Source organism: Lissotriton helveticus, chromosome 4_1, assembly GCF_964261635.1.
Source record: "Lissotriton helveticus chromosome 4_1, aLisHel1.1, whole genome shotgun sequence".
Taxonomy (NCBI): domain Eukaryota; kingdom Metazoa; phylum Chordata; class Amphibia; order Caudata; family Salamandridae; genus Lissotriton; species Lissotriton helveticus.
The window spans coordinates 440,686,063-440,974,420 of record NC_136063.1 but is presented as its reverse complement, the minus strand read 5'-3'; the positions used below and the strand labels follow the sequence as shown (position 1 = coordinate 440,974,420).

At 45.4% G+C, this 288,358-nt stretch overlaps 1 protein-coding gene and 1 non-coding gene across 2 annotated transcripts; both read right to left on the bottom strand.

The window, feature by feature from the left end:
• Window positions 1-59,881: 59,881 nt before the first annotated feature.
• CFAP418 (cilia and flagella associated protein 418) lies at window positions 59,882-264,564 on the bottom strand. The gene is made up of 6 exons (XM_078687004.1): window positions 264,431-264,564; window positions 170,525-170,621; window positions 91,681-91,739; window positions 83,644-83,709; window positions 70,856-70,951; window positions 59,882-61,265 (listed from the first exon to the last, which is right to left on the bottom strand). Exons 1-6 carry the CDS (start codon window positions 264,538-264,540, stop codon window positions 61,106-61,108), a joined length of 588 nt encoding a protein of 195 aa, XP_078543130.1. The 5' UTR covers window positions 264,541-264,564; the 3' UTR covers window positions 59,882-61,105.
• A 577-nt stretch (window positions 264,565-265,141) lies between these two features.
• TRNAS-AGA (transfer RNA serine (anticodon AGA)) lies at window positions 265,142-265,223 on the bottom strand. The gene has a single exon. It is a non-coding gene; the product is annotated as a tRNA-Ser (tRNA).
• Between the last annotated feature and the right edge of the window lie 23,135 nt (window positions 265,224-288,358).

Below are 288,358 nucleotides of genomic sequence, written 5' to 3'. Positions count from 1 at the left end.
GTGATAATAAAATGGCTAGTTCAAAGAATGTGATAGAAAGTATAATTAAATAGTTCAGAAAAGAAACTTTTTTTAATTAACTTATTTTTTTTAATGAAATCGGATGGTAAATTCACCATTTCTTTAACTGAACTAGAAAACCAAATTCTTACTCTTTAATGTATTCCACACCAGTCCATATTCATTGACGAAGACAATACGTATTTGTTGGTAGACTAACAGAGTTAGTCTGCACGTTGAAAAACGACAATAGGTCCTTCTCCAAAACCGCGCCGGAGCTATGGAACGCATTGACTCTGCAGCTCCGTCTTGAAACAAACCATAAGGCATTTCGTAAAGCCTTAAAAACATGGCTTTTCTGAACACTCTGTTTTGACCTGGCTGTCAGCAAGCGCTATGAGACCTACGGGTGAGATAGGCGCTTAATAGAAACCAATACATACATACATTATATTCAGCTTAAAACCAGAAACTTTAGCAAACAAATTGACCTCTTCGAAGAAAGCAGGTAAGGTAGATTCTGGTTTGAAAACAATTTGTAATGTATCATCTGCATAAGCGGAATATTTAATTTACCCAAATAAAATAAACAATAATCAAATCACAGGACATTCCTGCCTAGTTCCTCTTTTGAGTGAAAAATAAGCTTTGTATGCGTCATACAGCCAAAAAATATATATTTCACAAGAAATATTATGTCTCCCTGTGCAAATGAATTGACTTATAGGGCGCATGCCTTTGCATAAATTGTGGCTTATGTAAATGCACCTTTATTGCAAGAAAATCTAACCAACGAAGTAGATGCCTGGGTGATAGTTTGTCAACCAGGGACACCAACTATTTAAACTGTAGTGATTTTGACCCTGAAACATCACCAATCAGAGGCGTATTAGACATAATGAATTACAGAAAGGGAGAGTTACAGAGACGAATGGTGTGGTTAAGACAAACTTAGCTAGGACAGTCTAGGCCTGTACCATGACACATGTGAGGCCATGGTATACCCTGGACCTGGCGAGGTGCACAAAGTGTTCACTCTTTTGTTTGACTGTGGCAGCATATTGTGTTTTGTGAATCAGTAGTTATGATCAGACTGTTTCATCTGTGACACAGAAGTGTATGTCTGTAAAGTTCCGATGCTAAACACTAATCCTAGTCCTAGTTTTAACATCCCAGTGCATGTTTGCATGTATGCTTGTGTGGCCTTTGTGTTGCAGACATAGGGCCCGATTCTGATGTGGTTTGGAAAGCTTCCTGACTGAATGGGTTTGGGAATGGTTTCCATCCATATCGGATAGGGAGAGTACAACCAACCAAGTACGATGCATCCGGATGCTTCCAGATACAATTTGGTTGCACTCCCATTGACTTCAATGGGAGCCTATGTTCCTAACCGCATCGTAATTGGGCCGTAGGTGGGAATGCATTCCTAACTGCATCGTAATCGGGCCCTCGGTTGGAAAGACACGTTCCCCTATCTGATTTGGACAGAGCAAATGCCTTTAGGAGGCCTTCCTAACCACATCAGAATCAGGCCATTAGTGTATATAAGTGAACTAGACTAATGGAGGCCAAGGGGGTTCCATTTTTGAAGCCTCTGGCCTGTTCCTTTACACAATATGGAGGTCAGGTTGTATTCCTAGATCATGAAAGTGTATTGATGACATTCCTGAAGCTGGAGGGAGGGAACTTAGACACTGAACTGGGAAAAAATGACACTGGGCTTGGTTTACAAATTTGATTAGGTGGTTTTGCTGTAAGGAGCTGCTGATCATTCTTCCTACGCACTGCCATTTGGAAGGTGGAGTGGGAGAAGGATTACACTATCCTATTTTCCTGGTCACTGTTCAGAGTGGAAGGGACATCACCTAGAGTTTGATCTGGAAGGAAGTGTTGTCTCTTTGTCCTGAAGTGCCTCGAGGCTGACCTTCCTAAGAAGAAGGAAGCAGTGTGCCAATCTTGGAAGAGGTTCTGACTACAAAGGTGAACAGCAGCAGCTGATGCCAGAGCTCAGAGGTCTTCTGCTCAGAGAGAACTGAGAGAGATCGTCCAATAGGCTCTTGAATCTGAACGTCAAATCTCTTGCTTGGAGTAGCTCCACCATGGCACTGCCAAAATGTGCCCAATCAAACCGCGCTGCTGTAACCCTGAAAGAGACTTGCACCTTGGCACTGTCCTGAAGTGTGCCTTAAGCAGAATATGCCACTGTGACTCTGAAGCTGCTGTACAACTGTGCCCAAGCACACTGCGCGGCTGTAATCGTGCAATTGCGCGTCACATTGAAAGGCATCACCAGGGGAGGCAGACGATTCCCCCCGTGGCTGACGATTTCCCCATGGCTGCATGCAAACTGTTCCTGACCCTCCTAATGAATCATTTGCAGGGCAGGAGTATACCGCTGATCTGTGTTCAGTCTATTCTCAAACTGTACTATGTATGAGACTTTGGGGGTCAACGTGCCTGTGGCTAATCCCTAATGTGCAGAGGCTACATATGGACATGATAATCCCTACTTCTGCCATCTGTGTGCTGCTAACTTACGGGCCCGTATGCCTGTATGCATGCATTTATCTGAACATTGAATTAACACTGCATGTATTAACCTGCGCTTGGTCTTGGACTAACCTGGTTGTCTATCGTTAGACTATCACTGTATTTGAATTAGAACTAGTTTGTGGCAATGCCACTATTTGTTGTATTGCTGGGGAATGGCTTGATTTGTGTGATGGTATTATTGATATTGAAGAATTACTAAAATGTATGTGCACTGCAGGAAGATCTAAAGATAAATACATTCCTGCCAACTGGAAAGCAAGACTGCGTGAACTACTGGAGCTGGCCCACATAATCAGGCAGGATGTTGTATTGTAATGAGATGCAAGAAAGGGTACAAGGCGGCAAATGCTTCCTCACATTCATTGTTGTCTTACCTCTGTTTTGGTGCTGGGTTCACAACATATAGACAGATTAATGGGCAACTGATCCCAACAAACTTTTCTGGCAACAGTTTCCGGTAGGTTCTTTGACCCAGGCTCGATGGTGACTGGGCCCTAAGACTGACTGACATCGGAGTGATTTATTCCGGTTTTATTCTCCACAGGTGAATGCACAGCTTGTCTTTCTTATTTTGTAATTTTATCTTAGTTTATTGTCTGTTCTTGTCCCTCTAGCCAGGGGGCCTCTTGGTCTTCCACTGTCTTCGCTGTACGTCAGTGGTCATCGGCGAGCCGGTGGTCATAGGCATTGTAGGGCCTATACAGCTAATCCCGATAAGGAAAACATGAAGAAGAAAAGAAATTACATCGTTATTATTGACCACATTTTGAGTTAACCAATACCTTTGGGCTTGTCACTCTTCACAAACAAATCTTTTTTAACCTGGTCAATGAGCTGTCTGACTATCAGGTCTAATAGATCTAGAAACCCTAACAATATTGGTATAGACATTTTAAGAAAAACTAAAAAACAAGGTTGCCAGCCACGGAACCTTATTATAAACCATGTTATTATTCCTATGGTCGATGTGTTCCAAATCCTCTGCATGCTTCTTTAAGTTTGTAAGCTCTACTTCTAGCTGGCCTAGAGAAAGAGCTATGGACGTTTGACCTAGGGATTTAGGTTCAAATCATGGTCCATGACCCAATATGGAGTGATTCTGGGCAACCTATTCAATCTAGCTGTGGAACAAAATGTGAAATGCAAGATATGAATTGTCTTTGTGTAATCCCCACTTGATGTACACAATCTGGTAGATTGTCTCCAATCACCCAAGTAATGCAGGGTGCTCCATGGCTAAACTTGCTCTATATAAATGCCAAACACACATTTATAAACTACACCCAAGTATCATTCATTTGTTGTAGTTGTACCTCTGAGACTCATTTGTCCAGCACAGACAATTTATCGTCAATTTGATATTAGTTTCTACCATAAACAGTCTCAGATCTCTTTGATCAAGTAATGCTCCCAATCTAAAACCAGAAAATTGTATCTGTTACTGTGGCTCTTTTTTTAGCTCTTTTATGATTTGTGGAGACAGTTTCTGCAGAATCCTTCCTAGAAATGGAAGAGACCAAAGATTTAGATACTTTTCAAGATAAGCCTCCTGGCTTAGGTTGTACTCAGATGAAGCATCCCTTTTCTTTTGAGGGGTAATACTGTCAATTAAATTTTGTTGGTAATTCATCATAGCTCTTGGTAATTTAAACTTGTTCAAGATGCCCATATGAAACAATCAACAAAATATTATTTATAGCAAACAAATATGTTTTTTTAAATTGCATCTGGGGCTCATATTGCTTAAATAGAAATGCAATAAAAACATGTGGATGGTTTTACTTCAAGCAAAGCAAATTCAGCATTCAGGTTTTGGACTCCAAAGTATGTTAAAGCATGTCCACAGTGATAAGGGATAGTAAGGCCAATTTTTCTGCTTCCCATTAGAGACGTGGGAGAGTAGGGCACTACTCTTCCATACCCATCTGCAGATGCAAGCGAAGAATGACAATGTGGCAGCCACATCAACATAACCTGGCCTCAACATCCAAATGAGAAAACCGGAGTATGGATAATTGAAGGTAAGTAAACAATTTAATAAATAAAACGAACTTCGTAGCGCACCCTGCATCACATTTTGCGATGCAGGGCGCGCTACGAAATTCGTTTTATTAATTAAATTGTTTACTTACCTTCAATTATCCATATTCCGGTTTTTAGCACCCCCACCCTACCCCTCCCCCACACCGCCTCTCGGCCTCTCTGCCCCACTGAAACACCCTCCACGGGCCGCGGCTGGTGTCAATAGAGGTCATCAGGACAGGTATGGGGTTGTTCTTCTGAGATATGTGCATGTCTATGTACTGTTTTCCATGCCACTTGGTCTGTGCTATTCTGCTTTGGGGTTTTGTACCAGCTTAAGGTTCTCCCTTATTAAATATGTTTTGGTCTATGTCAAGGCCGGAAAAAGTTCTGCCAAGGTGGTTTTATCCCTGCCGCTTCTCTCAGTCATAGATATTATCCTTTTATTGTGGTCCATCTGTTGGGCCACATAACGCCAAATGTTTAGGGTATAGTTTTAAATAAAATGGGAGTTGTGGATTGGTATGTAGGTTCAAATCTTACCCCCTACCTTCTTGGTAGTATTTGGGGTTTGGTGATGGGAATTACATCTGTAAAATTCAATGGTGCTTGTGCAGGAGGTGTAGCCTTACTATTAAGCTTAAACCTCCACTTCTGGAGTTGGTGGAGTTGCTTAAATCACCCTTTTTGGATTGATGTTGAAAATGTGCACCTTGCTAGAGACTGGATGTTAACTCCTTTCTTTTCTCCTTCTCAAGTTTGATTCCTCAATGAAGTGGGGATTAGTCTCACTGCCTTACAAGTTAGATGGCTGTGACTCTCAGAAAAAGGGTACACACAGTTCCAGATGGTTATGATTTGGTGCACTTCCACTCCTATAGCAGCCGTTGTGTGATATTGCTGCAGAGCAGAGTAACATTTAAAACAAAAATGGAACTGTGCACCCACAGAAAAAAAGATCAACAAATCTTCAAGTCCATTTTTTAGAAAAGTTATTCCTTTATTTAATTCCACTTTTAAAATATAAAGTCGAGAAACCAAAGCATCCAGCCAACACATCTAGTTCAAAGCCAATTGAACCTCGTCAGGGCATTTTTATCTTGTTCTGCATTCGTTTTCTTACTCCATGAACTAAAGTCAGTAATATCCATGTGTAGTTGGCCATGTATGGCATTCCATCATTTAGTCAATTATAGCATTCAACACCAAACCTGTCAGGCTCTTACAATAAATTCCAATAGAAGAGGGGGCAAAGGTAACCCCCATCCGATACCAGGATCAGTATCGAAATGCACCGTCTGCGTCCAACCATCTAAGAACTTTTCTAAAAAATGGATTTGAAGATTTGCTGATCTTTTTCTTTTTCTGTGGGAGCACCATTCCATTTTTGGCTATGATTCTCCGCATAAACATTCTGGAGCCTATTGTGACTTATGTTTGAGCCTGGGGACCATAATATGTATTTTATATGTATATGTTTTCAAATAAAGAATTTATTAAGTCTTTTTTAATAAATGTTCAGTGGCCTTTTAAAAATAAAAATTAACTTGCTTTACTGGATAGCGTATTATGCAGTGTATCAGACGTTTGAGAGATTAGGTGGCTTTGAGATCCAGTGTTGTTTGTCCATTTGTAGGGGTCTCTTTTCTGTAGGACCACTTTTGCTATAGGAATGTATGCGTGCATGTGGGAGCTTGAGGAAAGCATCTGGCCCTTGATTTAGAGGATGCTATCACAGTATCACCTCCTGGAAGGAAGGAGGACATTTGAGCCAATAAAGTATTGCATTTTTGCATGAAAGGGTGGGAGAGAAGTGCTCTTTTCTGACTGGTTGACTATGTGTGCGTAAAAAATGGAACTTCTTGTAGGTTTTCAGTTTTTAAGTTAGAGTGCTAAGCTAGTCTCTAAAAGGAGCAGAGCAGTGCTTATGGTGCTGCAATATGTGACAGCTCTGAGAGGCCCTCTGTCCTAACAAGCACCACATTGGTGGCCGTGACCCGACATTTTCAAAAGGGAAAATGATCCTGATAGGCCATCATCCCCACCCTGAATTTAAAGAGCCAAAGGCGGAACAACAAAGCACTAGGCATAGTCGAGCTACTTTGGGGGGAGCTTCCCACAGTTCTCAGTAATTGAAACCATTTTTCTATCTGTTTCCAAACTGAATTTAGCACTTATTACATGCAATAGTGTAAACGAGTGATAGCCTATTGGGGAGTCGGTCTTGCCACAGTGAAAAATGATTTTGGAGGTTTTTCCCTCTTAGGACATGTAAAACATTTAAAATACATGTTCTACTTTTTAAATAACATGCACTGTGCCCTTTAAGAGTTTAGGGCCTACCTTAGGGGTAACTTTTAAATATTATAAAGGAAGACTTAAGCCTGGAAAAGTTTTGTTATGCAAGGTCAAAATGGCAGTTTTAAAACTGCATGCACAGGTAGCAATGGCAGGCCTAGAGACATGTTTTACAGGACTACTTTAGTGGATGGCACAATGAGTGCTGCAGCCTAGATGTATGACGGAACGACAACTGCCTTTCCCACTCATGCCTTTACAACACAGTCTTAACGGCGAACCTACTATTACAATACACGTCTTAACCACGACTACCATTACCACGCATTTCCATAGAGGTACTTTATAAGTACCTTAACCCCGCATTTCGTTAACACGCATACCACTACAACTCACATATAGAAATACATGTAAATACTTATTTTTTCACTTAAGAAAAAGATATGAAATGTATTTTATTTACAAAAAACACAGAGAAAAAAACTGAGTAATATAATCACTGAAAACATATTTCACGCATAAACATTAACTGAAAATCAAATGTCAATACAGCTAGTACTTAAATAAAAGTGTTTCCAAGAATCCAATTTTATCAGTAGTCCTTCCTATATTTTAAGCCTCACAGTGTATTTTCTCCCAAAATAAATGGCTGACGTTCTATGTAAGGAATGCAAAATTTGTTTTTTACACCAAACAAAATAAATATACATTCTGTCAGGTTCAAAACCACATTCAAAAATACAGACCAAAACATATTTGTGTTTGAATAAAGGATTAGCACTCAAGAAATGTGTAAATTGAGCTGTCCATCATTTTGTGATCAGTTCTACACTGACTTAGCTCGTGAACACAGGCTTCAGTGAGACTATGAGACCAATGACACTTTTCTATGGAGAGACTGCCACCCATCAGTACAAGTAAGTACAATCTTAACACAAATCCCATAATCATGTATTAGTGTTCTATTTTTCAACAATTCACAGATTTACTCCAGATTATCTCCATAATATTCTCCATATACATTAACTGGACTCCTTTTAATGTAAGTAAGCAGATAAACAATTGTATAGTATTTTAATAAAGATAGTACTTTTTAAAAATATTTAATTTAAATCCTAAAAAAAGAACTATGTCAAACGTTTTTTAACAAATGACTTTTCGCAGGACAGGTGCTGGACAGTGATTAGGTGGAAAAATTTGCATTCTAACTCCGCTGAGGTACTGGACTGTGACTGGGGCAAAAATGACTATTGTAACTTTAGTGGGGGCAAACCCCATGGCAGGTGCTGGACAGTGACTTGAGGGCAGAATTCCTATTCTAACTCTGTTTTGGGCATAGGGCAGGTGCTGGAAAGTGACTGGGGGGTGGGAAAAAGTACTATTCTAACTCCGCTGGGGGCATAACTCAGGGCAGGTGCTGGACACTGACTTGGGGAAGAATTACTATTCTAACGCCGCCTGGGGGTATAACTCACGGCAGAAGCTGGACAGTGACAATGGGGCTAAATTACGATTTTAACTCAGCCGTGGGCATACCTCAAGGCAGGTGATGGACATTGGCTGGGGCAAAGTTACTAATCTAACTTCGTTGGGGGCATAACGCAGGGCGGCAGGTGATGAACAGTGTTTGGAAGGAAAATAAAAACCTACTAAAAAGTGGAGAAAAAAAGAACAATATTTTGTCCTTTTTCAAACAGACACATCTACCATCCAGAAATAGTGAACATTCTTCAAATTACAGCACAAATTGAACACAGAAATCAGTATTTCAGATGTCCGCAATGAAAAAAAAAGAAAACACATTTAATTCATCACAATTCCAAAAATAAAATAAAAAATTTCACAGATTTCAGCTTTCTTTCTCAAAACAGATGACAAAGTTAACAACATTTCCACCATACTCAAAAATCCCCTTGAAAGATCAAAGACCAACTACCAGTTCCTTCTTTCCAAAAACCACAACCGAGTAATCTCCGGGTAAAAAAGACAACACACCATTTATCCAAGCATAACTGTTAGAAATTGGCAGAGGTAGGTACCTTTGTCCAAATAGGGGCCCTTGCTTCCAGTAAGGGTAAGGGGGATACACTCCTAAAATAACCTCTGCTCACCCCCTTGGTAGCTTGGCATGAACAGACAGGCTTATCTCAGAGGCAGTGTGTAAAGCATTTTAGAACACATTCAGTAAAACAGTGAAAACACTACAAATGGACACCACACCTGTTTAGAAAAATAAATAATCTTTATCTAAACCAAAACATGACCAAACAACAAAAATCCACAGTACAGTTATCAAGATATCCTCAAAAATTGGTTATTAACAAAATTAAAATCGTGTAGCAACAAATAACTGCACTTGGAGTTATAACGACGTCGTGAACGGTGGAAATCCCAAAGAACGGCGCCGACCGCGAGGTGTGCGGTGTCGGGCCCACACAGAACACTACCTTGGAACGATGAAAGCAAAGACAGTTCACGGCGTGGGGGAGGTGTGGCTTTGTAGGCGCTGCGCGGCGTCTGCTCCTTACGACCCCACGGGAGGTGCAGCCTTTGTTCCTTATTGCAGTGCAGGGGAGGCAAGACAACGGTTCCTTACTGCATCGGGGATATGATGTCATGATGGCGCCAAAACTACTGTTCCTTACAATGGCGTGATGTTGATAGATTTGGGGATCACCCACGTCGAGTATTGGCTCAGCGATGATGAAGTCAGCTTCGGAGTCGATGCAGCATGGCAGCAGGCATTGGGCCTACGTCACAAGTCGGAGCAGCGCTCACGGCTTCGGTGCAGGTTGCAGCGTCGCTCGCCGTTGTCAGTGTTGTAATTTCCTTCTGTAGCAGCTGAAACAGCAGTTCCAGATGCAGAGAGACACAAGGGGTAAAGTCTTTGTGTTCCTAAGACTTCCGAACAGGGGGCAAGCTCAGTTTCAAGCCCTTGGAGATCTTTTCTTCAAGCAGGTGACAAAGCAAACAGCAAAGTCCTTTTTCTCCTTTCCTTGGCAGCAAGCACCCACTGCAGGCCAACCCCAGACAGCAAACAGCACAGGGGCAGTATTCTTCCTCAGCTTCTCCAGCTCTTCTCCTTGGTAAAGGTTTCCTCTTGATTTCCCAGAAGTGATCTAAAAGTCTGGGGTCTGGGCCCCACTTTTAATACACACAAATCCTTTATTCTCTGAAGGCAAAGGGTGTCTGTACTCAGACACAACCAGTTCTGTCCTCACTGGTGCAGCTTCCTGGCAGGAGGTGGAGACAGCATTCTTGAATGCAGACCAGGCCCAGGCAGGTGAAAGAAAGTCACCTCCCCCACTCTAAATGCAACCCAGGTCCATTCAACCCAGCCCTGACTCATCAGACTTCTGGAGCCACCGCCCTTCTCCAGCCCCTGTCACCCAAAAGCCAGACATGCATTACACAAACCTAGCAGAGACACACTGGATGGTTAGGCAAGAAAATACTTACTTTCTAAAAGTGTTTTTTTCAAACATAGAATGTAAAAATCACCCTCACTAAAAGATGCATTTTAACATTCTGAGTTCAGGCATACTAAACTGTATTTTCCTATCTTGTTCCCAGGGTCAGTTATGTTTATGAGATGTTATAAACAAACTCCCCATTCTGGCCTATGGGAACAGATAGCCTTGCAATAGTGAAAAATTAAATTGGCAGTATTTCACCATCAAGACATGCCATACACATCAGGGTATGTCCCACCTTTCACATACAAGGCACCATGCCCACAGGGGTTCCTTGGTCCTACCTTAGGGGTGACTAACACGCAGAAAAGGGAAGGTTTGGGGACTGGCAAGTGTGTGCACTTGCCAAGTCGACAGGGCAGTCCCAGACTGCAAACATGCTCTGCAATGGCAGGCCTGAGCCACATTTTACAAGCTGCTTCTGTGGGTGCCACAATCAGTGCTGCAACCCCACCAGCAGCATTTGATTTACAGGCCCTGGCACACATGGTGCACTGCACTGGGGTCTGACAAGTAAATCAAACAGCCAATCATTGAATCACTAATCCATAATAACAATTTAAAAAGGGAGCATATGCACTTTGGCACTGAACATCAGTGGCAAACTGCCCAAAGCCACTAGACCAGCAAAAACACAGGAGGCAACAACAAAAAATGGAAGGGAGACCCGCACCAATGGTGCCCGGTCTAACAATAACTAACAACTTTTTAAAAAGGAATACAAGATAACTAAAAAAATATAAAACTTGAAAAATATCACTTAAACAGAGCATCTAATCTTTTCAAATTACTAACAGATTAGCCAAAATACAAAAAATTCTTTTTTTTCTCTTAGTAGGCAGGATAACAAAGAACAAAAAAATCAATACAGGAAACAAACATTGACACATTTTTCTTTTTCTTTTTTACAGAACATGCGTGGAGAACATGCACAGGCTTCCAAGTCCCTCTATGAGTGCTTAACCACGGCACTCAGACCAATCACGACGCTGCTGTAAGGCAGTGTTGTGATTGGTAAGGGGAGTCTGGGAGCCTGGGTGCTTCATGGAGGCAGGATACAGCGGGGCAGATGACAGGCGGCGGCTGGCGGCCCACAGGTAAGTCTTCTTTTGATTTTTTTCTACCCCCCACACCTGCCCATCCCCGCTCCTCCGCCGCTGTTCCCTACCAACCACCACTGGCAAGAGGCTCCAAAAGTATGGTGGCTATCTATATTGCAAGGAGAGGTTAACTGAGCTCAGGAGTTTTTGGAGGTGTGTACAGTATTTTTTGTCCCACTGAACAGGCAGAGCGGTTACTCTGGGTGACACTGTGGTAAGGACCACAGATCATAACCACTCCGCCTCTGCAATGGAGATTGAAGTATCTTAGAACATTTTTTGCATGACTAATCCTTACTTTTTGCCTGATCTGATTTCGAACTGTAAGTGCACTGGGTTCCTGCTAACCAGGTTCCCAGTGCTCAATCTCTTTCCCAAACACTGTCTAATGATTGGTATAACTTCAGTCCCTAGTAAAAGGTACCCTGGGTACCTAGTGCATGTATACTGAAGAGGGCCCTCTGGGTCTGCAGCACTGGTTGTGCCACCCCAGAGACCCTTCTCCAAGGCTATGCACTCTGCCATTGCAGGCTGCGTGTCTTGGTGCAGAGAAATTTGAAGAGTCGACATGGCACACAGCCCTGTGTGCCATGCCACCCTTACACTGTATAAGATTTAGTTAAGTCACTTCTACTGTAAGCCTTAGCCCTAAGACAGGGTAAACGATATCTCATGGGAGGGCATATTAGCATGAGCAGATATGCCCCTACAATGTCCAGTCTATTCTGGGATTTAGTAAAAGAACAGGGAGACCATAAAGTGTACGTCGGCTGGATATTTGTCCACATGAGTTTCCTAGCTCCATGATGTCTTCACTGATTTCTAAGATGTTTGGTAGCAAACATCTTGTCTTAATAAATCCTTACAGATGCCACTGTTGGATTTGTTAATAAATTCACACAGGTGACCCTTTTAGAGGGTCTCCAGAAAACCTACCAAGCACTGGTGTAGTCTTTGACTTGCTTTCACTACTCTGCCACCCCCAGACATGTTTCTGACCTCAAGAGGTGAGAGCCAGCGTTCTCCGAGGACAGAGACAAAGCCTACTCTTGGAGGAGGTGCTTCACTCTTCCCCCAGTACAGGATGGCCTTCCTGGGCAGGAAGCCTCAAAGGCGATGCCACCTTCGAAATCCAACCCAGGAACCTCCAGATAGTGGGGGAAGCAAAGCCCCCTTTTCTGCTCCACTTTTGGTGGGAGGAAAGTCGGGAAAATTAGTTAGATTAGGAGGAGGGTCCCCACTTAGCCTACACCAAGCCTAGGGCATGGCAGGCCTGGTGAACCCCTCTCCTAACATTCCACTATCTTAGGATGGTAGAAAAACAAGCTATCAGGGCTAGGGTAGTAACTCTTCCCACAGGAAGTGACCACTAGAGGGTGTAGACACTCTAAAGGTAAGTAGCCCATTGGCTACTACCTGTAGTCCATTGGCTACTACCAGTCTCCCTTTGTAAAGCTCCTAAATTCAGTATTTCGGTGGAACCCCAAGACCGGAACGCCAGATTCGACAGACAAGAAAATACAATGACAAAGAAGACCCGCTACACGAGAAATGAGGTCCAGCTGCAGAAGAAATCGCTAAGTATGGGTGAATTTTGCGGATCTGTGGTCCTCGAATTCGCACGAAATCGCAAAAAAGTCAGCGAATTCGGGGATTTCCCAGCGAAATCGCGGATTTTTTTGTGATTTCCATCTACTCAACTGGAGTACTTTCTATTGGCTAATCAGTAAATGCTACCTCGTTGGGTAAATGTATAGTGCTTTTCCTACACTGCAGCTGCGTAAAGGGCCAGAAGATTTGTCTCCACTGACCATGTGTGCCTGTAACTTTGCCACCCCAACAAAAGGCGCCGAGGTCCCTTGAGTGAGCTGTCCATCATAGTTGGGAAAGGGCGGGAAGACGTTTGATACCGCTAGTGTGTGGTGCGGGGCTTCTATGCGTGTCAACATGCCTCTTGTGTATAAAGGGTCAGAGAGCGAGCAGGGCAGCAGGTGAGGAGAAAGCAGCCTCCTGGTCACAGGAACTACACGGGGATTGCGCTCGAGAAACTCATGGATTCAAAGGCCTCCTCGAGTATTACAGCTAATTTTCGAAGGCAGATATGGGGTTAAAGCACACTTGCCCAGCCTCGACCATGCTCACTAATGTTTTGGGCTGATTAAAACATTACTGAATTTGAGCTTCAACTCGGGCACCTGCTTTATTTATATCTGTAAGTGCTTCCTGTTGAGGTTTAATTTTTGTGACAGGAGTCTTGTGCCAGAATGAATCCTGCCCTGCATAGTTATCCACGAAGATGCTACCGTTTTGTGCAATACCTCTACTCAACAGGAATACTTTCTACTGGCTAATCAGTAAGTGCTACCTCGTTGGGTAAATGATAGTGCTTTTCCTACACTGCAGCTGCGTAAAGGGCCAGAAGATTTGTCTCCACTGACCATGTGTGCCTGTAACTTGCCACCGCGCCAAAATGCGCCGAGGTCCCTTGAGTGAGCTGTCCATCATAGTTGGGATTGCGAAAGGGCTGGAAGACGTTTGATACCGCTAGTGTGTGGTGCGGGGCTTCTATGCATGTTCACATGCCTCTTGTGTATAAAGGGTCAGAGAGCGAGCAGGGCAGCAGGTGAGGAGAAAGCAGCCTCCTGGTCACAGGAACGGGGATTGCGCTCGAGAAACTCAGGGATGCAAAGACCTCCCTCGGGTATTACAGATCATTTTCGACGGCAGATATGGGATTAAAGCACACTTGCCCAGCCTCGACCGTGCTCACTAATGCTTTTGGGCTGATTAAAACGTTACTGAATTTGAGCTTCAACTCGGGCACCTGCTTTATTTATATCTGTAAGTGCTTCCTGTTGAGGTTTAATTCTTGTGACAGAAGCCTCGTGCCAGAATGAATCCTGCCCTGCATAGTTATCCACGAAGATGCCACCGTTTTGTGCAATACCTATACTCAACTGGAGTACTTTCTACTGGCTAATCCAGTAAGTGCTACCTCGTTGGGTAAATGATAGTGCTTTTCCTACACTGCAGCTGTGTAAAGGGCCAAAAGATTTGTCTCCACTGACCATGTGTGCCTGTAACTTTGCCACAGCGCCAAAAGGCGCCGAGGTCCCTTGAGTGAGCTGTCCATCATAGTTGGGATTGCGAAAGGGCTGGAAGACATTTGATACCGCTGTGTAGGTGGTGCGGGGCTTCTATGCATGTTCACACACCTCTTGTGTATAAAGGGTCAGAGAGCGAGCAGGGCAGCAGGTGAGGAGAAAGCAGCCTCCTGGTCGCAGAAACGGGGATTGCGCTCGAGAAACTCAGGGATGCAAAGACCTCCCTCGAGTATTACAGATAATTTTCGACGGCAGATATGGGGTTAAAGCACACTTGCCCAGCCTCGACCGTGCTTACTAATGTTTTGGGCTGATTAAAACGTTACTGAATTTGAGCTTCAACTCGGGCACCTGCTTTATTTATATCTGTAAGTGCTTCCTGTTGAGGTTTAATTTTTGTGACAGGAGCCTCGAGCCAGAATGAATTCTGCCCTGCATAGTTATCCACGAAGATGCCACAGTTTTGTGCAATACCTCTACTCAACTGGAGTACTTTCTACTGGCTAATCCAGTAAGTGCTACCTCGTTGGGTAAATGATAGTGTTTTTCCTACACTGCAGCTGCATAGGGCCAGAAGATTTGTCTCCACTGACCATGTGTGCCTGTAACTTTGCCACAGCGCCAAAAGGCGCCGAGGTCCCTTGAGTGAGCTGTCCATCATAGTTGGGAAGGGGCGGGAAGACGTTTGATACCGCTAGTGTGTGGTGCGGGGATTCTATGCGTGTCAACATGCCTCATGTATAAAGGGTCAGAGAGCGAGCAGGGCAGCAGGTGAGGACAAAGCAGCCTCCTGGTCACAGGAACGGGGATTGCGCTCGAGAAACTCAGGGATACAAAGACATCCCTCGGGTATTACAGCTAATTTTCGACGGCAGATATGGGTGTAAAGCACACTTGCCCAGCCTCAACCGTGCTCACTAATGTTTTGGGCTGATTAAAACGTTACTGAATTTGAGCTTCAACTCGGGCACCTGCTTTATTTATATCTGTAAGTGCTTCCTGTTAAGGTTTAATTTTTGGCCCACAGGAAGCACTTACAGAGTTAAGGAAGGTGCCCGAGTTGAAGCTAACTTTGTAAACATTTTAGAATGGCGCCAGCAAGCACTCTGGCAGCTTGCCTGCGCCATTCCAAAATGGTTACAAAGTTAGCTTCAACTCGAGCACCTGCCTTAACTGTGCTTCCTGTGGGCAAAAAAAAAATCCGCCCGCTCGCGAATTCACACATTTTTCGGCAATTTCGCGAGATTGGCGGATCGCAAAATTGCCGAAAATTTGCAAATTTCGCGAGCGGAGCAGGTTTTGCGCCCATACTTAGAAATCGCAACAAAGTTCCCTTGGAGTGAAGTTATCACTCCCCTGCACTCTGCAGGCTTCAATCCTGTGAAGTCTGGTTTATCGACTTGCTGCTCCCAGACGACCTCGATGCAGCACCAAAGCAAGAAAAGGTACAACAGCTCCGGAGGGTCATATCTGTTTCCCAACAAGTTCTGAGACTCTAGAACCCACCAGAGCAGCAGCATACCAAAACCCAGGGTACAGGGCCCCCAAAGGCAAACACCAAAAAGAAGAGTCCTCTCCTGACTCCCAAAGTACCAGCAAGCACTCATCGAGTGACGTTGAGACACCTGAGACCCACTCCCTGAGTGGCCCAGCTGTCCCGATATTGTCTCTCGAAGTTGCCTGCTGCTGACCTGAAGGACCTCAAGATGCACAACGCCCAACTAAACTGTTCGCTCTGCACCCGACCCCACCGGCCCAGCACCGTCTAACTAGCTGTGCTCTGATGGTGCCCAAGCCCTTGCGATCTCCTTCCTCAAAGGAGCCCCATCAGACTTACCAGTAAGTCCTCCTGTGCAGTGAAATGTCAAGTGGCCCCCTTTTACTTTGCCCACCTGCTTCCAAGACACTCAACACGATCTGGCATGCTCCCGACTTCTCTTGCTGGAACTTTGGAGCTGGTCCCGACATCCACCTAAAACAAGAAGGTGAACTTCATGGAAGCATGGCCTGATATTCTATGCATTTTTCTGCTTTTTCCTCATTGTTTCCAAAGGTGCGTTGTTGCGCACAAAAGTGATATATTTTCCGAACTTTGCAAAATCGTAACTCCAAAAGTACTTACCAATATTATTTTTATAAATTGGTCTTGAATTTATTCTTGAGTGTGTGTCTCATTTGTTGCCTCTGTGGAGTACATCAAATGCTTAGCACTACCCTCTGAAAAGCATAACTGCTCGCCCACACTATCACGAAAAGAGCATTAGACTGACCTGCTTTTTCCTTTGTGTACCATTTGGGGATTCTCTGGACTTTCTGCACAGTGTACTTCTTTTTAGTACACTATATAGAGAGCCAGCTGCCTACATTTGGTGTTCAGCAGTGGGATAGAAGACTTTGCATTTGCTGGAACCACTTTGTCAATAAGTGACCATATGAGTAAATCCCAAAATTGTCTTTAGTTAGTTAATTTGTCAATTGATAATTTTTTCAAAATTTGTAAAATAACTGCTCTAGCCTTGGTTAAGTCCCTGAAATAATTGATTAGAAATGGAAAAGTCTGTACTTTAGTTAGGATGAAGTATTTAGTGTGTAGTTGTTTTTTTATAACTTCATAAAAAAGTCTGAACTTTTATAAAATAATGCCTGATGCCAATCTCAGGAGCTCGACCTGAGTCCTTACATGGACCTGAGCCATGCTCAATATAGGGCCCTCTGTTAGGGTTATGGTATCAAACCAGGCAAATGTCCCGAGAAGGAATATCTCAGACAATTGATAGCACAGTTTGAAAAAGATCGTCCAGAGCTGGTAGCCCAGTCTGAGGAGGATGATGATACCAATGAATATGATGCTGAGAATGGACATGAGTCAGTCCCCTCAGACAGAGCTGAGACCCCCTCTGATGAGGACCTCAGGCTGGAAAGATTGACCAGGAGATTGAACTTAGAAGCTCGGCTCCTGGAAATGGAAAGGCAAAGAAAAGTAATGGGCCTAGGACCTATCTCTGGTGGCAGCATATAGGGAGAGTGAAAGTTATTATGACTCAAAACTCCCCAAAGGGATTGTTCCTAAATATTAAGAAGGCAGGGACATCTCAAATGGTTCACTGCATTTGAGAGAGCCTGTATAGCAAGTAAAGTAGTTAGAAAAAAATGGGTTTCTCTCTTGTGGGAACTGTTCTCAGGAAAATGCAGGGATAGACTCATGACTTTGCCTGAAAAAGATTCTGAGTCTTATGACTTCATGAAGGGTACCCTGATTCAGGGCTTGTGACTCACCACTGAGGAGTATATAATAAGATACAGGGAGACTCGAAAACCCCAGAGTGCATCCTGGGTGGAATCCGTTGACTTTTCAGTGAAAACACTAGGAGGTTGGTTAACAGGTAACAAAGCGAATGACTATGAAGGGATTTAACATTTAATTATGAAGGAACATCTTTTAAGTAATTGTTACAATGAGAAGTTACATCAGCATCTGGTAGACCTAGGCTCACTTTCACCTCTAGGGTAGGGGGAGAAGGCAGACCACTGGGTTAAAACAATGGTGACCAAAAGAAAGAGGTCAAAAAGACCCTCTCAAGGGAAAGATGCTGGCGAAAAATACAAAAACAAAAGTGAGTGTTCTTCAGGCCCCCAAAAACCTGTTCACAAGGGCGGTCCCAGTAACTCTTCACAGCCCAGGGGTAGGTAGCAGGGTAAGAACTGGGATCCCAAAAAAGCCTGGTGTCAGGAGTGTAAAGCCCTTAGACACCAAACTGGGAACCCTAGCTGTAAATACAAAAAGAATGCCTCCAGTCCACCTGCAGGGAATTCAGTTGTGAGTCTCCAGATAGAATCACAGGTGAGCCCTGACCATGACACGGTGCTCACCGACTAGTCTCAGAGGGATGGGTGGATGTAGCCACCCTGGCTGTCTGGCCCAGTGACCTGGAGAGATACAGACAAGACCCAATTATTAATGAGATTAGGGTGGAAGCCCTGAGGAACATTGGTGCCAGTATCACCATGGTGCCTGAGCTACCGGTGTCCCCAAATCACACCCCAAACAATCTTTATTTCAGCCAAAGGCCATAAAAGAACATGTTTAAAATACATATAATATTACAAAAGGATCTTAGTTAAAAGAATAAAAACTGGCCAAAAATGAATATACATATATAGATAAAACCTTAAAATACATGTATGTAAAAGAACAGATTTCAGGTAAGCATCTTTTTCTGTCTTAACCTCCAAGTGCATATTAAATATCTTCAGACAGCGAAGACAATACACTGTCTAGAATCACTCCTAACTATTCTGAACGCAATCTTGTATTCCCTCACCCCTAGGTTGCAACAAAGTGGAAACCCACTTCCTCCTGTAGTCACAAAATAAAACAAGATGTTCAGCTGTTTCCGTCTCTCCAGGACAAAATAGACAAGTTTTAATAGGAATAGGGTTTCCACTTTTCCATGTGGCAGTAAAAGCATGTATCGATAGCGTCCCTAGGTGTAATTTCATAAACAAAGTCCTAGCCTGGAGTGGCTCAATCTCACCCAAAAATGACTGAAAATGATACACAGCTTTAAACTCTACAAAGTAGCAGTGGCAGCTGCCCTGTTAGGGTGCGGGAGAATTGCCACCTAGGTTCCAGTTATAATAGAAAATGAATCTAAGATTGATTTAGTTTAGGTTGTTTTTTCACTGTCGGGCGCCGGCAACATTTTCATGGGTGGGGCTTTAAAGCAGACTTATTTAAAGTAAAATGTGCACGTTGGATTTCTGCATCCAACCTGACATGCACAATTGAGGCATCTCCTATATGCATCATTGGTGAACTTTGGAGGAGATGGAGGTGGTTGCACTTGCAACCCCTTGATCTCCTGAGGAGCGCTGGCTTTGCCTGCTCCAGCCAATCCTGGTGCTGCTTCCAGGAAGGAAGCAGCATCTGGATTGGCTCACAAGATGCAGGCAAGTGGTGCACGTTGGAGTTTAGCAGCATCCGCAATTTTTATCCAGACTCGGATTCTGAGAGACAAAAGTGGAACCCAAAATAAGCTGTCGCCAGCTGTATCAAAATGGCAAAGAGGAGCCATTATTTAGTTTGAAAAGGGTATGTTTTATAATTAGCACACTGAAAAAATGAATCTGATCTTGTGTAATGTACAGTCACTTTACATTCATTACTATATAATTTGTGAGGCCTGCTGAAGCTCCAATTCGCATAGCCACACGGTGGCAGCGCAGCCATGGAACCTGCTCTTATGGGAGCTATTAATTAAAACTTGTCAGGCAGTCAGTGATATATCCGTAGGTGAAAAGATTTGCAACCATTCTGTGATCTGTCGTTAACTAGCATCTGGGGCTTGATCAGCCTGTGTACCTGTTTTGGTTGCATCTCTAATACACTAGTGCAGACGTCTTCAACCTGTGGGGCGTGGCCCCCAGGGGGGTAATGGAGTCCTGGGAAGGGGATCACAGATTCCCCAGCTTCACTTATCCCTGCAAAAAGACAGCCATCCTGGGACGGCTAATTTAGATCTTTATCAGCTGCTTGCCTGAATGAAAGGCAAATGTGCCTTATCAGTTAATCTGCAAGTATAAAGGATGCTTGGGAGCAGTTCTAGCTCTTTGTGATGACAAAAGATTTGTTTTTGAGTGGAAGTGCAGGAGTTAACAACTGGGCTGGGAAGTTCTTGCTTTTAATTTTAACAGCATTTACGCAGCCCTTAGTACCTCTAAAGAGGTGTTTAAGGGACAGTTATGTAAAACAAAAATGCATTACATACGCTCTGGTATTATTAAAAAATCTACATTTTGGAAGCACCATTTTATTGTAAAACTATTTGCACGTTTTGCAGCATTCTATCTTACCCTGTGTGTAATGCAAGTATAACAAATTGACTTACATATTCCTGGTGCTTTCTGTCACAGGCTGTGACTTCGTAGCACTAAAAATACACAGCACTATTCTCCACTGCACCAATCAAGATTTAATTCTGTGGTTCTCTGGTTACACACAGACCTCTGCAGTGCATTAACTAATAGAAGTTTCAAAATGTACACAGACCTCTACAGTGCATTTCCCACTGAGCAATAACCTTTTTTATTTATTTTTCATTTACGCTGCCCATTATTTTATATGTAGATACCTGATGGTGAAAGACCTAAAAAACGTACTGAATATTTTGGGCTTATTTTTGAGAGGCTTGCTTCGCCAGAGCATCACTTTTGTTGAAGCCCCCGGCGACGCTAGCTTCTCAACCATACCTATGAGGCAGTGCAAAGTCACCCTGCATGGCTTTGCATGGCCTCATAGGTATGGAGTTAGACATAGCAGCACAAGTGACTGCGTTGCCTTACTCTGCGTCAAGGAGGTGTTCCATGGTCCTTGAGTGGGGTTCCCAAGCAAAGCCCATGGATTTTGATGCTGCTCCAAATTTACAAAATCACGTAAACTTGGGGAAGCTCCAAAAACAGACGCCTCCTCAGTGGAGGGGTAACGAGGAGAAATGTTTTCATTTCTTCTCGTTTTTCCCTCTTTCCCAGTGTGCTATACTGCAGCTCACATAGAAATAGGAAAACTCCCCTCAGGATTGTTTTGGTGAAGGAAGGTGCTCCTTCCAGTACAAAAACAATCCTGCCTATGTTGTTGCTAGGCAGCAATTTGTGCGCCAACGCAAAGGAAAGGGACTGGAATGCACCGTATTTCATAACTAGTAAGACAAACATGCCAATTATGGAAACACCAGTCCATAATACAGTTTACAATAGGAGCACTTGGACTTTAACACTGAACAGCAGTGAGAAAGTGCGCAGAGACAATAAACCAGAAAAAAAGAGTCATGACTAGGAGCTCAGAAAGTAAAAAACAAACAGATGCCAGGTCTAACAGGGGCATTTATGGATGTTGATGTTGATGATGAGGAGTAACAGTTGCTAGAAAATCTTGTCAGAAGGGGGTCCTTACGCCTAAAAAGGTTTGACAAGGGGGTCTAGGCATCAGAAAGCTTGAAGACCTCTGCACTAGTGGGTGGCTAGCGTGTGCAGAAAGGGGGGAAACGAATTCAATCTATTTATGTACGCTATCGTGAGGAGCATTCCATTTTCCCGTTATCAAGCCATGAATCCTTAAATAACTGGTGAATTGCCTTCCGGGGACAAATCATGCCTCTGAGTTGGTCGCCCCCGTCCCACCAAAGCCACGTAGGCACTGCAGCTAGCAGGTGTTAGCGCCGCTTCAAAGGCCATGGTTTGGGAGGCAGTCTTGCCTCACTCACACTAGGGAATGAGTGGATGGAAGGCACTGAAGCCCCATCAGAGTTCCTCCTCTGGTTGTTTAATGAGGGCATTTGAAAGTCAATTAACGGGGCAGATTTGGCAGCAACTGGTTTAACAATCAGGCGCCGACTATTCAAAGCGCCTCACCTTCTACCTGGCTTTTTCTATTCCCTCAGCAAAGCCATGATGTCATTGGTATACAAGCAACGGGTGGGGGCTTTATGACTGAGTGCTCATGTTCAGCGCTCCAATACCTTCAGGTGGAGCTCGTGCTATATAAATCTGCAAAATATAAATAAATAAACTGTTGGCGTAACAATTGGGGAAATACAGATTCCTGCCCTGAATTCAAATACTCCAAAAGCTTTGGGCTTCAATGACAGTTGACCTCCAATGCATGTAGCTCCAAAGAAGTTAATACACTCTGCACAAGTTGCAGAGCAACAGGTGGTAGAAAGCCCGTACTGCTAGCTTCCTTTCCGGACTTCAAGCCAGTGCCCCCTGGCATTCTGGGATTAACGCGACCTCTCGGGGCTCTGACTGACAAAATAATCTGTGGACTGGCAACCAGGCCTGGCTATGGATTCCACTGCAACTGGGCAACCCAACACCTCCCAGTCCATTGAACGGCAATAAAATACTCCAGGGACAAAGAAAGACAGTCATGTGACGTTGTCACGCAACTGGAGGAAGTGTGTTCGTAGGCCGTACAGCGTGGATGTTCCTATGCTGGGGTGTTTGAATTGTCAACCAGCCCTGTGGCAAGGGATTCTGAGCCTTTGCATGCTTTTTGTTGCGAGGGTTTTGCCTAGTTTACAGTTGTGTTATTCTTGTTCTCAACATAGCTCATAGATCAACATTTACTGTTCCAAGTCTCTAATTGGACGCCTGTTCTCAAAGTTACACCTTCTCATTTGATTTTGCAAAATGTTGCTGTTTTCATATGGAGGGGGTTTTAGTAGTACCTCTTTAACCAGTGCCCAGATGGTGGAAAGTTATCAACCCTTTCTCCCACCAGTGGTTGAGAAAATAATTTAGGAGTTATTGAAAGGGTCATTTTTCACCCTCGTTTTCTGTTCAGCAAGGACTGGAAAGTTTAGCTTTCCTGTGTCTCAGGGGTTGAAAGGCACCCTTCTTGGTACTTTGTTTGGAATCATTCACCCATGGGGACGATGAAGGATCTAAAGCAAGTCTTGTATGGGTATGGAGTCCGGAAGGAATGGTGCCTGAGGTTTGCGACTATGTAGATTTTTGTATGACTGAATGGCTTGTGTACGGAGATTATGTTTTTGAGTTTATCTTCTTGGTTCTCGTGTACTATCCATCTCTATTTCCTGGCATTCTTTTATTCAAGCATTCATCAGATTGTCTGGCCAATTGGCTCGATGGGTGTTAGGCATTTTTGTTTATTTGTTGATGGTGAAGTGGGTGGGTGTGTGTGTGTGTGTGTTCGGTGCTTTATATGATGTTCATTTGTTTCTATGTACTTAGTAGTAAAACCTTTGATAGTATTTATTTATCAGAGTTCAACTTCTGTGCAGATGTGGGAGCCTCTTTTTTATGGTTCATTTTTCTGGGTCTTCCCCAGAGTGTGCATGTTTATGGTTGTTTCAATGTGAAAGGAGAAGATGTGTGGTGAATTGCAATGCAGGAATCCCAGGATGCCATGAAGCACTGTTGGATGGAGTTTCCAAGCAGCTGTCTCTAGACAGATAGAGTTGGGCTGCAGTTCTGTTAACATCTGCTCCTGATGGGGTCTTTCCTTGTGTATATACTTTTACTTGTAACTCCCAGCATGGAGCTAAATACATCTTCCTGTCAAACGATAAGGTGTTAGCCAACATTCCTGTGTCCACCCACCACCAATCTTTAGGCACCACAGCTCTTTACATCGTATTTGTTATTTGCTTCTGAAAAACTTCAGAGTACCCAATATCACTCAAGTTCATTGTGGAAGCGGTTGTATAGGTGTGGTTTCCGGATTGCTCGAGTGGTGTATGCAGCATGATCAGCGGGTTTGGCAGCCCTGCCGCTCTCCCTTCCATACTAGCCACCCCGTCTGCCCCATCCTGCAAGCTTGCAGTGGGAAACTGGAAGTAGGGGAAGAAGTGGGGGGAGATGTCTGGGGGAAAGGAACCCGCTGCAACGTCAGTGGGACCCGGGCGGGAGAGGCAGCCAAGGCAAGGAGCAATGAACTGTACAGATGCAATAGGGCTGGGACCGGGGACACGGCCGTGTGCAGGCCACTTCCTCTGTAAGCCGTTCTGTCATTAATGTTAGTGATGCACTGAAGCGAGGAGGGTTTGAAGGAGAGCACGTGCCAGCAAGGTAGCCATTTCGCAATTGTGGACTCTGCTAACCAGTCCATACAACCACCCCAGCCCCTACCCTCCCTCAGTTGCCAACATACAGAGGGAGCAACACTAGGAGCTTGGAACTTGGCTTGGGGCACAGGAGCTTAGGCTGACTAGTTGTACCGGCCCCCTAGAAGAACTCGCCTGCAGCCCAAGCACCGAGCATACCATTTATCAATTACCTCCTGAACTGCATAGAAGCTCTTTCCAGATCTTGGATTTCAGAACAACAATGACAACACCTCAATGAGCGAGGCCACGGTGCGGCTTGCGGGCCCCCCAACCAACCCCGCAGACCATGGACCTCAAGAGGCTGTTTAAAAACACTGTAGGCCTGGGGGCCCTCAGACGGAAGCTTCCATATCATCAGATTAAGACAGCTGCTATTTGGGAATGTTTGCTCAGAGGAGAAACGCTTCGACAATCAAATCTAATGCGTGCACAAGGAAAAATGGGAGAAGGAAAAAAGTGGAGATGATGATGATTGGGCAATTAGAGGGAGACAGCGAGGAGGAGCGCGCGCAGCGACAAAAAAGATGGCCGCCTAGCCCCGGAGCTCTGCATTGCTGCAGGAATCACCATGGCTTAATTATCATCTTTCCTTACGTAACGGAGTGTTTCCTACGTCGGAGGTACCCCTGAGCAGTATTCTTCAAGAATTATGGCTTTTATTCAATGTTAAAGGTGAAAACAGGGCAAAAATGCTGCAGCTTTTCTACGGCCAGCATCTTGATTTTATCCAAGGGATTTTCTCTTTACTGCTCCTCAGGTACAATGTTTTCTCCTAACTTTTACCTTTATATTCCACATTGCCCGATACTATATGCTGACCAACCTTTTTCTGGCTTAAATGAAAACTAATTATTTCTGCATAAACAGATTGTGCAGTTAACTTCTGACATTTTTCTCTTCATACGTTGTGGGGTATTTGCTGGTGTTTTTCTCTTACTCCAATGCAATGTCTCTTCCCTGTGCTTTATGGGTAGGAGTAAGAAGCAATTACTTACAAATAAGAGATCCACTGTTCATACTCCTGTGTCTAAACCTGTGCTTCAAGGAAATAGCATTATGGCGCAATCCGGATCTTCAAGGTTGACGGTCTTGCCACCATCCTCAACCAAACCACAGGCTCCAGCTTCTGCTAACAAATCTCTCAAACAGGACCCTCCCTCTCCACCAATGACTGTTTCTCTGGTATCTTTAGACATTGTCTTAGAGGAAATCCGTGCTTTGCGCCCATTTATTGAAGAAACAAACTTCCGTTTGTAAGCTATGGATACCAAATGGTCTTCTATGGAGTCTCGAATTACCATGGTGGAGCAACAACTTGATGACCTACAACATGTATCTACCAAATTGGTTGCCTTAGAGAGGGAAGTCCTTTCATTAAGGAAATCAGCAGAGGACTTTGAAAATTATAACATGCACAATAATCTTCGCTTGTATGGCCTTCCTGAGGGTTTGGAGGGTGATGATCCTGTTCACTTTTCCAACAACTTTCCTACAAAGCTTCTTAACCTCCCTGCATCTACAAATATGAACATCCAACGAGCTCACAGGCTGGGTCCCCCTTGTCTTCGTCATCTGCTCCTTCCAAACTAAGGGGTGTGATTTTTCTATTTTTGAAATTTACAGATTTGCTACTAGTTTTAAACGCAGCTAAACATAAAAAACAACTTGTCTGGTCAGGCTCTAAATTGTTTCTCTCTCAAGATGTTTCTTAATTAGTGGCTAAACGACGGAAAGAATTTCTTGATCTTCGACCAGCTCTGCGAACACTTGGAGCGTGATATCGATTATTTCACCCCTGTTTATTCAAGGTTACTTTCCAGAACAACACCTCTACCTTTGATGATCCAGCAGAACTGAGGCAATGTATCCATTCGCACTCCACGACGTCGATGGAAATCTCTGGTCCTTTTTAGGTCGAGCTGGTAAACTGCATCCGAAGGATGCAGGTGTCCAGCTGGAGACCTAATGTTGTCTGTCACGAGGGAAGGAGGACAAGAGGGTGTTACGAGCTTTTTCCCTGGATTTGTGTGCACGAACGCGCACGTTCCGTCCTGCGCCGCGCCGTGCACTTCCCTCCCATACTCCCAGCAAGTCAGCCTAACGCGCATGCATGCACACAGACACACACGCGCGCACATGCACTTACACAGACACGCAGGCACCCAGACAGGCAAACCCCTCCCCCCCAGTCACACACACACACGCATACACACAGACTCCAAGACACATACACACACGCACGCTCACACACATACACAGCCCGCCGCCGCGCGCGCGCACACACACATGCTCCCCCGCCCTCGCAGGCCAGCAACAAAGCAAAGCCCCACTCACCGGTTTCCTTGGTGCAGCGGCTCTCACCGGCAGCAGGACTCTTCCTCCCTTCTTCGGCACCGGGGCGCAGGGTAGGCTCCTGCCTGCTCCGGTGCTCCAAACAATCGCGGGTCTTCCGTGGGAGGCGGGGTAGGCTCCCGCCCTCCTACTTCCTGTTTCCGGTTGTCCCGCCCGGCCTGCCTGACTTCCTGGTCGCAGGCCGGCGGCGCGAGCTCTGGGCGGACTGCAGCACGCGCTCTCGGAAGATTTCCCTGCCCTCGCAGTTGTAAGGTAAGAGAAAACTGCAACGAATGCTTGATTGCTCCATTGCATGAGGATGTCCACAGAATGTTCCACTGCATGAGAGGGGGAGAGGGATCACCCCTTTCCATTAGATGGGGGCTCTGGATCATTCCATGCCATTGGGGGAGCCACGGATTATTCCAACGAACAAATTGCAAGTCAGACCGAAACTGCACTAAAGAGCAATTGGTTGCACTTCTGCTAGGGGGACAGAGGACAGCTTCAATCTATGAAATTAAAAGATGTGTCATCCACTCGTCTCACAGGTCATTTAAATATGAAGAGGAACTACATAGGCCGTGGAATCGATCGCTTCATTGTACGAAAAAGAATCATAAATCTTTAACTGCATGAAGCTAGAGAAGTTAAACAATGAACTCAACCCCCTGCACAAAAGCGTCGGGTGGTGGAATCCTCCACTGGCGCACGAGGACGGGGGCGATGTCTCGGAATGTGGCACGACGTCGGATCAATGGATCATACCACTCTGTGGGAGGAGGAGGAGGGGGACTGGACAGTCCTCTTCAACTGCCTGTTTCCATATTTGCTTTTACTTTATGATCATCTGGTACAGGTAACATTTGAGGCAATTCAAAATGAATGCCGAATCTTCCTGTGTTGTATTGTGTAGATAGTTTCATACACGTTTTACTAGCAGACGTTTAAAGAATTCACGAGGCACCAGGGGCAACGAATTTGTGACGTACACGGGTCACTATATGACTGGTTCATAAATGCATGTCGATTCAGTGATGGAAGAAAAAAGGAAAATAGAAATGCTCACGGATAGAGAGATAGGTAGATACAGGGAAATAAAAATACTAGTAGAAACAAAACGAAAAAGAGCGTGAGCTTCGATCTTGGGGTCCTAAGAGTGTAAATGTCCTGATCTCCTTTTTGGCAGTGTGTATTCCTGCATGCAGCTGTGGACATAGTAGGAGAGGTAAAGTGTGAATGGGGTTACATCTAGACCTCACATATAGGTATCACATTTGCGAAAGTTATAACTATTGGCATTGTAAATGACAAAGCTATTAATTTAGCTATTTAAAAAAAAAAAACATAAATAAAAACTTTGCCATTTACAATACCAATAGCTCAAACTTTCCTAATGCGAGACCTATTGCATTGCAAATGCTTGTTCTTCTACCTCCTCCATGGATGTATGTCAGTACAACGCGATCTTTTAGATCGCGGTACTTAACGCGGTTATTACAATGCAAGTCGTTACAACGACTTGCGTTGGAGTGGAGGGCGCAGATTGAGGAATATTATAATTTTATATTCCAACACCAGTCCACGTAACAGTAGGGAAGGTGTTGGAATATAAAATTACAATATTCCTTAACAAACAGCACCATCCAGCGCAAGTCGTAGTAACGACTTGCGTTGTAATGGCAGCGTGGTAAAGGTCGTGCGGTGTAAACACCGCGTTGTAAACGACGTTTACCTCCTCCATACCTTGACTTTATTCGTATTTACTACAGCGTTTAGTTTGCTGTGCATTACCTAACACTTTCTTTCTTTACAGGTTATTGTTAACAAGTGATATGTAACATGTCATTCTTATTTCTCATTTTTATCTTCTCTCCCTCTATATCTCTACAGGTACTTATCCTCTTTGATTTGTCTCTTTATCCATTTCCTATTTGTTTCATATGATCCCTGCTGTGATGTTTCCTACCTGGTTGGTTATGCCGTCTTCTACCTAGTGTCACTACTCCTCATATTTTTTCTCTTGTCTTCCCTTACAAGGTACGTATTACAGTTGTCAATCCTTTAATTTCCATATTTACATTCCCATTTGTTAATATTGGATGTCATATACTGTCTTTTTCCTATTGCTCTCCTCCTTTTCCCTTCTTTTTTCTCTCTCATCTCCTTCTCTACAACTTTCTCCTTTTTTCTACTGTTTCATCTACCTATGGTTTTTATGGTTGATTATGTTATCCATTATTATTATCAAGGTAATGTTAGTGGTGGTTCTCATTTAGCTTACTATAATCCTGATTTAGCTTTACTACAGGAAACTCATTTGACAGATGCTGAGGCTCTTAAACTCAAACGCAATTGGGTTGGTTCAGTTCTTGTTTCTCCTACCACTACAAAGAAAAATTGTGTTATTATTTTATGTCATAAAAAATTCAAATGTTCTGTTATACCACAAGAAATTGATGCTGATGGCAGATGGATTTTAGTTTATTTACTTATTCATGATAACAAGTCTTTAACTGTTTTCAATGTCTATGGTCTAACACAACCAGATTATTCCTTTTGGCCTACTATCACAAACAAGTGTTTGCAGCACAAAGATGAATTTTTATCCTAGGGGGCGATTGCAGTCAGATCATGGACCCCTTTATTGACCGTAAATCTCATGTGTGTTTTGTCCCTCACAAAGCCCACAAACAATTTCATAGTACCATTACACAGACACATCTCGTAGATGCTTGGAGATTATCTAAGCCTGACCAACAGAATTCTCTTTTTCTCCCCTCCACATGGTTTCTTAACACGATTAGACTACCTTTTTCTGTCTAAACCTTTAGCTCAAAATCTCATCTCCTCTTCAATTGAACCTATTTGGATTTCTGATCATGCCCCGGCGATTGCTGATTTTGATTTGTTCCCTCCACAATCCAGGTCCTCCAGGTGGAGATTTAAGACCCATTGTTTTCTTCTTCCTTTACCTCTTTTACTGAGGAATTATTTTCTTTCAATGACAGCCCATCTATCTTCTGCCTTGGTGTGGGACGCTTCTAATGCAGCTGCTCGTGGTTTCATTATTGACTTTGTTTCTAAGAAAAAGAAACTTGCCCTCTCTCAACATAAAGTCCTACTTGATAACACTAAACATTTGGAACATCAATTCTACACTTCTCATCAGATTCCACCTTACAGGAGCTTGTTCGCCCAAAGCTGAATTTTAAAAAGATCTCTACCGACAATGCTCCCTCTCGTCTCCTCCATAGTAGTGCCTGATACTGAGGAGGCTGTAATAAGGTGGGTTCTCTTCTAGCTAATTACCTCAAATCTAGAAAAGAAAGAACTCTGATAGATTCTATTCAGTCAGAAGATGGGAAGACTTTTTAAAGACGATGCCATTTTGGATGAATTTGCCTACTTTTATGAAAACGTATACACCCCGTAATCTCCAGCATCGTCCGCTCTGATTGACTCGTATCTTGGCAATGTTTCTCCCTCTTCATCTTCAGATCTTGACTTCGACTCACTGGATTCGGATATATCGATCCAGGAGATTTCGAATTCCTTAGGCTCATTAAAAAAAAGCGAATCCCCTGGCCCAGATGCTTTTTCTGTCAAATTTTATCTCAATTTTTCTAATATCTTACTTCCAAAACTCTTTAATCTTTTTCAGTTCTTTTGCACTACTAGTGCAGCAAGTAGTACTTTCTTGGCGGCTTCTATCTGTCTTATCCATAAAGAGGGTAAAGATCCAAAATTTTGCATGAATTACCATCTTATTTCTTTAATAAATGTAGATTAAAAAATTTTCGTCAAGATATTAGCTTTACACCTTGAATCACTCTTATCTCATCTAATTGGCCCTGAACAGTGTTGTTTTGTCAAAGGCAGATTACCATCTGATAAATCCTGGTTATATTTAATGTTTTAAACAAAGCTTCTACTATTCCTTAGCTGCAATATCTATTGACACGGAGAAGGCTTTTGATAGAGTTGATTGATCTTTTTTATTTAAATCACTCCGTTTATTCCGACAAAACAGAAATTCTTCCTATAACCAAACATTGTTCTAAACATCATTTTGACCTAACAGGATTTCACTGGAACACTTCAAAAATTAAATACCTCAGTTTATGGTTAACTAATTCCATCCCGGATATGGTCACAATCCATTTGAAAGAAATCCGGGATCGGATTTCCAAATTAACTTCCTCCAGGAATCCTCTTTTTCTTTCTTCGTAGGGAGGTCTTGACTCTATTAAGACGATGGTCACCCCTATAATGTTATATGTTCTCTCAATGCTCCCAGTTCACATCCATTCTCTTTATTTCAAAAAGCTGGGCTCTCTTCTTTCTAAATTCCTATGGCATAGTAAAAATCTAGAATCTCATCTTAGGAAGCTGAAATCTACTGGAGGTGTACATTTCCCAAATTTTAGATTATATTATAAGGCCTTTTGTCTTAAACAGGCTTCTTATTGGCTACATGCTGATGTCTCCTCTCTTACTCCTTTATTGGTCATTATTGAATATTGCCTTCTTCCCCTTTCTCTTTTTCAGAGGTCCTCGCTTTTACCACTAAAACTAGCCTCAAATCTCTCTGCTCTTTAAACACACTTGCTTGTTACTAAGACCTCATTTACAACAAAAGTTAATCTCCGGGAATACATTTTTATGTTATCCTCTTTGGCGTAATCACCTTCTTACCATCAATAACGGACCAATATTCTGGAGTACTTGGAGATCTAGGGGTGTCATTTGGATTGAAGATGTCCTTGATGGTATTTCTCCTTGTTCCTTTCTCCAGTTTCAAACTACTTTTCAATGCCCTTGTTCGTTTCAGCACAAATTTCTATTCCTGATGGAAACCCTCTTGGAAATGTTTTATTCTCTCTCCTCTGAAGACTCCTTATCTACGCAGGATCCACTTATAAAAAATGCATTGTTACTTCCCAAGGCATCTCTTGTCTATAAATTCTTCAATTCTGCTGATCCAGACCGAGCTAAAGCTAAGATAGAAGTTTTATGGGAGACGGATCTGGGTTGTGAATTGAGCACTGATTTTTGGAATAAGATCTGGATCAGATCGTAAAACAATTCCAGATCTGCCTCCACCACTCAATCTATGGGGCATATTATCAAGACAGGCGATAAAATTATCGCCGTTTTAGCGGCAGAAAACTGCCTCTAAAATGGCGATAATGGGCTTGATAATATGCTCTATGGAATTCCAATTGAAGCCCATGTTAAATGTGAAGGACATTTAACATGGGCTTCAATTGGAATTCCAGAGAGCATATTATCAAGCCCATTATTGCCGTTTTAGCGGCGGCTTTCTGCCGCTAAAACGGCGATAATTTTATCGCCTGTCTTGATAATATGCCCCTATGTTTTTTATGTATCATAGATTGTTTTTTACTCCTGTCTCCATTGCTATCTTCACACACTCGGATACCAAGACTTGTTGGTCCTGCAATCATCCATTAGCTGATTTATATCATCTCCTTTTTTCTTGTCCTCATGTAGCCTCCTTTTGGTCTCAAATTTGGTCAAAGATCTCTACTATTTTTAATCTCCATACCCCCATATCTAATGCCATTCTCTTCACAGGTAGCCAATCAGAATCAATTGAGTTACTGTCTCATGAGCCGGGACTTTTCAACCTCATGATAGCTTTAGCCTTTCAACAGATTCCGCTTAATTGGGAAAGCTCAAGCAAACTCTCAGTCAAATCCTGGTGGAATAATGTATGCCAATATCATAGGCTGGATACTTCTTTTGCATCCTGGCAAAATCCACAGAGAAATGGAAGCATATTTTGGTTACCACTAACTGTTTATTTAAATAAAATCTCCACTGTTCAGATATCCCGTAATTGTTCTGAAAATTTCCAGCCCCCAAGATTCTCCTGTATATTTCTTTGCCTTTTTTCCCTTTTCTTTTTCTAAATGATTTATTATTGTAATTCTACTGTACATTTCAACCTTCATCCCATTTGTTATAATATGTATCTTTTGTTATTTGACCATTAGTTGTAGAGCATATCTTATTTTCCCCTTTTTTCCCTCCCTTACCCTCTTTTTGTTTACCTCATAGTTCCTAAAAATTGGTAAATGGCTTTCTATTATATTTCATGGCACATTTCATTCTGTATAATTTAATTGTTCTTGAATATTGTTCTGATTTTTTGCCCAATGGTGTATGATGTATTTTATCTTAATAAAGCTTATTAAACGTAACAAAAAAAAAAGGAGACTGCGAAATCTCTGCGGGGGTGGGGGGGAGATGGGTAAGGTTGGCGAGCCTGTCGCTACTAGTTCCAAAGGCAGAAGAACAGGGTAAATTACTACGGTCAGTGAACAACAAACAGGGGAGTAAACAGAGAAGTAAAATCATGACCTAGTATTTCCCCAGAGCAGCCAATGGAAATCAATCCACGGATAACATTGAATTTGCATCAATATCATCCATCATTTCAATAATGGATACACCTAATTTAACCAACGTAATCTACTCTCAAATCAGCTCCCAAACTGAGAATAAGAGAAGGGGAACTCAATTATGTCCAAAGATGGGGGAAGTAATTACAATCACAATAATTGAGCTTTCCTCAACCTCAATGGAGTGTACAGGATATGTAAATCAGCAGAAACAGACCCAAAAAGTGCCCGAGACAGATGAGTTAAAGCACATGGAAGGCCCCCCGTGTTAAAGGAGAGGGTGACAATAGTGCAGCGGCATACAGAGAATATGGAGCAAACACCAATAGAAAAACAATTACTAGAAATACAGCATTGTCAACAAGAAAGATTACTGGGAATCTCATTGCTAAAGAAAGTGGACAGCCACGACAAAGTCCAATCTAAACAAGAATGTGGTTTTCAATTTTTTCCTAAAACAAAGAAAATTAGTTTCTGACTTCAGGGTGATGGGTAGCGCGTTCCAGTATTTGGGGCCTAGATGGGAAAAGGCCCGACCCCCATCCTTGCAAGCTTGAATCTTGGGACAACGAAGTCGCAGTTGGCAGAAGATCTTAAAGTGCGACTAGGCTTGTAGGGTTGGAACAGACTCTGCAATGTGGTCATATCAATGAAAATATAAAATTTGAAAAAAAAATTATTGTCTACAGGTGCTAGTGAAAGACAATTTCTATGGATTGGAATCTAGAGAATGCTAAAGTGATTCAGGTATTTTACTGACCTCTGCTGGTCGTTTTATATCAAGCAAGTTAAATCAAGGCAGTTGCCTGAAAAATTAAAAAAGAAAGTCCCTCAGCAGAAAGCAATTCTGGTATTTAATGACCCCTGCTGGTTGTTTTCTATCAAGACAGTTAAATAGAGGCAGTTGAACAGAAAATAAAAGGATAGATGCGTCTCCCTGCCAGGGAGACGTCCCCTTCGCACACTGCTATAATGTCCCAGAAATAGGACTTATGTAGTTCATAAATGTAACCAATAATATTCAGCAAAATGTTTTCCGTGAAAGAAAATTCAAATTTGCAAGATCATTTTTTTAAGTAAACCACCAACTTAGCCTCCCAGAATGCCTGTGTACATTCTATGCTGTACTTGAATGTTCCACACTTGTCAGTTGATGGTCTGGTAAGATGGCGAGGTGTGTTGCTCTGCTGTATCTTAATAAACCTATCTCGTAACTACTAAGCAGTGTCCTGCTGCTAACATCAACATCTTCAAGTATAGCATAGAATGTACACAGGCATTCTGCGAGGCTTAGTAGGTGGGAACATGGAGGAAGGTGTAATGACAGCAGGTGGCCATGTCGGGATGAGAACAAGTTTACCACACATCCTCCTCCTTTATCTAGAAGGACTAATGACCACAGATGGCCATGTTGGGAGGAGCACATGTTTACTACACATCCTCCTACTTTATCTAGAAATGTATTACACATCCTCCTCCTTTATAATAGAAAGAAAATAAAGATTGAGAAGGCAAACGAGTGTTAAGAGGCAAAGAGTGTTAAGAGTGAAATGTGAGGTGAGACACATAACCCAAACAACTAATAGGTATCACCACACCTATTCCCCTTAGACAGACCAAAACAGGAAAAGCCAGCCCACCCTCTCCTATCTGTCCTTGACCAGCAAAAACATAAAGAGACAGTTCACTATCTTCAACCTGTTTTACGCTCCAACTTGAAGATAAAGGTTCAACTGATGATACAATGCTTCTGCTTAAAAATGTCAGCAAACAAAGATCAGCAATCAATGTTATAGCATATCAAAATTCAAACTAGATGTCCCGGTCTGGTTCTGGATCCCTCTAACTGATTCTTGACATCTTTCTTCGGTATAGGGTATTTTGCTCTGGTTGAGGGCCTCAGATTTAGAATTTGATTTTTGGACTCTCAGTTCAAGATTTTCTTTTTTTTTAGATTTTCTTTCATTTTCTGATACTGGACTCTTTATCTCAGTACTGGGGAAGTGAGACCCCGTTGCAGGAGTTTCTTCTCGGTTCTGAACTCACTGTCCAAACCGTGGGACATGCGTCCCTCCTGGTTCTCAGCCAAGGTTAGGAGCTCCCTGACTAGCTTCTAGATGTGGAACGTTAGACCCTATTCTGGGTCGTCTGACCCGCTTTTGGACCCCATACCAGTCCTGGGCTTTATGCTCTCTTAGACACCCTTTGTCCAGTCCTTGTCCCCTCTTGGACGACCATTGTCTATTCCTAGTTGTGGGATGACCTTTGTAAACTCTTGAATGAGCTTTGTCCACTCCTTGTTCTGGGATGACCTTTTTCCCTTCTTGGACAACCTTTGTCCACTCTTTATTCTGGGACGACCTTTGTCCCCTCTTGGACGAGCTTTGTCCACTCCTTGTTCTGGGACAACCTTTGTCCACTCCTTTCTCCTCTTCTAGTTTTGGGACCTTAGTCCTCAGCTGGTTCTGGGAGCAATGTGTGCTACTGATTTCAGGGCCTTTGCCCCCTACTAGTTCTGAGACCATTGTCTCCGTCTTGCTTCTCAGTCGTGGTAAGGACTAGCTTCCAGTTTAGAACGTTTGTCCCTGGTTTGGGTCCAGCGGCCCGCTTATCGGCTCGCTTTCAACTAAATGAAGTCTTTGTCCTGCTCTTGGGCTCTCTGTGTCGATGAGATTGTCGGCACTCTGTTGATATTTGTTTACTAACTTCACCTAGACTACCAGACACCGCGTTTGTGACTGGACGGTGTATCGAGTGCTTATCCTATCATATCACCAGTTACTTGTCCGGCGCAGTCTAGACCTATCACGGAGCCCGTTCGTCTGTCACATGGGATATTCGGCCTATCACAGGCATTCTAATTTAAACACATTCCCCACGAGCCAGCGCCACCTCCCCAGACGGCACAGATGCCGCGTTGAAGTACCGACGGAGAGGTAGGGTTTTGTCTAGTTATTTGTGATATTCCAGCGTACGACTTTTAAGCGGGAGAATGCCTTTGACACGCTATCGTATGACCATAGTGAGCGAATGAGGGGCCTGGTCTACTAATGATGGCGATGTAAGATCGTGTGAGAGATTATGACATCGCTTTTCGGAGTAATACCACGATGTCGTGGGTTTGTTTAGGCTCACCACAAGAGATATTGAATGCCCTACAAGTACCGCGAGCGGCGGCACAATAATATTGAATGCCCTATAAGTACCGCGAGCGGTAGCATAATACTACTCTGCCTAGCGGGTTAAGTCCAGATAAATGTTGAGGGTCACATGATTTAGACAAACAGACCTCAGCCATAGAGAAACTGCTGATTTTATCTTGGCAGTTCCGTTTCATGTAATCAAACAGTAGAACCCTCGAGGGAGTTTTACCTTAGCAATATGTGTTTTTTACATGATGAACAGAAAGTAGTGACATTTACCATCTTCTAATCGGAGTTTTTGAGATTGAGCGTTTTCCATGCTGTGTTTTGATACTTTTGTGGTGAGTGATCTTTTTGTATTTATTCACCTTAACAGAGCGGTGCTTCACTTTTGTCCTAAGCCGCAGCCAGGTGGGGTGAGGTCTGCACATCTTACACATCGGGTAAGATGGACTATATGAAATTTGAAAATCTTCAAGTTCTATGTAAATTGGAAGACACTAGTACATACAGTGCAATCGGCCTCAGTAGTGCATAGGCCTTATTGATGATGAAGCTTATTCATGACATTATAGACAAGGATGTTTGGAGACAGGTTGTGTATGATGTACTCATGCTATTTTTGAACTCTTTTAGTGAACAACCGAATCTGTAAGAAGATACGGAAGAGTACACCTAGGAGGTCCAGGTGACTTTTATACCAGTATCTGATTTGTTTCACTTTCTTAGAACACTATTTCTTTTTATTTTATTCACTTCTTGGTTTTGTGTGCAGTAGCAGTTGTCGTTTTTGACAAGGTCCTGAAGAAAGCAAGGCCACATGGCCATTATTTGCTGAAACATGTTGACCACGCTCCACTACTAGACAGGTTATAAATTTCCTCTGTCTGTGCTATTTTTAATGTTGGCATTTGAAGCTATATCCGAATAAAATAGTTTTCTGCTTCCTAAACCAATTTTAACTACACCTTCTTCTTCTTTTTTTGCTATCACAGCTTTTTTGCACTGCACATTAGTTAGTTACCCCATGAGCCACTCCACTCAATTAATCACTTCTGACGAAAAAGTGACCCCACACTGCCTACAGGAGGGACCCTTTATCATCCATTAGGCCCTTTTCTGTTTGTCATCAGGCAGTTTGTTGTGTGGGTCTTTGGAACCCCAAATGATGAAGGGTGGTTCCGAGTGGTGACTGATGGGTGTTCAAGACCATACACTTGTTTGGCTTGGTTTTATTAGATTATGAAGTGTTGGAATGTGGCTAGTAGTACTAGTTCTCAGCCGCCACCCAGACATCCCTTGTTATTATTTTGACCCTCTGGTACTCTTGTTGTTGTAAAGGTTTGGTAGGACGTGTATCCAGAGCACGGTCATTAAACTAGTCCTAGGGTCCCCCATAATTGTATGTGTTAGAATACTTATTGTAGGACATTTGTTTTTGTTTAGGGTCCTATGACCCGTTTCTGATTCTTGGCACTTCCATTTGTGTATTTTCTGTCTCAAATATTAGAGTCAAAGATCTGTTACTGATTAAGTCGAAGATCTGTTACTGCTTTTGTACCTCAAACTTTCCAAATTATGTTTGCTCAGGGTCCTATGACCCGCTTCTGGTTCTGGACACTTCCCAATTGGGTCCTTTCTGTTTCAAATATTAGACTCAAAGTTCTGTTACTGCTTTTGTACCTCAAACTTTCCAAATTATGTTAACTTGACCGCTACACCTTATCCACGGTGTTGTACTCTCTTGGTTCTGGGTTTACAGTCACTGTACGCGGGAGTAATTCAGAGTTTTAGTTATAAGTGGCATGCTAAAAATGGTGATGGGCTTTGCTGGTGGAAGTGTCTATATCTAATTTTAATTATCAGTTAGTGGCATTGGCATAGTGATGAATAAAACAGCTGCTTTCACAATACACAGTTTATTTTCATTTGTTCTGGGCTCTCCGACACATTTCTTGACTTTTCCCAGATCTCTGTTATGATTACATAAAAAACCACTAGGTGGCAATGTTGTCAAAGAGTTAACGTTTGCCTTTGGCCTTACGTAGTTCTGGTAAACACATTTGGATGGTATTTTGTTGAAAATTATGTGGAATTGGTATTTGTACATACAGTGTGAAACTACCAATGCTTAATGTTTGACTGTAAAAATAGTGTGGCTAATCCTGTATGTGAGTTAACAGATAGGAGAGGGTGGACTGACTTTTCCTGTTTTGGTCTGTCTAAGGGGAATAGGTGTGGTGATACCTATTAGTTGTTTTGGGTGATGTGTCTCGCCTCACATTTCACTCTTAACACTCTTTGCCTCTTAACGCTTGTTTGCCTTCTCCATCTTTATTTTCTTTCCATTGTAAGGGAGGAGGATGTGTAATACATTTCTAGATAAAGGAGGGGGATGTGTAGTAAACATGTGCTCCTCCCAACATGGTCACCTGCGGTCATTAGTCCTTTCTAGATAAAGGAGGAGGATGTGTAGTAAACATGTGCTCCTCCTTAAAAATAGAAAGAACTAATGACTAACGCTGGGTGAAGTACTACGCTACGCTCGCATAGTTTGTGGAGTTTGCGCTACTTCGCACTACGCGAATTGCACGTAGCACAGTGCAAACACGCGTAGCGTAGCAGTCATTTTTTGCTTGCTAACGGTCCTCAACGTCAAGTTGGGGACCCCGAGCGAGCAAAATGACATCACGGCGAAACTTTTTCCACGTTCGCAATCAGCAACATCAAGTTGCCGGTCGCGAGTGTGGAAAATAAACCTCCTGGCGAGATCAGGTTTCTCATTGCGAGTGGTCGCGTATAATAGCGATGAGAAACTACCAGTCCGCATTGAGAAAGCTGCCGCTCTAGTAGAAATCTACCCGAGCAGCAGAAAACGACCGTTTGCACTGTGCAAGATGCGGTTTGCACTGATTGCACAGTGCGGACAAGCATCCGGCACTTTGCAATCAGTGCGAACAGCATTTTGCACAGTGCACTATGCAGTTCGCGTAGCTCGAACTACGCCCAGGGTTACTAATGACCGAAGGTGGCCATGTTGGGAGGAGCACATGTTTACTACAGTTCTCATTCATTATTTGTACAGAAAAGAAAGGCCCACATGTATCAAAAAATTAATTTGCGATTCCTTAATAGCGATAAATAAGGAATCGCTATTACGGAAAACTCAATGCAGCAATAAAATCGGTGAATTTTTGCGATTCTGTAAAAATCACTAGTTTCAATAACGATTACCTGTTTACTGAATCTATAATAGCAAATTCGCTATTACAGAATCGCTAATTGTGATTACCCATTTTGCTGCATTGAGATGATATCACAACCAGGAAGTGATTCACTGAATGCACACACATGTACACAGGGAGAGTCTGAGGAGGAGGAAACTGGTGGAGCTCACCTTGGAGAAACTGTGTTTGGAGCAGAAGCTGTGACAAAACAAACCATGGCCACATAAAATGAGAAAAATAAAGTAGAAGGCAGGAAGAGAAAGATAAAATTCATTGAAAAGGAACTTGAAATCCTCACTGAGGAAGTGGTGTTGAACCATGACCGGCTGTTTGGAAAACTATCCCTGCAGGAGTCTGTCAAGAGAAATATTTGGCTGGGGATACAAGCTAAGGTCAATGCTATAGGGGTAACACAGCGTGATATCCCTGACCTGCGCAAAATATGGTACGACCTGCGCAGCAGAACTAAAGAAAGGGTGGCTGAAAGGCTAGCCGCTGCCAACAAAACAGGCAAACAGGAGGGGGACCATCTACCGATCGTGTAAACACCCCACTGGAGCCCATGGTGGAATCCACTCTGCAGCCAGAGGCAGTCGTCGGGATTACACAGATCGACACCTCTGAACATCTGGGTACCTCCCAAGGTAAGACCACAGCGAAACATATTTCAATGTCAAATGTAACTCAAATTACCCCAAATGCATACCCTGCGTAGTGTAGCACACCTGAGTTCAGTTGACTTTTAACTTGCAACACCCCGATGCATTGTGGGAGTTGTATACAGACAAATGTAAGGGCCAGGCATGGAGGGACAAACAGCTTTACAACAGCAGAGTACATCAAAGAAGTGACTACAGTAGACTTTGTACATTACAGAAGTCAATTTATTAGACCTTTGGATGTGCTATGTTACAAACATGTGCAAATAAAAAGTAACTGAACTTGCACTGTTTTAAATGACAGATGCAGCACAGGACAGTGAGGTGGCTAACAAACAGGAGTCAGAGGGACACATGGAACAGTCTGATGAGGGACAAGAACTGCCAGCATCCTAACCCATACCTGCTCCCACTCGCCGCAGGAGAATCGTACAACCACTGCCTGATTTGGAGAGTGATGACAACAGCCAGACAGGAGCTTGCACACAGCACCCTGCCCATACACCACCACCAGAGGTAACAATGCTTCACCGTTCCATGCAGTTCCGCAGGCAAAGGCCCAGGGCAAACCTGACGTCTGCAGAGGACAATAGGGCACCTGCCTGCAGTAGGCTTGAGGCCAAGTTGCTGAGAGTCCATTGCCTGCAAGGAAGAAATATGCGGATTATGCAGGGCCAACTGGGAACAAAAGCAACAAACATGGGGGAAATACATGACTGCCTGAGGGAGCTGACAACTGCGGTCGTTGAAGGGCAAAGGGCTAACACTGAAAAACTAGACAGTGTTGCAACATCCATACAAGATATGTGCAGGGTCATCCAGGCTAAGCATGTCTCACATGGCAGGAGGCATCACATGTCAATGGGGCACATGCACAGTTACACCAGTGCAATAAATAGGCTGAGTACTACTACAGCTCAGCTTTCCAGGCGTGCTGTCAGCATGCAGGTGGAGATGAGCCACTGCTGCGGGATGTGGCCAGGGGCCTTATCCAAGTCACCACTGCAGAGGAAGGACTCCAGACTGCAGCAGCTAGTGGAACCCTCATGCATGCAGGGGGACAGTGAGGAGGCTTCCAGCCTCAGCAGCCTACTGGAACCCGTGGCACATACCAGGAGGCGCAGTATCATCAGTCACACCGGCCCAGAAGGCTAAATGCCGGATGTAGCTGAGCCTACTGAAAGGGCCACAGGAGTGCGTGGCAGTAAGAAATTGTACCAGAATTGTACATTTGGACATGTACAATTCTGGTACCAGAATCGTGTAACTTGTTCACACTGAAGTTTCAGTGCCAAGGCAATGACATTTAATTGTCTGTACCCACACTGCACTTGTCTGCACATGGTATGTGTGCATTAACACAACCACACAATTCTCACAATAAACCTTTAAGCAAAATATGTGTTGTTTTGGGATTACCCACCTTAAAAGTAATGTTGCATGATTTCTGCCCGTCTTCGGCTCCCCTCTGCTGCATTTGGACCGCATGCTGCTTGGGGTGGTTGTCTTAGCTGTATGTCTAGTTCTGTCTTTCTATCAGAGTCTTCCGGGGGAATGCCCCTATTAGTGGCTATGTTGTGCAACATTGCACATTTTGCAATTATTTTACAGCAAGTCTCCGGCCTATACTGTAAAGCCCCACCAGTTTTGTGGAGGACGCAAAACCTTGATTTGAGTACACCAAATGTCCTCTCAATCACATTGCGTGTCGCAATGTGTGCCTCATTGTACCGCTGCTCCCTTTGTGCAGAAGGATGCAGATATGGAGTGAGGATGAAAGACCTCCCAGTGTATGCGCTATCCCCTACAGGTTGTGAAAAATAAATATACATTAGTCACTGCTATGTGTCACCATGGCGGCCAGGTGTGCAAGACAGTATTACATCTGTTTACCCAGCAAATATCCTTCTCCAAATTCACCCACAAGTAGATGTCTTTGTATACCACTATGCTGAAGATGGAGGAGTCATGTGCACTGCCATGGTAACTAGCCACTATGTCTGTGATTATTGTTTTTGAATTGCAGATTACTTGAATGTTCAGCGAATGGTAAGATTTCCAGTTTCAGTAGGTATACTCAATCACTGAGGGTGGACATATTGGTACATGTGTCCCATCAATGCACCGAATGACATGTGGAAATTGTGCAACCTGATAAAAATCTAATTTAGTTTGCAGCAATTCCTGTGGTGTTGTGGGGAACCTAATGTGGTGGTGTATCCTCTGCAACATGGCATTTAGGAAAGAGTTGAAAAAGCGCGATAGGGCACTTTAAGAAACACCTCCAGCTGCAGCAATTACTCCCTGGAAGGTCCCTGAAGCTAGGAGATGCAGAGAACACAGAACCTGCACATGGGTAGGGATGGCATGTGTCCTGTGAGTCTGACACTGCAGTATTGGGTCTAACTTAGCAATGAGCTCTAAGATTGTAGCAGCATTTAGCCTATATTTATCATAAATCTCTTCCCCTAAAAAAGTGACGCACACTCTGAAAATTCTCTCTTGTATCCTCCTTCTTCTCTGTGCTGCTGCTCTTAGCCTCATCCTCCTCGCCATGCATGACGTAGATCGCTGCCATTGTGAAACATTCTGATGCATCCTGGGACTGTTTAGGTAGTTTGCTGATGATTTACACCTGATTTTTTTAATGTGAAATTTTTACCACCTGATATTATTTGTTATTATTTAAGAAATGCAATTTGCGATTTTTAACCTAGTCTGTTTTTGCAAATTCGTGTTGCATAGGACTTTGCGATTTTTATTAGCAATCACCTAATACGGAATCGCTATTTCAGATTCGGTATTTTGGTAATCGCTAATTTTGCGAAAAATAGAGATATTCTGTGAATTTGCTTCATGCATAGGAACAAGCTATTTTGCGATAGCAAACGTCTTTTAACTATTCGCAACGTTTGCGATCGCAAATTAGCTTGATGCATGTGGGCCAAAGTCCCTAAGCGGAACCAGACAAGTCCTAGGGCTGATCTCGAGAGCCCACAAAGTACATAAACATAAGTATATAGTAAAGTATATACAAGAGGTCTCAAATGCTTGACCTAAAAAAGGGGCAATCAAATGACAGGCAATATAAAAATCTGCACGACAGAAGAAACTTATTGAAATGCAATTTCATGACAAACGAGGACTAAGATCTTCTATAAAATCTACCTTGACTGCTCCGTTAAATGTACTTACATTGCAGTCACATAAACTTGAAATTCAAATAGTCACAATACAAACAATAGCCCTCAGCATTATAAACGTGGCTAAGAAATTAGATAACATTGATAAAAGAATTATATCTAATGAATGACACTTATAGAAAATTGTGGAGAAATTATCTACCCTACCCGAAGTACTCACAACAATGGTAACAGATTTAAAAACCTTCAATTGGTCAAGATCCATAACTGCAGAAACAAAGGGGGCAAATAGGGCAGAGAAGGCTTGTTTTCAAAAGCAAACAGCAATACAATCTCCATCTAAGATGGAAAAAAAGGGAACCAGAAACGGAGAAAGCACAAGACAATTCCAAAAAACCCAGTTCATAGCATGGAAAAAATCAAACCAAGTTTACATAGAAAGAATTGGAGAATCCCACAGAAAGCGAGGTTGGGGTAGCAATATTAGAAATGAAACCATTAACAAGGCGTGCAAAAAGGCGATTAAAGAAATGGCAAAAGACTTAAAAAAATGCTCAAGTTAGAAGGAGCAGAGGGCAGCTTCATCAAGACACACTAGAACGAAAAGGTCTGCCAAAATAGAAAGACACCAAATCACTGCTTTGCTTCTGGGACTGCTGGAGGCTCAATCTCCTAGCCTGCACATGGCCCCAGGTGAAGTAGGTGGTAATTTGCGAGTGTTTTGTAACGATAATTGCGATTGTAAAACATTGGTACATAGCTTTGCGGTCCTAATAGCGAGTTGCAATTTATTTGCGACTTTCAAAATACTGTTTGTACATGGGCCCATGGTTTTTAAGGTGTGCAAACGGGTCTAAGACCCGTTTGCGCACGCTAAAAAGCATCGTACATCTGGCCCATAATTCTTACTCAAAGCGTGAGTTGGATAGGGCAAGGGCCCATCAATCGACCTGGCAATACCGTCATTATTAATTTTAGAAGCCCGCTGTTTGCTCATAAACCCCTGACAGGCAAATCATATTCACAGGAGCTAGGCTCTGCCATATCACTCCTACCCTTGGGTTTCTTTTATATACCCCTGTCCAAAGTAAAAAGCAAACTTTTGGCCCCAAAGTCTTTGAGACCGGTTGCTAGACAGGGGCATTCCAACTCCCTGGCGCTATACACTTTGGTATGTAAAGGTACCTACATCCAGCAGATTTGATGCATTGGAGGAGTTGAATTGACTTGATGTCATAGGGGCTGGATTTGCCTCCAGAATCAATAAGGGTGATCCTGGATCTCCCGACGGTGGGAGAAAAGGGCAATGGATATTTCCCACCGATACTACAGGCCTGAGTATATCCCCTTTTTTTAAGGAACCTTTATCCAGCCAATAGTACGTGTGGCGGAGTCCATATGGCAACCCACCCCCTGACAAAGTAGGTGGTTTGTCTATGCTGGCTGGCCCTACTTTAGAATCTCACACTCCCCTAGTTAAGAGTCCCACAATCAAGCCAGTAGTCCAGGTTCTCCGGGCGATTATGTGGTAGGTGTGGATTCAGGTCTTGATTGTTTTAATAATTGACTAAGGAACCTTGAAGTGGGGGTGGGCTGACCAGGCTGATACCCCATTTGGAGGTGCTCAATGAATCAGATGGCACCAGGGCAAGAACGGGTACTCCACAAACCAAAAATATAATTAGAATGGTGTCTTGGAACATTGCTGGCCAGAAGGCCAAACTTGATTGTGCAGATTGGGGATCATTTATAGACCAGTGTAATATCTGTTTATTACAAGAAACCTGGCCGATCAATGGAGCCCAACGTACAGGTTTTGCAGATTATTCTAAGGCAGCAATTTTGGGAGAAGGGGTAGACACTCTAGAGGGCTTTCCACCCAGATAGCCACACACTTGGGCTGTGCAGTTAGTGTTGTTGAGACTGCTTCAGAGGATATTTTATGTCTCTTTACCTTGCCCCCTAACGTACATGTGTATTTGTTTAACATCTATTCAAGACCAGTTAGTAGGGGGCAAGAATCTCCCGTTGTGGAGCAACTAGCTACCCTCTTGACTACACTACTGGAAGGCTTTTTCAAGGTGGTAGGTGGAGACTTTAATTGTCAATTCTAGCCCCTTGAGGCTAATCTAGACGATACATTAAGTGATGAGGATAGGTTGTGCTCCATTACAGCTTTGTCCAACCCCCTCCCCCCCCATTAAGAAATGGTCTCCCCTGGCATTACAAATGAATCACTTACACTAAATCACTCCATACACACCTGTAATGGGCGTACAAAGTCAGATAGCCGGGGGTTGCATACGTTTAATAGAGAAGAATGTTAAACACTGATAGATTACATCCTTGTTGATGCAAGGCTATGGCCCTTTGTGGTCCACCTGAAAGTCTTACCAAGACATGACAGTGATCACAATGCCCTTTTCCTTGACCTAGCTCTTCCAACTAGAAAAGTAATGGGCACACGAATGGACCACTTGGATGGCAGACTCCATTTGGTTTCCAATAGGCGTAGAATCAGATGGAGTGTGGTGGAGCAGTCCCCTGATTTAATTCAAACACTCTATAGAGCGGTGGATAGATCTTAGACAGAACTGAGCAAAGTAATCTTGGCCAACAGGCAAGGGTGGCCTGTCCTTATAGTTTGGCAAACAGTGTAGATCTGCTAAAGAAGCCCTTTTAGAGGAAATTAAATCCAAAGACAGAAACCTGATCCAAACTGCAAGAAGCATTTAAAAAAATACTTCCAACTCTGCTAAAAGAGAGTGGGATATAGCCAAATGGGAATCTCTATTCTGTGCTACCAAGCACAACGATCACAAGGCTTTCTGGAGCATAGTTTCAACAGGGTATTCTGAGGGCATTGTTAGTATGAAGCACAATATTACAGCTGACAAGTGGAATGAGCACTATCAGAGTCTGTATGTCGAGCTGAAGGGACCTAGTGAAGTCCCTGCTGGCACTACTACTAATGCTAGGCCAGGAAGTGGGTCTACTCATGCTCCAAAGGAATATCCAGCAATCACCCTTGATGAAGTCAATAGGGCTATAAATAATATTGCCCCTCATAAGGCCCTTGGCATCGCCAAAATACCAGGTGATCTTTATCTTTCTGAACCAGACATTTAGGGCCCTTACCTCTTGATCATTTTAATACCATCATGGAGGGGATGCCTATTCCATTTTCACGGGCAGTGGTGGAAATCATCCCTATTTATAAAAACGGTTCCCACTACCTGCAAATTACAGGCCTATTAGTTTGGTTGACACAATACAAAAAGTATTCTCTAGTCATATTAGAAAGAATCCAGGCATGGATGAAGGAAAAGAAGGTTCTAAACACCCTTCAAGTAGGTTTTCAGAAATGCACCTCCACGGTAGACAAAGTTTTTAGACTCCAACTCCCCTATTGGAAATCAGTGGTTCTATCTTTGTGGACTTAAAGTCAGCCTTTGACCTGGTCCCTGAGAATTGACTACGGCGGTCCTGGCTGATATGGGAATCCCATAGTATCTGTGTTAGAAAGGTTTCATGAGAGGAACTTTGCGCAGGTGCGCTGTGGTAAAATGGAGGAAGTCACTGAACCTTTCCCCCTTTAAAAGGGCATCAGGGAAGGCTGTGCATTGGCGCCAACATTATTTACCTTGTATATTAACGACCTTGTTGATTACCTCAATACCATTAACAATGATGCACAAAGGCTTGTATATGAAAAGGTGCACAAGTTAATGTTTGCTGATGACACTCTTCTCCTTTCTAAGACATCAGTAGGCATCCAGAGGGTACTGGACAATTTTAATATCTATGGAAGTCATGGGGCCTAGAAATAAAGATCAGTCAAACAAAATTCATGGTCTTCAATCCATGCCAAACCACTTGTCCAAACCCAAGTTTGAATGGGACTCTGTTAGAGGGTTTACATTTTTTACTACGATGGGATCACGCTCAGTGAACAAATTGATTGGTCGTTTCATATTGCCAAGCAAAGACTCAAACTGGCACAACATACTGGTAGGCTTTCAAAGGTGTATAGTGGGTCCTTTCATAAGCCAATCAGCTCTACTATTGAGATCTTTAAGCTTCAAGCCCTGAGGGGCTCTATGTATGGGGGCGAGTTATGGGGCCACAGCATGTTAGTGCCATCACGCAGATAGAGAATAGTTTCCTTAGGCATTTGTTGAGTCTTTCCCACAGTACTCTGTTGGTTCCCCTCAGATTGGTTCTGAGGATTAGGTCAATCTTGAAAGAAAACTGCCTTAGGCCTCACCTCTTTTGGAGAAGAATTTGAACAACTCCCAAAATGATTTCTTATAGATCAGCCCTGGAGGAGATCCTAGGGTCAATGGTAGCTGGTAGATTGCAGGGGTTTTGTCAGGAAACCCTAATAAGCCTTGATAGAGCCTAGTCTGTGGGACAATCCCGATCATAGATGGCATCCCTCCTAATGAATGCTTCTCTGGGATTTTTGACCCTTCGATTTATAGGACAAAAGGACACCAATAAGTTGGAAGGACTCTTAGACGAAATCCAACCTGCATTAGCAAAGAAGCTCTATGTGCAGTTTAGGCATGGGACCATGAACTGGAGCAGAACTGTCCATCCTGTTGCCTTACCGAGGAAACTGAGGCCCATGCGGTTTTCTTTTGTCCAGCTTACAAGTAAGCTAGGTCCAAATGGTTAGTCACACTGTGTAGGAATTTGGGGACAACACATTGTGTTGAGGCACTTGAGAGTTTTATAATCGAATACTCACCAACGTACTGTCTTTACTGCCTCCAGATATTTGTTCTCAATTTGGTGCATAACAAAAAAGGGTTTTTGTGATTGTATCCACCCTGTTCAACCAAATAGCGGCAGGGTTTGACAAAACCTTAGTCTGCATCCTGTGCCAGTGCGGGTACTGCTTGAGGTTTATTGGCCCTACTGGTTGCACTGTTTTGCTCTTAAATTATGATGGATGAAATGTATTTTCTTTTTTTCCTTTTAAATCACTTATATCGCACTGAACTATGCTTTTAAAATATTCATGTTTTATACATTAGATGTTTTAATGTACCTTTATGGTTCTAAGAATAGCGAAAGAAAGAAAAAATCGAACAATTACCTCTATTCGATATTCCACACAAATACGATTCGAGGTCAGGAGCATACCGAGCACAGAGAACAAGCCACCCAGGAAAATATAACAGCACAGACATATGCACAAACTCTACAACAAAAGGGGACCGACTAGGATTCCTCAGGACCCAGGAGAGCGGATCTACATCACTTTGAAGAACAACACAGTAAAAAGAGTGCCGTAAGAGAGCCAATACAGGAAGCAATGAGCAGAGCCCCGCAAACAGCAGGCCCGTCAAACAGACAATAACAAAATCAGGGGATCTCTATTCAGTACGCATCGCACCAATGGATAAAAAACTGGAGAATGGCAGGTTAGAAGAGGACACACAGTACAAACAATTTCCTGCCTCAATACATCTCAAGAGGCAGGCAAGACATGCTCAATCGGGCAAACATTTTTAGTTTAATGCAAAATATCCCTTCACTATCTGAAATAACTAGTGAGGACATACTCAACATCCAGTTTGAAGCAAGTGGCAAGAACAATAGACAGGAGCACACAATGAAAACATCGAACATTGCAGCTATGTCGAGAAGGGTATTATTAGAGAGCGAAAGATTTGTGGGCTTGGGGAAGGAAAATAACAAAGAGAAATACCCATATGTGCTGAACTCCCAAGACAGACCCAAAACGTGTAACCCCAACTATAGAGCGATAAGGAAAGGTCTGCTATTGGTAGCCCCGAGTGTCCAACTACATTCCAATTACGGTAACCTAAGGCTATATTACCAACTGCATGAGGGAAAAACCCAAACACGGATAGTTGGACCGATGGTAATATACTTAACTTAGCATAAAAGCTGTCCACCAGGACAGATGCAGTAAGAATCCACAACTGTGCCCGCCATAAGACCAAAACAACAATACTACATTTATATCTTGGAACGTTGCGGCTCTGACAGGAGTTTTAAATAGCACATCAACATTCCAAAAGCTGCAGGAAGCAGACATTGTTTACTTACAACCTATCTCGAGGGATTCTCAGAATTGCACAAACCAGCCAGAAAAATACATTTTTGGGGATGACCATCAGGAGGAATATCAATGTACATAAATCATTCAACACAATTAACTATCAAATAAATCAGGATGGACACATACCTGCTGCAGGCTGGCCTTGTGGAAGGCTACTTGATTGATGGAGACAATATAGCACTTCTCTTAATACATGTATACCTCAATGTGCATGGCCCATAGAACATTGAAACAGGAAATTTGTTAGCTCACTTAGTCGACCTAATGTGTGAATATCCAATGTTAGACGTAGTCATTACAGGTGATTTCAACCTATACAACCTTGGAGAGGATGCCATAAACAGGAGTAGTAACTCGGCAGGGAAAAGATTTACCAACTTCCTCTATACGGACAAGCTCACATCCGCAGAGATAGAAAGAAAAGCTCAAAAAAGTGCTCCTCGTACATATTCTTATAACAGTAGAACAATGATCGACTACATCTTCCTAAACTCAAACCTAAAAAAAAGCCATATGCATACACATTACTGCAAGAACAAATTGGATGGAAGAATCGAAACTTCCCTTTAATCAAACTGGCTATTGTAAGGGAGGTTCAACTATTGACAACATTGTTCGCCTATCCTACATTGCACAGCAGACATCAGGCAAAAACAACATGCCAGTGTTTGCTTGGTTTGTAGACTACTTTGCGGCATTTGACGGGGTAGTCCACAAGAAACCTATGGCGGAAGCTCCAAAACCGGAGCATTCTGGACAGTCTCCTTAATGCCATTATCTCTCTCTATAGTGGGACTTGAGTTCGAGTAAAACTTGCAGGAGACGGTGGTATTCTTTGTTGGTTGCAGGTGCTTGTTCTTGATCTGCAGCGCCGGGACGCTCTTCGGAGCATCTGTGCGCTATATAAAACCCCCAGTAACATAACATAACATAACAGTCTCTTGAAAGCTCTAAACATCAGGGCTTAAAACAAGGATGCGTCCTTGCCCAAACACTTTTTAAATTATACACCGCTGATTTGGGCAAAGAGCTGCAAAAAGACAATCTAGCTTCCCCTAAAAGTCAGAAGAAAGTGTATTTAATGCAGTATGCGCATGACCTGCTTTTATTAGACCACCAAAAAATAGATCTCCAGAAAGGGCTAGACTCATTATACAGCTACAATGAATGTAATGACCTGATTGCCAACTCAAATAACACCATGGTGCTGATAATCTGGCCGTTATCCATGGAAGAAATCACAAAGATGGAGACAGGCCACCAGATAATAGAAAGCGCAAGAAATTACAATCATCTCGGGCCATGGCTTAGCAAACTGGAAAGGAGACTGTACAACAGCACAAGATGAAGACGAAAGTCCAGGCAACCATATACGCCCTGTGTATGCTCAACGCAAAACTACATAGCCCAATGGCCACGGTGATCAGGAGGGTTATTTACGTTCTGTGTACTTTCTTTTCGTATGGTCCTGGGCAGATACGCTATCCTTTCAACTGGTGTGGCACATGAAGATATATCTCTTAATCTGTAAAGGCAAATTCATGTTTTCCAAGTCACTGTTACAGTTTGTGCTGCAATGGACAGCATATAAGATCATGTTTTTATTTGCATGTACTTTGGAGGTGTTAAGTACTTTATTTACAGAGAACCATTGACTTGCAATTCTTGCTGTACTATGGATGATCTGTTAATACAATAATCAGTTTCAGAGTGTGTTGTGAAGTGCAACATCACCATGTGGAACAATCCTCAGGACCAGTGTTGTTTGGAGTTTGTGGAGTACTTGTTTTAGAGCAATGACTATCAGAGCTAGGACCGTGTTACAGCAACATTTTCATCCAAAAAGGTTCTCTGTGTTCATACCTATGCTAAACATGGTTATATCTTTTCCCATGTCACTTCCATTTGTAACCAAGTGATGTACAAAGTTCCCCAAGGAATAATATTAGTATGTCTCTCTCTCTCTGATTGGATGTGTGAAAAATCGTCAGGGAATCAAAGGGATCCCTTGTCGGAACTTAGGATGCCTCACACAACTAATTGGCTTGATGACTGATGTCATTCTGCCAGATGGTTGTCTTGTCTCATCATCGGCTTCCTGCTCCAACGTCAAGCCGGCGCTGCAATGCCTGACGGGTAGCACAAAGTGCTACGCTTTTGTGGAGTTCTTTTGTTCCTGCCCGTTGATTGAGTGTGTGTGAGGGGCCTAAGGGGTGAGGTAGTGAGCGTGAAAGAGTGTTTTTTAAAAAAGGTTAGTATAGTCCACTAAGACAACTTTATTCATGTAGCTAACTACCTTGTTAAAATGGTGAAGGGAGGGGTACCGGGACTCAAAGACAATGTAGTTTGGCCTCGTTCAACCCTCGCCTATAGTCTGGTCAACATGTTTCATGCCCTATCGGCAATTCTTCAGGACCTAATTGTGCTCATAAACTCATAGTGTGCCCGATGCGGGCTAAGAAGTGTGTAATATACAACCTGAGGGGTCAGTAACCAAGGCAGGCAGGTATCCTGCGTGGAAATCAGCCCTAAAAAGGAAAATAGACATGTAAATATTCTCCACAGACGCATACATACTGTGCTATGCAGGTCAACGCTGTATATAAAGAAGAGACCCTTAACCCAAGCGTAGATTGTCGCCCAGTGGGGTCATGTGAATGAACCGTGAGAGAGAGACAAAAGATGCCAGACATCTTGTCATGCTTATATAAAAACAAGCGTATCCACATTATGTGACTAACCAATATTCTGCTACTGTTTCGTATGTCAGATTCAATTAATTAGTTGTGCAAGGAATGAGGGGCCACGTGGGCCCAAAGAACAGGGAGTAAGGAGAGAGGGGGATCCCGAGTGTGTAATATGAGAGGTTGGGATCTTACCCTCAATCCCTGGTCATGGTCCCCACAGACTGTTCTTGTGGGACCTGTGCTGCTAGGTAAATACCTGTAAAATGGGGAGAGCAGGGTTAACTCGCCCGACCCGGGGGAGAAGGGGCGGAAAGGACCCGGCCAACAACCCGTCTGTGGTCTCGCCCCACCACCCGTCGGTGCCCGTTAGACATACCACTCAGGTCAGGCAGCGGCGCAAGCGGAGACGCCGCGGGCACCAGTCGGGCCCCAAACCTAACCACAGTGTACCCCTTGGGATGTGTTACGGTTCATCCCACTGGTGGCGGTACCTCCAATTGTCGTAGGCAAAGTGGCAAAATGGTCACAGTGATCCCAGTGTGGCCCCGCGGCGGCCAGTGACCCGAAGGTACCACGTGGGTCGCACCCGCGCCACATACCCGGGTGAGGGCATTCTCCGGAACCCCTGAGTGGCGGCAGAGCAAGACCCAGACGACCTCGCTGGAAGGTCCAAGGGCCGGTACATGTCTTAGTATATCACACCACACCGCGTTACCTGGTTAGCACGAGGCCGTTCCTCTAGGGACCTACCCCCACACTTCGGCGTGACTCGGCACGCAGAACAGCTGGCAGCGCACTGCGGTGCTTGCCGCTGTTAAATACGGACCCTCGAGGCCGTTGTTTGTGGGCGTCTCCCAGGGTTCGTTGCTAGGCGACGCGGCCAACCAGGCTCGGCGATGCGTATGGGCAGGACAAGAGTAATGACGCCTGCATGCCGTCGCGCCGCAATGGCGCGCCATGTTGGAAAGGGATAAGTGCTCTAGATAAGCAATGTGTAAGGAGATGGTACCGTCTACTCGGAACGTGAAAACATTATGCTATGGTTGTGCAATCGATCCATCCTTATACCCATTGATGGTGGAGGTCAAGGATATCGACCATCATGAGGGTAAAAAAGGGGCTTGTTAACAAAAGGAGTATATTGGGGTAAAGTGTGCCCCCGGTCGCGTTGCTAAGAGACAAAACCCAATAGACGCCCAGTGTATCTAGAAACGGCAAAACAGAGGGTAAGACTACGTATATTGGTGCATCACAAGGGCGCCATCTTGGACCGAGGTGGTGTTAATGGGGACTGCCAACGAAGGAAGACCTTGTCATGTAAAGTAGGTCCATAAGGTAGTGTTATGGTCTGCATTAAACTTAGAAGTTAGGCCACAATAGCTTGAGTTATCTGGCTAGCATATTCCAGCGAACAGAGTCATTCAGTCCCTGGGTGTCTGATTGTAAACGATGCACCCATCTCTGTTCGATTCTGTATAGGGCTTGTTGACTGATTGAAGGGTGACATTCCAAAACAATCCATTGTATGCTTTCAGCAGTGTGGCCTTGTTGTTTGCAATGTTCATACAAGCGTGTATGTGTCTTGGTACAGCGGATGTTGCTGTTGTGTTCCATAATGCGCACTTTGACAGTGCGCATCGTCATTCCAATGTACTTTAACCCGCAGGGGCAGGTCAGCATATAAATGCACTTGCTGCTATTACAATTCGTGTGTTTTTTCAGATGCCATGTGAAGGTATCAGATAGTATGATGGATTTTCCTTGTGTGGACTGGGGACAGACGACACAGTTGCCGCACCGGAAATGCCCCACAACTGGGGGCAGCTCCCAAAGAGTGTTCTGAGGACGGGTACTCGTCTTCTTTGGTTGATTACTCATACAATCGGTGAAGAGAGCACTCAATAATAACAGAGAATCTCTCCTGGAGACACACACAAAGGATACAGAGGATATCATCACCTGTGTAACTTCTTACATGAAAAACTCCACGTTCATCAAAAAAACAGTGAACACTCACTGGGGGATCTTGAACTCGGCGGGTTTGGATATCCCCCGCCCCCGTTTTGCCTTTAAAAGAACAACTAATCTTAAGGACACACTGATTCACACCCGACCAAAGAAGACGAGTACCCGTCCTCAGAACACTCTTTGGGAGCTGCCCCCAGTTGTGGGGCGTTTCCGGTGCGGCAACTGTGTCGTCTGTCCCCAGTCCACACAAGGAAAATCCGTCATACTATCTGATACCTTCACATGGCATCTGAAAAACACGCAAATTGTAATAGCAGCAAGTGCATTTATATGCTGACCTGCCCCTGCGGGTTAAAGTACATTGGAATGACGATGCGCACTGTCAAAGTGCGCATTATGGAACACAACAGCAACATCCGCTGTACCAAGACACATACACGCTTGTATGAACATTGCAAACAACAAGGCCACACTGCTGAAAGCATACAATGGATTGTTTTGGAATGTCACCCTTCAATCAGTCAACAAGCCCTATACAGAATCGAACAGAGATGGGTGCATCGTTTACAATCAGACACCCAGGGACTGAATGACTCTGTTCCCTGGAATATGCTAGCCAGATAACTCAAGCTATTGTGGCCTAACTTCTAAGTTTAATGCAGACCATAACACTACCTTATGGACCTACTTTACATGAAAAGGTCTTCCTTCGTTGGCAGTCCCCATTAACACCACCTCGGTCCAAGATGGCGCCCTTGTGATACACCAATATACGTAGTCCTACCCTCTGTTTTGCCGTTTCTAGATACACTGGGCGTCCATTGGGTTTTGTCGCTTAGCAACGCGACCGGGGGCACACTTTACCCCAATATACGCCTTTTGTTAACAAGCCCCTTTTTTACCCTCATGATGGTCGATATCCTTGACATCCACCATCAATGGGTATAAGGATGGATCGATTGTACAACCATAGCATAATGTTTTCACGTTCCGAGTAGACGGTACCATCTCCTTACACATTGCTTATCTAGAGCACTTATCCCTTTCCAACATGGCGCGCCATTGCGGCGCGACGGCATGTAGACGTCATTACTCTTGTCCTGCCCATACGCATCGCCGAGCCTGGTTGGCCGCGTTGCCTAGCAACGAACCCTGGGAGACGCCCACAAACAACGGCCTCGAGGGTCCGTATTTAACAGCGGCAAGCACCGCAGTGCGCTGCCAGCTGTTCTGCGTGCCGAGTCACGCCGAAGTGTGGGGGTAGGTGCCTAGAGGAACGGCCTCGTGCTAACCAGGTAAGGCGGTGTGGTGTGATATACTAAGACATGTACCGGCCCTTGGACCTTCCAGCGAGGTCGTCTGGGTCTTGCTCTGCCGCCACTCAGGGGTTCCCGGAGAATGCCCTCACCCGGGTATGTGGCGCGGGTGCGACCCACGTGGTACCTTCGGGTCACTGGCCGCCGCGGGGCCACACTGGGATCACTCTGACCATTTTGCCACTTTGCCTACGACAATTGGAGGTACCGCCACCAGTGGGATGAACCGTAACACATCCCAAGGGGTACACTGTGGTTAGGTTTGGGGCCCGACTGGTGCCCGCGGCGTCTCCGCTTGCGCCGCTGCCTGACCTGAGTGGTATGTCTAACGGGCACCGACGGGTGGTGGGGCGAGACCACAGACGGGTTGTTGGCCGGGTCCTTTCCGCCCCTTCTCCCCCGGGTCGGGGCGAGTTAACCCTGCTCTCCTCTCCCCATTTTACAGGTATTTACCTAGCAGCACAGGTCCCACAAGAACAGTCTGTGGGGACCATGACCAGGGATTGAGGGTAAGATCCCAACCTCTCATATTACACACTCGGGATCCCCCTCTCTCCTTACTCCCTGTTCTTTGGGCCCACGTGGCCCCTCATTCCTTGCACAACTAATTAATTGAATCTGACATACGAAACAGTAGCAGAATATTGGTTAGTCACATAATGTGGATAAACTTGTTTTTATATAAGCATGAAAAGATGTCTGGCATCTTTTGTCTCTCTCTCACGGTTCATTCACATGACCCCACTGGGCGACAATCTACGCTTGGGTTAAGGGTCTCTTCTTTATATACAGCGTTGACCTGCATAGTACAGTATGTATGCGTCTGTGGAGAATATTTACATGTCTATTTTCCTTTTTAGGGCTGATTTCCACGCAGGATACCTGCCTGCCTTGGTTACTGACCCCTCAGGTTGTATATTACACACTTCTTAGCCCGCATCGGGCACACTATGAGTTTATGAGCACAATTAGGTCCTGAAGAATTGCCGATAGGGCATGAAACATGTTGACCAGACTATAGGCGAGGTTTGAACGAGGCCAAACTACATTGTCTTTGAGTCCCGGTACCCCTCCCTTCACCATTTTAACAAGGTAGTTAGCTACATGAATAAAGTTGTCTTAGTGGACTATACTAACCTTTTTTAAAAAACACTCTTTCACGCTCACTACCTCACCCCTTAGGCCCCTCACACACACTCAATCAACGGCCAGGAACAAAAGAACTCCACAAAAGCGTAGCACTTTGTGCTACCCGTCAGGCATTGCAGCGCCGGCTTGACGTTGGAGCAGGAAGCCGATGATGAGACAAGACAACCATCTGGCAGAATGACATCAGTCATCAAGCCAATTAGTTGTGTGAGGCATCCTAAGTTCCGACAAGGGATCCCTTTGATTCCCTGGCGATTTTTCACACATCCAATCAGAGAGAGAGAGACATACTAATATTATTCCTTGGGGAACTTTGTACATCACTTGGTTACAGGTTTATAGGACACGTACACTGGACCCCCATAAATATTGTCCTTTTTAGGTCCCTCTTTGTTGTTTGCATGTCACTTCCATGCCTGATTTTCCTTAAAGGTTTCCTCTTGTATCTTAAGACCAGAGGCTGATGCTCTCTGAGATTCTTCGGGTGGGAGTTAATCAATGAAACAGCTGCCACCTTGGTTGACTTGGATGTTAGTCTTCTTCATTCTTAATATATTTTTCTCTAATGTATTCTGCAGGTAGGGGTAACATTATATTTTGATATTTTAGTATTGAGAACATTTTATTTCTTGTTCTTTGAACAGTGCATCAATCGTGAAGGTGCAGCCATTGTTTCCAAGTTAGGGTTTCCTCCCATTAATTGTGATTTTTGTATTACGCCTAAGAGATGTGAGAGGAGGTTTTATAATCATGTTCAATAAGCTTAGCACTCAGTATGAAAAGACAAGTTTATTGATCAAAAACTGCACATCGATATGAAGGGCAAGAGTGAGTAGGGTGTAAGTAAAGCTCTTTAATCTATACACATATTGGTTGTGTTACTCTATTTGTGAATCAGACCTGTATCCCAACTGGTGCATCTAAATGGAGTTTATTTCCTTAAATCTGAGAAATCACCATTGATTTTATTTCTTGAATTTTTCTTGCAGATACTCTGGCTTGTTTAAGAGTTATTGTTATCCATCTGAAGACTTCATCAGGGATGGGAAGCATGTTCAATAGGTATATTGGTAAGGAGAGCAACATTTGAAGTGCGACAATATTACAAGCCAGCCTGGTGATAGGGATGATATGCTTCGCTTTGACAACTCAGTTTTATCAGGTTTGATTATGGGCTATAAATGTGTTCAGATCTTCATGCCAAAAATGTTGCAAAACGCTTATGATTCACATTGGCTAATGAAAATGGCATGCAATATCAAAGTGTCCGGGAGATTGCAATGCAACAAGCACAAAATGGTACAAACAGTTTCTTAACTATTCACACCCTAGAAATACATGACAATCTCCTCTTACAAATAGTAAATGATTTTCCAGGGTAAGAAAACCAATGCAGCGCCTCTTTATTTAAAGAGGGCAGAGGAATAATGTTCTGTACCTGAAAAAATTATTTCAAGGTGCTAATGCACACCACTAGAACTTGCCACTTTTGATTGTCTACCCAACAACCACAGCAACAGAAATATATGATTTGTGTAAAAGTCCTTGCATACCACTATAAATATCTGATAGTCCCCTAAAAAAAAGTGTACATTTATTCAAAAAATAGCCAGAACCCTGTGATATGCAGACACCGGGTTTTTGCAAATTCTTAGGGAACTGGTTCTCTTCCCTCTATACCTTAATTTGAACTATTGTGCCCAAATACCTTAGGAGTGTAAAGTCACATTTTGTATTTGCGTTAATTTACACAAGAAATTCTGTTTGCTCATAAGTAAAATGTAGTGATCAAATGTTAGTATTATGAGCAAACAAATGTCCTCATATGTGCAGGTTGTGCGAGTCCCAGGGTAGAGAAGCAGATTTAAGGAGGCGAAAAACCCCACAAACATGAGATTTTGTGGATATTCACAAAGGGCTAGGTTCACAGAGGAATGTGCAAAATTACGATGAACATAGGTGTGTTACCTTAATTCCATACTATATATTCCTATTCTGTATTCACAGATCTTTAATTTACACTTTTTGAAGTATAGGTCTGACTTCTTTGCAATTCACAGATTATTCCACAGATACTTCAGAAAAGCTGCTTCTGTTGAAATTTACAAGGAGTAATTCAATTTTTTGGGGGGGATTCACGATTACTCCCATTCAAAGTATCTTTGCATTTGCACATGTGCCAGGTATACGTTTATGCAACCATTGTCTGACCAAGCATAGATTAACTGTCTTTAAAATTCTTCAGAGGGAAATATTTTTCCCCTTGGAGAAACTTTTTTTCCACTGCATCCAGTTTTGAGGGCTTCCTTCAATACAGGTTTAGTCCTATCTTTTTCAAGAAAAAAACCCAAAAAAACAACGGGTGTATCCAATCCAGAGTTGAACTGTACCCGCGCAAATACATGAATACATTTAAACTCAAATCTGTGTACGCAGTCACCAAAAAAGACAGGCTTCCTTATCCTTAAGCACTTCTGAGCCAGTCCCTGGGAGCAAATGTTCCAGGAGAATTGGAGTACCTAACGAGGTTGGTGTGGGTGTAAAGAAGTGAGATCCTGATCATAAGGCTTCAGTGCCACTGTTTTGCCTCTTAGATCCAAGCCAATGCTGCCTTTTGATGGCCAGGTCTACCCAAATAATGGTCACATAATAAATAATTAAATTCACAGTGTAGAATCTGTAAAAAACAAAATAGCCACTTATTCATTGGAAGGACCTCAGTTCAACTCATTGCAGTGGGGTCTGGTTTAAAACGTGGCCAATTAATACTTTTAAGTAAGATTATTAGGACCGTGACCCATTTTGGTCAGGAATGATCAGAACTAGAATTTGCATAACTCATGAAACACAAATAAAATACTTATCCAATTATGAAAATATTAATAAAACTCCAATTTGATATGGACAGAAATATTAATAATGTTTGTTCATATCAATATTTTAAATATACCAATATTTGCGATACCAAAAATACAAAGATCGTGCTTGATAATAAAATCTTACCATCAGAACAACACACTTTCTAAGTAGATTAGGTTGTTTCTGTGCTAATACTGGACACACAGATGTCTGTAATAGCAAGTCGGGAGGCAAAAGAATGGTGTTGAAAAAAGAAGCACTATTAAAAGCAAATATGATCATAGCCGGTCCAATCTATGTGATGGAAATGCACAAAGCAGAGTAGACATGGCTCCAAAATGTATTTAAGATAATTCAAACATCTTAACCTACATCTCTTTCTAATGTTTGGTGAAATGGTAAGCCCAGACCTTCTATTAGATATTTCTCTTCAGTAACATTGAACAATGCCCTCAAAACACAAGTTGCTTTCTGGTTCATCAATTTTAAAATCCCAACTGCTTAACTGTAAAAACGTTGAGGCTAGCTACTGTACATATCACGAAGAAATATAAAAACATTTTTGATTTACATTTTAATGATGTGCAACAATTTAGCAAGTGGAACGTTCAAACTGTTGGAACCTACAGAATCATTTGACTTCATACTTATAACAGAACCTGTAAATATTAAAAGCAAAGAAGCCCACTTCATTGCAGATATAAAACACACTTTAATATACAATATGAAATATGTGCATGTTTGTATATGAAGGATACACTTTGGGTTTTCTAAGTCAAAGGTAATTTTCAGTCTGACTCAAAACAACATGCAACATGCATGTACTTTAATTTACAAAGAACTACAAGACAAGAAATATATGCAAATTCAGTTGAAAACTTGTAAACACCTCTCCTCATGAAATATCCGCTAATAGACATATCATAGGCCTAATACGCTGGTAATTAATTCTAATTACAAATCTAAATTATCAAACAAAAACACATATGTAAATCACATACTTCTCTTTTCCCAAATTTGGTTGGCTCCATCATTTGGAGAACTTTGCTCATTTAACAAGAAAGAAATAATCCTTACAGAAAAGGAGCATAGTGTGCGTCATCACATTAGCAATACAAATAATTTGGAAAAACGTCTTTTCACAACATTGTTGTTTCTACATGACTTGCAGGAAATGAGTATAATAAACTGAGAATCTAACAATTAAAAGTATTTTTAAAAATCTATAAAAGTCTAGGTAGAATAAATTATACAATATAATAAGGTACATTTTTAGCACACTCAGATCCTGTTGGAAATATGTGATTGCTCTAGATCATGATACAATACTGATGAAAAAACCTGAAATAAAATTCTACATGTCAAGCTTTTCCTTTGATATTTTTAAGATAATGTTTCCTTTAAAGAAGCACTCATTAAAAACAAATCAAACAAAGTAACGGAGTCTAGTTTAGAAATCCTTGGCAGTAAAGGACATGCAATATCTTGATATTTATATTGTAGCAGCTAGGTGTTGTAGATTTCAGTTTTGGTGAATGCTGGGATGTATCACTGCCATTCTTTGTACTTGTAATAAAGAAGATATCGACAGAGAACCCTTCGAAATGTGGCTAGCAGATAGTCTTCAACAATTATAGTACTTACACCATGTGTCGTATATAAATATCAGGTTAGCTCGATGTGTCTCCCATGTTTTCAAGCAAGGTACAGTTAACCAACCATGACAATTGTTAGAACACAATTAGATGGATATTACGGGTGCATTTTGCCATTACCATTCGGACACAATTTATATTTGCAATTAATGTTGCACCTTAATTCTGGTACACCGCATATTTAATTGGTTTTCTTCTAAAATATACTGCTGTATGGATTCTGGTAATAATTCAAAGTGAAAGTCCACTATATAAATGAAGTCACTCTGTATGCTTGCCACACACCCAGCGAAGCTGCTGATCTAGTTGGAGGTCGGTTAGCTGCTGAATGGACCTCCAGCTACATTGACAAGCATATGCACGGGATCCTCTTTTTCTTATCATTTTGCTTTGTAATTTCTCAAGCTCAGGCATGCTGTTCCTACAAAGAGAAATAAAAATGTTAGCAAGTCGCTGAAATGGGACTATTACTAAAACATTACAAGATTAGCTTTCCACAAGTGTGTTGTTTCCAATTCAACAGATTGAAAGATGGTGAAATGGATAAATAAACTACTTGCAAATAAGACAGCAATAAGGGAGATGTACAGGAAACTGTAACAATAAGAATAGTTAAATCAAGGTAAGGAACTCGCAAATGTGATCTGCTCACATAGAACATCTAACAGACAGGTATTCCAAGGTGGGTCCAGGGGCAAAAGTTGATGCGGTTTACTAAAATCCTGTGCCAAGACACCCTTTGCTAGCAGCGCACCTTATAAATCCATTCATCGCATGCATTTTTACACTCCACCATGATGAAGTAGGTTAATGGAAGATACTTCCAAGGTGTTGAGTACCTCTCAACCAGCAGTGGAGGTGTAGCAGGTGTAGATAGTCAAATAGTTGGACCTGCTTGAGTTTTAAATAACCTGAATAGATCGAGTAGGCCTCTCAGGCTACTGGTCAGATTTCTGTATTTACCGAAAGAGAGGTTGGCTTCGAATCAACAGCACATTGTAGATTTCCAAAAGTGCTTCAGAGAATCAGTATACCAGCATCTAAGTAATAATAACAGACAACAGAGTTATACAGCCTTCTCCCTTAACACAGCATCTGTAGTAGGAGGTCCCAGCTATGATCGGATATATATAGCAAAGGCTAAGGGAGTGATTGCACTGATTTCAAGCTAGTGGTGATAGCAACCTGGCAGGCTATTCAGGAAAAATATGAAAAGCATGGGTCACCTGGCACGAGGAGATCTCGGATATTACATATAACATGTATAGTGTGTGTGAGAGGTAATCTTAGCATTTGAAACTGGACCCAATACACAACTTCTGAATAATCAATTTGTTACAGCATAGCAATAATGTAAGCAGCAATTTGGGTACCCATGATTATCTTTGTTCAGAAGCCTTACTGTGCCCAGATGTATCTCATACTGACATACTGTAGTAATGCTTATAATGTTATTTTTAGAAGTGCTTCTTTAGCAATGATAGAACTGTTGTAGGTCATGCATAGAATGTGTGTATGTCACTATGCTTGTGTGTGGAGTGCTGGTCAGTCTGGAGTTCGTTTACAAGCTGGCAGCACCTTTTTATCTGTACTGCATATCTTGAGGAATAAAGAAGATTTATCACCAAACTTGGTGGGTATTCATTCACTACAAATTTGGCGACGAGGGAAACTGGCAATTTTCTAATGAAATTGATATCCTGCTTCATACAACTCTACATTTGTTATCCTGGATTCAAGAAAACTCTTCGTTTCAAAGAAAACTATTCGTTTCTCTTCAAAACAGCTGTGCCTTAGTGCGGTGAGACTTTCATTTATCTTTTCAAAAAGAATGAAGAAAATGAAGAAAACCACTTTATTTTAGCTTCCTACCCACTCTGCATCTTTCAAACGCCACCGTTTCACAAACCGCTACAGCGTGTTAGCTCCCGCTCCAGTGAGTTTGAACGTCGCGGCATCTTGCAGAACCTTCCTTTGTCATCGCGCGTCAGTGCACTGCTCATCACTACTACATGCGCATGGAATTGTGGGTACTCGCGCATTGAATTGTGGGTACGACCCCACGTAAGGTCACGTCGGCGGCCATTTTAGATTGGTTTTATGCCGATTTTTCTTCATTTTCATCGCGTTTCACACCGATTTGATTCTGGACTCTGGCAATTGCTGTTTTCTGGTATTTATAAACGTTTATCAGTATTATTTATTTTGACAATATCAAATTCAAGTAAGGTGCTGCCTGCAATAATTTTTGTATCTTTCCTCAATAAGATAAAACAGATATACATTGATATTTACATATATTATTTTTTTCTGGGTTTGTGTCATTATGCCTGACACTAACAGTGCCATTTCTTCTGGTGAAAAGCCTGTACATGGCCTGAACCTAAATGCTCCAAGAGAATTTTTAGTTGTTCCTGGTGATCCTCCTGTTGCTTGGTTAGATTGGAAAGAATATTTCTTGAACTATGTTGCAAATCTTGAAGATGTTAGTGGACCTTTCACTCCTGAAAGAAAAAAAAGGATTTTATTATTAGGTCTTGGCCCTGAAGGATTAAGAATCTACAATCAGTTGGACAAGACTGATAGATCTGCTGGTGACATTGATGTTTTCAATTCAGCACTTTTGGATATCGATGATTATTTCTCTCCTTGTGTTTGCATTGCTGTCACCAGACATTCCTTCTTTCAACGCAAGCAAAATAAATCCGAATCAGTTGAGGATTACGTTTCCGCACTTAGAAAATTAGCTGTTAAGTGCAAATTTGCTCAACTTCATGATGATCTTATTCGAGATCAAGTTGTCATGTACACTAAAACTAAAACCATTCAGAATAAACTATGGGTTGAAGGTGATGGAACTTTGAAAGAAATTATCGCCATGGTTAAAAAAGCTGAACTCTCAGAACGTTGCGCAAAGGCTTCTCTTTCCAGTGAGAAAAAGGAAACTGAAATCGTAAACAAAATTTCTGAAGGGAAATCTTTTATTAGAAGTAACAAAGATTTCAGGTCTACTAATGCTAAAAAAGAAAATTTTGACTATAAGAAAACCTCTGAACCTGTGTGTTATAGATGTGGTAGTCATTCTCACCTTGCTCATTATCCTAAGTGTCCTGCTAAGAACACTAAATGTCTGAACTGTGGGGTTATGGGGCATTTTGCTAAGGTCTGTAAAAGAAAAGTCTTTAAAAATTCAAAAGGTAAGATTGCTTGCATTCAAGAGGTAGCACAGGATTGTACCTCATCTTCTGATGAAGAAGTTCTACTTGTACAAAATGCAGTTAAAAAAAAGGTAGTATTGAACATTTCTGATATTGATTCTAGTAAACCCTTATGCCAAGTCTCATTAGGTGGAGTCATGACGCAACTTGCTGCAGATTCTGGGTCACCCTATACTATTGTGAACAAGAATGTTTGGGATCAGAAATTTGTTAACCAAATTGGAAGTTGGTTGGAACCTTCTGATATCTCACCTGTTAGTTATACCGACAACACAATAGAGATTTTAGGGTTCAGACTACTAATTTTCAAGTTTAAAGGTATGCATGCCACTTGCAAGTTGTATGTGTCGAAGGATGGTCCTTCAGTGTTGGGTTGGAGGGATCAAAAAAGTCTACACATAATTTTGGATCCCAATAGCAAGGAACAAGTGTTGGTTTCCTGCATAAGTGAAGACACCAAGAAATGGGTGATTGATGAGTTTCCTTCTGTATTTACTGGCACTATTGGCAAGCTGAAAGGTTTTACACATCAAATCAGACTTAAAGACAATGCTATTTCTAAAATTCACAAAGCCAGGAATATTCCTCTCATCATTAGGGATGAAGTTAAATCTGAACTTGATAAATTGTTAAATGCTAATATTATTGAGACTGTTGAAGCAGCTGAATGGGTTTCGCCATTAGTCGTCGCACGCAAGGCCAATGGCAAGGCCCGTTTATGTGTGGATTTGAGATATTTGAACAGTCAAATTTTGGTTGATCAATATCCACTTCCACGCATTGATGAAATGTTGTCCTTAACCAAAGATGCAAAAGTTTTTTCCACTTTGGACCTATCAGCAGCTTATCATCAGGTTGTTCTTGATCCAGAAAGTAGACATCTTACATCATTTGCTACTCCATTTGGATGTTTTCGATTTAAAAGAATGCCGTTTGGCTTAGCCTCTGCTGCGGCAGTATTTCAGAGGCTAATGACCAACCTTTTTGGAAACATCAAAGGGGTAATCTTTTTCCAGGATGATATTTTAATTATGGGAAAGGATAAAGATCACCATGACAATCTCCTGAGAAAAGTTCTTAAGGTTTTAGCTGATAATGGTTTGGTTGGGGAGCTCAGCAAGTGCAAGTTTTCAAAGAGCTCTGTTACGTATTTAGGTCATGAAATTTGTGATGAAGGGATAAGACCTAAAACAAAATTAGTTGAAGCAATAGTGAATTCACCTGAACCTAAGTCCAAGGATGAACTCAGATCATTTCTTGGTTTAGCTGAATTTTACTCTAAATTTGTTAATCAGTTTTCACAGAAAACATTTCACATGCGTGTTCTCATGAAGAACAAATCACCTTTTGTTTGGGATGAGAAATGTAGTGCTGCATTTAAAGAAATCAAATATGCCATAGTGAATGCGCCTATGCTACAAGGTTTTGACCCGTGCGCCAAAACTTATTTGACCACTGACGCTAGTGGAGTTGGTTTGGGGAGTGTTCTCTCACAGATTTCTCAACAAGGTGATGAAATTGTCATAGCCTTCGCTTCACGATCATTGTCACCTTGTGAGGAAAAGTACTCTGTGATCGAGCGTGAGACGCTTGCTGTGGTATGGGCAATGGAGCACTTTCGTAAATTTATTTGGGGTAAACAGTTTATTTTACGTTCAGACCATAAACCTCTGACCAAGCTCCTCACTACGGAAGGTTTGTCCAGAGCTTCAGCCAGGATTGCTCGTTTATCCATGAGACTCCAAGATTTCATTTACACTATTCAGTATGTACCTGGTGCAAAGAATGTGGTCGCTGACTTCTTAAGTAGATTACCCTTACCAATGAAGGAAATTGATTTGAACTCTTGGAATGATTGTTGTGTTGCTGGAATTTTTTCTGATCCTCATGGCTTATCAAAGGATGAGTGGAATTCAGCTTCTGGCAAGGATAATGTTCTTGAAACAGTTAAAATAAAAGTCAACCAAGGTTGGGTTGTCTTAACTAAAACTGACAGTCAATTGAAGCCATTCTGGGAGGTCAAAGATGAACTCAGTCTTGACGGTGATTTCTTATGTCGTGGTGACAAACTCATACCACCGTTAGGAGTACGCCAAAAAATTATCTCTTTGGGCCATGAGGGACATCCTGGAATATCCAGAACAAAAAGAATTATAAAAGCCTTGTACTGGTGGCCAGGCATTGACTTGGAGATCGAAAGGTCTGTTCGAGACTGTGTGCAATGTGAGTGTTCTGACAAAAGTCAAAAAACGCTTAATCCCCCAATGTCCTCACTTAGGTGTCCCAAATTACCCTGGGAGGAATTAGCATTAGATATTATGGGACCTATTGTGTGGCAAGATGATTCTATCAAGTTCATCTTAGTCTTAGTAGATCTATTCTCCAGATGGATCGAATTGAAAGTAGTTAACAGAGTCAACACTGAAACTGTTATATCATTTTTGGATGAGTGTTTTATCAGAGAAGGTCTTCCTGCTTCTATTCTAACTGACAACGGCGTTCAGTTCAAATCTGATACCATGAGGGTATTTATGGAATCATCTGGTATCAAGCAAAGATTTTCTGCTGTTTATCATCCCCAAGGCAATTCTGTTGTAGAAAGGGTCAACAGGGTTATTAAAGGAACCTTGCAATTAGCCAACAAGAACAGAAAAAATTGGTATGGCGAACTTGACAAAATGTTATGGTCTTATAGAATCACTATTCATGAAACGTGTGGTGAAAGTCCATTTGGTTTAATGAGAGGCAGATTTCCGTATTCCAAATTAAATCCTGTGTGGATGGGGAGAAGCAAAGAGTATGCTTGGAATTCTGACAAGGTCACAGAGAATATTTGCAAATCTCAGGATAAAAGCAAATTGTATTATGATAGAAAACATGGTACTAAAGATACTCACGTTGAAGTTGGCCAATTGGTTAGAGTTAAATCTTCCAAGAAAATTGGGAAGTTACAACCTAGATTTTCTGATCCCAAGACAATCACTAAAGTAATGCGTAATACCGTCTTGTTAGATGATGGTTCCATTCATCACATGAGTAAGATTGCTTTTGCCAGAGGGTCTGATCCTTGTAAAAACAAGAAGGGGGATGTGTGTGGTGACTTTTGGTGGTTGACTCCAGTTGTGTCCTTGGATTCCAGCACAGATTCTTCTGACGGAGACAATATTGTTAGTCAGTCTTCAACTCCCTCTGACGGTGACAATATTGTTAGTCAGTCTTCAACTCCATTTCCTGGATCTGAGTCTTTGGTCGAAGAACCTCAGAACGTTGGTAAAGAGCCTAGTTCTGTGCCATCTTCTTCTCTAATTCAATGTGATCACAATCCTCCTGTCGCTGAGAGTTTGCAACCTCTTGTTCTTACCAGAAGTGGTAGAAGTGTTGTTACTCCAAGATTTTTAAATGATTTTGTCTGTAAATAATTCTTTAAGTTGATTTTGTTTTTTTATTATTTTAGGAGGAGGATGTGTAGTAATGCTTATAATGTTATTTTTAGAAGTGCTTCTTTAGCAATGATAGAACTGTTGTAGGTCATGCATAGAATGTGTGTATGTCACTATGCTTGTGTGTGGAGTGCTGGTCAGTCTGGAGTTCGTTTACAAGCTGGCAGCACCTTTTTATCTGTACTGCATATCTTGAGGAATAAAGAAGATTTATCACCAAACTTGGTGGGTATTCATTCACTACACATACCTAACTCAGTGAGCAGACTCCAGAGCGCCTCTTTCCAATCTCTTTGATTCAATTTAACATTGAAGTCCCAAGCCGCACCACTGGCGAGTACAGGACAAATACATCGTGTTTAGGGCACTGTTACAGCCTCTGTGGGGTTTGTGGAGGCTGAGCACCACTCTTCTATCTGACTGCGGTCCCTGAGCCAAATGTATTCATTTGGAGATGTGATGGGGGGAAAGTTTGACGATTCACAACTTCACCTAGCAGCTGCAGGTAATGATGCAGTGCCAAGTCGTCAAATCTTCTTCACTCCATTAGGATTATGATGAAAAAAAGCAGAGTGGGTGTCATCTTGAGAGAAGCTCTCCCAACACGAGTGAAAGGCTACGACTGTTGGTTAACATTTACTTCCCTGCATCCAAATCACGGTGATTGGTGACTACAGCTGTTCCCATTACTGAAACCGTAGATTAGGAACTTGGAGGAGTGTTTAATCATTTTGTACAAGGAATTAAGGAATGGAGCTCCACTGCCAGCCTACACGTTTCCTACATTGTTATTAGAATTTATGAATTTGTTTGTTATTTGGCACCCTCTTAAAACGCATCCATGAGACACGATCATCCCATGTGATACTGCAAAGATGTAGAACACTGTTAAGCAATGCAGAAACGGCATTTGACACGACCATGTGGGCTTTTCTGTGTTCACTTCTGCAATTTATCTGAGGGACCTTGCTATCCAAATGATTCTGGCTTTACATACTTATCCACCTGCTAGGGTCAATGGAGCCCTATCCTTCTGCTTCCGATTTGAACAAGGACAAGACAGGCATGACATCTAGTCCCACAGTTCTTAGCTATTTACTACCAACGGACAACGATCAGGAATGACCCCGATAGTACAGGAATTCATTTAAATTTGTTACATGCAAAAATGCAACCTATGTGTATGATGTTGTAATTTTTTACCAAATAGACCCATAATTAATGATCAACTTTATTGTACACAAATTAGATGCAGATGTTTCAGGCTAGTCCCAGAGTAAAGAGAAGATGTGGAAGAAGGACTTAGACTGTTTTTCAGCAATGCTTTGTCCTATAGGTCTACAGTGGCAATCTGTATATATGAAGTATCTTTGTATCTGGTTCTTTGATGAGCTGCAGCGTTCGACTAGACAATTACTAATTTAGTGGGGAATAATGAATCACTGAAAATTATGATAATATGCACTTTTACATTGTTGTTGTTTGATTTCCACCAGGCTCTCTCAAAAATGTTTTGTAATCTGCATACACTACATCTGGCTTTTCATGGCACTTGAAAAAGCCCAGGATCTAGCTAGTAAGCCTGCGATTTAAGACACAATTGGGTGATTCAAAACTGTACTACATATCAAAATACCATTCCTCAATCACTATGGCACCCGCAGGTTCTATTATAAGCACCCCAATTCTGTCTATTGATCCCCATTCGGAAAGAACTGAGGGACCCATTCATATATTTGCTACCAGACCATTAACAATACCGTTTTGATACCCTTGTTTTTTATATTTATTTACTCATTTATTTTACTTCTACAATGCTGCCATGCTATTGTTATAGATATTTAATATATTATGTCTTTATGTCCTATCTGCAAAGGTATTTTCTAAAGCCTCTTTCTCATATTTTCTATGTTCGGTAAATGACATATTGCAAGTGCACCTTTGCGTCAGATTTGCTTATTAGGAAAAGTGCACCCATTACAATTCTCTATGTGGAAATTGTTATACACGCTAATACTTCTGGTACTCTGCAACAGTTACAGAATATTAGTAATCGCAGAATTCTTACAGAATTAAAAAAAAGTCTATCTCCAAAAGTAGGTATACATTTACAGGTGGAAAGAAGCAGCTTTTCTTCAGAGATTTTTGCGATTCGGACACTCTGTATTTGAGTGTAAGACAAGGAGTGACTTGACATGTCATAAAGATTCATTCGGTATCGGAACAGGACAACAGCATTACAGGCAATCATGCTAAGGACCACAGGCCCAACATAGATGCTGTATTACAGCACAAGATAACAAGAAGGTGAAGTTTGGACAATGGTCTGTTCCTCCTGCAATATTATTTTATGGAAAACACTCAAAATAATATTTTTTCAGTTCTCTTTGGAAGCCAGGACTCAATAAAATAAAAGGCAAACGACAAAAAACAATTGCATGAATGGAGAACAGGTTGGATTTTTGGTAAGACACTTCTGGAGTAGGTCATTTGCCAATGCGACAGTTCTCATTATATGGAATGACACATTTTAGGCTAATCACAAACAATAGGTGCTTTTTGTGGTGCACCTAAGAATCCTGCTATCTCTCTAAACCCGTGCACAAGAGCACCTCTTTGGTATTTCAAAGAGACTTGTAGCACAGCTGCAAAGGATCCAAAATGGTGCAGCCAGGTTTTCTGCAAAGAAACTGAGGACAACTGTACACGTTAATAATAGCTGGCAACACAATGAAATCTCTGAACATCCAAACTCCATTGTAGTCGCTACAATGGAGACCATGCTCAACAGCTCTGTGCAGTATAGAAGCTCTGCAAACACATCCATGAAATAAGGGTCTATAACAACAGAAAGTTTGGTAAGAGTTTGCATCTCCCATCTATTTTTTATTTCTAAAAAACCCTTATAAGCAGTGCCAAACCTGCGCATACTTAAATTCATAATATACGTTAACTTTCCTAGTTAAAGCTCTGTATAGCTCATTCACTACGTCACATTGAAGGAGGAAGGCAAGGGAGAAATCACAGTGCTGTGGTTAGGTAGGTTATCATAAACGTTAAATCTATAACCAAGAAATAGTGGAGTTCCCTCCACAGTCCCCAAATCTCCTTCCTGCAGCACCAGAGCCTCTCAAGGCCGTCATTGGGAGAAACAGGAGATTCTCTTTACCACAGCGAGCTTTCCCATGTGGAGGAAGGACCGTCCTATCTGCAAGTCGACATAGGGACGACAACTGCAAATATCTCTGCCTCTGACTATCTGCATCCAATAATAAAACAGCATTCAGATGCTGATACAGCAAACAATGATTTATTTTGCAATAGAGTTCAATGCAAGACTTTTTGCAACATACCTGAAGAACAGATAATCACATGATTTGTCCCACTGATAGTCATCGTAGGCTGCAACTGAGAAATCGCAAGCGGTGCAACGCAGACGGCTACATGTTCTGGACAAGGTGAAAGAAAAGGTCATTTACTGTCCAGCTTTCAAATGTACACACAACATCGCAAGGTATTTTTATTAAGTGATTTAAGTAAATCAAATTAATAAAAGGTTAATAGTAAATACGATTGCACTACAATTTGACTCGGAACGACTGACCGATAATACCTCAGTCAAGGCGGGGCATTATAAAACATGATAGGTTCCCCTGCAAAATGTGGAGAGGGGTCTTTGAGACTCCCATTTCTCCCAGATAGAGATAGCATAGGGTTGAGAGGGGACTCTCTGAAGGGTGGGGCCCCCTACTTTACAGGGGCAGCAGGGGCCAGTGTTACGCCTCTAACCTCAGAACTTAATAGCATAACTTTGTACAAGGACTGGTAATCAAAAGAAGCAAGGAACATGGAATATTTGCTTTCTATAAATGACATACAGACAACGACCTACACAGCTATTTGCTGAGTGCATGTATCACACTGGAGACGACCAAAACCATGTAATATAAATAGCAACATACATCATATAGCATATATTTAATAGATGGTTCAGCATTGCAAACTAATACCTTTCAGTTTTGCTTTCAGGGACGGTATATTAAACTGCTAGATTATTATTATTAAATATGATAAGAAGTGTTCACATATGCAAGGTAAGTATCCAGAACATCCATCTCATTATCGCATTAATTCACTATTGCAGTGAGCTCAACAGCTGTCTTAGTGCATTCTTTACAAGTTGGACTGGAACGGTTCTAGAGCAATTACCACTGACTGGGATTGATTCAAGCATTCCATCATGTTTCTGCATTTCTCAGCTGCTGCATGTTCACAAGTTGGGGGAAAATCAACTCTCCCTTTCTCATGGGAAACTTGTAGGGTTTAAACAACTTAAATCATTACCTCCCTTCCTCTGAGGTGAGGCGGCGGTTGTGTCACGGAGATAAATACACTAACCGCGCCCCTGCGAAAGGTGAAGAAGCGAAACGAATCTACCCCTCAGCCCTTGGGCAGGAAGGGGAGACTCAGATACCAAATGCCCCACTCCCCAGGTACACAGGTCTTGTGGCTGCTACCCCACAGCCCTGCTCATGAATTGGACAGGACCCTGGACTAGCTGTAAGCTGATCCCCAACTTCCTTCATATCTAAAAAGCATAACAAGACCCAAATATCTATTGACCACCTCAACCCCAACCCCCTCCCTCGCCCACAAAATTCTCAAAGAAAATAAAGGTGGGGCGAAGTTTGACATGAGCGCTTATAGAGCCTTCAGCACAAATGAAAAAATCTATAGGGGGGGGGCATAACCTTATGTGAAACCCACTGCCATAAGCTCTTATCAGCAAGAAAAAAACTGGCAGACGTGCAATAACACTTTACACAATGTCATAACTTAATTGTATTTATAATCATTACACACACATTTGAGATCTAAAACCGTCAGCATAATACAATACACAATGCACTACCATGTGCTACCATATATGTAGGATGGTATAACATAGGATAACATCTCCAACCCATTAAACAACCAGTTGTGCCTTCAATGCCCAGCAATTCCACCAAATAACAATATGTTTCCATGTAAACAAATAATTACACAATCAGTAGTTCAATTCCCTGTCAGTACACCTACTTAGTCACACAGACCCTCTTACGAACTCCTGTTCATAAATAATCTGTCTTCAATTCGCATTTCCTTCCTTTTTAGTTGTTGCTCTGAACCCTATTAATACTCCATTAATCGTAACTCCATATTAAAACTTTAGCTTTTCCATATACAGTTCTGCATATGATGATCGTATTTATTTAGTGTAAACGCTGCCAAAATACAGCAAAGTACTATTTTGATTCAAAGGCTATGACTAACAAGTTACTTACCTTCGGGAACGCCTTATCTGGTGGAGACTGTATCTAGCTGCAGATTCCTTACTTTAGAATTATCCCCAGGCATCACTGGATCTGAAATAATTTTTGGGAGCAGTACCCCTGAGCACTGGTAGGTGGCGCTGTTCATATCCATGTGGCGTCGTCTGCATTGTCCATGCCGGAAGTGACATCCGTGGTGCAAATATAGGCACCCAGCGCACTGACATCAGTTTCTTTTCACAATTTTCCACGACAGGAGCACGGAGCCATGAAGAACGCTGACCACTGGAGTGTGAAATTTGGGCCCTGGATAGGGAACAGGCCTGTACCTAAAAATCTGTTTGCAGAGAGGGGAGGGTCAGTAAGGAATCTGCGACTAGATAGAGTCTACACCAGATAAAGCAGTTACCGAAGGTAAGAACCTTGTTAGAGACTTCTAGGAGCAGACTCCTTACCTTAGATTAGATACTTAAGCAGTACCTCTCCGGAGAAGGGTCTCGGTACCAGATTTGGACTAGAAAATCCTGCAGGACCAAATGGGCAAAGTGTCCATCTTGACAGACCCGACTGTCCAGGCAGTAGTTCTTGGTGAATGTGTGCAGGGAAGCCCACGTTGCAGCCCAACCGATGTCTAGGACCGGAACTCTGCGTGCTAACGCAGTGCTTTGTGCTGGTGAAATGAGCACACAAACCCTCCGAGTGTTGCTTCTTGGCCAGTGCATAGCAGATCTTAGCAATCCATCGGGAGATCGTTAGTTTTTCACAGCCTTTCCTTTCTTGGCTCCGACATACCCCACAAAGAGTTTATTGTCCACCTGGGACGGTCGTTTGCGGTCAAGGTACAACAACAAGGCTCTTTTTAGGTTCAACTGGTGGAGTCTTTACTTTTCCTTAGAGCTATGAGGCAGAGTGGTAAAGGTAGGCAAAGTGATGGACTGGTCTATGTGGAACGGGGTGACTATCTTCGTCCGAACGACCACGCTGGGCCAAAAGAGATGCACGGAGGCTGAAATGACAGCACCTGCAGTTCACTGAAACTCTAGATAGATGTAAATGCTACCAGAAAGGCTGTTTTGATGGTGAGGAGCCTAAGAGGGCAGTTATGAAGCAGCTCAAAGGGCGTGCACATTAGAAAAGTAAGAACCAAATTGAGGTTCCATTGAAGCATAACAAAGGGAGATGGAGGAAATGGGCTAAATCCCTTTAAGGAACCTTTTTTTACAAGAGGGGACTTGAAAAGGGAGGGCTGATCTTGCAACCGCAGAAAGGCTGAGATAGCAGATAAATAACCTTTCATTGTGCCCAATGCAGAGCCCTGTTTGGCCACGGTAGGGATAAACATAGGAACTTCAGAAAGGGGTGCAGATAAAGGGTCATCCTGTTTGTCTATACACCAAGCCACAAATCTGCTCCAACGGGCAACATATACTGTCTTGGTGGAGCGATGTTGAGCTGCCAAAATAATATTATAGACTTCGGGTGGAAGGTCAAAAGCGATCAACTGTCGCTGCTCATTCTCCATGCATGAAGGCGGAGCGTTGGCCGGTTCGGGTGGAGAACCCTCCCCTGCTAATGCGACAGGAGATCCTCCCGAAGGGGAAGCCTGATTTGAGCACCAATGGATAGACCTTTCGAGCCCAGTCCGGAGCAACAAGGAGGACTTGGGCCCAGTCGTTCCTGGTCTTCTTGAGAACTCTAGGCAGGAGTGGTAGTGGCGGAAAGGTGTACAGCGTCACTTGAGACAAAAAGCGTCTCAGAGCCAGAACTGCCTTGGAATCTCTAGCGAGCAGAATTGATGACACTGCGCATTCTTGGCAGTGGCAAACTGATCTAACCAAGGCTCTCTCCACTGTTGAACGAGACCACTGTGATCCGCTAGGCATCTTCAGAGGAACTTGTCCACTATGGTGCTCAGAGCGCCAGTCAGGTGTTGAACCAACAAGGAAAAACCCCAATGTTCCAGCCATGTCCAGAGACGTAGGGTCTCTTGATAGAGGGTTCACAACCCCATTCTGCCTGGTTTGTTGCAGTACCACATGGTGGTGGTGGTGTATGTGAACATCTGCACTAGCATTCCCTTGATGGATGGTAGAAATCCTTTCAACGGCAACAAGATTGAACAGAGCTCAAACAGGTTGATGTGGAGTCCGGATTCCACCGGAGACCAGAGTCTTCTGATCTCCACCTCTCCCAGATGGCTGCCTCAGCCTAGGAGCGACATGTCTGTCACTACCGTCGGATCTGGTTGGGGAAGGGCAAGGGGTCTGCCACTGACCCAATCGAGGTTCATCAGTCACCAGTGCAGACCTTCTGCAGTGCCCTCCGGGATCAGAACCATGTAGTAGAGATTCCCCTGATTCCACGCCCACTGGAACTTCAGGTCCCACTGCGGAGTTGGAATATGCCAGTGGGAATGTGTCACAAGCAGGATGCCGAAAGTCATGAGGCCCAGCAGCCTCAGAGTGAGTCTAACCCAAATCCAGGATAGCGAGCGGCTGAAATATCGGTATCATGCCCTGAATATCTGGCACTCGCCGCTCGGGATGATAAGCCTGAAACTGCACTGTACTCAGAACAGCTCTGATGAAAGGGAACATCTGAGAAGAGATCAATTCTAACTTCAGTGTATTGATAGTGAACCCTAGCAAGTGCAGGAGGTCCACCGTGGTCTGAAGGTGGGGGAGGAATGACTGGGGGGAGCCTGTCTTCAATAGCCAATCGTCGAGACAGGATAAGACTGGCACCCCAGATCTCCGCAGATGAGCTGCAACCACTGCCATCGCCTTGGTGAACATCTTAGAGGTGCTTGCAAGGCCAAAAGTGAGCACAACCAATAGAAAGTGCTCGTGGCCCACAGTGAACTGCAGGTAACATCTGTGGGCATCCAGGATGGTAATGTGGAAGTATACATTGTGCAATTCCAATGCTACCATCCAGTTTCCCAGGACCTTGGCAGACAGGACTTGAGTGAGCATGAGCATTTTGAATTCGTCTTTTTTCAGGAAGAAATTGAGAGGGCTCAAGTCTTGAATAGCATGAAGGCCTCTGTCCTTTTGGGGCACCAGAAAGTAATGGGAATGCCAACACCCTCTCTATGGCTCCCTTGGCGAAAGGAGCCTGCACTTTCTGGTGAAGCAATAAGATGAGGTCCTCCGTTAGTAGATCGTATGTAGGTGCCATGGTTGGAGGGGGGAGTCATAAAGGGGGGTGGGGATTAGCCTCTTTGGACAGTCTGCAGAACCCAGCTGTCAGATGTTATTGACCTCCAGTGGTGCAGGCAATGGCATATCCCCCCCCCCCCCACGAGGTGCCCATAATGGTCAGATGGCAAACTAAAGGAACTTGGAGGCTATGTCTGTAGGGGGTGGGAGGCTGGGGTGGGAGGTGGACTGGACCGCCCTTTGCCTACCTGATCCACAAGGTCTGTGGGTGCCACATCCTCTGCCACATAAGGACTGAGAAGTCTGCTGACCGTGGAAGATGGGCAGCTGGAGACGTGTCTGGAAACCCCTTCCATGGCAACAAAAGGAGCAGAAGGTGGACAGTGGTAAGCGAGAGGCAATGGAAAGTCCCAAGGACCTGGCTTCAGTCCTGCTTTAGCACAGAGTGCACCTTGTCTCTGAAGAGACGGGAGCCATCAAAGGGCAAGTCCATGAGCAAGGCCTGAACAGCTGCAGAAAAGCCAATTGTCCTCAGCCAGGTGTGGTGCTGTAAGGCCTCAGATAATAAAACTGCTTTGCCTAGTGAGGCGGTCGTATCCAGCACATAGCGACCTTAGCTGCTCTTTCCTGTCATCAATATATGAGGGAGTATGGCTCGGGCCTCCTCCGAGACCATAGGCAGCACCTGCGCAACAGAGTCCCAGAGTGAGTGGGAATATTGGCCTCGAAGGCAAGCGAGTTCACAGACTGCAGTGCCAGGCTTGCGGAAGAGAGCATCTTCTTCCCCAATGTAACCAGACTCCTGGATTCACTGTCCGAGAACGTAGTAGCGATTGCTCTAGGATTTACTTTGGAAGTGGAGGCTTGGACCACCAAGACCTCCGGGGTGAGCGAGTTGTGAGGAACCTGGGTCCCTTTTGGTGAGGCAATGGCGGCAGGCAATCAACCTAATCACCGGAGCTTCTGTGCAGGGCTTGGACAAGGCCCTGAGTTGTATGTCCGTGAGGGCTTCATTAAATGGGAGAAGTGGTTCAGCTGTGGTGACTCAGACCTGAAGTACCTCAGTTGAGACACTCGTCTTTACAGTCACAGTGGGTAGCTGAAGGTCTGGGACCCCAGCCGCCCTCCTCGCCACCATAGCGAATGAGGCTCCTTCCTCTGTAGCCACGGTAGGAGGAGAAACCCAGCCAGTATCTGGGTAGTTATCCAATCCACTGGCATCAGCCAGATCTTCACACCAGGAGTCCTCTGTGACTAGGGGCAGGTATTCATCCAGGGTCAGAGGCCCCTCCCAGTCATCCCCAAGTGCTAGCCCAAAGGACTAGGGCACAGGCTCCGACCTGGGTGGTCTGCCCCCCAGTTGGCACCAGAATCGGCGTCGGATTTGAGGATGAGAATGGGGATGGCACCGGCAGTTTAGCCGGCATCGGGGAAGGTTGACATGGTTTAACTAGTGCCAGTCTGGATCCAGTAGGTAGCCACTTCTGAGCCAGCGGGGCCGAGGATACTCCAGCAGGGATGGGCAACCCAAATATGAGGAGCATGGCCTCATAAAATTCATGAAGTTGGTGGAGGGGAAGGGGGGGGTGAAGTCACTCCGGCTCCTGAAACTCAGGGAGGTGTGGAGATGACCTAGGCGCAGGCTTATCCGCTGAGCCAGGCCTCAAATGCTGATGCTCCCCCGTATTATTGGATGACTTTGACGGGTGAGGCGAAGTCGAAGACCTCTTCGACTACTTGCTCTTCTACTGTTTGTGGAACACGAACGCCCAGAAGACGTTGATAGCGACTATGAGCGCTTGGAGTGGCACTTCGACTGATCCAGGGATCTTACTCTCAACCGGGATCGAGACAATCGCAGTGTCGCATGTCGAGCAGCAGGGAGCTTGAAGGACCACTTCCTCAAGGCCTTGGGATGTATGGTGAGACAATTGGCACAAGTATTTGTGTCCTGGTCGTTCTTGAGGCACCAAAGGCAGACTAGGTGTGGAACAGTAACAGACATTTGCCGGTGAGAGGCGCCACAGGACTTGAAACTAGCCTTCCTTGGGGCCTTCCCTGCCACACCAGAAGAAAGTCTCAAAAATCTTTGACAAAAGGGTATTAAAAAAATGAAAATAAAGTAATTCAAAAGGTGACTAGGGGTAGCTCTTCTACGGATCTGTGCTGACTGGTGTGGAAAGAAAAGAACTGATGTCAGCACGCTGGAGTAGCACCTATAATGGCGCACCTCACTTTTGGCACAAACAACGCCACGTGGAGCCGAACGACACCACCTACCGGCGTGCAGGAGTACTGCTCACAATTTCTTTTTTCAATCCAGTCTGACAGAAGGGGATCATTCTAAGGTAAGGTATCTGCAGGTAGAACTCTCTATCAGACACAGTAAACATGTGAATGGAATCGAAGCTGATTTGTAAAAAGCCAGAGTGGACTGATATTGCATCATCATGTTGTTTTCTTTAGAGATGGGTCTTCATCTCCTTCCAAATAGATTGTGTAACAGTAAGCACATTTGGCATGTTTCAGGCCTCCAAGAAAGGACTGGAGCAATGAGAACAAGATCATTCCTTAAAGCTGATTTGAGATCCTCGAGTCCATTTAATTTCATGTTGTCGCATTGTTACTGGCCCCTAAAATAACCCCTTGCATTAGCTTGCACAGCTGTTGTGAACAGAAACATCCTATTTGGTTGTTGTCACAAACTTAAATATAAACAAAGAATGTGCCATGGCTAATGGTGTATGGTATTGCCACATGCATATTATTGCTTTTAGTTTAGCCACTTTTTTCTATGGTGCCTATTTTATTGATCTTTACTTTGTTGTTAAGTGCAGGTGTTTCTCAAAACACATGCATTTATAGTTGAAGACTCATCTTCTGGATATACAGAATCTAAAAATCAGAATAAACAATAATCACATTGTTCTCTGGACAGTTGATCAGCAATTTACATTGCGAAGAAGATAAATTCATGTGAAGAGCTCCCTTCCAAATAGGCACCCCCACTCTTCCTGGAACAGCTGGATCCAAGATCTTTACTGCTCAGAGAGTATGGATTTATTTAAACTGAATTGGCTACTGACACCAATATTCTGCATTCAGACACTGTTCCCACATAATTTGGTATGCACCAGGTATCTTGAATATGGTTCAATAGAATTTAGAGTGTTCTCTTGATTGGGAAGGAAAAAAACGTAAGAGGACTGTGAGACTCAGCAGAAATAGATCACAACCGGTCACTTACAATACTGACATTGGCCCAAGGAAGGACATTTATTGCCCATTTATATTGTGCTTTGCATTCTGATTTCAATGTGAACTTAATAAACTAAGAATCAGGTGAGCACAGGATCCGGGACAGGGTCTCCGCGACAAGGATTGGGAAAACACACTGGAACACCCAACTCTGGTTTGCAAAAATGCTAGGTTCCAATGACAGCAAATCCACCTCCTAACGCTGGGACACTCTTTGGGCAGCTGTCGCGCTTTACAAGTCTTTCCTGTTGTTCTAGATAGAGCTTACCTAACATCCGAGCCTTTGAGTGATATACCAACATGTGAATATTCAATGCACCAGATGACGTTTAGTAGAGGCCGGGTTTTATCATGTGATGTGGTACTGCCAGCTGGTTGCGCCTTACTGGAACAAAATTGTATTGAGTTTGGTACAAACTGGCAGATCAGTCCTGCTTAACCCAAAGAGTTGTTTGCTGGTCTACAAACCCACCCCAAAAAAATTTAAATGGGCAATAGATTCGTAATTATGGCCCTTGTTATAGCAAATAGAACATTAACACAGCCTGGAAGTCCCCCAGATGCCAGAGCACACAGAAATGGGTTGGGTTAGTCATACATTGGGCCGAGATGGAGTTGGAAACTCCCCCTGGAGAAAACTGAAAAGGATTAGGCAAGCGGGAACACAATCAGAGCTGGGAACAGTAGTTATCTGCATTCTAGGAGTGCAAAGATCCCAACAACAATGGAACTTGAAAAACAGTATGAGGGGCTATTACATACAGTAGAACGGCAGTCGCCGCCTCAAAATAGGATATCTCATATGGGGAACTGTCCAATCGAACTGTTATACACAAGGGGCCCGTGGTGATTGGTTCAACAGTGGAGTCCTCGTCCTTCCCCTACCTGGGTCCCGCGTTGCGGGCCCATCGATTCCTTGGTCTAAACCTGGTACTCATTTTGGTGCTGAAAGAGCATGGCCAACCTCTTAACATAATATTTGTTATTGCTGGGAAACTGTTGCCTGTAATGTTATTAGCATTCATATAACCAAGATATTAATAGCATGTCATGGTAATTAATGAATTGCACAGAATGGCAAATAACGTGACATTGATATAATGGAACGGTGGCAACATTGGTAAAGTTTTTCTTTTCCTGAAATATAGTAAGTGGATATCATAGCATCAATCAGACTGGGATAGGTAGTCAATATCTCTGCCACCCGATCTGTAAAATGTCCATGGCTTCGTAGACTTTGTAGAATATTTGGTGATAAATCCTCATCAAGGATTAAGATTTGTGCTACAAGGCACAATAACCCACACACTTATTGTCCAGTGAATGATCACAGAATGGCTTGGAGAAAGTTTGCTTATTTGTGAATCTGTAAATGTTTCTAGCTATATGTCTCCTATTACAGCAGAAGGCAAAACAAAGCCGAGTCCCCTCAGGAGGGGATCTATGCTTGACAACGGAAGGTGAGGATTATCATTATCTGGCATGTGGTTCTAGCCTCTCGAAGGTAATTCAGATGGCGAGTAAAATTAATGGAATACTCCTACGAAACATACTTATAATACCTGTGACATTTCCTAAGTTTCACACTGTCAAAACCCTTTCAGAGGATCACAGGGCAAGCAGGAATTACTGGGCCCAACGTGGGTGTTGAGACCCTTTGCTACTGATCTCCCGGGTCCCCACCTACTACAGATCCTTCTCCTGGGTCCCCACCTACTACAGGTCCTGAGTAACTGGGCCAAGTACTGCCCGTTTTTGCCACTTGACTGATGGTAGCATGGGTCTAGAAGAGACTACCAGAAGAGGCCCAGGCTAGTCTTCATGAGACAAAACCTATGGTTAGCATTAAGAGTCACCTTTAATGCTAAGTTTGTTCTATTACCAAACAGGCATGCTGGTCAAATAGACTTACCAGACATGATGGATGCTGGCAAGTGCAGAATGACTGGTGTTGCCTCTCAGCGTGCTTCGGTCCCCTAATGCGGAGAGTCCATTACCTCTCGCGGTTGTTTTCTGATGACGTGTCGGGCATCCTTCAGTCTCTGGGTGGCTGGCTTTGGTGTCATACGTCCCCTCCCATGGTTCCTCACAATCAATAAGTGTTCCTCACAGCAGCCTGGGCAAACAGTCATGCCTGTGGTCAAAGTGGGATCACTGGTTGGCTCTGCACATGAGGGACGGTCCTCACTTCATGGTGGACCCCTAGCTGGCAAATAGAGGTGGGAGGGTCGCAGACTGGTGTCTCAAAATGGCAACGGCCCTTAATTCACTGTGGCCCCCAACTGCCATTCAGGGGTCGCAGACTTGTGCTGCAGCAACGGTGCCGACCAGGCTGGGCATCACACTATGCACACCAGGATCCACTCTGCAGGTTCCTGCTGGGCCTCACTCCTGCCATACACTCTCCTTCTCACCAGGTCCACTGATCTTGGCAGGAAGGAAGAAGGCTGGTGCTCCAGGCCCCGGGCAAGTGGTCTTGATCCTCAGTGATGGCGCCTCACCCAGCAGGGAGACTTGCAGAGCTTAGTCCCTAGTCCTGATTCCAGTAGCTAGAAGTCTTGGTGGTCTCCGCCTCTGTATAAGCTATTGAGCAAAGTGAGGGACTCATGTTTCCACCTTTACAGGCGAGATCCAGACACAAATGTGATTTAGTGTGTGATCCATCATACTTCAGGTTATGGGTATCTGGTCCTTTGAAGTGCTTTCTCCTCTGCCCTTTGTTAAAGGGACAGTCTGCCACAGCAGGAGTGTCTCCAGTTTTACATGACCCACAACACAGACCAAAGGAATACCTGGGAGGGGGGGCTGACAGGAGGGGGGATCACACCTGGCTGTTAGCTTTTACTGAAATATGTATCTTACAGGTTCAAAGGCCATATATCAAGATTCCATGGTCCACAGTGCCAACCTTACCAGGTTCACCTTCTCCCTGACAATGAGCCAAAGCCTCTCTTACCAGTAACTCTACCAGGAATCAGAGACCTTTCATATGCACACAGGATGCCCTGCTCTCCTTCCTTCAGTGTGTGCGTGTTCCCACCTCGCATATCATGTCTGGGGGTTGCCGTCTTCACCTCCACTAGCCATTCCACGCCCTCTGTTTCCAAAATGGAATCCACAGACCCCAATGTCATGTACCATCCACAGGCACACACATACCATGTGTTGTTCATCACTACACACAATCCAGGCAGGCCTCGAGTTAATTAAGTACACTGGAACTTTAAATGGGCCAGTAGGCACCACTCCAGTGACACAGGTAAAAAGGCCTACTAAACACACTACTGATTTATACTGAACACAAATAGGGTATGCTGCCACCACTATGCGCATGTCACTTAACTCCCAGTAAGGACAGTAGCTCTTTATCATTACGAGGGTAGTGTTTGGTGTGCCCTTACCAGTCTAACAAGACAGCATTACCAGAAGCCAGGCCATGCGTGACCCGTGTTTGCACATGACCAAAGGGGCCAGATTTCCATCCAGGTGGGGCACTTAGGTCAGGCATGCACGTCTGTCGTCATACAGTGGATGTTTCCGTCCCAACACACACATATCACAGCAACTAATGCGTAACTTACTTACCGGCTTCATCAGCAGTTACAAGTCATAAACTGAATTCTCCTTATAGATGGGAATAATTGTGGCTATTAATCAACTGAACGACACTCAGCTTGCCAATGCCAAAAGAATAAAAGGTTAATTTGGCCCGGTTGGTATTCAAGCCTGGAATTCTCAAGGTAGATACCTATCTCAGTGAACTATCGAATTAGTTTGTCTGCAATACTTCATTAGAAAAAAATATGTAGAGCAGGTAATATGTAAAGCAGGTATGCACATATGTATCTGGGGAATAAGTACAAGGAAAGCAGAGAGGCTTTATTGTTATGGTTCAGTGGACACTAAGGCTTGACCAAGGCTTTCACACTACAAAAGAAAAACATTAGATACACTAAATTAACAACATGGTTCAAGGGCTACGACACCCTTGTTAAAATCTTTCTTACACATTTAAAACAAATTATGAACAGTGCAATAGTTATAAAATACTAGTTCTCAGTTTTCAGTGTTTGCTGTGAAAGTAAAATCTTTGCGCAATACGTACTTTGGCAAAATTTGACCCATTCTGTATTATACAAGTTGCAAACACTGTGAAAAAGGACTCGCCCAGGTTTTTCCCCGACACATGCTTAGTATCTTTAATGTGTCCCCAGATGCAAAAGCAATGCGAAAAGAGTACAGTGTTCACAATTTCAGATTCACCTGATGAAATAGGTTTATGCAAATTAGCAGTTATCCCTGTCCTGGGTAAAACAAGGGTAAAGAGTTACAACGCAGGCATCTATTCTAGTAGTAATACCATAAAATGCCATAAAATGAACAATATTATTTATACTTCAGATTTCATACCTCTGTGAAATATTTGTTCCAAGACCAAAAGGTACAGAGCTTCCGCCAAGGTATACGGGGCAACATCTGAAATGATTCAAGAAGATAGATTTAACAGAGGCAGTCCCAAACGCCACACTGTGGCTACTTTGAACTACTTTCATACAGTCCTATCCAATACACTGAGGAGATGTTCTCCCAAGCGCAAGCATGGGCAAGTGCCTAGGGTATTCCCTCATAAACCTCTGTGCATTTGTCTCGGGTTCATTTCCGTTTTCCTGATATACTCCCATGATGTGAACATGGACTACAGAGTGGGGAAAGGGGACTGGACTTGGAGGAAGGTAGGTTGGAGGGCTCAGAATGCTAGACTCACCATGCTGAATTCCTTGGAATGCCTCCTACATGTTATGCCTGCCACTCAAGACTAATGAAGACATTCGCAAGACAGAAAGGTACACTGTATGGAAGAAGAACGTGAAGCAGTAACAACATACTCCAGAACAATTATTTCTCACGATGGCCTGCCAAACTGGAGCATCTGCTCTTGGACTGATATCCAAAGTCTACTTGCTACAAAAGAATAGAGGTTAACCCATTGCCTTAACTGTGATGGAATGAATGAAGGGATAAAAGGATAATTCAAACAGAACTGTACTCTAAGGTGCAAGACTTAGCCCAAGACGCGACGGAGATTTTCAAAGCCAGTTACTTTGATTAGAATATTCACTGATTGGAGCACAAATCTGAACAATCCAAACAGAAATAACAAATTATCTGAACGCTATGAATATGTTTATCGGAGACATCAAAAAGGTGTTATCAACAGGATAGATTCAGTTCAGGAATAGGAGGGGGGACCTGCTGCGCAGCAATTCTGCAAATTGTGCAGCGTAGCACTTTAAATACTCTTTCGGCATACACATGGACTTGACTAACGACAAATCCTATGATTCCTGAAGTCACGTGATCCAGAGCAATCACAGAACCTGGAAACATACTGATACTAAAGTAGAGCCAGGCCAACGAGATGGAGATCCACTGCATTCGATGAGGGCGGGGTGCACGTTTCTAGCAAGAATTATGGTTGTATACTTCCATCAACAGCGTGTGAAGAATTGTTTCAAGCGGAGGGAGAAGGGTAATCCAGCAAGGAGGACCAAAGGAGGTCTAAGCAAAAAAGATAAGGACAGCATTGACAACCGTTCCGGATGCCCCTCTCATCGAGGATAATACGCTGATCACCATCTATGCTCGTTTCACAGGCCCCATGTTACAGCTGTTAGTAAGTCCCTAAGACAGCAGCATAACAAGAGGCTGTTCAAATCACTACCTTATGAAGGTAAACCAAAAAGTTATAATCAGTACTTTCTTGCTGGAAGTTGGAAAAATTACCATTCTGCCCTTTTACCTAATAGGTACAACTGCACTGGGACCCATGTCTCGATTCAGCAACATATTTACGAATTTAAAAAAAAGAAAAATCCAACCGATGTATGTAATGGACTTTCCTCAATCCTTTACATATACTTCTGAAGAGCCATTGTTTTGACACCAACTGGTCTTCCTGTTCCTACTGTAGTATCCTACATCAAAATTCTTTGCCTTGAGGAAGACCTTCACCAAAAAAGCAGCCCCATCCAGCAGGTCAGAATGCTTCAGCGTATTCAAGTGGGTTGAGGGAGACCAGTACCATAATGGTAGAAAGACAACTCATAGAAATAGCTATGATCACCTAACATTTAGATGGGGCATGTTTGAAAGCTATTGCCCCCACCCCCTATTGCCTATTGACTTTTTGAGAAAAAGGGAATAAAGATTTGATATAAGGACTGATAGATGTTGGACACTCTTCTGTGTTTTTTATGTGTAAACAATTGATGTATACAACGGACACTTTTATATGTATATGTCTTTGTGATACTTTTGATGCTTTTTCTGATCCAAGTAACTGTTATTTTTTGTTATGCAAGTATTACCAGTAGATGTATGGTTCAGAAGGTAAACATTGATATAAAAAAAATACTAAATATGTCAACAGGTAACTATGCACAGTGTATGACTTTATGACCAGTTTAAGCATTTAATGAATTTGAGCTGAAGTACGTTTGCAAGGGTGTACAGGGGAGATTAAGTAAAATTAAGTTGACTCATGTAATTGGTTACATATACTCGAAGTGAACATGAGGTATTTGAAGAATTTGCCAAATTCACGGTTGTTGGGGGAACAAAATATTTCTTATTCAACAGAATAGTGGCAGGGGATCCTTATGTACCTCACCGGCAAATGTGTTGATGCGGATAAACATGTCCAGAGGCTCACTCTTTGCAAAGGACAAAGCCATTGTAGAGCAGGCTCAGCTAACCGGGATAACTATGATCAAAATATGCTTAGCCTGCCGGATTCATGGATCAGGACGGTTTGCATCTCATTGTGAAGCATAAGCAGGGCATGTCAGTCTGCTAAGCATAATTTGTAACCTACAAATTGTGACTGAATGCTTCTTCATGTCAGCAAAGTTTGGAAGCATCCCTTCATCAGCCCTTTTTATCAGGATTCCTACTTTTGGATTCTTCTCAGTACATTTTTAGGTCTTGCCTTTTCCCATTCCGCAGGAATGGAAAAGGAGAGAATTCTAGTGGTCAAAATACTCGTCAAACTATGGCCTTTTCTGTGCGGTTTTCTTTGAGTTCACGTGAATCACGTGACCAAACAAGCACGCGCATCAGCCTCCCTCCCTCCCTCCTAATTGCATTTTTTCACGGCTGCCACCACATCAAAGGGCTTCTCCCAGCGTGCGCTCTGCGGCTTCTCCTCCCCTAATTATTCATGGCTGGCTGGCCGTACTTTCAGTTTCCCGCGCCACTCCCTCAGTGTTGTGCTTGCCCTTGTGTGCTTCACCTCCCACGCATTGCTTTTTTCCCTGTGTGCTTATACCCGTTCCACGTTGCTCTCTTTCTCCTGTGTGCTTCTGTTCTCACGTGCTCCACGTTGCTCTCTCTCGCCCTGCTTGTCCAGCCGCCATCCTCTATGATCTTTCCCGCACCAGTACTTTCCGTGTTACTTCTTTGCCTCTTCATCCATCGCCACTCCACCGCGCTCCATGTTGCTCCGCCACTCCCTCAGTGTTGTGCTTGCCCTTGTGTGCTTCACCTCCCACGCATTGCTTTTTTCTCTGTGTGCTTCTACCCGTTCCGCGTTGCTTTCTTTCTCCTGTGTGCTTCTGTTCTCACGTGCTCCACGTTGCTCTCTCTCGCCCTGCTTGTCCAGCCGCCATCCTCTATGATCTTTCCCGCACCAGTACTTTCCGTGTTACTTCTGAGCCCAGCTTTCGTTATTTCCCTCCACCCGCCTTAAAAAAAAAAGCTTTGCACTGCTTTATTTTTCTTTATTTACGAGTACAACTTGGATCAGTAAATGAAAAAAAAAAGAAAACTTCACACGCACGCTGTAGGTGCATTCATGTATTGTGCTTTTGCCTACAAAATTACACAGCTGCTGCGACTGCATATTAGCATCTTTATTTTAATGGGGGGTGCCTCTTTATCCATGCTGCACAACATCGCTAAACAAGCATTGGCATAGCCAATAGTTCTCGCCTTTGGGACCTTATAAGTGTTTAGTTATCCAGCACAATATCCTTGGTGCAACAACATCATCAACTGTTGCATGGCTAAACACTTATAAGGTACAAGGTTTAGCCATGCAACAGCTGATGTTGCATCAAGGATATTGTGCTGCAAAACTAAATAATTATAAGGTCCCAAAAGCAAGACCTATTGGCTATGCCAATGCTTGTTGGTATTGTTCTTGATCTCCAAGAACACAGCAGTAGATAGTCTGCTTCCGAGTGCCTCACTGATTAGGTTGCTCCTACCAGGTGTGCTACACGCAGCTTCCTTACAAATGTCATCATCTTTGACAATGCATCAGCGTGGCAGACTTTGAAGAGTTATCCTCCGCTCGCACACACTATGATGGAGAAGTACATTATCAGCACAAGAACAAGTAGACCTTTGCCATCTGATCATATCTAGGAATTAGAATGTGTAAATCCACTGCAACAGAGGACAAAGATCCCAGAAGAGGTTCCTATTTTGGCTTGTCGTCGTTTTGTGGCAGAAAAGTTCCACTTTGTGAATGTACTTAGATTTGTTGTTTTATACAGTGTGGAAATGGAAAGAGGTCTTACAATGTTTTGAAGGTACAAGTAATGCATTAGAAAACTGCAACTAATTTACAATATTAGAATACAAATCAAGGAGGATGTTTACAGCAAATTACCGGATTTATGATAGAAAGGAAACATGAAAGGCATGAAATAACAATACGCAAACCAAACCCTAATTCCATTGTCTCATCTTTAGCAAAGAGGACCAGTATTAGATGGGATTTACTTCAGCCATGTTGAATATAGAAGCAAAAAGGGTAGAATGCCACAAAAAGTGCGGTTTGTACTAAAAACAGAGGAACAGACAATCTATGTCATGCTAAGTACACAGAGGTTAGAGAAAATCGATCAGTTGATAAAAAGAAACCGTTAGAACAATGCAATTTAAAACAGTCAACAAGACACTTGAATAGTCCAGATTACCAGCCAGCTAGCTCTCAGAAATATGGAGTCTGAGATGTTGGTCTTCTAATCAGATATTGAGGCGTACCTCTGTGTATCGCACGCCATTTCGTAAGTAGACGCAACTTAAATGGGTAGCTAATATTGGGGCACCTTCACAAAGGCACTTTGGAGTGGGTAAAGTGATATTCCTGTAGTACTTTTACATGCTATTACATGTTTTTATGAATTGGCCCCAAAAGATCTTAAATGGGAATATTCATATACATTTTGTAGAAATAGAAATGACTGTACCCTGCCTGCACTTTTACTGATAGTGAGTTGATATTTTGGGGCCGATTCAGAAAGCTTTTGTGAATTTGCCCACAGTGCCTTGAGATTTGGGGAAACGTGTTCACATCGCTTATATCCAGTAACAAAATGTGCTGCCACATTTTAGTAGCAGAACATGATACAGTGAAAAATAGGAAGATGGTTGAAAGAGCTCCACAAGTTCCTATGTCCCATGACAGCCTCAACTTTGCAAGTTTAAAAGGAAAATACATTTAGACACATATTGAAAGTAGAGGGCAAAGCGGTCGAAGGTAGCAATAGGTCATTAGTTATTATAGAAAATTAGTATAGGATGTAGATGCTGTGGAAAGTATTCGACCATTCCGATTAATTGGTTGTGAAATGTGTGAGCTTTTGGTTAACTTAATTACATTTTCGAATAGCTCAAAGATAAGTCACTCAAATGATTCCACGATTGGCAACAGCTGCCATATGAAATGTCCAGCTATATAATTTGGGAATGGGCCAAAGACAAACCATTCAAATCTTCACAAGTGGCCATAGCCACCATATGGAATTAGCGAGCTAGGTTAAGAAAGGAGTTTACATTTTTTATTTTCACAAAGTGTCACAACTTCCACCTCGAGGTGCGACTGGGTTCTGCGATTACAACAGGCATAATATTTCCTCCCTTTTTAGGTAGAAGCCAACCACACAGTGTGCTAAAGACGTCTTGGGGAAATTCGGAAAGTTTTCCGTTTACTTTTCTTTTTCTGACTTCAAAGTGAGAGGATTTATGTGACAATCATTCTGGCTACAATGGGTGTACTGTAGGAAGGCTCCAGTGTTATTTTTTCCAGCACACACCAAAATGTAAATGTCTGTAAATGAACTGGTTAGATATTTAAGCATGTATCCGAATTAGGAAACCACAAATTAAATGAATACTCTTGGTGATGAGATTTCCACACATTTTAGTTTGTGCTCTGCCGAGTTTAATCAGTAAAACTGTATGTCTGTGCAAATATAATGGGCATTTCAATTGAAGTTCTGTTGTCCGTAATGACAGTGTGCTACCATGCACACTCAACGCCACTGCACTCTACTCTGCAGCACTCCACTCTACATTACTGCACTCCACTCGAAGCCAATTCACTTTCGGCCACTTCACTCTACCCTACTCTATGCGAATGCACTCTAAGTCACTCTACTCTGCACCACTGCACTCTACACCACTCCAGAGTAGGCCACTCCACAACATTTCACTTGACCCCACACCACTCCACTCCACTCTACGCCACTTCCCTCTACTCTGAAACAATGCCACTCCACTCAATGCCACTGCAATCTATACTGCACCACTCTACACCATTATGCTCCACTGTGCTCTGTACCACTCTTCTTTAACCACTGCACTCTACACCACTTTCCTCAAAACCAATGCATTCTAAGCCACTCTATTCTGCACCACTGCTCTCTATGCCAATGCACTCCACACCACTCTACTGTACACTGCTGCATTCTACTCTGCAACACTGCACTCTAGGCCAGTCTACTATACATCACTGCACTCTACTTTGCACTTTGCCACTCAATTCCATGCCACTGCACTCTACCCGGCATCACTCTACTGAACTCTATGCCAATGCAATCTACGCCACTCTACTCTGCAGCACTCCATTTCACTCTACTCTACAACACTCCATCCACTCTAAGCCACTGCACTCTCTACCATGCACCACTCCACAATACTCTACTTTGCACCACTGCACTCTGCACCATTCTACGCCACTCTACTGAACTCTACGACAGTGCACTGTACGCCACTACACTCTAAATCATTCCCCTTCACGCCGCTCTACTCTACTTTGCACCACTGCACTCTAAGCCACTCTTCTCTACACCACTTCACTCTGCTCTGAAACAATCTCCTCTATACCACTCTACTCTGTGCTACTCCACTCAACTCACTCTATGCCACTCCATGATCCTACACTCCATGCCACTCCACTCTGAAACAATTTACTCTACACCACTCTATGACAAGCCACAACTTCTAAGCCCTTCCACACTTCTATGCTACTCCACTCCATTCTACGCCACTCCACTCTGACACTCTAGTCCACTCTATGCCATTCCATTCTACAACACTCTAATCCCTCCGCAAAACTTCACAACACTCTATGCCATGCCACACCATGCAACTCCACAACACTCCACTTTACTGCACAACACTTGACTCTACACCATTCCATGCCACGCCACTCCACTCTATAATACTCTGCTCCACTCTCTTTTATGCCACTAACTTGTATCCATGCTGAACTGCAGCCATGCTGGTGTACAACATGGCCAAAACACATTGGAAAAGCCAATAACTTTTGCAAAGGCGAGACCTGTTCGTTTTGCAAATGCTTGTTACATGAAGCCAACACTCAGAAGTAAAAGGGCACCCTCTATCTTTGGGCAGGTGGTGGGTCTTAGTGGCACACTTTGACTAGTATTCCAAGATCTGAAGTTAGAGCTTGCCAAAGCTGCCCTCCAGCCACAAGGCTTAAATTCAATTAAAAGAACCCACCGCTGAAACAAGGCACACAAGGTGCTTCCTACTTAGGGAGCAGAGGGCTTATCGGATACTGAAGAGCGAAATCTTGCTTTCCTTATAAAAAACGGAGTTTGGGCTAGAGGAGCTGTTTACGGTTTAACATGGTTCAATCTCTGTAATCCCCAGTTCTTTCTCCACACAACATAACAAGCACTAACAAAATCAATAGTTAAGTGGCTTGCTTATGTGAACATATTTCAGCGTATTCATACAAAGCATGGACAGCCTGGGTGGGAGCAGTGCAAGGTTCAATAATACACAGAACAAGAACATCACTGTAAGGAAGGGGGCATGCCACTGGAGTCAAAACAGAACATGAACAGTACAGACAGCAGTACGGACTAACTTAACAAACAGTAGCAGTGCATGCTTCCCCCATATCTTATGAATGGAATAAAACTAAAATCACATTTACCACAACTAAATGTACTTGATGGACGTTGAACTATCTATTCTAGCTTATTTGAAAGGGCAGTTTAAAATATATAAATACAATCCATAAACACAAATTATTTTGAGACAGAGGTACTACATCCAAGTATCAACGAATGGAACGTTAGCAACTGATAAACATTTTGCTAAGAGAAAAAACAACAGTAAATTTACCTTTTACAAGGAGTCTGAGTGAAACTTTCAACAGATGACTTATACGACGCTCTTGTATTCTGGAAATAAATGAAAACACAAGAAGGAGACCACAGTTTACAAAATGTACCATGAGACCAAGACACAAGTTCTTTTCTCTATTGAATTAGCTTTCTTACATTTGCAGCAAGCTTTCCATTCACAATCCTTTATATATGGAAGAATTCAAGGTTACTTTCCCTACATTAAACTCTTGACATCAAGCTAAATGCATCACAATTTATCAAACTGAGGTCTAAAAACATTGCTTGAAAAATTACATTGATGCAAGGGAAAGGAGCCATTTGTGACAAAGCTATTGCAAATGCTAGGTTTATCTTGCCCTCAAAACAAAGAATAATAATAAAAAATAAGTGCTATGTGATGTTATCCCGCTTTGTGCCGCAAATGTGATCAATGCTCACACATGTGCATACACAGAGCGAGAATATCTCCGTCTCCCTGTTCAAGCCCAACGGTTCCTCCTGTAAGGATAGAGCTTAGTGGGCTTTGGTAGTCACCCAGTATTGAACAAGAAGGAAAAAACCTTTCTTCTTAGAAGGACCCTCACTCACCACTAGTTGGTGACATGCTTCATCATTGGGTCCCCGCTGGGGTGACCGAGTGTCCCCCCAGCGTGCTACGACGCCGGTTTACAGCGGAGCAGGATGTGATGAGTGCAACAGTGCCCAAATCAGGAGGTGACTAAACGTGAATGTGTAAGTGTCTTAAAAAATGCAGGAGTTGTGCCTTTACAAAATTTTTTAATAATGGCCAACCTGCATTAAGTAAAAACAAAGTGAGCGGACTCTGCAGGTTCTGAGTTACGGAACCGGAGTCCTAGTAGGAATCAAAAGTTGGTGAACATGTTTCTGCTGTAATTTCGCATTTTGCTCAGCATTCGTCAGGACCTACGCAAAAGTCCTCCGGTGGTATACGCGCGCTAAGGCGTACCCTCCCGTGAGGCTCGAGATGTGAAAAATATATATACAGTGATAAAAAATCCGGATGATTTCCGTGATTTCCCCAGTACAATTTCAGTAGGGGTACATACAAAACCTATAGGGAGAAAAAGAGACAAACATACATTTAAACAATTGATTTATTTAATCAAATGCAGTCAAGGCATTGGTCTGAGTGTGTATCGACTTGGCGTAAGACATAATTAGTGTCACACCAACTATGGGGTGCTGCCCCTGGCTCTAGGGTTAATTACACCTAGATCAACTTGATTACCCGTCCATATTGTAGAACCGGCATCAATTTATTACTCGACTAATTAAATTGTGGCAAGCAATGCACTGCTCGTTTTTTTAAGCAGAAGACGTTAGGGTGAAAATGCAGTGTTTTAAAAAAGATGTTATTTATATCGTTATCGTTCACAAATGTCTAAAATCAAGGACACAGAGCTGGTAGGAAAACCCCTTTCTAGGAAAGCGAGAAATTATAGCTATTGTCATGCGCGTAAGTTGACCCACCTCCTCAGAGGCAGAATCATGCCCCTTCGGTAAAGACAGCGTGGGACTTCTTCACGTGTTGTTTATCTGGCGAAAAACAAACACCAAGTGGTCAATCCAGAGTGGATTAACAAAGGATCATAAGTCAAGGAAAAAGGGTGGCAGGAAAAAACTTACTTAAACAAACGCGGCTCCCCTCAGTGTACCTGCTCTCTCAGCTGCTGTCTTCCGGGAGTACAGGGGAACCGGGGGAGTCGGTTTAAATGCAGCCGTTTCGTAATTGGTTCGGCGGGCCCACGTGGGTAAGTGACGTCAATGCTGGAATGACGCGCCCTCCGCCTTAAAGTTATACCGACATGAGAGACGGTAATGTGGTGTTTCGCAAATGACGGTTCGAATCCCAGCTCCGGATGAACATATTACGAGATTGCCCGCCCTGGTTATGTTAAATTCATCGGGCCAATTATACTTATAGCCAGATGTTTGCAAAATGATATATTTAAAACATTATGCAAGTGTTATAGTTCGCCAACATACTTGAGTGTCATGCAATAGTGGATGCAACGCAATTTGCATAGAGGGTGGAATGGGCGCTCCTCACAGTCAGTACAGAGGAGTGGGGATCTGTATAACTGTCCCAAGGTATTTAGACCACATAATCGCAAATCGGTTAATTTAGGACACTGCACAGGTGTCATAGTTCCACAACCACAATCAGGTGACCTGCCATGGTAAATGCAAACAGCATGGGATACGCATAGAAAATGGGATAGGCACTCATCATCAGGACAGAGGGGTGGGGGTGTGTATCACTTTCCCATGGTTAGTGGACCACAGAACCGGTTAACTCTTGGGACTAGATTAGTGTTTAATCAACCCAGGTAGAAAAAAACCTACGAGGGTCCCGGGGGATATTCCTAGGTAGGAACACATATCTAGTCGTCTGGTGCTGCATATATCCCTAAAAAAATGAGATCAACAGAAATTGCTCTGAAACTGGTACTAAAAAGTAGAAAAACGGTACTGAAAAGTAGAAATACCAGGCAGTAGGGCAAAATGGGCTTACTGTGCATATGGAACTGGATTATCTCCTTAGTACACTGCCCCATGGTATATCATCATTAAGTCCAGTTTTGTTAGTGCCCAGACGATATACCCAGCGTTGTTCTTTCTCGAATAATAAGGGCTCAGAAATGCTCTCCAGGTGCTCAAGGATTGTCCATTCTAGATCATTCGGTGTGTGATTGGTTTGTAAAAAATGGGATGTCAATTTAGTTGTTGCTTTTTTACAGCGTATGTTGCTACGGTGCTCACATATCCTGATTTTTATGCGTCTAGATGTCATTCCCACGTATTGTAGTCTGCATCTACAAGTGATCAAATACACGACATTCGAGGTGTTGCAGTTTGTATGGCTGCGTTGTTCCCAGCGAGTGCCGTCTGTCAGGTCAAGAAACTTGGTGTGTGTGGTAAGATGACAAATATTGCAATTTCCACATGGGTGGTGTCCTGTAACTGGTGGTAATCCCCATGCATTAAGAACAGTAGGTGTTTGGTTGTTTCTTTCTTCCCTTGGTCGCGTATGGACCAGGGAGTCCCTAAGACTAGTAGCTCTTTTATATGAAAAAAGAGGTTTCTGCCAGTGTTTCTAATTGCTGGTGATAATCCTCCAGTTTTTAGATATACATTTGTTCACTTCATTTGATAGTGAGTTAAAAGGTGTCACACAAGTTAAAGGGATCTCACCATTAGTTGTTGGAGGATTATCTTCCAAAAGAACATCCCTTTGTTGGTTCCTGGCCCTCTTCTGGCTCTTGTTTATTATCCTCTTCGGATAACCTCTGTTTTCCAGTTTAACGGTCAGTGCATGTGCTTGTTGTTTGTACGTGGTCAGATCGCTACAATTATGCCGTATCCTCAAATATTGCCCATACAGGAGATTTTCCCGTAGGGCCCGGGGGTGGTAACTGGTGAAATGTAGCAAATTGTTTTTTGCGGTTGGTTTGTATAAGGTTTTGGTTTCAAGCCGATTACCTTCCCTCCTGATGGTCACATCCAGAAATGTTAATTCGTCGCGAGAATGTTCATGAGTGAATCTCAGGTGGTCATCGCAAGTGTTGACCCAAGAAAAGAACTCAATTAGTGTGGTCTCGTCTCCTTTCCAGATCATGAACACGTCGTCTATATAGCGTCGCCATACGGCGATGTTATTGCCGTATGCGTTCCTAGGGTTCAGAATGTTTTTTTAACTCAAAGTCAAACACATAGAGTCCTGCCACCGAAGGGGCAAATGTGCTGCCCATTGACGTCCCTGTCGCTTGCAGATAGAGTTGGCCATCATGTTAAAAAAAAATGCGTTTCAGGGCAAGGGTAGCGCAGTCAATTACAAAGTCACGGGTGGTATTGAAATTCCAGACCACTCGGTCTAGTGCTGCCTTGACCACCTTGATGGTCTCATCCTGCGGAATGCAGGTGTACAAACTCTCGATATCCATCGAGACAAGGAAACAGGAGTCATTGGGCAAAGTGATTGTGCTAAGTAAAAGTCAATGGGCAGCACATTTGCCCCTTCGGTGGCAGGACTCTATGTGTTTGACTTTGAGTTAAAACACATTCTGAACCCTAGGAACCCATACGGCAATAACATCGCCGTATGGCGACGCTATATAGACGACGTGTTCATGATCTGGAAAGGAGACGAGACCACACTAATTGAGTTCTTTTCTTGGGTCAACACTTTTCGATGACCACCTGAGATTCACTCATGACGTTCTCGCGACAAATTAACATTTCTGGATGTGACCATCAGGAGGGAAGGTAATCGGCTTGAAACCAAAACCTTTTACAAACCAACCGCAAAAAACAATTTGCTACATTTCACCAGTTACCACCCCCGGGCCCTACGGGAAAACCTCCCGTATGGGCAATATTTGAGGATACGGCGTAATTGTAGCGATCTGACCACGTACAAACAATAAGCACATGCACTGACCGTTAAACTGGAAAACAGAGATTATCCGAAGAGGATAATAAACAAGAGCCAGAAGAGGGCCAGGAACCAACAAAGGAATGTTCTTTTGGAAGATAATCCTCCAACAACTAATGGTGAGATCCCTTTAACTTGTGTGACAACTTTTAACTCACTATCAAATGAAGTGAACAAATGTATATCTAAAAACTGGAGGATTATCACCAGCAATAAGAAACACTGGCAAAAACCTCTTTTTTCATATAAAAGAGCTACTAGTCTTAGGGACTCCCTGGTCCATACGCGACCAAGGGAAGAAAGAAACAACAACCAAACACCTACTGTTCTTAATGCATGGGGATTACCACCAGTTACAGGACACCACCCATGTAGAAATTGCAATATTTGTCATCTTACCACACACACCAAGTTTCTTGACCTGACAGACGGCACTCGCTGGGAACAACGCAGCCATACAAACTGCAACACCTCGAATGTCGTGTATTTGATCACTTGTAGATGCAGACTACAATACGTGGGAATGACATCTAGACGCATAAAAATCAGGATATGTGAGCACCGTAGCAACATACGCTGTAAAAAAGCAACAACTAAATTGACATCCCATTTTTTACAAACCAATCACACACCGAATGATCTAGAATGGACAATCCTTGAGCACCTGCAGAGCATTTCTGAGCCCTTATTATTCGGGAAAGAACAACGCTGGGTATATCGTCTGGGCACTAACAAAACTGGACATAATGATGATATACCATGGGGCAGTGTACTAAGGAGATAATCCAGTTCCATATGCACAGTAAGCCCATTTTGCCCTACTGCCTGGTTTTTCTACTTTTCAGTACCGTTTTTCTACTTTTTAATACCAGTTTCAGAGCAATTTCTGTTGATCCCATTTTTTTAGGGATATATGCAGCACCAGACGACTAGATATGTGTTCCTACCTAGGAATATCCCCCGGGACCCTCGTAGGTTTTTTTCTACCTGGGTTGATTAAACACTAATCTAGTCCCAAGAGTTAACCGGTTCTGTGGTCCACTAACCAGGGGAAAGTGATACACACCCCCACCCCTCTGTCCTGATGATGAGGAGTGCCTATCCCATTTTCTATGCGTATCCCATGCTGTTTGCATTTACCATGGCAGGTCACCCGATTGTGGTTGTGGAACTATGACACCTGTGCAGTGTCCTAAATTAACCGATTTGCGATTATGTGGTCTAAATACCTTGGGACAGTTATACACATCCCCACTCCTCTGTACTGACTGTGAGGAGCGCCCATTCCACCCTCTATGCAAATTTCGTTGCATCCACTATTGCATGATACTCAAGTATGTTGGCGAACTATAACACTTGCATAATGTTTTAAATATATCATTTTGCAAACATCTGGTTATAAGTATAATTGGCCCGATGAATTTAACATAACCAGGGCGGGCAATCTCGTAATATGTTCATCCGGAGCTGGGATTCGAACCGTCATTTTCGAAACACCACATTACCGTCTCTCATGTCGGTATAACTTTAAGGCGGAGGGCGCGTCATTCCAGCATTGACGTCACTTACCCACGTGGGCCCGCCGAACCAATTACGAAACGGCTGCATTTAAACCGACTCCCCCGGTTCCCCTGTACTCCCGGAAGACAGCAGCCGAGAGAGCAGGTACACTGAGGGGAGCCGCGTTTGTTTAAGTATGTTTTTTCCTGCCACCCTTTTCCCTTGACTTATGATCCTTTGTTAATCCACTCTGGATTGACCACTTGGTGTTTGTTTTTCGCCAGATAAACAACGCGTGAAGAAGTCCCACGCTGTCTTTACCGAAGGGGCATGATTCTGCCTATGAGGAGGTGGGTCAACTTACGCGCATGACAATAGCTATCATTTCTCGCTTTCCTAGAAAGGGGTTTTCCTACCAGCTCTGTGTCCTTGATTTTAGACATTTGTGAACGATAACGATATAAATAACATCTTTTTTAAAACACTGCATTTTCACCCTAACGTCTTCTGCTTAAAAAAACGAGCAGTGCATTGCTTGCCACAATTTAATTAGTCGAGTAATAAATTGATGCCGGTTCTACAATATGGACGGGTAATCAAGTTGATCTAGGTGTAATTAACCCTAGAGCCAGGGGCAGCACCCCATAGTTGGCGTGACACTAATTATGTCTTACGCCAAGTCAATACACACTCAGACCAATGCCTTGACTGCATTTGATGAAAGAAATCAATTGTTTAAATGTATGTTTGTCTCTTTTTCTCCCTATAGGTTTTGTATGTACCCCTACTGAAATTGTACTGGGGAAATCACGGAAATCATCCGGATTTTTTATCACTGTATATATATTTTTCACATCTCGAGCCTCACGGGAGGGTACGCCTTAGCGCGCGTATACCACCGGAGGACTTTTGCGTAGGTCCTGACGAATGCTGAGCAAAATGCGAAATTACAGCAGAAACATGTTGACCAACTTTTGATTCCTACTAGGACTCCGGTTCCGTAACTCAGAACCTGCAGAGTCCGCTCACTTGGTTTTTACTTAATGCAGGTTGGCCATTATTAAAAATTTTAGTAAAGGCACAACTCCTGCATTTTTTAAGACACTTACACATTCATGTTTAGTCACCTCCTGATTTGGGCACTGTTGCACTCACCACATCCTGCTCCGCTGTAAACAGGCGTCGTAGCACGCTGGGGGGACACTCGGTCACCCCAGCGGGGACCCAATGATGAATCATGTCACCAACTAGTGGTGAGTGAGGGTCCTTCTAAGAAGAAAGGTTTTTTCCTTCTTGTTCAATACTGGGTGACTACCAAAGCCCAATAAGCTCTATCCTTACAGGAGGAACCGTTGGGCTTGAACAGGGAGACGGAGATATTCTCGCTCTGTGTATGCACATGTGTGAGCATTGATCACATTTGCGGCACAAAGCGGGATAACATCACATAGCACTAATTTTTATTTTTTATTATTATTCTTTGTTTTGAGAGTACCTTCACCACAGTCACTCCTTTGTTGTTAATATATAATCAATTGGGGTACAGGAGTGCCTACTCATACCCTATCTCTCTTGTTGTTATTGAGGTTTATCTTGCCTTCTAATTATTTAAAATTATCATTAAACAGGAAGTGAGTTTTAGGATCAAAGCACTGGCACAGCTCAGATTAGGATTGCTCCTTTCCGTTCTAGCCACTGCTATGATCATAATATTTCTCTGCCTTGTAACCTGTGAGCCCACCGGACCTGTTCAAGGAGTAGACCTAATTTTAGGGTTCTTAATTTCCACCTATGGTGAAAGTAGATTGTTTTGCACGTTGATAGTTGAGTGGATTCCTCCACTGTGTACTTTTACCAAAACTGATCCACTAATTCATGCAATCATGCCACTGTGACTTGTTGCATTTGTTTCGTTTTTTTGCTGGGCTGCAACAGATGCCAAACTCTGCGAGGGTATAGGCTAAACAGGGCTGCATTATAATGTATCACACAACTGGATCCAACCACCTGCTCCTCACAGCTACCCGTTACTCTCAATACCTCCCTGGTACCATCTTGAGACATCTGGTCAATGCCTTCAATATGATTCTTCTCAACTCCTCCTCCTAAGGCATACAGGAAAGAGCAGAGGGGTCACGGTGGCTTTCTTGTATTACCTATTAGGGCCAGATATGTCTTAGGACTAAAACTCCTACTTATGATCAATGGCCCAAAGTGCACTTTAATACTACTATACAGCTTTGGCATTGTGGTTCCAGAGCGGACTGAGGACACTTCTTCAAATAAGCTGGTTTATTAGTCGATATAACCTTGTGCAGCTCCTGGGTTGTTCCCATCTGCCCTTTTCGGTAACTTCTCACAGCCCTCAGTGGCTACCCTCTCCTGTTTAAGGTAGACACTATTTCATCATCAGTGGGCTATCCTTCTCCTGCTCTTGGGGAGACTACATGTACCCCCGAGTGGGTTGTTCTCTTCAGCTCCTGCGTGCAACCGGTATAGTAATCTGTGAACTGTGCATACCGTGGTTGAAATCCATACAGCTCTTAGTGGGTTCTGCTTCTACGGATCCAGAGTGCACTCACTAGGTTGTATTCTTCATCCCTGGGTGGAGCAAGCAAGAGCCTGAGTGGACTGTTCTCTCAAAATGTTAAACTTTCTTCAAGCCCTATTAACTCATTGGCTGGTTGCTTTATTTCTTTTTGGCCAGATTCCCTCAAAATGTCCCAATTCAGGAAGAGCCATTAAAATTACTTCAATCCTTTCACCAACACTTTCCTGTCAGTCACTGTCTTCGCCCTTATGCCATACCCCCCATAGCCTTTACTTCCCACTCCAATCCTACCATTACACACCTAGTCCATATCACACATTTCCATACCTCTCCATCCCCTTGTGGTAAATAAATAATTAATTACCGGTTCTATTTTTGACTATAATCAATAAAAGGTTAGCTCAATAAATAAGAGTCAAGATACGAGGTAGCTGGAGTATACAGGCTTTAATTAATCATAAAAGGACAGGAACAGGACAGCCTGCATGGGAATAGGATGGCAGCTGCCGGGGGCAGGATCTGGCTAACTTTTAATAACAGTGCACAATATTTATAGTTAAACAAATACATTACATTCAATACAGGGGGCGTAGCAGTAGGCGGAGTTTGTAGCAGTCGCGAAAGATAAGGCATAAAGTGGGTGTAACAAGAGGTGTGTACAGGGCGTATACATAGACATGTGATGTAAACGTAACAGAATATGTCATAAAAAGGGGCGGAAACATGGAGGGGGCTACCTGAGCAGCTGGGACCTTTAACCTAGTGGTGCGCGCAAACTGGCAATGACGTGTTACCAGGAGAACTGGGGGCTATGACTTCTGCACTAGAAGAGGAGACGAAAGTCTGGAGGGTCAGAGCAACATGTACCTAGGCATATCTAGTATCTGGTGTTTATAGTACATGTTGATAGAATCCAAAAGTTATCAGGGCAAAGGCTAACAGACACTAAGACTGGTGCATACATTATTCTAAATGTATTGCATGTGCGAGGAATATTCTATGAATATTAATACAGTATTTCTCTTACATGGAGACATAAAGGCTAGACCATGACGGAAACTATTGATGTGATTCAGTAGCTTAGGAATGCAGAGAAGGAGGGCTGGACTGATAACTAGAATCATAACATACTCTTGGCAGACTGGGAGGCAGAGCCAGGCCGGGCCGGGCACTGCGAGGCATGAAGTAAGTGAAGGGTCAGGGATACAGGTGGGGGCTGTATCGCTCCTTGGAGAGGTTTCAGGAGACAGGAGCTGAATCTGAGTCCGGGCCCTTTTGAGGCCTAGAAACGGGGATAATTCAATGAATTAACGTGCACACTGTAAAACGTGGCAACGTAGCTTTACATAGGCCTAATATTCGTTGTGTTCACGAGGACTGGAAACTGGCATACTAGAGTTGGACACAACTGTAATTGCGTCATTAATTGATCAGAGGGGAATACATGCATATCGATCATGCACATAAATCATAACATGGGGAACACGTAGGCACATATAACATGGCAAAATTTACTTTTCCACATTCCCTCCTTGTGCCCTACGTTTCCATCAGGAAACATCAATATTCATGATACCATCTATCATTTCATATAGCATCATTTGCTCATCTCGAATTGTCTTGGAACGGGACTTAGGACTAGGAATACAAGAGGTAGCACACATGCCACAAATCGCAGGGCCACATTGTATACAGAGGCAGCAACTGAATATGATCATTACTGCAATACCTAGGAATGACAATACTTTCCATCCCCAGGCAGATATAATACTCCAGAGCCAACTGGACCATGTCCAGGTGCCTGGATTCTGGTGTAACTGATGGGCAATTTTATGAAGTCTGGTTATGGCTGAATAAACAGACGGCGCGTTATTAGGAATGAAAATGCAGCAACTAGATCCGATGACTCTACATGCTCCACCTCTATCGGCCAGTATGACGTCAAGAACGAGACGATTTTGGAGCACGACAAATCTCATAGCAGATTGCTCTTCGGTTAAGTTACCTAGAGCAGAAGTAGTCTCATTCACTACTGCTTCAAGGGTTCTGGTTAACCTACGTATTAACTTACTATTCTGGACAGGGCCTATAAAGAAGAAGAAACCTTTATTGAAATCTTGATATTGTTCTAGAGTAGTTTCAGTTTGATCGACAATTGGGGACTCGATCTCCCTTCTATGTCTGACGTGTACTAGATGTGTGTTTCTATGATAATCAGATGGGGCTAGGAAAACTGGTGGCAGTAGGAAGGCAATGTAACATGTTCCATCCCAATCGAGGGGCAGACGAACATATGCGGTCTGACCACACACAAAATAAGAATGACGTGAGGCTTTGAAAATAGATTTCCCACTGTCACTATACTCGACAGTAGTAGTACAATCACTATGTCCTACATGTGCGGAACCATTCTTTCTGACACATAATTCGCCTTTGACTGGTAGTACTGAAATAGCAGGTAAGTCTGGAGTAGTATCAGACTGAACATTCAGGACCATAAAATTCGAAGAATAATTACCTAAATTATAAACTTCATTTTCTAGATCTAACCCTGTTCTATGGGGGAGACCTTGCTTGTCTGGAAAACATGTTCGATTCAGAAGGGACATATCATTGGAGAATGACGTTAACGTGGACCATGCTCCACACGAACCATTATGTGAAAATGGATAAGGAAAGAGTGGCAGAACTCCCTTCGGTGTCTGGAAAGGGGGGAGTCGACCACACACCCAACAATTAGTGGCATTGCTGGTCTGGTGTGAATAGTGTAACATTCTAATGAATGTATTATTGCGCATAGCAAGACGATAGGATAGTTCGTGAGGAGGCAGATCACTAAATGTGTGCTCTACTGTAGCATTAGAAAACTTATTTACATGTGAACTTGGAAAACATAAATGCAATGCATAACTTGTGCAGGTAACCATCAAACTGAGAAATAATAAGAAACTTAGAAAAACGATACATCTGATAGAGTTTTGACTAACTCTCTCACTATGGGGGTCTATCTCATACATGTCAGAAACCTGTCTAACCGTTTCACCCGAGAGGGACTTAGACAATTAAACTGGCTGACTTATTTTACTAGACCGGAGTTTTAACTTATACTCCTGCTGCGGAGTTTTCTCTAACAGGGAGGGCTTGATTTCAAAGTCAGTAGCGGGACAGTCCTTGAGAATAGGGCAGTCTTTAGGATTTTGGCAGTCCTTAAAAATGTTCTTGGCAAATGTCTTTTCTCGGATTCCATGAAACTTCTTGATATGCGACAGATGGACCCATCCTTTCCTGCCCTCCAACTTCACGGCCGTGCGAGTGGTCAGAAGGACTAGTCTCGGCTCCTTCCAGTGAGGCTCCAGCGGACTTGAACGATCAAAATTCCAGACCAACACGAGGTCGCCTGGAATGACCTCGTGTGGTTTCACTTCAGTATTGTCTGGAAATGCAGCGGCAACCTGTGAACGACAAGAGTGTAGGGCAGACATCAAGGAAGCTAGGTAATCTGTCAGCATATTACTGGAAACATCTGTAATACTGCGGGGTCTAGGTGTACCCCACATATTTGGGGGGCGGCCGAATACGACCTCGTAAGGGGACAGACCTGATCTGGAATGTGCAACCATCCTCATGAAGAATAAAGCAACTGGCAGGGCAACTAGCCAGTCTACACCTTTCTCTTTACATGTCTTAGCAATACGGATTTTCAGAGTTTGATTATGTCTCTCTACGAGACCGGCTGCCTCAGGATGGCGCACACAATGGAACTTCCACTGGTACCCTAACAGAAGGGAAACATGCTTCATGAGTTCAGAGGAGAATGGCTGGCCGTTATCAGAATACACGACCCTAGGGAGTCCATAACGGGGAAAGAATTCACGAACCAACTGCCTGGCAGTGGTCGCGGCGGTGTAATCTGGAACTGGATATGCTTCTGTCCACCTGGACAAAGCGCATACAACTACGAGGACATACTTGAAACCTCGACATCGCTCCATCTGAATGTAATCCATCTGGAGGACTTCAAAAGGGTGGTCAGGAGGTTGGAATCCACCTTGTTCCACCGGGACACTTTTACCTGGATTGAACTGGCAACATATCATACAAGTACGGACTTTCTGCTTGGCTGCAGCTCGTAAGTGCTTGTTGAACCAAAGGTTCTGGATACTGTCTAACATAGCTTTTTCTCCTAGATGTGCTGGACTATGTGCGGTATTGATAATGACTTGAACCATAGAGTCGGGGAGAAACCATGTGGCTTTTCCCTTCGTCACCCATCCCTGATCTGTCTGGACCCCTCCTTGTTTGGACCATTTCTTGATTTCTTCGGGAGTAGCATGTAACTATGTCTATGACATCTTGTGTAGGGTCCTTAACTGTCATACAAGTAGTCTGTTCTGGAGTGGATGTCTGTGTCTTGTTAACTGGAATGTCTGGTGTCCGAGCTGTAAGTTTGGCTGTTCGATCTGCTAGATCATTACCTTGGGTAATAATGTCAGTGACTTTCGTGTGTGCCTTGCACTTCATGATAGCGATAGCTGTCGGTAAATGTATTGCATCTAACAGAGCTTGAATGAGGAGACCATGCTGAATCTTGGTTCCATGAGAAGTCATGAAACCTCTCTCTTGCCAGAGCACTCCAAAGTCGTGTACGACTCCGAATGCGTAACGTGAATCTGTATATATGTTTACTTTCAGGTTCTTGGCACGTATGCAGGCTTGGGTCAGAGCAACTAGCTCTGCTGCTTGAGCAGACAGGGTGTCAATACGGTGTGTTTCAATAACTTCAGTTTCAGTAGTCACTGCATACGCGGCTACTAGTTCCCCTGTACTAGTTCTCATACATGAACCATCCACATAAAGTGTCAGGTCGGGATCAGGTAATGCAATGTCTGTCAGGTCTTGTCTTGGCTTAGTCATAGTGTTAATGACTTCCACACAGTCATGTGTGGCAGGATTTGAAGTAACTGACGGTAACAGTGTAGCAGGATTTAGAATGTTGCAGCGTCTTATTTCTATGTGTGGCTGGAACAGTGTCAGTTCATAACCTGTTAAACGGGCAATTGTCAAGTGCTGAGTCTGTGTTCGGTTTAAAAGAACTTCCACGGAATGTGGAACTTGTACTGTCAGGGAGTGTCCTAATACTATGGAATCACTTTGTCTGATAGCTAGAGCTGTGGCTGCAACTGACTTGAGGCACGCAGGCAGAGCCTGGGCTACTGGATCTAGTGTGCTCGAAAAATAAGCACAGGGCTTGTATTGTCCTGCTTGATCTTGTGTGAGAACAGATAATGCAGTACCATCACGTTCTGTGACAAAAAGTGTAAAAGGCTTACTGTAGTTCGGTGTTGCTAGAACAGGTGCTTGGCATAAAGCTTTCTTTAATTCATTAAAAACAAGTGTATGTTCAGATGTCCAAGGGAGGACAGTCGATACGGCTGCCTCCTGTGTCGTTAACTGTATCAGTGGCTTAGCTAGAAATGCATACTGAGGAATCCATTGTCTGCAGTAAGAAGTGAGGCCAATAAAAGCTCGTACCTCCTTCTGTGTCTTGGGCTGTGGAAGACTCGCTATTAACTGGATACGGTCTGGTGTCAACTGCCTACCCCACTTGGACAGTAAGTGGCCTAAGTAGATCACTTGCTGGACACAGAACTGAAGCTTCGAAGGGGACACCTTGTGCCCCATCTCGGCTAGGAAATACAGGACTGTAAGTGACGCACGCTCGCAGTCACGTTCAGAACGGGCTGTGATCAATAGATCATCGACATACTGGAGCAGGGCAGTGTCAGTTGGCATGTGAATATTGTCTAGTTGTCTTTTAAGTGCTTGACTATAAATACTAGGACTTTCTGTGAAACCTTGAGGAGCTCGTGTGAATTTATAGCTCCTTCCATTTAAACAAAAACCAAAAAGGTACTGGCTGTCTGGATGAATGGGGACACTGAAAAATGCGTTCTTGAGATCAATTACAGTAAAGAACGTGGCTTCAGAATCAATGGCTGTCAATAGGGAAGAAATATCTGGGACTACTGGATACTGGGGTATGATACATTTATTAAGTTCTCGAAGGTCAATCACTAATCGATATACTGGAAGTGCATTTGGATCAGTACGTTTCATGACTGGAATGATAGGAGAATTACATACATTGGAGTCAGTTTCTACAACCACTCCTTGAGAAATAAGCTTGTCAATAATTTTGGATAAGGCTGCTACAGCCTCAAGTGGCAATCTGTACTGTCTGATTCGTGGCAAAACTATACCTTGCTTGAGAGTCACACGATGGGGTGTGATTTGCATAAAACCTACATCAGTTGGACCTTGCGCCCATAAATGCTGTGGAACATTTGATAGTCTTGGATCAAAATCACGTAATACATAATGACCTTTAAAATCCCTTAAGAACAAACGTATTCCTTCTGGAGAACAGCAAATAACTGCACCTAATTCTTTCAATGTCTTAATGCCTAACAAATTTTCTGGACATGACTTCGTAAGCAACAAATCAGTAGTTCGGGACAATGGACCAACTTCTAGAGAAACTGGCTTTGAAATCTCGTTCACAATAGGCTTTCCTGAAAATCCAAGGGAAACATTTCTAGAGCCTGAGAGCGGAGCCCCTGGAACCTCGTCATGACTGATAGTAGTCCTACTTGCCCCTGTATCAATCAAAAACTTTCTGTCTTTCCCTAATACTTGACTGTGTACATAGGGACCCTCTTGATCTACAGGTATCTCGATGAGAGGCAAGCCTACCTCCCTCTCTAGGCTGTTTCATGAATACTGTTGATACTCTGGATACTCTGACTGTGCATACTGGTACATCTGCTGTGTAACATGCTGTGTTGCAGCAATAGGCTGCGGTGCTGGAACTGTCTGTTGTGCATTCTGTGGTGACTGAGAAATCTGTGAAACTTGTTCTTGTCTAGGCGGACGTGGTCTTTCTTTAGTCTTACCAGTAGCTATGTTGTGTTTCAGAACTGCACACTCGTTTATAAAATGACCTGGCTGTTTACAATAATTGCATGTCCCTTTAACGGGAGCTGCAGGATGACTGGCTTGATTCGGACCCCTCTTCTGACTGTCTTGTGGAACAGATTGTGCAACTAGTACTTTCATTTTCGTGTCTTTCATACGTCTCTTTTCGTGTTCTTGCTCTTTCCTGATTCTATTCTGGTGATACTGGAGCATTTGAAGCATTTGTGACGGGGTATTAGCTTGCCAGGTACTTTCGACTTTCAAAACTCGATTTTTAACTTGTGGACTTGAATTCTCGACTAGTTTAGTAACAAAAAGATGAGGGTATGACTCGCTACCTGTTTTCAAACCACTGTTAATATTGAAACATTTCTCGAATCTAGAATAAAAATCACTAGTATCTTCATCCTGTTTCTGTTTGCATGCTGAGATTGCATCCCAATCTTCCTTTTTCGTGGCTAGTAACCTTGGCAAGACTTGTATTAACAGTTCGGGCAAAGCTTTAGCTTTATCCCCAAGACCGGTACCTGGTACTCGTATATTATCTTCAGCTTCTAGAGCTGTCCAATCTATCTTTTTCTCTCCCACCTCCCATTCTTTTTCCTTGAGTTTTTCATATACCCCTGCGGGCAACAGGACCTTTAGCATTTTAATGATATCAGGATACGTGTATTCTCCCATACGGAGCATGTCCTTTAATTCTCGATGGAACCCTGCTGGATCTTTATTGTGACAGGGAATTAACTTTTTCATCTCTAAGAGTTCCATCTTTGTGATAGGGGTGTAAACAAATACTCGTTGCATTTCACCACCCTCTGTCCTAACTGGGTGTACTTCTCGTAACGGATGCTGTCTATCTATGTAGAATGGTTTACTTTCTGGAGGTGAGACATGAACAAAATGCGGGTTCAGGAACGTTCTATATTTGTGGCGCTGTTCTAGAATGACACTAATTAAATCGGTACCTAAACCTCTCCATCTATACTGGAGTAACTCGTTCAGAACATCATGTAACGGACCTGGATCAGAATGTTGTCCCTCATACAGTGTAATGAGGTGCTGGATCATATACATACCCACCAGTCGCTGCTCGGCTGGGGGCAGTTTCAGAAACATTTGTGCCACTATTTCGTCTGGAAAAGTGGTAGAATCAGTAGTCCATCGGACTGCTGATCGGGCTAGTTCTTGTTCATGCATAGTACTAAGTTCGCTATAACCGATTCGTGATTTCAGGATGTGATCGGTAACTTGAAATACTTGTTCAAGAGAACCTTGTTCTGGTGCTGGAGGAGGAAAGACTTTCTTGTGTTCTGGGCGTGTATGTCGGTCGGGAAATCTAGTTTTACCTACATACGCTATTCTGGTAGGATTCTCGTCGTCTACCTCTTCAGTAGAAGAGTCGTCTTCTTTCTCGCTTACTTGTACTGCTTTGCGTTTCTCGTGTAACCTTATTATTTCCTTACGAATTTTCTTGTACATACTCTCTATACTACCTAGTGTCTTGTGTCTTCCCTCGGCTATATGATCACTCCACTTTGTCAGAACTCTCATTTCGGTCGGATCTTTAGTCGGATAATCTTGTTCCCTTATTAAACAATTAACTAGAAACTTTAATAGCATGAGCTGGGTCTCAGCTTTCCTTAGAGACATGGCTTCGCCAATACTTTCTGGATCATCCCCTGTACGGATGAAACGATATACTCTGTCTAGACCTTCTTTCATATTCGGTAGGGTGTCCAAATACTCGGTCACCCGTCTTACGCGCAATGAATATATAACCATATTATCATCGCCTGGGACTGGATCATAACGGCATTCGGTAAGAGCTCGCTTGATATCTGCAACGGACTGTTGTTTGGGCGTACGCTGTAACGCACGTTCATGTAACTCGACTAACGTTACACGTTTGTGTGGCGGCGGGGTACCAGGAGGACCTCCCCCCGCAGCTCCTAAACTAGAATCGTCGACTGATACTCTTCGTGCTGGCAGAGTGACTGATGTAGCGGGTACTTGTACTACGGGCTGGACCGGGGGTACCGTAACAGGTGCTGTAACAGGTGCCCCGATGGCTGGAAGAACAGGAATTACATTATTTACAGGAGCTGGCGGAGCAGGATTTGCATATTCTGGGACTGTGTCGTCCAAATAGGACGAGAGAAAAATATCAGCTGCGGTCTGTTTGTGACGTAGCTTAATCGGAACTAATGGTGGCGGAAAATTACATGGTGCTTCCGGGGTTGCTTTTGGCAAGCCCTCGGCAAGAAGAGGATACATACCCTTAATAAGGGCATTTCTCTGTCTGTCTGACTGTTCGGCTTTAACTCGTTCACCTATTTCGATTAATTCCCTTTCTTGGGCTCTTTCTGAGGATTCCCTACTTAATACCGACTTTCTGATTTCTTTTTCGGTTCTTTTATAAGATATGCTTTGCGCCATAACTCGATGGCATCTTTCTGGGACTGTCTGGATTTCTTTTTCCATAATGCTTCTTCTACTCGCATGATGCACTCGGCATCCCATGTACCTGATACAGGCCATCTATATTTTTCTTCTAGATCTTTAGTATACTCGACCCATAAGTCTAGATATAATATGGCACTTATGCCATGCTTATGATACATAAAATGACCTGGACTGTCCCTAGGCGGGACAGGAACTGCTTCTTCGAGCAGACCTTTTCTAGTTCTTAACTGACGTAATTTCGAGAACAGAAGCATAACTAGGCTGAGTATGAACACAATACAATACACGATAAACACAATAATAACTTTAAGGAAACAAATCACTCATACCACGACACTGAAAACACATGAACTAACATTTAAAATAACAGTTCGGACAGAATATTACCTGAAATACTGAAAACAGAACACAAGAATTTCTCGAGAACAGAACAGACTGGACTGACTAGATGTACTGCTAAAACAGTACGAAAACTTACCGGTCTCATAAAGAGACACGTCAGGACCCGCATCCACCTAGGTGGACACTTCGTGTTGGATCTGTGTACCCAAACCCACGGACCAGAGACAAATTAATTGACCCTGTCTAGATACTACCCCAGCAACGGTACTCACCGGGCAGCAAGAACGGAAGGCCTCGGACTGGACTGGACTGCTACGACGACGGACGGACGAACTTCGGACTTCAGTTACAGGTGGGCCTCCGGATACCTCGGACCTTGGACTCTCGGCTTGGGCTCTGGTCGGGACTCGCCGCGTTCCTCCACCGCCTCGTCTGGACGCTGGACCGCCACCTCCGTCTCCTCCGTGGGCCTGAGGGATACTTGAAGCAGAAATATCTGCACGTGCACGGTATGGTTCCGTCACGGCTGCAGAGGATCAGGGGGCCTGCGTGGCTTCTCCGGCGCGTGGGGAAAGGGCAAGTCCCTATTCGGGCGCCATTATGTGGTAAATAAATAATTAATTACCGGTTCTATTTTTGACTATAATCAATAAAAGGTTAGCTCAATAAATAAGAGTCAAGATACGAGGTAGCTGGAGTATACAGGCTTTAATTAATCATAAAAGGACAGGAACAGGACAGCCTGCATGGGAATAGGATGGCAGCTGCCGGGGGCAGGATCTGGCTAACTTTTAATAACAGTGCACAATATTTATAGTTAAACAAATACATTACATTCAATACAGGGGGCGTAGCAGTAGGCGGAGTTTGTAGCAGTCGCGAAAGATAAGGCATAAAGTGGGTGTAACAAGAGGTGTGTACAGGGCGTATACATAGACATGTGATGTAAACGTAACAGAATATGTCATAAAAAGGGGCGGAAACATGGAGGGGGCTACCTGAGCAGCTGGGACCTTTAACCTAGTGGTGCGCGCAAACTGGCAATGACGTGTTACCAGGAGAACTGGGGGCTATGACTTCTGCACTAGAAGAGGAGACGAAAGTCTGGAGGGTCAGAGCGACATGTACCTAGGCATATCTAGTATCCGGTGTTTATAGTACATGTTGATAGAATCCAAAAGTTATCAGGGCAAAGGCTAACAGACACTAAGACTGGTGCATACATTATTCTAAATGTATTGCATGTGCGAGGAATATTCTATGAATATTAATACAGTATTTCTCTTACATGGAGACATAAAGGCTAGACCATGACGGAAACTATTGATGTGATTCAGTAGCTTAGGAATGCAGAGAAGGAGGGCTGGACTTATAACTAGAATCATAACATACTCTTGGCAGACTGGGAGGCAGAGCCAGGCCGGGCCGGGCACTGCGAGGCATGAAGTAAGTGAAGGGTCAGGGATACAGGTGGGGGCTGTATCGCTCCTTGGAGAGGTTTCAGGAGACAGGAGCTGAATCTGAGTCCGGGCCCTTTTGAGGCCTAGAAACGGGGATAATTCAATGAATTAACGTGCACACTGTAAAACGTGGCAACGTAGCTTTACATAGGCCTAATATTCGTTGTGTTCACGAGGACTGGAAACTGGCATACTAGAGTTGGACACAACTGTAATTGCGTCATTAATTGATCAGAGGGGAATACATGCATATCGATCATGCACATATATCATAACATGGGGAACACGTAGGCACATATAACATGGCAAAATTTACTTTTCCACTTTATTCAGTCTGGACTGACTCTTCGCCTGTCATTCCACCATCAGGATCCTTATGAGCTTCTTTCTCAACTTCTGGCCTCTCCAACAAGAGCCACAGGGTACACCCACGCTTCTAGTCATCAGTTGCCATACTGGCCAAAATAATTACCAACGACTCCCTGACAATTCAAGAGTTTAGATACTGAAACCTGCAAAGTACTTCATTAGCAACCTCAGCGGCTTCCTGTACAAGAGCCACCAGGGAACACCAGACCTATCAGTTGCCACCATAACTACTTTTCCTGCATCCTGATAAATGGCAGACGGTTAATCAAGAACAGAATGAAAATCTATGATCTACCCTCTGGCTACAGCCCAGGCATTCTCTTTAGCATAGACACTGCCTCACTTATGCAACACAGGGTGAAGGTAGTGTCTATGGAATTGCGCACTCTCCTCCTTCAAATCGGTCTCTGTGACTCTTCGGGGTGCTCGTATGTTTTAATCTTGAAGTGTCCTGGACTCTGCCCAATTTTATTCCCGTTTGATTTTTTCTTTGTGCTGATTCGTTGTCAGATATTAAGAGGTTTATACCCTCTTCTAGAACACTGATCACTTTCTTTTTGCACCTACAAGTGAAGTGTTGAGCTGCTGGAAAGGAGCATTAGCACTTGATTTGTTCCTCCCTTAAGAATTTGGTTATTGGTCTGTTCTTTTATCTTCTGGAGAGTGGTGTTGCAAAGTCATGGTAGTGGAAAGTTTTAGAGCCCTTGTATTGTGCCTGGCATATTTCATGACGGCTTCTTTGGCTTTAAAGTAAGCCAATTTTGCTACAATGTCTCTGGCACAATAGATGGAGTCCTTAGGTCTTCTCCGGAGTCTGTGGGCTCTCACCACACTGACTTTGGCTTCTTGATACTCTTGTAGAATCATTTTGAAGCGATTTAGGCAAGCGAATATATTGTTCCCTTATCAAGTTACAAATATATATGTTATCCCATTGCGATTTGTTTGAGGTCTTTGCACTGGTCTTTTAGGTGCTGAACTTAATTTCTAAAGTGGGCAATGAAGGTGTGAAAGAACTGCTCTGTAGATGTACCCATTTCAACTATCTGCCATCTCTAGCCTCGGATTCAGGTGTGCCCCTTCATTATTGTTCCAACAATCCACTATCTAAGATTATAGGAATTGTGGTGGAGTTACTAGATTGTACCCCTCCTTTTCAAACCCGCTCACATGTTCTCTTATGAGGCTTTGGATTTGGCCCTTTCCTTCATGGATCATACCTCTCCCACAACCGGGGGATGGGGTCTAGGAACTACAAGTGTCTCATGGCACCCTTTTAGGTGCAGCACTTTGCCATCTCTGCGTGGGCCCTGGTGTCTCTTCACCAGAGTTGTTGCTGAGGTATGTGTGGACCCCTCACTTGCCGCTTGGGGGACCTTTTGCCCTGAGGTTGCAGGGGTGGTAGTCCAATGCAGATTAAACTGCCAGGCAGCACCAGCCAATGCCTTGCTTCACAGACTCAGTAGTCATCAGCTACTTTGTCTTTATTCCGGAACACTCTCAGTAAAAGCGTAGGGGATGAGAGGTCTGGTGGTGAAGTAATTTCACTGATTTGGCCTTATCATCTTGACCGCATTTTGAGCATCATTAATTGCCAGTGGTTGGAGCAACTAAGCCTCCGTCAACTGTGATGGGAAGCCCTAAAAAAATATTTTTTAATGTGTCTAAACCTAAAGTCTTTACGTCAATATCCCAAAAACTCTTTCCTATTAATAATACTGGAGAAGGCTGCTACTCTACAACTACAAAATAATCAAGAACTCCATCAGAGTTTTGGGCTGAAGAAAAGGGCAGCACTCATAACAGAAGCTTCACGATTGCATCCACACTGACTGCTTTTCCCTGACTCAATGTTGCAGCTCTTGTTGAAGGGGAGGAAGTTGTTATATCTCAGACAGGAGCAGCAAGGCAAAGGGAGAAACTAGAGACCTGAGGTATTTAAGTGTCAACTCTGGCTAAACCTTACTGACTCCAACTGCTGCTCACCCCACCCCACCTATAATGATCGCATAGACTTTGATACACAAGACTTGAAATATAAGGTACACTGCTGCAATCACACTTTAACCCGAAGCCTTTAAGTGTACTTTTCAGACTTCAGTCTTTCTGTTAGGACAGAGACTGAGGTGTTGTAAGCCTTGAATCTAGCTAAACCTTGCTGCTGCTTGGCTGGCCAACCTCAATCATAAATAGAGTCAGGCACTAAAGCAAAACGTCAAAGCAGAACCTGTGAGCATTAATTACAGTAAGCTCAGCGAAAAGGCTAGCCTGACAGAGGAAGGTGCATGTTATTCTGAGTTTTAAGACGCATTAGTACATTCCGTATAAAGCTTTTTTGGGATTACACACCCAATATTAAATACTTCCAAGCTCACTTGGTAAGACAAATACACAACACAAATTGGGGGAAAATGAGAGTGATAGAAAATAGAGATAGCATCAAAATATGGTACAAATAGAACCAACACCAGTAATAGGTTAATACTAGATTTCATAAGATTTTAATAATGCTTTTCTGGACGGTTGTAACCCAAAGCTAAGCAACTGGTACCCCAAAGTGAGGAGAATTCACAAAGCGAATCTACAACTATGGACGCTGCATCAGACTCACTTTCATGAATTCGATCCTACAGAGGTTAGCAACCCTATCATGAGTGGGAAGAACTATTTTATGAACACCTCTGTCCACTCAATGGACAACCAGCTGTCAGAAAAGAGGTCAACTACATCATTTGGAACTAGGTCTTCCACGAATTATGATTTATCAACGCAATAATGACTTGGGATAGCATTAAATTAAGGTACAAGTTAGTATTTGTCCCTATCGTATTCGTCCTAACCATATTCAATGATGGTTATGTTTTTATCTATACTCACAGCCCTGAGCTGCCAATCATTTAAGATGGAAGTACACATTTTCCTATTGGAGAATATTGCTAACTCAGTGATTGAGATTTCAAGTTGTCAGCTTAGCTGCAGGATATATCTAAATGGTTAAGAGCAATTACTTTGCCAAACCGTAGGGAGAATGAAGTCAGACAGCGGACACTGTTATTTTTAAGGATTTAGGAATTATTCCAATGTACATCACAAGATTACACTAAAATATCACGACCAGTTGCTGAAAATCGCTCTGGAAATAGAGTACACTCATCTTGTAAATGGAGAGCAACGTAAATACATAATTGTTCAAATACTTAAAGAGATACCAGATCACTACACTAGAGCCTGAAGTAATGTATTTAATGAAGAAAATGTCTACATAGACGGAGTTGACACATATGATAAAATAAAAACAAGAGATAAGAGACAAAACCTTTGTGGCCCTAAAGGCAGCTGTGAATTACAGTTGAAACTCTGGGTGAAAGTTCTAAGTATGCGACTCCCTGACCTCCCATTGTCCACTACTGCCCCCACCAGTAGGATTCGAGTTGCCATTAACACGAGCATCTATTCAGATCAGGGTTTGGAACTCAGCCAATGTGTTGGTGTATATCTAGAAGACAAACAAGGTTCACCTCTTTAAGCATACCGGTTTTCGATAGCCTTAGGCTTCACAGAAATACAATTCAATGCAAGCTAATGGTCTCTTAGGTTTGCAAGGGTTTCAGAAGAGAAATGTCACCTTGAGCTCAGATCTTTGATGAGTTTATCAAAAAGTACGAACAATGCTTACTTTCTTGTAGATTATGCTACCTTAGCCCGAAAGAGTGATCTGGATCTGTCCATAGGTCTTGGATTTTAGATGTTGGTTCTTAAACGGCATCCTGAAGGTGCACATAGTTGACACAAGCATGGCATTTCTGGATACAGTCACAACCAAAAACGTCTGTGCATGTGTTTCCATTCTAAGTAATTATTCATTAAACAATGTGCAAATGCAGGCATAAGCGGAGATGAAATGTCAAGTGTGTACAATATTGGGGACAATTTAAAAAAATGTCAGTGGCTTACCCAGTTGTGACTATTATGGTAATTAATTATGTTCATGCTTTGTAACTCAGGGCCTATCGTATCCAGTACAATACAAGCCTTTTATTGCTACAGAAGGTTTCATGCTAAGGCAATTAAACAATGAAGTGAAAGGAGATGTTTGCATTTTAGTCTTTACAAAAGATGATTATTTTGACATGTACAAAAATAAGGTGCTCAAAAAAGAATACAAGATGCTAGTATGGCGTGCTAAACAGCTGTTTAGTTGATCTCAATCTATGACATTTGTTAATTTAAGGAAACCAAAGTTTTCTGGGAATGTATCAGTGCCTTGTATTCATCCAACAAATGTAACTTAAGTCTCTGCAGTTTCTTCATCTGATTGGATCAAGCACCCTTTTTTAGGTCGAGCATTCGAGACCTCTACTATATACTTTAGTATATATTTATATTTGCATGTACTTTGTGGGCTCTGGAGATAAGTCCTAAGACTGGTCTGCTTCCGCTTAGGGATTTTGTTTTTCTGTTCAACTGCCTCTACTTAACTGTCTCGATAGAAAACGACCATTCCAGTCCATAGAAAGTGTCTTCCATGAGCAGCCGTAGACAATAATATATTTTTAAAATCTTGTATTTTCAGTGATATGACCACCGAAGGCCCTGAGTTTATATTAACACAGAGCTTTGGACTATACCATTTCCCGCTGAAAGGCAATATTTCTCTCCATGTGTTCCCATACCTGGCGTGTCACACCGCTTGGTGCCTATTTTCCCTCCATGTTAAAGAACAGTAGATGTTTCAGCACCCAGGCTAATGTGCTTCATAGCTGAATACATATAGGGTCCCAAAGGTGAGACCAATTGCATTGCAAAAGCTTGTTTTATAAGTGGATGGCGAAGCGCCTCTGGGTTTATCAGCCAGCGGCCATATCATGTGTGCTAAAGTTAGTTTTATGGGGCCCCAAATGACATGCCTTCCGCAATTTTCAAGCCGGGGGTGGATTTTTGGGACTACTTTTTAAGCTCTGTATTTTGCACAATTCCATCACAGACTTAGAAGGGTTGTATTCTGCATCCTTTATACAAAAATAGAATATTTAATTAACCCTAGCAGTTACAGATTAAAATGGCTCTTGAATGTGGAGTCAAAAGATTACACCACAAGGCTGAGGTATAAACTGAGACAACAAGCATAAACTGTTGCCCTGCTATCAGAAAGGCTTCAGGGCCAATTGTGGTACGACGGATAATATCATTGCTTCATCCATGTTAATTAACAAGCATGTTCATCTGGTCAAAGCCTTTATGCAGGATTCACTGATTTCGGGTCAGCCTTCAACTGCACTGATAAAGTGTTTTAGAATTGATCAAAGGTACGCTTTATTTGCCAATTGTATGACATTGAATCTTAAAGATTAGCCATTTTACAGTCATGTGCTGGAATTAGCCATTTTAAGGTCGTGTGCTGGTGAAAAGAAAATGCAAGGTCAAAAGCGATTTGTAGCTCTATGCGTGGAGGACGCAAATATCATTTTAGTAATTCCTCATTTATTTATCACCTGCTTCTCCATCATGTATAAAGGGCCTCTTCTCTTCGTGAATACTGCTTGTTTCCTATGTTTATAAAATCGTATTCACTCTAATGTAAATGAAGTGTGTGTCTTGTGCTCTTTCAGGAAGTGAATTTCTGTCACTAAGAACTGATCTCTACAATTTATGTCTAGACCTTACTAATATATATTCCCCTGAAAACAAGTGCTTTACCCATGTATTTAGGACGCTGGGCTAGATAAACAAACTATGCTAAACCCACTTATGTACACAATATTTGAAATCCTACTGTTTACAGCCTGTGTGTTGCTTTCTGCACTGTCATCCATGTTGTGTATTTTTCGCTGTGACTCCGACCCACCTCGTTCGCCAGCTTGTGGTGCACGCTCTCCCAGTACAGCGAGGGCATTCTCATGGCACACAGCACCGAAGCATGCAGCACCACAAACTCACTGAACTCCATTTCTGGGTTGAGAGAAGTTTTAAAAACTTGCGTGCAAGCAGGGAAAAAGCTGGGGTAGCACACACAGTGAAAACAGAAAAGGGACTACAAGTCGTAGCAAAGGAGAAGGAGTAGTTTCTGTCCTGTAACTCCAGTTCTGTAGTAGGGGTATCTCTGTTATAGTCATAATCTAGTGAATAGTCCCGCCCATGTGCGTGGACCCCGGAGCAATCAAAAATAATCTCTTAAAGTGTCGAAAAAAAAGTGCAGAACTGCACAGACACAATTAAGAGAGAATTTAAAGACAGATAATGCAGCCTATAAAAGGCTACACTGTCCAGTACTTCAACTAGAAATTCCACCACAAAATCCACAAAACAGCAAAGCCTGTACAGATTTCCCTTGCTTTAACAGCAAACACCCTCTGGAATGATAGAGAGGAGGACCTGGACAGACAAGCCCCATAGGCTGCCATTATGTGGCTCAGAACAGGATACTGTGCCTTTAAGAGAACCTTCCAGAACTTCACAGTATCCCAGAAGGCCCTGCAGTTCTTTTTGAAGGCGTAACACGCCAGACCTGTAGCATTCCTGACATGAATATCTCTCTCCACCGGGGAGGAGGGCGCTTATGACTATAACAGAGATACCCCTACTATAGAACTGGAGTTACAGGACAGAAACTACTCCTTCTGTAGTAGGGGATCTCTGTGTATAGTCATAATCTAGTGAATAGAATGGCAAGCCCATCCCCACACCAAAGCGACGGTGGAGACAAGAGACATAACACCACTATTGTGCGAACAGATTTCGCAGCGAAGCCTGCCCAACCTGAGCGTCTGCCCTGGCATCAGTGTCCAGGCAGTAATGCTTAGCAAAGGTATGAACCGACTTCCAAGTGGCCGCCTTGCAGATTTCTGCAATTGGCACATTACGGAGCAAATATATTATAGAAAATTGGGTTGGACCCATATAGTCAAAGGGACCCCTGGTGGAATGAGCCTTTACCCCCTAAGGTCTTATTAGCTTTTTGGTAACACAATTGTATGCAGGACACAATCCACCTTGAGATGGACTGCTTGGAGGTAGCAAGACCTGTCCTGACCGATCCATAATTGATAAACAATTGGTCCGACCTACGAATATCTTTGGTTTTATCCAGATAAAATTTCAACACCCTCCGAACATCCAGGGAATGTAAAGACCTTTCCGCTGGAGACGAAGGATTCTGAAAAAACGTAGGCAAAGTTATAGTCTGGTTGACATGAAAATCAGAAATAACCTTGGGAAGAAACTTAGGGTGAGTACGCATCACAACCTTAGCAGCATGAAATACAGTATAAGGTTCTTGGCAACACAACGCCTGAATTTCACTCACCCTGCGGGCCGATGTAATGGCCACGAGGAACGCCGCCTTCCAGGACAGGTGCTGCAACGAAGCCTTATGAATAGGTTCAAAAGGCTCCTTCATCAACTTGGACAGCACCACATTCAGTTCCCATGAAGGCGAAGGAAGCCTGACAGGAGGAAACACTTTCTTCAAGCCTTGCAAAAAGTCTTTGATCACAGGGATCTGGAAGAAGGAAGTCTGTGAAGGGCATTTCCTGTAGGCAGTCAATGCAGCCAGATGGACCTTAATGAAATGGACATTAAGGCCAGACTGCGCCAGATGCAGAAGGTATGGAAGGATGACATCTTCCTTACATGTCGTGGGGTCATACTTCTTGGACTTGCACCAGATACAAAACCTCTTCCACTTGTAAGCATAAGAAGTCCTAGTGGAAGGGCGCTTAGCCTCCTTCAGTATTTTTCCTGCAATCTTCTGGGAGATTAAGATGGCCATATTGCACTATCTCAGGAGCCATGCCGCCAAACTCAAAGACGAGAGGTTGGGGTGCAACATCAGCCCCCCGAACTTCGTGAGAAGGTCCGGCCTGCACGGCAACTTCATGTGAGGAAGGAGAGACCGGTGAAGCAGGTCCGTGAACCACCACTGCCTGGGCCATTCCGGGGCAATCAGTATCATCCGCGCCCTGGACTGGGACAGCTTGATGAGAACCGTCGGAATCAGGGGAATGGGTGGAAAAGTGTACAGAAAGCTGTTCGACAAGTTGATCCATAACGCATTCCCCAGCGTCCCCGGCTGGTAGTACCTGGAGGCGAAGTCTCGGCATTTGCTGTTTTCTGCGGTGGCGAACAGATCTACGTCTGGAGTTCCCCACCGTGCGAAGACTTCTCCTAGTACTTGGTCATTTATGACCCATTCGTGGTTTTCCTGAATCAGTCTGCTCAGTGTGTCAGTGAGCAGAGTGCGAATCGATAGGTAGTATTCGCATCTCTCCTTTTTATGTATATGTGATTACTGTTTGCAACAAGAGAATGTGAGTAAAAGGTTTCTGTATCTTGTTTGCACAGTAGTACTTACGTTATATGTTGAATGTTGTTAGTCCTTGTCACATATAAGTTCTGCGTACACTGCACCATTCACTGTCTCTTTTCCTTTGGGTTTTGGACACGTTTACGTTAAGCTAGATGACACCGATGATGAGAACAGGGCCATCCTGGTGAGTACCAACCAGGGGTCCCATTGGTGGTGCGCCCGTGAGGTGTCTTCTAGCTATTCACACATTTTTTCTAATGTTGTCCTTCTAGTGAATGTACGTCCTGTGTTGTGTGTCTATCAGAGAAATGGCTACTTTTTAGCTTGGCAAGAGACTGGAACATGATAATAATCTCTAAGATTAGAGATGTGTGTGGAACGATCTTTGGCAATCCATAGATGTTCACAGGTCCATAAGATAAATTGCCTTTAGGACTAGGTCTTTTTGTGATTATTGAATGACTGAGTGGAGGGCGACCTAGTCCTGTACTTCCCTCTTTACTCCTAGTATATGCATATGTTCAGTGTGTCTGCCTGAACATTCTGCAAACCCGGCAGATGGGTGGCCGTTATCATCAGTCCTCGGGCCAGAAGCCAGTGCCAGATCGCCTGCGCCTCCTGCGACAGGGTGCGTGATCTCGAGCCCCCCTGCTTGTTGAGGTAATACATCGTGGTCGTATTCTCCGTCTGTACAAGCAAAGAGTCGGTCTGGAAGGACGGGTGAAAGGCCTTCAGTGCCAAGTGGACAGCTCTGAGTTCCAGGAAATTGATGTGGTACGTGGACTCCATCGGGGACCACGTCCCTTGAATCTGTAAGTCTCCGTAGAGCGCTCCCCAGCCCTGGAGAGACGCATCCGTCACGATAGTCTGAGTGGGAATGTCCTTGTGGAAGGGAACCCCCTTGAGGAGATTCTCCGCTGAACACCACCACTTAAGAGACTGAAGAGCATGCAGAGACAGTCGTATCTTGTCGTCCCAAGATCCTCTCCTTTGGTCCCACTGATCCTCCAAGCACTCCTGCAGCGGTCTCATGTGCAGCCGCGCATGTGGCGTCAGGAAGATACAAGAGGCCATCGATCCCAGCAGAGAAGACACCGTCCTCACTGTTGTAGAAGGAGTGGTCAGAAGAGCCTGAGCCTTCCTGACCTCGTATCGAGGGTGGCCCCCAAGTACTGAATGCACTGGACCGGAGTCGGGACAGACTTGGACATGTTGATGTGCAACCCCAGCTTGTTCAAGAGAACGCACGTCTTCTGGAAGTGCGCTCGAGCTTCCGAGAAGGAGGAGGCCTTGATCAACCAATCGTCCAGGTACGGGTAGACAAACACCTTGTTCTTCCTCAGGTGTGCTGCTACCACTGCCATGCACTTCGAGAAAGTCCTGGGCGCAGACTTCAGCCCGAACGGAAGTACTGTGTACTGATAGTGATTGGCGCCGACTTGAAATCGCAGGAACTTCCTGTGTTTGTGTGCAATGGGCACATGGAAGTACGCATCCTGTAGGTCTATTGCGCATAGCCAGTCTCCCTGTTGCAACTGAGGATAGATCTGATGCAACGGCAGCATGCGAAACTTCTCTCTGCGAATCCATTTGTTCGCCTGTCGCAAGTCCAGAATGGGCCTGAACTCGTTCTTGTCCTTCTTGCGGACCAGAAAGAACCGGGAGTACAGACCTCTTCCTCTTTGAGACAGAGGGACGTCTTCTATCGCCCTTTTCCTTAACAGGATATCGGCCTCCGCCTGGAGCTCGCGCAGTTGATACTGCGAGCTGACCGGAGGAATCGATGGAGGAGGGCTGATGAACCGAAGACTGTATCCATTGCAAACAATATTCAGCACCCACTTGTCCTGAGTAATTTTTCTCCACTCTGCCAGAAAAAGTTGAACGCGTCCCCCCACCGGAGTGGGTAACGGATGAAGGGGAAGTAACCGCTCATGGTCGAGACCCGGCCGGGCCTTTGGTAGCGGTAGAGGACTGTTGTCCACCTCTACCCCTCTGGCGCTTTTGGAAGGGTCGCCGGAACTGCTGCTGTTGTTGCTGCTGCTGTCCCGAAGACTGTCCTCGTCCTTTCCCCTGTGCACCGAACCATCTCTGGAACGGGCGGTAGGACTTCTTTTCTTTGGGCTTCTCCAAGCCCACAGCCGTTAGGGTCTCCACCTCCGCCTTCATGCGGGCCATCTCATCATCGGCGTGTTTTCCGAACAGTGTCTCACCGGAAAGGGGCAGATTGACCACCCGCTGCTGGGCCTCCGGCTTGAGTGACGTGAGCCTGAGCCAAGCATGGCGGCGCTGGTTGATCCCGTGACAGTAACCATGGGCAGCCAACAGCGAGATATCCGCAGCCGCGCTAATGACCTGGTTTGAAACCAGCATCCCTTCCTTAAGTATTTCTAGGAAGTCCTCCTTCTTGTCTCGAGGCAGAAGGTCCGCGAACTGTTCCAGGGAGTCCCACAGGGCACGGATGTACCGCCCCAGCAAAGCCGAATCGCTGGAGGCTTTCATGGTCGTGGAAGAAGTTCCACAAGCCTTTCGCCCAGCCGAATCAATCCATCGGATTTCCTTATCAGGCGGCACGGTGGTGGACGGGGAGGTAGAGTGTAACTTCCTGGCCGCCGTCACTATAACTGAGTCGGGCACTGGGTCCATCCGCAGGAAGGCCGGGTCCGAATCCGGTGCTCTGTACTTCTTCAGAAGTCTGGAGGGAGCGGCCTTCACCACCGCAGGCGTAAGAAACAGCTCCAAAAAACAATAGGAGAGGTAGGGAATTATAGGAACACTCTCTTTATCCCCAGTGATATGACAATAAACAAAGGAAGAGAGGTTAATGTCTCTAGTAAGCCACTTAAATGGAGCCTCAAAGACTCTAGAAGTTCACACCCTATTTGGGTTGAAAAGAAAGCCCTCACACACCGACCTGGTCGGTGTCATGCTTCATCATCGGGCCCCACCGAAGAGACCTAGTGCCTCTTCGGTGTGCTACGACGCCAGGAGACTGCGGAGCAGGTATCGTGTGATGGGTGTGTTGGAGGGTTAAATTAAACTTTAAAAGTGTCTAAAGGGTATCTACAAAAATTTTTTATTAATGATCCCTAACACACAATAAAAGAAGGTTCTATGTGACTGAATTATAAAGCCAAGGTAATGGATGGTTTAATTCAGATATAACGTAGTCAACATGTTTCAGCCTTAGTATTGGTTTCAATTTACCTAGGCATTCATCAGGACAATGTTAAACCCCGGCGGTATGGACTCTCTAATCGTCCACCCTAACCTGGGGACGTGAAAGTGAAAAATGAAAAAAGTGTTAAAGTGCATAAAAATAGGAAGAGCAATTGCTCATTCCAAAAAATCACTCCTAATTATGGAGTGTCTTGGCACCTGTGGAACAAAAAAGACAAACAGACATGTAAGACAAACAAACAATTATTTGTCAAGCTCTGCCTTAGCGCCTTTCCGTTCAGGGTGCTCCAAGTAAGTGGCAATTGTGTTCCCAGACTAACTGCTAGAATTAAACACCATCCGCATACCCTCTAGGGACGATAGATCTAATTCTGGGAAGTGTCGTGACAATAGGTGATTTAAAAAAGCCGTGAATGGCTTGCAGGGGATTAAAATCACGTGGTGCGGGTGTTTCAAGGATCAATGGACAAAGAGTCAGTGACCCACACACATCAGTTAGATATAAAGAAATATATCTCACTTTAAAGTTAGGCGCTATCTGCACCATGGGTCTCAGGAGGGGGGTTGGAGTGTCCCTGGCACATCCTAAGAGAAAAGAAAATAGGCTAAAACCATTCGGAATCGCGTTCTACTTAGCTTAATTGCGTAGTATTTGTCCGATCGTCATTGCAGCATTACTCACGCCCTCAGCACTCGCAGCCCGCTTGTACACCTCGTAACTCCTCAACCGGACCCCGACGATAGGTAATGGGGCCGGTGGGGATGTTTTTAAAGGTTGTGTAATGTTGTTGGCGCTCTTCCGGGTGGGCGTGGTTGCACCAGACCGAGGACGGGCTGTGCTTCCCTGTGGGCGGGGGTTCAATGAGAGCGAGGCTTGGTCGCGCTCGTAAGGTATGGGGAAAACGAGGCTTGGTCGCGCTCCCGTGGGAAATTGCATTGTGTCTCCAAAGGGAGGCTCGAATGCATTGGCCAATCATTGATTGCGGGAATGTAAACAAACCGGCATGTCGGAATTAGATGTCTTAGGCTATTCGAAAATACAATCGTTGTTGTCTTTAGTGGGAGTGATTATGTCTGAGCTTCATTCGTTCTGGTTCAGATCTTCCCATATTCATGTAGGTGGAAGCGCAGAGGACAACATGAGGTTTGCTGAATAGCGCTGTGCCAAAGGTCCTTTTATTCAGTATCAAATTGGTAATTTTTGTGCGCTTACTGGTCAGACGGGTCTTATTAGGTACTCAATTTAGAAAAAATATTTAAAAAAAAAAAAAAAAAAAAGTTTAAGAGAAATTTTGTTTTTTTATCAAATTTCTCAGGAATAGTCAATGACCTAGTGTTCATTACAATGCGGGGATCCATCAGTTAAGTACCGTATTCCACTGAATATCATCATTGAGCCCAATGATGTTGGTACCCAGACGGTACACCCACCGCTGTTCTTTCTCAAAAAGCCTGCTAGTGATGTTTGTGGTACCAGTAATTTTTTCAATTATTGTCCATCTCATATCATTTGGGGTATGATTATGCTCCAGATAATGTCGGCTCAGTTTAGTTGTAGCCTTTTTGCATCGGATATTACTTCGATGCTCACCAATGCGCTGTTTCACCTTTCTAGTGGTCATTCCGATGTAACGTAAGGAACAGGGACATGTTATCAAGTATATTACGTTGTTTGAGTTACAGTTGGTGTGTGCAACTTGTGTCCAGATTTTTCCTGTTTCCAATGCAAGTGATTTTGAAGTTTCTGTTAGGTGACATATGCTACAGTCTGAGCAGGGATAATGACCTGTAATGGGGGGTAGGCCCCATGCCGTCATGACTGAGGGTGTATGCAGGTCATTTTTCTGTTTAGGGCGAGTATGAACCAGGGCATCTTTTATGCTACGGCCTTTTTTGAAGGAGAACATTGGTTTTTCCCAGTCTTTTTTTGCTGATTTTATGATACTCCAATGTTTGTTTATGGTTTTCTTCATATAGTTTGACAGCCCATTAAATGTAGTCACACAAGTGAGTGGTACCAAGTCTTGGCTGTTGGTTTTTTCTTCTAGCAAGACTTCTCTGGGCTGATTTCTCGCTCTCTTAAAGCCCTTGTTAAGGATTACCGAAGGGTATCCTCTGTCTTTTAGTTTTTCAGTTAGACTCGAGGCTTGTTCTTTGAAGTCAGTAATGCTGCTACAATTACGCCTTAACCTAAGATATTGCCCATAAGGCAAGTTCTCTTTTAGGGGGCGTGGATGAAAGCTACTGAATTCCAATAGATTGTTCTTTGCTGTTGGTTTATGATGAGTTTTTGTGATTAGACAAGTGCCAGATATCGTGATTACTACATCCAAGAAGACAATGTCAGTTTTACTTGTGGTGTTGGTAAATCTTAAGTTGTTATCTAGAGTATTGATCCACACCAAAAAGGCTTCAAGGTTAGTCTCACTGCCTATCCATAACAACAAAATGTCGTCAATGTAGCGTTTCCACAAAAGCATTGACGAGCCAAATTTCGCAGTTGGGAGAAGGATGTGTTGGGCTTCAAAATCCGCCACATATAGCCCAGCCACACTTGGGGCAAAGGTACTACCCATCGAAGTCCCTGAGCATTGAAGGAACAACTTGTCCTTGAAAGAGAAAAAATTCTCTTTGAGTGCTATTGTTGCACAATCAATAATGAATTTTTTCGGGGTTTGGTAATTCCATTCAATTGAGTCTAATGCCTTACCCAGGACTTTGATGGTGTCGTCCTGGGGGATGCTTGTATATAAGCTTTCAACGTCCAGGGTCACTAGCGTTACTGAATTAACCTCGAAGGTGATGTCTGCCAGGATACGTAGTAGACTTTTAGTATCTCTCAGATAGGAAGGGGTAGTCTGTACCAAAGGCTTTAAGAATTGGTCACAGAACCTTGACAGAGGTTCCAAAAGCGATCCTATGCCGGATACTATTGGGCGACCTGGTGGTGGTAGACGGTTCTTATGTAATTTGGGCAGTGTGTAAAAATATGGGATGATATTTTCATTGGTATTCAGAAATTCTGCTTCATTCTTAGAGATGTGTCCATTCTCTTCAGCTTCTTTGACTAAAGCGGTAATCCTTTTAGTCAGATCAGTGGAGGGATCAGTGATTAATGGGATATAATTCCTGTTGTCATTCAGAAGATCTTCACAGGTTTTTTCATAGTCACTTGTATTCTGTATGACAATCCCACCGCCTTTATCGGCCGGTTTTATGGTTATTGAGATGTCATTTTGTAGAGCTTCTAGTGCCTTGTATTCCGCAGTCGTGAAATTCCCGAATACTTTGGGGTTCTGGCTTGCCTCCAAATCCTTAAACACTGCCTGTTCAAAAGCAGTGATTGCTGCTGGTACCGTATAAGGAGGAGGGGTGAATGTTGAATTGGGTCTCAGACCGGTATCTCCTTTCCTAATCGCTTCGTTAGGGTCTGTTTTTCCTTCAAAAAATGCCTTTAATTTCAGTTTTCGAAAAAAGCCGGCAAGTTCACAATGAAGTCTGAATTTGTCGGGTTTGGCTGTAGGGACGAAACCTAGGCCTTTTTCTAAAACCTGGTTTTCAATTGGTGACAGGGTTCGTTTGGACAAATTGGTTACTAGACTTACAGTCCGCTCGTTCCTGGTTGTTGGGCACTGCTGCGCGTGTGGTTTGACACCGAGTCGTCCTCGGTCCAGGAGACTCTGTTGTTGTTGCCCCTCCTCCTGCCCCTTCCCCTCCGGCCGCTCTCTAAAAAAGGCGGTCTGTATTGGTTTTGGAATTGCATTGGGGGCATAAAGGCTGGATTCCAACCCATGAAGGGGTATTGGGGTTGCTGGTAAGGGTAGGCGGCTGGGCCCATTTCCATCTGTGGTGGTTGCCAATGTTGATGGTAATTCGGGTTGCCAGATCTTGCTCTGTTATTTCTATTTCCACGGTTCCCTCTTCTTCTGGTTTTCATGGAGGAATCATTGCTCGATCCGCTAGTATCAGAGGAGTTATCATCTGATTGATCTGATTTGTTTGTGTTTCTGACTGGAGGGACGAAAGTCGCTACAGAGTAAGGATATACAGTGTCAAAAGCAAATTTTTTTAGATCTTTTTGGAATTTTGTAGCTTTTGATTGCATTAAATTGTCCTTATACTCATTCATTTCTTTGTTTATCTCGTCCAGCCTTTTCTTATAGCCAGTTATTGTGGCTTTGAAGGTGGATTCAGTCTCTCTAATTTCGATCAATAATGCCTCAGATAATCTGAAAGCTGTTTTTATAATTAAGACCAGCCAATCACGCGTGCAATGCCACGCGATCATGGCCCAATCTTTCCTGAAGGTTGCATCATTGAGAAAAATGCGAGGGGCATTGGTGACTAGTAGGCCCCTCGGTGCTGTATTTGCAATGAGGTATTGTTTCATAATAGTACCATGTAAGATCGTCCGAATATGTTCGCGCTTTTTTTCAGTGAGATTTTCCCATTCTGTAGTATTAGCTATTGCTTGGGAGATATGTGGGTCTGCAAATAGAGTGGGGTCGGACATTAGTTCCTCTATTTCAGATTCCGAATATGTTAAGCCTAAATTCGCCATGATGAGATCAGGGCAAAGAGGTAAAACAGGCAATGACACGAGATGAGTTATCTTGCCTGGTATAAAAACAGACTCTCACAGCTGTGCGCTGCTAAGGTACAAAAAACAATAGGAGAGGTAGGGAATTATAGGAACACTCTCTTAATCCCCAGTGATATGACAATAAACAAAGGAAGAGAGGTTAATGTCTCTAGTAAGCCACTTAAATGGAGCCTCAAAGACTCTAGAAGTTCACACCCTATTTGGGTTGAAAAGAAAGCCCTCACACACCGACCTGGTCGGTGTCATGCTTCATCATCGGGCCCCACCGAAGAGACCTAGTGCCTCTTCGGTGTGCTACGACGCCAGGAGACTGCGGAGCAGGTATCGTGTGATGGGTGTGTTGGAGGGTTAAATTAAACTTTAAAAGTGTCTAAAGGGTATCTACAAAAATTTTTTATTAATGATCCCTAACACACAATAAAAGAAGGTTCTATGTGACTGAATTATAAAGCCAAGGTAATGGATGGTTTAATTCAGATATAACGTAGTCAACATGTTTCAGCCTTAGTATTGGTTTCAATTTACCTAGGCATTCATCAGGACAATGTTAAACCCCGGCGGTATGGACTCTCTAATCGTCCACCCTAACCTGGGGACGTGAATGTGAAAAATGAAAAAAGTGTTAAAGTGCATAAAAATAGGAAGAGCAATTGCTCATTCCAAAAAATCACTCCTAATTATGGAGTGTCTTGGCACCTGTGGAACAAAAAAGACAAACAGACATGTAAGACAAACAAACAATTATTACTTACTTAAATTACTTAAATGGCTTATTACTAGTAAGCCATTTAAGTGGCTTACTAGAGACATTAACCTCTCTTCCTTTGTTTATTGTCATATCACTGGGGATTAAGAGAGTGTTCCTATAATTCCCTACCTCTCCTATTGTTTTTTGTACCTTAGCAGCGCACAGCTGTGAGAGTCTGTTTTTATACCAGGCAAGATAACTCATCTCGTGTCATTGCCTGTTTTACCTCTTTGCCCTGATCTCATCATGGCGAATTTAGGCTTAACATATTCGGAATCTGAAATAGAGGAACTAATGTCCGACCCCACTCTATTTGCAGACCCACATATCTCCCAAGCAATAGCTAATACTACAGAATGGGAAAATCTCACTGAAAAAAAGCGCGAACATATTCGGACGATCTTACATGGTACTATTATGAAACAATACCTCATTGCAAATACAGCACCGAGGGGCCTACTAGTCACCAATGCCCCTCGCATTTTTCTCAATGATGCAACCTTCAGGAACGATTGGGCCATGATCGCGTGGCATTGCACGCGTGATTGGCTGGTCTTAATTATAAAAACAGCTTTCAGATTATCTGAGGCATTATTGATCGAAATTAGAGAGACTGAATCCACCTTCAAAGCCACAATAACTGGCTATAAGAAAAGGCTGGACGAGATAAACAAAGAAATGAATGAGTATAAGGACAATTTAATGCAATCAAAAGCTACAAAATTCCAAAAAGATCTAAAAAAATTTGCTTTTGACACTGTATATCCTTACTCTGTAGCGACTTTCGTCCCTCCAGTCAGAAACACAAACAAATCAGATCAATCAGATGATAACTCCTCTGATACTAGCGGATCGAGCAATGATTCCTCCATGAAAACCAGAAGAAGAGGGAACCGTGGAAATAGAAATAACAGAGCAAGATCTGGCAACCCGAATTACCATCAACATTGGCAACCACCACAGATGGAAATGGGCCCAGCCGCCTACCCCTACCAGCAACCCCAATACCCCTTCATGGGTTGGAATCCAGCCTTTATGCCCCCAATGCAATTCCAAAACCAATACAGACCGCCTTTTTTAGAGAGCGGCCGGAGGGAAAGGGGCAGGAGGAGGGGCAACAACAACAGAGTCTCCTGGACCGAGGACGACTCGGTGTCAAACCACACGCGCAGCAGTGCCCAACAACCAGGAACGAGCGGACTGTAAGTCTAGTAACCAATTTGTCCAAACGAACCCTGTCACCAATTGAAAACCAGGTTTTAGAAAAAGGCCTAGGTTTCGTCCCTACAGCCAAACCCGACAAATTCAGACTTCATTGTGAACTTGCCGGCTTTTTTCGAAAACTGAAATTAAAGGCATTTTTTGAAGGAAAAACAGACCCTAACGAAGCGATTAGGAAAGGAGATACCGGTCTGAGACCCAATTCAACATTCACCCCTCCTCCTTATACGGTACCAGCAGCAATCACTGCTTTTGAACAGGCAGTGTTTAAGGATTTGGAGGCAAGCCAGAACCCCAAAGTATTCGGGAATTTCACGACTGCGGAATACAAGGCACTAGAAGCTCTACAAAATGACATCTCAATAACCATAAAACCGGCCGATAAAGGCGGTGGGATTGTCATACAGAATACAAGTGACTATGAAAAAACCTGTGAAGATCTTCTGAATGACAACAGGAATTATATCCCATTAATCACTGATCCCTCCACTGATCTGACTAAAAGGATTACCGCTTTAGTCAAAGAAGCTGAAGAGAATGGACACATCTCTAAGAATGAAGCAGAATTTCTGAATACCAATGAAAATATCATCCCATATTTTTACACACTGCCCAAATTACATAAGAACCGTCTACCACCACCAGGTCGCCCAATAGTATCCGGCATAGGATCGCTTTTGGAACCTCTGTCAAGGTTCTGTGACCAATTCTTAAAGCCTTTGGTACAGACTACCCCTTCCTATCTGAGAGATACTAAAAGTCTACTACGTATCCTGGCAGACATCACCTTCGAGGTTAATTCAGTAACGCTAGTGACCCTGGACGTTGAAAGCTTATATACAAGCATCCCCCAGGACGACACCATCAAAGTCCTGGGTAAGGCATTAGACTCAATTGAATGGAATTACCAAACCCCGAAAAAATTCATTATTGATTGTGCAACAATAGCACTCAAAGAGAATTTTTTCTCTTTCAAGGACAAGTTGTTCCTTCAATGCTCAGGGACTTCGATGGGTAGTACCTTTGCCCCAAGTGTGGCTGGGCTATATGTGGCGGATTTTGAAGCCCAACACATCCTTCTCCCAACTGCGAAATTTGGCTCGTCAATGCTTTTGTGGAAACGCTACATTGACGACATTTTGTTGTTATGGATAGGCAGTGAGACTAACCTTGAAGCCTTTTTGGTGTGGATCAATACTCTAGATAACAACTTAAGATTTACCAACACCACAAGTAAAACTGACATTGTCTTCTTGGATGTAGTAATCACGATATCTGGCACTTGTCTAATCACAAAAACTCATCATAAACCAACAGCAAAGAACAATCTATTGGAATTCAGTAGCTTTCATCCACGCCCCCTAAAAGAGAACTTGCCTTATGGGCAATATCTTAGGTTAAGGCGTAATTGTAGCAGCATTACTGACTTCAAAGAACAAGCCTCGAGTCTAACTGAAAAACTAAAAGACAGAGGATACCCTTCGGTAATCCTTAACAAGGGCTTTAAGAGAGCGAGAAATCAGCCCAGAGAAGTCTTGCTAGAAGAAAAAACCAACAGCCAAGACTTGGTACCACTCACTTGTGTGACTACATTTAATGGGCTGTCAAACTATATGAAGAAAACCATAAACAAACATTGGAGTATCATAAAATCAGCAAAAAAAGACTGGGAAAAACCAATGTTCTCCTTCAAAAAAGGCCGTAGCATAAAAGATGCCCTGGTTCATACTCGCCCTAAACAGAAAAATGACCTGCATACACCCTCAGTCATGACGGCATGGGGCCTACCCCCCATTACAGGTCATTATCCCTGCTCAGACTGTAGCATATGTCACCTAACAGAAACTTCAAAATCACTTGCATTGGAAACAGGAAAAATCTGGACACAAGTTGCACACACCAACTGTAACTCAAACAACGTAATATACTTGATAACATGTCCCTGTTCCTTACGTTACATCGGAATGACCACTAGAAAGGTGAAACAGCGCATTGGTGAGCATCGAAGTAATATCCGATGCAAAAAGGCTACAACTAAACTGAGCCGACATTATCTGGAGCATAATCATACCCCAAATGATATGAGATGGACAATAATTGAAAAAATTACTGGTACCACAAACATCACTAGCAGGCTTTTTGAGAAAGAACAGCGGTGGGTGTACCGTCTGGGTACCAACATCATTGGGCTCAATGATGATATTCCGTGGAATACGGTACTTAACTGATGGATCCCCGCATTGTAATGAACACTAGGTCATTGACTATTCCTGAGAAATTTGATAAAAAAACAAAATTTCTCTTAAACTTTTTTTTTTTTTTTTTTTAATATTTTTTCTAAATTGAGTACCTAATAAGACCCGTCTGACCAGTAAGCGCACAAAAATTACCAATTTGATACTGAATAAAAGGACCTTTGGCACAGCGCTATTCAGCAAACCTCATGTTGTCCTCTGCGCTTCCACCTACATGAATATGGGAAGATCTGAACCAGAACGAATGAAGCTCAGACATAATCACTCCCACTAAAGACAACAACGATTGTATTTTCGAATAGCCTAAGACATCTAATTCCGACATGCCGGTTTGTTTACATTCCCGCAATCAATGATTGGCCAATGCATTCGAGCCTCCCTTTGGAGACACAATGCAATTTCCCACGGGAGCGCGACCAAGCCTCGTTTTCCCCATACCTTACGAGCGCGACCAAGCCTCGCTCTCATTGAACCCCCGCCCACAGGGAAGCACAGCCCGTCCTCGGTCTGGTGCAACCACGCCCACCCGGAAGAGCGCCAACAACATTACACAACCTTTAAAAACATCCCCACCGGCCCCATTACCTATCGTCGGGGTCCGGTTGAGGAGTTACGAGGTGTACAAGCGGGCTGCGAGTGCTGAGGGCGTGAGTAATGCTGCAATGACGATCGGACAAATACTACGCAATTAAGCTAAGTAGAACGCGATTCCGAATGGTTTTAGCCTATTTTCTTTTCTCTTAGGATGTGCCAGGGACACTCCAACCCCCCTCCTGAGACCCATGGTGCAGATAGCGCCTAACTTTAAAGTGAGATATATTTCTTTATATCTAACTGATGTGTGTGGGTCACTGACTCTTTGTCCATTGATCCTTGAAACACCCGCACCACGTGATTTTAATCCCCTGCAAGCCATTCACGGCTTTTTTAAATCACCTATTGTCACGACACTTCCCAGAATTAGATCTATCGTCCCTAGAGGGTATGCGGATGGTGTTTAATTCTAGCAGTTAGTCTGGGAACACAATTGCCACTTACTTGGAGCACCCTGAACGGAAAGGCGCTAAGGCAGAGCTTGACAAATAATTGTTTGTTTGTCTTACATGTCTGTTTGTCTTTTTTGTTCCACAGGTGCCAAGACACTCCATAATTAGGAGTGATTTTTTGGAATGAGCAATTGCTCTTCCTATTTTTATGCACTTTAACACTTTTTTCATTTTTCACTTTCACGTCCCCAGGTTAGGGTGGACGATTAGAGAGTCCATACCGCCGGGGTTTAACATTGTCCTGATGAATGCCTAGGTAAATTGAAACCAATACTAAGGCTGAAACATGTTGACTACGTTATATCTGAATTAAACCATCCATTACCTTGGCTTTATAATTCAGTCACATAGAACCTTCTTTTATTGTGTGTTAGGGATCATTAATAAAAAATTTTTGTAGATACCCTTTAGACACTTTTAAAGTTTAATTTAACCCTCCAACACACCCATCACACGATACCTGCTCCGCAGTCTCCTGGCGTCGTAGCACACCGAAGAGGCACTAGGTCTCTTCGGTGGGGCCCGATGATGAAGCATGACACCGACCAGGTCGGTGTGTGAGGGCTTTCTTTTCAACCCAAATAGGGTGTGAACTTCTAGAGTCTTTGAGGCTCCATTTAAGTGGCTTACTAGAGACATTAACCTCTCTTCCTTTGTTTATTGTAAGAAACAGCTCCTCCGCAGGCTCGACCAGCCCTGGCACCAATGGAAGCAGAGGGCGAGACAGATGCTTCTTGTGAAGTGTCTCGAATATCACGGACGTCGTAGGTGTAGGAGCCGTCACCGTGATGCTCAACTTCGTAGACCCCCTCAGGAGAACCTCCTGGAACGTGCTGATGTCATCCACCGGAGACACCCTTGTCCCCGGGGAATCCGACAAGGTCGGCGAATAGGAGCGTGTCCTGGAGGAGTCCGTGCGTGACCTGGACCCTCGCCTCCTATGGCGGCGCCTAGATCTAGTGGAGGATCTGCGCCGACTCCTAGATCTTCCTCTCCGTCCGGAGCGCGATCTGGACTTCCTAGGCCTCGGGCGATCCGCCGGTTCCACCGGCGCGGGCGTCTTAGGTTCGGCCGGGGCCTGCGGCTTAGGAGTCCCCTTGGGAGGTGTCGGAAACCTGGGTAACGAAATCGACCTCGGAGGCACCGGAGGAGGCTTCTCCGCCTGAGGTCGAGGTACAGGTTGCGGAAGCGGAGGCAAAGGAGGAGGGGTAGGAGCCCTCGGAGGGAGACCCCTCGGCAATGGAGGCGGAGGCGTAACTTGCAAAGGCGTATACACCTCGGAATACACCGAGCCTGGTGATCCACCACCAGCCTGGGACGTCGGGGAGCCTCCCATGGCATCAGGCCTCCTCTGCCGTTTCTTCGACGTCGAAGAACGGTAACCAGACGGCGAGCGTCGGCCCCTCGACGTCGAGCGTCTCTTCCTCGACCGACGTCCACGCCTCGACGTCGAATGCTTCGACGTCGATCTCTCATGTCTCGACGACGACCTCTTGTGTCTCGACGACGATCTCTTGCGCCTCGACGGCGACCTCTTGCGCCTCGTCGTCGACCTCAACCGCCTTGACGGCGACCTCTTCCGCCTCGACGGCGACCTCTTCCGCCTTGACGTCGGGCCACTCTTCGACGACGAGGATCCCCTCGACGTCGATGTTCTCCTCCGCTTCGCTGACGGCGAACGGCGGTGTCGCTTCGACGGCGAGCGCCGACGCCGGCCCTTCGACGTCGATCACTCGACGTCGAGGATGACGACGAAATCGTCACTGGAGACTTCGACGGCGGCCTGTGCACATCCCTCGACGTCGCTTCGCCCCAGAGCCCTGGGGGGACGGGGAACAGACCGCAGTCATTCCTCTCGATGTCGTGGTCTCAGCAATCGACCCAGACGGAGAGTAGGCACGTTTGCTGGTCTTCCTGCCCCTGGGGAGCCCCCCAGAGGCCTCAGCATGGGTAGAAGGAGCCCCTCCAGACCCACCTTGTGCCTTCAGCCTTCTTTCCTCGAGTCCCTGAAGCCTGATCTTCTTTCTTTCCTTCAGGGTCCTGCCAGAGAAGCCCTGACAAATCTCACACTCCTCTGGGACATGGGAAGATGGAATGCAGAGGATACACACTTCATGGGAATCCGATTTGGCCTTCTTCCTGGAGCACTCCGGGCATTTGTCAAATAATGCAGGCATATTTGACATCAAAAGGGAGCAAAAACCAAGAAGAACAGCCCTAAAGTACTTTAGAAGCACTCAAAACGAAATTAATAGTGAAAAATCACCAATAAACCCTTGAAAAGGGAGAGCTCAATGCTCCAGGGTCCTGCTTGCAGGAGCCGGAAAAAAGAACTGAAAGTAAATGGGACCTGCAGGGCATTCTGGGATACTGTGAAGTTCTGGAAGGTTCTCTTAAAGGCACAGTATCCTGTTCTGAGCCACATAATGGCAGCCTATGGGGCTTGTCTGTCCAGGTCCTCCTCTCTATCATTCCAGAGGGTGTTTGCTGTTAAAGCAAGGGAAATCTGTACAGGTTTTGCTGTTTTGTGGATTTTGTGGTGGAATTTCTAGTTGAAGTACTGGACAGTGTAGCCTTTTATAGGCTGCATTATCTGTCTTTAAATTCTCTCTTAAGTGTCTGTGCAGTTCTGCATTTTTTTTCCGACACTTTAAGAGATTATTTTTGATTGCTCCGGGGTCCACGCACATGGGCGGGACTATTCACTAGATTATGACTATACACAGAGATCCCCTACTACAGAACATACCATTAGAAAAAGCTAATAAATAAAATAATATAAATATGAAGGCAATAGCTATTTAAAAAACAAAAGTATGCAGATTGAAGCGCAGAGGGTCACGACAACATAATTTTTTTTTTTTTTTTAAAAACACTGACGGGCCAAAAGACAACTGCTGCAGGGTCTGTGTGCACTAGGAAGGGGGAGGGGCTAAGGGGTTAAGCAGAAGCGGAATAAAAACGGGGCAGAAGCAGCTATGGGCTAAAAGCATGAAAAGAATAAAGTTAAAAAGTACACAATACTAAACCTAGTCATGCACACAAAATTTGAAATCTTCCTGTTTACAGCCTATGTGTCTCATTATTATATGCTATCCGTGTATGTGGCGAAGTTTGGCGCTATGTCCATAAATATGATTGCAGTAAACAAAACAATACGCTACTGTGAACTATTCATAATAGTGTATTGGGGGATTGTATACCTTCACATGTTTCTATGAGACCGCAATAACCAAGGGGTACCTTTCCTTCAGACATAAAGGTCCTGCAAGGGTCGCTTTTTGCACTTTTATATGTTGTGTATTTTGCACTGTGACTCCGACCCACCTTGTTTGCCAGCTTATGGAGCAGGCTCTCCCAGTACAGGGAGGGCATTCTCATGGCACACAGCGCCGAAGCATGCAGCACCATGAACTCAATGAAATCTGGGATGGGAGAAGTTTTAACTAGACTCCTTTTCTAACAAGACGTTCCTTATGCTGTGCTTGAAAAGAAAGGTGTTCGCCCAGGTCATGACCCCTCGGGCATCCAAAGGAGGCAGAGCGTGAAAATGGCAGCCCATGCAACATCTTCAGAGAGCTGTCAGGTGAGCAGTACTCAGATTCAATCACATGGACTGAGGCGAAGATAACAGGTCACCGGCAGATCGATTCTGCTTTTGATTTACATTCACTGTATTTTGCTGCCAAAATACAAACAGGAGAACCCTCTGACTAAAGCCATCCCTGCACGTGCAGATACACATGCAAAAAGGTCAGAAAGCGCATGCACAAAAGGCTCTTATCTATAACTCAGTGATTTATTGGCGAAATTACAGCAATCTGTGCTCCATCTGAATGAGGTAGCCACTTGCACGTTCCCTTAATGTGCCTGTCAGTGGCGGCGTGATCACTGCATCCATAACCACTAACTTGTTTATTGTATTGTATTGTGCACCTAAAAGATTTCAGAAACAGAAGTTCCCAAAAAAAAACGAGGGCGCACGCTGGGGGCATTCTCCAGAAGAGAACAAGTTCCACGTAGACTGGGAGATAAACAAGCGGCAGTGAAAGCGATCGCTATTGAAAAACAAACAAACAAGCCCTCACGATAATTGGAACCACATGGCAAAGACAATGTGAGAGGGGTTTGGGGCGGGAGTGGGGTAGACACCAATAGGCCATGGACGGAGCAATGGGCCCGCCTTTGGCCAATTGCGTGCTGTCTTTGATAAAAAGACGCACACAAAAGCCAATAGCGTGGCCCAAAAGGAAAAGCACAGGCACGAGCATGTGAGATTCCTAGGTCAGTTTTCAAACCCCCTACATGAGGTCTATCGCTGCGCAAGCAGTGCTGCGCCCTGCAACGCTAGGCGCAAGACCTATAAATGACAATTCTGAACCCGGCCTAATCACCTGTCTAGGCAAAGTTTCTAGATGAATGGATAGCTCATATCTTAAGCTCAATGGGGCAAAGACTGAGCTGATGCTCCTTGGCAATTCCGCCCCTTCAAATATAGATTCACTCTGGCCTAACTGTTTGGGCCCTCCTCCTGCCCCGAAAAAGCACATTAAGAGTCTGGGGTTTGGTTTGATTGTAACCTTGACTTTAAGGAACAAGCCAGGAAAGTAGCACCCAGCTGCTATGGTCTCTTTAGGATGATAAGGAAGATCCTCCTTCTACTAACATTCACAGCCAGGAGACTGCTAGTTCAAGCTCTGATTTTGTCACGGCTTGACTATGCCAATGCTCTATACTTGGGAGCTCCTCAATCCACGACCAAAATACTGCAGACAGTACAAAACAGTGCAGCCCGTCTGCTCCTGAACATCCCTAAATGTCGCTCAGCCAAACCTGCCCTGACCTCTACGCACTGGCTCCCAATTCAGGAGAGAATCCAGTTTAAGCGCATGTGCATTGCACATAAAGCACTTGCGGGAGAAGGATCCTCAATGATTTGTTCTATGATCCACCCATACCAGCCCAATAGAGCTTTGAGATCTGTAATGAAACAACTGGTGACAGTCCCAAAAATTAAACGGGTTAGAAGTGGGGGATGTTTTTTCTCATATAATGTGTCTAAGACCTGGAATAGCCTCCCCCTCTATATCCGTTCACAGTCAAACTACCTGATTTTTTGCAAGTAACTGAAAACTCTCCTCTTAACTTGATATGTTTGGAACCAGTACAGGCGCTACTTTTAGCGCCAGGATGCCCCCGGGTAACCAGGCGCTTTACAAGTGCAAACTCATTCATTCATTCAAGGACCTTTCAATTATACTGGTGCATCCTGTTCTCCAAATCCTTGACCTTCAGTGAAAGTTCTTTCGGAACAATCTCATGATCTTCCATCTGTTCTACCATTCCCAGTCTGATCCTCAAACTCTGACATTCTCTGTTCTGCTTCAGTAACTCTAGTGCTCATGGAGTTCGGCTGTTTGGACATGCGCCACAACACTGCTTGCGTCTCCAAATGTGATGTCTTGAGTGCGAAGGAGTCCTTTTTAGGTCGAGCTGGAAAAGCATGCGAAGCATGCGTCCAAGCTCGACAACTTATGTTTCCGACTTCTGGGAATGTGAGACACGAGTCGGCCACGCACTTTTTGTGTCTCAGATTTGTCCTTGTGAGCGCGCTTTTGTTGCTGGTTGCTTGCTGTGTGGGCGCGCTTTCGGTTAACGCGCTCATTTAGAAATGAAATGCTTACACTTTAGAGAGGCTGTTCACACACACACAATGGATATGGACGCGCACACACAGACAGGTACACACAGACACACGTACACAGACACACGCGCACACACACAAACATGCACCCTCCCCCCCACCACTCACCGGGCTCTTTCTGGTACAGGCTCCGAAAATGCGGGGCTCTCCCTCGGGCGTGTCACCACTGCTCCTCTGGCCGGGCACTCCTTGGGGCGCGGGCTTCCAGCAGAAAACGGAAGTCCCGCCCCACGGCAGGTTTCGGCAGTGCACGCGCACGTCTATTCCTGCTTCCGCTCTCTCGCCCTGGGGTTGCATATCTGGTATGGGTTTTACCTTGTTTGATCCAGCTATTGTTTTAGGCGTGGTCCTGGATTTGTCCTCAGAGGAAACTGACTGCCCCAGGTGCCCAGTTTGTGATAAAGCGGTGAAGACATTATTTGCTCTGTTAATAAAAAAACATTACAGACAAGATCATGCAGCGTGATTGTAATCGGACCATTCCTCGCGCAGAATCATCCACTCCCCTTTTACGCCAGAGGGGTGCCCGGGAGATGTCCATTGACAACGCAGGGTTTGCGGTGGTGATTCACTGATGAGACGGACATGTGTGTTTTCGAAACAGGAAGGTGGGCGGGAGTCTTCCTACAAAGATGAGTTACTATTTGCTTCTCCGCCGTGGCCGCGGGATTGGTTTTCGCAAGCCTTCCTCCTCCTGCCTTCTCCAGTTCCCATTTCTTTGTGTCTGATCTCATTAATACCAAACAAGGGTGGGGGGGAACAGTGACGCAGCGTCACACCCCTGACTGGGCTTCTGCACGCGGCTGTCACTGGTCCGTGTGGAATCGCGTGGGTTTGCTATACATCTACTTCTAAATGGGCACTGGGCGTTCATTTCAAACCTCGAGACCCCCCCCCCCCCCCTCCCCCTTTGCTGGACATGACGCCCATCCCCCTTCATGTGACTGTCGCATGTTACTAGCTTCAGGCATTAGGGGCCCGACCCCTCAGAATTGTTATTATTGTTACACATTAATACGCCTGATTATACTGGGACTGCACTCCATAGTTCTGAAAATATGAATAAAAAAATAAAAAAATAATACTCGAGGAGAGGCCGGAGTGTGCCGTCACTGCTGATTCTATTTCGGATCTATTATTTCTGGGCGCGTGGGTGTGGGGGAGACGTGATGTTCGACGTCGTCCACGATCATTTAGAACACTTTAATGTCCTGGCTTTTCAAGCAGTTTGTGCCAGACTTTTGTCGCTCTCCTTCTGACGTGTTTACCCAGGGAGTTAAGCATTCGCCCCTGCACGTACAGGATGTAAAGGTCAAAGGATACAATTCCAGAAAGGTCTGCACGCCCCCATCCTTCCATGGTTGATAACCTCAGCCGCAATAATTACCAATAAATGTGGCAATGGGAACACCAGTTATTCACGGCACTACAAAACATCAAACCTGCCATAGGAAGCGCTATATTTAAAAAAGCATTTGTAATGCAATAGGTCTCGCATTTGCAAAAGTTTGAGCTCTTGGCATTGTAAATGACAATGCCTTTTATTTATGTCTTTGTTTTTAAAACATAAATAAAAGGCATTATCATTTACAATGCCAATAACCTAAACTCTCGCAAATGCGAGACCTATTGCATTGCAAATGCTTGTTGTACTCCTCTCTGTGAGCACTAGGAAAATTATAGATAGAGGCCAGTGAGAGGAAATCCTGTGGAAGGAGTTTCTGCACCTCCTCTCTGATTTCCTGGATAGAGGCTGGGCTCTCCCGACAGCGAATAACAGTATCCTCCACTAGCTCAACTGCCGAGAGGCCCCTGTGTAGCTGTCCCTCGGGCTCATCGTCCCCACTATCAGTCTCAGCCCAACTTTTACCAGATGGCATCCAATCAGACATTCATCCTTGTCTCTGAGGTTTAACATAACAACTCTCATGGGCCCTCCTCAATTATTCCCATTCGTTTGCCACTGCCCTTATTCATTTCTGGATCTAGACAGTCATTGTCTGAGCAGTCGGACAACAAGAAGAAAGCCTCAGGCTTGTCTTGTAGTGTGGGGGTCAGACTGATACTTGCCCCAGTCTGAACATGCCCCTAAATGCATAGGTGAGGATTACTACCAGCAGAGCACAGAGTATTCTTCTTATCTACCATCCTGCCTACAGTTTTTCTGACAGTCTTGAATTACTGACCATCACTCTCAGGACCCGTGTCCATCATCAATCCATTACCTCTAGACCCCAGATGCGTAAGCTCGTGTGTGGAGGGGCTTGCTTGAGCAATTCTATTGGGACCAGGATCGAGCCACCATAATCTATTGTTTGCTTTTATATTGAGATTTGTTTACTACCTATTTAACAAGATGAATTCTGATTAGTGAAGTACGCGATTCGTTCAGTGTTTTTAATTGCAACTAGTTTTATTTTTATTATTTGTATAACAACTTTGGTGATGTGCAGACGACCGTAGCCAAGATCTGAGATATGTATATGGTATATTGCTGCAAGATAGATAGATAGCCTCCTCCCTTCTGTGATCGATGTACCCAAGTTAAGATTGATGACGCACAATAATTTGTAAAGCAGTTGTGTTTGGGCTCATTTGTCCTTGTTGTATCTACATCCAGCTACTACACCAACTAAAATTGGAGCATCAATGCATAACTATGCTAACGATCCTCCAATTATGTTCCAATTAATTCATTTGGAAGAAATCAGGATGTGATATCCAACACATTTCTGAGAATTCATCAATGGCTCACTTTAAAGACAGGGAAAACCGAGGTCTACTCGTGTCAAAAAAGTCTGGGACATCTACAAGAGCATTCGCATTGGTGAGATAAACAGCTTAGTGAGAAAATATTAAGGCCCAGATGTACTTACATTGGTTCTCAAAAAGTAATTCAGTGGTATTTTGCGAATATGCCTAAGGACTAATAGGTTTGTTTGCAAAATACAGAATTGTAGTGGGACGCAATTCGACCTACTGCATGAATATTAATGAGGTACTTCACAAACTGCAACCCACTACGATACACTGCCATGAAAGTGATGGTGGTCATTTGGGGTCAGCAGACAACCGTCTGTGATTGCTTTTAAAAAAAGCAATATCTTTTTTTTTTGTTTTGTTAAATGCAGCCCGTTTCCCCTTAAAGGAAAGGGAAAATATCTACGTTTTGTAATTTTTTTATTTATTTTTGTTTTTAGGACTGGGCAGTGGTCTACTGCCTACTCTTAAAAAATATCTGTCGATATTCACAAAGTGGAAGGAGTCCCTTGGGGACCCCTTCCTGTTTACAAATGGGTTACTACCAATTTTGAGGTGTTGGTAAAATATTCGCGTTTTGCGACCAGATTTCAGCCGCAAATCATGACTACATCCCCTTGAGAATTGCTGTTTGGAAGGAACACCCTAAACACTCCTCTTCCAAACAGTCACTCAGGATTCCTAAACCTATTTAACGATTCAGTAACCTATTACTTAATCGCTAAATGGGTTTACTATACTCGAAAAACACATTTATTGGTCGCAAAACCTTCGATTCACCAAATAGCAGAATTTGCGACCAGTAAATGTGTTCGCACATCTGCTCCTATGACATTAGGTGAACCGTTTTGATGAACGGTGGATGTTTGATGGCCAAGTCAGTGCAGCAGTGGCAACTTCATAGATGTGCTTAACCTTTTCAAGGAAGCATACAGCAGAGGGCGAACTACCCAGAGCAATCACTGGCACTTCCCAAAGGAATAGAAAAAACACAAACTGAAAGAAATACAGAATTTGGGAATTACAGCAGTGGTTGATCTCAAACCAAAAGCAAAATGTTACTTCTAAACTGAAAGCCATTTACTGGCCCTCGGTGAAGTAAAGGGTGGATTTTAAAACCTGTACACTACACGGTCACACATGATGAAGCAACCAAATACCTGAAAGACTTCACTACTCTTCTAGAAAGGGTAATCAAATTGGAAACTGCTCTTAGAACACCCCCCGACCAGAACACATGGGATGAGGGCAGGTGGTCGGGCATTTGCCACCCAGCTCAATAAGATTTAGAAGAGACTGCCAAAACAGTAGCACCTCACAGACCAAGGCCACTGATGACACAGCAGTTTTTCAAAGAACCTGTAGGTTTGTATTGGATGTCACAATCCAGTTGAATTCCAGAGGGTTGGGGGCTATATAAATTATAACTCCTTGGGGAGTGCCGTGTGTCTGTGCGGCTCCCGAGGCCCCCTCCCTTTGTTCTGGAGTCCGGGAAGGACTCCACCGATGCCCCCACATATGGAGCGAGCCCTGAGAGGCTCCACCGGTATCTTAACCTCTCGAGCCCCGAGAGGCTCCAACGTGCCCCTTTGTCCCCGAGCCCCGAGAGGCTCCCACGTGTCCCAGTGTCCCGAGCCCCGAGAGGCTCCACCATTGTCCTTTGCTCTTTCGAGCCTGCGAGGCTCCGCCCAGCACCTTTGTTCCTGAGCCCTGGAGGCTCCATTATGGCGCAAATTATTCCCCCGAGCCGGCGAGGCTCCCACGATGTCCCTTAGCTGCCCAGCACTTCGTGGGCAGCTGCCACGTGTAGGTTTGTCCCTGGCTGCCTGCAGCCTACCCTGAACATCGTGACATTGGGCGCCCTAGCCCCAGAAAGGCCAGCTGGCCGGTTGCAAGTTATTGGTTAATGTTTATGTGATCCCTGCGAGTATTCTGTGTTGCACCTCTAAAAGTGCTCCTGTTGCGTGATGTGCTGTGTCATTCCTTCCCTCCTGAATATCCGATGTCCCATGTATATTGTTCCTGGTTAGAGTGAGTTCTACTGCTAGTTCCATGAAGCTCCTAGTTGTAATGTGTTCTAGTACTAGTTCTAGGAAACTCCCAGCTGTTATGTGTTCTAATGCCAGTTCCATCATGTGCATATTCCTGGCAGTGGTCCCATGGCCCTGTCCTGTATATAGTCCCTTGTAAACCCTGCCCGTGCCCCTGGCACCTTGTAAATTGTGTATTTATCCCTAAGTATGTTTTTCAATACAAAGTCTATTTTCATATATATCTTGTGTGGAGTTCCTTTTGTGGGGGGGGCCCGGGAGGTTGTTGCTGGGGGTGCGTGCGCAAATGCTTTACACATGGCCTCCGAGATAGGCCTGACTGCTCGTGCCAAGCTACCAAGGGGGTGAGCAGGGGTTGTCTTGGCGGGTGACTTCCCTACCCTAACTGGAAATGGCGATTTCTGCCTGGCCTTGGCGCAAGCCTTGGCCAACCAGGGATCCCATTTCTAACATTGTTGGCTAGCGATGGGATTTGGACTTGTGTTTGCGCAGTACCAAAGCGATAACTGGCCTCACTACAAAACTCTACATTTTAGATGGTCGCAAAGAAAGGAGATTATGTTTTTTTAAAGGTTGCTAGAAATGTCTGTTTCTGTGAAAAATGTGGTTCTTGTACACTGTGAGTTAGGTGTCCCTAGCTCGGGAGGGTAGATCATCCCCCTAAGTGCAATGTGTTTCTGGATTCACCAGAAGGGTGGGATCCAGTGGTGGCAGCGAAATTGTGTCCAATGTGTGTGGTCCCTGTCCCTTCCCTAGAGTAATGGTACCTGTGCCACATGGGTCAGGTTGAGGAATCAGGGGCGGTAGAAACTGTCTTACCAGTCCAGGGGATGGTGTGTGGATGAATGTTGAGTTGTGCGGAGGAATGGAGTGTACGTTCTCTGAGAGGGGGAGCTTGCTGAATAATGGAGTGTAAGTTCTCTGAGAGGGGGAGCTTGCTGAATGAATGTTAAGTTGTATCCCGGACAAGGAAGCCCTGCTGATTGGATCGCGGCTTGCCTTGGGGAGAGCTGAACACTGGGCCCTGCTGACGTTGTCGCGGCTCATCTTGCTGAATGAATGTTAAGTTGTATCCCGGACAAGGAAGCCTGCTGACTGGGTCGCGGCTTGCCTTGGGGAGAGCTGAACACTGGGCCCTGCTGACGTTGTCGCGGCTCATCTTGCTGAAGTGAATGTTAAGTTGTATCCCGGACAAGGAAGCCCTGCTGATTGGATCGCGGCTTGCCTTGGGGAGAGCTGAACTCTGAGCCCTGCTGACGTGGTCGCGGCTCATCCTAGTACAAGAGGGAACTCCTGCCTGAAGAGGAGGAACCGGGTAAGCTGTATGGGGTATTGACCTGCAGTGGTTGCCTGCCTGCTGAAGGAGGAGAGAAAGTCTTAGATTTTATTTTCATCTTGTAGAAGTCCTGGTGCGCCAGGCATCTGGCCGTAGGGTACTGCCCGCGGTTGGGGAGCCAGTAGTCGGTGTTTCCGGATCTGGACGGCAGGGCGACTGTTGCCAGTGTCCTGGCCGGTTTGTCTTCTAGATGTACTCCCGTGGACGCAGGTGGGGCTCATCCCCAAGGGAAGAGACCCTGTGTTTCCCAGAAGGGGCGGTACGGGCCTAGCAGGGATCCTTAGGGTTCTTGGCTGAGTGTTGCGGTACTGCCCTGAGAGCAGGTGGGGCCCACCTTAAGTGGAAGGACCCTGTTCTACATGGGAGGGTGCAGAACTGGAAGGGGGTCAGAGGGAGTCTGACCCCTGGGCATCCGGTGAAATTAGTTCCCAGGTGGGAGACCAGTGGAGGGAGAGAGTTCCGAGACTGGTGAGAGAAGGTGTTCTGGAGGGTGCTTCTCCTGGGAGAGCACGGAACCTCAGAAGTAGAGGAAGGGTGGGGCGAGCTTGCCCGTGACCTCTGGCCAGCCTGAGGGTGCGGACCCTAGGTGGAGGAGAAAGTGGTCAACTGTTTTTTTTGTATGTGCTTGTCTTATAGATCAACGTGGCGTAGAACTGGAGGGTGTCCCTGCAGTGCGGGCCCGCGTCCATATTCTCTCGCCCAAAGCAGGGAAGTCCATCACGGTGGTGATTAGCCCACCCTGCGTTTTGGCTGGAAGGGGGTAGTGTTGGACTGGGCCTTCTGGCAGGTCCACCCCTTAAGTTTTTGCTTGTTATATGTGACCTGGGGATGGTGATTCCCACTCTGAGTGCGTGTAGATGAGAGAGGCCTGCCCTCCCATAGGAATGCATGGGGAATGTGTGTGTCCCTGATAGTCCCTGATGTGTGGGGGGTACAGGCTCGAGTCTGGTATATGTGAACTCGTGTGATTAAATGCTGCAAGATGATGTATGTGGCGTGTGTGTGTGTCTAAAATGGAAGTGCCACTTCCAGACATGGGTGTGTGTGTGCAGTAGGTGTGCTGGCGCGTGATTGGCTGAAGCCGGCTGGGAAGCCTGGCTCCAGGAGTCTGTGTGGGTCTGCCCCGGTGGTGAATGAAGAGATTAACATGCTGATGTGAGGGAGGGGCTGTGCCTGTATCCTGTATGGGGCTGGGCTTTCCCCCACAATGCTGGCTCCACCCCCCTGGGGTGCGTCTGATGACCCTGGCCTGCCTGATGAATGGAAAGGGTGGCTGGGGAAATCAAGATACTCCCAAAACCAGCTGCGACTGGTTTCTCCCCCACCCAGCACCTTTAGACAAAGGAATTTCATGTATAAAAAGAGGCTGTGACCTCTTCTAAAATGTTCTTGTTCCCAAATTGAATCTACCAGGGGCGTGCTGCTGCTTGGGCTCAGGGTTGGCTTGCCTCCCTGGGCCCTGCCCTGCTCCTGGACAACTGAAGGCCTTTCCCTGCTAGGAGCTGCTATGCTCCACCTGAGTTCCTTCCTGGACTTTGCTGTTTTCTTTGACCTGTAGCGCTTGGGAGCGCTCCATTCTGCTTATAGCGCTGGGAGCGCTGTATTCCTGCTACCTGCGCTGGGAGCACTGGTTCTTGCCTGCTAGTGCTTGGGAGCGCCTCATCTCTGACCTAGCGCTTGGGTAGCGCTTTATTTTCCCTCTCGCGGCTGCCCACGCCGCTGCTTGCCGATCGTAAATCCCCTGACAGGTGCCTACCCTGCATGGGGACTCTGCTCTGTTCCCATCGAGTGCCCACCTCGATTTCTGGTCCCTTCTACCTGAACCGGTGCCCACCCGGCATTGCCCCGAGATCGTCACCGCCGCTGCCTGGATTCCGCCTGTGAGGTGCTGCACCCACCTCCCTTTCCAGGGCTGCGCTGCCATTGGCGGCCCCGGAGAAAGCATGCCGCATGCTCATTGGCCCCGGCCGCCGGGACTCCTGAGACGTCATTGCTGGGCCGCGCAGGGATTGGCCCGACCCTGAGGGCTTCCCCACGCGCACCCGGAAGTCCTGGGAGCGCTGCCGGCTGGCCGGAAAAACCCCGCGCTGGCTGCTGAAAAAGGTGACCTGCCCCCCGGCGAGGCTTCCCCCGAGGAGGGAGCCCCGCCACCGCCGCGCCGAGGAGCCCAGAAGAAAGGAGCTGAGGCCCCGGGGAGCCGCCGCCTCTGACAGCCGGTGAGTGTGGGCGGGCTACGGGTCGCTCCTCTGCCTTGGGGAGTGCCGTGTGTCTGCGAGGCTCCCGAGGCCCCCTCCCTTTGTTCTCGAGTCCGGGAAGGACTCCACCGATGCCCCCACATATGGAGCGAGCCCTGAGAGGCTCCACCTGTATCCTAACCTCTCGAGCCCCGAGTGGCTCCAACGTGCCCCTTTGTCCCCGAGAGGCTCCCACGTGTCTCAGTGTCCCGAGCCCCGAGAGGCTCCACCATTGTCCTTTTCTCTTTCGAGCCTGCGAGGCTCCGCCCAGCACCTTTGTTCCTGAGCCCTGGAGGCTCCATTATGGCGCAAAATATTCCCCTGAGCCGGCGAGGCTCCCACGATGCCCCTCAGCTGCCCAGCACTTCGTGGGCAGCTGCCACGTGTAGGTTTGTCCCTGGCTGCCTGCAGCCTACCCTGAACATCGTGACATTGGGCGCCCTAGCCCCAGAAAGGCCAGCTGGCCGGTTGGAAGTTATTGGTTAATGTTTATGTGATCCCTGCGAGTATTCTGTGTTGCACCTCTAAAAGTGCTCCTGTTGCGTGATGTGCTGTGTCATTCCTTCCCTCCTGAATATCCGATGTCCCATGTATATTGTTCCTGGTTAGAGTGAGTTCTACTGCTAGTTCCATGAAGCTCCTGGTTGTAATGTGTTCTAGTACTAGTTCTAGGAAACTCCCAGCTGTTATGTGTTCTAATGCCAGTTCCATCATGTGCATATTCCTGGCAGTGGTCCCATGGCCCTGTCCTGTATATAGTCCCTTGTAAACCCTGCCCGTGCCCCTGGCACCTTGTAAATTGTGTATTTATCCCTAAGTATGTTTTTCAATACAAAGTCTATTTTCATATATATCTTGTGTGGAGTTCCTTTTGTGGGGGGGCCCGGGAGGTTGTTGCTGGGGGTGCGTGTGCAAATGCTTTACACATGACCTCCGAGATAGGCCTGACTGCTCGTGCCAAGCTACCAAGGGTGTGAGCAGGGATTGTCTTGGCGGGTGACTTCCCTACCCTAACTGGAAATGGCGATTTCTGCCTGGCCTTGGCGCAAGCCTTGGCCAACCAGGGATCCCATTTCTAACAAATATCAATTATTTTAAAAGTCCCTGTGAAGAACTTCTTGTGCTATTACTAGTATCATGTGTTTCATCCAAGCAAAGCAGTAGCCACTTGTCGAGTGTACACATTTCTACCTTTCACTACACATCTTTGATCAGGACTTCTGGCCAGAAGACAGGCAGCATTTCTTATCCTAGTAACACCATTCTGACTGATTCAACTGTGGTATGGATTCCTTCTGGAACCCTCTATGGCTGTGAATTTTCCTCCGCTGTCCCTGGTTTCCATTGTATGCAGTACTGAAAACAAAGCACATTGCATAATACTCACAAACTGATCTGGTCCAAGTCACGGTCGCTCATGCCATGGATGATTTTAGGTTTCAATGGTGTGTCCCACGGCTGTCTTACAATACTCCCCTATATGCTGTTTAGCACTGCATGCATTGTGAATCCACTCTGGCAGAAAGATCAATACCCACTTTCCTTTCAAATCTACCACAAAAGGGTAAGTTCTATACAATGATCAAACAATATAACCAAGTGATCAGCCCACAACTATCAAACAGGGTACACCACTCTACTCTAGTGTAGAGAAACCAAACATTTTATATCTAACATTTTAGAAATGTGTCTCTCTATGAAATGTAGATGATGTGGCCTCAAAACGAAGGTTTAATGCCCTCAAGAACAACAGGCAAACTATTAAGGGCTTTAGCTTCCCTGAGTTATCCACGAATTACAGGCACCCAGGTGAAACAACCCTTTTTAGGTCGAGCTAGAATACGCATGCTTGCATGCATCTAGCTCGATAACTATAGCCGTCAGTCTCCTGGGAATCTGAGACAGGGGCCGGGCACGAGCGTCAACTTAACCTCGTGGGCGCGCACGCCCAGCCCCTGCCTCAGATTCACAGCAAGACAGGCTCTCGCCCGCGCGCACACACAGCCACACTCACGCATGCGCACACACATACACCCACGCAGGCACACAGACCCACATATACGCACGCAGCCACACTCACGCATGCGCACACACATTCCCACGCGCACACACTCACCCCCTCTCCCCCCGAACACGCAGGGCTTACATACACACACACAAACGCGCACACACACACCCTCCCAACCCCACTCACCGGGCACACGCAGGCTTTCATCACTGGGGGGGCGGGCACCGTCAATGTGCCCCGACGCCCCCCCCCCCCTCACCGGGTCTGTTATACTCCTCTCATCCTGTTCCTCCCTGTGTCCAGACTCCGCAGCCGGCTCCGTTGTTTCTCCGCCCCTTCCAGACAGTTCGTGCGTGTCACGCCTCTCCTTTCTCCCGCCCGGAAATCCGATTTGCGTGAAAGGCCTCGCTCTCGCTGTTCTAGGCGGCATGTTTAGGGTTTCTTTTGCGTGCCACGCCTCGCTCTGGCTATCCATTGCTGCTCTCCACAAGCATTTGCAATGCAATCGGTCTTGCATTTACTGCGAGTTTAAGGTATTGGCATTGTAAATGACAATGCGTCTTATTTACAAAAACATAAATAAAAGGCATTGTCATTTACAATGCCAATAGCTCAAACTCGCGTAAATGAGAGACCTGTTGCATTGTAAATGCTTGTTAAATATAGTGCATATGGCATATGTAAGGTCCGTCTTCCAATACCAAAATATATTCCTCTCTACGAATAAGTTTCCACAACTTTTCAAGTCCTTTTTTGATTAAATTGGTTTACTCCTCTGTTGTTTCACAGGGATATTTTGTCAGTCAGTCAGTCAATTATCTTTATTCGATTATTAAAAATCATAAAAGAACGAGCATTAGTACATAGCAACCTTTCATCAGAACACAGAGTTAATACAGTCAAAATTTAAAAACTCTAAAATCACAATGTATAAAAATGGGTTATGCAAAAATGTTAAGAATATTAAAATCAGTGAGATAAAAACAAAGGGTAATCAATATTCAGGAATAAGGTGCCTAGTTCTTGTGCGATGCTTATTTATGCGTGCTCCTGCGACTAGAAAACTAGCAACATGAAAAGCTACTTTTACATTAGGAAGTAGTTGCAGGAACATCACAGCTGGTTTTACCTGAGTAAAACCCAAATTGCACAAAATTGGACGCAAATATCTTTTTCTAATCTCAGTATAATGGCCGCAGAACATGGTAAAGTGAGTCGTGTCCTGGATGGAAAAGTGATCACAATCACATGGTTCAGCATTATCGGGTCTATTCCATATTTTAAAATTGCCCAGAATGAAGTGAATCAAATCAAAACGAAATCTCGTTAGAAGGAAACGATGGTATGGTTTAGTTACCAGGAAAAGATATGGTTCCATTCCTGGGACAGATGTCAACATACAATGTTTCCTAACCATGGGTTTATTTAGCTCTGTGGCTTCCCTCTCCATAACATATAAATTTGTAAGGGTATTTTTTACTATTTTTAAATCCTCCTGCTTTATCAGATGTGGAGATGAGAAAAGCTCAGGTCGACCGGCTAAAATTAGCTGCATGTGAACATATTTTACCCACGGAATGTTTTGGGCTCTATCCAGGGCTAAACAATCTTTTAAGATGATATGATTTAATGTAAGCTCCTGGTTAAGCCAAATTTTCATCCATCCAATAACTGGGGCTAGTTTTAAAATGTCGGTTATATAGCCCAATCCAAGCTCTGTATGTATTGCATAGGTGGAAATCGATTGGGGGACAGAAAGCAGAGTTCTCAGAAATGTATTTTCTACTTTCTGGATTTTGTCATGATTAGTGTACCCCCAAATAACAGAACCGTATTGGGCAACAGACAAACATTTTGCTTTATAGACCTTTATAATGCATTCCATGGGGCAGGCTCCAAGTTTTTTAGCAAAGCCAAGCAACCCGGCTGCCGCTCTTGCCACAGCGTTGCATTTGACGGAATGCTGGGGGCCCCACGTGCCCTTTTCATCAAAGGTCACCCCTAGATATGGAAATGATGGAACTCTCCTGATCTCTTTCCCAGCACAAAAAAATTTTTTCGACTTTCTTTTCCTGCCTGCAGCTCCTACAATCATTACATGAGATTTATCTGTGTTGGTTCTCATGTCCAACAAGGACATGAAATCCCCAAAAGATGAAAGGAGTGTATTTAGTGCCACTCCGGAGCGTGCCAAGAGGACTGCATCGTCCGCGTACAGGAGGACAGGTATCTTTGTCTCACCTGCACGCGGGATGTCGGTGTGGGATGCTGCCAAGACTGCCTCAAGATCGTTTATATAAAGAGTAAAGAGGAGGGGGACAAGGATACACCCTTGCCTAACCCCCCTCTCTGACTTAAAGTGGCAAGTGCATCTTCCTTCCCTGGTCACTCTGACCGAGGTCATAAGGTCCCTATGTAACTCGGCCAGGTAACCGACCAAAGGGGGGTCAATGCCCATGGTCAAAAGGACCCTCCACAGCTTAGCCCTGTTGACCAGGTCAAAGGCTGAGGAGAGGTCCATAAAGGCCATGTACAGAGAGCCCCCTTGGCGATTGCGTATTTATTTATGATCAGTTCTAGGTTTAGGCACTGATCTAAGGTTCCTCTTTTGGCTCTAAAACCATATTGTGCGTTTGATAGGACACCCTTCCCTTCTAAAAGCTGAGTCAGTCTTCCTAAAAGGACTCTTCCCAAGATTTTAACGCTGGAATCAATGAGAGAGATTGGCCTATAACAGGCCGGGTCTGTTCTCTGACCTTTTTTAAAGATCGGTATTATCGTGGACTTGGCCCAACTAGTAGGAAAAATGAACTCCCTTGTAGCATTAAAAATGTTTGTAAGAATTTTGGCACTTAGTTCAGGGGCGCTCTTAAAGAAATCTGCGGGAACCCCATCGGGCCCCGGTGCCTTTTTATAGAGTGTGTCATTGATTGCTTTTTTCACCTCCTCTAAACTAAAAGGAGAGATGGTAGTTACTGCTTGTGTGAATTGCATCTCACAGCCTGGGGTAGTATCGGAACAGCTATAGATGTTACTGAAATGTGTGACCCACTGTTCGTCAGGTATGATGCAATCTGCTCTCTGATTCTCTAGTCCCACGAAATATGGATGGTTTATTATTGCCCAAAATCTAGCACTATCTCTCAGTATATCAGGCGACAGTAAGTCATTCCAGGCCTCCTTTTTAATCTCAGATTTCCTCGTCCTGATAGCATCACTGAGGAAACAATACAGTTATGCTATCTGCTCTTTATCTCTGGGTTTATTTTTTAGAGCATTTAGGAGGATTGAGTGAGCCTTGGAACAATTTGAGTCAAACCATTTGGGGCCCCTAAGCATATTAGGCTTTTTCTTTACGGTCAGGTCTAGATTGACCTGACGGCAGATAACATTGAAGGCCTCTATCATGATAGAACCAGAGTTGTTATTATCCAAGCAAATGGCAACCTCCCCCTCAACTTTAGCCAGGGTATCCTGTAGAAAGGTGATTGGGGTTACTTGGTCCCATTTCAGTCTGCGATTCTGATCTCTCAGGACTAATTCTGTCACACATAGAGCATCAATCTCCCTTTTTCCCAAAACTCCCTGTGATACGATCTCTAAAATTACAGGGTTATGATCGCTAAAAACTGTAGTTTCTACCTTATAATTAATAACTTCAGGCAGAATACTAGAAGATAAAAAGATATAATCTACAATTGTACCTGTGTTGTTGCCCACATATGTTGGTAACCTCGGGCCTGTGGGGCAACTATGAGATTCAAAGAGATTAAAAGTTGCTAGGAGTGATTCCAAAGCCTCTCCACGTGATGAGTGTTCAAAATGCGGTGTAGAGGAATAGGGGGAAAATTCCTCATGTTCCACATGGCATGGATGGATGTTAAAGTCGCCCATAAGGATCACCTCATACCCATGGGCACTATTCTCACTGTGGGTAGACAGGAATTCCTCTAGATTTACCAAATGCTCATTTGGGGTTTGACTGACAGGAGAATTATAAAAATTAACCAATAATCTGGGCTGAGAATTTGGTATAGTTAGTTCAACCGCTAAGACGTTTATTGAGTTAGTTTTAATCTGTCTTGGCTTTCCTTGAATATCTAGTGAGATGTATATAGCCAAGCCCCCCTTTGCCCTTCCAGCTTTACTAGGATCTGCCGGTACAGTGAAGTGGGAAAAGCCGTCCAGAGCCAGTCTGTCTGACGTTTCCCAAGTTTCTTGAAAGGCAAGAACATCGTTGGATCTAATTATCTCCAGCCAGTTCTTGTCGTTGTATTTGGCTCTGAGGCCAGCGATATTCCAGCTCATGATTCTACAGACCCTAGTGCATGCAGAATTCCGAACTAGTGAACTGGAAGCAGGCTGAAGACCCTCACCATTATTGTCTTGTCCAGGGGACAGTCAATCGTTTTGGTCCATGAAGGATAACGGGGCATAGCGATTAAACAGTTGAAGGGGTTCTGCAAAAGGATTGTGCTGTACTAAATGGGAATGATGGACTGCTACGTTATGCCTTTGGTCCTGCCCCCATCTAAAGTTTGAATCCCAATTTCTATCCCACCCTGGCGCGGGAGTCCTTGGGTAGGTAACATTTTGCTGTTCCCCATAAAAGAACTTTAGGGTTAAGGGAACAACAGTACCCTGTCTGCGTTGGGGAGGGAATAAGTTAACAAGAATGTTGGGAAGGACGTCTTGATTTGAAAAGCTTACTGCCACGCAGTCCCCTTTAAACTTTTTCGGCCGGTTTCCCAACCAGGGGACCCTAGTTGCTGACTTAATTACACTTGCCAGATGATGCTTTCCCCCTGGTGCTAACCGCATGTTACTGGTTAACCAGTGTAAGGCCTTACTTGTGAGAGAAGTGGAGCTTTCCGCTGTTCCCCCTTCCAGAGGAGGGACATTTGCTAAAACTAAAACCACCGATGTGGCTTCAGCTATAAATTGTAGGGGGTCCATTGAGTGAGCTTGTACTAGGGGGATGGTGACGGAAGGGGTTATATCTGTTGGAATGTTGACTAATAGAGAACCCTCTCTGTTAGCAGTCAATGTTGAGGGATGAGGTGGCGAATTCTCTTCTGGCAACTGATTACCTACGCCATCACTTGCAGCCTCTCTAACTACATTTCCCCCTGTGTTATTGCTCAAATTTGTAACTAACATGGTTATATTTTCTACCCCACCTGCAACCTTAGTATGAAGACCACCCAACTTTTTAATCTCCGCTTGCAATTTATCAATTTTTGATATTAGGGGTTTAATAATAGCGTTGATTTTTATCTCAAGAAAATCAGCAATTCTTTCAAAAAAAGCATCCTCAGATGTATGATTTGATTTGTCCTCCACAATATTCACTTGCTTTGACTTTGGGGTAATGGCCCTCTTCCTTCTTATCCCCGATCGTGGTCCACCCTGCTTTGGTGGATTTTTGGTGCATAATCGTCTTGGCCTGGTGGCACGTCCTTTGGGCGACTGCTCGTCAGATGAGACACGAGTCTGTTTCTCCTGATCGGAGTCAATGTCAGTGTCGCTCTCAGCCTCTACATTGGGTACCTCAGAGGCCGGAGCTACATTAACAGATGTGCCACTTTTTCCTTGAAAAATAGGGCCGCTAGTTATAACCTCGTGATCAGCTTCCTGCAGTATGGTATCGTCAATCAGAATAGATGCGGAGGTGGACAAACATCGTAAGTCTGGGGATTGGCTCAGCCCCAGAGAATTCCTCCTCTGCGTATTCATTTTTTTAACAGTTTGGACAAGGTAATTGTCAAGAGTGTTTAGCGGGGCTTCCTTAGATTTTGTAGACATGTTTTCGATATACACACAAACTCACTTTTGTACAATTTATAATGTCAGGTAGCAGAGTCTTAAAACGAAAAAGTCTTACTTGGGGTAAGGGACACGCAAATATTTCCTGCAGCGTTTCTGGCCCTGTCCCTGCCTCCTCCTGCCGATGAGGGCCGTAGAGGGCCCGCCCTTTGCCCGGGCTTCGCCCCGGGCGTCCCGCGAAGCGGGTTTCTGTGGCGCTTATGTGCGCCTCCTGGCGCCCTCGCGGTGTCGGAAAGCGCGCCGCCGCGTAGGCTGCCGGGATTTGTGGTCCCGGAGCGGCGGCGCGTGTAGTCAGCTGTAAATTGACTCCTGGCGGTGGCGGCGTGCTTCAAGGTACCTGGCTGCCTGTAAATGACTCCTGGCAGTGGCGGCGTCTAGCAGGTAAGTGCAGTTTCTTTTTTTGTTCGTCTCCCCCGCTCTGCCGGTTTCTGTGGCGCCCTCGCGGTGTCGGAAAGCGCGCCGCCGCGTAGGCTGCCGGGATTTGTGGTCCCGGAGCGGCGGCGCGTGTAGTCAGCTGTAAATTGACTCCTGGCGGTGGCGGCGTGCTTCAAGGTACCTGGCTGCCTGTAAATGACTCCTGGCAGTGGCGGCGTCTAGCAGGTAAGTGCAGTTTCTTTTTTTGTTAGTCTCCCCCGCTCTGCCGGTTTCTGTGGCGCTTATGTGCGCCTCCTGGCGCCCTCGCGGTGTCGGAAAGCGCGCCGCCGCGTAGGCTGCCGGGATTTGTGGTCCCGGAGCGGCGGCGCGTGTAGTCAGCTGTAAATTGACTCCTGGCGGTGGCGGCGTGCTTCAAGGTACCTGGCTGCCTGTAAATGACTCCTGGCAGTGGCGGCGTCTAGCAGGTAAGTGCAGTTTCTTTTTTTGTTCGTCTCCCCCGCTCTGCCGGTTTCTGTGGCGCTTATGTGCGCCTCCTGGCGCCCTCGCGGTGTCGGAAAGCGCGCCGCCGCGTAGGCTGCCGGGATTTGTGGTCCCGGAGCGGCGGCGCGTGTAGTCAGCTGTAAATTGACTCCTGGCGGTGGCGGCGTGCTTCAAGGTACCTGGCTGCCTGTAAATGACTCCTGGCAGTGGCGGCGTCTAGCAGGTAAGTGCAGTTTCTTTTTTTGTTCATCTCCCCCGCTCTGCCGGTTTCTGTGGCGCTTATGTGCGCCTCATGGCGCCCTCGCGGTGTCGGAAAGCGCGCCGCCGCGTAGGCTGCCGGGATTTGTGGTCCCGGAGCGGCGGCGCGTGTAGTCAGCTGTAAATTGACTCCTGGCGGTGGCGGCGTGCTTCAAGGTACCTGGCTGCCTGTAAATGACTCCTGGCAGTGGCGGCGTCTAGCAGGTAAGTGCAGTTTCTTTTTTTGTTCGTCTCCCCCGCTCTGCCGGTTTCTGTGGCGCTTATGTGCGCCTCCTGGCGCCCTCGCGGTGTCGGAAAGCGCGCCACCGCGTAGGCTGCCGGGATTTGTGGTCCCGGAGCAGCGGCGCGTGTAGTCAGCTGTAAATTGACTCCTGGCGGTGGCGGCGTGCTTCAAGGTACCTGGCTGCCTGTAAATGACTGTTGGCAGTGGCGGCGTCTAGCAGGTAAGTGCAGTTTCTTTTTTTGTTCGTTGTTCGTATTTGTAAATGCCCTGCAATACTAAATTATCTAATGTAAGGTGTATAAAAGCATGAGTAAATAACCATCTGTCTACCTGCTCGCTGCAGTTCAGAAACTCTGTTTTCATGCACTGTCTCCTACTTAGATCTGTTAAGATCTGTTATCCTTAGGGTGGTCTTTCCCCAACTTTTTTGACTGTTGCCTCCCATTTTTTTCTGTATATTTTTGTTAGCTTTAGGACTTTAGCATGGTGGCATTGGTGTCACCCGATTGGCATGTTTAGTTTACCTGTAATTCCCTTGTAAAGTGGTACCCCACGTACCCAGGGCATGTACTCTAAATGCTACTAGTGTGCCTGCAGCACTGGGTGTGCCACCCACACAGTAGCTTTTCAAACTGGTCTCGAGCCTGCCATTTGCAAGGACTGTGTGCGCAGTTTATTGCCACTTAGACTTGGCATTTAAAACCACTTGCCAAGACTTAAAACTCCCCATTTAGTACACTTAAGTCACCTCTCAGGCAGGCCCTAAGTGACCCTTTGGCCAGGGTGCTGTGTAACTAAATGGCAGGATAAGTACTTTAAGTTCAACATGTACGGACCGTGACAAACAGTTAAATTAGTTTCTCCCTGCTGTGAGGCCCACTCCTCCCATATGCTACAAGTGGGATTCTTTAAAATACATTTTAAGCTGTAATTCCTGATTGGAAAGGAGTAGCTACTTCATGTTGAATATATTTGGAATGGTGATGATAAATCCTCTTTAGTGGTAAAGTTGGACTTTACATTACCGTTTCAGAAATGCCACTTTTTAAAATGTTATCACAAAAGGGTACCAGCTACAACATCGATCTAATAATTTCTCAACTAGAAAAACCTATGCATGGTTTCTCTAGTCGTCAATTACATGAAACTTGATGATTTAAGCATTCTCAAACACTGCACAATGAAATTGTCACACCCACAGCATTCACCATAAATCCCAGGAATAAAACAAGGAGTTGTGTTTGTCGAATGATTTTTTCAACACTTCAAAGAATACAGAGAATGTACATATAACGTTGTTACACACAAATATAAATGTGTACAATATAAACAAATCGATTAAAGACAAAACATGTACAGACCAGAATACTCCATCACATTAATCCTAAAACATGTAATTAAAACAATAAAGATAACATAAGTAGTGTCCTATATTTTGAGGTTAATGGGGTTATAATCAATTTTAAACCTCTCATGTACTGTCCAAGGGATCCTGTTTGGCCCTATTCTATTGGTGGTCAGAGCACTGTTCTTGGTGGAAGTTCGGTCAAGCTCCCCTCCGTAGAGCAACCGGCTTGTAGGGAGTTTAAGGAATCAGAATAGTGGCTGCGAGAAGCACAGCACAGTAACACAGGGACCGCCCGGGCACAGTTATACACAAGAAAAGTATGAGCACTTGGCTGCAAAGAGCGCAGCACAGCAACTATTTGGATTCCTTAAATTCACTACAAGCCGTTCACTCTACAGTGGGGAGCCTGACCGAACTCAAAGCAGGACCATAAATAATCTAATAGAACCGCACTGACTCTTCTGGGCTCAACCTTGAAGAAGACCTTCTTTGAAATATACTTCAGGCCCAACACGAAGGTCGAAACGTGCCGGCTCACCCACGGATGTGGCCAGGAGCTATCATCAATTGCAACGATTATGTATCAACTGGTGTAAAACCGGTGTTGTAAATCATGACATCAATTACATAAAGAATGTGTTTGTGGTGTATTCATTGCATTACTGTGTGCGTGTGTTACAGAAATACGTTATACATTGCCTCTTATGATAAGCCTGCCTTCTTTGCAGCAAGCTACCAGAGGGTGAGCTCAGGTTATCCTAAGTGTATATCTAGTTGTCTCCAACTAGAGTGGTGGGTTCTGCCTGGCTTAGGTGCATGCCTTAGCCAACCAGAAGCCCCATTTCTAAAAGGTACACTGACTAATATAGCAACCCAACATAAAAACTTCATATTTCTGATGCAATTTGGCCATTTGTCAAGGCTTCCAGAGACTTTTTGGCTGCTTAACATGATTTATTGCCAATTAACATTTTATCTCGTCTTATAGAGGTATCATAGCACCAGAATTGACTGCTTACTGACGAGCGTTTAAAATCAATGTGATTTTGGACAGCTTTATGAAATTGAAAATTATCATGGAGAAGACAAAGGTGGAGGGCTATTCTGTTTAAAACATGCACGATGAATCCTTCTGACCAGTTAAAAAGTCGAACGTCTTAGTCCATGTGTATGCAAATCATAAGGTTATTAATGACACAAAGGCAGAACATACCAACATGTTACAGATGTCTTGAGATATCGTTTGTATCTGGCAGTTTGGTACAGAGATTCCCAATAGGGCAATCAACTTGGTTTGAACCAGTCATGTAATGCCCAGGCTGCCTAAGATTTTTTCTGGTATAAGGCTATGCCTCATGGTCGCTGTAGATGTACAAGTTTGGGAATTATGAAAATAAAGATGGAAACAGCACTGACACTTATATAACAAAGCACGGACCAGTAATAACGGACCACAAAAGTATGCTTGTTTTTTTTACCCCCATCCTACAATAGGAAACAGGTCCCTATGTACTGAGAAATGATTCGCAAAAAATTGGTCGGAAATTGCACACAACCTTTTTGCAAATCAATTCTGATTTTGCAAACTCATTCATTGTTCACAAATTCCCGAATCGCAGTAGGGTGGGGTCGCAGAACGACCAGCCTATTGAATATTTACTAGGCAGGTTGCGGTCTGCAACCGCCTGCATTTGTTGGCCACAATTATGCGATAGTGGCTTCAAAGAACAACACACCACAATGTCTCGGATTGTGTTTAAATAAAGAAAGATTTAAAATAAAAATGTTAACCTTTTGTTTTAAAAAAAAGAAAAGTTTCACTGACCGTTGGCAATGGTTCAAGGGCCCACTACCAACTCTCCCGGAAACATTTTGAATATTCATAAGGGAAAACGGTTCAATGGGGAAACCTTTCTCTTTGTGATTCTTATACCACCCGTTTTGAGGTGACGCTATCTGATCAATGCTCCGAGACCACAACTGCAGTCACCAACCACTGACATATTCCCCCACCCCTCCACGCCCCATTCGTAAATAGGAGGGAGAATCCCCTTGTCACGTGCCTCCTATTTGGGACTCGGACAGGGTTGCACAAGCCCTTTTACGAGTCAGGAAGCATTTTCCGACTCATTAAAGGGCTTTTGCACATAAAGAGAAACACTTTTGCTGGTGGAAGCCCTATGATTTTGTGACTTGCTGGGTTTGTGATCAAAAAAGTGCTTTGTACAGGAGGCTCGTAGTTGTGTATTCATTTTTGTGTTTTCTGCTAGCTAAAGAGTGGTGATGCATAAAATCTACAGCAAGCATTAAAACATATATATTTCTTATTCCAGCCTAAATACAGCAGTCGGGTTTGAACACAACGGATAAACAAATATTCTGCTTGCCTGTGCAAGGCAAAGTGTAGAAAATAATTGGGGGGCACTACCAACCAGAATATAAGATCCTTAAGTATTTGCCCGGCGGTGTCGCCTCTTGAACCCACAAAGAAGTTAAACTATTGAAGAGGCAGGCGCTGGAGACTGGAAGGCAGGAAACAAGGTTTTTTTATTCTCTCCGGAGGAGAACACAACGAAACGGACAGAAGGTATCGTTCTGAGGTGCTCTAACTGCATCCCTGAGGCCTGGCCTCTTATACACAAGTTTATCTTTTTATTGCATGTAACACATTCTCGTCGATACTTTGATGTACGGAAAGACATCCTCCGAATCCCCCCTTCCCAGCCCGTTCCCACGCAAGGTTACAGTGGGAGTCCCCGCCCCGTTCACAACAGGTGATGATCATCGCGCAGCTGGATATTCCGCCGATTCACGGAGTGTGTGGGGTTTGATCGGATCTCGTAGGGCGGGGGGCTTTGATCAACCCGGGGATCCCTTGCTGGGGGGGAAACTTTCTATTGCACGGGGAGGGGCAAGGAACAGTATCGGCAGAGCTGGGTTTCGGCCTGGGAACGAGGAAGACAAACGGGCACACGGGGAAAAGGGGTTTGCATCAAAGGGCCGGGGATCATAAATGGGAAGAAGGGAGGTGTCGCGCTGGGAACAGGACGAGGGCCTGGCGCAGAGCAGCGCTTGAAGAGGGGTTTTATGATTCGCGGCAGGTGCAGGCAGGGGGGTTGTCAGTATGCGGGGGATGCCGGCGAAGCTAGGAGTGGGAGAGAGGCGCGCTGGCTCTCGGCGGGAGCAGGGAAGCCATGGTGTTCAAAATGGCGGCTGTTTTACGCGCACAAAAAGGTTAAGGAGAGCAAGAGGGCGCCGATAATGTTGACGGTCTCAGTCCAACTTTCAACAGTCCCCCCTTTTCAACATATCTAGCCACCTTGCTTTACTCAATGTCAATTTTCATCAAATTTCTAACTTCGGTATCATACAATGCTCTCATATGTTCGCTTCCAATGTCCACAGTTTTGGGAAAAATGCAACTCGCACATAGAGAACACATAGGTGGCAGACATTGAATTCCTAAGCATAGGCCACATATTACAACTACGGGAATCATGATAATGGTGAGCAGTCTCCAGCCCCAGCTTTTGACGGTGTCCCAGAACCAACCACCAAGCGACCATTCTTCTTGCTCTTGGTGAACTTCCGAAGAGAGTCTGTGAAGATGTTCGATGGCTTTGTACACTGAGGGTGAGTTGTCCGGTATGTATGTACAACAGCTGGACCCAATAATGCGGCATGCTCCTCCACGGTCCGCCAGAACCACATCTAGAACGAGGCGGTTCTGAAGAGCCACCAAACGGACCGCTTGGAGCTCGGCAGTGTTGTTGGCAAAGATGCCCGCTGTGATGTTCATGGTTGTCTCGACTGCCTGAGTCAAATGTCGGATGGCACGGCTGTTTGCCATCGGGCCCCAGAGGGGGACGAGTCCTTTCATAGCATCGAGGAACTGCGCCCCTGTTGAGTCGGCTTGCTCAACGTCTTTGGCTCGTTTTTGCCTGTGGTGATTCGCTGGGGCCACATAAGTTGGAGGAAGGACGAAGGAGATGTAGCAAGTGCCCCCCCAGCCTTTGGGGAGCCAGGTGTAGGCCTTCGTGCCGCAGATGAAATACATGTTTGGGGATGACACAAAGGAAGGTGGATCCGTGGAATCCAGAGTTCTGGTAAAGCGGCAAGCGCTGCGACCCACCAGCTGTGTCCCAAGTCCTTCTACACACATGTGGCCTGTGACGTTGATGACCGTCAGGGCCACAGTCAGAGTGGCAGCCGTTCGTTTCCGCAGATAGGAGAAGGTGGGTCTGGTTGGATTGTTGAACACCTGCATTTCGATTCGTTCTTTAGCCGGGATGTCCATTTGGATCGAGTCGCTGGGGGTCAGCGGGCAGAAGTGTGTCTTTGTCTTGTTTCGCCCGGCCCCATGAGAAGGATGTGCTGCAGTTCTGCTGGAGGTGGCATTGCCCGTATAGCTCTCTTGCAGGAGGATCAGCCAGGCAAGGCAGGAGCCGTGGACAGAGAAGGGTGAAGGGATGAATGGTATTGAATGTCCAGTGGCATGGGGTAGTAACCCACAGATCCAGCAGTTGGTGGTATTGGTGGCAAGATTGTGCTGGTGAAGTAGCTGCACGAAAGAGTTGTTCCAAAACTCCTTTCGCCTCTCTCTTAGTTGAGGAGAGAGCGAAATTAGATAATGTTCCTTCATGGTGGTAGGCTGAGCAGTGGTTAGGAATGTTTCGTGAGCAGGTGCGTGTTCTTCCATAATCCAGAGCGTAGTCATGAGGAGAAAACAGAGGAGGATTACGATGAAGAGTGCAATTGTCTTTGAGCTATGGAGTCTGTCTATTCTCGGATTTCTGTAGTGGGTATTTCCTGCTGTCTCCGTCGGCTTCTTATTTGGCGCTTCCATCATCTTCTTATCTGGCGCTTCCATCATCTTCGTCTTCAAGGTGCTCGGTAGTGGGCAGGACCACAGACTTAGTTTTAGCTTCTCTCCGGGTAACCCTTGGTAGTTTGGGTCACCGTTCTGAGATCCTTTAACCTAGTCCGTGGCCTACTTAGCCGAAGCTCCCTCCTTTCGACGCAGGAAATACCCTTCTCGAGATGGCACAGTGGGGTCAGGATGTTTTGAAAGTTCAAGTGTCTCAGTATCAGGGTAGCAGTTCAACGATGGTCGGTCCTGGTTCAGGAGCTCTTCTTGGGTGTTGACGGTGTCTGCCGTGGCCAGGGCTGGAGAGACCTTTTTGCAGTGATGAGCGTGCAGCCAGTGTTTCTTCCCCTCCACTCGAAGTGCGGTCCGAGTGGTGATCAGCACTTGCCAGGGGCCCGTCCACCGGGGTTCCAAACTCTTTGATCGCTGAAAATTTCGGATCAGCACGAAGTCCCCCGGCTGGATGGCGTGACCTGGACCCCTGGAAGCATCGGGGATGGCCTGCTGCACCTGCTGATGAAGGACAGACAAAGTTTCAGTCAATTTGTACAGATAATCAGACATTAGGACATCCGGAACGTCATGAATGGAAGTTGGTTTCGGGGCAGACCAGACGCTCATGGGTCGACCGAAGACAACTTCGTAAGGGGTTAAGTGATGTCGGGTGGGGGTAGAGCGCATCGATAGCAATGCCAATGGGAGGGCGTCTGGCCATTTCAGGCCCGTCGTAGCCACTATTTTGGCCAGTTTAAGCTTTAGTGTGGCATTGTGTCGTTCGACAAGCCCAGCAGATTGAGGGTGGAAGACTGCGTGGAATTTCTGTTTAATACCCAGCCCATTTAGGATGAGCTGGATAACTTTGGCTATAAAGTGGGGGCCATTATCACTCCATAAAACACGACAGAGGCCATAACGGGGGAAAAACTCCTTTAACAGAACCTTTGCAGTGGCCACAGCGGTGTTGTCACGGGTTGGATATGCTTCCACCCACTTGCTAAATGCGCACACCACGACGAGTACATATTTCAGGCCTTGGCATCTGTCTAGCTGGATGTAGTCCATCTGCAGGACTTCAAATGGGTGGTTTGGGACCCCAAATCCCCCCCGGGGTACTACAGTTCCTTTCCCGGGGTTGTGTTGTAGGCATATTAAGCATTGTTGGACCAGGCGTTTGGCGGAATCTGGGATCTTGTCATTGTGCCAAACCCTGGAGACAAGTTCGATCATGGGGGCTGATCCTATGTGGGCAGGGGAGTGTGCCATGGTTAATATGGGAATCAAGTACGAATCAGGTAGCAACCATCTGTTCGTGTCTTTTGTCCGCCAGCAGCCTTCATCGTCTTTCAATCCCACCCGTGTCCATTCAGTCAATTCGTGTTGTGTGCTAGTCGTTTGTATGTCTCTAATCGTGTCCTTGGCGTCAGTCCAGTTTTCTGCTTGTGACCTGGTCACGTACATATGTGTTGTCGTTCTATTTTCAGCTGTCGTTCGGGCGGTGATGTCGGCTAGTGCATTTCCCTGTCCAATAATGTCTGTCACTTTCTTGTGTGCCTGGCATTTGATAACGGCAAGTTTGTTGGGGAGGAGGACAGCTTCAATTAAGGCGGAGACTAGATCCCCGTGCAAAATGGGTGTGCCGTGTGAGGTCAAGAATCCTCTCTCCCTCCAGAGGAGCCCAAAATGGTGAACCACCCCGAAGGCATACTGGCTGTCGGTGTAAATGTTCGCTGTGGTCCCTGTTGCCAGGATGCAGGCTCGCGTCAAAGCAATCAGTTCCGCTGCCTGGGCAGATCGCTGGGCGATGCGGGCTGTTTCTACTACAGTTCGAGCCGTGGTGACTGCATAGGCAGCGGAAGTGGTACCATCGGGGAGTTTGATGCAAGAACCGTCCACCCACAGCTCCCCGTCGGGGTCAGGGAAAGCCGTGTCTCTGAGATCGACCCTACTCCTGGTCTGTTCGTCCGTAAGAGTCACGCAGTCATGTACGGGGTGCACATTGGGATCGTTCTCTGGCAAGGGTAACAGAGTTGCTGGGTTCAGTGTGGTGCATCTTTTCAGGGTGATATGGGGGGCAAGCAAGGTCAGTTCGTATCCAGTCAGTCGTGCACTCGTCAGATGTTGCGTCTTGGTTTGGTTCAGGAGGGTGTCGACTGCATGGGGTACCAGTACCGTGAGGGAATTCGAGAGTACAATCCCCTCACTCTGTCGGATAGAGATTGCAGCAGCAGCTACAGCTCGAAGGCAGGCAGGCAAGGCTCTGGCGACAGGGTCAAGAGTGGCAGAGAAGTAAGCGCACGGTCGTTGCTTAGGGCCGATGGCCTGGGTCAGGACAGATAAAGCGCACCCCTCCCTTTCGTGAGTGTAAAGGGAGAAGGGCTTTCTGTAATCAGGGGTACCCAGGACAGGGGCTGAGCAAAGGGCATCTCGCAGTTCTGTGAAGGAAGTTTGACACTCGGGAGTCCAAGGGAGTGGGAAAGGGACGTCTTTGTTTAGCAGAGAAAGCAGTGGTTTTACAACGAGGCTGAAGTTTGGTAACCATTGTCGGCAGAAGGAGGTGAGGCCTAATAGGGAGCGAACCTGCTTCTGGGTTTTAGGGACAGGGGTATCTAGAATGGTTTGGATTCGATCAGGGGTGAGTTTTCTTCCATCTTTGGACAAAAGGTGGCCTAGGTAAGTGACCTGGGGTAGGCAGAATTGCAACTTCTTCTTGGAGACCTTGTGGCCATTTTCCGCAAGGAAGTGCAAGAGTTGAATGGTGGCGGTAACCGCTAGAGGGGTGGTGTCGGCTGCCAAAAGGATGTCATCGACATATTGTACCAACACCACCCCGTCGGGTAACTGGACTTGGTCTAGTTGTCTTTTGAGGGCCTGGCTGTAGATGCTAGGGCTTTCCGTGTAGCCTTGAGGCGCTCGGCAAAACCTATATGAGCGGGCTTTTAGGGTAAAGCCGAAGAGATATCGGCTGTCTGGGTGGATGGGGATGGAGAAGAATGCGTTTTTGAGGTCGATGACGGAAAAGGTGGTGGCAGTGGATGGAATCAAGGTCAGGATGGTGGTGATGTCTGAGACCACAGGGTACTGGGGTACCACCACTTTATTGATCTCTCGGAGGTCGATGATGAAACGGTATGCTTTCTCATCTCCCTCTCCCTGCTTCTTGATAATGGGCAAGATAGGGCTGTTGCAAACGTTGCTAACCACTTCCTCTACCACTCCTGCGTCTATCAGTGACTGGATAATCATTACCAATGCCTTCTCGCCCTCTGGCGATATCCGATATTGTGGGAGTTTTGGGAGTGTTGCGTCTGGTCGGACAGTAATGTGCACTGGGTCAATTAACATACGCCCTACGTCCGAATCCGCTTTGGCCCACAGATACGGAGGTAGAGTGTCAAGCAGGGACGCGTCAACGTCGGTGATGGAAAACATGTGTCGGGGAGAGCAATGTCTAAGCAGAACGGGGTTGTCGTAAAGAAACACTCGAACTCCATCTTGAGAACACCTAATCGTCGCTCGGAAGTGTTTCAGTAAGTCAAGTCCCATAATGGCGTCAGGGCTATTGGAGGAAAGCAAGAACGTGGTGTCGGTGGTGTTGTTTTCTACGTCAAAGAGAATCGGGGCAGACAAAGGGTTGGTGGAGGGCGTTCCATCGAAACCTGTCGATGTTATGAGTGAGCCAGACAAGGGTGCCCTTGGAATCAGTCGTTTAGATAACGCACTACGTGTTGCGCCAGTGTCTACCAGAAATGGAGACTTGGTACCCAGGACCTTAGCAGTGACGTAAGGGCCCTGCTGGTCAACATAGAGCTCGACTGGATCCCTCCCTCGCCCTTGGCTGTCCTATGCGAAGGTGTGAGCGTCGTCATAGTCAGATTGTTGATATTGGTTCTGTCGGGGTCGATCGAACGTATTTGGTCTGCTTGATCTGTCATTAGTCGCGTCATTTGGGGGCCCTCGTTGTTGTCCCTTAGGTCTCGGTCCGTTTGCTACATCCCTGGGGTCTTTGTTTCTGATCATTTCCAGAAGAACTGGGCACTGGGATTTCCAATGGCCAGTCCCTTTGCAGAAAGCGCACTGGTCTTCTCTAAGGTCTGTGCGTCCACTGTAGGAAGTCACAGTGCGGTCCTGGGGAAATGTAGTCTTAGGGACGTTTGTCTGGTAGTTTCCCCGGTATTGGTCTCGTCCTATAGTCACCCCTTGCAGTTTGGCAATCATCACCCTCTCTTTTAAGTCCTTCTTCTTTTTCTCTGTCGCCCTATCGTTTTCATTTTTCTGATGCTCATAATATTGGGCCATTTGGAGAATCGCTGTAGGTTTGGAGGCTGCCCAACTACTCTCGCTGGCCTGTAGTTTCTGGGAGATTTCCGATGATAGGCCCTTAACATAATTCTGGACAAACAGATGGTGTCCGGTTGCAGTGGTCATGTCCTGGCCGCTGTAATCGGAGAACACCGTTTCAAACCGGGAGAAGTATTCCGATACATCCTCCTGGGGTTTTTGGCGACAGGCTGTTACTATCGACCAGTCCACTTTCTTTTCTGGGATTAGGGTTTTTAATTTCTCTACGATTTTATCTGGGAGGTCTAGAATGGATTTCAACGGCTTTTGTCCTGGTCCCCGTTGTTTGTCCAGGTCATCGAGTTGTGACCAGGTATGTCCAAACAGCTCAAGGTGGTCGACTTTCCGGATTTGCTTCCACACATCAGCTGGTAGACATAACCCGAAGAACAAGTCGATGTCAGCCAGGGTCATGATCGTTGAACCCAGGGCTGTACCCAATTCAGTATAGAAGGCAGTGGGGTTTTTACGTAGGTCGGGTAGAGATTTCCGGAATGTCAGTATCTCTTGCCGGTCCCATGGCTGGTAGACCCAGTTGTACACTACCCTTCCCTTCGCATCTTGGTTGTTTGCATCATCGTGAGTCCCTGTACCTCGAGGAGGAACCCAGTAAGGGGCAGCCTCACGTATCGGCATCATGGTGTTAGATTGCTCGGTTTGTGGTTCGGTCACTACGGAGGCTGCGGATTTAGCTCCCGGCTTTTGTTCAGTGAGGTGGCGGAAAACCTCAAGCGTACGCGTAAGGAGGTCCGACACATCACACTCGCCCTCATCCCCGATATCGACCTTCCGGTACAGAGTCCTTAGGCTCTCGGGACCTTTGTCTCGATATCGGTCCTCGTATGCATTCAAGACATGATAACACAGTCGTACGGTAAAATGTCGTCTGTGACTCCCTGTATACGAGCTGAACATATCTGTGATGTACTCTTCATCATCCTTCCTTTCTACCAGTGTCCTTGCTATTTTGTCGATCCCCGCTCGCTCATCTTTGTCTAGTCTGTTTGTTCTTGCAGGGCCAGCCCCTCGAGTCTCATGGTCGTCTAACGTCGTTGTTGATGCGGGTTTTAATACAAGGGGTTCGGCTGGCACAGAGGCCATTGGGGCCGACGCTGTGGCGGTACCTTCGTTTGTACCTGGGGGTGGCGCGTGCTGCGCCACGGGTTGAGAAGGGGCATATGGAGGGGGCATGTAGATGATAGGAGGACCTAACAGCAGGTCCTCATTGGCTTGTCGTTTCGAGGGTAAATCAGGGTAGAGCATGGAGGGGGTTCTAACCGGACACTGGCTTGGCGTTTCCATTTCTAGTTTCTGTTTAGCTTTCTCTCTTTCTTTTATCTCTTTTTCTAGTTTCTGAGCAGCTAGGTGGGCTGCTTTTCGCAGCTCTTTTTCCAACCTACTCTCAGTTTTCTTTTTACGTTGTTCAGTTTCTTTTCGCCACATGCCGAAGCTGTCAAGCATAGTAGGTGTTGTCTTGTTTTTACCCAGGGCAGTTTCTAGCGTTTTTATTTTATCATCATCGAAGGATCCTATCAGGGGCCATTGACTTTCTTGACCCTTTTTTGTATATTTATGCCATAGTTTACTATAGGCTATAGCGGTCAATCCATGCTTCATGAACATGTCCTTATTAGGGGTGCCTTCCAGTGGGGCTGGATGGTCCATCTCTAATAGGCGGTCCGGGCTAAACAGGCTACTAATCAGTGGGGAGAAGACAGACATGACGGCTCGTAACGAGGGACTAAAAAGTCAGCACTGCCTATCTTATCACTAGGTGCAAAGACTGGACAGAATATTTCTATTCTACGTTGTTTGCAGGCAGTGAATACCTCATGGATCAAAATAACAAAAGACCAATAAATAACAATGGGGAGAATGAGTAGGTCCGCAAAGATCTGCGTTACCTACCCTTTTCACTATCTGCAAAAAGGGTGGTCTCTTCCCTGTTTGCAGACAGGGAATCTCCAGGAAACAAAAGTTTTGCGAACAACAGTTCAGTTTCAAGTGATTATTGAGTGGGGGAAAAAAAATAAGCACGGCTGCTGCCCTACCTATCCTCCACTGCTTGCAAAGAGAGAGCCCGTTGTTTCTCCGTTTGCAGACAGTGAATCTCCAAATAAATAAAAAGAGCAATACTAGTATTTTTAAACAAACAAGCAATCAAGCAATTATTTCGTGACTTGTCGTGGTTACACGACCTTACCCGGACCGCATGGACAGTTTCCTGTCTTCCGAATCCAGCGCCCGATCGTCCTCTCTTCTCCGTTATCCTCGCGGCACTCCTGATGGTTCCCAGTCAGGACCGTAGATCACTCGAGAGAGGTCTGTTCGGAACCAGTGAAGTTCGGATGATCGGCTGTCAGACGAGGGTCTATCGGACAGACGCGTTCCCGATCGTTGCAGTCGTTCACTTTGTCGTCAGGACCTCTCCCACTGGATCCATGGGTCGCTGATGGGCCCCACGCTTGGGACGCCAATTGTAGAAAATAATTGGGGGGCACTACCAACCAGAATATAAGATCCTTAAGTATTTGCCCGGCGGTGTCGCCTCTTGAACCCACAAAGAAGTTAAACTATTGAAGAGGCAGGCGCTGGAGACTGGAAGGCAGGAAACAAGGTTTTTTTATTCTCTCCGGAGGAGAACACAACGAAACGGACAGAAGGTATCGTTCTGAGGTGCTCTAACTGCATCCCTGAGGCCTGGCCTCTTATACACAAGTTTATCTTTTTATTGCATGTAACACATTCTCGTCGATACTTTGATGTACGGAAAGACATCCTCCGAATCCCCCCTTCCCAGCCCGTTCCCACGCAAGGTTACAGTGGGAGTCCCCGCCCCGTTCACAACAGGTGATGATCATCGCGCAGCTGGATATTCCGCCGATTCACGGAGTGTGTGGGGTTTGATCGGATCTCGTAGGGCGGGGGGCTTTGATCAACCCGGGGATCCCTTGCTGGGGGGGAAACTTTCTATTGCACGGGGAGGGGCAAGGAACAGTATCGGCAGAGCTGGGTTTCGGCCTGGGAACGAGGAAGACAAACGGGCACACGGGGAAAAGGGGTTTGCATCAAAGGGCCGGGGATCATAAATGGGAAGAAGGGAGGTGTCGCGCTGGGAACAGGACGAGGGCCTGGCGCAGAGCAGCGCTTGAAGAGGGGTTTTATGATTCGCGGCAGGTGCAGGCAGGGGGGTTGTCAGTATGCGGGGGATGCCGGCGAAGCTAGGAGTGGGAGAGAGGCGCGCTGGCTCTCGGCGGGAGCAGGGAAGCCATGGTGTTCAAAATGGCGGCTGTTTTACGCGCACAAAAAGGTTAAGGAGAGCAAGAGGGCGCCGATAATGTTGACGGTCTCAGTCCAACTTTCAACAAAGTATTGGATCATTGGTCAGAAAATATTTTAAAGTAATTTGTTTGGAAGTTATTCTTGAAGTTTGAAGGAGCTGGAATGGCACAACTATGTCAAAGTGCACACAAAAGATGTTCTACATTTACTGATGCAAATCTGTGGAGCAGACCCAAGCATCATCAATAAGCAAAATGCATATCCACTGTACTCACCACCTTTTCGTCATCGAAGGTCACATCTTCAAAAATATCTTTGATTAGGCCATCTATATCATCATGTTTAGAAGCCTCCCCACATGCATTGCTGGTTCTGCAAAATCAAAATATTTATTTTAGAAAAAGAAAAAGTGAAGATCAGTTATGGTTGTTATTTATTTACAATAAAAAGTGCATTATATCACCAATATCTGTTATGGTAACAGTAGAGAATAAAAATGTGGAAATCACAGAAATTACCGTTTGCATAAGCTGAAGCCATTTTGTTTGCGGCATCCATTTTAGTTATCCATGTACTTCTTCCGTCTTCACTGTTGCCTGTTTTTCTATTCTGCTTGAGTCATCAACTGTAGTGAACTCTTTCAGTACTGAGCCAGAGCACTGCGCACGCTCAGAAAGGCCTGTAGCTGCTAGAATGCACCTGTCTTAGTCTGCAACTGTCAGGCTGTTTTAACTAATGTAAGCAGAAATGTCTCCCCTCCCACTTTGTTGATCAAGCAATGTTTGTATGCCCATGTTGGTCAATAACTATTCGTAAATATGCCTGTTGCTCCTCTTTGAGTCTCCATGCTTACTCAGCGGTAAATAGGGTATATAATATCCTTGGTTTCTGTATTCTATGGCCTACCTCCTACAGTGGCCTGAGGGTACTGTATTGACATAGTCTCATTCATGAGAGGTGAATAAATCATTTTTCTTGATATTACAGCTGCCATGCCAATCTCTTCTTTCTTGGTGTAAGAACCAGTGGACAGATAAGGGTGAACCCCTGCACCAGCGAGCCCCTAAAAAGGTTCATTTCCACATAAAGGATGCCCACCTTAATAAATGTTGGAGATTAAAAAGTAAATAAAAGATCAAGGTGAACCGAAGGAAGTTGGGGTATATAAAAAAGAAATTGAATTGCAATGGGGATGAACTAGTTTGTCTTCCTAGAAATGTTTCAGAGATACAGAAAATAATGTGACACCCTACCTTGAGCAGCTGACCTACTCATTGGAGTGGAGGGTTGGAGCCTTGAGTTGATAGATGGTTTATCCCCAGGTGATATGTTCCGTTGACATAGACTACAATAAGTGACTGAGAAAAGTCAAGCTGCCCTAACGGAGTCGTGTAGTCTATAGGATGTCACACCACAACACAACAGCTGAACCCTTAAGGGTACACCCCACCACACCCCATGGTGCCCAAGCACAGAGCTCTAACATCCAAAAGTAACTGCTCAGTTCACTAGTCATGGTGCAAAGGCTATCCAATCGCACTTAAGGATAACATACGCATGTATGTGATGTTATTTTTAAATATCCTTCAGAGGAAGAAGTCATAACGAGCAGAAAACACCTCCTTGAATATCGCGATAGCTCTTGATTCAATATGAAGAATTAATGCAAGTATTGAAAAAAAAGGAACCGAATCTGCCCTGAACCAGGTTTGAGAAGGAGCCCAACAAAGGTCTTTCAGAACGAGAGATGCAGATATGAACCCAGCAACAAGTGAGAGCAGAATAATAAAAAAAGAATAGAAGAAATGACTTGTGATCATCCATCCCTTTATTAGTGCGTCATACATGGCCTAATAAGGAAATTGCATAACATGAAATAGATAAGCTTCATCTTGGATTGTGAACTTCAGGAAACAATCACCGGAATAGCCATCATCTTATGAAGGATTATATTTAAGGTTAACCACACCTATATCTAAAGAGATAAGGCAACTTGCCAGTACCACAAGAATCCCAGGTTTGACATCTTCCTTCCCCTGTGAGTCTCTCTGCCTTAACCGCCGCTCTTTAAGGTCAATGCTTTGTGTAAACTGTGGATCACCCCACTGGGTGACTTAGACAATGCCGACATAGTCTGAGCAGCGAAGTGAGAGACTTCTTCCTCAACATTGAACCCGTGAAAAAAGCCACGCGGGCTCACCACATGCTGAGCGTGGACAGCAGGAATGCACTGCCTTCTCATAACTGCACACTGCTTCCTCGGGTAAGTTACCTGGCACAGATGTAACGGTATGCCCCATCGTGAAGCTTCGGATTTATGAGGATGCTGCTGGGAAAAAAACAAGCATTTGCAATGCAATAGGTCTCGCATTATTAAAGTTTGGGCTGTTGGCATTGCTAATACTAATGCCACACCAATAGCTCAAACATTCAGTAATGCGAGACCTATTGCATTGCAAATGCTTATTAATATTTCTTCAGGGTTGCAGGTATTTAGAACACGTCCTCTACTCCCTTGAAGCAGAAAATCTAATCCTTTTAACAAAGGTGCTGAAATGTCAAGGACTGCTATTCTTTATGCCCATAAAATAAGCAACTTGCAGCATGTAGTCTTCATTTTAAAGACTGTGACCTTGTAAGCCAGATGCGCTGCATGTCAAGACACACAGCTCTCAGTAGAGGCAAGGGAAGCGAAAAGGGGAAGGGGAAAGGGAAGCGGTAAAGACAGTATCCCTGTAAGGGGTAGTTTGTGTTACTGCTTTCCGTGCGAGTGTGATTTGTACACAGCTTTTTGGTCATACATACATAGGCAGCCTGTGACAGTCCATGCCCAAGTTGCGACAGTGATGGCGGTGTGCTACATTTTGGGCTTTCCCCGAGGCTGCGTCAAGGATGGGTTGGGCGGTTGCTGTGGCTTGCTGGAGAAATCCATTCCAGAGAGGACCTTTTAGGGTTGGATGGGGGTGGGGGTGTATTATTTGACCCTTCTCCTCCACGTGAACTGGTTACTCTGCGTTGGGCCTCTCTGTGCAAGCATTATACCAGAGCCGAGCCCTTTGGCTTTGTCATTAAGGCTGGCTGTTCAATGCGTCTTATTTCCCGACACACTCCTCACACAGGCATCCTCATTGCAGACACAGAAGGTCCAGCATTTATCACAGCACTACCACCCCAGGCCACCTCGTACCACAGGAGAGAGCCGACACACTACACCCACACCAAATGTGTGCCTAGCACACATTCCTACCACCACAGACCACCCCTACCACTGAAGGACCGACACACTGCACTCACACCAGGGTCTGTGCTAGGCACGCATTAATACCACCACAGACCACCCCCTGCCTCTGGAGGGCCGACGCTGTACCCACACCAGGGCCTGTGTTCAGCATGCATTGCTACCATCATAAACCAGCCCCTGCCACTGGAGGGCTGACACACTGCACCCACACCAGGGTCTGTGTTCAACATGCATTACTACCACCACAGACCACCTTATACCACTGAAGAGCCGACACGCTGCACCCACACCAGGGCCTGTGCCTAGCACACATTCCTACCACCACAGACCACCCCCTACCACTGAAGGACCGACACACTGCACCCACACCAGGGTCTGTGCTATGCACACATTACTACCACCACAGACCACCTCGTGCTACTAAAGGGCCGACACACTGCACTCACACCAGGGTCTGTGCTAGGCACGCATTAATACCACCACAGACCACCCCCTGCCTCTGGAGGGCCGACGCTGCACCCACACCAGGGCCTGTGTTCAGCATGCATTGCTACCATCACAAACCACCCCCTGCCACTGGAGGGCTGACACACTGCACCCACACCAGGGTCTGTGTTCAACATGCATTACTACCACCACAGACCACCTTATACCACTGAAGAGCCGACACGCTGCACCCACACCAGGGCCTGTGCCTAGCACACATTCCTACCACCACAGACCACCCCCAACCACTGAAGGACCAACACACTGCACCCACACCAGGGTCTGTGCTATGCACACATTACTACCACCACAGACCACCTCGTACCACTGAAGGGCCGACACGCTGCACCCACACCAGGGTCTGTGCTAGGCACACATTACTACCACAACAGACCACCTTGTATCACTGGAGGGCCGACACGCTGCACCCACACCAGGGCCTGTGCCTCGCACACATTCCTACCACCACTTGCGCTGAAGGTCCGACACACTGCACCCACACCAGGGTCTGCGCTAGGCACACATTACTACCACCTCGTACCACTGGAGGGCCGACATGCTGCACCCACACCATGGTCTGTGTTCAGCATGCATTCCTACCACCACAGGCCACCCCCTGCCACTGGAGGGCCGCCACGCTGCACCCACACCAGGGTCAGTGTTCAGCATGCATTACAACCATCATGAACCACTGCCTGCCACTGAAGGGCCGACACGTAGCGCCCACACTAGGGTCAGTGTTCAGCATGCATTACTACCACCACAGACCACCCCCTGCCACTTGAGGGCCGACACCCTGCACCCGCACCAGGGTCAGTGTTCAGCATGCATTGCTACTACCACAGACCACCTCGTACCACTGGAGGGCCGACTCGCTGCACCCACACCAGGGTCTGTGCTTAGCACACATTACTACCACCACAGACCACCTTGTGCCACTAAAGGGCTGTCACACTGCACTTACACCAGGGTCTGTGCTAAGCACACATTACTACCACCACAGACCATCTCGTGCCACTAAAGGGCCGACACACTGCACCCACACCAGGGTCTGTGCTAGGCACACATTACTACCACCACAGACCACCTCGTGCCACTAAAGGGCCGACACACTGCACCCACACCAGGGTCTGTGCTAGGCACACATTACTACCACTACAGACCACTCCTTGCCACTGAAGGTCCGACACACTGCACCCACACCAGGCTCTGTGCTTAGCACACATTACTATGACACCACCCCCTGCCACTGAAGGACCGACATGCTGCACCCACACCAGGGCCTGTGCCTAGCACACATTCCTACCACCACAGACCACCCCCTGACACTTAAGGACCGACAGACTGCACCCACAGCAGAGACTGTGCTAGGCACACATTACTACCACCACAGACCACCTTGTACCACTGGAGGGCCGACACGCTGCACCCACACCAGGGCCTGTGCATAGCACACATTCCTACCACCACAGACCAGCCCCTGCCACTGAAGGACCGACACACTGCACCTACACCAGGGTCTGTGCTAGGCACACATTCCTACCACCACAGACCACCTCGTGCTACTAAAGGGCCGACACACTGCACCCACACCAGGGTCAGTGCTAGGCACACATTACTACCACCACAGACCACTTCCTGCCACCGAGCACACGCATCGGCTTACTGCAGTTTAAGGCCCTGCAGTAGCGACGATAAGTGCAAAGAGAGAGATGCCCCAGCACAGCCGGCCAGCGGGCGCACGACACACAGTGCTTCAGAGGGGCCGGTACAGTCAGGTACCAAGGACCAGCATTTGTGTTTCATCTTGAGCGGGGGAGCCGCGCGCACTGCTCAGCAGAGGTGAAGCACTTTTAACCCCTTCACTGCGGCAGCTATTCCGCCGCAGTGCTAAGGGGGCGGGGCGGCCTGCTGGTGACGGAACCGTTCCGTCACCAGCCGCGGTTGCGCTGTGCTTATGACGGAGCGGTTCCGTCACGGCCCCACCTGCTCAATGGAACGCTCAGCGCAGGCGCAGAATCCGCGCCGCGCAGGCGCTCCGAGCGGGCCGTGACGGAACCGCTCCTTCATCAGCACAGCGCAACCGCAGCTGATGACGGAGTGGTTCCGTCACCAGCAGGGGAGGGGTTAAAGGGAGGGTACCGGCGCTTCTCAGAAGCGAGCAGGGACTCTGACAGAGGGCGCATGCACACCCGCGATTCCATTCCAAGCACTAGATATGCACAATCTACTACATGTGCACAAATGTTTACAATCATGGAGAGCCCTCAAGCCACACAGGTGACTACGTCCGCCCACTCGGCAGCACCTATGAAGACTGCCCAGTGATGATGTGCTGCCGCCCCCCCTCACCCCCCACCACATACACACACACCACCAGCAGCAGTCCCTCTCCAATGGACACGGCCCCACTGCGGCGCCCCCACCATGGGCATTGCCCACTCACAGGCAGCATTTCCACACTCTACACATTACACCCACGTTGGACTCCACCCGCCTAAGCAGTGCACCCACCTGAACACAGGTTTGAGCCCCTGTAGACCACGCTCCCATAGTGCTTTTGCATCCACCCCCCCAAAAAAGCACAGTGCTTGTAAAACATTCTATGCTGCCAACCCCGAGTTAGTGCCCCCAGCGATTATCAGATCCACACCCATAAAAAGTGCACAACACCCCTACAATCTCAGAACGACTCCCCCAGTCCCTATCAGTGCTTGCACCCCTTTACCATGTCCGTAGCCCCTCAATCTTTTTACAGAGCTTCGCTCCCCCCTGGGCATCGCCGAGTGGTTTTACTTCAGTGGGCGAGGACTGGTGTCTGGGGGGGTTGGGAAGGAGACGGTGTTTGCCATCAGGGGCTGTGCGGTCCCCCAGCCCTGGAGCCTTTCCACTGCCATTGACACCCCAAAACCTTGTGTCTTATCCATATTGGACAAGCCCAACCACCACCCCGTCTAGTCCACCCGAGTGGCACTGCCCCATTAAGCTCTCAACCCCCACCACGGACCTGGCCACCCACCCCATAGCACTGGGGCTTCTCATAACCACATCTACCATGGACAGACCGTGACACCTCCCTGCTCCCCACAAATGACCAGCGTCCGTGCCAATACCGCACAAGGCACCCGCAGAGCACCTCACTTGACATAAACAACACCCCTTCGTCCCCACATCCCACCCCCAAATTGCTCATGCAGCCCCTTATGCACAGCTCTTCTCCCCAATTTGCATTTACGGTAGGAGGCACCCCCGCACCCTTAGCCAGGTCTCTCCATCTCGTTGTCAGTCACAGCCCCAGCACTGCCCGGTCACCAACAGAGCCCCATCGGTCAGCGTCTTTTCAGCCCATAGTCAGTGCACCCTCCCTCCCCTTCACATCTCACCCCCAGGGCAGCGCCCCACAGTGTGTCTGTCTCAGAGACAATACCTCGCGTTGGAACGCGCACACAAATCAACACACGGGTGTCTCTTCCTTCTCAAAGACAAATGCCTTAACCCTGTCCCACTCATAAACCACACAACAGCTCCCACACTGCACCATGTCCATCCTGTTCCCCCAAAATGCACTGCAACTGCCCCCCCTGCATGCACAACGAGCCCCGCACCCCCGTACCTGAAGCCTGGGATTGAGGGTTCCGGCACGGGGTCCGTGGCTCCGGCCTGAGGGGAGGGGCCTCCAGTCTAGTCATGTGGGGGCTCCAGCTTGGGGAGGAGGGGCAAGGCTTCGAATTTGGGACAGTGGATGAAGAAAAATGGTCTGCGGATGGGGGTTCTGCGTCCAGCTGGAGACGGTGGAGCAGACAGGGAGGGGAGAGATGGGTGGGTGGGGGTGTTCGGTGGGGAGGGTGTCTATAGGGTAAAAGGGCAGGAGGATGAACGGGGGCTTGGACGGAGGGCGCTGGGGGGGCGGAGACAGAGAGAACTCCAGGGGATGTGATGGAGAGTTGGGCTTGGGAGGGAAGAGGCCAGGCTATACTGAGAGGTTAGCCGGGCCTGGGTGGAAGGGGCCGGGCGAAGGCAGGAGAGGTGGCGCAGGGAGGGGTGAGGGAACGGGGGAAGCTGAGGAGGTGGGCAGCAGTGGAGGGGACTGGTCCTGATGCCGAGGGGGCTAGAGATGGTACAAAACCCTGATCTATTGCAATCTGTGCATGACTCAATCAGATGAAAGTTGCCACGAATCTGCGAGAACCTATATCCAAAAGGGGCGAGCACGTTTCCTTTGTCAAAAACAAGTCAACACTCCCTTGATGTATAAAAAGGATGTTACTGTAAAAAAATTAACACATAAAAAAAACTTTACTTCTTTAAACTAGCAGGCTTATCAACCACGAACAATTCCAGTAAACCCCACCATGCACAAATATCTTCTCAAACTGAGACATAAAAACAAGCACTGGCAAAGAAAATAGCTTTGGTGTTTACTCCTAGCCTTTTGGCTTTTGTTGCTTCCGTGTGAAATGAATCCCAAAAAAATAGAAGCCCGCGAGTGTTGCTTGCGCGGGCGCCACTGCGAGCCATGCGGTTTCAATTATCGCGCCCGTGTCCGGGCACGATAATTGAAACCACATGGCCTATTGGTGTCTATTACGCGCACCAAGCACGTAATAGACACCAATAGGCCATGGGCGGAGCAATGCGTGGACAACTGCGTGCAGTCTTTTATAAAAAGATGCATGCAAAGGCCAATAGCGGGTCACAAAAAGAAAAGCACACGCACAAGCATGTGCAATTCCTAGGTCGGCTTTCAAACCCCGTTTTTCACATACTATATATCTAGCGCTGCACGAGTAGTGCTGCGCACTGCAACGCTAGGCGAGAGACCTAAAAACAAGTATCCTACAGAAGAGCATGAACTAAAGAAGCATCTACCTAAGGGTCATCACTAGATAAATAATCTTTCCAATGAATCTGTAATTGAAGTCAACCTTGAAAAAGCATTGCCACCTAAAAGGGAGCCACAGAAACATATTTTAAATGAAGCACTCAACAAGCACCAAAGGACAAGAGGAAGAATCCATTAAGGCATCAGAGTGGACCAAGCACGGGCAAACTCTAATCAGTCATCAGATGAGAGGCATACCTCTCTTAGGACGCTAACCGTACCCCCCACCACCACCACCCACCTCTCCATAAGCTCTGGTAGCTGCCAGATGGCCATGTAAAGAAGATGCTGGCAGGCCACACTGAAATGCATCATGCATGAAATACAAAAAGGGTCATAAGCAAAACGGGAAAGCATGCGAGTCTCACACCAAGTACAAGTCATTCAATGTTGCATATATGCACAAAGTGCAAAAGGGCACCTGGAAAGCTGTAAAGGAACCACAACCTCCCTGACTATACCAGGTCTCAAGAGCTCCAACAGTTCATCCTCAAAAATGTCAGACTGAACTAGGACAATTGACTGACGGACATAGCTAACCATCAAAGCAGAGGCAGAGAAAATAATCATTCTGGTCTGGTTACTATCATCTGTAGCAGGGGAACCAGGACCTGTGAGGCCAGAAGGTAGACAGCAGAATCACAGTAGACCCCTCCTGTCTCTTCTTGTGCAGTAATTTGGAAATGTTGAGGTCGAAGTGCAAAAAAAGACTAGAACCATGATATAGGACACAAAAGTGTGTGGGCATTAAGAGGCGGTAACCCCCATGGTTAGATACAGAACAGTAGGCAAAAAGAGCACAATATTCTGCCTTTCAGTATTATGTTGGCTTTTACCCCAACTGTTAAATGCTAATAAAACAATTTGAACTAACTACACACAAAAGCGCTGGGCAACATGTTTGAGTTATTTTAATCACATGTCAAAGAATGTTCCAAATGTGCTTATAAGTAGAACCATGACCTACTTGTCTTTCATGCCAAGCAGTATGCATCATCAGCACTTCTGCCTTTTTCCAACTATTTTGGTATAGAAAATAGGATTACCTTCTCTAACAAGAGGACCTATAATTTTATTATGTAGATTATAGAGGACTTACAGATGACTGACCGATACTCGGTGATGCAGTGGCACGGAGCACATCATTCATAACACAAAAAAACATGTTCACATTCTGCAGTGGACGTTGGAAATCTGTAGTTGATAGGTCATAACAGTGTTAGGTTTACATGTAAAATCAATCTATTTGTTTGCACTATTTTAAGAAATAATTCACAGCCCGATATCAAATATATGAGACCTGCTACTAAACGTTTTGTAATTGTGCCTCGCTGTATAAGAGATCTATTGGATTTGGCCACTAAACTGGTTGTAGTAAGTTTGCAACAGTCTTTGTGTTACTTATTTCCGCCACTGGCAGTAGATGTGTTCTTTGAAACATTTGATGCATTCCGCATTTATTTGCTCAGTTCAGCACAGCCTTTGGTGCTGGTCTGCTGAAGCATTACTCCAACCAACTGCATTTCTTCAAAAGCAGCAAGGAGTGCACTTTTAGCAGAAGGCCTAGGTGAAACTGCAACTAATTCAAACTCTAAAATGTGCTTCGGATTATTTGATCGGCCGCATATATGGTCATGTCACGACAATGCAGCTGTCCGGATAGGCCAGCCAATAGTGTCAGAGCATTATATCATATGCATATATGTTACTTCAAATGCTGGTTGGAGATCAGGGTCAGGATTTCCAACAACGTGATAGAAGCAAAAGGTCCATTCACTATTTAAATTCCAGTTTGTACTACTGGGGTTCTCACCTGCCAGTGATGAACTGTAAAGAGTTATTTGAATGAAAGGCAGCAACCCCACAAGGTGACATAAACATGACTAACAATAAAAATGATAATAAAGCAGTGGGATAACTGTAGTGTAATGACGTAAGCTTCATGTTCATAAGTATGTCTAAATCAAATGTAAAGGAAGGCTTCTGAATGCTTCGGGTCCATTAATCTTTACCTGTTTAAGATCTCGTTCTAGACTTGAAGCAAAACACTGAAGACTGCAAAAATATTGGAATGGCAGCAACTCGCCTTTTATGGTAGAAAATTGGACAGCATCCCTCCTTTAAGAGATCTCATGGTGACTGTGCTGTCTGGCCTACGCAGTGGCCATTCACCGTCTTTGATCTGGAGGTTAACCTGCTTTATCTCTCTCTGAGGTCTGGCACTGGCGGCGATTACCCTTCTGAATCTGTGAACCAAAATCCTCTTGTTTCAGTCAAGTATCTACTTTAGTAAATGATCTGAGAAAGCTTTCAGTTAAAGAAGGAAAAGTTAAAGACTATGAGGTATTCTCTGGATAAAGCACACGATTCTGTACAGTTATCTACAGAAATGTGAAAAGCACATTTGTAAATCATTCTCTTTAAGCATTTAAATTAAGTTGAATACCATAAAACAGTGCAATGGACCATAAAGTCCTGGACCTCTAATCCCGGATCCGGATCACTGAAAAAATATAGAATACAAAAATATAGAATACTAAAAATATTGAAGTAAAAATATAGAAAGCAAAAATATCGAAGTCCTATCTACAAACAGGTAAATACAAAAATATCGAATAAAAAATATCGGGAAAAAATATATAGTTAGTCAAAATATCGAATTTTTTTAAATGTCTTAAAAGTAATTTAAAATTAATGAAATAATACCTATAATTAACTAAACATACTTAAAAATACTTAAATAACTTTAAAAGTATTAAATAATTAATTTAAGTTAAAAAAATAAACATACAATTGAATTTAACACATATATATATATATATATATATATATATATATATATATATATTAACATAATATTAATTAATAATATACAATATTTTTACTGTAGGATAGCGGGAGGGTGAAATTTACTATTACCACTCCAGCAACTGCAACAGTAGGGTAAACGTTGGATAGCGTAGGGGTAAAAATTACTATTTCCACTCCAGTGAGTGCAACAGTAGGGAAAGTGCTGGATAGCGTAGGGGTAAAAATGACTATTCCCACTCCCGACAGTGAACAGTAGGGAAAGCGTTGGATAGCGTAGGGGTAAAAATTACGATTCCCACTCCAGGGGGTGCAACAGTAAGGAAAGCGTTGGATAGCGTAAAGGTAAAAATTACTATTCCCACTCCAGAGAGTGTAACAGTAGGAAAAGCGTTGGATAGCGTAGGGGTAAAAATTACTATTCCCACTCCAGTGAGTGCAACAGTAGGGAAAGCGTTGGATAGCGTAGGGGTACAAATTACTATTCCCACTCCAGAGAGTGCAACAGTAGGGAAAGGGTTGGATAGTGTAGGGGTAACAATTATTATTCCCACTCCAGTGAGTGCAACAGTAGGGAAAGTAAATACTTCATATATTAATAAAAATAAAATACATATTAATACCAATAAAAAAATAAATAAAAGTAATTACCAATTTAATATAATATAATAATTAATCAATTAAAAATAAAAATTAAAATTATTAAAATTCATTACCTATTAATACAAATTAATTAACAATTAAAAATTAATTAACAACTAATTCAAAATAAATACCAATAAATAAATTAAAATATTTAATTAATTACAATTAAATTACTTCCCACCCTATTCCCCAATAAACCCACCACCCGCTACGGGAAATAAATTTATAAAATTAACAATTATCTATTAACCAATTATTAAAAATGAATTACCAATTAAAATTTAATTAATTAACAATTAAAAATTATTTAACAATTAATTCAAGATGTATACCAATAAATAAATAAAAATATTTAATTAATTATAATTAAATTACTTCCCATCCTATTCCCCTATAAACCCACAACCACCTACGGAAAATAAATTAATAAAATGAACATAATTATCAATCAAGTCAAATTAATTGCCATTTGAAATTTAATTACCAATTAAAAATTGATTAACAGTTAATTCAAAATAAATACCAATAAATAAATAAAAATATTTAATTAATTATAAGTAAATTACTTCGCACCCTATTCCCCTATAAACCCACAACCCGCTACAGAATTAAATTACGCAAAAATTAAATAACATAAAATTAATTACTTAAAATAAATTATAAAATAATTTTACATATGTACTAACATACAAAACACTTTAAAAAACTCGATATTATTAAAAATCCGATATATTTAATACCTATATAATATACTTCGATATTTTAACTTTCTATATTTATGAAAATCGATATTAAATTACTTACCTTAAATTCAATATTTTTGTTGACTATATTCTGTCCATTCTATATTTTCACTTCCATATTACTGCAATTCTATATTTTGGAATCAATATTTTGTCTGTATACCCCCGGATCCCCTAGCTACAGCCAAGTAGTGGAGAAAAGGTAAAAGGCACAAAAAAAGCCATTTAAGTGTTACATCCCATTCACGGAGTTTGCCAATTTGCCGAAAGCGTCTTTGAGCCATCCAGAACACAGATGAAAAAACAATCTGATACCCCCTTCCCTCGAGGCCAACATGGCTTGATCATCCCTCTCTCCTGGAAACACTGCTGCCACCTTCAATAACCTCTGTCTCACCTACAAGGGAATACATGGAACATCCATGAAATACTTCAGATACTGAGAAAGGCATTTCACAGCAGGATTTTCCCAGAACTCTCTCAACTCAACTGTACCATATCCCCTAAACTTGTGTAATTCAAAAGGCACACATTTCCCAGCTCAGGGTCACCGACTCAATACACACTGCTGACCAACACTGTTTAGGAAGTTTGGAAAATTATTTTTAAAGGAGGCGGGTAGTGAGGGTGCATTGAAATTAGTGAGCCGGTTGAGACTTGCCGGTATGATAGTGTAGGTGGGCATGTGGCGCATGACGAGCTTGGCGAGGCAATACGGGGCTGTTTATAGCGATTTTGAAGACCCTGTGAGTTACTGTGGTGGGACGCATGTTGTGCAACAGAAACTAGTTAAAGTATTTCTTACCTGGAGTAAGTCTCTTGTAATGGCAAGGGTTATGGACAATGTACCACTGAAACCCACTGTGTATAGTTATGACCCAATGAGAATGTTGTTATAAGGACTGTGTAATAATGAACTAATAAAGAAAGTAATTAACCAAATGACAAGTATTTAAAAATAGAGGGAGAATCTGCAGGTCAGGTCTAAGGTGCATGGCCGACCTGTGTGTAGGTCCCAGTGCTGGAATAAATGTTGGTGCTACAGATCAGCATTCAGGAGTATTAGCAGAGCTCAGTGACAAGGCCCAATTTCCATTACCCAACAAGTCCCTTCCTGCTGGGATAGTTGTATTCCTTGTAATTATACCAACCTACCAATGTCCATTATTATGTTTCCCTGTTTTACCAAATATGGCGATGAAATCTTTATAAGTTGGCTAGGGTAGACAAATTAATACTCATGAATAAAAATACACTAATAAAAACAGACTCATTTGTATATTTATAGTATTTATCTAAATACTGTGAATGAATGCTCATAAACATCAAATAGAGCACCAATCATAGATCGTCACTAAGTAAAAAACATCAGAAGAGAAAAATTACGAAATTCAGTCACTGATTATGCTTTGAGGAGTGGATAGGAGAAGAGACAAATGTTTCAGAGAGAAAATACTTTTGTAAATAATTATGCAAATTAGATATCAGGCTAATACTAACCCAATAAGGAAACACTAACTCCTAGCAGGGAAGCCAGCATGGGCCCCTCAAGAAGAATTGAAAAGGCAAAGACTAGAAGATTCAGGATACCCAGGAGAAACAGCAAACCGACGACATGCGCCGATCTCACCCAAAAAAGTCAGCAAAGATGTCTATCCAACAACAAATCCTAAACCCCTCCCTCTAGGCACCTCAATTATACCCGAAATCCCAAAAGACCACCCCACAGAAGAATCTAACTCTGGCTTTTCTCTACTTTTGATTGGCTAGGAATGGGGGTGTATGGTCACTCTCTACACACACAGAAGCTTCTAAGAGATTATTGTTCTTGTAACAGCAATGACATCAGTTTTGTGACCCAGGAAATATCCTCCACTGCGGCAGCATATAATACTTTGTAGAACAATCTTCCGCTGAGCGCCTCTCTGCAGAGGAGGTTTCTCTCCTCATTCATAGTAACATCCTTTTGTTCAGATTTTGGCAGCTTTGCAAATCTCTGAAGGACAAATTAAGGCTCCTTCTTCGCTTATGCTCTCACATCATAATTTTAAATATTTTTCTTCATTTTTAGTGTTTAACCCTCAAACTGACATGCAGAACAAAAACCCATGCCTGCTTTCTACAGAGAAGGAAACAAACATTTATTACTTTCATGAAAATGTTTTCTCTACGTACCAACCCAAATGCTGCATCCATCCCTGTGCAACTCATGTTAATGTTAAATTTTATTTCAGCCAATATTAGTAACGTGCACTTGAAGCAGTATTAGTCCTTTTATTTTTCATTAACTAAAAAACAAACTTGCGGTATACTTCAGCAGTTTTTAGTTTCAAGGTTGCGCTGAGGTTTTTTCCCTCATGTTAGGCCTTTCCATTTGATTTTCACAGCAAACGTTTAGTAACTATTACTGAGGGTTCATTCCGAGCAGGTTTCATTTTTACGCGAAAACCCTGCTCCATCAGCAGATATTTCTGGAGGCAAGGAACGAGGTGCATTGGCTGACCTGTGGGTGGATCCCAGTACTCGTACAGGGGTGGACAAGTTCAATGGCAAAGCTACAGCTCTAATTACAGAAATAGCAGTGTGCTTTAGGGAGATTTTAAGTGTTTTGTTAGAGCTATTTGCAGACCCCAGTACAAATTAAATAGTTTAGCTCTTGAAGAGTCTGGTACATTGGAAAAGCTTCTGTTAATATTTGATTACATGAACAGCGGCTACCATTACGCATTATCCTTTCCCAAACATGCAGCCCTTTAAAGAACATCAATTCATCATAAAGCATAGAATGTTAAACAGTATAATCATTCAGTGCTCATAGTCTTCATCCTCTTTTTATTGGCTGCTCCTTAACAGATAAGTAACATACATGTTATGTGAATATATAAATATATCTATCTATATATAGTCTCGGACTTCTGGCGCTTAAATGCTACAGGTAGTTGGCTTATTTGGACCATTCCAATTTATGGATGTGTCTTTACCCTTTATCAGGATTTAGATTAGATTGCTGATGATTAGATTATTTTCACAGTCTTATTAACTATGTTTATTGTAGTCTTATTGTCCCTATCTTTATTATCTTCGGTCTATAACGAGGGTTGAAGAGCTACAAAATGATCCTCTTTAGGGATCCTTAACATCGCTCTATCTGTGAGCGGATAAGGGCTAGAGGCAGTCGGACTGGCTAGCACTTGTTTGTAAGTTTCGCTTGTCCTCCGTTGCAGCTCGGAGGGACCACCCGAGTGCGCTGTAGTGCGAACGAGGCACGCCTACCAACATTGAGGCAGCCGGGTGGGCGAGCTAATGTTCCGCCTCGAGCGCATTGCTCCATTGAGTTAAGGAGGAAAAACAGGTAGATGGGAGTGAATGTGATGAAGCGAGATGGTAAAACAAAATTTTGAGTACCCCTCTCAAAGTCAATGTTCCATAACGTTAACATTTACTAATGGAATGTTTTGTGAACTAATCAACCATAGTATAAGATGCATAAATTTTTTTTTATATACACGGGAATACTAATTTTGCCTGCATATTGCAATAAAATTAACTAATATGTATTTTTGTCGTGTTGTGAATTAATGCACAGCTTAGATATAAACAAACGCAGTTCAAATGTGCTTATTGTACACGTTTTGTGCTAAGAAATGTCGATTATGTAAGTATAAAACGCATTTGTGCGGCTTATTTGCTAGGTAACAACTAATGGGGAAACATTAGTATGGTGGGAGGTAAACAGAAAGGTTTTATTTCCATATTTAACATGAATTTGTGTTTGTTTCTATGATAGTTCGAAAAAGTGTCCTTTGAGGCCTGTATGAAAAATGGCTGCTCGGGTAAACTGTGAGCAAGAGCTGGACAGCGCAGGTGCGCCTAAAGTCTGCAAGTCAGAGTGAACTGCCTGTGCTCGAGGAGGTTCAAGGCTACCTTGCCCGGAACCTAAGATGGGTGCCAAACATGGACGCTTGAATGTTGTGCTCATGGGAAAAGGTCCTGATGTTGCAACTGGAGGAAATGACTAGGCTATGGACTGTCCTAAAACAAAGCCCCTTTATTTTTCTGCTGAATCGTTGAGAAAATGATGTTGTAATGGTGAGAAGATGCTCATCCACCCTGAATTTGTTCAATCAGAGTTCGAATAAGTAGTAGTAGATACTTTTTAGATAGATTAATTTAGGAAATTAGTGTATAAAAACCGCTGGTTTCGTCTAGAGGGGTTCGCTTTCCCGATTTCTACTCGAAGTGCTGCCCGACTGAAGACTGACTCCTGGATGTAGGAACTTTTTAAATATATTTGTTTGCTTTACAGGATTGAAGGATAAGGTGAGGGTGTTAGTTAAGGATGTCAGGAGAGAATGAATTTGGAACTATCTGACTTTTGCTAAACTTTAACTGTTTTCTAAAATAAGCGATTTTTCCTGAGTTCTAAATAAAATGATCATTTTGAAATAAAGTTTAAGATTTTACTGAATAAAGAATTAATTAATGCATAAATGTCAGACATAATAAAGTTTTTCTTTTAATAAAATTGGGAAAATGGAGTTTTAAAAGCTGGTCTTGTGATTTTCCTACGCCTAATATTCTTTCTAGCAGATCCATTGCCACTATGGTGGTGCGTCTGAATAATTAAATGTTTGAATAAAACCATGGTAAAGTGTAATAATCCGTAGGTGTAAATAATAACTGATTTAAATAGGTTTTAGACACTCCACCAAATGTTACAGCATTTCTCCAGTGTGATTCACCATAAGCCTTGAAGCCAAGTGTTAGTGAACAGAGTAAACGTGCAGTGTTATGGGCCCCACTGACGAATGGTTGTGTGTTTAAAGGTTTCAGAGAAATGGTGAGTATTGATTAGAAATGATTTCTAGTGTCCGCGCTGTAGCAGTTATATCTTGGTAGCAGAGTAGTGGTTGCTAAGGAAATTAGGTAGAGTTATGTATAAAGTGCTATATACAATTTGATGTATAGATTTATGACTAACATCTGTTGAGTTTGTATTACGTTAAATGTAGTTTTGAAAAGGCTTCCAAGTGTTGTCTGAAGCTAGTGCCTCTGTCTGCAGGTAGAGGAAGTGTGGCAAGTAAAGTCGCACAGTGCATTAGTTAGTTTAAAAAAAGGAGTATCGTCGAATACTGCAGTGGTATTGTCGCATATCACTGTTTAGGGACATTAGGTGTGAAAGGATAAATGCATAGTGAGGACAGTCTATGAAATCTTAGCCTTCAAGCACAGGGATCATTGTGTATCCTGATTAAAACTTACTGCTGGGATAGTAGTAGAACTTAACCCGAGCTTGAAAGAAGGGTAAAGAAGCGGCGTCTACTTTACTAACAATAGAGGAATTCTGTGGTGGGTTAGATGGAAGCGCTGCCTACTGGCGATACAGAGTGCATGTATATATGAATAGGGTTTTCTGTATGAACGTGTGTAAATGAAATTGCAATACGTGTTCTGGTGAAACTCTGGGCTTGTCTCTAAGGAAGTGAAAAAGATCTCTGTATGTGCTTTCCTGGAGAAACAAGTTCTTTATTGCCTGATAGAAGGGTAAAATAGGGTAGTGCTATTTTATCAACGAGTCTAAAAATTCTGAGGAGATAAGCGTCGTCTACTCCGGTTACAGAATACTTGTGTGATTGAGAAATCTATCACTTTATTAGGGAAACAGGCAAATGGTATTGTTCTGTGTAAGTTACGAACAGATTTTGTAAAATACCTTGTAAATACGGCTTCTTGAAAAAATCCTGTAAAGGAGGGGTCAGTCGGCGCTGCAGAAGCCGGAGTGCTGGTGACGTCAAAAGTGTTACGCTGGGATTGGTCCTTGGGACCGTGACAGAGTGGGAGCTGATTGGTTCATCACAAAAAGCAGTAAAAGCTATTGGTTAAGCACTATAGTGACGTATTGTGTTCTAATTGGTACATTAGTGCGAACCGCGCTGTGATAGGTTGGTGTTACGAAAACAGCAATAGAATAGTACGCGATCTTTTGAAAGCAGGGAAATTTACTGAAAATGTCATTCTACTATTATGATGATGACAACAAGAAACCTTCATGGTTTAAAAAGCTGAAGAACGTGTTTGTAAAAGACTAAGAGGTAGTTACGAGAGAGGGAAAAATACTTCCTTCACCGAAAAAACCTGCTTCTTATTTGATGATATCGAAATATGGTTACCATACATGTGTTTGGTTGGAGAATTGGGTACAGTATACCAAGGATGATGGTGTGTTAGCCTTTCCAGAAGTAGGATCGTTTGATTTGGCAATTTTGCGAAATTTGAGACAAAATTATGAAACTTGAACCGAGACCTAGACCAACTCAGTTTGAAGCATTGGTTGAGTGGGAAGATGAGATGTATGAAATGGAAAGCGAAAGGTTGAGCAGGCATATCAGACCAAGAGGTAAAGGTCAAGATTTATGGGGAGAAACACATGAGGCTAGAATGCGGAGATGGAGGAATGGAATTATGTGTGATGGCATGTATCCAGTCAGATTAGTAGAAGAATACGAGGGACGGAAATGCACAGAAAAGAAAAAGAATGTTGAGTTAAGGAATCAAGGTTATGGTGAAAGCTGTATTAGAAGAAATATTAAATAGGAGACCGCCACCATATCAACCAAGTTCTTTATGGACTACCCCAAATGCCCCAATAGCAGAAGAAAGAGTTAATGAAACGCCAAGACCACCATCAAATTTCCAAGATTTCCCCGAGAGAGTAGAAACAAGATATGTCCCGAGTACACCGATAGGAGAAGCTAGAATTACAGGTACTCCTGTACAGACTAATGATTCACACACAATTGTGCTAAGTGCTGAAAGACTAAATGACGTGCAGCCAAATATGTCTGATTATGAACGTTCTGCACACGAACTGATTCAAAACCTTACTAAAAATATGGAAGCTGTAACTGTCCCAGTAACGATAGGACCTGTGATACCAGTATTTGAAAATCAGAGAATAAAAGAGCAGAGTTTAACAATTCCATTACAACAAGGTCTGCAGAACGCAAAAGGAAATATTTATCCTGATTTGTCAGAAATAAGGCGGAATATAAATGTAAATCCACCAGAATTGACTTTCAATCAAAGTTTATCATGCAGATACCCGACAGGAGCAGAATCTGACTCTGCAACCCCAGAGAAAAGTGTAGACAAAATAGATTTAATGCAAACACCTATAGGACCATCAGATAAGGAATTGAGTGAATGGATTAAAACTTTAAAATTAAAAGAGCTGGAATCAAAAGTGCTGGAAGTGGCCAAATTAAAAGTAGATATGGAAGAATTAATAATTGGAACGATCGGGACAGATAGATTCAAAACATACCAGGATGATGAGCTCATGTTTTTATGTAAGAGCATAACATGGAGAGCTAAGACAATGCATGATCAACTAGAAGAGGTGGCAAGTGAATGTGGAATAGAATTTTCAAAAATAAAATCATTGCAGAAGACTTATCGAGTAGATCTTACAGAAAGAGACATTGAAAACATGAAAACTGCTGGAAGACTAGTTTAGATAAAAGACTTGATTGTGCTGTTGCGTAAATGGGGTGATGTAGGTAAATGGAGAGTCAAGTGGGCAAAGAAGAAAGAAGAAACTAGTGATAAATCCACATTAGCTTTTCCGATTAGAGAAAAAGAAACAGTGGCAACTGAATTCCCTATGAGAGAAATTCCTGGAGGAGGATATGTACATGTTCCTTGGAGTAGACAAGATATATTGTCATTTACAAATGAATTCCCCAGATTGAGAGAGAAACCAGTTGAGTGGTATCGACAAGTAGACAGATTTGTAAAAGTGTCAAAAGTATTATAGATCGATTTGGATTGGTTGTTTGACATAGTGGTGCCAACAGATTTATGGACAGAATGTAAAATATCTGTGGATTGGCCAAGGGAAGAGTATCCTAGAGACAAGATAACAGGAGCTCCATCACCAGATGTGATGAGAAAATATGAGCAAGTGATAGTGTGTTTGAAAAATAAAATACATCCAAAAGAAACTGATTGGGTAAAGATAGACAGGACCACACAAGAGCCGAAATAAACTGTACACTCATTTTATGAAAGAATATTGTTAGTTTGCAAACAGTATAGTGGTTATGAGGAACTAAATGAAAAGGATATGAGACATTTTGTGTATAGGTTTGTATATGGATTAAGACCGGACATTTCAGACATGATTAGGCACAGCATGATGGATTGGCAGTCGAGCTCAGTAGATAAGGTATTGAGACAGGCAAAATATTGCAGTGAAGAAATTGATGCAAAACAGAAAAAGTTGAAAGAAAACGCCATGTGGGCACAAGTAAAGGTAGCAGAACAACAGGTAGCACAGATGGAGAGTAAGAATGTAGGGGATCAAGGGGGTTTTAAAGGCAAACCTAAATTAGTAGGGAATATTGACAAATTGAAAAAGAAAATGCCATGTTTCAATTACGGCAAGTTAGGGCATTGGAAACGAGAGTGTAAATGTCCACCTAGACTTAAAGGGGAACATACGTCATTGAATCCACAGGTGCAGTTTGAGGTAAATCAGCAGCAACCGCAACAACAGCAGATAGCAAATCAGCAAAGTCAGGTGCCGCAACCGCCACTGCCATATAGTGGGAATCAGCAGAGATACAGTGCAGAGACAGGATTCAGCGGAGGTGAGCAGGTAAAAAGACCGCAAAGAGTAAATGCATGTTCTCAATATTGGTTGCAAGAGGAGAATGGCAGTGAGCCGGATGAAAGTTTCTGACGGTGCCTGAGGGAGGAAGAAGAGTGTATGCTTGGAGTCACTCTTGAGGTAGATCAGTCAGGTCCATTTGTGAGCGGAAAAGTGAATGATGTGGAAATAACTTTCCTAGTGGATACTGGTGCTACCCGTTCTACTGTTAGATCAGTGAAAATTCAAAATCTTCCTCTCTCGGGTGAGACAATCCAGGTTGTAGGTGTAGCTAATAGGCAAATAAACACTCCTTTGACAAAACCAGTTGAAATAGAAATTGGGACATACAAAGATATGCATCGATTTGTGGTGTGCGATAGCAGTCCTATCAATTTGTTAGGCAGAGATATACAGTGTAAGATGAACTGTGCCATATATTGTTCACCAGATGGCATAGAATTGTAAACTCCAGATGAAGATAGTTTGTATAAATTGACAATGTTCATGATTGAAGCAGAGCAGGATAAACTGTTTCCTGTTTTTGACAAAGAGAAAATTCCTGCTGAATTGAAAGAAGCAGTGAAAGAAAAAGTGTGGGATTTCACTGGAAAAGATATAGGGTTGATGAAAGGAGTTGATCCTGTCAAAGTGACAGTAAGAAAAGGTGCAAGTTACCCAAATATACCTCAGTATAAGATGACTGCAGAAGTAATTGAAGGAATAACTCCAGTAATTGATAAAATGGTTACACAGGGAATTCTGAGAGAAATAGAGAGCAGTCCTTGCAATTCACCAATTATGGGGTTGAAAAAGCCAAATGGAACTTTTAGAATTATGCAGGACCTGAGAAAGGTTAATAAAATTGTTGTCCCATGTTGTCCAATTGTTCGGAATCCAGCAGTGATTTTGTACCAAATACCTCATGAAGCAGAATGGTACACTGTGATTGATCTGTGCAATGCGTTCTTTACTGTTCCGTTGCATCCAGAAAGCCAACCAATTTTTGCGTTCCGTTTCCAAAATCGTATACTGGCATGGTGTAGAATTCCGCAAGGGTACACTGAGAGTTCATAGATTTTTAATCAGCTACTAAATAAATCACTACAACATTTGAGCATGCCTGGAGAATCTGTGTTAGTACAGTACATTAATGATCTTTTGGTTGCATCAAAAACAAAGTATGCATGTGTAACTGATACAGTGGCATTGTTGAATCATTTGGCTGAGGAGGGACATAAAGTGTCTCCATCAAAATTACAGTTTTGTCAAAAAGAATTAAAATGATACAAGGAATGCAGCCACCTAAAACCCAAAGACAGGTAAGAATGTTCCTGGGAATGGTAGGTTATTGCAGACAGTGGATACGTGGATTTTCATTGATTGCAAAACCATTGCAAAGATTGACAAAAGCAGATATCAGAGACCCTATTGTTCTGACCAAAACAGAGATGGAAGCATTTGAACAGCTGAAAACTTAATTGTGTGAAGCACCAGCTTTGGAAATGCCTGATTACGAGAAAGAATTTGAACTGTACTGTAGTGAGCGAGAAGGATGTGCCTTGTCAGTATTGATTCAAAGACATGGAAGAATGAGAAAACCAATTGCGTATTTCTCAGCTGTTTTGGACCCTGTTGCAAAGGCTTTGCCAGGTTGTCTGAAAGCAGTAGCAGCAACCAGTGTAAGTCTGGAGCAAAGTGAAGGAATTGTGATGGGATTTCCTGTGAGGGTGTATGTACCTCATTCTGTGGAGATTCTCCTCACTAGAGCAAAGACACAGTACATGACCAACAGCAGAATGACCCGTTATGAGAAAATAATTTTGGGAGCTGAGAATGTGACTGTTGCCAGATGTGTGAATGTCAACCCATCGACATTGTTACTTGATACCATTGAGGCAGAAGTGAAGGGTGAGCTTGATCACAAGTGTTTGGATGTTTTGGAGTATTGTACAAAGCCTCGTCCAGACATTAAAGATGAACCTTTACTTGAATCAGATTTTGTAATGTTCATGGATGGATCATGCTTGAGAACAGAGAGTGGTGTTCTAAGTGCTGCATATGCTGTCTGTACAGTGGCAGAAGTGTTGGAAGCATCTTGTCTGAAAGGAATTCATTCTGCTCAAATAGCGGAATTGATTGCTTTGATACGAGCATGTGAATTGAGGAAAGAAGTGAAAGTAACCATAGTGACTGATAGTCAATATGGTTATGGAGTTGTTCATGCTTATGGACAGCTTTGGTCCCAAAGAGGCTATTTACTTTAATCAGATTTTGTAATGTTCGTGGATGGATCATGCTTGAGAACAGAGAGTGGTGTTCTAAGTGCTGCATATGCTGTCTGTACAGTGGCAGAAGTGTTGGAAACATCTTGTCTAAAAGGAATTCATTCTGCTCAAATAGCGGAATTGATTGCTTTGATACAAGCATGTGAATTGGGGAAAGAAGTGAAAGTAACCATAGCGACTGATAGTCAAAATGGTTATGGAGTTGTTCATGTGGTTATGGAGTTGTTCATGATTATGGACAGCTTTGGTCCCAAAGAGGCTATTTGACCTCTGCAGGAAAACCTATTCGGAATGCTGAGTTTGTGAAAACACTAATAGATGTGATTCAATTACCTGAAAAATTGGCTGTGGTGAAATGTTCTGCTCATAAAAAAGGGTGAAGATTATATCACTTGTAGAAACAGTTATGCAGATGCAATTGCGAAACACTGTGCAAAGAATCAAATTTCAATCAATCAAGAAAAAATCGAAGAACATGTTCCGAGTCCTTTAATGCTAACCACTGTAGTTGAGACTTGGCAGGAAGTGAAACAGATGCAAGAAGAGGCAGAAGCAGAGGAAAAAGATATCTGGTTAAAATCAGGATGCAGGCAAAGGGAGGAAGATGAAATTTGGGTTTACAAAGATGAAAGACCAGTAATGTCAGATAGCATGATTTCAGATATGGCCCGAATGTATCATGGTCAGGCCCACATTGGTAGGGATGCTATGATTCGTCTCTTTAGACAGACTTGGTATATTCCTAAATTCAGAATGATTGCAGAAAGCCTATGTCAAAGATGCTTAGTCTGCCAACAATTTAATCCAAACAGAAGAACTGTTGTAAGTTTGGGAACCATAGGACGGGAGGGTGGTCCATTTACAAGAGTTCAGATGGATTTTGTTGAGCTGCCTCCATGCAATAGACTCAGATATGTTCTTGTGATAATCTGTTTGTTCTCTCAATGGGTGGAAGCTTTCCCCACGTGAAGAAACGATGGATTAACTGTTGCTAAACTGTTCTTGCGTGAGATAATACCAAGATTCGGGTTTCCGGTGACGATTGAGTCAGACCGAGGCCCCCATTTTCAAAATGAACTTATGCAGATGATCTGTGAAGCTCTGGACATTCGCCAGAAGCTGCATTGTGCTTACAGACCTGAGGCTTCAGGAGTGGTAGAGCAGGCGAATTGAACAATTAAAAACAATTTCAAAAATGTGTTTAGCAACAGGACTAAAGTGGCCTGATGCTTTGCCACGTGTCTTAATGACACTGAGAAGCATACCTGACAGGAAAACTGGATAAAGTCCACATGAAATTTTGATGGGCAGGGTGATGAGACAGGTCTATGTACCAGTTGAAGTTGTTGACAATTAATGATGACATCATACTGGATTACTGCAAAAATCTGTCTGATGTGGTAACGTCTGTCCTCCACCAGGTGGGAACTGAATCAAATTCCAAAGAGAAAAATCCAGCTCATGATCTAGTCCCTGGGGACTGGGTACGAGTGAAAGTCCACCGCAGAAGGAATTGCTTGGTACCAAGGTGGCAAAGACCACCTCAAGTTATCTTGATCAGTACTACTGCAGTTCAGTGTGCTGGACTGAAAAGGTGGGTTCATGCTAGTCACACCATCCGTGTGCCTGAACCTGAATACCCATACGACGGTGAAAGTACAACTGACTCTGATTCTGAAGCTGAACCAGAAAAGAATCCAGATATTGAAGCTCGACAGGAACGTCGACATCTGGAATTATCAGAAGCCAGTTCTGCGCCTGAAGGTGAAAGTGAAAGGGAGATTGTGGAAGTACTAGATTCAGAAGATCAACCTGAATATCGAGAATCGGTAAAGACAGACACCAGTAAAGACGCAAGAGAAAGTGAAGAGAAAGCTGTTGAAAACGAGAAAACTGAAAAGCAAACTGAAAACTCTGAAAGCAGGAACAGAAATCCTGAGACTGAGGAAGAGGAAGTAACTCACGATAAGGATGAGATTCCAAGTACCAGTTATGAAGGTGTTCCTAACAGAGTAATAGAAGAGAAAGCTAAGTCTGATGAAGACAAAGACATTGTGAAAATCATAATCAATGATACAGTTGAAGATACTGAAAGTGAAACTGATGACAGTGCAGATGAAACTCCATTAAGAAAAAGCCCAAGAAAAAGAGCTTGGAGAGTGGAGCATAACACAGTAGAGCCAAAGGCTAAGAAAGTCTGCAAAGGAGACAATTGGCCTAAAGGAGCTGGTGGATTGAGATTCAAAATAGTGAACAAAACAAAAGAACCAGAAGAGCAAGTAAACGAAATTACTAGCCAGAAAGAAACACTGGGAAAGAAAATAGAGACTATACAAAGGCCAAAAAGAGTAAGATGTGGACATACATTGTCCTACCACCAATTGTTGAGGTTAATGGCAGTCAAGAAAATCTGTACAACCCAAAACCAATTGGAAAAAGTGAGTAAAGAAGTCAACTAAGAAATAAAAGATAGATGCTAAAAGTATTTGATATTAAAGTAAAAAGTCTGAAGTCCTGTGAGACGAATATTGTAAATATAGAAGAGGTCGGAGTTGACAAAAGGTCGAAGAAAACTTGTTAGAAAAATCTAATTATAGTATAATCTAGAATAGAATTGACACAAGGTCGAAAAAAACTTGTTAGTGTACTGAGTGGTGTGCAACTTGTAGGTGACATAAGGTCGAAGAAACTGTGTTAGGGAAAAATAAAATGACAATGAACAACCATAAAACGAAATGTTCTATTTTTAGAAAATGGTGTAGATGTTTTACAATATGTATGGGATTGTTGATAATATTGTGGGTAATTTTAGCTATTGTGATTCCATTTCAGAGCAATTAAACAAAATTAAAACCGAATGCGAGTTCAAATAAGGCAAGTGAGAAAGAAAAGATTCATGAGACTCATGTGTACAAACCAGAGTTGCATCAAGATAGATCTATCAGTGACTTTACTAAAACTACTTTTTCAAAGTTGTTGCTTGAGTACATTAAAACTATGAATGTTGATGACTGTTATGTTTGTGTAAAATTGCCAGCATCAGTGTCAGAAGGGGTAACATACCACCTTCCTCTTACATATGTAGTAACTTGTAGTGTAATTGCAAGTTTGTTTTATAAGACTGAGAAATTGGAATATCATTATTCCAATGTAGATGAAATATTTGCAAAATTAAAAAGTTATGGTACGTTGAATAAAAGAAAACCTGCAAAGGAAATGGGAGAGTATTTCTTAGAATTAGATGAGTTGACACATGAATATGCTTTTAATAATAATTTGACATGTAAAATGAGAATTGAGGAGAAGGCCTTTCTAAACATAGTTGAGGAAAGAAGAATTGCTTACAAACGAAATGAGAAAATGAAACATGCAAAATCTAAATATTTTACATTTGATGATGAGAATATTGAGGATAAGAATGTGAATGTAGCAATTAATATAGACGCTCAAATGTTAGGGAAATTTTGTATTAGAAGAGACAATACAATGTATGACAATTATTTTGTTTGTGCAAGTCAATGTCAAGACACCTATAGAATTTTAGGGGGTTGGGGATTTAAAGGAGGAGATGATCCTGTTTTTCCTGGAATTTATTTTATTTGTGGGAATAGAGCTTATTATAGGTTACCAGACCATTGGTACGGGACATGTTATGTGGGTTTGGTCTTTCCTAAAAATTTTCATGTAGACATAAGAACTAATGGAAAGCATGAGATAGGTAAAGTTCTAAGCTGAAAAAGAAGAGAGAGTGTGTTAGAAACAATAGGTGATGTATTTGGAGCACTGATACCAGAAGTGGGAATTTTGTTCAATGCAAATAGAATTAGAAAATTGTCCACAATAGTTGATTGATTATCAACAGACAGCAGGAGGATTCCTGATGGTAAATACTAAAATGGTTGCTATGAGAGCTATGGTTATGCAAAATCGACTTGCCCTTGATATCATTTTAGCAAAAGAGGGAGGAGTCTGTGGGATTTTGAAGGTGCAACATTGTTGTACTTATATCCCAGATAAAAGTCAGAATATTGAAAAGTATATTATAAATATTACAGATTTGCATAAAGAAATTGAACCACTGGTTTACCCAGTCCTTGAAAGACTGGGTAAAAGTTTATCAGCAATTAAGCATTGGTTCCAAGAAATAGGTAGTTCAATTATAGGTAAAATACTAATACCGATAACAATCTTAGTGATAGTAATTTTTGTGATAACTTTATGCTGCATATACAAAGGTAGGAGAGATTTTAGAAAGTCAATAAGAAAAAGGAATTAAGAACAGCAGGCAAGAATGAGAGAAAAGAATGAAATAGAAATGGAAGAGATAAGAGAAAAGATTTTTAAAGACTCAAAGGAGAAAGAAACAAAAGTATAGATAATATTAAAACGAGAGAATTTGAAACATGTTCTGCTAAATTTTCCAACATTTTGAGAGATATTTGGTGATAAAATCACCAGATGAGGGAATTGATGGAGCGAGGTGGTAAAACAAAATTTTGAGTCCCCCTCTCAAAGTCAATGTTCCATAACGTTAACATTTACTAATGGAATGTTTTGTGAACTAATCAACCATAGTATAAGATGCATACATTTTTTTTTTATATACACAGGAGTACTAATTTTGTCTGCATGTTGCAATAAAATTAACTAATATGTATTGTTGTCGTGTTGTGAATTAATGCACAGCTTAGATATAAACAAACACAGTTTAAATGTGCTTATTGTACACGTTTTGTGCTAAGAAATGGTCAATTATGTAAGTATAAAACACATTTGTGTGGCTTATTTGCTAGGTAACAACTAATGGGGAAACATTAGTATGGTGGGAGGTAAACAGAAAGGTTTTATTTCCATATTTAACATGAATTTGTGTTTGTTTCTATGATAGTTCCAAAAAGTGGCCTTTGAGGCCTGTATGAAAAAAGCTGCTCGGGTAAACTGTGAGCAAGAGCTGGACAGCGCAGGTGCGCCTAAAGTCTGCAAGTCAGAGTGAACTGCCTGTGCTCGAGGAGGTTCAAGGCTACCTTGCCCGGAACCTAGGATGGGTGCCAAATATGGACGCTTGAATGTTGTGATCATGGGAAAAGGTCCTGACCTTGCAACTGGAGGAAATGACTAGGCTATGGACTGTCCTAAAACAAAGCCCCTTCATTTTTGTGCTGAATCGTTGAGAAAATGATGTTGTAATGGTGAGAAGATGCTCATCCACCCTGAATGTGTCCAATCAGAGTTCGAATAAGTAGTAGTAGATACTTTTTAGATAGATTAAGTTAGGAAATTAGCGTATAAAAAACCCTGGTTTAGTCTAGAGGGGGTCGCTTTCCCGATTTCTACTCGAAGTGCTGCCCGACTGAAGACTGACTCCTGGATTTAAGAACTTTTTGAATACATTTGTTTGCTTTACAGGATTGAAGGATAAGATGAGGGTGTTAGGGATGTTAGGAGAGAATACATTTGGAACTATCTGACTTTTGCTTAACTTTAACTGTTTTGTAAAATAAGCGATTGATCATTTGAAATAAAGTTTAAGATTTTACTGAAAAAAGAATTAATTAATGCATAAATGTCAGACATAATAAAGTTTTGCTTTTAATAAAATTGGGAAAATGGAATTTTAAAAGCTGGTCTTGTGATTTTCCTACGCCTAATTTTCTTTCTAGCAGATCCATTGCCACTATGGTGGTGCGTCTGGATAATTAAATGTTTGAATAAAACCATGGTAAAGTGTAATAATCCGTAGGTGTAAATAATAACTGATTTAAATAGGTTTTAGACACTCCACCAAATGTTACAGCATTTCTCCAGTGTGATTCACCAAAAGCCTTGAAGCCAAGTGTAAGTGAACAGAGTAAACGTGCAGTGTTATGGGACCCACTGACGAATGGTTGTGTGTTTAAAGGTTTCAGGGAAATGGTGAGTATTGATTAGAAATGGTTTCAGGAGTACGCGCTGTAGCAAATGTCTATCCCCCCTTCTCCCTCCGTCTTGCAAAAACTCTTTTGTAAATGCGGTCAATTTAAATTTTATCTATCACCTTTGCACACAAAAAAAACCACAACTGCATTGATGACTGCGATTTTGCTAAGTGTGACGCGGTGAGCTCACAGCACGTTGCTTAGCAAACCAGCCTGCCCTTGCAGTTGCTTGCCGATAACGGTCCTTCTACGGAAGGAAATCTCCATTTCAAGATTTTGTTAAACTGATATATTCGTATATAATTCAAGCATTTTTTGAGTGAGAGCACCATCTAGTGGCACAACTAAGGAAAAAACAAGAGATTACATTTACAATTGGTTTAAGCTTTCAGCAATGGAAGGAGCAAATGTACCCAATGAAAGCATGGCGAGTTGGGGGAATGCCTTATAACATGTGTGGAGGAGGAACTTAGATTCTAATTTAGAGAGGCGGTGGACGCCACATTAACAAAGAGGGAGAGGCACACCCCCTCAGATGAACTCTATTTCTCATTCTCTGAGAGGAACTCTCCTCCTACCTCCGAACCCAAAAAGAGGGGAAAGGTTTCCCAGAAAAGGAAACACTTAGAAAAGGCGCAAGTCCTCACCTACAGCGCTGGTAGCCTGAGCGCTACAAGAGCGTGAGCTGCTCTTAGCAGCACGAAAGGAAAAGCCACCGTTATGGGTCAGAAGGAAGAGTTTTCCATAGCAGCATTTAAAGAAAGAGTGACCTTCATGGCACAACAGATATGCGGAATGATCTAATTTCACCACAAGAGAATATAGATGATGATGATATCACTTGGGATGAATAGATCTTTGACCCCCTAAGAAAATTATGACACTTTCGGTCTATTTATTTTTTTATTTATGCAACTTATATAGCGTGCACCCTGGGTTGTCTCGGCGCTGTGGAGTAAATAAGGAGGAAAGCAGCTGAGTGTGGAGACTACTGGTTGAAAAGCCAGGTTTTTAATTGTTTCCTGAATGTCATGAGGGTAGGACTAGTTTTAATGTGGAATGGGAGGGTGTTCCACAGTCTGGCTGTGGCAACTGTGAAGCGTCGGTCTCCGCAGGAGGATTTCTTAGTGCGGGGGATGGGAAGTAGGTGAGCTGTAGAGGAGCGCAGAGGTCTGTTAGGGGCGTATGGGCATAGTGCTTGTTTTAGAAACTCCGGTCCTGTGTTATTGATTGCTTTGTACGTGATACACAGTGATTTGAATTTGGTCCGGCTTCTGATAGGCAACCAGTGAAGTTGACATATGGCCGGTGAAATAGATTTGAACTTGGGGGTGCCGGACAGAATTCTGGCTGCTGAGTTCTGAACTAACTGCAGCTTGTTCAGGACTTTCTCTTGGGCATTTAGGAGGAGTCCGTTGCAGTAGTCTACTTTTGACATGATTAGTGTGGACATCAGGGTCTTGCCGGTGCTAGAGGGGAGGAATGGTAGAAGTTTCTTTATCTTTTTTAGGGCGTAGAACGATGAGGAGACGACCACATTAGCGTGATGGATGAATGAGAGCTTGTCGTCAAACAGGACCCCCAAGTTCCCGACCTTGGAGACAGGTTCTGGTGGGGATCCCAGGTCGTTTGGCCACCTGGTGGAAGACCAACCAGGGGTGAGACTGCCAAAGATCATTACCTCCGTCTTATCGGAGTTAAGTTTTAGGCAGTTGCTTGTCATCCAGGAGCTGATGGCAAGCATTCCATCCTGGAATCTGGCCGCAACTGCTCCTCCATCATTATGTACTGCTAGCACCAGTTGGGTGTCGTCGGCATATGAGCTTAGCCTCATCCCGTGTGTTTTGATGACCCTGGCCAAGTCCGACACGTAGATGTTAAATAAAGCCGGAATTAGCAAGGATCCTTGGGGCACGCCACAGGGGAGAGTGAATACCAGGGAGAAGAAATCGCCTAGTTTTACTGATTGGGTGCGGTTGGCGAGAAAGGAGGCTAAGAGGGCCCAGGCAGTATGGTTGATGCCCATGGAGGAGACACAGTCGATTAAGGTGGCGTGATCGACCGCGTCAAAGGCGGCGGACAAGTCTAGTAGTATCAGGACTGCCGCGCCGCCTTGGTCTAAGATCATCCTGATCTCGTCAGTTGCCTTGATGAGGGCCGTCTTGGTCCCGTGGCCATTCCTGAAACCAAATGGAGTCTCATCCAGGAGGTGATTATGGGCGATGCGATAGGTCTACAGCTTTTGGAGACTGAGGGGTCAAGATTGGATTTTTTTAGGAGGGGATAATGGCCTTTTTCCAGACTAAGGGGTAGGAGCCTGTATGGAACATTGAGTTACAGATATTTGTAAGGATGGGAGTTATAGTATCGGGGTGAGTTTTAGGATGGAAGGGGGGCAGGGGTCAAGAGGGGATCCTGATCTAATGGAGGAGGTTAGCGCACAGAAGGGTACAAAGTTCCCCGGGGGGAGGGGGAAGAGGGGGAGGTTTAGTTTTACTTGCGTGGAGAGAGAATCAAGCAGAGTGTGCAGTCAAGGAACTAAGTAGTTCCTCTTTCGGAATTAGAGAGCCTCACACACCCAGGGTGTTTAGGTGTGGAACACACCCTGACCGTAGGGTGTCCAGTGTCATCATTGGCTCACTGCTCCTCGTCAGACCGGCGCTGCAATGTCTGACGGGGTGCTTGGAAGCACCCTTTTGACGGAGGTCTTTTATTCCTTGCCGATGGTGTGTGTGAGTCAAAAGGAAATAAGTGTAGTCGGTGTGAAAAGTATGGATGTTAAAAAGGGTAACCAGTCCACAATAGGATTTATTAGCGTGGCTGCTTCCCTGGTTAAAAGGGGGTGAGAGGGGAGCTAGAGACTGTAGTAAGTATCAGACCCTAACTCTACCCCCTGGTGTGGTCAACATGTTTCTCGCCATCCGGCGATTCGTCAGGACCAGGACAAGGTACTACACGTAAAAAGGGAGGCGGGGTGTTTCAAACATAAAAAGGAAAAGCTCAGATACAACCTCACTAGGTCGGTTGGCAAGAAGGCCTAAAGTCCTGCTCTAGTTATGCGACCTGTGGAGTAGAAAAAAACAGAAAGAACAGAGAAGCAGGTTCAAGCATAACTCAAAATAATTATTGTACTCTGATAAAGTGTAAAATCACTCTGTGATATAATACTCTCCACTTAGTGGGGTGTGGGGGGGCAAACACGTGCAGGAGGTGCATTCATACAAATCACTCATATTTGGTTTGATCTCGTACTGGAGACCTCGGAATGTTATGAATACAAGTTCAAAATTAAAGAAAGTTAAAATAAATAAAGTGAATAAAGTAGCCAAATCCGTCCATGCAACACCCTAGCCAAGTGGACACATAGGGAAACGGCCCAGCAGTTTCTTACCCTAAGGGCGATTAGCAGGGCATCGCAGTCTGCTCCCGTGAGGCCAGCGCTGTTTGGTGGTTATGCCTGTAGGATGTAAAGGAGCGGGAATGTGTTTGAGATAGCCAGAATAAGTGCTACGTCATGAATGCAGGAAATGTTCCCATGAGGGAGACTGGGTGGGATTTATGTCAGGCGACTGATCCCTATCGCCAGTGACCCCGTCCGCATTTTTAGCCAGGAGGCGGGGGCCCACCCGGCAGAGTTGTACATCTGAGGCTGTCAAAGTATGGCGTGTCTTTCAGACCGGGGGGCAATACAGACGGGATACAGGGTGTAGTCAGCGCTAAGTTATAAGCAATGCTTCCAGTGTGTAGTGTACAACACAGAAGGCTGGCTCCACGGGGAGGATAACGAGTGGCAGGGTGGGGGCAGGGGCGGGGAGGCAGGGAAGGGGAACAGGGGAAACCGGGGAGCGTGCACGGGCTCAGTTCAAACAGAGCACTGGTGTGACCAGCGCTTAACTGTAGCGATGCTTCCAGTGTGTGGTGTGACCTTCAGGGCAGAAGGCTGGAAACACGGGGAGGGTAGCGAGTGGAAGGGTGGGGACGGGAAGGCAGGGAGAAGGAACAGGGGGAAAGGAGGGGTGCGCGCGAAATCTCACCTCAAATCGGGCACTGGGACACAGGAAACACCTACCCCTCACGCTCGCGGCACCTGGTCAGGGTGCGGAGCGACTGGTGGAGGGTTCGGGAATCTCTCCGCCTATATAGATCCTAGAAGGTTGTGTCTGCCCGCGCCACTGGTGCGGTGGCAGTTAGCGATGTCGCAGCACATCGGTAAACTAGAGCTCCACAGGATACAGTGAATGGCAAGCGTGGCGGCCATAATGAAGTGGTCAGCGTCGTGCGCGCGGCGCATGCTCGTCAATGACCCCGGAACTCGGGGGATCCGTATTGTACAATGGAGTTAGACGGCGGCCATGATTGAGAGGTGAATTATGCTAGCATTGATTAGCTGTATACACTGGACGTGGCAGCCATGAATGGAGTTATAATGTTGTTTACATTAATCAGCGATATGGACTATCTAAGGGCACTCAGTGCGTTATTTACTACTCAGACAAGTCAAGTGGTGAAAAGGGGGTCCGACTGGATCAATCCATATGCAGAAGGACTGTATATCCAGTGATTACCAATGTATGTGTTAAGGGGGAGCGGTTTGGGTTGGGGTAAACAATTAGGTTGTGGGGGCAGTTAAACCTGCAGATTGGAGGAAGGATTGGCGAGGTAAGGTTAAGGACTGCTGGGGATTGAAAGTCAGGTGGCCACTCATCCCACAGGACCACTGGAAAAACTCGGGCGTGATAACAGGGTGTACTAGACTTAGACAGAGGTTCACCTAGAGACGGTGGCCCAAGGGACCGCATCATTCAGTCCTACTGTGTCCAATTGAAGTCGATGTACTCATCTCTGTTCCAGTTTAAATAGTGCTTGTCTGGACATGCCTGGTTGGGACTCGAGCACTACCCACTGGAGACTGTCTGCCGAGTGGTTATGTTGTTGATAGTGTTCATACAGTCTTGTGTGGGTCCTGGAGCACCGTATGTTACTTTTGTGCTCCGTTATTCTCAATTTTACCTGTCTCATAGTCATGCCTACATATAGCTTGTCACAGGGGCAAATCAGTAGGTAGATGCATTTAGTGCTAAGGCAGTTGGTGTGTTTATTGAGTTTCCATGTGAAAGAGTCCGTAAGTGTGATTTCTTTACATTGTCTGGACTGCGGACACACTGCACAGCCACCACACGGGTAGTGTCCAACTACTGGAGGGAGGTGCCATAATGTCTGCTGCCCAGTATTATGTTGTTTCTTAGGGCGTGTGTGAATCAGGGAGTCTTTGAGGTTTGCTGTACGTTTGTAGGCGAACCTCGGTTTCGGTAGTGCAGTACCCCCTGCGTTGAGGATGCCCCAGTGTTTATTAATGGTCTTTTTAATGAAGTTGGAATTCCTAGTGAAGCTGGTGACACAGGTAATCAAGTCATCACATTCTTTCTGATGTACTTCAAGGAGGGCCTCTCTATGGTTGTTGAGCGCTCTCTTATTCGAGTCCTTTATCATTTTCCTGGGATACCCTCTCTCCATCAATTTGTGTTGGAGTATATTGGCCTCTTGTCTATAGTCATCCCTAGAGGAGCAATTTCTGCGTATCCGCAAGAATTGGCCAAAGGGTAGATTCTCACGTAATGCTCTCGGGTGGTGGCTATTGAACAGGAGTAGGCTGTTTCTATCAGTCTCTTTCCGGAAAAGGGTAGTGCTCAGTCCGGCTGTGTCGAGCCGTATCGTGAGGTCTAGGAAAGGGAGGTCCGTCGCGGACATGGTGCCTGTAAATTTGAGATATGGATTCTGTTGGTTAATCCATGTACAGAATTGGGTGCAGCTGTCTCGATCACCTTTCCATAGTATCAGGATGTCGTCGATGTAGCGGCGCCACAGTATCAGATGTTCTCTGAAGGGGTTGGATTCTGGATATATGACCAGGTTCTCAAAGGCCGCCATATAGATACAAGCAATGCTAGGAGCAAAAGTAGAACCCATTGACGTGCCCCTCACTTGATGGTATAATTGGGAACCGTATTGAAAGAAATTTTCTGTCAGGGCAATGCTAGCGCATGCCATGATGAACGATATGGGAGTTGGAGATGACCATTCTTCCTGCATTAAAGCAGATTCTACTGCTTCTAATGTGGCTGCTTGAGGAATATTGCTGTACAAAGCCTCCACATCGAGTGTAAGGAGGAGGTCCACGTCTTCCCTGCCATCAATGGAGTCAATCAGGCGAAGAACATCTCTGGTATCCTGTAAATAGGAAGGTATTTTCTTAACAATGGGCTGGAGGAAAACGTCACAGAACTTCGACAGTGGCTCCAATAGCGAGCCAATGCCGGAGACTATGGGTCTCCCTGGGACTGGGCTAGTGCCCTTGTGGATCTTGGGTAAGGTGTAGAAGTAAGGGACCACTGGGTCCGTCATTAGGAGGAAATCCGCTTCATTTTTAGAGATCCAGCCATTGGTCTCGCCTTCAATGATTAGGCTGGAGATGTCTGTAGTCAGCCTGCTGGTGGGATCAGCCGGTAGGGGTCTGTAGTGGGTGGTGTTAGCCAACTGACGTTTACACTCTGTGTCATAGTCAGCGGCATCCTGTATTACCGTCGCGCCCCCTTTGTCGGCTTGTTTTATGACAATTGAGGTGTCACTTCCCAGGGCTAGAACCGCATTTCTTTCAGCATAGCTCAAGTTGTTGTAGCTGCTGGTCTGGGGTCTATTCTCCAGGGACCTCATTACTGCTCTCTCAAATGTTAGTACCTCTGGAGGGGTCATCCCATCCGTAGGGGTGAAAGTGGAGGGGTTTCGTAGTCCTGTGTCGGTTTTATCAGTTGCTGATTGGTCTTGGAAGAAGGCCCTAAGGCGTACTTTGCGGAAAAGTTGTTTGATCTCACAGATTTCCGTGAAGTTGTCTGGGGTGGGGGTCGGCACGAAGCCCAATCCCTTCTCAAGAATGCCCATTTCAGTGGGATTGAGCGCTCTTTTGGAGAGGTTGACTACTAAGCTCTCCTTCCCCTGGTTACACTCCTGGTTTCCATTCGGACCGATGTCGACGGCTGATCTTGCCACTGTACCCCTCTTCCACCGCCCCGCTTGCGCCCTTTTCCTCTGCCCCAACCTCTGTCGTGAAAAGGGGGGGGGTTGTTTGTAGGGTAAAATTGTGGGGGCCCTTGTGGATAAAAGGGGTACTGCCACGGGGGCAACATTTGGGGTGGCATTTGAGGTAATCCCTGGAACATGGGTCCTTGATGGTACCCTCTGTTCTGGTTTGGGCGGCGTTGTTGACGGTTGTTGTTGGAAGTCGCGCTCCCACTAGAGTCACTACTGGCCGATCCTCTACGGTTGTCAGTGCCAGAGTTCTCATCTGAGGAGTATCCGGATTTCTTGTTTGAGTACCCGTCTTTGAGGTAGGGATACACTTTTTCTTTCTCGAACTTATCTAGGTCTTTTTGAAGTTTAGCCAGTTTCTGTTTCTGGAGATATTCTTGGTTGTCAGCAATCTCCTGGTTGATTTCTGCAAGCTTTGAAGTAAAGCCTGCCTTAGCATTTTTACTGACTCCTGCCCTCATTGTTGTCTCTATCGCTGTGATTTTATCTAGCAGGGCATCTGCCAGTCTCTTGGCTGTCTTGACAATCAAGAAAAGGAGGTCTTTTGTACATTTCCAGGAGACCTGACACCAGTCCCCCTTGAACTGGGTGTCCTCAAGGAAAAGTCTTGGAAAAATGTTGACTATAAGGCCTTGAGGGGCGATATTAACTCTCAAGTATTCCGTCATGATTACTCCATGTATAGTTATTCTCAGCCATTCCTTTTTCAGGATGGTGAGTGTTGTCCAATCATCATTTGAAGAGCCTGTGGCAGCTGCCTCTGGTGCTCCAAGGAGTGCAGGTGCTGATCTCAGGGCTTCGGCTATAGCTTCCTCGTCGAAACTAATACCTGGGACATCCTCCATTGTGGGTTCGTCCACCAGGGAGGTTTATATTCACGAGGAATTGAATGTGGGTTGAGGTTAAAAGTTTAAAGGGATAGTGCGGTACACGAGAATGCAGGGAGTGATTCAGGGTACCTGGTGGGCCTCACAGCTATTATAGCTGGAGGTAGCCTAAATGGTTCCGTGGAGGGAACCCACGCAAAGATTTTCAACAACAAGAGGAACTCGAGGATGGACGATATTTAAATGGGGTCCAGTGTACGTGTCCAGGACAAGAGCGCACAGAAGGGTACAAAGTTCCCCGGGGGGAGGGGGAAGAGGGGGAGGTTTAGTTTTACTTGCGTGGAGAGAGAATCAAGCAGAGTGTGCAGTCAAGGAACTAAGTAGTTCCTCTATCGGAATTAGAGAGCCTTACACACCCAGGGCGTTTAGGTGTGGAACACACCCTGACCGTAGGGTGTCCAGTGTCATCATTGGCTCACTGCTCCTCGTCAGACCGGCGCTGCAATGTCTGACGGGGTGCTTGGAAGCACCCTTTTGACGGAGGTCTTTTATTCCTTGCCGATGGTGTGTGTGAGTCAATAGGAAATAAGTGTAGTCGGTGTGAAAAGTATGGATGTTAAAAAGGGTAACCAGTCCACAATAGGATTTATTAGCGTGGCTGCTTCCCTGGTTAAAAGGGGGTGAGAGGGGAGCTAGAGACTGTAGTAGGTATCAGACCCTAACTCTACCCCCTGGTGTGGTCAACATGTTTCTCGCCATCCGGCGATTCGTCAGGACCAGGACAAGGTACTACACGTAAAAAGGGAGGGGGGGTGTTTCAAACATAAAAAGGAAAAGCTCAGATACAACCTCACTAGGTCGGTTGGCAAGAAGGCCTAAAGTCCTGCTCTAGTTATGCGACCTGTGGAGTAGAAAAAAACAGAAAGAACAGAGAAGCAGGTTCAAGCATAACTCAAAATAATTATTGTACTCTGATAAAGTGTAAAATCACTCTGTGATATAATACTCTCCACTTAGTGGGGTGTGGGGGGGCAAACACGTGCAGGAGGTGCATTCATACAAATCACTCATATTTGGTTTGATCTCGTACTGGAGACCTCGGAATGTTATGAATACAAGTTCAAAATTAAAGAAAGTTAAAATAAATAAAGTGAATAAAGTAGCCGAATCCGTCCATGCAACACCCTAGCCAAGTGGACACATAGGGAAACGGCCCAGCAGTTTCTTACCCTAAGGGCGATTAGCAGGGCATCGCAGTCTGCTCCCGTGAGGCCAGCGCTGTTTGGTGGTTATGCCTGTAGGATGTAAAGGAGCGGGAATGTGTTTGAGATAGCCAGAATAAGTGCTACGTCATGAATGCAGGAAATGTTCCCATGAGGGAGACTGGGTGGGATTTATGTCAGGCGACTGATCCCTATCGCCAGTGACCCCGTCCGCATTTTTAGCCAGGAGGCGGGGGCCCACCCAGCAGAGTTGTACATCTGAGGCTGTCAAAGTATGGCGTGTCTTTCAGACCGGGGGGCAATACAGACGGGATACAGGGTGTAGTCAGCACATAACATAACCCCTCACGCTCGCGGCACCTGGTCAGGGTGCGGAGCGACTGGTGGAGGGTTCGGGAATCTCTCCGCCTATATAGATCCTAGAAGGTTGTGTCTGCCCGCGCCACTGGTGCGGTGGCAGTTAGCGACGTCACAGCACATCGGTAAACTAGAGCTCCACAGGATACAGTGAATGGCAAGCGTGGCGGCCATAATGAAGTGGTCAGCGTCGTGCGCGCGGCGCATGCGCGTCAATGACCCCGGAACTCGGGGGATCCGTATTGTACAATGGAGTTAGACGGCGGCCATGATTGAGAGGTGAATTATGCTAGCATTGATTAGCTGTATACACTGGACGTGGCAGCCATGAATGGAGTTATAATGTTGTTTACATTAATCAGCGATATGGACTATCTAAGGGCTCTCAGTGCGTTATTTACTACTCAGACAAGTCAAGTGGTGAAAAGGGGGTCCGACTGGATCAATCCATATGCAGAAGGACTGTATATCCAGTGATTACCAATGTATGTGTTAAGGGGGAGCGGTTTGGGTTGGGGTAAACAATTAGGTTGTGGGGGCAGTTAAACCTGCAGATTGGAGGAAGGATTGGCGAGGTAAGGTTAAGGACTGCTGGGGATTGAAAGTCAGGTGGCCACTCATCCCACAGGACCACTGGAAAAACTCGGGCGTGATAACAGGGTGTACTAGACTTAGACAGAGGTTCACCTAGAGACGGTGGCCCAAGGGACCGCATCATTCAGTCCTACTGTGTCCAATTGAAGTCGATGTACCCATCTCTGTTCCAGTTTAAATAGTGCTTGTCTGGACATGCCTGGTTGGGACTCGAGCACTACCCACTGGAGACTGTCTGCCGAGTGGTTATGTTGTTGATAGTGTTCATACAGTCTTGTGTGGGTCCTGGAGCACCGTATGTTACTTTTGTGCTCCGTTATTCTCAATTTTACCTGTCTCATAGTCATGCCTACATATAGCTTGTCACAGGGGCAAATCAGTAGGTAGATGCATTTAGTGCTAAGGCAGTTGGTGTGTTTATTGAGTTTCCATGTGAAAGAGTCCGTAAGTGTGATTTCTTTACATTGTCTGGACTGCGGACACACTGCACAGCCACCACACGGGTAGTGTCCAACTACTGGAGGGAGGTGCCATAATGTCTGCTGCCCAGTATTATGTTGTTTCTTAGGGCGTGTGTGAATCAGGGAGTCTTTGAGGTTTGCTGTACGTTTGTAGGTGAACCTCGGTTTCGGTAGTGCAGTACCCCCTGCGTTGAGGATGCCCCAGTGTTTATTAATGGTCTTTTTAATGAAGTTGGAATTCCTAGTGAAGCTGGTGACACAGGTAATCAAGTCATCACGTTCTTTCTGATGTACTTCAAGGAGGGCCTCTCTATGGTTGTTGAGCGCTCTCTTATTCGAGTCCTTTATCATTTTCCTGGGATACCCTCTCTCCATCAATTTGTGTTGGAGTATATTGGCCTCTTGTCTATAGTCATCCCTAGAGGAGCAATTTCTGCGTATCCGCAAGAATTGGCCAAAGGGTAGATTCTCACGTAATGCTCTCGGGTGGTGGCTATTGAACAGGAGTAGGCTGTTTCTATCAGTCTCTTTCCGGAAAAGGGTAGTGCTCAGTCTGGCTGTGTCGAGCCGTATCGTGAGGTCTAGGAAAGGGAGGTCCGTCGCGGACATGGTGCCTGTAAATTTGAGATATGGATTCTGTTGGTTAATCCATGTACAGAATTGGGTGCAGCTGTCTCGATCACCTTTCCATAGTATCAGGATGTCGTCGATGTAGCGGCGCCACAGTATCAGATGTTCTCTGAAGGGGTTGGATTCTGGATATATGACCAGGTTCTCAAAGGCCGCCATATAGATACAAGCAATGCTAGGAGCAAAAGTAGAACCCATTGACGTGCCCCTCACTTGATGGTATAATTGGGAACCGTATTGAAAGAAATTTTCTGTCAGGGCAATGCTAGCGCATGCCATGATGAACGATATGGGAGTTGGAGATGACCATTCTTCCTGCATTAAAGCAGATTCTACTGCTTCTAATGTGGCTGCTTGAGGAATATTGGTGTACTGGAGGAGGTTAACTCTGATATCTGCTCCAGTGAGACCTAGCTGAATTCAGAGAAAACAGTGGAGGCGGTATTAGTGGGAGTGTGGCAGTTAGTGAGATCGGAGTTTACCTGGGAGGAGAAGTTGGAGTAGATAGTGGTGACCTTGTCTGCGAAGAAGTTAGCGAGGGAGTTGCAGAGGGCTTTAGAAGCGTATATGTTTGGGCACGTGGGTGGACTGGATAGTTTGTTTACTACCTCGAACAACTGTTTAGAAGAGTTTTGGGCTGATTTTATTTGTGTTAGGTAAAATTTGCTCTTCTCTGTAATGATGAGCTGTTTGTAATTGGCTAAAGCGTCCTTGTATATCAATTTGTCCTGGTTGCTATAGTTTTTGCGTCAGTGCCTTTCTAAATTTCTGCAGTGTTGCCTTTCAAGTCTGAGCGCCTCTGAAAACCAAGGGGCGGAGAGGGTATTCCGATTAGTAGAGATGTTCTTGGGTGGCGCTAGGATACTGAAGGCACTGTGTAACCAGTGTGAATAATTATTGGAGCCTAGCTCAGGGTCTGGTGTAAGATCATGTTGTGTAGAGGAGAGGGTTGTTTTTTAGGAGGTGGGTGTCAATGTTCTTCCATGCTTGGGATTGTTTGGGAGTGTGGGTGCTGGGGTGCGGGAGGTTGGTGTTTTTCGTGTCCGGATGGTAAAAATTACTGCGTAGTGATCAGTCCAGGTGAGAGGGATAACAGAGGAAATGGCGATGTAGGTGTTATTAGTGAAAATACCGTCGAGTGTGTGCCCAGCCCGGTGGGTGGGTTTAGTCACTAGCTGTAACAGCCCCGCTGCCTGTAGGTCGGTTGTGAGGGAGGAGGTATCCCTAAGATTGAGGGGTTCTAAATAAAAGTTGAAGTCTCCTAGAATGGTATAATCGGGAGTTCCCGCTATTGGCTCTATCAAGCTGTGTAGGGCTGTGAGGAAATTAATTTGGGAGCCTGGGGGTTGGTAGAGGAGTGTTCCTTTGAATGATTGGGTGTTGGAGATGGCAATGGAGAAGGTCAGTGCTTCACATACCGGTGAGTCAATAGTTTCTATTTTAGTTAGGTATTTTTCTCGGTGAATAATGGCTAGGCCACCTCCTTTTTTTGTGGGTCTGTCCTGTCTGAGTACACAATAGCCTTCGGGAGTGGCGATGCAGAAATCGGGTCCAGAGGAGGGGCCGCCCCAGGATTCTGTGACGAATAGGAGGCCTAGGCTATGGGTAGTTAGTAACTCAGAGATTTCATATTTATGCTTAGGGATGGAGCGTGCATTTATAAGGGCAGAGTGAATGTGTTCAGAGTTGGGGGGTAAGGGGTGGGAGCTGGGGGGTGGGAGAGGTAGGGCCAGTTTGAAAGGACATTTGGGGCAGTGAGTAGATGGTTTATTGACGAAGGAGTCCAGACTGAAGCGGGGGCAGTGGTGGGTATCGGGGGTGTTGTTTATGTCCATGAGCTGGGCAATAGAGTATGATAGTACCTTATTGCTGGGTATAGGAGTGGGTGGGCCAGGGAGTATGGCCCTGGGCCTGGTCCTGGCGTGGATAGACGCAAACGGGCTTGCCTCTGGCGCGCCAGCAGCACGTCCTCTGCGCGCATCCGCTGCGCGTAGAGAAAGGCATTGGGTTTTTATGTTGGTAAAGGTGAGCAGCTAGACTGCTAACCTCCTTTGTGACCGGAAGTGATAGGGGGACACTTTTGGCTCTTGCAATCGTTCCCTCCACGCAATCTGAATAATCAGCGGTGGACCGGGGAACTCGCAGGGGCACAAGAGGAAATTGTGAGTGTCAAAGAATTAAAATGTGCTTTGAATTTTTAAAAAGTGCAGTGAGAGTAAGATCCAATTGCGAAGCCCTTTTCCATGCAATTCAGGTGGCGATAGGAGAGTGCTGCTTTTGTTACCTCTTGTAGAGCAAAGAATGTTGCGCGAGTAATTATCAATGCCTATAGCTAACTAACAATAAGGAAGCCCTTTACCAGGCGCTTCCTGCTCCAATGACAAGCGTGCTCCTTGCGCTTTACCTCAGTGAATTAGCATCCAACTATGCGATGCGATAGCATGGGCTTTTTATGTTGGTAAAGGTGAGCAGCTAGACTGCTAACCTTCGTTGGGACCAGAAGTGATGGGGGACACTTCCGGCTCTTGCGATCGATCCCTCCACGCAATCTGAATAATCAGTGGTGGATCGGGGAACACCCAGGGGCACGAGAGGAAATGGCGAGTGTCAAAGAATTAAAATGTGCTTTGAATTTTTTAAAAGTGCAGTGAGAGTAAAATCCAATTGCGAAGCCCTTTTCCATGCAATTCAGGTGGCGATAGGAGAGTGCTGCTTTCGTTGCCTCTTGTAGAGCAAAGAATGATGCGCGAGTAATTAGCAGTGCCGATAGCTAACTAACAATAAGGAAGCCCTTTACCAGGCAATTGCTGCTGCAGTGACGAGCGTGCTGCATGCACTTTACCTCAGTGAATTAGCATCCATCTAGATGACGACATTGATCAGGCCTCCATGTCTACCAAAATAAGAGTCCGTCGTGAGATGTTCAATCCAACAACGATCAAACACCCACGTAACGGGAAATGGTGGCTTATGGACCACGTCTCAAAGTATCTAAAACTTTGGGTGATGAAACCCTTAGACAAAGACACCCGCACTTTAGTACAGGCTGAATGCCCAAGACCCTCTTCAGAGAATAAGGCCTGCAACCCTCCAAACCTAGATCCAGATATAATTACCATCCGGTTCAAACCGGAAAGGATCCAAGGAAGAGAATAGAAAAATGCTGCTTGATGTCCTTGTTCCCCTCACCTAGATCTTGGATATGGCTTAAGAAGCCAAATGTTAGGATGGTAGAGTAAATTTGGAACTATTGAGGGGATGGGCTCGAAGGGCCATCTGCTTAGTAGGCAATGCTAACGCTAACCATATTACTGAGAAATGCAAAGCAGTACTCCTAAGGATGAATCCAAAGTTGGCAGATTTGGCAACAAGAGAACACATGGGAGATCCAAAAGGCCTTTTATTTGGTGAAAGCTTAGTCAAATCTCTAGGTAACTACGTCTCAACCTTCACTGCCTTTATTAAGGCTCAGAATAACATGTGCAGAGCATTTGCCTCCAAAGCCATTTTTGGTCAGGCTGGCGGGGGGAGGGTGTGGTCCGGCTGCCTGTCGAGTTTCATTTAGGTCTCAAAACTTTTACCTAAATACTGGATCATATAATACATAGGATGTATGACGTTACAACACATGCTTTTACCACGCGGTTTTTACAACGCATACCATTACAACGCATAGCCCTTTGGGGTGCTGGATAGTGAATAGTTTAATTTACTATTCCAACTCCAGTCCCCGTGGACACTAGGGAAGGTGTTGGATAGTAAATTAAATCTATTCCCTATCCTAGAGCGCCCCCCAGCGCAATGCGTTGTAATGGTTTGCGTTGTAAAAGTTGCGATGTAAAAGCACTGTGTGGTAAAAGTTGCGTTGTAAAGGATGTTTCCCAATACATATGATAGAGGGTATGGCAGGTGCTATCGCTCCAGCCCAAATTTCTACCCTCAAAGAGGGAGAAACGTCAAGGTCTTGTGGCGGGAGATCATGATCCCAGGCCCCCAAGGTGAGTTGTCTTGGTTCTTTCCCATTAAATGTTGGGGGAAGGTTAAAACACTATGTACACAACTGGAGGAAAATAACAAAAGACCCTAGGGTTTTACAAACTGTTACCGGCTTCAAGATAGAATTGGTAGAAGAGCCTATACAGGTGAGACAACCAAGGGAACTAAAACTAGATGTAGAAAAAATGAACTTTATAGATCTAGAGATAGCACAGCTGCTCGAAAAAGGAGCTTTGACCCATCTCCAAGAGTCAGCAAGAACAGGAGGTTTTGTAGGCACTGTACTAATCTGCACCCCTGTTAGACCTCCGCATCTAATCAGTTCTCTCATGACTATGTCAAAATTATCTTTAGGATTTACTAAGTAGATTGGCATGTCGACCGTATACATTGATATCAATAGCCCTCTAGATGTGAAACCAATACTTCGTTGTGTATGATGTTGCCGAAGCCTGGCTGCCAATGGCTCAGTAGCGATCGCAAATAGCAATGGCGATAAAGGACAACCCTGCTTCATCCCCCTTGTGATGTCAAATGGTTCCAATATCTGCCCATTTACCTTCACTCTCGCCGTCAGGTTGGTATATATTATTTGAATTTGCTTAATGAATATGGGACTAAGTCCCATCCGGGTCAGTAGGGCGAAAAGGAACTTCCATTCCAGAGAATCGAAAGCTTTTGTAGTGTCCAATAATGCTGCCACCACCTGAACATGAGGAGCTAAATAATGCAGCAGACCAAATATCACTCTTAGATTATGTGTTGTTGATCTACCCGGAATAAACCCAGATTGATCTGGTAACGATATCTGTGGAAGCATTGGCCGCAATCTATTGCCAATAAGTTTGGCGTATATTTTAGCATCTAAATTAATCAATGATAATGGTCGATAAGAATCTGGTTTAGTGGGGTCTTTGTCAGGTTTCAGTAAGGTTATTATTGTGGCTTCTCTAAGAGTACGGGGAAGAACACCTGTTTCCATCGCCTCCAAGTATACCTGTAGCAAACGAGGGGCAATAGTATCCACATATTCTTTATAAAAGGCCGAAGTAAGCCCATCTGCTCCAGGGGATTTGTCATCTGGCATGCCATTTATTACTTGCCTCACGTCATCTACTGTGATACGTAGTTCCATGTATTCTCGAGCACCACTGTTAAACCATGCCAGTGCAACGGTATCCAGGTAGTCAGTGATGTCTGACTGTGCTGGGTTTGTATGAGAGGTGTATAATGATTGGTAAAATTGGGTCATAGTTTGAAGTATGTCCTGTGGAGTTCTGACCACCTACCCAGCACCCGTGTGCAATTTGGTGATATACTCAGATCCCCTCGGAGATCGAAGCAGGCCCGCCAGTGTTTTCCCAGCATGGTCCCCCTCTCCATAGCGCCTAGCCTGAGTGTATTTATGCATATACGCCGTTTCCCTCTCCGCCTCCTCCTGGAATTTTGTCAATTTTGACCCAAGTTGAGCCATAGTTTCAGTGGATGGAGTCACTTGGATTTCTCATTCTAAGTCCTTAATGTCGCGTTCCAGCTTTTGTAACGTGGTACGTATAGCCCTAAGTACTCCGGACTTTAGTGCCATGCAATGTCCCCTAGTGATCACCTTGAATGCCTCCTACAGCGTCCCAGGCAAGTCCACTGTCCCCTCGTTTAACGTGAAATATTAAACTGATTTCTCTCTTAGTTCTTCACGAAAGACCTGATCCAGCAGTGCTCTTGATGGGAATCGCCAGCTAAACGGTTTTATGTATGGCGGTGGAATTTTCAATTTTATCTGAGTGGGCGCGTGATCAGAGAAGGTGGGTGGGTAGTGTGTAGCTCCTTTGAACCAAGAGTGTATGTCCCTAGACACCAACCAATAATCCAGTCTGGACCAAGCGTTTCGATGCTGTGTCACACGTGCCCTCCCTAGTCGTCGGGCGTAATGTTCTCCACTTGTCCACCAATTGTAAATCTTCTATAATGCCTAACAACATCTCTGCTGCCTTCGGATTGTGTTCTTTAGATGCTCCGTCTGTGTACTGTAAAGTGACGGACCAACATTGAAATCTCCCCCCCACAGTATGGCTACCTCTCCCAGTGCCTGGATTTTCTGCCAGATGTGCTGAAAGAATGCTGGGCTGTCCGTGCTCGGACCGTAGGTGTTTACTATCACAGCTGGGGTGTTGTATAGTGTACCTTGGAGCAGGATATATCTACCTTCGCTATCTATCGTCGAGTGATGTGTCTTCCATTGCAGTCCTCTACGTATTAGGATTGCTACACCCCTTGAATAATTCGAGTAGCTGGCTTCAACCACCTCCCCCCATCTGTTATGTCTGAGTGTGTTCGTAGCTGTGGACGCTAAATGTGTCTCTTGTAGCAAACATATGTCCACCTCATGTCTCACTAGGTAAGAGTGAATCAGCCTGGCATTCCTCCGGTCATTTAAGCCCCTAACATTCCATGAGAGACATGTGATGGCCGTCATGAATAGTGTATGTGAAATGTATGTGGGTAAGCACCTCTCCTCCCCAGTGTGGCCAATGCGTGAGCAGCGTGACAAGTACCCATAGTCGGTCGAGCGATAGACATGAACAAGTGCGATCCAGGCACAACTGACTCTTGAGCCCTGGTATTTGACATGGAAGTTAAACAAAACACATCTCCCTCCCCCCTCCACCCACACCAACCCCCCAATTAGGTTGTGAGTCTCCCTCCCCCTCCCCCATGAACTGTAAACGGATGGTCCACAGTGTTGAACTTAAGGGAATCATCCCATGGGGGTACGTGAGGCCACCGGCAATACTACACTTTTGGCAGGGTGGCCGACAATACAACACGCAACCTTGGTCCATTAAATCAACTAGTTTTACATTCCTAAATCAACCAGTTAATATATTCTATCCAACCAACTTTTGAGTAGAACGCTTCCCTATGTTCGATCAGTATAACAATTGTTATGGAGAATCCACAAAGTACAGAACTACATCATACCCGTAGCTAACACTTATCTGCTCTTCCAGCGTGCATGCCCATGACCATCAATCATTATCACTCAGGTTTCTCTCAGTTTGTGAGTCGCTCGTCGTCGCTTGTTGTTTTTGATCTTTCGTCATCTGTTTTGCGTATGCAAGAGCAGCTTTAGCTTCCGTAAAAAAGGTAGGCCTCCCGTGGCCTTGAATTCTCAGTTTGGCAGGGTAGATCAAGGCGTATTTGGTCTCGATCTGCTGGAAAATTTTCTTTGCAGGAATGAATTCCCTTCGGGCCGCCTGCACTTGTAGTGTGAAGTTTGGGTACAGAGCTATGTTATCACCTTTGTATTGTATATCTCCTTTCTCCCTTGCAAGTCGGAGAATCGTATCTCTATCTCTGTAGTCAAGTACTCTTGCCAGAATTGGTCTCGCTGGCTCTCCTGGTCTTGGTCGTGGTCCCAGTGTGCGATGTGCTCGTTCAATGAGGAACATAGCGAACAGGTCCGGCCCAATAAGGTCTCTCATCATCGCCTCAATGTATTTCTCCATGTTTTGAATATCCGTTGTTTCCGCTAACCCTGTAATTCGTATGTTATTCCTCCTCGATCTAGCTTCCAAATCCTCGTTCTTCTGTTTGATTAACTGTAGTACTTCATCCATTCCTCGCAGTTTCTTGTCCATTTCAGTTTACCCTTCTTCCGTCTTCGTCACCTTTGTCTCTAGTACATTCATTCGGCCCTCCTGTTTCTCTACACGTTGAGTTATTCTGTCCATTCTCTCAGTGAGTCCGTATTGGAGTCTATACCTTGAAGACTAGATTTCAGGTCTTTAAACATTTCCCTTATGTCATCTTCAGTTGGTTGGTTTGTGACGCTGTTCCCAGGCTGTTCCTGCTGGCCAGCATCACTGTCTGCAGATTTGTTGGCTTTCCTGTCAAAAGTTATTTTCGGCTGGCGCTGTCAGGTTTCCCCAAGTCGGCTCTCTGCGCCTACTGATTTGTATATTGCGATATCAATGGCCCAGTACTGTATACTGCGCGCCCACTTCTGGCGTGTTAGCGATTCACCAATTTAGTAGGTATCCCAGTCTACTCCCAGGAGCACACCACTGGGGCCTTTAGCTGCGTTTTGAAACTTTCCGCTACTGGTGCGCACCGCCAGCGCCCTGGGGGACCCCACATGGAATCACACCCCCAAGACTCCTGTCTTGTGGAGTGGTAAATAGACCACATTTTCTCCTTTGCAACTGCCCGCGCAGCCTCAGTACACATCGAAGCCCCTACCATGGGCAGAGTCCGCGTCCTCTAGTGTCTATGCGCTCCAACAACCAGAGGACAGTGTGACGAGACCCGTTTCAACTGCCGTTCCGCCAGCCTAATGCAGACTGCTGTCCACTGCACTTAGTCCCATACACCCCAAATTGGCGCCAGGATAATGCCACAACTACGTGGCGTTTCGTATTGTACACATATAGGCCACAGCACACAAGGCAATGCAATCTCCACTGTGTGGCCCCTTTGTTTAGTGCCCGCTGCTGCTCCTGTCACCTTCCCTGCCTATTCCACCGATGTCCAAACACACCGCTATCCTACCTTAAGCGTTGCAAGCGTTACCACAAGTCAAGGCGTCTGTGATGCAGCAATCGGGTGTTCCTCCATCCCCAAAGGGCGCCAGACCGTACTGAGTCGTACCCTGAGGACCAGCAGGTCAAAAGTGCTCCCATCAGGATTCCCAGTATAATGGGTCTATTCAACCCCTACACCTTCCCCCTGTGCGAGCCGGCGTGATTTCAAGCTCCAGGCCGCACCCCTACATTAATCCTGGCCGCTCTACGCAAAATGGCAGCCGCGCGGGTGTAGCTTTCTTTACCTCCTTACAGTGTTAGGGGCCGGGTGTCCGCTCTCTTTTCCCTTCTGTTGGGCCAGAGCCAAGGCGTTTCATGCAGCACCGCCACACTCCTGCACAGTTCCCCTGTAGCAGTTGGAGCCCCTGAACCTCTCACTGCGATCAGTGACTCCCGGCTGGGGCTCTTGGTGTCGTCTTCGCCACCCACCTTCAGCACAGCCACCTGATTCCCTCAGCAGCAAGGCCCTCAGGCCCCACGCACCGGGGTTGCACCAAACTTTAGGTTCCGGCTTCGTAAGCGGCCTCGCAGGTAGGCCTCTCCTCGGGGAGGCAACTCCGCTCGTTATACCTCCTAATCCGCCCACAGAAACAGGATCCAGGCAACCTGGCTTGTACTGGAATCGCTTTTAGAGCAATAGACTTTGGTCTAACGTGTCATGTGTGGATATATTACGGATATTTCGATCTCAGCCAGCGGAGCCGCTCTAATGTGCAGCCATTCCGCTGCACAGCAAAGCCACGCCCCCTTGCACAACACTGATTAAAGCATCTGCTCACCCGACCCTCTCTTAAAAACCGGGAGATGCATTTGTTTTAATAAAAACTTTAGGGACCCTGGCACAGTCCGTAAAAAACTGGGACTGTCTAAGCTGATCCGAGACATCTGTAACGCCCACAACTGACTTGGCCTCCACCAGCTACCAGGAACATTAAATGAGTTTCCACTCGCAGCACCCATCAATATACTGGTATTGCACCATCCATGGTTGGGTCACCTAGTCAATAATGAGATGAAGGTTGGATAGTCCTCTAGTTTTCTGATGTGGGGGAGGAGGCAATAAAGACACTGGGAGAATCAGAGGAAACAGGAGGAGCGAGTGGAGAAATACAATAGAAACAAGCATTTGCAATTCAATAGGTCTCGCATTATGCAAGTTGAAGATATTGGCATTGTAAATGACAATGTATTTTATTTATGTTTTAAAAATTAAAAACATAAAGGAAAGGCATTTTCATTTAGAATGCTATTAGCTGAAACCTGCTAGACCTATTGCAATGCAAATGCTTGTTTTACTTAGCCATCTTGCAGGATGCAGTACTATATGTGGCCAAAAGAGGTCTTAGGGGATATGATAAATCCACTGTATTCATTATGCATTGCATGCAATACAGTACCACAAGTACATTCAACTAATTATGTCCATATATAAAATTTGTAGCTATGAAATGTGACAAAAGAAGCTTTATATTAATTCTGGATTAGGGCTTGTGTGTGTGGAGCGGAGGAAGGTAAATTAATAGAAGGTATTATATAAATGTGAGAAGTGGTAGTAAGTAAAGTAACAACTGTACGCTTTGCAGGGCACATAGCTTGTGTTCTGTCTGTAAACTCTTTTAGAAAGCAGTCCTCTGAGGCTGTAATTACAACATGTGGAGTAACAACACATGTACCAGAAAGTGTCCTTATGAGAGGTTACAAGTAGATATAATGCGGTACCTGTAAATCTTTTTAGAAAGCAGTGCTCAACATACTGTGATTCTGGGCGAATCACTTAATGTCCCTCTGCCTACCAAAAATGAATGTGTACTTAACTGATTCTGATTAACCCTGGGGAAAGCACTATGCTACGCTCGCGTAGTTTGTGAAGTTTGCGCTACTTCGCACTATGCAAATTGCACGTAGCACAGTGCAAACACACGTAGCATAGCATAGTGCAGCGGTCATTTTTTGCTTGCTCGTGGTCCTCAACGTCAAGTTAGCGACCGCAAGCAAGCAAAATGACATCCTGGTGAGCCTTTTTCCTCGTTTGCGATCAGCAAGATCAAGTTGCCGATCGAGAGCATGGAAAATAAACCTCCCGGCGAGATTCTCTACGCAGGGAGGTCAGGTTTCTCGCGACCGCTCGCGATGAGAAACTACCAGTCCGCGTAGAGAAAGCTGCTGCTCGAGTAGAAATCTACTCGAGCGGCAGAAAACGACCGCTTGCACTGTGCAAGATGCAGTTTGCACTGATTGCACAGCGCAGACAAGCATCCGGCACTGTGCAATCAGTGCGAACAGCATTTTGCACAGTGCACTACGCAGTTCGCGTAGCTCGTGTAGTGGTGCACTTCGCTTAGCTACGCGTAGCGCTACTTTGCGAACTATGCCCAGGCTTAGTTGTGATGCACTTGTGTTGATGATTAAGTGCTGTCGCTGAGCACTGAAAACTACCAGCACAAATGAAGCACTGCCCCCGCCTGAAATTGCCCGACTTTGATAGAAGTCAAAGGGCGAAATACATTCAGCCGATTTAATATTTAAACATCTCCCACGTTCATCTTCTAAAATGTTGGCATGTAAGTAATGAGGTGAAACCTTTGCTCTGATAGCATTAACTTGTTAAAATGACGAAATAATACGGTAATACTACCACAAGACGTCCTGTATCAAGTGGCATCATTTGCCTTTTCATTCCACATACTGTAGCAACCCTTGCCGCAGAATTTGTTCCTCCCCTGCCGTATAATTTGTGTGTCCCTATTTATGGGCAGAGCTCCTCTTGGTTCGAATATGGCCCATGGCTCAATGTTTTGGGGCATTTCACTAGGAAACGTTCATCTGGTCTACGTATGTACCATTGGCATGCATTAATTTCTTCACTCATAGTCCCAAACCTCTGACGTGCGGCTTCGTTATATTCGGTGCCTGTTATCGCATGCTGGCCCTTTAAAGAAAGGGAAACGGGACAGAGTTGCAGTAAACAGTCATTACCTGAACCTGCCTTTCGCCTAGGCTGCGCCGGCCTCCCCGCCCCCACTGTCATACTCAAAAACGAAAAGCATGTTTTTTGAGTGCACACTGATGTGCAAAGAGCCAGACTGCAGATTTTCGGCAGGCTGCTTAATCCGCAGGGCAGGAGCTGCCGGCAAAAACAGGCTGCAAAACAAATAGAAAAACGGGCCGCTGCACTGCCATGCACTGGTAACAAAGTGGGCGAACAAGCGTGGATGGGCACGAGCTGTCAGTGCTGTGTCTGGAGGGGGGGGGCGGGGTGGCACTGGAGGAAACCCGCTGTCTAAAGTCCGGTGTCACAGAAAAACCCCAAGACACAGGAGAAAGGAAAGAGGCGGGTCTCGTTTAAGGAAGTGGGCACAGGTGACTTAATTCAAAGAAGGGACCAGTGATCACGTGTGAGGTGCGTAGAACGCTCCATTAGCCCTGCTCACTGCGGCTTTGTTAGATCCTAATTAACAAATTCCTCTGGAACACCTGAACGGGCAGGGCAAGCGACATGCTTGATAAGCTCCGGGGGTAGCGATTGTGGTTGTGCTGCTGGCAAAAAAAAGCGTTAATGTCGAGCGGGATGCCAGTAGCCAAGGACACTTTGTAACTGTGCCAGGGGGCAGCTTAACTACACAAAACAAATACAACTGAAATAAAACATCGCAGACAGGCACACCTTCTTAACATGACTTAAATGTGTGCCTGCAAATCGATACACTGAGAACAATCCGAAAGTGTCCTGATTGCGTCCCGCAGAGGAAACGTCCCGAAGGCAACAACAAAGCAAAACAAGGAACGCGCAAGACACTCCTCACTACCGGGATCTGCTCTCAAGGCCGACTTCCGGTCACGTGACTGACGCAAGGAACGCGTGAGACACTCCTCACTACCGGGATCTTCAGATAATATCAGAATACGTCACTCGTGCTAAATATCAAGCTGCAAGAATCCTCAATCAACCAGAAAGAGCCCGGTGAGTGGTGGGGTGCATGTTTGTGTGTGTGTGCGCGTGTGTGTCTGCATAGGTCTGTGTGTCTGTGTGTGCACGTGCACGTGTGTCTACGTGTGTGTGTGTGCGCGTGTGTCTGTGTACGTGTGTCTGTGTGTACCTGTCTGTTTGTGTGTGCGCGTTTATATTTATTGTGTGTGTGCGTGAACAGCCTGCCGGAATCGGAGCGCGTGTTCACGTGCGCGACCTGATCTGATTCCGGCAGGCTGGGTGCGCGTGCCAGTCTCTTTTCTCGTATTGGTAGTCCTTGAAAGCTGAAAGGACTGAAACAATTGCAATAGACTCGCTTTGCGACAGCAGGGGCATTGCCCCTGCAATCGCAGGAGCGAGACCTAAAAAGGGCGTGAGAGCTGCAGCTAGTGAGATGGAGAAAGAAACAAGACCACATGGGAAAATGGAGGAAGAAGGAAAAGCGAAATGGTGAGACAGCGGCATCTAGTGAGAGGCAAGAAAGCAAGTGATGAGCACAAGGGAAAGAGTTAAAGGAGATCGTGAAGCGATGGATGAGGGCGCATCTGCGAGTGAGGACAAAAATGGACAAGAGACCAGGAGAAGAAAGAGGGGAGGAAGAAGGCGACAGAGAATAGGAGGAATGAAAGAGACGTCCAACAGTCCCATGAGCTCCTGAAAGCTCTCCATCTGGTGAGAGAAGTTCAATGGAGGAGTGAAACAACGGACTAGGAACATCAGCTTAAACATCTTCTATAGCTCTGCGATAGGAAGCTTGAACTGAGTGCAGGAGACTCACGGTCATGTGTCAACAAAGAATATGCCAAAAGTGAAAGGGATCTGGGGCTGTATTATGTATAGGGTGCACTGCCCTGGCCTGTGCTATAGTGCAACTTTACATGGATGTGCCATGTGCAGACCTGGTCTCTGCACCAAATCACAGTTTATGTGCTGCCCCCAGAGAAGCTGCAAACAAGCCCTGGGAGCAGCACATTAATGAAAGGTGGACCCGCTTTTGGAAGGAGCAGATTTGTCTTTCAAATTGCAGGAGGCAACATGACCTGCACTTCAAAAAGGGTATAGAGATCCCCCTGCAGGCAGATGCAGTAATCACTGCACCCGCCTACAGAGCGTGGGATTTCTGGCAGGGTCTATGGGACTCTCTTCTATGTTTAAAGGGTGATCACGGGGAGTCCATTCTGACTGTGCACCTCTTTGTGTCACGCTGTCAGTGCACCCCGTGCACTCAGCCTTCGTCTATATTATGGCGCGGGCACAAAGGCAAATTGTTCCCTCATTTACAAGACACATACCCCCAGGCAAATGAGAGAATGCCCCATTGAGATCACTCCATTGCACATGTGCAAACCAGGTGCCCCAGGATGCAGAAAGTGGGTGCAAATGCCCAGTGGGATACTTTGGGGAATACGCTACCATCAAAAAAGGGGAATAGCAATGAGTAGATTGTAGTACCAGGATCCACAGATCCCAATAGTCCAAAAACATTGTAGCATGGGCTTTAGATGAAATTTGGCCCAAGCCACCATTCACACAATTGCCGACGGATAGTACAACCACTCACAGACATCTCCAGAACAAACAGAGTCTTCAGGGGAGTCTGTATTTCCACAGCCGGTGTACAAGAGAGAAATACACATCGTAATGGTGTTGAACAGGGCTCCAGTTAATTCAGTCTGATAGCAAGGATCCAGATTCAACTTCTTCTGAGTCAAGATTTGACTCTAGACCTGAAGCATGAATCATACCAGAGTTATGGGAACGCCAGGCAAAGGAAGAGACTGATCAGGAACTAACCGGCAATCAAGGTACAGATGTAGGGAACCCATCACAGGTAGGAGATCTATCAAAAAGGCCCAGGACATGGACACAAAAAATGACTCTGGAGAACGGCAAATAGAAGGCCAACCTAATGACTTAAATGTATCGGAACATGGAAGTAGAAATTCTCTAAATCGATTGAAGATGGGAAAACACCCTGAACAATTGTGTATGATCCCCAGTAAAGACACCATCCAAAATTCAATTTCCTCACAACAGTTTACGCTCCTCAGATTGATGATAGGGCAGAAGGCACCCCACTACCCTGAACACCAGGAACAGGTTGGAGTACATATCTGATAGGATTATTAGTTGCAGCGCATGCAAATCCTCACCAAGTAATAATGTCACAATTCCATACCAGGTTCAGTTGGGTCCCAATAATTTAAACTTGAGCTCAACTCCCGGTAGCTATATAGAATTGTGTAAAGCATTTATCACTACCACAATACAAACCAAACTGACAAAAATTGGATGTAGGGAACCAGAGATATGATTTTTTACAAGTTCTAAGTCCAATTACAGTCTAGAAGAGCACAGCATCACTTGCGATTATCTGGTCACACTAGACCTGGTTCCAGTGAAAAGTTAGGTTCGATCATGAGCTACTGTCGGTCGGATACAGGGACCAGGTTAGTCCTGGTGACTTGAAAGATTTTCTGGAGAAAAATCCTCGTTGACAGGTCATCAGTAGGTGGAACTGCATGCTGGGTACAAAGAGGGTTAGACGACGGCGGCACAATGAAGCATGTGTTATCTGTGTGAGCCTTGGCTCCAGCGGGAAACTTGGCATGGTTAATGTCGTTAATGCTCCAAGTGGGTGATGTCCAGATTCTGTGTTCAGTCAGATGCTGTTCAACGTCAGCCTGGGTGAAGCCCATCTATGTTTGGACTTAATAACTTTTCGGGAAGTTGAAATCTGTTCAGCAGGGGAAACCTGTAAGTTGAGTCGGACTGGTACTTCGATGTCGGCGGCCATGGCTTCGGCATCAGTCCAGATCTCTGCTGGTTCTCTCATAGAAAAATTCTAAAAATGTTTTTCGGTGTACAGTCTTGAAGGCTTTAGGGTCACAGTAGACATTACTATCAGCCAAGTGTCCAGGACCTTGTGGGCACCATCTGGGTGTTCGGGTTCACTCTCCCAGAAGCAGTGAGCAGGGTCCAGGGCATATCCAGCTTGAACTGGTCAGCTAGGCTCTTGGAAAAAGTAGGCTTCTTGTTGCTTTTGTGGCCCTGCTGCTTAACAGGAAGTCAATCAACTGACCCTTGGAGTCTACTTGTTTGTCCTGGGTACATGTGGGAGCTGGTCAAGCCCTTGGGGTCTCTCCACAAGTTCAACAGAAGATGCAGTTTTTCTGTCCTCTACAGGTCCAGATGTGTTCTGCAGAAGGTATCCAAGGATGCCACATTTATGCCTGGTACCCGTTTGTAGTCCTTTGGGGGTTTGGCACCAAACAATCCCACAGTGCACTGCTCTGCCAAAACCCAACATGGCAGAACTTTTCTTCCTCTAGGTAGAGGTCTGTGCACACACCTGATAAGCGAAACCCTCCGGCAAATCAGTTCTGAAACAGGCCCCCCCCAACTAGGATTGGTGCCATCCTGACTACCTGGACAATGGAACCAATCCCAATGGAGGCACTGGTGCGAGTTACATCTGCCTGTCATAAGGGATGCTCCCTTAGAAAAATGTGGTGTTGGTTGGCACATACCCTAGGCCACCCTGACAGGAGGAGGTCATACCTCTTTTGTTCCCTTTCCTGTGAGCCATTCACATATCAGGCTGCCAGGTGACAAGTCTGCAATTAACTCTGAAAAGACTACTAGAGACAAGCAGCTTCTAGAGACCTCAGGCAGAAAAATAGTATCTTTCTAAAGCCACTATTCCTGAAATAGTTACACAGAATGCAACTTTAGTTTTACTTTGAATTTTGTTTCACTATGAAAATGATGCAGCGAGTGCTCAGAATCAATCAGGGGTCAGCAGACATACAATATCGGAGGAAGAGTCAGATTAGGTGCACAGACTGGCTAAGGATGATTACTGTGAGGCTGTTCTTATTATATGTATCGCGAGGTTCTGTATTGCACGTGCTACTCAAATGATTATACCACTACTATGTACGGACAATGGCTGTACACCCTATGTGTTTTTGTTAAAACCCATAAATAAAGTTAATCTGAAGTTGTCTTTGTTAAGTGTAATAAAGTAACTTAGGGGCTTATTACAATATTGGGTGGACCGTTGCGGATCGGGAACCGCCAGACCTTAGGTTGGCAGTTTCAAACACAGTATTTGAATGCAACTGCCCACAGAGCAGTCGAAAACATCCATTATTCAGTGGAAGCTTGAGCAGCTGGCGGAAAAGGCCCGTAGCACAAGTTTCCATTGAAAAATTGAGGTTTTCAAACATCCTTGCACTGTGTGACTGGCACCTCACGGTGCAGGGATGTTTAGAGAGGCACCATAGGTGTCCCCCAGGCCGCAGAGCAGGGAGCCAGGAGGGAAGGGGGCCTTGCTAGGGGCCCCCAATCTCGGTTTCTGATAGCCTTTTCATGTCAGAAAGGCAGACATCTAATGGCTGTCGGAAACCGAGATCATAATCCCAACAGTGGAGCCGCCGTCATTAGGGGATTATGAAGGGTTTCCAACGCACCGAAAGTGTTGGACGGTCACTTCTCCTGCTGCCTCCGACCGCACGCATTGTAATCAGTCGGTCTGACCGCAGCAGCAGATTGCGTACGGACCGCAAATAAGGAGTCGTCGGTTGCGGTCCAACCGCCATCGTAATCGCTCCCTTATTGTCTTCTATGGCACAGCCAGCCTTACAGCACTGAAAAACTGATTTGGGGCTTTTCTTTATTGCAATGACATTTAAAAACATTGAATACATATATCCTACTTTTAAGTACTATGCATCCTGGCTTAGAGTGGGTAAGACCTACTTGAGGGATGACTTACTACTATTTAAAAGGAAGGTTTAGACCTGGCAAAAGGCTGATTTTGACCGGTTGAAAGGGCAGTTTTAAAACTGTCCAGCTACGATGCTGAGGTAGGCAGTCGTGTTTTACATGGTTACTTTAGCAGTTGCACAATAATTGCTGCAGTCCACTAGTGACATTTAACATACAGGCCATGGGCATGTGGGGTACTATATACACTGGACCTAAGATAAGAGATAAGAGATAAGTTAAGTGTGCCAATCAGAGATTTTAATAAATCCAACAAGGTTTTAGGGGTCTGTGCATATGCACTGTGGCCTGTATAGCCCCAGTGTAAAGAGTCCAATCACCAACAGCATCAGTCCAAAACAATGATGGTGATCAAACAAAAACAGGCGTTTTCTCACAACCCTGGACCTCCATTCCCACCAGTAGAACAAGAATAAAAGTCTTCTTGGGCAGACGAGCCAACACCTCTTTCTGTACAGATGATTGTCCAAAGAATCAGGAGTCACCGATTCCAGAGAGACATTCAGAGAGGCATCTGAAGCAAGTTCCTTCCAATTTGAATGAATGCTAACTCCCGCTGTAGGAAGCAAACTCTGTGCTCTATTCGGCTAAACAAAATCCATAAAGTAAGGAAGGGTGAATATTGGTAGGGTCAGTTACAACTCTTTGATGCCAGAAGACAACCAGCCCCTAGGAGTAAACCTTGTAGAGCAGTATGAAAACTGTGTTGGAATGCCTATCAAAGTTGCTGGAAAGGAAGGGCATCATGAGCTTGGCGTCCTCTGTACCATGTTCCACCATCTCCCTTGTCTTTGAGCACTTGATTTCTAACCAAGAAAGGGAAGCTTGCTAATTAGGACTTCTGAAAAGTCTTACTCTTCCATGACCTCCTCCAATACTGAATATGCACTCAACAAAAGCCACCACCATTACAGAAGACTTCTTATTAAGCCCATCAGATGCCACACCAAGAGAAAGCTGCAGCTGCTTTTCTATCAACTCCAGTACAGGACTACAATGTTTACCGTCATCCAAGACAAAATAACCAGAATGTCCATGAGAAGTGTGATCAGTAAGTAGGTTGGGTCTCAGACTTTAAATAAAAAATTGCAGCAATGGACTCTTCAGAGGAAATTCCACTTTCTTAGCATTAGGAACAGAGGGAACAAAATCCCCCAGAGCCACACTTGCCCAACCTGCTTTTTAGAACCGCTTTCTAGCACATAATAACCAGTATTAGTTGTCTATGTATTTTTCGAGTTCAATCTGTAATAAACATTTCTTCCTCACATTTTTTCTTTTGATTATTTATCTCTTTTCACATAGAACAGGAGCCTGTAGTGTGATTTAGAACATGCAAAGACAGCAAAAGGCCACGTTGAATGTATATTTGTAGATCAACGTTTGCTGATAGCCAAGAGGAAAATCTCCAGAAACTGTAGATCAGCAAACACCCCAAAGAAAGAAGGGTGGAAAACGAATACATAAAAGAGTGGATACACAAAGAAATGCACCAAAAAACATAAGTTACAGGTCCAGCACTACAGGAGGCACTTTGGCATGGGAAGAGTTGCTAATAGAGTTAGCCAGTGGGGACATATGTCCTCCATTGAACAAAGAACTACAGGCTGCAGATTGAGGGGACTTTATGTAGGTAAAGAGATTGTAGAAGTTACAACAATCTAATATATGATTCAACCATTCCCTCGCTCCTCCAGCTCCCCTCTCCTCCGCAACCCTCCATGTGACTTGTGGAAAATGTACCTTAATTTGGGACTGATGGACGGCAAAAAGAACAAGCATTTGCAATGCAACAAGTCTCGCATTTAAGCAAATTTGAGCTATCGGCATTGTAAATGACAGTGCCTTTTATTTATGTTTTGGATTTTGAAGCATAAATAAAATGCATTATCGTTTACATTGCCAATAGCTCAAACTCACGTAAATGCGAGACCTATTGCATTGCAAATGCTTATATATATATACTTTTTAATATGAGATTATTTGGTATGCTAAAGCTGATGGTGTGAGCAGATCATTTAGCCAGCACAAAATATGATGAGACTGCGATGAATGGGGATTGAATTGACATTAACCCAAGTCTGGTAAGTATTGCACATAAAAAAAATAATAATAATTTTAAAAAACGCCTATCAGTTAAATGAAAACTTTTAAACTGATTTACTGACACCGCCGAGATGTTTAGCTACAAAAAGCAAGTGTTTTCCAAAATGCCCCAAAATGTATTTGTCATTTAAAAAACGTACAGATATATAGCACTATGATTGTTTTGTGAACTGAACACACGGCGAGATGTTCAAGTGAGAGTCAAAACATGCTATTCAGACACAAGAGAGGCATGGGTCGGTCGTCTTTATCGTTATCAAAAGGAAAACGTCCTGTTTATTCACAGTCTTGTGAAAGCCTGGTGTGTTGTCAAACAATAAGATATTTCTTACAGGCAGGTTCTTATGCTACGGAGGTGGGACAAGCTGATACAGTACATATAAAGGGGGTTATAAAACATAAAGCAACTGGGATTGGGGGTGATACCCCAGTGCAGACACCTCATTGTGGTCTGCAGCCAGGACAGGGGACGGGGGATTTTAAGCACTGTGAAAAGGACAGCCAGGAATACAAAAGGACAGAAGCCAGGATCCACCTGGTGAGTGATGGCGGGCTGCTGTTCTGCCTTCTGATTGGTGGGTTTCGTTTCAGGCTTGAAGCTCTGGGACGGGCTGGGCTCAGATCTTGTTTAGTTCTCTTCACAGGAGTTTAATTTAATGGGAAATCGACCCGAGGGAGCTCTTTACACGAGCACCAGTTACATACCAAAGGGACGCATTCATATTGTGAACAAGGGAAGGTGAAGAGATTTGCCTGGACTCACAGGGTGCTGAGCCGACGCCGGGACTCAAGTCTGATTGCCTAGTTCTAAAGTCAGCATCTCTGTAATCACCCAGCCAATAACATCGAGGACTTTTAGGCACTGAGTCTGAGCACAGGCAGCGCTCACCAAAGCAAGTGAAAATAAACCAAAGAGAGCGCTTTACACAAGCACCAGTTACATAACACAGGGACACATTCATATTGTGAACAAGGGAAGGTGAAGCGATTTGCCTGGAATCAAAGGGTGCTGAGCCGACGCCGGGACTAGAGTCTGATTGCCTAGTTCCAAAGTTAGCAGCTCTGTAATGACCCATCCTCTCCCAGCCAATAACATTGAGGGCTTCTAGGCACTGAGTCTGAGCACAGGCAGCGCTCACCACAGCAAGAGAAAACAAGTTTCAGCTAAATGAAACCAGCTGAGGAATGAAAGCACACTGACTCTCCTGACATCTGATGCCCCGCCTATGTCGGAAGAATGGGTTAAATTTAATTAAAAACAAGCTCTCTGCATTGCGCAAAGGCAGGGGCTTGTTTAGAATTGCATCGCGCTTTCACCTTAAGTAAAAGCGTGATGCAAAAATAAACCTTTGCCAAAGTCGAATGAGAACAAAAAAGTGTGTAGCGGCTAATTGGGAGATACTGTCTCCGGCTGCCAGTAAACTATGCAATCCCGATGGGCGGGGCCAAAAGCTGACAGGGTGGTAAGCAGGAAGGACTAAAAACCCTCCTGGACAAAAATAACACCTGGTTTTGCTTAATTGGTGACGCAAAATGACGTGTACCAATGCAAAACACGGGCGGAGCAGAAAGCAAGCTTCTGGAATACTATCAATTCCAAGAAGCCCACGCAAGGCAAGAGCAGCGCATGCGCTGCTCACGCCAGGCGAGACCTAAAAAATTATGAGATGGGAGAAGGGAAAGCTTGCTGTATAGAGGAGGAAAGGCGGTGACAATGCAAAATGTAAAGTTACAATCTTGAGACGGCAACATGCGTTTGTTACCACGGAAAAATATTGTTGTATTCCTCTGGACACCAAATGCAGATAGCAAAAAACAACTGCCTTTTGGATCACAAGCTTCAGTAAAGTAAGACTATTGTGACATGTGGCAGAAATACTTTGCCGTGCGGACGCAAAACTGTTCTAATTGTTTCTAGTGACAGCATTGTGTTCCCATAAACACTGAGGGTATAGTACACCGCGTTTACTGACTCCACCGTTGTGAACAACCTACTAGTCAGCATTACTGACAGAACCAGCTCAACCACTAAGAGCCAAACAAGTGTTCGTATGAGGAACATCTGTGCTCTAGCTGGGACACAATCTGTATCTAAGGGCAAGACCCGATGTGGCACAGGCTAGTATGCGTGACCATCAAAACAATGTGTAGAAACCTCAACTTGCCATTCCTCATCTGCAATCTCACTCAAACGTTTCTCCCATGCTATATTATTCCACACTGATTGGCAATGGCTGCCTCACAGAGTGCCATTTTGTCCTCCTGCCATTCCTTCTCTGCAATCTTATTCAAATGTTTCTACCATGCCACTTAGAGCATGTCAGAAGTGCAGGAGTACTAACAATTAAGGAGCAATATAGTGAGAAGATCTTCTTGTGCCCACCTTGTGGCTTTTAGCAGACAGAAGTCAGGGAGGTCAATTAGGTGTTTCAGATTTATGTGTAGGGCATGCTAGAGTTGAAGATGTTTAAAGAACTGGGTTGTGTACGCGTTATGATAGAATTGGGGGTCAGTAAATTAACTCACATGGATAGAGTATTCTGTCAATCCTGGACCCAATTTGTACCAATTTCCCCATCTTGATGAGGGACCCGCGTCGCCTGGTGCAAGACTCTTTTGACTATTTTTATGGATAAAATCCGCACGATCCAGGCAGCCTTTTTACCGTGTGTTAGAGAGATCGAGGCAATGGTACCGCCTTCACATTGTCTGGACGCTTTCGTGATGGTGGATTAGGCAGACTCGCTTAAAATCTTGAAGAGCTTAAAGTCTGGCTCTCCCTCTGATCACTTACCGGCCAGACTGTTAGCAGCAGCAGTTGAGACGATTAACTCAGAGGTGAATAACAATGTTAATCTGTCCCTCTATACAGCCAGTGTCCTGGAAACAGGCGAAGATTTTACCACTTATAAAAAAGCCGTCATTAGACACTGCCAGTCCAGGGAACTATAGGCCAATCTCTTTATTACCTGGTTTGGCCAAGGTTTGTGAGAAGTTTGTCACCAAACAACTTACTTAGTTTGCTGAACGAGAGGGTCTGTTGCATCCCACACAGTCAGGGTTCCGAGCTGCTCACAGCACTGAATCGGTACTGGTGGAGGTTGTGTAGGCCATCCAGGAGTGTTTGGAAGCCGGTGGGAGGGCAGCACTGATTTTGCTTCACCTCTCGGCAGCGTTCGACACGGTCCAACACTCTCTTCTCCTTTCTCGACTAGCCAGGATAGGTGTAACGGGGACTGCCTGGAACTGGCTTAGGTCTTTTCTTGAGAGTCGGACCCAGCAGATCTGGTTGCCTCCGTCCTCCTCTCTTCTAGAGGCTGTGACTACGGGAGTTCCTCAGGGGTCCTCCCTTAGTCCCCTTCTTTTTAACATTTATGTGACACCCTTGGTCTATCTGGCTGAGAGCCTGGGAGCCAAGGTGATGCCTACGACGATGATTCCCAGTTGCTCTTTACCTGGGACAATGATGACAATTCTGTTGCCTTGGCTCATCACTGTCTCTCTTCCATTTTTAAGTGGCTAGTGGCTGCACAACTGAAATGTAACAAGGAGAAGTCAGAGATTCTCCTGTTTTGAAAATTCCCTCCCAAGTTCCGGGAAGCTCTGTGGCCACCGGAGTTCTGCCTGCCCACCTTAGAAGGTGGTTACTGCAAAAACAACAATGATGGACAGAATGTGGATCAATGTCACACATTCACCCCAGTCAAAAGATCTGGGCCCAAATCCATCGTTTTTCCACTCCACACCACCCTGGGTTAGACAATGGCGATATGCAAATCAGCGCTGACCCTGTGCCCCATGGGAACAGTCCAGTCCGAACTACAAAAGCCATGTCCTTCCCAGAACGGAAACAAGCATCCGAGGACCGGCCCGGTTTCGAGGTAACACCTCTCATCAGCCCGGCTAGCTTGCTTCCAGTGGTGTGGAGTGCCTGGGAGTCACGTCTGAGCATCCCCAGTACACTTAGAGCGGTTACTGCAAAAACAACAATGATGGACAAAATGTGGATCAATGTCACACATTCACCCCAGTCAAAAGATCTGGGCCCAAATCCATCGTTTTTCCACTCCACACCACCCTGGTTAGACAATGGTCTTCCCAGAACGGAAACAAGCATCCCGTTCTGGGAAGGACATGGCTTTTGTAGTTCGGACTGGACTGTTCCCATGGGGCAACAGGGTCAGCGCTGATTTGCATATCGCCATTGTCTAACCCAGGGTGGTGTGGAGTGGAAAAACGATGGATTTGGGCCCAGATCTTTTGACTGGGGTGAATGTGTGACATTGATCCACATTCTGTCCATCATTGTTGTGTTTGCAGTTACCGCTCTAAGTGTACTGGGGATGCTCAGACGTGAGTCCCAGACACTCCACACCACTGGAATCAAGCTAGCCGGGCTGATGAGAGGTGTTACCTCGAAACCGGGCCGGTCCTCGGATGCTTGTTTCCGTTCTGGGAAGGACATGGCTTTTGTAGTTCAGGCTGGACTGTTCCCATGGGGCAACAGGGTCAGTGCTGATTTGCATATCGCCATTGTCTAACCCAGGGTGGTGTGGAGTGGAAAAACGATGGATTTGGGCCCAGATCTTTTGACTGGGGTGAATGTGTGACATTGATCCACATTCTGTCCATCATTGTTGTGTTTGCAGTTACCGCTCTAAGTGTACTGGGGATGCTCAGACGTGAGTCCCAGACACTCCACACCACTGGAATCAAGCTAGCCGGGCTGATGAGAGGTGTTACCTCGAAACCGGGCCGGTCCTCGGATGCTTGTTTCCGTTCTGGGAAGGACATGGCTTTTGTAGTTCGGACTGGACTGTTCCCATGGGGCAACAGGGTCAGCGCTGATTTGCATATCGCCATTGTCTAACCCAGGGTGGTGTGGAGTGGAAAAACGATGGATTTGGGCCCAGATCTTTTGACTGGGGTGAATGTGTGACATTGATCCACATTCTGTCCATCATTGTTGTGTTTGCAGTTACCGCTCTAAGTGTACTGGGGATGCTCAGACGTGAGTCCCAGACACTCCACACCACTGGAATCAAGCTAGCCGGGCTGATGAGAGGTGTTACCTCGAAACCGGGCCGGTCCTCGGATGCTTGTTTCCGTTCTGGGAAGGACATGGCTTTTGTAGTTCGGACTGGACTGTTCCCATGGGGCAACAGGGTCAGCGCTGATTTGCATATCGCCATTGTCTAACCCAGGGTGGTGTGGAGTGGAAAAACGATGAATTTGGGCCCAGATCTTTTGACTGGGGTGAATGTGTGACATTGATCCACATTCTGTCCATCATTGTTGTGTTTGCAGTTACCGCTCTAAGTGTACTGGGGATGCTCAGACGTGAGTCCCAGACACTCCACACCACTGGAATCAAGCTAGCCGGGCTGATGAGAGGTGTTACCTCGAAACCGGGCCGGTCCTCGGATGCTTGTTTCCGTTCTGGGAAGGACATGGCTTTTGTAGTTCGGACTGGACTGTTCCCATGGGGCAACAGGGTCAGCGCTGATTTGCATATCGCCATTGTCTAACCCAGGGTGGTGTGGAGTGGAAAAACGATGGATTTGGGCCCAGATCTTTTGACTGGGGTGAATGTGTGACATTGATCCACATTCTGTCCATCATTGTTGTGTTTGCAGTTACCACCTTAGAAGGTGAGCCGGTGAAGAACCTGGGGGTTTGGTTTGATGAGAGTCTCTCCTTCTCTTTTCACATCAAGAAGTTGGCCGGCATTTGTTTTGGTCTCCTCAAGACTTTAAGAAAGTTCTTTCCTCTCCTTCCCCAAGCAGCAAGAGAAACGGTCACCTGTGCTCTCATCCTGTCCCAGCTGGATTATGTCAACGCACTTTACAGTGGCATTCCAGGCTACCTGATAAAAAGCTCCAGGTAGTCCAAAATACGGCAGCTAGACTTCTTCTGGGCATCTCCGCCAGACACAGTGCGAGTCATCATTTGCGTTCCCTTCACTGGCTTCCCGTTACGGAGCGGGTGAAGTTCAAATCGCTGGTCCTAGCCCATCACGCCCTGATTGGCATTGGCCCTTCCTCTCTGCAAAAGCGATTTACCTTCTATGTGCCTTCGAGACAGCTTTGATCGGCATCCCACCGACTCGCACTGGTTCCCCGATTTAAGTACCAGAGGCTGGGTGGCAGTTCTCCGACTCGGAGGGCTGCGGCTGCTTGGAACACACTTCCCCTGGCATTACGCAATATTCAATCAATCAATCAATCATTGCATTTGTAAAGCGCGCTACTCACCCGTGGGGGTCTCAAGGCGCTGGGGTGGGGGGGTGGGGTCAGTGCTCAAAGAGCCAGGTCTGGAGCTGCCGTCTGAAGAAGAGGTGGTCCTGTGTGGCGCGCAGGTGGCTGGGAAGGGAGTTCCAGATCTTTGCTGCCAGGTAGGAGAAGGACCTGCCCCCGGCGGTGGCCCTGCGGATGCGGGGCACGGCTGCCAGGGCTTGTCCTGTCGAGCGTAGGGTGCGAGGAGGACAGTAGAAGGAGAGGCGGTGGTTGATGAGTTTGGGTCAGAGGTTGTGAAGGGCTTTGTGTGCGTGGGTGAGGAGCCTGAAGGTGATCCTCTTGCTGACTGGGAGCCAGTGAAGTTTCTTCAGGTGTCCGGAGATGTGGTGGTGTCGGGTGATGTTCAGGATGAGACGTGCGGCTGCGTTCTGGATTCGTTGAAGTTTCTTCTGTAGCTTGGTAGTGATGCCGGCGTAAAGAGTGTTCCCATAGTCCATGCGGCTGGTGACGAGGGCCTGGGTGACGGTCTTCCTGGTGTCGGTGGGGATCCAGCGGAAGATTTTGCGGAGCATGCGGAGGGTGTTGAAGCATGCCAATGTTACCGCGTTGACCTGTCTGTTCATGGAGAGTGACGAGTCAAGGATGAAGCCGAGGTTGCGGGCGTGGTCGGTGGGTTGGGGAGTGCTGCCCAGGGCGGGAGGCCACCAGGAGTCGTCCCAGGCGGTGGGAGTTGGGCCGAGGATTAGGACCTCCGTCTTATCGGTGTTGAGTTTAAGCCGGCTGTCTGTCATCCAGTCCGCTACTTCCTTCATGCCTTCTTGTAGTCTGGTTCTTGCTGAGGTGGGGTTGTTGGTGAGGGAGAGGATGAGCTGAGTGTCGTCGGCGTAGGATATGATGTTGAGTCCGTGTTTGCGTGCGATGTTCGTCAGAGGGGTCATGTAGATGTTGAAAAGGGTGGGGCTGAGGGAGGATCCTTGTGGGACGCCGCAGATGACTTCAGTAGCTGGAGATCTGAAGGGGGGGGGGGAGTCGGACTCTCTGTGTTCTTCCGGAGAGGAAGGAGGTGATCCATTCCAGGGCCTTGCCTCGGATGCCGGCGTTGTTGAGGCGTTGTATTAGAGTACGGTGGCATACCGTGTCGAAGGCTGCGGAGAGGTCCAGGAGTATGAGGGCTATGGTCTCTCCCTTGTCTGTCAGGGATCTGATGTCGTCTGTGGCTGCGATGAGGGCGGTCTCGGTGCTGTGGTTAGCTCTGAAACCGAACTGTGAGGGGTCGAGTGAGTCGTTGAATTCTAGGGCGGTGGTGAGTTGGGTGTTGATGATCTTCTCAATCACTTTGGCGGGGAATGGGAGGAGCGAGATGGGCCGGAAGTTTTTGAGTTCGGTGGGGTCTGCTTAGGTTTCTTTAGGAGGGCGTTGAGTTCGGCGTGTTTCCAGTTTTCGGGGAAAGTGGCGGTGGTGAGTGATGCGTTGATGACGTCTCGTAGATGGGGTGCGATGATGTTGTTGGCTTTAATGAATGTGTGGTGCGGGCATGGGTCGGATGGGGATCCTGAGTGGATGGAGTTCATGATGCGGGTGGTTTCCTCGGTGGTGGTTGGGTTCCAGGTGTGGGTGGTAGTGTTGTCAGTGTCGGATTCCGGTGGTGGGTTCGTGTTGGATGTGGAGAGGCTGTTGTAAATATCGGTGACCTTGTGGTGAAAGAAAGCCACGAGGGAGTCGCAGAGATCCTGAGAGGGGGGGATGGCGTTGTTTTCAGCATCGGGGTTAGAGAGTTCCCTGACGATACCGTATAGTTCCTTGCTATTGTGGGCGTTGTTTTCGAGCCTGTCTTTGAAGGATGATTTTCTTGCTGCGCGGAGGAGTTGGTGGTGTTTGCGGACCTGACATCATTAAAAGTATCTTTTTGTTTGCTAGTCTCCTTGCTCCCCTTAAGACATCATGCCGGGACACTCATGAGTAGCTGTGCGCGCTAAAAACTCAAATAACAGAACATAACAAAACCCGAGCAAAGGCTTTTGTGACGTCCAACATCAAAAGCACCAGAGGGCCCGGTGTTTGAACTACAAGAGTCAGAGTTTTGTGGATCTTACATATATTGTGCCTGTTGGATTTACGGGGCATACACCTGCATTGGTCAGGATGGATTAGTGATTTATCACAGCGACTACGCGTGCTGCTGGCAACTTTGCAATAATTTTGGCCTCAGTGTTAATCACTCAGTTAGATATGAAGCACACCAATCCAGTGCAGGTCCATGATTCAGTATCATTGTTATTTCTACCATCCACAAATCAGATGGAAGTTCACATATTTCCATGGCTGCATCCATCATGGCCTTGATAGCTGCAGTAGAGATTTTGGCCTTGTGCAGCCCCCCATTCCCCCCCAAAAAAAGACACTGACTGGAGACCATTAGTGCCAGGAGTTATCCATGTCCCCCCTCTTGTGGTTGGTCAAAGCCTACGATAATTCTTCTTCACTTATCCTGTCATCCAGGAAGTTGCTTTTCTCTACAGTCAAGAGGACAAGTGGGTAGATTGCTATGAATTAAAGTTCAAGTTTAATGCACAGCAAGTTTATTTAAACTTTTGCGGAGGTCAACAATTCAATAATACTTCAATATAAGGAACCTCAAAAAACGTTTTAGGACACTCTTAAAAAATTAAATAGATTATAACAAACATTCACTTGGAGGATACAAAATAAATTTAATAACATTCGTTATATCAAATTTAACATATAATCTGTTTAAAAATAGCTTCCTAGGTTGTGCAAGAGCTGGGCAAATACACAGTCCATGATTCAAATTTTAAATACCTCCATTACAAAAGTCACATAAAAATGGATCATTCGTCTGAAGTGCCCTTTTTCCTACATACGCTTTAAGTGGTAAAAGGTCTAATCTGAACAATACTGAAAAAACAGTTAATGTTACCCTCCAAAAGAAGACAAGTACTGTTGAGACTGCTTTAAAGATATGATATTTATAAACAATTTATACATTAAATGGCTAAGGCAATTTTTACTAATAAGATTAAAACTGAAGGGCTGATTTGATTGTTGGCAGAGAGGGAACTCAGTTGCGGCGGTGACTGAGTTCCTCCCTGCCATTTATATAGAACGGACCATAGGTTTGGTTACAACAGTGACTACTCTGTCACCGCCATAGTCAAACTTATCTGGCGGTACAACAGAGTAAAAGCCATCTGAGAATTTGCTATATGTCCGTCCATCCAATTCGGATGGGTGGACATATAGCTGTTTTTCTACTGGCAAACCCTGGCAGTAAGGGACAGTAAAAAACAAACAATGTCTTCGTCGCCATGGGAGACAACTTCCATGGCAACAGAGAAGTTATCTTTTTTATTTACAAAAATGAAAATCCAGCTTCAGGATTTTCACTTTAAAAATAAAAAGACGCTGTATTTGTGCAAGACTACTCATGTTGATGGAGCCCTACTCCAGACTGTGAAAACCATTGAGAGGAACCACTGTAATGGTGGTTCCAGACAATGCGTTGGAAATGACCACCACGTTAAGGGCGGGGGAATCCATATGGTAGTTATGGATTTGTCCAGTACTTTTGACCTGGTTGACAGGGAAAAGCTCTGGACGATGATGGGGAAAGGTACAGTTAATCCAACTTTGACTGGCCGTTTAATAAGACTTTATCAGGAGAAGAAGACACAGGTGCATTTTGATATTAACAGAGACTGCACCCCTTTTTTCTTTTCAAATAAGGAAGTTAGACAGGGTTATATTTTAGATACTTTTCTTTTCCTTTTTATATTAATGCCGTACCGAGAGAACTGGTGGCCAGGGGTAAAGATCTTCAACATATTGGTAACCGCGCAGTCCCCGTGCTTCTTTACGCAGTGGTCCTTTATGCCTGCACGGCAAATGGCCTCTAGTTGTTATTAGAAATTTTTGGTGATTTTATGAGGGAACTAAATCTTTACATTAACCATATTACGTCCAACACCTTGATCTGTGGGCTTAAAAAGTCTCTCCCAACCTCATAATGTTGCAAGGTTTTCTGTTACAAAAGTTCAGAATTTTAATTACCTTGGGATATTGTTGTCATCTGATTTAAAATGGAATAAGGTTTTGACCCAGAGAGTCAATAAGATGGAGGGTGCAACAGATGCATTCTTTAGATTTTTCAAGAAATTAGGCCAAAAAACTACAAAAGAGCTCATTGCATTATATAGATCAAAACGCGTAACCCTTGGAATATATGGGGCAAGAGTCTGGTTATATACCACGCCTGGTATATTGCACACTATAGAGAACAAGTTCTTGTGTAGGTTATCAGCCAGCCCAAGGAGTACATCTAGTCTAATTACTCATTGGGAACCTGGCTTTTCTTATTTAGAGGTTTTAGTCTTGGTTGCATCTTTACTCTTGAGGTTGAAAGTAAGGAGTTCCCCGTTTACCATGTTCTCAAAAGAGATTTTGGAAGACTGCAACATTAGAACATGCATCTCATATCCCTTTGTTGACTTGCACTAAAAAGACTATAGGTGACCTGGGATTATCGCACTTTTTTCTTTCCCCAAATGAAATTAATGGCAGTGCTAAAACAAAAAGAGTTAAAAACTGCTTTTTTCTAATTTTGATCTCAGAGAAGATTTTCTAATCAACGTTTCTCAGAGACAGTAGCCCACTATTTAGACTTTAAACAAGAAGAGGGGGGGTGAATTATATCTCCTTTGGGTCACTAACCCTGAACACAGATTTTATCTAACTCGCCTTAGGTTAGGTACGGTCCATTTCCTGGTAGCCCACCATCAGCAGGGTTCATGGTTTCACAGTTTACATTCCTGTCACTGCGATGGTGCTGCCAAACAAAAACGTGTTCATCTTCTGGTTTTTGTAGGTTTTATATTCAACCCAGAATCCTTTATTTACGCCCGTTTTGCGCTCCTTTGGGGTTAGTTCTTATAGTATTTGTCTGTCTCATTTGGTATGCCTTGAATCTGAACTGTGCTGTTTTGCCACTATGAGTTTTATCAGTGGAGCTTTAAAAAAATCAGGAAATTTATGAGTTAAATACAATGCGAATTATTAGGCATAGTAAATAATGTGGGTTCCCTATATGCCTCTTTGTTTGTTGGTTACTTGCAAATGTAGTCTTTGAGCACTGATAATTGTAGTTTTAAGAGTCATTTTAAATGTTTTATATTCATATTTTTATGGAGTTATATTGATTTTTACCGTCTTAACAACAATGTATTTGTATAACTGACTGACATATATAATTCGCTATTTGCTTGCTTAAAGGAGGTCAATTTCCGTGAAAAGCCGATTTAAATGCGATACAGAGGTAAGTGAAATTTTTTCTTCTACTATTGCAGGATTTTCATCATATAATTTACAAATATAATCTGGAGATGGAATGGAGACAATTTTAGTGTTGTTCCACGACCTTCAATGTAATGCAACTAATCTCCAAAAATGACAAGTTTTTTTTCTCAAGTCCACATGGTGTAGTTGAGCAAATATCCATTTTAATAGAAGGCGAGTCTGCTTCGTTTTTTCCTTAGAGCTTGTATTTCTTTGTTCTCACTTTCGGAATACTTCAAGTATTGAATTATTGTAAACCTATTTATCTCCCGAGACAACCTTGCATCAAAATCCATTTTTACATTAAGTTCTCTACTTTTTTGCATTTTCGTTTGGGTACATAGTTGCTAAAAGCAGCCACTGCTTGGAGGTCCGAAGGATCTACCTGGCATATAACTGTTCGTAGTGAGTAGCAAACTATTGTACAATCTGAAGGCCAGCTGCCCATCTGGTCACATTATTAAACGGATATGTCTGACGGTGTCTCTGTGTCATCAAAACCTATGTAACATTTTAGAAAAATGATTACCCCCTGAGCAGATTCTACTTTAGGTTGCTAACCAATGCACTCACGTTTGTCCCATCTAGATTTGTTTGAGTCTCACCATGTGGTGTGCTATGTTATGGATGAGTTGAGGGTCTGGCAAACCCTTATAACATGCCTTAACTGTAGTGGGGCGGATTCTAGCTCCAATATCTTTTAAATGTATTTTGTTATGCACTGCCTTATAGCTAATGCTACTGCCCCTTATGAGTGCTTTAGAGTTTTCCCAAGAGTTATTTTGGACTCAGCAGAGCCAATGTTTTGTCCAAAGTAACCCTTTGTTTCTTCTACATAGAATTTAAACTTTGAATCCATCAGCTACCAGGTGCACAGGTGTCACTTAGTCCTGATGTTACTCTCCACATCCCTCCTTGTTCATTTTACAGTTGAGTGGTCAGACAGATCGTGTGCAAACACCCACTGCGCCTGGATACCCTAATGGGTGACAGGTAGCACTCTATGTTATGTTATGTTATGTTATGCTTTCTTATATAGCGCACGGCTGCCCCAGCAAAGGGGCGTCCCGGCGCTTGATCAGAAGAGAGAGAGCAAACACAGCAAACAGAGAAAGCCCAGCAAGACCAGTTACTGACAGAAGAGATGTGTCTTGATGGCCTTTCTAAAAGCCAGAAGATCGTTTAGATTTCGGATCTGTTGAGTGTTCCAGAGTTTTGCAGCCAGATAGCGGAAGGAACGTCCTCCCGTCAGAGCTAGCTTAACCCGAGGAACCACAGCCAGACACTGTCCCATTGATCTAAGAGCTCTTCGAGGGGAATACCTTGTCATCAAAGGGCAGAGCATAGGGGGAGAGTCCATTTTCAGAATCTTAAAAGCGAGACACAAAGTCTTGAAGTGGATTCTTTTTTCGATAGGAAGCCAGTGTAGCTTTAAGAGCGTGTCAGATACTGATTTAAACCGGGGGAGTCCAGTCAAAGCACGGGCTGCTGCGTTTTGGACGCGTTGTAAACGAGCCTTCTCCGTCTGGTTAGTTCCCAGAAACAGAGAACTTGCGTAGTCCAGTCTTGAAAGGATTGTAGACTGTACCACAAGCTGACGCGTAGGCGGATCAAAATTTTTTAGTATTGGCCTCAGATTATGCAAGAGTCTAAAACACATAGCGGCAGTTTTCTTAGTGTGGACCACAAAACTTAGTGAGGAGTCAAACCAAACTCCTAGGTTTTTAACTTCCTTTTTAGGTCGAGCCTGTCCCATTCCGCAGGAATGGATAGGATCGAATTCATGTCGGCAAAATCTTCTTCAAACTAAGGGGTTATAGCCCGGCGTTTTCTTGCAGTTCACGTGAACATGCACGAGCATTCACGGCCAGGGCTTCTCCTCCCCTAGCAGCACTCCTCCCACACCAGCAACTCCCCCCTCCCACACCAGCACCTCCCCTCTCTCTCCCCGCAAACACAGCCTTGCCGTAGCAGCACTCCTCCCACACCAGCACCTCCCCCCTCCCACACCAGCACCTCCCCTCTCTCTCCCCGCAAACACAGCCTTCCTTTCATTTCTCCTCCCCAGCCAGCTTCCCCCAGGCCGTGTTCCCTCAGATATGCCAGGGGTGGGGGAATCATATCGCCCGACGCCCGAACCATGCAGTTTTTATCGATAGGCAAGAAGATTTACTGTCTATTTTGTCCGACGGACTAGTAGACATTAAATCTCGTAAATTAAACAGGCTTAAGGCACTCTGGGGTTCACAGCCAACCAGAAAGGCTTGACAGGAGCCTTTGGAAGCCTCTGATTGGCTAGCAGCTGGACTCTGGGCAGTGATTGGCTGAGGGAGTGAAACGTCACTCAGTCTCAGCAAGCTGTTTGTGGCCGCCGCAAGGAAATACTTAAAGGTAATGTAAAAATAGTGCCCGCCATAGCACTGCTAGAGTGTTCAAAAGTGTTCTAATTTACTAATGTTATGCAGCTTGTGGCTGCAGAAAGCGGGGGGTCTCATTGCTGCTATCGGAGCGTGACTGAGACAGCATAAAACGCGGGGGGGGGGGCAGCGCTAAAGCAGTGGGCCCAGTAAACCTGCAGGACTGGGGGATCCGAAATAATATTAAACTTGACCCAGCCTGACATAGGGCCTGGGAGAGAGACTGCCGAACGATCAGCCCGGAGTATTGGAAACAAGCTACAGTTGTCTCAAGCCTTAATGGCAAATTCAACTGCCTTGAATTCTTGTTGCCCAACTGGTTGTTACTCTGGTGCATGCCACTGCCCAGAGTTTTTCAATTTATTTTCCAGTCATCCACCTCCCTCTGTGCACTCGCTGCTGCTCTCCTCCTCGGCATGGGCCAAATACACCTGCTACCTCGTCCCTGGCCTCTAGCAGCTTCCATACATCAATTAAAATGTCAAGAGAAGTCCCGTGATTAATCGGCTTCCTGGAAAGCGACCGGAGGTTTCTCCAGTGGAAAGTTTGACTTGTCCTAAGGCAGTGCAGAGGGTTAAACTGCCTGCTGCTAAGAAAGTGTACCGCTAGTTTTTTTCCTTCCTAGTTTACCTATTTTGTTTAAAAATGTTTCTCCACATTTGTGAACAGTACTGAGGCTACGTAGTCTTATGGGTAAGCGCCCTTTCTCACAGAAAAGTTACGCATCACCCCGTTGACAAAGAACCAAATACTGATATTCATTTATTCCCACTGAGCCACTGTAAAGCAGTTCTTTATTGCACACCTTCACCTATGGTGGGTGGGCTGTGCTTTTAGGAGTCTGCGAGGCTTCTGAAGATCGTGAAGCATTGGTGCAAGAAAAAATGAAAGTAGTTGAGGCAATATGAAAGATTTGTTGATGTAATACAGAAAAACGGAATTGTTCTAGGGATGGAAGGACTCCGTCAGTCTTTAATTGCCACCTCACTGCTTTGTCATTAGCTAACCAAGTCTGCCAAGGGAAACCCAGATGTCTGCCTTGCGATTGTTTGCAGTGTGCCAAGGGAGTTTCCATATTGACTACAGCCTTACACTGTAAACAGAGGATGCAAGAATCAAGGACTGCCAAAAGTGCACCTATTCGTTTTTACATGCAGGGTAAATTCCAGGTCAACCTGTGGTATCACAACTAAAAAGGAAGTACGTTTTTACAGGTCTATTTAAGAGTATGCCAATTCGTGTTACTGTTAAATGTGCACACAAAAAAAAAATCTTATGCACGGTTTCCAAATGCTAATCTGGCACAGAGTGGAGTGTTCTTTCTCAGTCGTTATTCTACATTAATGTGTCATGACTGATGGCGGGGATTGTGACTATCAGAAAATGTTATAGCTGCAACATTTGCAGCTATATCATCAACACTTCCTTCGACACCGCCACCTTCCCTGAGAGCTGGAAGCACGCCGAACTCAGCGCCCTTCTCAAGAAACCCACAGCAGACCCCACCGACCTCAAGAACTACCGTCCCATCTCGCTCCTCCCGTTCCCGGCCAAAGTCATCGAGAAGACCGTCAACAAACAGCTGGCCGCCTTCCTCGAGACGAATGGATCCCTCGACCCCTCACAGTCTGGCTTCCGAGCTAACCACAGCACCGAGACCGCCCTCATCGCTGCCACCGATGACATACGAACTCTGATGGACAACGGAGAAACAGCGGCCCTCATCCTCCTGGACCTCTCCGCGGCTTTCGACACTGTCTGCCACCGCACCCTAGTACAGCGCCTCGGCAACATCGGAATCCAGGACAAGGCACTAGAATGGATCACCTCCTTCCTCGACGGAAGAACACAGAGAGTCCGCCTACCACCGTACAAGTCAGAGGCCACCAAAGTCATCTGCGGCGTCCCCCAGGGATCCTCACTGAGCCCCACCCTCTTCAACGTCTACATGAGCCCCCTCGCGGCCATCGCACGCCAACACAACCTCAACATAATCTCCTACGCCGACGACACCCAGCTGATCCTCTCCCTGACCAACGACCCCACCACCGCCAGAGCCAACCTGCACGAAGGGATGAGAGATGTAGCCGAATGGATGACGACCAGCCGCCTGAAACTGAACTCGGACAAGACGGAGGTCCTCATCCTGGGCTCCTCGCCCTCCGCCTGGGACGACTCCTGGTGGCCCCCCGCCCTGGGCACCGCACCCAAACCGACGGACCACGCACGCAACCTGGGCTTCATCCTGGACTCCTCCCTCTCCATGACCAGACAAGTAAACGCCGTCTCCTCGTCTTGCTTCAACATCCTACGCATGCTACGTAAGATCTTCCGGTGGATCCCCACCGAGACGAGGAAGACGGTCACCCAGGCCCTCGTCACCAGCCGACTGGACTACGGCAACGCCCTCTACGCCGGAACCACCGCCAAGCTCCAGAAGAGACTCCAGCGGATCCAGAACGCCTCGGCCAGGCTCATCCTCGACATCCCCCGACGCAGCCACATCTCCGGACACCTGAGAGATCTGCACTGGCTCCCGGTCAACAAGAGAATCACCTTCCGTCTCCTCACCCACGCGCATAAAGCCCTACACGACCGAGGCCCGAGCTACCTCAACAACCGGATCAACTTCTACACTCCCACGCGCCTCCTCAGATCAACCAGCCACGCCCTCGCCGCCGTCCCCCGCACCCGAAGAGCGACAACAGGAGGAAGATCCTTCTCCTACCTGGCCGCCAAGACCTGGAACTCACTCCCGACCGACCTGCGCCTGACCCAAGATCACCTCTCCTTCAGGAAGAAGCTCAAGACCTGGCTGTTCGAGCAGTAACGGCACCCCCCCCACACCAGCGCCTTGAGACCCTACGGGTGAGTAGTGCGCTCTATAAATGACTTGATTGATTGATTGATGCCTTTTTCCATTTCCAACTGCAGTCAGCATAATGTCCTTTATAGCGTTAAAAACAATCTCTGCACCTACTGCTTCATTCAAATTTTCGTTTTAACTGTATCAGCAACTACCATGGGCCAGTTTTCTCAAACCCATGTTGTTGGAAAAAATGAAGTAAATTATTAGTATTTGTTTATCAAGTCCAAGATACCAACACACAGTCTACTTTGTTCCCACTTATTCTAGTGCCAAAAAAAAGAGATCAACTTATTTTGGAGCATTATGATGGTGGCTATTACCACATCAGATGACTATTGAAAAATTACTTTTTGCCGTTCTTTCCAGTGCAATAGTAGGTCGTTGGGATGCAAGTGTTTTCCCCTCTGACTGCATTCCACTTTGTGAAGAAGTCTTACCACTGGCAAGCACAGCTCAATTCACATGCTGAAAAAGGAGCTTCTAAGCATCCTAAGGTCTGTGAGTAGGTGGCAAGGGAGCAGGAACAGTTGCCACGAAACAAAAGGGAGATTTTGAGCCAGTATGCTGGAGAATTAATGGGAACGGGCATCTGGTGTGTTGTGGAAATGAAAATGAGTCTGATGACGGAAAGAAGTTGAAGTGGACTGGAGCATTTGTAAAAAGAGTAGAGGAAAAGGGAGCATGTAGAGTAGCTGCGCAGAAAGAAGAGAACCTGCTTATGTTTAGAAATTTGAAGAAAAAATGGTATGTAGCTAAAGCTAGGTGACTGATATAGCAAGAGTTCCGGAGCCAGCCTGTGGTGAAAGATTTGAAGCAAATGGAGAATGGCGCTGCTGGTGACAGAGTGGATAACCATAAGGCAAGCTTGGACCTGTGATGAGAAAATGGCAATAAAAGGAATTGAGCATCCATTGTGGAATAGTGAAGCAAAAATGAAAGACTGCATTGTGAGAGAATAGACGAAAGGGGACATGCAGGTTGTTATGGGAGAGCAGGAGGAAAGCATGGAGTGTTAAAAAAATAGAGGGTAAAGGTAATTTATGCTATACTGTAAGAGTTGAGGGAAGGAACTCATAAGTCTGTGTCAGAGGTGTATGGGGATTAAGTCTATGGTTTGAGAGAACAAAGGAACCAATAGGTTTAGCATCCATAGACCAGCAAATCCATTTAGGCAACAGCTGGGACAAGTTGATCTTTTTACAGGACAAGTAGATTTATGTTACTTTTAGTCCCCTGGACAAGTAGACTTTTTAAAAAATTCCACATCCCTGTATGCTATTGCATATCGTTTGCTACCTCTTGTATTTTGTTGCTCTTGATACTTGCACAACTGTCACTATTGTCTCATGTAACGTAACGTTTGCTTTTGTAACATGCTCACTTGTAATTTTGGCTTCATGTATCTAAAAACGCCTCCCTCGCGCTCCTTTCTCCCTCTCTCCCGCTGCCTAGTCCTCCCACCCCCCCCCTCTCCAGCGCGCGCTCCACTCGCATCTGCCTGCTGCTCCCCCGCCCACCCCCCCCCACTCCCCCAACCAGCAATGCCGAGAAGCTTGTTTTTTAAAGGGACCCTTATGCATGACCTGACTGAACTACCCATTGTGCAGACGTTGCGGTCTGAGAGCAAATAAATCCCCTGGAAAGTAAACAACTTACTCATTTAGCAACAACCTTTTAGTTTTGCTTTTCTTAGCAATGCGCAGCCTTTGTGATTTCAGCCATCCGGCCATTAGTGACACTAGCGGCCCCCGCCGCTGCAAGGTACACGGAGGTGCCCCCCCACCCCACCCCCCCTGGACTCAGTCGGGAGGTTTTCAGGCCAGGGTGCTGTGCTGTGATTTACAATGCATAACCTGGCCAGAATGTTGTATTGCTTTGTCAAACTACGAGGCCAGCGTGAAGAACTTCATGACATCGACTTGTGCTTCATCCCCTTGCAGTGCAAACCCTATTCCCTTTACAAATGGGAAATCTGAAGCTCCCTTCTTACTCGGGCACTGATTACATGCACCAATAATACGCCTTTTTTGTTTTTTTAAACCTCCCATCTGGGATGCACACTGACCTCGCACTGAGGGTCAGTGCGCATGCTGGTTTTGAAAACCTTTCCACAGTTAGCAACAGGCCACTTAAATGAGGGGCAACACTGATCTGTCTCGCCAGGAAATACAAACTTTAAACGAAAATATTTCAAAATGTTTTGCTGCACGTGCTCAGCAAATGTGTAACCTCATGGGAAACCACTTCTTTCAACTTGCGCATCTCCCGGCTCCAAAATTCAAATAGATGCATTATTTTTCCAAAAGCGTGAACTAAGAATACCGTGCTCTGCAGTCCCCAGGTTCGGCCGGCAGTTATAGTTCCGGTGATTTTCATTCTCCTTATTTGGCGCGATCCAATAAAATTGCATCCTCTCCGCTAGCAACTTCCGGTCGGATTATTCTTCATGAGGTGCATCGCCTGATATGTTAACTGCATAGTTATGGGATTCTCATTACATACCCTTTTGGCATTCCGCTAATCTCCGCATGGCACGATCTATGCCCTGCTTGTAAAGCTAACAACAGTACAAGTTCCCCAGAGGGCTGTGTATGCTCGCCTCTCCGCCCCTTGACTTCGATCAACACATGTGTCACGTTCACCTTTCTGCAGTGCAGCAGTGTGTGTGTTACTTTCTTACAAATTCCTTTTTAGGTCTCGACAACAGCGCTTTCAGTTTCTTTGGAGGGAGCATGGGGGGGCGGATCCATCACCACAGCTTAAGGAGTCCTCACAACGCACCTAAGGACCCTGCTACCTGTTCTGCTCCACAGCAGCTGAGACTGACTCCGAACACCGCCAGCACCCCACAGCTGATCGGCATGCTCAGGCAATTGTCTCTTCACTCCGCTCTCTTCCATATAAGAGAACCTATGACTCAGAGTGGATAGTAAGGGCTGCTGGTCGATTGATTTGTATATTTAAAAAAAAAATTATTGTGTGATTTTTAAAACTTTTATTAATGCACGGTTCTTCAACTAATCAGTGGGGGAATCTCGTTTTCTCCGCACTGCGCTGCTCTGCACCCTGTGCTTCCTGCCTGAGAGTGTTTTTTCCGCTCACTCATTAGCAGCACTTCCATGTGGTGCACTCGTGTGAGATGCGAGTGCACAAAACCCATCAGCCTCACTCCCATTCCTCAAACCCATCAGCCTCGCAGAACCAGACTTCACGTGCAGTTCATGTTATCCAGTCGTGTGAGACGCGCGTAGGATCCCTCCCATTTGCTCCCAAGGAATCCCTTCTGCTCCCACCCCCCACCACCTCACAAACCACCATTTGTTGCACGCATCAGACCTGCCACAGCGAGAGCTTCAGACTTCAAAGGAATCCTGTCCCCCGCCCCCTCTGCGCATTGCCAGTTATCTCCCTCACTTATCCTAATCGGCGAGGAACCCTGTGCTCTACTACCAACGCACTGGGCTAACTTGACTGTCTGACCCACACACCACCCAGGTGTCCCTTCTATCTGGGTTAGCTGCAGCGCCTCCCGCTTCCTACCCTGCTTTATGCCACTGCGTTTTTTTTTTAGTGCTTACACATTCCTAATGGCACCTCTGGGTGCTCTCCTCGCTTCAGCCCCCACTCCAGCCTCAGAGCGTGCGTGCATTTCCAATGCTTAGGTAACATCCCCGGGCAGCTGCTGCTTGTTAACTTCTTGTGTCCTGTACATTTATAACTATTGTATATTATAACATGGTTCATACATTTATACATTTGTATTTTGTTCAGAAAATAAGGCTTTACTCGTGTTAAAGAATCTTCATTCAATTAAAAAAACACATTCACATCTTAAATATGAAGCAAATGATTTTTTTATTTGCGTAAATTGAGACAGTAAAATATAATTTACTGCGTTGTGGTGTTCACCAGGTAATTTTAATTATTAACATTACATTGATATAAAACAAGTTGTAGTTGATCATCTTCTCTGCTCCCCTGTACCTCTCGCCTTCCCCGGAATTGTTCCACTGAGATCACGGAACACTGAGAAGGTGGTATGGGCTACACATACCATGATTGACTACAAGCTCCTGTTAACGCATTCCTCAGCACCACTGAACGTCACAGCATCACTCTGTGCAACCAACAACAACAACTGGTTCTAATATGTTCACTCAATGTTTCAAGCTTTATTACAAATGTCACAAAAAGATGTTAATATTTCACTGCTGTTCTTGGATTTTCATCACAATAAAATACAATGAACATAATCTTCCAGAAACTTATTTACAAAAGTTTAAGCTATTGCCATTATAATTTACAATAACTTTTATGCTATAGGTGTCACGTTTGCGAAAGTTAAAACTATTGGCATTGTAAATGACAAAGCTATTCATTTCACTATTTTCCAAACCAACACATAAATAAAATATTTGTAATTTACAATACCAATAGCTCAAACTCTCGGAATGCGAGACCTATTGCATTGCAAATGCTTGTTAGGTTCTGGAAGGTTGCCGAGAGTATCTGGCCACCAGTCCTCACTCCAAGCTGCAGCATTTTTTCCGACTACCAACACCTCCGTTTTATCAGCATTAAGCTGAAGATAGTTCGCCGTCAGCCAAGATGTTATTGCAGTAAGGCCCTGTTTGAACTTGTGCGCTTTTACCCTGGCTTCATCACTCAGCAACACCACCAGCTGAGTGTCGTCCGCGTATGACACTATAGATAGGTCCCACCATTTGGCGACCTCAGCCAGTGGTTGGACATACAGATTGAAGAGTGTCGGGCTGAGTGCGGAGCCCTGGGGTACGCCTTGTTCAATGCTACATTCTTTAGACAGGAAAGGTGGGGTGGAGACCCGAAAGGATCTCCCGGTCAAAAAAGCTTTGAACCATGCCAGGGCTTGTCCCACAATTCCTGACATTTCCAGTCTATGTAGCAGGACCTCGTGTGACACCGTATCGAAGGCAGCACTGAGATCCAACAAAATCAGTGCTGCCGTCTGCCCGGAGTCCGAAATTGTCCGGAGGTGTTCTGTCACACTGAGAAGGGCGGTTTCCGTGCTGTGTCCAGCATGGAAACCGTGCTGGGAAGCATCCAGAATGTTATGAGACTGGAGATGTTGCGTCAAAACATCATTGACATAGGACTCCGCAATCTTCGCAGGCCATGGAAGCAACGAGATAGGTCTATAATTCTCAGGCCTAATGGGGTCCAAGGTTGGTTTTTTAATTATGGGGGACACCCAGGCCTGCTTCCATCTGGCAGGTATTGTAGATGTAGTAAACGAAGAATTGATCAGAGTTCTTAATGGGTTAAGGACCAATGGGGCAGCCTCTCTAAAATATTCCGGTTTTAATGGGTCTGCTGGGGAACCAGACTTAATTTTTGAGCAAAGTCTAAGAAATTCCTCACAATCCATCTCCGGTATGGTCCTGAGTTCATGTGCTGAGCAGTTTATAGGCAGGGTAAGAGTGGGTGTGGCAGAAAACGAACTATAAATTTTAGTGATTTTATCAACAACAAAGGACGCCAAGTTATCACAGAATGTGTGAGAACTGGTAGCGTTAGTCGTCGCTTTTTTTGCAGTTAACTCCTTAAGAATTTTAAAAATAATCATAGAAGGATTTTGGCTACCATTTATCTCGCTGGTGTAGTATGCAGCCCGGGTTCTACAGATCTGTCTGTGGTACTTTTTTTGGATGCCAACATATAGATTTTTCAGCTCTGGTACATATGCCCTTCGCCACTTACGTTCGGCGATTTTGCATTCTTTTTTTAGAGCTAAAAGCTCCTCGTTGAACCATGGCTTGGACTCCTGCGCACGGGCTTTAGTCCAGTTTGCCGGGATAAGGGTGTCCAAAGCCTGATTAATCCAATTACAAAAAATTTCATATGCCTGGTTAGTGTCTTCATTATCCATAAAGGGATGTGCTTTAAGCACGGCATGAAGGTCCTCTAATCGCAGTTTCCTCCAGGGACGTTTATAAATTTTATGTATTGGCCCTGGGGTGGGAATGTTAGTGCTGGGTAGGGACATAATAACCAACATATGATCAGTCCATGTCATGGGAATAGGTGCTTTTGCAACTGCTTCCTCCAGATTAGTAAAAATGGGGTCCAAAAGGTGACCCCCTTTATGAGTTGGACCTCGTACTAATTGGCATAGCTGGAAGGCCGCTAGGTCAGCGAGCAAGCTGTTAATTTTATTATCATTGCACAGGTCAAAATGAATGTTAAGGTCCCCAAAGATGGTAAAACTGGCGACCCCTGCTACCAGGGAGCAGACTGTCTCCAAGAGAGCTTTTATAAATCGGCTGTCCGCCCCCGGAGGTCTATATATCAGAATGCCTGACAGCGAAAAGTGGGGGTTGAACTTAATAGTGTAGCGGGCACTTTCGCTGCCATCAATACTGAGTCTAGTAAACACACAGGTGTAGTGCGATCTAGTCAAGACCGCAATCCCACCTCCTCTAGCCGGTCTATTTAGAAGATGGATAGAGTAACCTGCAGGGGTGGCCAAGTTGGATATAGAAATCATATCTTCCTGCATCCACGTTTCCGTGAGGAAAATAATATCCAGGGAGTGATCGATGATAAGATCATGGATTTCAGCAAAGTGTTTGGCCAGGGATCTTACATTTAACTGTGCAATCAGAATTTCCTGTTGATTATGGGCCGGCCTAGATAGCACAGGAATACTAAGTTTGGGTAAGGCATAACCACACCTACATATAGATTTACCTAGCAGATGTTGAGGGGCAGTCCTATCACAGGAAGACACTGCGGTGTTCATATCGTAAAGCCGTGTACTAGAGTACTCCAGTCTATGTCTCCTTGTAGAGCCAGGGTCCCTCTTTGGCGCGTCTTCGGTGCGCCCGTCGTGCGCCCGCTGCGCGCGTCCGCTGCACTCTCGCGCCATTCCCGCCAATTATAGTGCCTGTGTGAGGTAAAGCGGAGCTACTAGACCGCTGACCCAAGATGGCGGTACAACCTGGCACAGACAGGAAGTGAGTGACTTGCAATCGGGCTGTCCCCCGGAGTCTCCCTCCACAACAAACAGTCAGCAGATGACTGGCGGTGGACCGAGGTGACTGCAGGGCGCCAAGTACACTCGAGGGGTGAGCAATAACAAACAACAATGCAGGTATTTCAGGATAGGTGATGTTAAAAAAACGGAAGTAACCTCCGCTGGTGAAAATAAAAGTTTTAAAAGCTATCCTAGTTAGCTGTGAGCTGCGCAGAAATTCGAGGAGCAAAGATAGTGAGCCTCGCCTCTCGTCTGAGTCTTCGTAATCAATTAATTCTCTACAAATCCACCTTACATTACACCTGCATGACCTTGCTCATTTCTGCCTCAGGAACTAGAAAGCAATCTCACCTTTGAATATGTGCCACAAGAGCCAGAGTAAAATGTATATCCACCAGGGTGTAGATAGATATGGAGCCAGGTATTGCACAGGCCCAGTGGAGCCAGACATTTTACCAGAGATGTAAGCCCCCTTTGGTGTGCTTTTTCTGACCCCTGGTTTATCAACCGCCCATTCTGCTATTCCATTGAAAACCCCACCAATGATCAGTTTGCCAGCTGGGAGTTGCAATATCAAACATCGGAATAGGGAGGGGAGAAGACAGGGGTGAGTGTTAATTATAGAAAAGGGCCTACTATATATAACCCCTACAATAGCAAGTTATCATCCCCGAGGGTCACTATGTGTCCATGTGAACTCCTTGCAAAGCCTGCAGGAAAGACATTAGCATAGAATATGTTTAAACACATATCTAGCCAGAAAGGGGCATTTGTTATCCATCATGCATTTGTTATTCATCATGTGCAGATGGCTATCGGTGATGTACCGCTTAGTAGGTTTGTGGACCTGCTTCATTCAAATTTAATGAAGAGTTCATTGACATTGCAGATAACAAAATAGAAGAAGCTGCACAAGTCACAATCAGGATCACCATTTATAGTGTGCATGAAAAAGCAGGCTTTGAGGTGTCATGTACATAGTGCAGAAAGAAATCAAAGCGTAAAATACAGCAGAATCCCAAAATTAAAGAGCTAAAGACGTGCCCTTTCTCTACCAGTTACATACAATCATGGATCCTCCTAATTAGTCGACCTTCATCACCTGCTTCTAAACCAACACTCTAGTGAGATGTAGTTCCTTTGAATAACTTCTTACAACAGCAGGCCAGGTGCAAGCTGAAGGTAGAAGAACATCATCTGTCAAAGTAACCCCACAGTGTAAGTGCAGGGGGACCCAGAGGTGGACAAGGAGTGTGGCTGCGTTCTCCATCAGCCTGGGGAACTATTCCTCATGTGGGAACTCAAATTTCGGGGGCAGGCAATCACATCAATCAAAAGCTTGAACAAACTGATCTGCAGTTAAAAAAACAAGAAAGAAGACCATCATTAATTGCAAAAACCCTATCTGCAATATCAGATTAGAGGTAGACAAGCCATCAAATTAAGAGACAGCTGAGCTAAGGATCTGGTTTGTTCTTAAGAGCAACAGCATGAGTCAATCCATCAAAATATTTGCTATGCAAATTATGCAGCAAAATTGTTTAAACATATAACAAAAGTCATAATGTAACTACATCGTCACCAACTGAACCCTCAAAAACGGATTTCCTATTATGATACTCTTAGTTCTGCGAAGGCCGCATTGCGGCTTCTCCATTGGCTGCCGATTCATGATAGAATTACGTTTAAAATCACGTGCATGGCACATAAGTCCATCTGGAATGGCGGTCCTTCTATCCTTCACCCTTTGCTTCGTCGTCATCAATCTTGCAGATCTTTAAGATCAAATCAGCGTAATCTGCTTGTAGTACCTAGGGTGCAGCGAGCTTGTATGGGAGGTCGCCAGCTTTCCTTTTTGGCAGCCAAGTGCTGGAACAATTTACCAGACAACATCAGGCTCGAAAGTAACCATCTCGCTTTCAGGAAGCAACTGAAGACACTGTTATTCCATTGAGTGTCTATGCTTAGCACTCTGGTCTTATAGCGCTAGGATGCCTAAGGGTAGCCATGCGCTCTACAAAAGCGTATTCATTCATTCATTCATTCAAGACAGTAGCAGGCTGGACAAGCCTGGCTTAATGTAATGCACATACTAGACTGCAGATTAGCCATTGTTCAAACCACAAAAGCACTGGGCTTCACTCTGGATAAGAAACTGAGCCTTCACACTCACCTTCACGCTTACTCCACGCTTTAGCAAGGGGTGCCCAACACCAACTCAAGTGCATTATGTACCTTATGCCAACTGCAGAGTTCAAAACAACAGTTAACTCACAAGGTCTCTCATGACACCGTTAGAGAATCCTTGACTATCCAGCATATACAGAATCCCTATGGCCCTTAGAAGACAGGCGATCTTCAAAGCTGTGACTCAGCTGGTATTTGGCTCAAAAAAGATTTGATCACATCACACCAATTCTGATTGCTCTAAGCTGCTTGTCATAGAGGCCAGAGTGTATTTCAGTTGGTCTGTATATTACAAAATGCCCTGCATGCGGTGACAGCATACTATCTGGCACTGATCTCAAGGGGATTAAAACATGTGTGCTTTGAAATGGCGATTCTCTACGTCTTTAAATACAATCCGTCGAGGAAAAAACTCAAGACCATTGAAACAATCCTTTTCAAGGGGTGCCCACAAAGTCTGGCACTTTCTCCCTGCAGCAGTAAGAACAAACCCCTCTTGTCGCTTTAAAGAAACAACTGCCTTTTCCAATGACATTTCCAGGTAATATCTAATGCCTATCAGCCAAAAAATGAAGTATTGCTGGAAGTTACACATAAATCCTAGTGGTTTGTTCCAGGACTTACATTTATGAGATCAGAGAGTGGCTATATTAGATTTTATGCAAGGGGACTCAGAGCCATCATAATCATGTCTCCATTATCAGTATCCTCTATTAGCACTGAACTCTACCATACCTTACAGGTAGATGTATTAATCACCGAGACCTTGTACTGTACTTTTTTATACATATCCTAAGACTTTGTATTGCCTGTTGCTGTTTATATAGAGCTCGCTGCTGCCCTGGTGGATCAGGATAATGCTATATAAAACTGGGGGGAAACTAAAATGACTTATATTTTGTTTTTTTAAAGCGTGTTTAAGAGTTGAAGTGTTTCGATTTAACACCAGGAAGTTTTCAGTTGTATACATTACCTTACCTCAATGTGCTGTAGGAATATTTCTAAACATGAACTTTGAAACACTCATGGCACTCTCCTCACAACCGCCTCCTGGACAACAATGCCAGGCATTTGACAAGACAGTTGCCACACGCACCCTACATACGGCTAATATTGTTGTTAGAGATGGAACCTGTTAAATATACAGGAGATGATTTTGTATAGGACACATCATGAACTAAGTAACTTGAAGTTACTCTCAAAAGTGATAATTAAAGAAAATGAGACAGTGAAATAAAGTGATCTATAATCACACCATTTGGTCAGGCAGGGAAGGCGAGATTTGACCCAAGATTTCGAGGTTACTGTAGTGACTTAATTCTCCCTAGTGCATCCTCTTCTTAGTTGCTCAGCCAGAATGAATGTGATGTCTGCGTGAAATGTTGGAATGCCTGATGACAGTGTGATTAGAATGTGAACGTGCTTGTTGGTATGTGAGGAATGACAGTTGAAGAGTGTAGGCTGAGCAACAAGCATCTAGCTCCTGGTGGGACTTCTACAAATGACTTCTAACATATCTACTGAAGCAACTAATAAACCTCTACATGGTAATAATTCATGGCTACCTCTTGTTATCCTTGGAACCTACTAATAACAGTTACATATTGAGAAATTCAGCACCTTGATTGACTTTCTACTTTTCTATGTTGTTTAACACCAAAGGAGAGTGTTTGTTGTTCAATTCTATCAGAAGCAAAATAGTACACCATATTAAATACAGCTATCACATGTTTAATCAATCTGACACAGCACATCATTAAAAATAAGTACAAAGATAAAATCAAAATTGTTTATATGCTATTACCTCTGGGTTCCACTCATGTAATAAAGAGAATAACTTCAGGAGTGACAGAAACTCAGTGGAGGCAGTCACTTTAACAAAACAAATAGGTTCTGGAGATCTCAGTTTTTTTCCACTTACTACAAGTCTTCATAAGACACTTGAAAGCACAGGCGCTGGAAGTAGGAGTGTGGGGTAATGCAGCATCCCCAAAATAACCATTCTAGCATTAAGAAAGTGAATGAACAATAAAGATGTATTTACATGAACAATAAAGATGTATTTACATTTTTATTGTCACAACTGCTGTGCTACAGCGGGCAAATGTCAGGTTATGACTTCTGACAAATTGCTACTAATTCTTATAACATGGAGATTGGTATTTGTGGTATGCGCTCTAGTCTATGCGCGTATACGCGATGACGCGGCACGCACTAGACTAGAGCGGAGAGGCGGCGCATGCGCAGATGGTAAAAAGTGAAAGGCGCGAATGCTAGGAACGGCAGTTGGCGACCGGAGCTCGGCTCAGTTAGACGCTCGGCGCCCTTAGCTCGATATATACAAATTGTGATTTAAATAAACCTGTGATATACACCTACCTGCCTCAGTGTGTCCTGTGGGGTAAATACAAACATTACAGTGGCGACGAGGCTGGGACCCGGACACCACCCGGTGCAGTGGACGACAGCAAACACCCCCACAGCCACCCTCAAGAGTCAGCAAGGCAAATCACCGGCAAGGAAGAGCAAAGGGCGTGGCAGCAGCGCAGCAGCACGGCACGAAACCAAACACCAACCTTACAAGCCAGGTTAGTGTGGCCCAAGACTCCAGGAGCCCCCAGGCAGCAACCTGGCAACCAAGGGAGACTCCCCCAAGCCAGAGGAAGGGGGGGAGAGCGCACAGACTGCGCACAGTGCGAGGGACAATACCCCAGGGAGCCCAAGGGGCCAAGGTGACACGACAGAGAGCGCAGGAGCGTCTGGTGAACCCACCCAACGGAGGGCCCAGGAAGGCGAACCTAGAGGCGAAGGAAAAATGGCGAATCAAGCGTCAGCCCTGATGGCACCAGTCCCGTTCCTACCTAGACCAGGTGAACCCCAACTAAAATGGGAAGACTGGAAAGATTATTTCCTGAATTACATTGAGGCTCTGGGAGATGAGAGTGAAGGTGAATACACGCCGGAGAGGAAAAAGAGACTGTTGCTCCACAACTTAGGCCCGGAAGGGGTGAGGGTGTTTAAGAACCTGGTGCCCAAGGAGAGGGGTGCAACGGAGACGGATGTTTTTGTGAATGCCCTGGACGACCTGGACAGTCATTACCGCCCAGCGGTTTGCGTCTCGATAGACCGCTATAACTTCCAACAGCGGAAACAGGAGGCGGGAGAGTCCATTGATGATTATGTGGCAGCCCTTCGTCGGCTAGCGATCACGTGTAGGTATGGGAACCTGCAGGATGAATACATCAAGGACCAAATTGTAATGCACACCACCAGCAGAGCGGTTCAAGACAAGCTATGGGCAATGAACGAGACAACCCTGAAAGAAGTTGTGGCGATGGTCAAAAAGGCGGAAATGTCGAAGAGAGGCGCAGACGCGGCGAAAAGGGAAAGTGGGCCGAGACAGATGATCAACAAGATTGATGAGGCACCACAATCCAGCTAACCCAAAAGCAATTACGGAGACCCGAGGAAGGATATAAGAGGGTCTGGGAAACAGATGGCTCGCTCCGGCCCGGGAACAAAATTCGCATGCTACAGATGCGGCAGTGCAGCACACGCGGCCCAGGACAGGCGTTGTCCCGCGTTCCGCGCCAGGTGCTCGTTCTGTGGGTTGACTGGTCACTTCGAAAAGGTCTGCCGGAAGAAAGGGACGAAGTCCACTGTTAAGTGCATCGATGCAGCCACGGCCAACGTAAGTGAGGAAGACGATTTGGATGAGGATGATCTGGTCCTGTGCATAGAGGATCAAGTGCTGGACGTGTCCGGGAAGCGAAGAGATAAGCCCCGCACCGACATGCTCATCGGGGGCGTCAAAGTACATGTGGCCGTGGATTCAGGGTCCCCCTGGACCATTGTACAAAGGTCGATATGGGAAGAGGACTTCGCGCCAGTCATAGGACCTGACCTAATGCCGCCGGACATCAGACCCATCTCGTATACCGAGAATGCCATCCCCCTGGTTGGGTGCAGGGACCTGGAGTTCGAATTCAGAGGACGGTCAGCCACGTGCACCCTGTATGTAGCAGAAAAAGGCCCGTCGGTACTGGGATGGAGAGATGCAGGTGATCTCGGTATCATACTCAATCCTGGGGGGAAAGAACAGATTTTGCTAACAGACGAATGGCCCCTCTCGAAGGAGGAAGACTGGAAGGCAGCATACCCCAAGGTCTTTGAGGGCACGGTTGGCAAACTGGACAAATTCGTGCACAAGATGGTCCTCAAGGAGGGAGCAGTACCAGTGGTGCATAAGGTCCGGAACATACCGATGTCCACGAGTGAGGCGGTGCGCCAAGAACTACTGAAGCTAGAAGAGCAAGACATCATCGAACCAGTGGACAGTGCGGAATGGCTATCGCCCTTGGTAGTGGTCAAGAAGCCAAATGGCAAGGTCAGAATCTGCGTGGACCTAAGGGAGCTCAACAAAAACCTCATAGTGGAGAGGTTCCCGCTCCCTAGAATAGATGAGATGCTGGCTAGGACAAAAGGCATCACCCACTTCTCCACCATAGACCTGACGTCTGCGTATTACCAGATAGAACTGCATCCGTCGAGTAGGAAGTACACAGCCTTCATAACGCCCTTTGGATGCTACCAATTCAGGAGAATGCCGTTCGGCCTAGCATCCGCTGCGGCGGTGTTCCAAAAGCTTATGCACAGGTTGTTTAAGGACATCTCGGGAGTACAATACTTCCAAGATGACATCCTAGTGATGGGCTCCGACAAAAGTGAGCACGATAAGAAACTACATCGAGTGCTGGGAGTGCTGCAAGGTAAAGGACTGACGGCGGAATGGAGCAAGTGTAGAATAGGGTCCCGCTCTGTGACCTACCTGGGGCACGAGATAGGGACGCATGGCATATCACCGAAGGAGCAAAATGTGAAAGCAATCAAGGAAGCCAAGGCCCCAACTACCAAAGAGGAAGTGCGGTCATTCCTCGGGATGGCCGAGTATTACAGCCGGTTTGTCAGACATTTTGCCACTAGAACGTACAGGATGAGACAACTAATCAGAAACAATGCAAAATTCGAATGGGACGCAGAAGCCCAATCTGAATTCGAGTCCATTAAAGACTGTATCAGCCATGCCATCCCATTGCAAGGGTATGTCCCCACTGGCAAAACTGTGGTGACAACAGACGCAAGCGACAAGGGCTTGGGGGCCGTCTTGGCGCAAGAAAGGGAAGATGGTGCCAAGGAAACGATCAGTTTTGCATCCCGGGCGCTGTCCCCGACGGAACAAAGGTACAGCGTAATTGAAAAGGAGATGCTGGCGGTCACGTGGGCGTTGAGCAAGTTTCGTCAGTTCATATGGGGCACGAGATTCAGACTTCAAACGGATCACAAGCCACTCATCAAAGTGTTGACATCATCGGGCCATGACACCGCCACCCCGAGAATAGCGAAAATGACCTTGAAGTTGCTAGACTATACATATGATGTAGAATATCTTCCAGGAACGCAGAACAAGGTAGCTGATTACCTCAGCCGGGCAGCCGCAATGGAGGAGGCGCCGGGTGAGACCCCGGACACAGAGGAGATGGTTGCCAGCATGGAGGATCACGAAATGTCAATCAGTGCACAGGAATGGCAGGCGGCTTACGAGCTCGATGAGGAAAAGATGGAAGTAAGGAAACACCTTACCGTGGGGTGGCCGGACAAGAAGAAGCTCAAGGAGGGTGTGCGACGATTCTATGAAATAAGAGAAGAATTGTCCCTGAGTGACTCGGGGATATTCTTGTACAGAGGAGAGAAAGTGGTGCCCCCAGTGACATTGATACCCAGGCTGCTGAAAATGCTCCATGAGGGGCATTTGGGCATTGTAAAAACCAAGGCGCTGGTCAAGCAGATGTATTGGTGGCCAGGAATGGATACCCACATTGAGAGGCAAGTGAGGGAATGCGAACAGTGCCAAGGAGCAGATAAGGTGCTTCGCCCACTCAGACCAGCTCTGGGGAAGTTCGACACCCCGCAAGGCCCCTGGGAAGAGGTGGCCATTGACATTCTGGGGCCTGTGCTGGACAGCAGAGGTGTGAATAAGTACATCTGTGTGATAATTGACAAGTATTCCAAATGGCCGGATGTGGACATACAAGAGTCGATGGACACGGAGACGATCCTTAAGTTCCTAACCTCGGTGTTCCTCAGAGAGGGAATACCCAAATCCATTCTCAGTGACAATGGACCGCAATTTGTGTCGGACAAGTGGAGGAGATACATGAAGAGGAATGGGATCGAGGTGAAACACACGGCTGTGTACCATCCAGCTTGCAACGGCCAGGTTGAAAGGTTTAACAGGGTGCTCATGGGCTCCATTCAGGCAGCCATATCGCAAGGAAAAGACTGGGAGGTGGAAGTGATGAACATGCTGTGGGCCTACCGGATAACGCCCTCGGTGGTGGGGTATAGTCCGTTCCAAGTGCTTAGGGGACGTTATCCCTTCACCCGGGACAATGTAGCATGGAGGGAGAAGACCATCACCAGCAAGTGGTCCCCAGCGGTGGTGCAACACAATCTGGAGAAGGCCCAGAAGGTCTATGCAGCCCACTATGACAAGCGACGCAGCACGAAGGACACGGCGTTGGAAAAAGGGGAGTGGGTTAGGATCAAACTCCCCACTCTGCAAAAGAAAGGCGAAAGTAAATTTAGCCAGCCGCTACAAGTCAAGGAGGTGCGTGGTAGGGCGGCTCTCCTCAGTGACGGGAAGGTCTGGTCGCAAGACCGCATGGCCAGAGTCAACAAAATATTAGTCTGGCCCAAGGTCGAGGAGGAAGAGAGTTGCATGAATCACCAGGAGGCCAGAGCCCTCTCGGAGCACGGCACAGACAACCACGTAGAAGGTGCAAGGGAGGACAGTGAAGCGGAAGTCCGGGGAGCCAGGATCTCCGACGGTGGTGATGTACAGGCGAATGCAGAACAGAGAGCAGATGTGAGAGAAGCTGGGGTGTCCCGAGGAGAGACAGAAGTGGGAGAGAACATGCCGGTAAGACACACCCGCAGCGGAAGGGCAGTTATCGTGCCCTCTCGTTATAGAGACTTTGAGATGGAAGGACACTAGCAGGTTGCTGCCCCCCCTGGGTGCCCCACCAAGACACTTTCACAGTTGGAGGACACTCAACCTTTTGGGGGGGGACGCCTTAACCTTGTTTTCATTAAAGGGGGGAGATATGTGGTATGCGCTCTAGTCTATGCGCGTATACGCGATGACGCGGCACGCACTAGACTAGAGCGGAGAGGCGGCGCATGCGCAGATGGTAAAAAGTGAAAGGCGCGAATGCTAGGAACGGCAGTTGGCGACCGGAGCTCGGCTCAGTTAGACGCTCGGCGTCCTTAGCTCGATATATACAAATTGTGATTTAAATAAACCTGTGATATACACCTACCTGCCTCAGTGTGTCCTGTGGGGTAAATACAAACATTACAGTATTTACTTTTCTTTCGTTAACTGTGAAGGGTAAGTGAATATTGTGACAAACGTGTTCGGGTAGAGATAGTGTGAAAGGAAAGGTTGCAGGATGTTATATTTTCTAACACAGCAAAATGTAAACATGAGTTTATCCCTGCGTCCTAGGCGCCAAGAAGTCATTTAGCAACCTTAGCAAAAGTGATGTTAAAAATAAATGAGCTAAGCTCCCATTGGCGGCCATGTTAAGTGAGGACAAATACAACTAATTTGCCTAAGCAAAGTATTAGCCCTAAAACCATATTCCTCACGCCCAAGGAGGGCAGACCGTGGACCCATAACCAATAACAGAAGCGGTATTGACGTTACACTGGGCTAGCGATTACCCTAATATATACTAATAGGATCCCAAAAAAGACTGGTACACAGTGACAACCTGTTGGTCTGGGATCTGTTCTTCGCCACTCGTCTGGTGGCAGCATCGTTAGCAGAGCTGCAGAACCGAGACTCTACTTCGTCCAGAAGCTCGTCCAGATCGTCTGCCATACTGAGCAGGGAGGGAGATATGGAATGGGCGGGGCTAAAGAGTGACGACTCGACTGTTGCCTAGAAACCGCGTTGGAGGTTGTCCAGAAGCTATTGACTCAGAGGGCTACGACCACCTTGCGCCCGTCTTAGCCATCTTGGACGCATTAACGAGAAGGAAGTGCTATAGCGACAGGCTCCTAGGAACAGTAACATTTTGGAGCAGTTTTCATTCTATTTATTCAACGTGTCAATTATTACTAGAGATGAATAAATGCTACCTGTGCACACACTTCATAACTGGGTACGTGCTCCCAATCATTGTTTAGCTGCATTAAGAATGCCTTTGCTAAAAATATATTGATTCCATTCCGGTTTCTTCAATGGCCCATACGAATTTACTCTTCTAAGATGGCCGTCTTCTTGTGAGCATTTCCTCAACGAGGTCCGCATGGTTAGGAAAGAAGCCAATGTTGCGTTTATCGGTCATATGTGTTCAATGTGCAGATGTAATTACTTGTTAGGCGCGTGACGAGGAAACTTTATCTAATTACTCAGTAATTTTACTTTCTATCATTCAACATCCAAGAATTTATTTACGAAGTGTTTTAAGAAAACTTTTCGTAGTCGGCAGGATTTGAACCTGCGCGGGGAGACCCCAATGGATTTCTAGTCCATCGCCTTAACCACTCGGCCACGACTACACCTGATTAAAGAAGTCTCAACGTCTGTAATAAAATAGATGAACCACCGATCCATCAATGTTATTGCTTATTAAAGAAAATAGTACTTTTTGCTAAAGCTTAAAAATATAAGAGCTAGCAAGGGTGTTGTTGTTTAATCATCCATGCTAAGTTTGATAATTTTCACTCCATTATTTTTTTGAGCACTATTGATTATTTTCAGCTGTCTAATATCACTTCATTTGCTCTCTAAATTTGAGTAAACCATTGACTCCAAGGGCTTTAGGAGACACTACATATCGGGATGGGTGGGAGGCAGGGTGTATGTGCGTGTGTGTTTGGGTGTGGGTGGGTGTGTGTTTTTTCGCCCTCGTGGGTCGGTGGGAGGGAGCTTGAGGGGGGACAGCTTTGGGGACTTTAGAATGACCCTATACAAACTGCTCATGATCTGTGAGCTGCAAACTCTGATAAACATATTAAATTGTATAGTTTTTAAGTGAAATAGAAAGGCAAACACCTAGTCACACCTCGATCCGACACGAAGATGGAATGGATGCTGTCTGTAAGATACTGGCTGCCAAACCAACACCCTTTTCGGAATCCAACCAGATGATTCTTGAAATGTAACTCTTTTGCCTTACCCACAATTTGTTTTCTTTCAATACTAAATACTACCTACAACTACACGGGAGTGCTATGGGAGCAACAATTGTGCCACCCTGTGCATGCCATGGATCCTTATGGGGGAGGTAGAAATATATTGACTATGGGATGAAACCTTTTCAGAATACACACCTCTCGTACTAAACTGGGGGCGCTATGTCGGAGACATTCTGTGCATCTGGCAGGGTTCACAAGAAACCCTCAATGAGTTCCTATGAAGGATCAACGTGAACAGATGGAATATTCAAACAAAGTCCAATACATCTACGTCAGAAATTGACTTTCTAGACATTATCAGTTACGTACAAGATGGGCCCCCAGGGGGACTGGGCAAAGCCGCTGTCCCCCTGGGGTATTTCGCACGAGGGACGACCTCACGCGACCTGATTGGGTGGCGGGAGAGTGGGAGGGGCCGGGTCCAAGCGCGGGGAGGGTGAGGGAGGGTTGACGTCACTCGGAGCGAGTGAGAGAGCGGTGGTGTCGCGTTTGACACGCAGCTGTGAGGAAATTCCTGTCAGCTGGTGAATTGCTATTTCAAGTGTTTTTTCGACGGCGGTTTCTCGAGCCAGCTGAGTCATGTCAGCAGAGGAGATTGCCACTGAGGCAATTCGAGCCTTGGTGGCAGTGGGGCGGAGTGACCTGTTACGTCCCGGTGCTATTGTTGACAATGCTGTTGAGGTAAAGCGTCCTCGTCGCCTGGCAGCGGAGGGAGTCATGCGCGCTGTTGCCGCCTGCAGGTCTGTGGCAGGTAATTTCTCTGAGGCTGCATGTGGTGACAAGGTGACAGCCGTGAGAGCTAGGAGAGCGCGTTCAGTGAGCAGAGGAGGCCGAGGGAAGAAGCCCCCACCCCTGCGCTCAGCGTCGGCTCCATGTGTTGGGAAAGGAAGTCGAGTGGTTTTTCCATCACCAGCCAGAAAACGGGTTGGCCGGCGCGGAGGCAGAGTCAGCAATGTTTTTGACACGCGAGTGTCTCATATCCAGCTGAATGACACGGCTGATGTCAGTGTTTTCATTGACGGACTAGACATCGCGTCACAGGCACCAGAGCTGTCAATGGGGCAGTCCAGCATGGCAGTGTCGAAGGATATGACTCAAAGGTCAGAGGGTGTATTAACGGTCAACAATAGAATAGACATGGCGCCTCAAGTTTCTTTTGAAGGTCCGAAGCTCAATTTAGTTGCTTATTCCAGTGATAGCGAGGTGGATGAATACGGACATTCAGGAGCTGGTGAAGGTGAAGATTACATGGGTGAGGAACAGGAGTCGGCTGATCTGATGCAGCAGAATGAGTTCATGGACTGCCAAGACATTGTGGTGCCTCAGCCTAGAGGTCCCCCGAAGCAATTTATTGATGCGGATGTAGGGAGGGATGAAGCGTATTCTCAGTTTATCATACGTGATGATCAAGTGGTTGTGGGTGCTGATTGGTATCAGCGAGTTGGGGTTTACAAGAGAGGGAGAGGGTTTGGGGGGCGAGTCATGGAAGGTGGGGCATTGTTTCCAGAATCTAGGCCTCCGCCTAGGCATCCTCGGGTGGATTTTGACTCGGGAGCCGGGTCACAGCAGGGCCAATGGGTTTGGGTTGCGCATGCAGAGCTGCCAATGAAACAAGGGTATGGTACGTCAGCTCACCAGGTAACAGGTAGGTATGGAGCGGTTCCTCGCTGGAGCGGCGGGAACTTTACGGAAGATTCAGGTGTTGCTCCGGATGGGCAGATTTCTTTTTCTCAAACAGCGAAGCAAAGTGCGGCTTTTGGGGGTGGGGTAGTTTCGAGAAGTGGATCTGGTGCGGATTTTAGACCTGCGACCAGGCGCTTTACACGGAGGCCTGAGTCTGAGGTAAATTATCAAGATATCAATGTGGCGTCTGGCGCTAGGCCAGGTAATAGTTTTGAAATTGCTGAAGTGGGAAATGTACATGAGGAGGATGATGAAGAGTTTGATAAAGAAAATGATATCTATCCAAGAAGTTGGGTGTTTTCTGAAGTGGAGGGTGGTTTGGGTGGACGGGCGTCTGGTGGGAGGGGGGTGCCAGTGTATTTCAGAGATCTGGAGCGGTTCTCTCACCGGCACATAGGAATCATGGCGGACATCATCAGCGTGATGGTCTTGAAGAATTTCGTCAACGAGCTTCGCAACTACCAGCAGGTAAGACAGACTGGTGGGCTGCGTGGACACGGCCGTTGGCAGGTGGTTCAGGTGTTGCGCCTGCGGAGGGTGGAAATGGGGTATTGGTGCAGGGTCAGGAGTTGGGTGCAAGGGCAGTGGAGAGGCCGCAGTCCACTTCGGGGCCTGGAGAGAAGAAGGACAAAGAGGGAGGAGGGAGCCCTGTTTCATCAGTAGCTAGTTCAGTGCACAGTGAAACGCAGAGAATTAGCAGTACAAAATTGCCATATATGGGGGTTGCTATGCCCTTGGGTATCCATTTGTCTCAGAGAACTAGGCAGAGAATTTGGAGCCACGATTATGTGGATATTTTCCGCCTGCTGCATAGAGATTTACAAGCCAGGGAAGGGTCTAAGGAGGAGGAGTTGGAGTTGTCTCGACGCCCCAAAGTGCCAAAAACAATTGAGAATTGGACGGCTGCATTCCTTATTTATGCCAGTGTTTATTGTGAGCGTTACCCTGAAAGGGCGGTTTCACTGTTTAAATACATAGATATCATCAGAAGGGCGCATTTACAGGCGGGAGGATATGCTTGGTTGAATTACGACGAGGAATTTCGGGCGACGGTGAGTTTATTTAATGATAAACCGTGGGGAGAAGTTGATCAAGAGTTGTGGTTGCAATGGTTGTCAGGACATTCGACTTCTAACACAATTCATACGGCAAGTGGTTTACCAATATCTTATCGGCCCTTTTCACAGCGTCCCGCTACACTGGGGGCGGGTGGTTTTGGAAGGGGTCAGTTGCCGACAACAGGAGCTTGTTGGGGTTTCAATAGAGGCTCCTGTGTGCGTCAATACTTAAGTTCAAACATGAATGCGCACAGTGTGGGGGTAGACATGCCATCTTTCAGTGTTTTCCTAACTAGCAATTCGGAGACCATGGGAGGGGGCAGAGGGGGCGTGGAGCATTGCCACCCCTTATTCCAAAGGGCTCCTACCCCAATTAAGTTGCAGGCGATGATGAGCTACCTGGAAATTTACTCAGACACTGAGGCGGCAGTTAAGTTGATTTGGGGTTTTCGGCTGGGCTTTCGAATTAGCTATCAAGGTCCTAGAGTATTGCGCTGGGTGGATAACCTCAGATCGGCGAAGGAATTGCCTACGGTGGTGCGGAGTAAGTTGCAAAAGGAGTTGGATTTAGGTAGAATAGTTGGACCTTTTTCACACTGCCCCTTGCCAAATTTGATGGTGTCGCCTCTTGGTGTTATTCCAAAGAAGGCACAAGGTGAGTTTAGGCTTATTCATCATTTGTCTTGGCCGGAAGGGCAGTCAGTGAATGACTTTATATCAACGAATGACTCGGCTGTGTCATACTCGTCAGTTGACGATTCTTTACTGATGGTTCGCCAGGCTGGGACAGGAGCAGACCAAGCAAAATGCGATATTCAGGCAGCTTTTCGTCTTTTACCCATACATCCCATGGATTTTGAATTACTGGGTATGTACTTTGAAGGATCATACTATGTGGACCGAGTGTTACCCATGGGTTGTGCTATTTCTTGCTCGCTATTTGAGACATTTAGCAAATTCTTGGAGTGGTGTGTCATTCGTCGCTCTGGACACGCAGCAGTTTGTCATTATTTGGATGATTTTCTGTTTGTTGGAAAAGCTGGTACGGAACAATGTTCCAAGGTTTTGACCTGTTTTCAGGATATGGCAAGTGAATTTGGAGTGCCGTTGGCGGAGGACAAGACAGAAGGTCCGACAACAACATTGGTCTTTCTGGGTATAGAGATCGATACCACAGCAATGGTGGCTCGCTTGCCGTTGGCAAAAGTACAAGAGATCAGGCTTTTTCTACGAGAAGTGATGGTGCCAAGAAAGTGCAACTGAGGCAGGTTCAGAGGCTTCTGGGTTACCTGACGTTTGCATGCAGAGTGGTAAGAGCAGGCAGGACCTTTTGCAGGCGCTTGGGTTTTGCAATGGCAGGGGCAGTATTGCCACACCATCACATACGCTTAACAACCAAAATCAAGGAGGGTTTGCTTATATGGTTGAGATTTTTGGAGGAGTTCAATGGAGTGTCTGTCAATTTTGTGGCTGAAGACACGGTTTGGCAAGTACAAATTTTCTCAGATGCTTCTGGAGCCATGGGTTTTGGGTTGTTCTGGGAAGGAAGGTGGTGTGCGGAGCTGTGGCCGCCACATTGGTTGGAGCAAGGTCGTAGCATAGCCTTTTTTGACATTTTCCCCCTTTTGGTGGCGCTACAGGTTTGGGGCGAGGAATTCAAGGACCGCTGCGTTTTGTTTCATATAGATAACATGGCAGTGGTGAGCTTGGTTAACGGGCAACGGGCAAAGGATGTGCGGGTGCTACAGTTGTTGAGGGCGTTCATGTTGCGTGTCCTTCAGTTGAATATTGTTTTTAAGGCACAACACATTCCTGGGGTGAACAACTCAATTGCCGACGCTTTGTCTCGTTGTCAGTGGCAGAGGTTTCGGGAGTTGGCACCTGGAGCAGACAGACACAAGTCGTCGATCCCTTCGAGCATGTGGGACCTGGGGAACTGAGGATTGCAGAACTAGTTGAGCAGTCTTTAGCGGGCTCCACGAGACGCAGTTACCAGCTGGCATGGTCTGGTTTTCTAGGCTATGCTTCGCAGCGCGGCATGGACGGTACAGCGGTGCAAAATGAACAGTTTATGTTGGAGTTTGTGTTATATTTGATGGATAAGGGTTTGTCCCATTCTACGATTTCAGGCAAGTTAGCGGGTATTTCCTTTTACAGCCAATTGTTGTTGGGGCGCGAGGTTCGGATGGGTTTCCGATTGAGAAAAATGTTAAAAGGCTTTGTAAGAACCACTTGGCGTGTTAGACAGTTGAGAGATTTTTTTTTTTTGAAAGTATGTTTTTATTGCAGAATTACAGACAAAACATCGAGAATGTCAACCACCAGCCCCGTCCCCATACAAGATACCACATTTAACCTCAGCAGTACACAGCCCATCAGCCCACATCCCGGAGGCAGGGCGGCGTAAATTCAGCGTGCAAGAGAAGTCTCCCCGCTTGGCACATAGGGACGGTAGGTCAACAACACAATCCTGTTTCCGCATTTTCTGTAACCTCAACCACAACTCCCCCCCCCCCAAAAGCCCCCTAGAGGGTTCGTACCCATCACATTAACAACTCTCCAGCTCAGTAGATCCACAGAGCCTAACCCGCTCCTACTGCAACAGGCCAATCCACTCAGTGAACACACTGCGCCATCTACCTCACTGCTCAACCAGGGTAGTCTACGTACTCCTCTATTCCCCCCCTCCCTCTAACTGCTGCTGATGTGGGTGGCGATGATGTGCATCGGAAATATCTGTGCGTCGTCAATACCTATCAAATGTTCGTGTTACCAGTTCCCTGGAACTCAGCCTCCGAGAGTCTCTCCTCTGTGTCTACCGTTAAGTGATCGCCCAAAGCCTGCACTATTGTTTCCCAAGCCCTAGCTGCCTCTAAGCCCTTCTCCTTCCCCAGTCTCGTGGCCTGCCGCAGTCTCAATACACTCTCGCACCTTGACCACTTCAACAACTCATTCGTCCAACGTCCCACAGCCGGGCCTTCTTTGGTTTTCCAACGCCAAGTGATCTCCCTCTGCGCTAACATAAGCCCCAAATCAATGAACTTGCTCGTGATTTTCGTTTTCGCCGTGTAGGGAAACCACAACAGGAGGCAAGCCGCCATGTCAAATTCCACTTCCCTATCCGTAACCGCATTCAGAAGGGCGCCCACCTCGGGCCAATACGTACCCAACCTCGGGCAACCCCACATCATGTGGTCCAGTTCAACCTCCCCAGCCAGGCATCTCGGGCATGCCGCGTCTCGCACCTTAAAGTGCCGGTGGAGCTTCTCCGGGGTCAGATACGCTCTGTGCAAAAGGAAGAAATGTATTTGTTGGAACCTGGCGTTCCTGCTACCTTTCCATGTCCGAGCCAGAATGTGGCCCCACTCGGTATCCGGAATAGGCTTGCCCACACTGTCCTCCCATTTAGCTTTCAACACCGCGAGTGGTTCCAGCCCTTCGTTCAACATCCGGGACTGGAGACAGGTCACTGCCTTGATTGTACCCGCAGCCATCACCACATACTGGCAGGCCATGGTCGTGCTCGGCTCCATCAGTCCCCCCCTCCAATGCTTCCGTATTGCCGTAGTAACCGCCGCGTGTAGGAGAAAATCCCCATCTGGGAGACCAAACTGCTCCCGGATCACCGCAAACGGGGCCAACACCCCCTCCACAAACAGATCTCCCACCACCTGTAGCCCCAGCTCTTCCCACACCGCCAGCGGAGACCAATCACCCCCATGCGGTAGAGCCGTCAGCATCCCAATGGGAATCTCCGGGGCATACGGCCGCGCCGCCCGTGCCCGCCTCAGGCTCCTATTCCAACAGAGTCGGAGGGTTTTTTCCACCAAGGTAAGCCCCCGCAATGCCAACCGCTGTTGCATAACAATATAAGAGAGGACGTGTCTCTGGATACCCATCCCCCGGACCCTGTCAGGACCCCTAAACTCCCTAGCCACATTCTGCGTCAGAATCTGGAGTTGGGCTGCCAGATAATATAATTCAAAATCCGGCACTGCCATCCCCCCCTCAAGTTTGGGCCGAGTCATGGTGTGCAACGCCACCCTGCGCCTACCCTGTCCCCATAGGAACTCAATAACCAATGAGCGCAGTTCCTGAAAAACCCGCTGCGGGATCCAGATAGGCAATGTCCTGAAGTAATACAGCAGTCGAGGGAGTGCCACCATTTGCAACAGCGCTACCCGTCCCTGCACCGACAAAGGGAGAGTAGCCCAAAAGGACATGCAGCCGCGCAATCCCCTGATACACCGCCCCACATTCCCCTCCAGTAGGCTCTCCGCATCATGGTAGATCCGGACTCCCAGGTACGTAAAGCACCTACCCTCCCATACCACGTTCGCCGCAAGAGCAGGGCACTGAGCCTCCGCTCGCAGCGGGAAAACAAAGGTCTTACCCCAATTCACTTTGAGCCCCGACAATCCGCCAAAGGAAGAGAGCAGTTTCATGGCCCCACGCAAGGCTACCTCCGTGTCCTCCAAGTAAAGTAACAGGTCGTCGGCATATAAGGAAATATAGTGAGTACTCTCGCCGCAGCGGATGCCAAGAAAGGATTCCCCGGTTCTGGCCTGTGCCGCCAGCGGTTCCATCGCAAGAGCGAACAGAAGGGGAGAGAGCGAACAGCCCTGTCTAGTTCCTCTACGCCCTGGATAAGCAGACGATATAAGTGGCCCCACTCGCACCCTGGCCGTGGCCGACGAGTACAGTACCTTCGTCCAGCCCACAAACCCCTCACCGAGTCCGAACCTCTCCAGCACCGCATCCAGGTAACACCACTCAAGGCTGTCAAAGGCTTTCTCAATATCCACTGACAGAACAGCCGACGCGCCGTACGAGCCCAGGGCATCCTGCAGTATACCGATCAGCCTGCGAGTGTTAATGGCGGTGTTCCTAGTAGGGATAAACCCCGCCTGGTCACCGTGCACCAACATGGTCATATGCGGGAGCAGTCGGGTAGCCAATATACGACTCAAGATTTTGTAGTCAACCGTCAGCATAGACAGTGGCCTGTAGGACGTCACCTCCAGTGCATCCTTACCCGGTTTCAGAAGCGGGATCACTAGCGCCTCTCTCATGGAAACAGGGAGGCGCCCCAGTGCCATCGCCTCCGAGTACACCGCCAACAATTTGGGCGCCAGTACATCCACGTATTGTGCATAAAACTCAACAGGTAGCCCATCCACCCCCGGTGTCTTGTTCCTGGCCATCTGTTTAATAGCCCCTCGGATTTCCATAAGAGTGATCGGACCCCCCAGATCCTTCGCCGGCTCCTCGTCTAACCTTGGGAGCTGTATCTCGTGTAAATAATCACTGACAGCCGAGGGACCCGCCTCCAACCGAGTATCATATAGGCCCGTGTAATACCGCTGAAAACGCTGTAAAATGGCCTCCGGTGAATGGACCACCTCCCCCGTTTCGGTTCTGATGCACATAATCGGGCCACTCCTCGGCACTGGGTCAGCGAGCTTTGCCAACAACGTGCCCACCTTATCCCGCTCCGCATGGACCTTTATGAGGTATAGCTTATAGTCATAACATCGCAATCTTTCCGTTTCCCTTGCCACCACTTCCTTCGCCTCCAGCAGTCGGTCCTGCAAATCAGGTCGTTCCGGCCTATCCCTCTCAATGTCTCTCAACACACATTCCGCTTTCCCCAAATCCGCCAGAACGGACGTCCTTACATTTGAGAAGCTGCCCATGCACACACCTCGCACCACCACCTTCATTGCATCCCACTCCAGCGATCTCGTTGCAGTCGAGCCCTCATTCTCATCAAAATACAGCGTTAAGCCCTGTCTAACCGTTTCACCAAACACCAGGTCCTCTAAAGTGTCCGGTCGTAATCTCCAGGTAGGGATCTCAGACCTTGCTCTCTGCCATCTGATCGCTATCAGCAGAGGATTATGGTCCGAGATGGTTCTTGCCAAATACTCAGTATGGGTCACCATGGCCGCCATGTGGGCGTCACACCATATAGAATCAATTCTGACATGCAGATCGTGCAGCCCCGAATGGAAGGAATAGTCCCTATCAGTAGGATGTTGCATCCTCCACACATCCAGCCATCCCCACCTGTTCTGCCAGTCCCTCCTGCGTTCCGACAGCTTACGCACCGGGGATTCCGCTAGCGGCGGGTGGGACCTATCCCACTCTATATCTGTGATGGAGTTAAAGTCCCCCCCCAGAACAATGGGGCACGTCAGAAATTGGGCCAAGGAGCCCGAGAGGACATCAAAATAACGGGCCTGTTCAACATTAGGGGCATAAACACTACATAACACCACCTCAGAACCATGCAGCCTCCCTCTCACTGCCACATAACGACCTCCGGGATCCACCACCCGATCCGTGACCTGGAATGGGACCCCCGCCCTGACCCATATTAGCACCCCCCTCGCAAACGCCGAATAAGAGGTTCCAAACACTTGGCCCCGCCACCTTTTCTGCAAAGCATCACATTCAAGGTTGGTTAAGTGAGTCTCCTGTAACATTGCAATTTGAACACCCCGCCTCACTAAATAAGCATGCACTTTGTATCTCTTAGACATTGTCCTGAGTCCCCGAACATTCCATGTTAAGCACTTCACATCAGGTAACGACCCCATCGCTGCTGTCTCTCCTCCCCTCCACCCGCATCAACCAACCCAGCACATCATTGCAGCCACACCCATCCCCCCCAACACCCCAACAAACTACCCCAACCCCACTCCCCAGGACCGGACCTAACAACGGCGCTTCAGCCTCCATCCAAACCCACAACAATACACACAGTTCACTAATCTGTGGCAGCCGCCACAGAAGCCGTAAGGGCATTAGGGGGGTAACTCAACACCAACCCGCGGCAGGCCAACCCACTCCCCACGCCCAAGACCCCATGCAAAAATTACAACAGAGTACCTGCTAAACGCTGACCAATTGGACAAATGTTCACCACCGAAGAGCCTTCAGCGCACCCCCACACTTATACATTAAACAGCCCATCCGCCGTTTGCGGCGTGACCGATGGTCCCACAGAGCTGTCCGCCTCGGAAAGTTCTCCACCTGATTTGCGGCCTCCGCTTTCCGATTCCGAGTCTTCCTCCAACTCCCGGTGCAGCGAGCCCGTCATCGTCGCCGTGGCAGCCAACGCTCCCCTCCGTTCCGCTGCCAGCGCTTCCTCCTTCAGCGCCTGCTTTAGCCTGTCGCGTTTGCGGATCCTTTGAGACTTACGGACCTGCGTCGGCTTCTTCCTCTCCGTCCCATCCTTGTGTTGGCGGTCAGTCCCCATCCTATACCTTTCCAGCCATGACCAAGCCTCATCAGGGGTGTGGAAAAATTGAGTCTGTCCATCCAGTATCACTCTCAACCGGGCCGGAAACAGCAGCGAGTATTGAATACCCTCCTCCCGAAGCTCTTTCTTGACCGCAAGGAAGGTCGCTCTATTCCTTTGAACTTCCTGGGTGTAATCCGGGAAGATAGTCACTCGGCTATTGTCCACCTGGAAGGGTCCCGCCGACCTCGCCCTCTGTATCAACAGGTCCCTGTCCCTGAAGTGCAGAAGCCTGGCTATCATTGGTCGGGGGGACGGCCCTGCGTGGGAGGACGAGACGGGACCCTATGCGCCCTCTCAACAGAAAAGAACGGGGACAAGCCTTCAGGAGCAACCGTGGATCTGAACCAATCCTCCATGTACCGCACCGTATCGTCCCCTTCAATCTTTTCCGGCAGGCCCACCACCCTTACGTTGTTCCGGCGGTTGCGTCCTTCGGAGTCCTCCGCACGTTTCTCCAGCGTCGCCAGTCGGGCCAGGATATCAGAAAGTTTATGTTCCGCGGTGACCACCGCAGGCTTAAGCTCCTGAAGAAGCGACTCATTGTCTTTCACCCTATCAGACAGTTTGGCGTGATCCGCCCTCAGGAGACCCAGCCCCGTAGCCACCTGGCCTATGTCCTGGTGCAATGACTCTTTGGTCGCAGTAATCGCCTCCAATATGCCATCCAGGCGAGCATTCAACCTGCGTTCCTGCGCTGAGGTATCCGGGCATTCCTGCCGGGCGTCCGCCCCGTCCGGCCCAGCCGTCGCGCCCTGGCTCCTTCCAGCCGCCATATTGCCATCCACATCCGCCATCTGATAGAACCCCCAAATGTTCGACACAGCACTCGATGGGGAACTGGACCGCTACAGTCCTCAATCCGCAGGTCAGACTATCGCCCTAGGGCAGCACAGCACCTATATCCGGAGCAGGTTCGCTGCACGCCACCGAGGGCCATCCGGCGTAAGGAAGCACCACCGGTGACAAATAAGGAGCAGTGTCCATGAGTGTTCCCAGGATCGGCACAGCCCTGCGCTTCCCGCAGGCCTCAGCTATACTGCCATGTGGGGTCGCAACCCACTTTGCCCCTGCGCAAGCGGGCCGCCTTCCACCACTCGGCGTCCCGTTGCCAGCCCATGCCGGGGGCCCAAAAGTGTAGAAAAGGAGTGGGCCCCCAAGCTCGCCACCTCTGCGGACCCCTCAAAGCAGTCCACCGGGTCAGGCCCTGGGAGAGCCCCCAGCGTCTCGAGGCAGCGGCCTCCGTCGTTCTCTCCGGTCGTGTTCCCGATCCCTATTTAGGGCCGCCCCACTGCGTGCCCGCAGCTCTGACCGCAGCTTCCCAGGCCCAGCCAAAGGTCAGGCGCAGCCCGGGGTCTCCCTCCAGGCAGCTGGGCCACCTCAGCAATTGTAGGCCCCTGGATGCACACTGGTCACTTGGATTTGGAAGATGTCAGATGGCACACTCCGGTCTGCTGTGATGCTCATGCACCGATACACAATGGAGGAGGGCTGGTCGCGGCACGCTATATTGGAGGTTGGGCATAGGCAGCGGTCGTCCGAAACCTGCACATATGGCTCCTGGCAGCGATCCTTGTCTACACAGCTGTAACCACCATGGAAGTTGACACAGTTCTGCCCATCAGTGCACTGATGGGTATAGGGGTCCACTGCAGCGCACCAACACTCGGCAGCCCCCGGGCTGGCCGCCCCCTCCCCCTCTCGGTAATCGCCAGCAATGGCCCGACCTCGAAGGGCAGCCCGCTTCTCGGACCTGCGCAGCAGTGGGGGAAGGGCCACCAGCCCACCCGCCGTCGACCCGGCGAGCGCTCCCCTCAGCGCGGATGTCGCCAGCCCCTCCTGTGCTGGTAGGTCGCCGTCCCGCTGGGCGTCCGCCGGCAGCCGCTCCTCCCGCAACACTTCCAGGCAGCTTCGCCGACCTCCGTCACCGCAGCCTCGGGGTCGCCGCCGCCATCTTAGGCGCTGAGTCGCGATCTCGCAGGGGCTCAGCGCCGGCTTTCCCCGTCACCTCAGGATCTCCGCCGGTCCCGCAACATTCGCCTCCGCGAGTTTGGTGCGGGGGGCGAACTCTCCGGTCGTTGCGCCTGCTCCGGTGCAGGGATTATCAGGAGAATTACGGGATCCTGGACGGAGCTCCGGGCTCACGCCGCCATCAGAGTCGGCGCCCAAGCCACGCCCCTAGACAGTTGAGAGATCCCATTACTTTTGAATTATTACAAAAACTGTTGGGAGTCCTGCCCGTTTGTTGTTATAACGAATGGGAATTATTTCGTTTTAAGTTATGTATGGTATGGTTGTTCTTTGGAGCTTTTCGTATATCGGAATTACTTGGGTTGCGTAATCAAGTGGGTATCCAAGTATCGGATATTCAGGCCCTGGGAAGTGGGATTTTGCAGATTAAGTTGAGGCAGTCAAAGACAGACCAAAAGGGGATTGGGATGTTGGTGAGACTGGGAAGGAGTGGGGTGAAGGGTTGTTGCCCTGTGGAGGAGTGGGAAGCATTTGTTCAGTCTGCAGTGTTTAGAGAAGGACCGATATTTTGCCATAAGAATAAAGTCCAGTTGACTTGTTTTCAATTTTTGGCGGTTTTGAGAAAAACTTTGGCATTGGTGGGAGAAAACCCGAAAAGTTTTGGGACGCACTCTTTTAGAATAGGTGCAGCTACTGAAGCTGCTAGGTTGGGTTGGGGGAAGGAAGAGTTGCAGCAAATAGGGAGATGGAAATCTAATTGTTGCTATAGATATGTCAGATTGTAATGTTAAAAAATAAATCTCTGTGTATAGTATTAATGTTAGTTTTTGTTATCACAGGTCGAGTTGCGGATTTCCCTCGCAAAAAGAGGACTTGGATTGTTGGTCACTCAATAGTAAAATGGGCTGCACTTTTTGCTGAACTGCAGCTTTGTGGGCGAGGTCTAGGTTTGTATAGCAATGACCATGAGGTGATTTGGAAAGGTGTTGGGGGGATGAGATGGAAGCAGTTATTTCCTTCGTTATCCAAGCTGGCTGCGGCTTGGGGTATTCCAGATTTGTTAATACTGCACTTGGGCGAAAACGATCTGGTGGACTTGTCCGGATTAGCGCTCATTAAACAAATGAAACTGGATTTAGCGGTAATCAAAGACAAGTGGGTGGGTACTCGGGTAGTTTGGACAGAATTTTTGTATAGAAGTCAATGGAGGGGTGCCAGGGTACATGCGGCTGTGGAACGAGCTCGCCGCAAAGTGAATAGAGCTTTAAAAACCTTTTGTACAGCAATGGGCATCACAGTGCTAGCTCACGAGCATTTTAACAGCGAAATGCTGCATTTGTTGAGGAGTGATGGGGTACATCTCTCACAGATGGGTCAGTCATATTATCTCATGGAGCTGCGAGATGCATTGGCTAACTTGTGGTGTGTGGATTTGTGGTGCTCACAGAAAGACATCTAACAAAAAAATGAAAAAAGGAGAAGTGAATTTTCTGTGCGCATGAGGTCAACTGGCAGATCGACTGGGCCACTTAGGATGGGTCGATTTTGGGTGGGGCAGGAAAACTCGGAAGGTTTTCCTGGGTGGCGTGTTTTAAGGGATAGGATAATCTAGAGCGGATTCATCCTTTCTCTAGGGGGAGGGGTTGGGAGGGTAGGTGGGAAAGAAAAGGAAAGATGGAAAATCATACTGATGGTTATGAAAACAAGTTATGGATTGGTGTGAAGAATAAAGCAATGGGGAAAAGAAATGTATTTTATGGAAAAGGTTTTGGGAAAATAATGCAAAGTATTGTTGGTAAAAGTTATTGTTGCGGGGTCTGTCTTTGGCTGTCCTGGTAATAAAGGTGACCTTTTATGCTAATATTCAGAGTTGTGTGAGAGTCCTTATTTGCGCGATGGGCCCCCAGGGGGACTGGGCAAAGCCGATGTCCCCCTGGGGTATTTCGCGCGAGGGACGACCTCACGCAACCTGATTGGGTGGCGGGAGAGTGGGAGGGGCCGGGTCCAAGCGCGGGAGGGTGAAGGAGGGTTGACGTCACTCGGAGCAAGTGAGAGAGCGGTGGTGTCGCGTTTGACCCACCCACCCACCCTGGTTTTGAAAGAAGTCGGGGGAGGTGTTTTTTGTTAAAGTCGTTTGTTATGTGGTCCTGTGATAAAAAAAAAAATGACAAAACGAAATGTCACCTTAGGGCACTACAGGCAGACTCTTTTGTTCTGTGTTGTTGGCGTGTTTTAAGGGATAGGATAATCTAGAGCGGATTCATCCTTTCTCTAGGGGGAGGGGTTGGGAGGGTAGATGGGAAAGAAAAGGAAAGATGGAAAATCATACTGATGGTTATGAAAACAAGTTATGGATTGTTGTGAAGAATAAAGCATTGGGGAAAAGAAATGTATTTTATGGAAAAGGTTTTGGGAAAATAATGCAAAGTATTGTTGGTAAAAGTTATTGTTGCGGGGTCTGTCTTTGGCTGTCCTGGTAATAAAGGTGACCTTTTATGCTAATATTCAGAGTTGTGTGAGAGTCCTTATTTGCGCAATGGCAAATTACAGACCAAGACTTTCCGCAAACCCACATGGGCAGACTCAATTCTCAGGGCAGACAGCTGTCATCCTCCCAAAACAATACAAAGCATCCTTATAGGAGGGTTTAAAAGAATGCGCAGGAACTGCAGTGATATAAGCATTTACAAAGAAAAAGCGGAAAGCCTGACCAACAGACTAGCCCAACGTGGATATTCCACATCACATTTCGGGAAAACACATCAGGAAGGTGAGAAAATACCACGCAGTACCCTACTACAACCAAAAGTCGTGTCACAACCACCAAAATGGCGGCTCGTGACCCGAAATGTCCGTCTATAACCCTCCTAAAGCCCAAAACCAGCCCAGCCAACCAGCCCCAAAACAGCCCAATCAGCCCTCAGGATCCGGTGTTCTATGGGTATCCGAACCCCAACTGGCTGTGTACCCCTACGGGTTTCCCTCGCTTTGCGCATGCGTGTTTCGGTGGATGTTGGGTGAACAGGCGCATTATCCGCACCCTGACTGGCTGTGTATCCCCTACCCGTTTCCCTCGCTTTGCGCATGCGTGTCCCGGTGGATGATGTGTGCGCAGGCGCATTATCCGCACCCAGTCTGGCTGTGTACCCCCTGCGGATAATGTTAATATCAGTACCAGGTATTGGTCACAGCGTTGTTAAACAAGTTCACCACTTTTTTTCCTGTTGTTTGAAGGTGAGTTGTAATGAGATTATACTGTAATGTTGGTGTAAGGTTTATCGTGCGACCTCTTTAGCAGGGCCATCTGCGTCTGCTGTGCCCTCGTGGCTCCGAGCACCCCCCATATGCTTTGGCCACTGGGCCACGCCCTCTTCTATTCCCTCTCCTTCTGTCTTTTTGCTCCTCATTTACCGAAAACCGTGACTTCTATAAACGGTTCTGACCCTGTCTTTCCTCCTTTCATTGCTTTGTTCCCCATTGAAATGGAGACAAAGATAGAAAACCTCTATTCACCACTCGAATTCACCACTTTTTATCCTGTTGTTTGAAGGTGAGTTGTAATGAGATAATACTGTAATGTTGGTGTAAGGTTTATCGTGCGGCCTCTTTAGCAGGGCCACCTGCGTCTGCTGTGCCCTCGTGGCTCCGAGCACCCCCCATAGGCTTTGGCCAAGGGGCCGCGCCCTCTTCTATTCCCTCTCCTTCTGTTTTTTTGCTCCTCATTTATCGAAAACTGTGACTTCTATAAATGGTTCTGACCCTGTCTTTCCTCCTTTCATTTCTTTGTTCCCCTTTGAAATAGACCCAAAGAAAGAAAACCTCTCTTTCTATTACACTTTGGCCACGAGGCCTGTTTTCACCACCGCATCACTTCGGCCAGGTTTCTTTTCTTTGTTTCCATTGTCTAAGAGGTCGGATCGGTAGGGCACGGCATGCCCCTATTTTTTTCATTAAATAGAATGCGCTATCCTTTCACTTAATGCATATAACTGCGCTCACCACCTGCTTGTCAGTAGGCCGTTGTAGCTGTAGGCCTCTGGGGCTAGGCAGGGAGTCAAGTAGCTCGCAAGCCCCTTTGAGTGTGTGGAAGAACTCCCATTGACCAGGAGAGCAAACTGGTGCGCTGATCGAGTGGGAGCACCATGTTCGGTAACCTCCACAGAGCGGTGTGAAGAACATGGTCACCTCAGTGGACGGCCTCTCCCAGTGCCTTGGCACTGCGTGGTTGCTGCTGTTGCGAAGCAGGAGGCGGTAAGCTGAGGGGAAGGCAGGTAAGGTTCGACGGCTAAGTGTGCTGGGGAGAGGGGCTCGTCGGGCCCTGCATGTCGCCAATGTAGTGTCTGCAAGGATGTTGTTGCGTGGGTGACCCAAATGATCGCAGTACCCCAGGTGTGCTTTTTAATCCTCGCTAAGCTCGGCTGCAGGGTCTTTTTATTCACAAACCTTACGTAGCTCTGACTATAACACTGCCTCGTGCCAACAGGTGAAATTGGTGTCCTCCCCATTGCCCCCAGTTCAGTCTGCCACCTCCCCACGACACTACAGGGCTAATCCTAAACTCCCCATTCAAATGGACTTATACTTTTTCGGCCCTCCTTTTTTAGGTCTCGCCTGAAACAGCGCATGCGCTGTCTGTTCGAGACATTTAGTAAGTGGCTTTTAAAAGTGCCACCAGAGGCTTTTGCTGGCCTACAGCTTGCCTTTCACGAGATCGTGCACATGCACAGCTGCCATCTGTGTTTTTATTGCTGTAATGAGGCTCCTCTGCTTGCACCACCCCCTTCCCTTTTCCCCCTCCCTCCTGGTCCACTTCATTTGTGTCGTCTAGCTGTGAATCATGCTCCTCTGCTCGCACTCCCCCTCCCTTCTCCCCCTCCTCTTCATCAGTATCATTTGTGTCTTCTATCACTGTGCATACTCCTGCTTCCACCAGGCACACACACAATCAGTTGTCAGTGCACGCTTTCACCAGGCACACACACCACCAGCGGTCAGTGCATGCTTCCACCAGGCACACACACCACCAGCCATCAGTGCATGCTTCCACCAGGCACACACACCACCAGCCATCAGTGCACACTTTCACCAGGCACCCACACTACCAGCCATCACACACTATCAGCCGTCTGTGCACGCTTCCACCAGGCACACACCACCAGCCATCAGTGCACGCTTTCACCAGGCACACACACACCACCATCCGTCGGTGCATGCTTTCACCGGGCACCCGCACCACCAGCCGTCAGTGCTCGCTTTCACCAGGTACACACACCACCAGCTGTATTTGTGGTACTGTGGGCGAGCAGACTTAGGCCTAACATAGTTTGTGTACATAATTTTACTCAGCCTGGTTTGAGAGTCTGTGTGATTCCTGGATACCATAAGAGTGGCACAATGCAAGCAGTAGTTAGAAGGGACCCTCCTTCCTACCAATGTTCTCATTACCATGTTTTCCACTGACTAGGGACTTTGTGAAATGTGGAACAAGTATGCATTTACCACGTTGTTAGGAAAGACCACTGGGGACCTTGTAAGCACGAACTAAGTGATTTTCAGTGAAACTTGCTTCAGATATCAGTCAAAAACTGTGCGTGACCATTTCAAATCGCTGCAATTTCTACAGATTTTTCTCCCAAACTCTCAAAACTAATTTCAGTTAGCAAATCTAAAACCTATTGACCTGTATACAAAGCAACGTGAATAACATATTTTTTTTACTGTCTTTCCAACAGGGACTATGTGAAGAATGCTGCCGATGGCTCATATTGAATACATTCAAACAGATGCAACATCCTTGCTACATTGTAAAGGTTTCAAATGTAGCAAATGTATTTAATGAACAAGTTACTTACCTTCTGTAAAGATGTGTTTGCATGTGAGCTGTAGATCAAAGGCTTTGCATACTCCTGCTATCTCGTGTTGGGTCCGGATGTCTGAAAGTTGTTTTTCTTTGAAGAAGTCTTTCTAGTCATGAGGTAAGGTGACTCCTCCTTCAGGCCATAGTGCGCATGGGCATTGACTTCATTGTTAGATTGTGTTGCCGCAGAGGGTGAGAATAGAGTAAATACGTGTAGAATAGAGATGTCCATGCGTATGTAAACTAAATAATAAGAACTGCAATAACCACAGGTTATAACTAGGGCTGCTGAATATCATGGAGTTCAGCTTCATAAGGAATCACTTGAGGAGGATTTTCTCTTTGAAACACTGAGATCTTCCCAAAGATTCACTCACACATTGCATATGCTTAAGGGTATGCTTAGACACGCGGATGACATCTTTAAAGATCCTGTTCACGCATGAATCCTTACACCAAGGATAGATATAAAGTATGAATCTGCACCAACAGATTCAGTTTTTTTTAAGGGTCAATTATTGGATCTGTGCCCTGATGGCAGATATTGCTCTTATCAGGTTACCTTCCAGAATGTCTTAGGATCTCTATAGAAAAACGAAAATGGATGAATTCACTCTTAGGACATGCCACACACATCAGGGCATGCCCTACATTTTACTTACAATGCACCCTGCCCTTTGGTCTACCTTAAGGGTGACTAATATGTATAAAAGGGAAGGTTTAGGGACTGGCAAGTGGGTGCACTTGCCCAGTCAACATTGCAGTACCAGACTGCACACAGGGTCTGCAATGGCAGGCCTGAGGCACACTTTACAAGCTGCTCAGGTGGTTGGCACAATCAGTGCTGCAAGCCCACCAGCAGCATTGGTTACAAGCCCTGGGCACACGCAGTGCACTGTACTAGGGTCTGACAAGTAAACCAACCAAGCCAATCATGGAGTCACTAATGCATACATCAATTTACCATAGGGAGCACTTGCACTGTGACACTGAACAGCAGTGGCACAGTGCCCAAAAGCATCTAAAACCAGCAAAAACATAAGAGGCAACAGCAAAGTAAATTGAAGGGAGACCCACGCCAATGGTGCCAGTCCTAACAGTCTCCCCGCAGGGTGTAGATGGTGGATGTGATGGCTTGCGGGGAGATGATGTCCATGATGGGGTTGGTGAAAGGTACGCGTGGTCGGTAGATGAGAGTTTCTCGGAGGGTGGTGGTAGGGCTGGCCTGTAGCTTGAAGTGTAGTTGTTCCATCAGGTCTGTGGGCTCGTCAGGGAGTGTGCTCAGCTGGAGGGTGAATTTGTGGACAATGACGATTCCTCCTCCTGGGCGGGTGGGGCAGTCCTTCCGGGAGATCTTTTATCCTTGGGGAATGGCGTTGGCAATGTCCGTTCCCGAGGTGGTGTTGGTCCAGGTTTCGGTGAAGAATGCTACATCCTGGTGGTGCTGTCGAGGAGGTCCCAGATTTCGGTGGCGTGTTTGTGGAGTGATCGGACGTTCAGGATGATGCATTGCAGGGTCTTCGGTTCGGTTGTGTTCTTGCGGGCGGGTTGTGCTGGGTCCGTGATTCTGGTGGTGCTACAGGTGTGCTGGCAGCGGTGACAGCTGAAGGATCGGTGAGTGTCGGCTCCTCACACAGAGCCATGGAGACATAAGACACCCAGAGTCGACCGCCACATACCGTCGAGCAGGGGTACTGCTTATGAAAAATCTACGTATCCCGTCTGACCACCGGGGGTAATTCTGAGGTATGGAATCTATAACTAATAGTCTCATTGAGATAGTATTTGTTTAGGCAGTACTATCTGAGAAGTAAAAAAAACATCTCAGTGAAGTGAAATGGGTTATTCTGATACATTAAATTTATTTTCAAAACTTGTTTACTGTATATTGGTGTTTGTGGCGCTCACATTTAATATTTTCTGATACATTGAATTTATTTTCGAAACTTGTTTCCTATAATATCGGTGTTTGCGGTGCTCACATTTAATATTTTGTAAGACATTGAAACCATTTGCAAAACTTGTTTACTGTAATATCAGCGTTTGTGGTGCTTATTCTAAATTATATTTAATATTTATTTGCGATATCCAGAACACAATTTTGTACTTGAGTGAAAATTATTTGAAAACATTTGATAAATAAATTAATATGGTGTGAGTATGTATTGCTTTTAGTGCTTTATTAAAAATATGCAGGGGCATTGTCACTTTCATTGTCATGACCAGGCAGTTCACTCCCCACGCCGCAACAGCACCACCTGTTGTGCCCGTGTCTCCCAGCTCGCTGCCTCTGATGTGAGTTCGAGGCCCTCCTCCATCGCAGGCTAGCACCTGCGCCTCATCCCTGGTGGCCAGTGGTAGGTGGTAAGTATCTATGTGCTCGATCTGCCCCTTTCCTGTCTGCCTCCATTCTTAGGTCGAGGACCGTAGGCTGCGCTTGCACAGTCTCGGCCAGAGATTTAATGATTCTTAGTACGGGGGATTGAACCCGCCCCTCTTCTCCATTGGCTAGCCTCCTAAATGCTGGCCAGCCATTGGAGGAGAGGGGCTTCACTCCCTTTAAGCCCCATCTTTTCCAGATTCAGGGGCGTGTTCTTTGCGTTCTTTCTCACCGTGACGTCATCCGTCACTCAACAAAAAACACGACCCCCAGTCTGAAAAGGACGGGGCTTATCCGCAGCTCCTGCCACCATTTTGCTTAGAGTGTGGTACAGTGCTTGAACGTAACCTTTTCGATCCTTAAGGGAGCAGTTTCTGAAGTTACATAGAAATATTTTTTATGTATTTAGTCTCGTATACTAATAGTATTGCATTAAGAATTTCTGAACTGTGTGCATTTTACTGCTGATGTAAACACTATGAAGGGGCAGTATTGCCTTTCATTGTAAATTCAGGTTTCGCACACTGTATGTAATACCAATGCGCATTTTGTTAATTTTCGTTTGAAAACCGCTGAGCACGCCCGGGCTGGGCCCGCAGGAAGCCGTGCGCCATGGGGCATTTTAAGGCTGTGTTTCATTTTGTTAATTTTTGTTTGAGAACCGTTGAGCTGCCCGGGCTGGGCCCGCAGGAAGCCACGCGCCATGGGGCATTTTAAGGCTGTGTTTATAAGCCTCGTTTGATCGAAGAGGGCCGGGCACGGGATGATGGATGGCCGAGACTTTGGCCCCCCGCGCTCTGTGCACGCCCCCCCTCCGCTCCTGGCCATGGACAGACATCAAGTGGGGGCCGGCCCCACGGCTGGCAAGATGGCTCCCACCTCCGCCCAAATGTCCGAGGGACTGCCGGCACAGCTGGGCCCCAGCAAGTATACCACTCCACCGGGCTTAACATGCACGGACACCCCGGTAAGTGCTGTCCTGTTTGAGGCGCGCACGATTGTGCAAGCAACGTAAGTTCTTTTACTCGTATTATGGGAAAATAGGAATGCATGGTTTTACCTGTGGTAGAATCATGTTAGTCTATTTTCGTTTTCTATTTGACAACTTTACGTTCCTACTCCTCCGCATCTAACCCCTTTTAACGTGGGCCCCCGCTTCTTGGCACTAGTACAGTATGTACAACAGCACGTTTTAAGCCACTCTTAGGCTTCTGTGGTTTGCGTGGGAGGTTTGTGTTTTTAAATGTTAAAAAGTGATTGAGGTGGGGGGGGGGTCCAGTTTGGAAGTAGGAGCGGGTTTTTTAACTGCCTTTTTTTGAACTGTTTGGAATAGAGCGCTTTAAATTCTCATTTTAATGTACTGCGATAAGGACCTCCCCCCCCTTCCAACGGGGCTTGGGTATGTCTGTCTGCTGTCTGACCCAGAATCAGATGCACTGGGCTTGGGCGGGTGTTTCTCGGATTTGATAGGTTGCATGTGGGACTGACTGTGCGGTTTAACCAGGACTTTTCCAGATGGTGCCTAAGGCCGGAGAGTCCGCGGGAACATCAAGCAAATCGCTCTTTTTAAACAAATAGCCCCCCCAAGTTCAGTAGACACAGCAAAGTCCAAATAAAAACAAGTGATCCAGGTGCCTAGTGGTAGTTCAATCATTACACCACAACAAAGTTGTGTTCATGGTCGTCCATTTTACATTTAACCTAATTTTGAGTTATTTTGGTGTCCAGAACATGGAGGACTTCTGCCTTGTAGTCACAGAATGGTGGCCCGGATGCGAGAAAAAACACTGATAGATTCAGCTGACTTTGAAAGCCAATCGTCAACATTAGTTCTACAAAACATGTGATGGTAACAAAAAATAAACCGACTAGGTGGACATATGGCATGTCATTGATCTCACAGTATAGATATGTCTGTTTCTTGTTTCCCCTTTATATCTAGTTTCATCATTTGTCCTAAGGTTACCTCATTGTTAGGGCAAAATGCCATCAATTCCAGATATAGAGACATACGTCTCAACTGGGCGAACTTTGCTGTTAGGCATTGATCAATCTTTACATGGGGCTTTCTGTGTGTGGGGTGGGCTTTCTGTGTGTGAGGGCTCTGTGTGTGTGGGGGCTCTGTGTGTGTGGGGGGCTCTGTGTGTGTGTGTGGGGCTCTGTGTGTTTGGGGGGCTCTGTGTGTGTGGGGGGGCTCTGTGTGTGTGGGGGGCTCTGTGTGTGTGTGGGGGGGCGGGCTCT

What these genes read in the sequence shown, in the direction of transcription:
- CFAP418 (XM_078687004.1), bottom strand. Translation starts at nt 264,540, where the DNA reads ATGGCAGACGATCTGGACGAGCTTCTGGACGAAGTAGAGTCTCGGTTC. An exon ending in AACAGATCCCAGACCAACAG is followed by an intron (nt 170,622 to 264,430) that starts GTTGTCACTGTG and finishes TTGATTTTGCAG; the next exon opens with AACCAGCAATGCATGTGGGG. An exon ending in CCTTCGATGACGAAAAGGTG is followed by an intron (nt 91,740 to 170,524) that starts GTGAGTACAGTG and finishes ATTTATTTCCAG; the next exon opens with AATACAAGAGCGTCGTATAA.